This window comes from Epinephelus lanceolatus, chromosome 7 (assembly GCF_041903045.1).
Source record: "Epinephelus lanceolatus isolate andai-2023 chromosome 7, ASM4190304v1, whole genome shotgun sequence".
Lineage (NCBI taxonomy): Eukaryota > Metazoa > Chordata > Actinopteri > Perciformes > Serranidae > Epinephelus > Epinephelus lanceolatus.
Genome location: NC_135740.1, coordinates 41,397,535 through 41,607,333, shown reverse-complemented (window position 1 = coordinate 41,607,333; position 209,799 = coordinate 41,397,535). Strand labels below are relative to the sequence as shown.

General features: G+C 40.7%; 11 protein-coding genes across 17 annotated transcripts in view; 6 read left to right on the top strand and 5 right to left on the bottom strand.

The window, feature by feature from the left end:
• Positions 1-8,525: 8,525 nt before the first annotated feature.
• Positions 8,526-31,076, top strand: slc49a3 (solute carrier family 49 member 3). Its single transcript, XM_033633733.2, has 10 exons — positions 8,526-8,884; positions 18,572-18,730; positions 19,336-19,552; positions 20,054-20,130; positions 21,499-21,636; positions 24,192-24,308; positions 24,548-24,700; positions 27,768-27,925; positions 28,193-28,296; positions 30,752-31,076. Exons 1-10 carry the CDS (start codon positions 8,675-8,677, stop codon positions 30,922-30,924), a joined length of 1,506 nt encoding a protein of 501 aa, XP_033489624.2. The 5' UTR covers positions 8,526-8,674; the 3' UTR covers positions 30,925-31,076.
• A 2,850-nt stretch (positions 31,077-33,926) lies between these two features.
• ncbp1 (nuclear cap binding protein subunit 1) lies at positions 33,927-48,742 on the bottom strand. Of its 2 annotated transcripts, XM_078169566.1 has the most exons (24): positions 48,582-48,742; positions 44,858-44,946; positions 44,651-44,751; positions 44,406-44,562; positions 44,213-44,320; positions 43,742-43,863; positions 43,544-43,613; positions 42,938-43,153; positions 41,325-41,422; positions 41,174-41,237; positions 40,977-41,087; positions 40,828-40,892; positions 40,676-40,738; positions 40,499-40,573; positions 40,273-40,376; positions 39,543-39,665; positions 39,334-39,436; positions 38,038-38,131; positions 37,840-37,943; positions 37,575-37,692; positions 37,322-37,462; positions 34,674-34,787; positions 34,465-34,579; positions 34,326-34,432 (listed from the first exon to the last, which is right to left on the bottom strand). In XM_078169566.1, exons 1-23 carry the CDS (start codon positions 48,616-48,618, stop codon positions 34,466-34,468), a joined length of 2,391 nt encoding a protein of 796 aa, XP_078025692.1. In that variant the 5' UTR covers positions 48,619-48,742; the 3' UTR covers positions 34,326-34,432; position 34,465. The 2 variants fall into 2 exon arrangements, with proteins under 2 accessions (XP_033489430.1, XP_078025692.1); XM_033633539.2 differs by having other exon boundaries at positions 33,927-34,579.
• Positions 48,743-48,766: 24 nt separating this feature from the next.
• On the top strand, positions 48,767-54,096 carry tstd2 (thiosulfate sulfurtransferase like domain containing 2). The gene is made up of 9 exons (XM_033633540.2): positions 48,767-49,151; positions 51,084-51,373; positions 51,483-51,591; positions 51,738-51,857; positions 52,136-52,241; positions 52,460-52,575; positions 52,942-53,100; positions 53,350-53,488; positions 53,609-54,096. The coding sequence occupies exons 1-9, from the start codon at positions 49,020-49,022 to the stop codon at positions 53,839-53,841; spliced, it is 1,404 nt and encodes a 467-aa protein (XP_033489431.2). The 5' UTR covers positions 48,767-49,019; the 3' UTR covers positions 53,842-54,096.
• Positions 54,097-55,973: 1,877 nt separating this feature from the next.
• Positions 55,974-99,012, top strand: sec24b (SEC24 homolog B, COPII coat complex component). 2 transcript variants are annotated; one of them, XM_078169565.1, is made up of 24 exons: positions 55,974-56,284; positions 56,929-57,612; positions 58,315-58,464; positions 62,249-62,386; positions 70,979-71,062; positions 74,019-74,182; positions 75,045-75,229; positions 75,433-75,535; positions 80,275-80,401; positions 80,561-80,670; positions 81,405-81,517; positions 82,127-82,245; positions 83,771-83,826; positions 83,945-84,151; positions 86,033-86,156; positions 87,290-87,448; positions 87,557-87,730; positions 87,957-88,067; positions 88,352-88,527; positions 90,067-90,204; positions 90,669-90,773; positions 93,279-93,371; positions 94,001-94,104; positions 98,375-99,012. In XM_078169565.1, the coding sequence occupies exons 1-24, from the start codon at positions 56,191-56,193 to the stop codon at positions 98,487-98,489; spliced, it is 3,633 nt and encodes a 1,210-aa protein (XP_078025691.1). In that variant the 5' UTR covers positions 55,974-56,190; the 3' UTR covers positions 98,490-99,012. The 2 variants fall into 2 exon arrangements, with proteins under 2 accessions (XP_078025691.1, XP_078025690.1); XM_078169564.1 differs by lacking the exon at positions 62,249-62,386 and having other exon boundaries at positions 56,043-56,284.
• Positions 99,013-124,426: 25,414 nt separating this feature from the next.
• hopx (HOP homeobox) lies at positions 124,427-135,917 on the top strand. The gene is made up of 2 exons (XM_033632714.2): positions 124,427-124,802; positions 135,600-135,917. The coding sequence occupies exons 1-2, from the start codon at positions 124,659-124,661 to the stop codon at positions 135,681-135,683; spliced, it is 228 nt and encodes a 75-aa protein (XP_033488605.1). The 5' UTR covers positions 124,427-124,658; the 3' UTR covers positions 135,684-135,917.
• Positions 135,918-142,145: 6,228 nt separating this feature from the next.
• spmap2l (sperm microtubule associated protein 2 like) lies at positions 142,146-162,919 on the bottom strand. Of its 3 annotated transcripts, XM_033633775.2 has the most exons (9): positions 162,497-162,919; positions 162,374-162,404; positions 160,541-160,597; positions 159,900-160,034; positions 157,552-157,674; positions 149,923-150,073; positions 149,202-149,336; positions 148,464-148,618; positions 142,146-146,753 (listed from the first exon to the last, which is right to left on the bottom strand). In XM_033633775.2, the coding sequence occupies exons 1-8, from the start codon at positions 162,513-162,515 to the stop codon at positions 148,505-148,507; spliced, it is 765 nt and encodes a 254-aa protein (XP_033489666.2). In that variant the 5' UTR covers positions 162,516-162,919; the 3' UTR covers positions 142,146-146,753; positions 148,464-148,504. The 3 variants fall into 3 exon arrangements, with proteins under 3 accessions (XP_033489666.2, XP_078025688.1, XP_078025689.1); XM_078169562.1 differs by lacking the exon at positions 148,464-148,618; XM_078169563.1 differs by lacking the exon at positions 157,552-157,674.
• A 96-nt stretch (positions 162,920-163,015) lies between these two features.
• Positions 163,016-169,759, bottom strand: arl9 (ADP-ribosylation factor-like 9). 2 transcript variants are annotated; one of them, XM_033632455.2, is made up of 4 exons: positions 169,331-169,759; positions 167,409-167,586; positions 167,130-167,305; positions 163,016-165,094 (listed from the first exon to the last, which is right to left on the bottom strand). In XM_033632455.2, the coding sequence occupies exons 1-4, from the start codon at positions 169,586-169,588 to the stop codon at positions 164,918-164,920; spliced, it is 789 nt and encodes a 262-aa protein (XP_033488346.1). In that variant the 5' UTR covers positions 169,589-169,759; the 3' UTR covers positions 163,016-164,917. The 2 variants fall into 2 exon arrangements, with proteins under 2 accessions (XP_033488346.1, XP_033488347.1); XM_033632456.2 differs by having other exon boundaries at positions 169,340-169,757.
• Positions 169,760-173,598: 3,839 nt separating this feature from the next.
• Positions 173,599-175,005, bottom strand: LOC117261317 (snRNA-activating protein complex subunit 1-like). The gene has a single exon (XM_033633690.2). It carries the CDS (start codon positions 174,861-174,863, stop codon positions 173,745-173,747), a length of 1,119 nt encoding a protein of 372 aa, XP_033489581.2. The 5' UTR covers positions 174,864-175,005; the 3' UTR covers positions 173,599-173,744.
• Positions 175,006-176,277: 1,272 nt separating this feature from the next.
• On the bottom strand, positions 176,278-187,707 carry srp72 (signal recognition particle 72). Its single transcript, XM_033633861.2, has 19 exons — positions 187,572-187,707; positions 186,927-187,047; positions 186,049-186,169; positions 185,344-185,487; positions 184,911-185,022; positions 184,780-184,811; positions 184,218-184,342; positions 183,809-183,866; positions 183,575-183,706; positions 183,347-183,475; positions 181,769-181,841; positions 181,419-181,483; positions 181,160-181,255; positions 180,741-180,844; positions 179,570-179,647; positions 178,692-178,829; positions 178,501-178,538; positions 177,955-178,114; positions 176,278-177,355 (listed from the first exon to the last, which is right to left on the bottom strand). The coding sequence occupies exons 1-19, from the start codon at positions 187,669-187,671 to the stop codon at positions 177,175-177,177; spliced, it is 2,007 nt and encodes a 668-aa protein (XP_033489752.1). The 5' UTR covers positions 187,672-187,707; the 3' UTR covers positions 176,278-177,174.
• A 2,912-nt stretch (positions 187,708-190,619) lies between these two features.
• Positions 190,620-197,015, top strand: LOC117261353 (leptin receptor overlapping transcript-like 1). Its single transcript, XM_033633742.2, has 4 exons — positions 190,620-190,725; positions 191,419-191,494; positions 194,346-194,532; positions 196,550-197,015. Exons 1-4 carry the CDS (start codon positions 190,710-190,712, stop codon positions 196,664-196,666), a joined length of 396 nt encoding a protein of 131 aa, XP_033489633.1. The 5' UTR covers positions 190,620-190,709; the 3' UTR covers positions 196,667-197,015.
• A 9,567-nt stretch (positions 197,016-206,582) lies between these two features.
• LOC117261303 (uncharacterized) overlaps positions 206,583-209,799 on the top strand; it is a 21,312-nt gene continuing 18,095 nt past the window's right edge. The window contains exon 1 of one of the 2 annotated variants that reach the window (XM_033633667.2): positions 206,583-206,857. In XM_033633667.2, coding sequence (XP_033489558.1) covers positions 206,761-206,857 — 97 coding nt within the window. In that variant the 5' untranslated portion in view covers positions 206,583-206,760. The remainder of the gene's footprint in view (positions 206,858-209,799) is intronic. The other variant, XM_033633666.2, reaches the window with a different exon arrangement.

The following is a 209,799-nucleotide window of genomic DNA, read 5'->3' as shown; positions in this document are numbered from 1 at the left end:
TTTTCACCAAAGTCTGTACATTTAATGGAAACACACAGGATTTGTATTTCTTTTAATGTGCATTTCCCGATGATTCGAATCACTTTTGGATGGAAACAGCTACTGTCTCTGTGTTGGCTTGGGAGAGAAACGGACGTACTCTGGCGATGTTCTTAAGGTGATAAAAAGCATTTTTTGTTATGTTGCTGATGTGTTTTTCAAAACTTAGATTTGCGTCAAATATTACTCTGAGGTTTTTTGCTTGTTGACAAGGGTTCAATGCCATTGCTTTCAGTTTCGGAATGAGTTTCTCTCTGTGAGCTTCAGGACCAACAACCAAGACTTCAGTTTTGTCCTGGTTGAGCTGTAGAAAATTCTCTGCCATCCACTGCTTGTTATCTAAAATACAATTAAAAAGGGCATCGATTGGCCCTGGGTCATTAGGAGACACGGCTATGTAAAGCTGTGTGTCATCTGCGTAACTATGGAGGTTTATGCCTTGCCTCCTGATGACATTACCAAGTGGCAACATGTCGAGGTTAAATAATGTGGGACCTAAAATTGAACCTTGAGGAATACCACAATTTATTTTGTAGCGTTTTGATGAAAATTCCTCCATGCTTACAAAAAATTCTTTTTCGGTGAGATAAGATTTAAACTAGGGATGATCAGATCAGGTATTGGCACCGATCATGTTATTTTTACAAAATTGGAATCGGTAATAAAACATCGGAGGAATCAAAACAACAAAAATGGCCAGGTTTTTCATCTATGTTGTTCATTGTTGCCTCCACTTTCCAATGTATTGTAACCGAGCGTCCTGGGTTTGCCTAACTGAGTGCAGCTAAAGAGCAATAAACGGACAGGAGTCGAGACAACAGGTTCAGCGGCCACCGCTTCTCTCTTTATTCCGAGCAACACAGCCACACCTAACGGTGGAACCTCGCCTACCACAGCCCTACGGCAACTCTGGAGGGACACTTTGTTTACAATTCAGAATTTGTTTACATTTTGTGCTGCTGAACCACTGATAAGCTATTTGGATATTATTTAAATAAAAAACAAACCTTATGGGACAACTTGGATGCATTCTTTTTTTTCCTTTCTTAATGCTTTGCAAAGTATCGGATCGGACTCGGTTTAAAAATAAAGGACTCGGTATCGGATCAGATGCAAAAAAATGTGATCGGGACATCCCTTTAAACCAATTGAAAACAGTACCAGAGAGGCCAATAAGATTATGAAGTCTATCTAAAAGAACTGAGTGATCCACTGTGTCAAAGGCTGCCCTCAAGTCAAGTAGTACTACTAATAGAAATATACAAATGAGTAAATTAAATTAAAGTTCCCTGGAATAAATAAAAGTAATCCTTTGAAAAAAACTTTTTATCATGGCCTATATTGACTCGTTTCTATATTTAACCTACTACTGACATTTATTTCTGTATGTATTGTCTCATTTATTCTTTTCAGAATTCATTTCATTTCATTTCAATTTATTTATTCATTTAATATTGCCTGAAATGGTGTTCCATTGACAGGATGGACAGACTTAACTTTTTAATTAAAAAAAATCTCAAACAAAATTCAGCACTACAAGTTGGGGAAACTTTTAGATTGTATTGTCAGATACTGCTTTTATATTGTCCACCAACTTCAGATAATATTCTTTAACTCATTATAAAGCGCAACAGATGCATCCTATCTTCAATATAACAGTCATTTGTATTCTTTATTTTCAGCGTATTAAGTTTTACTCTTATTAATTTGCTTTTTAGGCAAATAAAGACATAGACTCACAGAGATAAGACTGAACTCTCTTTATTCTGAGGGACACTGTTGTGTAGCAATTGCATTACAAAGTAGGAAACAGTGCAAGTATAAAAATATGGTTAACTCTAAAAAAAAAATCCACAAAATACAAATATATATGTATGAGGAATGGTTTTGCACCTTCACACAAGTTGACATCATCAAGCTTAAAATCAGATAGAAAATAACACTTTGTCTGTTAAAATTCTTTTAGTAGTTGATTTTAAATCATAAACCTAAATATCACAACTTTAAATTTCCCCTACAAACGTACCTTTCGTGCTGCAGTAACACCAACAGTTCAGTGTCTTTGTGTGGTTGATACAAAAATAAAGGATCCCACCAGGTTTATGATCAGAAATGCTATAATCAGCACAAGAATTAAAGTTTAAGAATTTACGTTTAAGTATAAGCCTTGAGATGGTTAATTCTAGATATGAAGATGAAAATGGTTATGGTGAGGTTAAAGTTAGGGATGGTTGGTTAGGTAAAGACTCAGTGTGGCTACAGTGAGTGCAAGAGTGTGGGTGCAACACATGTGGTTCAGCTTTTGTCATGAGAACCAGCATGCTGCACGCTCCTCACTGGACATAATGAAGTTGAAACAAAACGTAGCCGCATCTGCCAAAAATCTCTTTTTTTAGCAGAACCACAGGCCAACATCTGCTGACCCTCAGAGGTTTTAAATCTCTGACATTCCCATCGATGAGTCAGCCTCACGCTGCAGCCACATTTGTGTTAGAGTTGAAATTAAAAAAACTTCCCTCTGCAGATGTAGATGTAGCTCCTCACCACAACACAGATTCTTTATAATTTATGTGCTGGACGTACAGTAACTTAATTCAAACCTTCTGGAGCTGTTGATAGATTAATTGAATCAAGTCTGAGTAGCTTCTAACAACCGGTAAGCTTCGTATGAAGAGGCTACAGTACAAGAAACTTTCAGTTACAGGAACAGTGTGAAAGATTTAGGATTTAGTGGCATCTAGTGGTGAGGACTGCAGACTGCAACCAGCTGCACCTTCTCCCAGTTAGAATTCCTTCAGTGTTCAGGAGGTTTTTACTGGGAGCTGTGTTCAAATAAACACAAGAAGTTTGTGCTCTAGAGAAAGGATCAGCACTCAGTGAATAACCTCCTAAGCCCTATGATAAGCTAATATGGCAAGGCTTAACTATACAGACCAGTGAGCAGTGATAACTAACATGTCTTTGGGGTCATCAGGTGGGAACCTCCTTTCACCAGTGTTTCGTCTAGTTGGTCCCACGACACCTCCAGGAGGCTAGGCAGTGATCTCTGGCGTCCCAGAGACACTCCCCTAATGCCAGGTCTCACTACTCCCCACACCAACCCAACAACCTCCTTTACCTTACTTACACATGGCTTTCTCAGCCCAAACAGCACTGCCACCTTCAACCAAACCCAGGCTCCTTATGCAAGCTCCAGGTAGAGACAGTGCTGATACTACCTTTCCTAGCACATTCACCATACTCTATTTCACACGCTACATATCATAACTCCAATATAAGCTAAAGTGGAATTAGTGGCATCTAGTGGTAAGGACTGCAGACTGCAACCAGCTGAAACTTCTCCCAGTTAGAATTTCTTCAGTGTTCAGGAGGTTTTTACTGGGAGCCGAATTATCCACAAAGGTCTCTTCCCCTCCAGAACAAACAAATCTGGTGATTTAAGTTGGTAAAAACACTAAATAAAGCAACTTCATGTTAAAAATCAATGTTTCTTTAATGTTGTTCAGCACGGCAGGAACTCCAGCTGAGCTGCCGTTAACGTTTGCTCAGCTTGTTTCTCTATTAACGTAAGATCCAGACGTCCGATGACTAAATCCTTAGTGGCTTTAAATGGCCTTATGCAGAGCTAGTGTTTGGTTTGTTCGCTCTGGGCTACTGTAAAAACACAGTAATCTCCACAGACGAAGACTCGCTCCCTCTGTAGATATAAACGGCTTATTGTAAGGCAGGGGTCGGCAGCCTTCTCTATCAAAAGAGCCATTGTTGACCAAAATTTAAAAAACAGAGATGAGTCTGTTGGGAGCCTCAAAACTGATCTGAACCTTGTGATGAACATAACACATCCTATTATGTCTAAATCAGCCCATCAACATTACTAATAATTCTACACAAGCTGTCATTAATATGTTTTACCACAAGGTGGCGACTCTGCAGTGGGTTATTTATGATTATTTGGTTCTTTAACTTTGCAGCATTGGTGGTGAAAGCAAACAAATCAGTCCATGCACTGTTAAATTGTCTATTTTCCTTTGAGACTTTTTTCATTTTTGGATTTAATATCCAAAGCTAGCCTCGCTAAAGTCAAGACTGGCCACGGCTGTTGAGGTTGGTCAAAATTTAAACGTTGAAACATTTTCTTTATTTGGTGTATAGATTACATATTTTTACAATTACAGGTAGAATGGAGGAATCACTTTAAGCCTGCAACAATGATAAATGAAAATTAAAATATGGTGTGTTGTCAAAGCCACAGGGAGCCAATGGTGTGGAGCTAAAGAGCTGCATGTGGCTCTGGAGCATCAGGTTGCCAACCCCTGTTCTAAGGTAATAAACATACTCATTATATTATATTCAATTTCTGCCAGTATAGCCCCCTAAATCTTAAACACTGGACCTTTAAGATTTTTTTTATAGATGTTGTTTATAAAAATTTACAGAAATTAAAGAAGGATATAGGCTTTTTATTTATTTAACCTTTATTTAACCAGGAAGTCCCACTGAGATTGAAAATCTCTCTTACAAGAGACACCTGACCGAGGTAGCAGCCAATTAAAACACATTTAAAATGCAGCAAATACAACATATAATACAAAAATCCACAATAAAACAACAACTATTCAAACATAGTGGCTTCTCAAGAAGAACAAGCACATGTCTCTGTCACCACATTCTTTATGATGCCTTTAAGTGTGTATAATTTTAGATCATATGTGAGTGTTGCTACTCAGTCAGGGGTTAACTTAAAAAAAATAAGTGCATAATTAAAGAGTTTTTGATCAAGTTACATTCAGAAAGTGTTCAGACGCCTTCACTTCTTTACATTTTGTCTGTAAAAATCATTTAAATTCATCTTCTTCCTCATCAGTCTACACTCAATATCCCTTAATGACAAAGACAAACAGGATTTGTTCATAGTTTAAATGAAATTTATCAAAAAGAAAAGAACAGAAATATCACAGACTCTTTCCTACGGTGCTTGCAGTTCAGCTCAGGTGCCTCTGATTTGTCTTGATTGTCCTTGTTCCTGCATCTTGATTGGAGTCCACCTGTGGTCAGTCCAGCTGATTGGACATGATTTGGACAGGCACACACCTGTCTATATATATATATATGTAAGGTTTCAGCTCACACTTCAGAGCAAAGACAGAGCCATGAAGTCACAGGAGAGATTAGAGCCAGGGAAGTATTGAGGCATGAATCAGGGGAAGGCAAAAAATACATTTCTGCTGCATTGAAGGTTCACAAGAGTCACAAGTTCACAAGTTTCAGGGAAAACTGCTGAGTGAAAGTCACATGAGAGCCTGGGTAGAGTTTGCAAGAAGAACCCAAAGGACTGAGAAAGCAGAAAAGTAAGAATAAAAATGTTTGGATTCACTTCAAGTTTATTTGTAAAGCAACATAAAGCAGCTCAGAGTGTTTGAACAGTGTGAGCAAACTTAAAGTGGAGTCTTGATTCACCTGTGGCTTTTTAGTGTCACTTTCTGTTCAGGTGAACTTTCATAAGAAGCAAAACTAAACACAGAGGTGACCCACAAAGGGTTAAACAGAGGGAGGAGTGTGTTGTGTTCTGCACAGTACACTCAGAGAGGCTGAATGTATGAAGATGCCTCACTCTGCTCTTATTGGCAGTTACAAAAACAAACACTCCACACATTTATTTAATAATGCAAAAATGTTTTCACACAGACTGGAGACAGTGATGCACACAGGCAGTTTTAATAAAGTGCAACAACAAATATTATGCCAGGTCAAGACACATTAGATAAGAAGCTAGAAGTTTCTTTATCCTTCCCTTTCCTCAGCACTGATTAGTTCCTTTCACTCTTCGTTCACTCATTAACCTGATTAAGTTCACCTGTTCACCCCCTAAACTCTGAACACCATTACATGGGGCGGCAGTGCTGATTCAAACCCACTTGTGTTTGCTCCCCTGTTTTTATGTTTCACTACAACTTCTTCAGTTTGAAAAATAAATCTTCATGTGCAAAAGGAAAGTTTCAGTGGCTGATGCATTCTGATGATAGCAGACGTCCTCCTCCTCGTCCTCGTCCTCGTCCTCGTCCTCCTCCTCGTCCTCCTCCTCCTCCTCCTCCTCCTCCTCCTCCTCCTCCTCCTCCGTAACAGTTTCTAATATATAAGAAACTTTTAGACATCACTAACCACTCTGACTCTACTCACATTATCAAAACCACCTGGGAGAGTGAGCAAATATCCTGATTTCAGCAGGTGTCATTTGTCAAATTAAGAGGCATTATTGTAACTGACAGTGATTTATGACCCCTGAGTCATTATTGTAACTGACAGTGATTTATGACCCCTGAGTCATAACTACTTGCGTTGGGATATAATTTATGGTCTTTTTTTAATTGATCTTTTTCTTAAATTGTAGCTCAAAGTTTGATATAAACACGCAAAGCGACCACAAATCGTTGCTACTTTATGCGTCCATACCACATTTCAGAGGGAAAAATAGGCTACTCTTTACTCCAATACTAACTTTTGTTACTAGATTAATTATACCAAATATAATCAACAAATAAATGATGATTAAGATGAAACTTTATGGATACCTGAGGGGAAACCACAAGCTGCCATGCATTATATATAAAATCCACACTCACCTTTTCATCAGCTGCAAAAAGTGATGTACAAAATAATGCATGAATACTTATAATCAATCATTAGGTGTCCTGCGGTCAGGTGTTGCAAATTAGTGTTTCAAACATGTGCATAAATGTACATCTCTAATGCTACTGAGATGTCCATATCAAATCAACTATAAACTACAACTATCCACTATAGTGGATAGTTTGCTCCCCTGTTTAATGTTTCACTGCAACTTCTTCAGTTTGAAAAATAAATCTTCATGTGCAAAAGGAAAGTTTCAGTGGCTGATGCATTCTGATGATAGCAGACGACTTCTTCTTCTTCTTGTTCTTCTTCTTGTTCTTCCTGTTCTTCTTCTTGTTCTTCCTCTTCTTCTTCTTCTTCTTCTTCTTCTTCTTCTTCTTCTTCTTCTTCTTCTTCTTCTTCTTCTTCTTCTTCTTCTTCTTCTTCTCCTCCTCCTCCTCCTCCTCCTCCTCCTCCTCCTCCTCCTCCTCCTCCTCCTCCTCCTCCTCCTCCTCCTCCTCCTCCGTAACAGTTTCTAATATATAAGAAACTTTCAGACATCACTAACCACTCTGACTCTACTCACATTATCAAAACCACCTGGGAGAGTGAGCAAATATCCTGATTTCAGCAGGTGTCATTTGTCAAATTAAGAGGCATTATTGTAACTGACAGTGATTTATGACCCCTGAATCATAACTACTTGCGTTGGGATATAATTTATGGTCTTTTTTTTTAATTGATCTTTTTCTTAAATTGTAGCTCAAAGTTTGATATAAACATGCAAAGCGACCACAAATCGTTGCTACTTTATGCATCCATACCACGTTGCAGAAGGAAACATAGGCTACTCTTTACTCCAATACTAACTTTTGTTACTAGATTAATTATACCAAATATAATCAACAAATAAATGATGATTAAGATGAAACTTTATGGATTCCTTAGGGGAAACCTTTTCATCAGCTGCAAAAAGTGATGTACAAAATAATGCATGAATACTTATAATCAATCATTAGGTGTCCTGCGGTCAGGTGTTGCAAATTAGCGTTTCAAACATGTGCATAAATGTACATCTCTAATGCTACTGAGATGTCCATATCAAATCAACTATAAACTATAACTATCCACTATACTCTAGGAGGTCAGGGCTCAGCAACCTGAACTATCAAAAGCAATTTTTTATTTGGTCTAAAGAAGCATTGAAAAATATGTATTACCATAAAATGGCTCCTCTGCAGTGGGCTATTTATGAATGTTTTGTTTGCTTTCACTGCCAACGCTGCAAATCTGTCTACACACTATTAAATTCGGTGCTTTCCTTTTGAGACTTTTTCTTTTATGGATTTGGAATCCATTGCCTAGGTAGGGAGGCTCAAGACAAAGCTCCGCTGTTGAGGTTTGGCAAAATATAGAGGAAAAGCATAGACTGTGTAAAATAATATTTTTGTAGGCCTAGAATGCAGGACTTTAACAGTATTTTTACACTGTGGTATTTCTACTTTACTTAACACCTGAGCTCCTGTATCTTGACTTTCTTTGCACCAAGCCCCACACACTCTGACTTAATCATTTTTTACATTTTTGCAGCTGTGTGTAATATAATATCCATAATCAATATTCAAGGGCTGGACTGTTACAGCTACAGAGAAACATTTGTGTTCCGGGTCGTTGTTTTGGTGACAGAGTGGTTCCTCCTGTGTGTTAGAGGATCTTTGTTACAGTTACACTCCCGGCGGCGCTGATGAATCGTAAGCGGTGTTTGTCTTCGACTTCTCCAGCCGTCAAACTGCTTTCCCGGCGTCCATTAATGAGATTTAATGACCTAACAATCCATCACAGGACAACAATGGAATAACAGCTTCTGTTCTAAAGGATTTAAAACTTTTTTTTCAATGTTTTTACCGACTTAATAACCGCCAACATAAACTTTACAATGCCTCGTCTATGTGTACAGTGTTAGCTAACGCTGCTAGCCGCTGTCATTAGCTTAGCCGGTAAACTTGTCAACACCGTGAGGACTATAATGGAGTATGATAACGAAGCGTCCACCGAGGTTCAGACTGTTTCCTCTGATGTTCCCTCTGATGTTCCCTCTGATGTTCCGTCTGATGTTCCCTCTGATGTTCCCAGGACACCAAACACTGAGCTGAGGAAACTTCTGTCCTTTAAATTGTACAAGAGGAGGTGGTTTGTCCTGTTGGTGCTGTGTCTGTTGAACTGCTCCAACGCCACGGTGAGTCCTGTGTGTGTGTGTGTGTGTGTGTGTGTGTGTGTGTGTGTGTGTGTGTGTGTGTGTACAGTTACCTGACAGCTCATAACAGTAAACAGTAAAGTTAAAGGCAGACTGTGGGCTCCAGAAAGTTCCTGTAACAGGGTTTTCATGCCCGATACAAAGGTTGATATTTGGGTCAGTGTGCAGTAACGTTTGCTTGTCCTCAAAAATGTTTTATGATTGAAAAAAGACCCTCCCAAAAGAACATAACGTCAAAACTCTAAATCTATGGTACGGAAGCCCATTGCTGCCAAGACAACATCAACGCAAACAGTGATGGTAAAAGTGGGAGTGCAATTAAAGATTACATTCATTATGATTCATCTGCCCATTTTTTCTTGATTAATCGTTTTGTCAATTAAATGGTAGAAAATAAAATAACAGGTGTTTCGGATTTACTCGCGACCATGTGCGTCTGTGGTTGTTGTAGTGACAACAGCTGTTTTCAACCAGGAAGAGAACACTTAGCTGTCCTCGCCTCTTTGTTGAATGTTTCATTACAGTGTCAAAACAGAACATACCTGAGTCACCTGTGGAGTTTTGTTTGAGGAAACGCATGATGTACATTACCCACTCATTTTGTACCTCATCTGTTGTGATGGGATTTGTTGACAACAGGAAGGGTGCAAGTTGCTTTTCCTTTGACTTTTAATCAGTAATAAAACTTTGCAATAACATTTTTCGTCTTTGGAGTCTGTCTGAATCTATGTGTGTTACCCACAATTTCCACATACTCCGTCTGCAGTGCCGCGGATCTGGAGCGACCGACAGCGCCCGCACCAAATAGCAGGGCCACAAGCTCACGTGGGAATTGCAATATCATGCGATAAAAAGCACCACTCACTCCCAGAACTCCTGCAATTTCACACCACATCTCCTTTCGGTTTGTATCCTTGTAGAAAGGATGTGTGGTGTCATACAAAATATTATGGTTTTCCACTTCAACCATGAGTTTCTCCTCGTCCATCTTTCCTCGAACCCTTGCACTGACTGACAACTTGTGTGACAGGATGTGACGTGATTTTTAAAAAACTGAGTTTACAATCCGTAGTCCGTGCAATGTGTTGTATTTTGGAATTTACCGGATGCTGTGTGCGTTCCGTTTCCGGTCTGGTGCGATCTGAGCTACGTGGCTTGACGTGCAGTGGATGCGCAGTCGCTGAAAAATAGACCTCGTGCTGCTTTCGCGAGCGAGCTCGAAAATATAAGGAACGCCAATTTTTTGCGCAAGTGGCAAGCAAATGGTCGTGGTATTCAACAAAAACGAGTTTGCGTGTGTTGTTTTTTCCACCTTAATTTTCCACCATTGGTATTGTGTTGCTCCAGTGTAATGTAACCAAAAGTGTTCCCCCTACAAATACATGGTTTGCAAATTCCTCAAAATTAGTTTAAGTATTGCAGACCAAAACTGCATCAAATTAAGGTCCCTCCACTGCTTACAAGTCAGTCAAGAACATAGCTCAAGTTAATTTTATTCAGTTCAGTCCAAAAATCAAATTTGTGTCTTCTGACATCTTCACTGTAAAACATATGACATCCTCACGGGGAAAAGAGAATACCACTTACACAAAGAAGTGGCAGAGAAAATAATTGCGCACACACAACTCATGTAAAAATAATGGGCAAACAAAATCTTATTCTCTTGGAATAGCAATCCCGACTGGAATATGATGGCAGGGTACAGCCCATCATGCTGTTTTGATGAGGGAGCTGATGTCCAGCTGGAGTTGACCTGGGCAGTGATGGTAGCCCTACTCCAGTGTAAGGTGAGACAGGGACAAGGTGGGTGGTGAACAGGCTGGACATGAAAAGGGAAAAAAAAAAAAAAAATTATATTTGGCTTTGCCACACACACAACGAGAGCACATTGTGCACTCAATCTGAAAGACAGAAGATAAATTAGATCTTCCTTTTAATGAACTCTCAATGTAGATAACTTTAAAGGCTTCCTACCCATTGATCCACAGGTGCCTCTGAGGTGTCCCTGTCTCCAGTCTCTTTTTTCCCCTCACAGATTCTGCACAGGTCTGTGAGGTTGTCTATTAATTACCAGAATCATCCATCAGTCTCCTGGCCATTTCCATCCACGTGACGTTAATGCTCTCCTGGTTTACATTGAATTCAATGCTGCTGCCTTCAAGCAGCAGCTCTGCAACCTTAAAATACAGGGCAGTGTTATTGTTGCTTTTGCAAGAATTATTAAATGCTTACTAGGGTACACAATCTTACTTTGCAGACCAGCACTCCACAGGATGTGGAATCTTGTTGACGGGGATGTGGAATTGTTGCACAGGACCATCTAGATACATTTAGGCCCATGTTTTTTTTCTCACATGAAATCCCTAAAGAAAAGAATTCAGAATATTTAGTTAATGTTGTTACAAGCACATCAGCAACCATTTGTCCTATTTTTAAGAAATGAAACACATGAGAATAAATCCTGAAGTTACCTTGTTGCATCCCTACAATGTTTAGCTGATTCTGTGTGGCTCCGAAAGGATCTACAAATAGGGCCCGTCTGTCCTTTGGCTACATGGCCTGTTACAGACAGCATACTTTAATGTAAATGATTCTTAGAGTTGTAAATATAGTTGCATGAATAGCATTGATTAAAGTGCACTTACTACGAGAGTCTAATGTCTGTCCTTGCAGACGGCCCCTATTAACGTGTCCCATTCTGTCACATCGAGCTGCAAGTAACTTTGAAAGTAACTATTAGCCTAACCGTTCTCATTCCCCTTGATGCACCATTCCATATTCCTGTTATTTCGAATGAATCAATGACACGTATTCTTTGATTTGGGACCTTCTTTGTTCCCCAGAGAAGGGAGGCATTTATGATCTACACAAAAGGGAAAAAAAAATACAGAAATGTAAAATCAAATTAGCTTGCATATCAAACATGAAAAATCTGAAGCAGCTTACAATCCACAATTACCTCGCTCTCCAACTCTCTTTCAGGTGCCAGGCTCTGCAAATCTGCAGTAAATAATTTACACAGCCCCATTTTGGACCAGAGGACCTCCCCTTTTTGTGAAGTCCATATGTCTTAGACAGCTGGAAATTCAGAACATCTCAATCATTTAAAAGAATAGGCCTATATAGCATGATTAAACTTAAGTTTACATTACAAAATATGACATACCATTACTATGGATGGGTTGACTGGTGCCTTGAAATGTGGCTGGCAAGGGACCAGGGGAGCTGATGGCATGCGGAGGCGTGGAGGGGCTGGATGGTGGTTGTGGCAGGGGGTGAGCCAGAGGAGAGTTGCTAACTTTTTGTAGCTTTGCTGGGATCCTCTCCTCTTGCTCTTTGAAGTGGACAAGCTGGTCCACATTGGCCACTGTTTTTGATTTTGCACTTTGTAGGGAGACCATTTTTCCCTTTTTTTTATGGTGGTTATCGTAAAGGGTCCGAGCATATCACTCTCCATCTTTCCTCCTTTGCGTTGTTCTGCCCTTATGTTTTTTTTTTTAGCACAACCTCCCCAACTTGGAAGTTGTCCTCCAATCCCTTTTCAAGCTTTCTCTTCCTGATTTTTTTCCTGACTTTTTTTTTACATTTTGTGTGACTTTTTTGTATATCGCAGTTTGATGCACAAGTCCCTCACAAACCTCCTCGTTTTCTATGAGGTGCTCTTCTGTCTTCTGTCACCTAAGTACAAAAATGCAAAGTGTTATATTTTGAGCTATTTACCAAACGTGACCCCAACCCCTCGACGCCAAGACAAACAGCCACTTACCTCATACTCTGTGGGCACCTCAGATGAGTATCTTGCTTCCCTGCCAAACATTAAATGATAAGGACTATACTGTGTTGTAAGTTGACCAAACATAGTTGCTTGTAGGTATTGATCCCATTTTTGGGGGGTTTTCTCCCCAGTTTGTTGAGAGACCTGAAAATAGTGTTAGGGTATGTCACTACTTAAGTCTATACCATTAATTTGTCAGTGTATGATACCTGCCAACTCATGTGACTTACCTCTGGGTGGTGCCATTCAGTTTCTCCACCAACCCATTAGTCTGCAGGTGATATGGTGCACAAAAGCATCGCTGAATGCCAAGGGCCTGACAGAGTCTGGCATTCACCTTTAAATTCATTTTGCAGAAAAAATAAATAAAATTAAAAAAAATTCAGCATTCACAATATGTCTTGCCAAGACATAATATTTCTGAGTGTTCTACCTGATTTTTGAACTCTGTCCCTTGGTCTGTAAGCAGTCTCTGAGGTGCACCAAATTTGTATACAAAATCAAGAATACAATTGGTGGCCTCCTCTGCAGACTTACTCTTCAGAGGGTAGTCCTCTGCCCACTTTGTGAAATAATCAACTGTTACACAAATGTTTTGATTACGTCAAAAGAATTTTGTATGAGATGGTCAACAGTTATAGTCAAATGGGTGTAAAATCTTTGTATGTCACCTATAGGCAACACGATACCATAGAGTTGATCTGACTACCTGTGTATGAGGCTGAACTGGCTGTGTGTCTAAACAGAGGGAAATACATAAGCGATTGTTACGACCCACCCTTAAGCGGCCCAAAATAATCACATGAACACCTTTTTTTTTTGTTTGTTTGTTTTTTTTTAAAAACCAATCAAATCCATGGGATTTATTAGATTGAAAACAAGACAACAAAACTGCAGCAGGACCAGCAGTCCCCACACCAGAATCTCTCTCCTCTGCTGCTGGCACAGGAGCTCCTAAGCACCTCCTCCATGCCAGGTGCGCTGCACCTCGTTAAGTAATGCAGCACACCTGGGCAGATCTACAAGGGAGGGAAAAGGGACAGCAGCAAAGAACACATACACAGCCGTAACAGCTATCACAAGAGTCGTGAGGTGATCTTAGTGTAGTGGATAACGCGTTGGTTTCTTGCATCTTTTCCCACCATGGAGTGAGTTCGAATCTCCAACAAAACATTCATGTGTTGAGCTAGAAAAGGCTGAATGTTGTATGTAACACATGTAGATTCAAACAGACTTCAAAGACTAAAAATTTATTGCGAAGTTTTATTACTGACAAAATTCAGATGAGGTACAAAACACGCGTGGGTAATCGTACGTCACGCGTTTCCTCAAACAAAACTCAACAGACGACTCAGGTATGTTCTGGTTTGACACTGTAATGAAACACTGAACAAAGAGGCATTGTGGAGGACAGCTACGTGTTCTCTTCTGGTTGAAAACAGCTGTTGTCACTACGACAACCACAGATGCATTCGGCTGAAAATTGCCAGTTAACATGGTCGCGAGTAAATCCGAAACACAGGCCCTGTATAATTTCCCTCAGCCCAGGGTGACATCTTTAAATGGTATAGTTTACCAAAAAATCCAAAGCTTTTTGGTTTATTTTCATGTATGACAAAGAAGCATCGAGTTTTTACATTTGAGAAGCATGAAACTAGCAAATGTTTGTTTTTTTTGTTTGTTTTTTTTTTGGCTTAAAGAAATAAATAAAAGACTATAAAATGAAAAGACTTTAGATTATTTGGAGTTGTCAATTTTCTGACATTCAACCAATCGATTTAATCAACCAACTGTTGTAGCGTACAATTGGCACCACAGTGTAAAAATACGCTGTTACAAACTGCTCCAATGTGACGGTGAGTTCTCTGTTGTTGGTAATCTGATAGCTAATAACAAAGTTTAGTTAAAGGCAGATAATGTTCTCCAGAAAGTTCGAGTAACTGGGATTTTATGGCCGATACAAAAGTTGATGTCTTTGGTCAGTGTGCAGTAATGTTTGCTTGCCCCCAAAATGTTTTATGGTAGAAAATAACCCAAAACATAAGACAACGCTAACTTAATTTTATTGTACTGAAGCCCATTTCTGCCAAGGCAACAACGAAAAAACAAACAAATGGGAAGAAAATAGTGGGGAGAAAATAGGGCTGCGAATTAATTATTTTTAAGTACTTTTAATTTTTTTTTTTTTTTTTTTTTTCAATAAAATAAATAAAGATTAGTGAAATAGTGAAACAGGCCCTGTATAATCTCCCACAGCCCAAGGTGGCATCTTTAAATGGCATGTTTTATCCCAACAACAGTCCAAAAATCCGGAGCTTTGTAGTTTGTCATGTACGACAAAGAGAAGCATCAAATTCTCAAAGTGTAGAGGCATGAAACCAGCAAATGTTTTTTTGGTTTTGTTTTGTTTAAAAAAAAACTTGTACAAATTGTAAAAATTGTACTGAATCACAGTACTTGAGTAAGTGGCTCATTAATAATCACAAAATTGAGTCATACCTGACATTAAGCCCCAGCCCAACATACGATTCATACAGAAACACAACATATCATTCTGAATTTAAATCTATGGGACGTCTTTACTTTAAGATCTCTTTTGTTCTTTCTACACAAACCTGTGTTACCACATTTTACACATAAGAAAACAGTAGCTGTGACTTTAATTACTTCCTTTTAATTGACAGCTTGTTGTCCTTCTTTGAGATATGTGAAATTTTTAAAGCTGTTTCAGGAGTTAAACAGCAGATGTGGCTGTCAGTGCTGGTAGATGACATTTGGTGCCTCCTTCTGTCTGGTGGAACTTGATATAATTCCCCGGGGACGTTGTCATTGAAAAGCAGAGTGTGCCTGGAGGCAAGTGTGCCCGTCTAAGTCATGCAAACTGAGCCCTCCCTCACCTATTTCCAGCTCCCGCGGGACTCGTCCTCTCTATGGAAGCTATTGTTTCCTTGGGGCTGGTGTTCCCACTCACAAAAGATGCTCAGCTGGCTGAGAGTCATTCATGATGTGGCAAATAACAGCTGATGAGCCAGTTAGACATCAATCAGTCTGACATTAGCAGCCCTGCTGAGGGTTCAGAGTGGGATTTACAAAGACCTGTGGTGAGTCATTGATTGTTGGATTACAGATTGATTCAGGATGAATTTCGAGAGCCATATCATACTTACATTATATGCTAATGTTAAACAAAAGAACGACTTAAAAAAAACTGTATGCAGAACATGAAACACCAGATTTTTTTTATTTAAGAGAAATTAAAATAACACTCTTGAGGTGAAGAAATTGCATTTAATCTACTTCCCATCAGAATTTGGTATCGAACACCAATACATTTTAGGCACCAACCAAATTGTGGCCTAGACACACTAAACCGATTTTAGAGAAGTAGCAGTGATGAAGGCCCGTGGCTGTGTCGTCTCTTGTCACCGTGTCTCAGTGAAAAAAATGGGGCACATCAACACACCGCAAAGACTACAGCCAATGGCAACCAGCACATGCATTATGTGTCTGTGTGAGAGAAAATAACGCTCCAAGCCAGGTGACAGTGGTCATCTGTAATTATTATTGAAAAAGGGAAACCAAAAGACCGTCTTGACGCTAGTTAGCCAGTTAGCGCATCAACAACACAATCCAATGTTGAAAGAACAGAGCATGTTTACTGTGCACCAGTGAACAATAACACAAACCATCATGAAAAGTTTCTCCTGAAGAGCTCAGTGGCTAAGGAAAAATAATCTGACCTTATGTAACAAGTTTGTTTTGTCTTTACTTGAGCTGTTTGTTTACTTTCCTCAATTCCGTTTCTCTTCTCATGCACTGAGCTGAACTGACAATCGGAGGGATTTTATTCACTGTCAGGCTCTGCTGTCACAGATGCTGATTAATCCGCGAGGAAAATAAAATCGCCCAGCCCTAAGTGATATGGGCGCTGTATTGGACCGCCGTGGCAGAGAGGGACGTGAGCCAGAAGGCAAAGCTTTCGATTTACTGGTCCATCTATGACCCTCTGTGGGGTGTCTGGGCTCAGCCTGGGCTCAGATACGGTGAGGAGCTCAGACATCTGGAGGGAGCTCGGAGTAAAGCCGCTGCTCCTTCGCGTCGAAGGGGTCAGTTTGGGTATCTGATCAGAATCCTCCTGGGCGCCTCCTGTTAGAGGTGTTCCGGGCGCATCCCACTAGTAGGAGGCCCTGGGGCAGACCCAGAACATGCTGGAGGGATTATACTGTATATCTCATCCGGCCGGGGATCCCCCAGATGTTTGGGTCTCACTCCCTCTTGACTTTAGCTTTTTGTTTACTTTCCTCACTCTTTTTTTTTTTTTTCTCGTACACTGAGCTGAACCGCCAATCAGAGTGAATTTATTCACCATCAGGCTCCGATTTCACAGATGCGAATTCAAAATGCTTAATCAGCCAAAAAAAAAAGTCAACGGGAGCTGACGAGGGGCAACAGCGCCAGACACACCACACCAACTAGGGCAACAGGCGCTTACTGACAGCCCAACATTAATCGACGGCTGACTGTTGGCTTGGTGTGACAGGGCCTTTAAGTACAGAGTAGTAAATAGTTTTAGACAGTATTTTATTCAGCTAAAGTTATTGTATGATTGCTTTCTGTCGAGACACTGATGTGTTTGAGAGGTTTGGCTTCATTTTTATTTTGGACTTTATTTTGAACTTTTTTCTGGACTGTGGACATGCCTGGATGAATAGGGAAAAAACTGTCGTGAAATATTATATCGTCCTTGATGTGAGGTATTGAAAAATCAGAAGACAAAGTGTTTTAGTGTGTTCAGTACTGAAACCTGAGTATTGTGTTTACACATGTATTGACAATATCCAGCCCCACCTTCCATTGTAATTACTTTTCTCCTCTGGAACAGTATCATTAACTCTAAAAAATAACCATATAGCTCATTAAACAAAGTCAGTGATAACCCAAACCCCCTGGAAATGTCATGGCAAAATACATATTAGATATGTTTTGTCTATTTGAATTGAAGCAACTAGAGTGTATCTCCTTGGATGATAAATGGTTTGTATTATTAAACTAGATACATGATGGTTTCCTAATGAAACTCTATGGTGAAGCTGTGAGCCAAGATGCATTCAACTTTTGTTAAAGCAGACCAGAGGTGTGGGAAGCATCACTAAATAATCCGAAAACCTGATCTTCTTGACGGTCAGCCCTTCCCTCTGCAAACAATAAACAGGTCTGAAGAATAAGAAAAGGAGGAATGTGTGAAAATGTAAAATTCCAAGCGTGTCACCCTGCAGGAGACAGGACTGGCATTGTGCGCCCAGATCAGCTGACCAGCTTATGTTAACTGGGCCGCATACATTAGGTTTTCTTCATTGTCCACAGAGCAGAGAACTGGACTGGTGCTGCCTTTGTGGTCTCAGTGTTCAGTTTACAGGTCAGAATAATTCAGTCATCCTGTGTATCAGCCCTGCAGCCTTCATCCTACCTTAAATAATCTTTTGTTGCTGATTTACAAGCAGAATAGTGTATAAGAATGCTTTGACCTTTTTAAATACTGAGTTAATGTATAGGCACTGGTCCCATTTCAGTGTTTTTGACCCCGTTTGTAAGATTTATGTTGGTGGTGTTTACATGCACAAAACAAATGTGTTTGCTTGGGAAAATTTGCTTATGGCAGAAATTAGCAACATTTCTAAAACGGGCTTAAATCATACTGTGCATATGCTGAACTGATCCAGTCATCAAGTTACAGTTACAATCTTGAATATTTTCACACAGGACTGAGGGTTAACACAGCAGTGTTTCATATTTTCACAAATTAGTTTCAGCAATCGTATTGTAACAATAGCCTAACACTTGTTTTTAAGAGACACAGACCTTATTTTCTAATATATCTCCATGTGTCTTCCTAGATATGGCTGACCTTTGCACCAGTAGCAGACCAGTCTGCCCAGTTTCTGAAGGTCAGTCTGGAGAAAATCAACTGGTTGTCACTGGTCTACATGGTGGTGGCCATACCCTTCAGCCTTGGGACCACGTGGATGCTGGACTCCGTCGGGCTACGCTCCACGGTACGCACATCACCTGGGGTTCCTGTGTTATTTGTATTGTAGGATACAACTGTTGTGGTTGATAATGGACCTGCGTGTTACAGGAAACAGTTCCTTACTGTTTTGTTTTTTACTTTGAGATCTCCAATTCAAACATCAGGGTCTGGGCTGGGGTTTGTTTATGACGACAACACAAAGCTGCAACCAAGTGATGAATGATTTCAGAAGTGTGGAGGAAAGAAACACTCCAGGTCCAGGAGCAAAAGATATTTAATGGTTATCAGTGTCTGCTGAAAGGCCTCAGAAGGTTGCAGAGAGAAAACAGACTGAAATAGAAACAAAACTAGAAATGAAAGCTGAACGAGAGGTTTTATGAAGGAAATGCTGTAAATAGAGTCAAACATTACTGATCCTCATCCAAGACAAGAGCACCGTCTCAAGAAACTTAAACCTCATCAAAAGAAAGTCTAAGGAGAAAGAACGCTTTTGATTGACGGTCAGTCTCTGAGAGGCACGGTGCAGAAACATTAGAGTGAGCTCTTAGTACCAAAAATGGAGGGATAGATTGTAGATGACTTCTTGACTCTGTTTCAACATGATGACCTTGTGCCCTCCTCACTCTGCAGCTGATTTTAGGAGCCTGGCTGAACATGTTCGGAGCCCTGCTGCGCTTCTTCGGGACACCAGCGGGGGGGGGCTATGAAATCAAGTACCATTTTGCGATGATGGGTCAGACCCTTGGTGCCTTCGCTCAGCCCTTCATCATCTTCACCCCCACCAAGCTGGCAGCTCTCTGGTTCCCTGACCACCAGCGCGCCACAGCTAACATGATCGCCTCTATGTGTGAGTGACTTACTGTTTGTCAGGAGTTACCAATGCAAACATAGCATGGCAATCTACGTAATATAAAAAGAGAGAAACAGGGTGGGAGGCTTGTGCTAATAACATTAGCTTGTGTTATGTATTGTAATGGAGCCACCATGTTGGCTTTGGTTTGTGCTCTGTGTAACTAAGTAGGAAGTGATTCATTTTCAGCACGTGCTGTAATGTGCGGGGAAGCACCTGCATTTCTGCATGTCAGCAGAAAAATGAAGGATGTGTCCTGGGATAAATAACCACTGTGAAACAGTTTATTTTAACTGTGTTTTTTATATTGATAGATAAAAGTAGTATTAGTTGTTTCTTGAAGATACAGTTTTTTATTCGAAGTCAAAGCCAGTGTGTGAAGATAAAAACTGGGACGACTGGAACAGGGAACAGAAAGTGCAATACGTCTGCATTGATTCTTAACACATGACAAAAACCAGAATAACCCTCAGTCATGCTTCTCTTTTCCCTCCTCAGCCAACCCCCTGGGCATCCTGCTGGCTAACATCATCTCTCCCATGGTGGTTAAAACATCTGCACAAATCCCCAACCTGGTGAGCTGAACTAACAGACTTCAAATCCACTGATGAGGAGTCTGGTCAGGTTTCAGGCTCGGTGTTGTGATGCCATGACATTTACAGCATGGTGTAGTGTCATTCATGGCAGGACTTTGCTTTTTGTTTTCAGCAAACAAGTGCTGGTAAACCACAGACTGAATAAAAGAACTGTACTCAGCTTTCAGGTCTGAATAGTTAAGACGTGTGGAAGTGCCTGCATTCTTTCTAATGGCCAGCAGGGGGCGACTTCACTGGTCAAGTCAACCTTATATAGAGCGCCATGTCACTACAGATGTTATCTCATGACACTTTTAATAGACTATCAATCATCTTTCATGCCGATCGGCTATCGCAGTGTGAATTGGTCGCTAAAGTTCAGACTTTTAAATCTTCGCCAATAATTGTATGACACAAAATTGCACAGCTTGCTTAATTCATGCCACTTAATCATGTGTTTCGCGTCCGTTGTGCCACCCAGCAGGAATTTGCATCTACTTGCGTCTTTACATTGACTTTACATGTAATTCACTCGCGCACATTGTTTTATTTGTGCCCGGTTTGAAAATTACACAAGTAGTCATTAGACTTGGCATTGCTGACAAAATGTAAATGAACGGGTAGTCTTACATTACTGTTGTTTCTTGTGCATGCTTATTAAACAAAGCAAGAATGAGTTTTTTTAAACTGAGGAGATGACGTCATTGTTTCCCAAACACTCTGCTTTACATGTCCACACGTATACAAAGTAGCCACAGTTGTGAAAAAGCTGCACCCGAGAAGCTGTTTTCAAAAATCTCCATTTTAGTACATAAATTGTGTGTGTGCCTGACGTAGAGGAAAATATCAGTTTTCAAAAATCTGTGCACATGTAGACGGAGCTGTATTAAGTCTGAGGTTGGCACCATGTTTTCCTGCCCTGATACTGACAAAGAATCAATGCAAAAAGTTCTGAGTGCAAAACAAAAAGCTGAGCAAATGCAGCACATTTTTAGATACAGATGACCTCATTATTAAACAAGGCGTCCTGGATGGTGAGTGGTTTATGGCACATAACAGTCAAAACTTACTGAAGGCCTTTTGTGGTGTTTAACCCCCCTCTCTCCAATGTTTTCTGTCCCTGGCTGCTGTGAACTATCCAGTAATGGCAACACTGTCAAAATTATCTTAAACAAGACACCAGTTGGCCTAGAATCAGAGGGCTCCCCCAGGGGCATTGTGGGATTGCAGCTGCTAATACAGAAAACTGCAATAGCTGAACTGTGTGGCTCTGTGGCACCTCACCTGCTAATGATGATAAATGGCCTTTGATTTCAGGTGCTAACACCCATTTATCATCGCATTATGTGTGTTTCATCCCTCCTCTAGCTGCTTGCCTATGCGATCCCAGCATGCTTCATCTGTTTCCTAGCAACAGTGGGGATACGGAGCAGCTCACCCCCCACGCCGCCGTCAGCCAGCGCCGAGTCCTCCAGCTCCGAGCCGTTCATACAGGGGATCAAACTGGTGAGGACACAGGAGGCTGAAAAGACAAGCATACAGATGAAACCACCAACTCAGAGTCACACTTTAATCTGCGTCAGGCACATTTTATAACACTGTACTCACCAAGTTAATTGGCGACATCGCCAAATAGAGGGTCTACAGGGCGGGAGTGGTCAGATGATCAGGGTTTAATTAAACAAAGCGAAGGGGAGCGGTGCCCAAACTGTCTGGAAACATACATCAGTTTTTATAGACCAACTTTAGCTTTGATGAATCACAGGAATCTTCATCATTGTCGCAACCGTCATATTTAATATTTTTTGGTCCGGGGAAAACCGACTGAGCATGCACACACTTTTCCAGCAAGTTGCAGCTGAGTTACCTTGAGTTGATGACGGTGGTAAAAGGGCTTCTCGTGTGCTTTGATACTGGTCGTTGCACGCACGCACGCACGACTAATTACACTAACATCGACTTACACATCACATACTCTCATTTTCTGCTCTTAAATTGATGCTATTATTGCTGTTTTTTTGTCGTTGCAATCAAACGTATTTTGCCATCTGTAGTTTGTTATCACTTGTATAGTTTAATGTATTGTTCTTTGTCTTTCTGTACTTTTGAGTTCTTAATAACTTTGTGAAAATGTTTTTAGGTGGAGGCTTTGAATGAGCCCTCTGGGTTGTTTGCTTCTTTCTGCACTGTAGTTCATTATTCATTTTTCTTTGCTTTTTTTGTGTTTTAAATTGTGCAAAACAACAACAAAGAACCTAAAAACATTTATGATATAAATTTAATTATTGTAATATATTTTTTTGGGGAACTGGAAAATGGTTGAAGTTACGCTGCTGAGAGAGAATGTTATAAGTAAAATTGGTAACACTGCGACATCACAGAGAAATACAAAACCAAATTTTGAACGTGCACGCACAAAGCGAGCCACCTGTTTACAACCATGTTAAGAGCAAAAGTGGTGGTTATTCTGAGTGTGTCAGGACTACGGAAGCGTATTGCATTCACTTGACAAATAAAAAAAAAATCAGTTTTTTATTGAGTATTTTTTTTCTGTTTTTCATAGTAAGTTTTTTATTTTTCTGTTTTTCGTGGTAATTTTTTGTCTGTTTTTCGCTTTAATTTTGTTTCTCTTTTTGGTGGTATTTATTTTTGTTTTTCGGGGTATTTTTTTTCTGTTTTTCTGAGTATTTTTTTCTGAGTTAAGAGAGCAATAGAACAACAGACGCTTTCATTCCTTTCTTGAGAGCTCGATATAATGGAAGCAAACATGACCCGCTTGTTTAGTTTAATCCAGTTTTACTTTGTTTTTGGTTTGAGACACTGGGGGATACTCTTGTCTTTAAGTCATATAGATGGTGTTATCATTAGTTTGTCGAATTTATGTAGGCACGAGTCACTTGCAGTTACCAGGTGGGAGCTTCTCGCGAGATTTTGAAGTATCTCGTCTCCTCATTCAGAAAAAAAAAATTACCACAAAAAAAAAACAGAAAATATACCCCGAAAAACAGGGGGGGAAATTACTCCGAAAAACAGAAAAATAAATAAATTACTCAGAAAAACAGAAAAAATTACTCAGAAAAACAGAAAAATAAATAAATTACTCTGAAAAACAGGGCTTTTTTTATTTGTCAAGTGAATTCAATACTCTTCCGTAATACTGAGTGTGTCAGGACAACCTGCAAAGAGACGGATTATTCTATTGATTTCATTGTTTTGTAACACTCAGTGAGGATAGTTGTATATTAGTTGTAAATAAATTTGGGAATTTGTTGAAATAATATATGAGATAAAGCAACAAATGTATGGAAAGTAGTAGAGACCTAATTTTTATTACTGCCTACTCCTTTTCGGACACTGTTATCTTTGTCTTGTTTGGTTTTTAGTATTATTTTTTTATTTTTTTTTAATTTTGGTTCGAAATAAAGTAATTCATTCATTTGTTTCAACACAGAATCTTATGAGCTTGTAACACTAACGTAGTAACGTCTAAAACAGTTGCTAAATACTGTACTGTTGTCATGATCCTCTCTGAACATCTTTCGCTAGAGAGAAACTCTCAGCCAGATCTGACACCGTCATGTACACTTCGTCTCGTTTCTCTTAGTCGAAGAATGACGAGCTCATGACAGACAAACATAGGTCCAGCACAGCAGCTTGGATTTTTAGTTTTTTTGCTGGTCTCATGACTTGCAGTGAGCTCCCATCTCTTGTCAACTTCGTCAGATAGTTTTCTCATAGTCCTACTGTCATCGCGCAGCAACAAGTGGTTTCTCCTCATATTTATTAGCATGACATTTATTAGCATGACATTTATTAGCGTTTGACCAACAAACCCATGAAAACTTGGTTGATTAAGACTCTTCTTCAACTATAAGGGTGCAGCCCTACAGTCTACGTTATTTTCTTCATTCTGTTTTATCACTTCATTCGTTTATTTTCAGCTCTCTTTATGTTCTCTGTACATGCTGTTATTTTGGTTCCATGTTGAATGCTGTTGCTGCAGAGACTTAATTTTCTTGTGAGGTTTCTCTTACAAATCCTTGTGTCTGTCTCGTCTGTAGTTACTAAAGAACAAAGCCTACCTCATCCTGCTGGTGTGCTTCGGTTCGGGCATCGCTGTCTTCACCTGCTTCTCCACGCTGCTGGAGCAAATCCTGTGTGTGCAAGGATACACCAATGTGAGTACACCGGGAGGATAATGCATAGTTTACAGTCTGAGAGCACCACACAGGAATTAATTGTTTGTCAGTAGGCTATATTAGTGGGGAATCTGGGAGGAACGATAATGGATGAAGAAATAATTTGACTATTTGCTTTTATAAAGACACAAATATTGACATTATAAAAATGTTTTAAGTAACTGATGGAACAAAAGGAAAGAGGAGAAACCTAAACCTATAAAATCTCATTGCTGCAGGACTTTGCCGGCATTTGTGGCGCTCTCTTCATCGTGTTTGGCATCGTGGGTGCCGCTGCTCTCGGCCTCTACGTCGACAAGACCAAGAACTTCATCGAAGCCACAAAGATCAACATGAGCTTCACTGCTCTGGCATGCATCGCCTTCTCAGTGGTGAGAACACAAGACAGGAGTCGTTTTAACTCCACACCTGTTTGCAGGGGGTCTGCAGGTCCTTTAAAAAGTCTTTTCAATTATATAAATATCAGGCCTTAAAAGTCATTAAATAGCCTTAAATTTGTATTTGTGATGTTTTTAATTGCCACAAACATTTTGTCTGATTTCAGGGTTCAATAATAAGAATTGTAGTAAAGTAAAATGCCACGTTGGGCCACCTGATTGGGCAGGTGGTACAAACAGAAGCTGATAGCTAAGGAATGAGCCCTCCTGCTTTCTTTTCATCTCAGTTGAGAGTTGCACAAGCCTGGTGCTGATCAGGCACTCGTAAGAAAATAGGTAAAGACAAAGTTTATGAGCTGAGGTGCAAGCGAGCATTTCACTTATCCTGGAAACAGGAGTTAAGTTTAATGGCGTTAGAGGATGTGTGCTAAACTCCTGACTGTGTGTTGTGTAGTTTGCTGCAAGCTTGAGAGCAAGGCTTCGCAACAGAGATTAGATGTGAAAAATGTACGTAAGTCTGTTGTTATTTGATAACCGCTAATAAATAAAACAATTTGTATAGGGGCAAGTGAAACCTGACTTCAGGGCAAGTAGATTTTTGATCGACTTTCCCGACCGGGCAAGTGGGAGAAAAAGTTAATGTTGAACCTCAAATTTAATTTATCCATCTTTTTAATTTATTTTTCCCAAAATATTTTAAGCTCTTGTGCCTTAAAGTCCACATTTCTGATGTTACAAATCTTTAAATACTACTTGTAATTTTTAAATAGGAAAAAGACGATTTGTCCAAAAATCAGTCATAATTTTGGTTGAACATATCTAAAAAAAAATGACTAAAAAGCATTAAATCCAAGTGTCTGATACCTGTAGACACCCTGGTTTGTATTTCTAGTTAATTTAAAGGAGAGTGAAGAGGAGAAAAGACTCTGACAGTCTGTTATCAGTTAATTTACTCATTCATTTAAATAGTAAGTAGGTTTTATTTGCAAAGTTTCTTCGTTGAAAGTAACTTAAACTGTCACATTACCTTCATAATGTGGCTTTAAAACTTTACCTCTGATAACTAAATGTACAGAAATAAGCATTCAGAATACACACACCTCTGAGGCAAAGCAAACTCTCAGGTGGATCAGTGTGTGTAGATGCAGCTCGGAGGCTGTCGTTTACTGGCAGAAGTTTACACTGTATTTACTTTGCACGTCTGTCACGAGTTGATGATGTACAAACAAACAAACAGAATGTGAACAGTCGCAGTGTTTGATGTGCAAACACTTTAAAGTCTAATGGCTTTTGTTCATCAGTGTGTTGTGACAGTTACTATATTTTACTTTGATGCAAATGCAGCAGCTCAGTAAAGTCCACTATAAATAAAAGCACTATAAGAGGTCATCCAGAGGACACCGGAAACATAGAAAACATTCTCTGTTTTTACCTTCCACAAGCTCTGGATTTATTGATCAACTTATATCAAGAATCTATGTGGATATTTAAATGTGCCAACACATCATCTAGGTTCAGTGGTGAGGGGAGATATATGTTGTCATTGTCTTCATACACAGAGCTCAGGATTCAGGGGAATAAAACTGCCTAAGAGGCAGGTTCAACAATGGCAGGTTTTAACGGGCACCACCATGTTGGTTTTTAACTCACTCTGTTAACTCAGGCTTTCCTCTTCAGGTTCAGGTTCAGGTTCACATAAAAGGGGAAGTTTGGTTCGTCTTGACTCTACTGTGGCACAAAATGGACCAATTACACATGCAGACTTCAGGCTTTGAAGAATATAAAAAAAATATTTCTGCAAAAAGCAACAGTGCTGCTGCAAATGAGGCAAGAAAGGAATGCTGGCAGAAAATTACTATTTGTGTGAATTCATAACCCTGTTTATTTAATGGGACGGCTGAACATTTTACAGCTCCTACTTTAAACTTAAAGCAACAGATTTAAATTAGGGCCGAGCGATATAACAACTATGTACGATACATTAATTTATTTTCAAGCAAGGTATAGATTTAGGCAACACGTTTATATCAATTTAGCTTCAAGTTATGTTACATAAGGCATACCAGTGTGCATCTCTCCTCTCACACTCACAAGTTCTCCATCAACACTCAGAGAGCTGCTCCTATGTTTAATCTGTCTGTTCATTAGTCTACAGTGTGACATCGGTCTGTATGTTGCTATGCTAAATCAGTCTGTGAGATGAATAAAGATACTGCAGTAGCACATATGCAGTAAGTTGAAGTCTATCTTGTGACACTGAGACAGTGCCTGGATGCAGGTGACGGATGTGTTTAAAAAAAAAAAAAATGCAGCAACAACACAGACGTTTCTTATACAAGACGTATATAACAAGGACAAAGCGTCTCCTTCCTTCCCCCCCTCCCTCGGCCTCTCTGTTGATGCTCTGTGCAGAAATTAGATTAACAGCCTAAATAAATAAAAAGATTTAAATCATTTTCCAGCACTAGATTAATTTGAAAGACCAACAGATGGAAAACAAATTTTTAACTCCGCCACAAAGATTTTTAATTGTTCCAAACCTTTTATAGTTCAGTGTCCTGTGCTGTAAACCTTTAAACTTCTGTATCTCCAGTGCTGTGTGCAAAAAGTTAACGTACAGCCCTGATATTTATTTTATATAATTTTTCATTAACATGTTGTGCAGCTGTTTATTTTCAAACAGGGGATGCATTTTATTTTGATCACAGTCTGTTTTAATAAAAGTGATTCTGACATTTCAGATGTGGCTTTGACCTGCAGCTGAAAACATGTAGATCATTTCTTCGAAGATACTAAGATATATATTGTGTAGCGACACTCAGCCTGAAAATGCAGACATGAATTTTTGTTAGACTCAAGAGTTGCTTTTTATAAATTCAAAGCGGTGATGTCATGCTGTGGTATCTCTGATGTATATTTATACATTTATGTGAAAGTTAGAAAAGGTTCACAGAGACACCGCTCTTAACAAAACATATCGGGAAAAATGAATGCAACGTTTATGTATGTTCTTTCTGCCCTGTTGACATTGTGCTAACCAGAGCTGCTCTCGTCCTCTCAGGTGTCTCTGATACCGAATCAGAAAGCTGCTGTGGCCGCCGTCTGCTCCTTGTTTGGCTTCTTTGGGTTCTCCATCTACCCGGTGTCCATGGAGCTGTCTGTGGAGTGTTCGTATCCTGTGGGAGAGGCCACATCAGCCGGACTCATCTTCGTATCAGGGTACTACTGACTGAGCACAACACACTGTATACAGGATAATGGATTGTTATTAAGATAAAGTTAATGAAGAGTTTAAACACACCCAGATGTTTCCCACAGATTTCTGCTACTGCTCAAAGAAATCATTAACCGCAGGGTTAAAGGTTTCAGCCTCAGATTTAGTCTCAAATTATATTGCAGAAACTCACTGATCAGTTTCTGGACGTCATCTTTGTGCTTTATGTGAACTCCGTATTAATGACGACTGTTTGTTTGTAATCTTCTCAGACAGGTTCAGTCTGTTCTCTACATCGTCATCCTCCAGCTTTTAACCACCCGGCTCACAGAAGCTCCTCTGTCAACCTGCGGGGACGCCATCCTGAGCTGGAAGGGTAGGTCACATGACGCTACACCACTGTGAGCGTGTCACAAAGGCGTTGTACGGAGCGTACAGTACGTGTACAGTTTAGTATCCAGAGAGTTTTGAGTCAGTAAAATACCAAATATTTTGAGGTGAAACTTTGTAGTTAGTGCCTCTAAATGCAGAAAACAGAAACTCTACTTGTGTACATTTACTTAGTAGTGATTTGATTGTTGAGCAGTTTTTCATATCTGAATGTCGCCTGTCTTTTGACTCTCAGTAACTGTAACTCTGATGTTGCCACTAAGCTTTTGGTTGATTTTTTAACCTCTTTTTCATCCTTACACATTCAATGCAAAGGTATATAAATGTGGTTTAAAAAAATCTACAAGATGTAGTGAAGTAGAAACACTGACAGTATTTAATTAACCCTTTGAAACCTGGATCAACATCACTCCTCTTGTGCTGCGTTCAGATGCCTTTCACAAGTATTTAAACCTTTGAACTCTGAGCAAATTGGTGCGATTTATTTCAGAAACATGGGAAAGAAGGTGATGAGCAGCTTGGTAAGAAGTGTCCCACAAATTGCAAAGAAAAAAAGAAGGTTTAGAAAATGATTAAAAAAAAAAAAAAAAACCTAGGGAAAACTTTGTTTATGATTATTATTATAATTCCATTTTAAATTTATGTAACAGAATTTTATATTTTTTAAGCACTCTTATCAGGTCATTTTCTTTATTTGTTTTATTTTTTTTTACTAATCCTCTTGTTTTTATTTTCTCTTTTTACTAATTTCTTGCAAATGTTTTTGATTAATTTCTTCTTTCGTTGCTCACTGCCTTGTTTCAGTGTTTTTAAAAGAAAGAAAGCCAATTTGCTCAGGTTTCAAAAGGTTAAAGGATAACTTCGGTATTTTTCAACCTGGGCCCTATTTCCCCATGTGTATGTGTGCGTATGATTCATGGGTACTACTCGTTCTAAAGTTGGTTCAGTATTGAGGGAGCCACAAGGTAGATATGGGGGCAAATGCGTCCTGTATAAGTCTGTGCATTAAAAGTGCTTTTTTTCGCCAATGAACGGTTCAAATCGCCAGTGCTATCTTTGTAGATAGCATACTAAACGTTTCCCTTACCCTTCACTTCCTCTGGGCTGTGTGACGTCATCTCGCGAGAGCTTTGCTTGTTGCCGGAAGAAAACAACAATTCTAGGTATCAGTATTACATGCATAAAGACATATTAGTTATACTTACTTGATGGATAGTTGACCATTTGGTCCCATTTGGTCCTCCAATTTATTTTGAGCACATGAAAAAAGGTATCCAGCACTGCCCTGTTGATCAGAGAGGGGAAATCCTCGAACGTAGTTACACAGCGTTTGGTAGTTTCTGTATCATCCCAGGACACATCGAGACCATGAATATTGGGCAACAGGTCCCACTCGTTGCAACACAGACGTTCTTCCTCTGTGGGCATGGAGTCACAGCAACCACAGGAGCACCACCAGTCCTCAGAGATTCGCATTCGTGCAGCCGCTGCTTCACCCTCGTCTGCTCGTTGGCCCTCTCCCTCTAATCTTGTCTGCTCTTCAATTTGTAGGAGCTCCTCGTCTGTATACTCGGGCTCAAATAAGTACGGGCGGCCATCATAATAAAACTCTCAGCTGTACTCCAGGACAACCAGCGCCACTCTGTGCGGTGCTCAGCATGTCTCCTCTGTTTTCTTCCGGCAACAAGCAAAGCTCTCACGAGATGACGTCACAGCCCAGAGGAAGTGAAGGGTAAGGGAAACACTTAGTATGCTATTTACAGAGATAGCACTGGCGTTCTGAATCGGTCAGTGGCGAAAAAAAGCACTTTTAATGCACAAACTTATACGGGACGCATTTGACCCCATATTTACCTCGCGGCTCCCGGCTACATCCGCCTCCCTCAATACTGAACCAACTTTAAAACGAGTTGTACCTATGAATCATACGCACACATACACATGGGGAAATAGGGCCCAGGTTGAAAAATACCAGATTTATCCTTTTTAATAACCATAATAACCCTAACCCAAAACATCCTTTTAAAAAGTCTCACACAACTTGTGCAGAACAATCTAAGTCTCATTTACCTGTCGTCATATGATCAGTGCTGTACAAACACATGCATTTTCACTAAAGCCTCACTATTTAAAAACACTTCTGCATCAACAGTGTCACACACACAGAGGAGTAGTTTGAATTCTGCTCGTGCATTTAATTAAAATCCAGCCTCCAAGCTCATTCACTGGCCAGGAAGTGACTGATGTGGGTGACTGACGGCAGAGCCCCTCGCCAGTTCCTGTCAATACCCACTAAAGGAGTTCCTCTGTTTATATGCTGCTCTGTCGTCCTGCAGGAACCACATGTTCTCCTGGACCCTAACCTCACTCTCAAACACCTTGTTCTGTTTAGTTCCTGTGAGCTGGAGTTGTTCTTTAACCTGAGCGTTTGTCGCCCTCAGTGCCGATGCTGGTGATGGCGGGACTGTGCAGTTTCTTCACCTGCTGCTTCCTCATCTTCTTCCACACACACTACAGACGACTGGAGGCCGAGGAACAGGCCACCTACGGGAACAAACAGCGCGACGTCTGGACGACCAACCATGTGGAGCACGCTCCGAGTGTGGAGACGTGAACCTGCTGAGAGACTCATGACGAGGGAGAGACAGAGGGAATTATGGGAGTGATGCCTCCTGCAGTTTGTTGGGTGCAAAACACAGAAGGAAAGTAGTTTGGTTTTGGTTTTGTCGCCTCAGATTCAGAGGTGAAAGTTTTTTTTGTTTTTAATCAACATGTTCTTGTTGATTCTTTGGTACGACACTGGGGCCAAACTTGTCTTTGTACGCTGAGTTACAAAAACAGATTCTGTTGATACTTACAGGTGGATTAAATCCTCTGAACATTAAAACAGCATATCTGCAGCAGTAAACTCAGCAGATATTCTTCATCATTCCGTCACTTAAATGAAAAAATACATTTTATACTTTTACACAAAAAAGTATTTTGTACTTTGTAGGAAGGAAATTAAGTTTAAATGATTGTTTTATAGCCACTTAGTCAAAGAAATCCACTGATCATGTGTATTTAACTGATTTTTGGATTCTCACTGGGTGTTGAGATGAGCTAAAACATCAACACCTTTACATGGGATCAGTTAACAGCGTAGAACATGGGGTGTTTTTTAAAAGATAATAAGAAGGCAAACAAAAGCAGTGTGTTTCAGGGAAATACACATTCCACGTCTCCCAATTTTCCCCAAGTGTAACATCCTGTAGCCTCGTGGAGGAGGTGATATTTTTCTGATATAAAGATTTCAAAAATGACTGTGCTAACATACAAAAAATATTCTGTTTTTTTGCCCTTATTCTGTAAAAGACAACATTCCTACGTAGCTGTTTACATGGCTAATTTGAGTGAATATCCCACTGATATTCAGCAACACACTGGTTCCCAACTGGTCCAGCCACAGGATCCAGATTTCTCCTCAGTCTTGCGTTAGTTAGTAGCTGTCTGTTAGTCACTCACTAGGTGACAAGGAAACAGCACTCCAGAATAAAAGTACAGTGCCATGAAGTCACTGGACTTCAAAATAAAGTGTGTTTTTCACAAACTTAACCCATTCCCGAGTCACTTGCGGTCCATCCAGAATGGACCACAACCCACCAGTTGGGAGCCACTGATCCAACAAGCCATATATCATGTCAAAGATATGTAATGGAAATGTTTCTGTGGTGGCGGACATGTTGGACCATGTGAACACAGTCTCACTCTGTCATTCCTGCAGCCACCTTCTTGAAAAGGTCGGTGATGCCATATTTCAGCACATCCAAAAATCTGTCAATATCCAAGTCTTCGTGATGTTTAAAAGTCGGTGTGTTTTTCCTTGTGAGCTTAAATGTGGCATTTTCTTTTAGGTATGCATCTCTACCACGGCCCAGCAAAGAGGCGGCGTGTAAAAACTTTAACTGAAACATATGTGCCGCACACATGTCTAATCGTGCTCCTAAAACCTGAATAATACTGACATATCTGGTGTTTCTTAATCGTAACATGTTGAATTCGCAGAAAGGTCTAACTCGGAATATCAAAACAGAATATTCTGTTTACATGAAGTCATTTCTTTCCTTTCTAGCAGCTACACTCAGTTAACTGAATAATTTTGTTTTAATATCTGTAGCTGTTGAATGTAGAAGCCAGAAAAGGAGCATAAATCATACACCAAAATAATTTACTTTAGGACAGGGCTATAACAAGTGGCAGTGATCTACTTCCTGGGAGACATGATTCCTTCATCAGCTGGACGAGATCATTTTTAACTAAGTCTCGCTCTGAATGAGAAAGCAAAGACAAACCCAAAACAAGATGCAGCTCATGACTGAGCCTGCTCTGGAACAAGGCACAGTTTCTGTTACAGGAAAAATTTGTACCTGTATATTCTCACAAACTGTCACTGAGGGTTCATCCCTGATGTTTCCTCATCACACAGACTTCTGTTTTGTTGCAACTCAGTGTTCTCGTCTATTTTCTGCCGCTGTGCAGAGACAAACTGCGGACTCTTCCTAAACATTTTCTGCCGTCAGACTCAGCACAGAGCTGCTCAGAATAACTCAACGAACGAGTTTTCTGCAGGTTATTTATAAAACTAAATGTATGGATTTCAGACCTGAGTAAAGTGAAACCAGACTGTTTCCTGTTGAACAAATGTGTCTGAGCGGATAAACCAAACAGGATATCACTGTGTTAACTGAAGTGTCTGTCACAGTGTTGTGATACCCCCAAAAAACAGCTTTTAACCACTTACTAACCACTTTAAATTGTGTTTAAAATAAAAAAAGCTTCCATCTTCAGGACTGCAGACGTAAAACAGTTTTAGTTTTCTAGACGGTTTTGGGTTTTGTGCAATTAAGGGAGCAAATTGAACCCCGATTCTGACAGATGACATGTTTAACTTTGTACTGAATGTCTTTTTGTAACGTCTTCCACTAGTAAAGACCAATAATACGATGTTTTGTATTTTCCAAAGAGGTAATGTGTTAAAGATTTAGATAACAGGAGGACGTGTGTGACTTCACCTCCTGTGTGTTCAGATGTAATCATGTGAACGAAACGTGAACGCATGCACTTGTTTCCTCTCACTGCACTGTTCGTAAAGGCCAAGACTGCAATAATGAGTTTCTGTTTTCTGTTTTAATGCCTTAAAATGTCAATAAAATGTTACCTCTTGTCATGGGACGTTCTTTAAAACAACATTTACACTGTCAACTTGGCTTAAGAATGAGACGTTTATATCTACATACAGAACACGTCCGCTCTTACAGAGTCCATCATGGTAGCTGAGAATAGACAGCTCAAACACTGATAGGGCCATTTGTGTTTTTGGGTGGACCTCTGTAGTTCTCCTACACGCTTGGCACACAGTTCTGCAACCTCACAGCTAGATGCCGTTACATCCTAAACACTGGACCTTTAATGCTTTAATGACTTCAGTTCATGAGTGATGTGACTTCATGTTTATCCATGAACTACTGCACAGCAAAGTACCACCCTTGTGTCTCTCTAATTGTCTCTGTTCCTCTGAGTACTCATCAGAGAGGAAGATGTCTGAGTTGAAGAAAGTGACACAGACGAGCAGGCGGATAAAGACGGATAAAGAGTTTTAATTATTTCCCAATTCCACATAAAACAAATATAAAAAAGTAGAGCGCTCTCTAGATTCATAATCAATCCGAGCCAACCTGAAGCCTCCTCCTCTTCCTCCTCCTCCTCTCCTGTGATCGTTCCTGCAGCTCTCCCCAGACAGTTAAGACAGATTTAAAAAGACCCTTTCATAAGAATACAAGCAGGATGTAAAAAAGAAAAACTGAAACCCGAGCAAAAAAAACAAAACAAAAAAAGGAAACACTACAGCAAATTAATGACGGAGGATTTATCAGACTTCCTACTTCAAAACACGCCCTCAGTCGTGGTCGCACAAACTAACGAGTCGAATGGCACCAAACAACACAAAACTCAATTTTTAAAAAAACAAAGAAACTGTGATGAGGAGATTCTTGATGCAAGAGCTGGTAGTTTCTAATGTGTAGGTACGGTGTGAACACAAGTCCACAATTCATCCTTAGACGTGTGTGTTGGTGTGTGTGTGTGTGTGTGCGCGTGTGTGTGTTGGTGTGTGTGTCTCAGAGCTGGAGGGCGCAGAACTGCTGGTACACGGCCAGGATGTGGTGGTCGAGCTCTGCGGTGAACAGCAGGTTCTCCAGGGTTCCCATGTACTGCTGGATGGTCACATGGTGCTGCACAAGGAGGAGACACATTACATCATTGAGAGAATACACACACTGTGTTACTGCGGACTGGAGTGTGTGTGAGAGTGTGTTAATGTTGTACCATGAGAAAGATCTGCTGCAGCCGCTCGATACAGTTCTTGTACCAGGGCGTGCTGATGTCCACGCTGCCCGTCTCACAGCGAACCAGATGCTCCGTCAACAACATGATGAAACGCTGCCGGACAGAAAAACACAAATACATGTCAAGAACATAAATACAACGATTTGCACAAGTGAATTTCAAGTTAGGTCAATGTATAGACACGATTAGATGTGAATTCCCTCCAGCATTCAAGGAACACATGAATTAAGCGGCACAAATAAAGAGAAAGCGCAATTTCAAGTAATACGCTTATTTGTGAGTTAAAAAATCTGAACATTAAGCGACCAATTCCCGCTGCGAGAGTCAGCCTTGAGATCCTCCGGTGACGTATGACAGGGAGGACATACCAGTGGGAGTTCATCCATTCAGCGATTTTTTTTTAAATGGGTACGACTTGAGTCAACACAAAATATTCTAACGTTCAAACTTGCGTGAATAACGCAACGCAAATATTCAGATTGTGTTTGATGTGAACGCGACATTAACGTTTCCGTCTTATGAGCCTAAATTATAAAGTTAGACTCAGATAATTTTCCTCTCCTCTGTAGTCAGAATATTAGGGAGTCCACCTGGTGGGATAAAGAAATGCGTGGCCATGAATTAAATAATGCACAGAAACAACATCCTTTTCTGTGGCCACGTGTAAAAAGCACGATGTGTAAAAAAACAGTCTCATGAAGTCTTTCATTGGGGGGAATTAATTAAGCAATATTACACAAGAGGGCCTCGTGCTCGTGCCTATGACCGAATCACAGCTGTGATGATGTAAGAGTATAACATCATGAGCTCGAGTGTGATATTGCTTTTATACAACAGTTCAACAGTTAAATAAGCAAGGCTGATTAAGAAATGTTGAGGACAAAATAGATAATTTAAGCATTTTTATTTGTCTTCCGCCAACAAAAATAGTTCCCTCAGGACTCCGCCGTCACCGTTGCTATGTAACGCAGACATGGTGCGCCAGGCACTTACTCTTTATACACATTTATCTGCACGTTTCCATTAATTGTGCAGCCGGTGAAATAAGTCTCTGGTGACTGCATGGTGGACTGTCGCTTCACAGGCACAGCCGACTCTGCCTTCTGATCTGACAGTATGTTGCTTTTCTCCAAGTCATTGAGCTCCGCTGATGAAACACTAGTCTCGCTCACCAGGCCTTTCTCAAGAAAAGAAAGGTCTGGCTGCGCCGACTCTCACTTTGAGATTGGAGAAAAAAATGCCCCGGCTGCTTGTATTTCTTTCAACCAATCACAATCGATCTGGGCGGTGCCACAGCAACGGTGCGCTTGCAAAAATATTGCCGGGGGGAAACAGGTTTTGGTGTAACACGCCCACAAAAATATCGCCTACAGGACGCGAACCATGGCAGAAAAATGTCTACATCCCCGCAAGATCAAACACAGCAAAAGTTGGTAAAGGACGTGTTGAAAACGGTTGAAAACTGCTACACAACCGGAGGTGGTAGGGCGGGACTTCAGCGGGTGGCTCGTTCCGCCCAATGAGAGGCTGATCTATGCAGCGAACTTCCGCCCACTCAGACTAATGGCAAACCTGGATGTGTGCTCAGATGGATTCAGCTTCTCCTCTCCCTCATCTTCCTCTGATGACCATTCATAGTTCAATTCGAAACTTATTTTAGGAAATAAATCCATATTTTTGGCTGTTTGACAGTGGATGAATTAATTAGCCTACAACGCAACTGCTGACCTAACTGACACTAACCGTCAGTTTTGATTTGATTGTTGATTGCAATCAGCTGTGAGGCGGAGTGATACATACACAGTGAAATAACCATGATGTTGTACTCCAATATCGTCACGGTTTTACTGTCTCTCGACCAATCAGATTGCAGGGCCGGAATTAACTGTTGTATAAGTAATTTTGCATAACCACAAGAAAATTGTTCGTCATCTCCGTTTCCTAAACCATTCTTGTTGGCAGGTGTATTATCAGTAGCTTTAGCCATTTGCAAACATCGACACGTTGGAATTTATTTTAATCTAGGAATGAACTACAGTGACATACTTAAGTCACTCCTTCAGTAAAGACACTTAATTCAGCTGCTACAAACTCACAGGCTCAAACAAATATTATGCTGACCTCGAGGACGTTATGGATTTCATCAGGCAGCAGCTGGAAGGACCTGAAGACTTAAGTCAAAACAAATGCTTGAAAATGCTCATTTGTATAAAAGGAAGATGATTTGATTTTTGCAGCTCTGGACCCAAACTCCTGAGCCATGCGTTCTTCCAGGTGACTGAAGCAAAGGCAGTATTTTACAACCTGACTACCTGGCGCCACAGAATTGTTTGTAAGGCAGGGTTCGTGCATCTCCCTTCAAAGATCTAATTTCTATTGAAATTCTAGAAAATCTGAAAAAATAAAATGCAAAATCATGTGCGCTTCTGTCTGGTCTTTGTTGCTGTTCCAAATATTCACACATGGGATCTAATCAGAAAGACCACAGCATTCACTGGATGAACTGACGTCACCTTGTTCAAAAGCACTTTGGTAACATCAACATTTGCTCGACTGCTTTGAAGCTGAGCTGAAAACTTGTAAAATCCTTGTGTCTAAGTTTGGAGTTCCCCGACAGCCTTCAGTACCTGGAAGATGACGAGGAAGAGGTTCTTCTGTTCGCTCTGAGCCGACTCCACCTTCTCCTGTAGCCTCTCGATCTGCTCCTCTAACTGACCCTCCTCATCCTCGCTGTTCTTGTCCATGTCCTCGTCGTCCCCACTGTCCCTCTGTTGGTGAACACACACAAACATTAACCTCTCCTACTTTGACCAATTCAGGTCATTTAACACTCACATCTATTATTGTTATAAGACGTGACGGATAAAGTTATTAAGTTACCCTCTTATGCTGCTGTTTCTCCAGCTTGTCCTTGGCCTCCTCCAGCTCCTGCTGGATCTTCTGCACGTGTTTGTTCATCTTTCGGATGGTCGAGTGCAGAATCTCCCAAACGAAAAGTCTGCATGATGATAAGATAAATAATGTAGACAACAGAGGCTCAGTTTTTACGTCCTGACTGAGTGGACAGAATGAACATGATAAAACCTTCACACTGGGAGAAACATCATCTCATGTGGAGCGCCTCCCTGTGTTTAATGTGTCCCACCTGGTGAACTCATGAGCCATGTCCTGAGAGAAGAGCCAGTTGGCCACAGCAGCACAGTCCACGATCTGCGTCCGAATCATTTTGTCCACCAACACTACGATCATCTGTAACGCAGCAAAAACACACGCTACAAACTGTCAGCTTTTTTTAGGGTTAAACGTCTTCCTGTTCAATTTGTTTATTCTGTATTGTTTGTACCTGCGGGTGATTCCTCCACACTTCATAAACCACCTTGAGGATGTGAAGTTTCCCCTCGTCGGTGTCTGTCAGGGCCTTCAAGATTTCATGGAACCTGGAGCAATCAGATGCAGGTGAGGCCGCAGGACAGATTCATTTAATACAAAACTTAATGGTGGTTATACCATAGACCAGTGATTCCCAACTGGTGGATCGTGGGTCCATTCTGAATGGACCGCAGATGACAAGCGAATGTGTCATGACCAAACTCAAGTATGACACTGAATGTATCAAACTGTGTGGACCTTGCACTAACGACTAAGGAGAAATCTGGACCCCGTGCCTGGACCAGCTGGGAACCACTGCCACAGACTGTATAAATGAAAAGGAAGCAGCCTCCTGGTCAGAAAAGTAAAGCTGATGTGGAAGTGTCTGAAACCTGCATTCTTTCTAATGGCCAGCAGGGGGTGACTCCACTGGTTGCAAAAAGACGTTTGACTGTATAAGTTTCTGAGAAAATGACCCGACTTCTCACTTAATTTTTTTCCTCAGTAAAGTTCATGGTCTCAATCATTAGTTTCACGTCTTCTTCAGTACAGCATGATGTTCACTTTGTAAATTATAGTCCCATTTAGAGTAAAATAGACAATAAAGGAAAGAGTGCTTTAGGACGTGGCTACGACAAGTAGCTACCACAATAACCTGTCTATCACGCTCGAGGTGTAGCAATGCGTTTCCTCCCCAGCTCCACCCTCTCATCCAAATATGGTCACTTCTGGCGCCGAAAACCAGGATAGCCATGGCCAAAATGTCAAACTCGAACCCTTTAAAATGGGAGTCCACAAACCAATGTGTGACGACACGGTGGCTACGTCCACTTCTTTCATACAGTTGATGTGAACTGCTGAATCCTGTTGGGGAACTTAAAACATCTTTGGGTATGCAGGGTGTTTTTTAAGATATTTTTTGGGGGTCTTTTTGGCCTTTACTTGATAGGACAGATATAGGATGAAACAGGGAGAGAAAGTGCGACTGACATGCAGCAAAGAGCCGTGAGGTGGAACTGAACCTGCGGCCGCTGCGGCAAGGACACAGCCTTTGTACATGGGGCACCCCAGCATCACAGGTTGTGAAAAACACTCGGTAAAATCACTTTTTTTTTATCAGGGTTTATTTAGATATTTTCAGCAGTTTTCATTCTATTTTTTAACTGTATTTTATTTAGTGTCTTTCAGTTTGTTGTGTGGGGGTGACAAATTTGAAAACGGATAAAAAGAGAAAGTAAAACGTGTTTAGTCACATGGCGGATGAACTTACTTGCCAAGAGCACTGAAGGAGTGGCTGAAGGATTTGGCTGCCAGGTGGAGCAGCGTCTGCAGGAACACGTCGATCTTCAGAGGGTTGAAGCTCTCGCCCTCGTCTGGAAGAAGAGAAAGGAATGTAAAGACTTTTTGTCCTCCAAAGAAGAACTGCTGCAGAGTGCAGAAGAAAACATAAAAACGGCCTCAAATAAGAAGGAAACTCACCATCATCATCTTCTTGGTTGGGGTTGGGCACTTCTTTGAGGATGGCCAAGATCTCTTCGTTGGACGCTCGGTTCTTGATGGCGTTTCCGACAATGATGGTTGCTGCATAACCCGGTAACGAAGCTGTGAGACAAGAGAGACATGCTGTTAGGGATTCATGTCTGAATTTGTTTGACAGTTAAAAATAGATCTGTGGAACCGGTCGAGGCTGACAGAGGAACATAAATAAATATTTCAGTCAAACTGTGCTCGCGACATGAAAATTCAGTTCAGTTGAGGGTTCAGCAGATTATTACTGAAGCTCATTCTGCCAGGAAAAGAAAAAATATGATGAGAACTTCCCCTTGTAATGAATAATATATATATAAAGATTCTGTAAGTCAATGTAATGAAAAATAAGTTAGTATCTACCAACTCATTATTTTGACACCGTTTCTCATTATTTTTTAAATATTAAGTCATTATTTTGGGAGTTTCTCAATATGCTGAGTCATTAAAGAAGACAAAGTTTCTGATTACTTTGAGATACCAAGATACCAAGTCATTGTTTTGAGATACTGACTATTGTGAGGAAGTTTCTCATTATAATGTCTCATTGGTTCACACTACACAACATTTTTGCTTGTTCTGACAGTCACTACGTCAAATCAGGTGATTGTGGAGTCATAAAATCGTGCCGTGACTTTGCCGACAGATTTAAAAGTCAACAAAAAAACATAAGTGTTCTTACAGGCGCTCTCATCTTCGTATTTGTACAAAAAGATGGGTTCGGCTGGGATCAGCGCTGAGAAGGTCGCAGGGACGATGTCCACTATCCGCTGATGGTATGAGAGTCTGCCGAGATGAGAACAGACGATAAAGATGAGTAAATTAACTTCAGCTTAGTGAAAAGGAAGAACATTTTACATTTAAGGCATTTAAACTTACTAAAACAAATGTGACTAATGCGTTCATACCTCATGCACTTCTCCAGAACCTCTTTGACAAACTTTGGCTTGGGCTTCTCTAGATCCACGGTCAAGCAGTCAGACCTTCAGAGAGAACAAAACTGTCACCTGTGACGTCCGTTTCTAATTTAAAACAATAAATATCTGCTGTGAAAAGCTCACTGTGTCCGTCACAGAATCACTCACCAGTCATCCCAGCTCCATCTAAACTGGAAGTTGCTCAAATGATGAGAAAACCAGTTGATTAGTCTGGAAATAAAAAAAGAAATGGATGAGTTCTAAATCAGACAGGAAGTATGACAGTTGTGTTTTTCTCTTGTCATGAGCGGTTTGATTACCTGTCTATGCAGGTGGTGTTCATGGTGTCCAGTCTCATGTACAGCATCTCTGTGGCTTGGGCCAACTAACAGGCAGCGTTAAGGAAAAGTCTCTTTAAAGTGAAGGCGACATTAATTTAAACTGCAGAGACAAAAACAATCAAGGATACGACTTGTGGCAACGATCCCGGCTGCAGTTTGCAGAGTTCGATGAGCAGTGTGGTGTACATGACGTCGATGTGAGGCGGACAGGGCAGCTGGAAGAGTTCTCCAAAGATCACCTGGAAAAAACAAAATCAATATTTTAAATCAGCCTTTAATTCTTCTCTCATTTCTCAGTGTGTTTGTCAAAAGACAGTGAGTTTACCTCCACGATGTGATAGTTGAGTGGGATCTTATTTTTCCCTGGATAGCTGAGCAACTGGGCAGCGCTAAAGGGTAAAAAACAGAGGACATTTCAGTCTGTGTTCAACGTGCCGATTCAGACAGACAGAAAAGTGCTGAAGCGTGTTACCCACCATGTTTTCCTCTCTCTCCAGTGAGTCTTGATGATACAGTGCAGGTTTTCTTCTATGACAAATCTCTCCACAGAATGGCTGCCAGGCATAACGGGACCCTGAGGATCAAGAGGACAGAGTTTGTAGACTCAAAGGCGTCCCATTAAGTTCACATCCTTTTTAAAGAATTACGAAATAACAGTGATGTTGACCAGTCTGTCTCCGCTGTCAGCTCAGAGTTAACCCTATGGGCCCGAACGACGCATAGTGCGTCCAAATTCACACCTGTTCTTCTCTGTTGATTTTCTCCGCGACCGTGCGTCATAGCACATAGAAGCCACATATCACGTGAAACACCGGAATTGTAGCTTTCCGACAAGGCCAAGCAATTGTCGGTAATCCAATGTTTTCATAGCGAAAAAAAATGATAAAGTTACACTAAAATTATGTATAACAGAGCTTTCATACAGCTCTGCACACACATTACTCTTGGATGGATTACTCGCGAATGCAGGCTCGCACAGAAATGCCACGCATATCATATGAAAGCACAGGAGCAGAGCTTTCCACTGATGCCACACACATCATGTCATCCCATCATGCTATAAATCCAGATTAATTGTCTACAAAATAAAAACCTGACGACTTTCTTTACAATCCATTATACAGATCTTGTTATCAGTCACTTCATATAGTGAGGAATATCGTATCTTACCACGTCTTAGGCTTGCGTGTGTTTCTCCCTGTCTATCCACATTTGTAGTCCGGCTTTCAAGATGCAAATATCTCCATATTGTCCAGTTGACACTCCATCAAACTTTGTATGACAAGACCAGCCACTTCACCTTTGCACACCCAGACAACTGCAGCCTAATTATGCATGCTGACAGGGCCGTAGTCACCATATACATTGAGGGGGACATGTGTTCCCCCCCCAGTGCCCAAAATGTCTCCCCAATATATAACTGAAACTGAAAAACAACGACAAACTTTGTTTACTGCAAACAAAGTGGCAAATATTATCTTGGAGGACATCATTGCACTTGGTTGACTATTTTTCTATGATCTTAGATGTAAATATTGCATGTTTCTTTCAGATAAAACACATTTTTGACTTGTGAATGAGTCAATGGAATTTCTTGCAATAATGAAAAAATACTGGCAATCATGTCCGCCTGGCACAAACCACATGTTTTGGACAGCTGTGAAGTGACAGAATGTCCCAGCATCATGGTTCTTATATTGCCAGATTCCAGAGAGTCTCCCCTCTTCATATATGGCAGAATATGTCAACTTCCAACTTGCTATGGTGAGATACATGTAAAAATGTAAGAATTTAGTCACACGGATTTGTTTTTTTCATTGATATAAAAATTAATATAAAATACAGGCACATAGAAGGACATGGAATTATGGCAAATCTGGTTAGCCCAGATTGTCCTGGAAAAAAAAAACAAGATATAGCATGTGTATGTAGCCTTTATAATGACTGTGATATGAGCTTAGAAGTAAAGGCAGTAAAAATACCCCAAAAACGCCTAGGGCCCATAGGGTTAACAGGTTACAATGAGTCCATAAAATCCATTAATGTCTACAACACCAGAGGGCAAACAGAAACACATTGTGTAGCGTACCTCTGGGGCATCGGTGTAGTCGAACATGCGGAAGACGACCCGTGGCATGGGGTACTGGGCGTCGGGCATGTGGCCTGGCGGGGTGAAGGGGGGCAGGTTGTGTTGCAGGGCCTCACACAGCACGCTGTCGAAGGCGATGTACGGACGAAGGATGTGACGCTCCTGCCAGCGGTCTTTCTTTAGCTTCTGAATCTGGGCCCAGAGGCAGTCCAGGTACTGAGGGAAGGAGAAGAGGAGGAGAAATCTTAACTGCAACCTATAGCCCGGTATTATAATAATAATAATACATTTTACGATGCATGATGATTTATGATTAATTTAGAAAATACTGGGCAAATGAATCCACAAAGAAAATAATCGTTAGTTGGTACTAACAGGATATAAGGTTGGTTAGAAGAGAGAAACACAGACAGCATCTCACTAAGATGGCTGTATATTCTATGTGGGCAAAAATCTCTTCCACCGATTCTTCGAGCTTGAAGAGACAATCACTGACACTGATATGTTCTGAGAACTGCTCTTCAACAGCATCATGGGAATGTGATCCACAGTAGTTATTTTCTAAACTATAAAAAGGGAAATGTAGTTCTATCATCCGTCTCTCACCTCCTCTTGTGGGTGGGGCTTCTCCGCTGTCCACACCTGCAGCATGGGAACGTGCGTCTTCACTCGCCCCCTGGAAGTGACAGAAGTGTGACTTTAAGGACGAGCTGACTGATGCAAGAATAAGTTGAAATGGGACAACAAAAAATAAAAGTCAAATAACTAAGAAGAATGAGTGAGAAAACACGGCAGACATCGTACTTGAGGTAGCCTTCGATCTGGCTGAGAAGTCGGTCCATCTCAACGTCCTTCTTTTCGTAAAGCTCCTTACCGACCCAGGGCAGACAGGACAGCACCACATACACAAACCAGTCTGACCGAACCTGAGGACGCAAACAAGACCACTTAAATCACATACACCTCATTTCAACCCAACTCTAAACCCCCAACTCTAAATATACGGAGTTTAACTGTTAATTTGTAACTCTGTAGTGAACATTTAGGAGGAGTAAAAATATGTGTGATGAAAATAGCCTCAAAATATTTCAGTATATAAGTTGTAGTTGCACTTTATGTTTATATTCATAATTTTACTCTCTTTAACCTCCAGCTCACCTCAATCCTTCACTGCTGCCATGATCGAATTTACAGTTAATAAGTTAAGTAATAAAGGAATTGATGAACTTAAGTGTGGTCAACAACCTAGCATTGTCACCTCAACCTTCTACCCACCTGTGGTACATCTTCCTCCTGAGTAACACTGACAAAGTTTTCGAACATGGCCACCATAGAAGGAGCAGCGATCACATGGCAGTTGACCAAATCAGACAGAAAACGCACCTGAAAAAGACATGATATCATTAATAATAATTTTAAAAAAAGTCTAAGCATCAATTTAGGTGCTTATGATAAAAACTCAGCTTACCAAATAAACGGCTTCATTGTACAAGTTGTTTTTCAGTGTCTCCTTGAGTTGTCTGATCATGGCCTCCACAAACTCGCCCCCAAAGTTGTAGTTCCTGGCGTTCAAGAGGCCGACTAAAGTCGTGTACACAGTCAGCTTCTCAGGTAGGAGGCGAGCGCTGTCAACAAAAGACAACTCAGTGAAAAACGACCACGCAAACACTGCTCGTTTCAGCAGTCAGAGGGTGAGAACTGGTATGAACTTACACTGCACATAAAATGCGCAGGATTTTGTTTTTGTAGTTTGGAAGGTCGGCCTCCAACACGCCTGCGAGGCCCTCCAGGTTGCTCTCCAGAGATGACGTACTCTGTAAGGAAAGAAAATTAGAGAATTTAGTGTGTTACATTCAATGGCTTCAATGATTTGGCTCAGAGTGAGACAGACCAGAACACAGAGGATGTTAGACTTGTTACCTTCTCCCCCACTCGACATATCAGTGACTCCAGCCGGTCTTCGATTTCAATTGGCTCTGACGTTCTCCTCCTTTTATGTGCCTGACCTCCTGGAAGGGTAATGGGGAAACAAAATAATCACAGACTGAGCAGAGTGGGAAACAAAAGCTGAGAGAATAACTCAAGGGCAGCCATGATGGGAAAATCCACCCTAAGACAGAATTAACACTTTGTCATTTATAAATAGGCTCTCTGTATAGGGGCACTTTAACAAACATATACATGAAGAGCTTAACAAAGACTTAAAAACATTGTCATGGGGATTACCTATTAGCTCAATATTATGTACAAGAAGATGATGTTAAGTTTGGGGAAATGTGTGATTAAGTCTTTTTGGAGCTTGACCAATAAAAGGTACAAAAATCTGAGCGTCTCTGCATTTATTGCATCAGTTAGACTACCGTTTGTTTTTTCATCTGTCTCTTGCGAGTCATCAAATTTCTGAAAGTGTGCTGCGAAATAGCTTAAATGGGTACCAACTCTTTGAACTGAATAGCAGAGAGAATCAGTGTGGTGACAATGCCACTTCAGTGCATCTTCTTGAGAAGCTGCACAGACAGTGAAAAGTGAAACAATTCATGGGACACTTTGGTCAAGATGATTTTACTGTGGTCATTTACAGCTTATGTGTGTGTGTGTGTGTGTGTGTGATGCATTTTAGCAACCCATGGACATTATTTAAGAGTTACTGGACTCTGATCTTTTGAGATACGTTTCTTTCCAACCCAGCTGACTCTCCTGTAGGAAAAATTGTTTCTCATGACATCCCCAAAATAGTAACAAAGCCATACGTGCCCTATTTGATGTTGTCTCTATTCCATATGTCAAAGCATGCTGAAGTGGGTTTGTACATGATATATGTTGGAAGATGGTCTGGATGCTTCCTCACAGAGAAGGTTAAGAAGGTGCTGAAATTTATCTAATAATCCTTTCCCTGACAATCACTACATGTAGAAATTAAAAAAAAAAAGACACAAAGACAAATTGTTCTTTCTGTTATGAATATTCAGAAATAGCTTTACAAATATTTTGGCATCATTCTAATATCAAAACTTCTGGCAGGACCATTGATCGAATCTTCAAAGCCTTTACAGTATTATGGGAAAATGTAGCATTTGATTTCTTCAAAGACCCAAGAAAAGACAAATATTTTTTGTAAGAAAAGTAGGGATGCATGATAGTATCAGCACATCATCGATATTGGCCAGTAGAGGCCTTTTCTTATTTTGTACAATGAATGAATATTACAGACATTGAAAAGTCTTGTATTTCATGTCTCCATCTGCAGGGGCCTGTATCACGAAGCGAGATCAACCTTTCCTGGGTTACCCAGACCTATCCTGGGTTGACTAACCCTAACAGTGGCAATCAGGATAATCGGTATCACGACGCTGGATATCAACTCGGTAATTCAACCCAGGGTTGCTTTATCAAGAGCCGTGAACGCGCACGCAGCGGACCAATCACAATCATGAGAGAAGCGCAGCGTCACTGAGCGTCCTCACAGAGCGCCGTATGTGAGGGGAAAAAGTATTTCTCATGTGAGGATCAGAGATTAATTCTACTAAAATATGAGGAGGAGAAAAGCAACATTAGAGAAAAGGCCAACACCGTGGCAGCTGCAGGAGGAGGAAACATGCGTGGCAACGCATAACGGGATGAATAATGTTTAGTTTTAGTTTAGATTAGTTTATTTACACATAATGTTAAAAACAGACAGTATAAAATTTACAAGATTAAAAAAAGAAAAGTGCCGGAGAGGTTAGAAGCCACTAAAAGCTTATCAAAGAAATTCCCCTGTCAAAACATCAATGAAATCACATAATAGAGAAGAAAAAACGGGTGAGGAAAGAAGAAATAGAGGAGGAGAGAGGGAAAAATCAAGACAAAACAAGGTAGCAAATAAAATGATGTGTAGGTTAAATTACTCATCACTGGTTCAAGTAGCTACAGTACCTGTACTTGTACATCTGACACTGATCACACCCCTGAATCCCATGAAATCAATGCTGCGCAGATGAATTGCGTGTATTACAATTATCGTCTAACATCATTGCGTCTGATAAATCGGTCTTCTTTGTCATAACGTTATATATGCTACAATAAAGCTTAAAGCTGACGTCACAGTTAAATCATACCAACGCCAAACTGATGGTGTTAGAAATAAACAGCTGCGCAAAAATATACCTAGTGTCCCTCTTTAAAAAACAAGAAGGAAAATCCCTCAAACACCATGAGGTGTAGACATGATAGGCTACTTTCCACACTTCCAGAAGCAAAGCTGTCAGTTAGGCCCATTATCTTTAACAGGGATCATTTCCTCCAACAAAACAAAATGTTGGCACTAATTAATGGTGCTATTAAGTGTCCGCAAATTATCAGTTTCTTTCTTATGACATTTCGACTTCTTTCCACTCCTTTTTGAACAATCTTTTCATTGTCTGTTGTTGTTGCTTTCTTTTCTTTTTTAATGTTCAAAATAAACTTTCAAATCAAAATCAATCAAATGAATTAAACTTCCCGTCATGACTGGGCTGCATTTCTGTCAGCGGAGTCATTTTTTTTCCGAACAGCTGATTGGCCAGTGGGTGGTGCTTTTTATAGGATCAGGTGATTCAACCCTGAACTTACCCTGCTCCGGAGCAGGATAGCCGTTCAGAATAAGTTACCATGGCGATCTACCCAGATAAGAACTGAACCGGCTTCGTGAGACCGAAAACCCAGGGTTAACCCTGAAGTTACCTCGCTAAGACATTAATCCTGCTTCGTGATACAGGCCCCTGGTGGACCATCAGGATATGTGCATGCATGATATGATGTTAATTCCACTACAGAAGAGACTTGATGATCACCAAAATTAGGTAGCAAAAAAGTGGATATATTGATATTGGTATGGGTCAAATGACTTGTTACATGCTGGCATATATGACATGAAAATCCAATATCATGCATCCCTACTTAGAGTGATAATGATTTTGCATTACTTTTAATTCATACAAGAAAGTTTTACAATCAAGAGCAATGTGTGAAACTACTTTCTACTTCAACTAACAAAAGGCTGTTGAGCTTTGCAATATTTCTATGTGGTGTGATACACCCTTGGCTCTTCTGTTAATGCTCTATTTGTTTACTGAGTTTGAGTAACGACTGTTTAATTAAATGACAACAAGAACATCTGTTTTGGGATGGACTGTCCTTCTGCTAATCAAGGAGTAATAGTTTTAAGCAGCCCTACATCAGTACGTCACAGATACCCTTATGGAGGACTCAAAAATAGCATCAGTGCATTTTATAAAAACTACTTTCACTGAGGTATTTTTTAAATTATTTACAACACTCAGTTGCCGCCCCCATATTAATCAACCATACTGGGTAACAGCAGTTAGCTCAGATGCTAAAGGTTAGCGCGTACCGGTTAAATCCTCCGGTACCGTTACTAGAACAGTTTGTTCAATCTTCCCGCATTTAAGCAGCGACCGAGAAACCAAATATGACCAAATGCTTTCCATTTCTTTAGTTCACGTCGACACGACCAAAACCTGGCCTCGTAGAAAAAAAAATCATCAATCAGCATGAGGGTGCGCGCACCATGCAAAAGATTAACATTACCAGCTAACTTTGGCTAGCCACCGCTCGTTAGCCTAACGTCTCAATTAGCTGTAATTCACATGTAACGTCCACTAACCGTCACTCTCTCCGTCGCTGTGTCGTCTCCTGGACATCTTGTCACTAATTAGCCGAGAAAGTGAATATGAAACAAAATAAGTCGGCTAAACAAGCTTCTAGATTATTCAGCCTGGCCGCTAGGGCAGAAAAATAATAGCGGTCTGATTCAAGGGAGGCACATCCGGGTTAACCGGAAGGTGCGCCGTCCTTTTTTGTCCGGTATTCGCTGCCTGGGTCCTGCTACACGTTTGTTGGCAGCTGAATATATAAAATGAATATATTATCATGTTTAAGACTTTATATTTAATGTTTGATAATATTATGTCAGCATCGACTGTCCCGGCGATTTATTATTCCTACATGTTCAGACTACAAAGCGGAAGTAGCTTCTACTAACTTAGCTAAAGACTGTTTCCTACCTAACTACTTTAGTATTTTAAAAGATCTTTGTAAAAACATGGCAGCGGATGAAACAGTTTGCTCAGAGTTCATAGACTGGGAAGTTGATGCTTCGACGTGTAATGGACTGAAACAGGAAAAACAACTGTCTGCCTCACAAAGAAGGTGCTACAGCCTCTGCAGGAGGAAGGTGAGAAACCACCAGTGTCTGTCAAAATAACATCTAAGTCTCTAAAACATGCCTTAAATACAGATAAATTGTACAAATAGCAATTTTAAAATCTAGCTAGACCGATATATCAGCTGGGTCGATATATCAACAGTAGGCTTTGGCGGCATGTATTTTTACATGCTTTAATATATGGTATATGGTGGCATTAGTGTGGTTAATACAGGGTTCAGCAACCTTATCTATCAAAAGAGCCATTTTTCTGCCTGGAGCCACAAAACATATTTGAGCCTTAATGTAACACTGTATAAAGTCTAAATCAGCCTATCGACATTAAAAATAGGTCTACATGAGCATTCAAAAATATGTTTAACCGCAAAATGGCTCCTCTGCAGTGGGCAGAGTTTATGATTATTTGGTAGTTTAACATTGCAGAATTGGTTGTGAAAGCAAACAAATCTGTCCATGCACTATTAAATTCTATATTTTCCTCTGAGACTTTTACTTGAATGGATTTAGAATCCATTGCAAGCCTATATCGGGAGGCTCAAGAGTAGCCACCATTGTTGAGGTTTGGCAAAAATTAGAGGAAAAGGTGCTGTAGACGTATGATGCACATTTTAGTTGAAGAAATGTTAACCTTTTTTTTTTAAATTCAGTGCACAGGCTACGAATTGTTACAACTGGAGAATGTAAGAATCTCTTTAGGCCTCCAACAATGATAAATAACAGTGGAAATGTAAAAAAACAAAAAAAACCTTATTTAATTTCATGTCATATTTTTTGTTGAAGCCACAGAGAGCCACTGGAGAGGGCTAAAGAGGCACAGGTTGCCTACCCCAGGGCTGATACAACTTTACACCTTCTGGATTAAAGTTTCTCTTTTTCACCGAACTAAGACTAGCTTCACTGCCCTGTTAACTCATGGCAAAACACATTTTATTTACACTCAAAAGAAGCACAGTAAAACTCAGCAAAATTATCTTGGTTAGTCTTGTTAGTCGTCCAGTTAGTTAGTCCAATGTTCCAACAATTCCCACCTCTGGTTTGGTCAAAATAAACCTTTAATTCACTGAGTTAGTTGTGAAATATGCTGTTTTCCCTGCAGTCTTGCTGCTGTTGCAGGTACCATACACAGTGCCACCTGCTGCTCAGTAAGCAGTCAATTTAGGGTTCAGTATTTTGCTCAAGGACGCTTTGCCATGCGGGCCGGAGGAGCCCGGGATCGAACCACCCATCTTCAGATTAGCTGACTACTCTACCTGTGAGCCACAGCCACCCCATTATACTAATACAACGAAGAAATAATCCTTAAGAAGGGAAACAATGAAGAGAGGGAGAAAAAGAATATAACAAAGAAGTAAACTTTAAGGTATTGGCAATGATTTTTTGGTTTAAATAATAAAATCTGTGGATATATTGTCAGATTAAAAAAAACTCAGATATCACTACTTTGTTGTCAGAAATTCAGCATGGGTCGTGCTGCATTAGAAAACCTAATGACCTATACTGGAGCCTGTTAGTTTATATCTCAGCTCTGTGGTTTCCAACCTGGAAGTCAGGACTCACCAGTGGGGTCACAAGATGAATCTAAGGGATTCTAAGATGATAACTGGATAATAAACAAGAAAAATAAATTATGTCACTGAAAATTCTGTTCATTTTTACTCTGCAAGTTACTATCTAGTCTCATCTCCTAAATTATCTCCTGTTTCTATGAAGAATATTAAAGGTTAACATCACTTTTTGACTGAACTGGTCTGAACTCATAGACGTGTAACCTTTAATAAGTAGACATCGCTCTTTGTTAGGGGCCACAAACAAAACAGGTTGGGAACTATGGTAAAGTCTGCTGTTTCCACTGTTAAACACATTTGACAGTATAGTTAATATTTTAAAAACAGATTTGACATTGCCACATTGAAAGCATATCCTGCTTTTCTTTCTCTTCAGTCATTTGCTGCCTTTGTTGCGTCCAAGAGGGACAGCAGTCAGGAGGAAGGAAGCTCATCTTGGTGCTGCTGCAGCCAGACTTTCAGTGAACACTCTGCCATCCACAAACACGTGGCCAGGACTCATGATACTGAAATACAGCAGCTCACACAGGCCACGTATGAGTGTTTGTTAATCCAGCTGGAAGAGGAACCTGAAACACAGCAGCCGGACGAGCACGAGGCCGAGCCGGTGGACATTTCTGCGTGGATACCTGACACTAGTCACATCTCTGAGGAGCGGCTTCAGAAGTACTGGTCAAATTTTGATTCTCCTGCCTGGGTTTAGTTGTCATGCTGTACTTGTCCTTCTACATTTTAAATCGTTACTGATTTCTCTCACTGTAATTCTTCTCTTCAGGGGTCCAGGCAAGGTTCTGCTCTATTATCACTACTGTCAGGTGAAGGATCCACATGTCATCTGTGCCTGGCAGAAAGCTTTGTGTGAGAAGCTCCACTTAACTGGCAAGGTGAATAAATTCTCTTATCCTGCCTCCAGCTGAGAGACTGAAGAATGTTGAGACCTTGAAACATGTTTCTGTTACTGCAAAAAAAGAACAAACATTTGATTCAATTTACCCATCTTCTGTAAATATATCATGATCATCTTTTTCAGGTGAGGGTGGCGACTGAAGGCATCAATGGGACAGTTGGTGGCACCAACACGGCCACTGACATTTACATCGACGCTATGTGTTCACACCCTCTCTTCAAGATGGAGAAGGAGGATTTTAAGGTCCGACTCCAATGAAAAACTCATGCCGGGTGATAGAATTTAAAGATATGCCTTTTGTTTAAGAGATATATACTACGTAATGTTTATGCATGAATATGAACTCAGTTTTGTGTCACACTGGTTGGCCACAGCTGAGCTTTGAAGGGATAGTTTAGGGGGTTTTTTTTATGTGGTGTTGTATGACCTCCCCCCAGTTGAAAATGGGTGGATAGGTAAATCATATTAATAATAGTTCTTTGTAGTTACTGGTGTGTTTGTCTCTGTCTGTGTGTGTTCAGACAAGTGATGGTGGTGCAGCGTGTTTTAAAGACCTGAGGGTCGGCGTCTATAAAGAAATCGTCCCAATGGGAATGGATCCTGACGTTGTTTCCTACCAGCTGGCAGGTACAGTTTGTGTAAACATTAATACTGTTGCAATAGTGCAAAAAATCATGCCACCATTACCAGTGATACTAATGCCTTTAACTTTATTATTTTCACTTTGTTGTATTCTTTATATACGTGTTGTTCGGGTGTTTTTACGCTGCTACTTTCTGTAAGAAGTTCTGCTTTGTAACATTTTGTGGTTGTCATGTTAGTTCCAAATTTGTCTCACCTCTCAGGAGTTCATTTGGAACCGGAGGAGTTTCATAAAGAAGTTGAGGCTCTGTTGGCTAAAGGGGACTTGTGCACTGACACCATCCTCCTGGACTGCCGCAACTTTTATGAGAGTAAGATTGTAAGTATTATATCTGTTTTCCTTCACATGGTTTGACTTGGACAGATTCTACAAGCTGTATGTATGTTAAATTTCATCTTTTATGGGTCATTCCATACCGACTCACCCAGGACCCCAGTGTACATGGATTGTCTTGAAAAAATGAATGTAGAATAGAATAGATGAACTTTAATTTCTGTGCCAACAGTGACAGAAATTCTCCTTTTGAGATGCTGATTTACAATGATATTCAGTGTTGTTCTGCTGAAATAGATGCTTAAAATCCCTGTAAGAATGGCAGGAAAACATTCTCATAATCAAACAAGACAAAGCTCGGCTGCAGTGTTTGGCTGTCATTCTGAATCATGATTGTTTTATTCCCTCCAGGGGCAGTTTACTCAGTGTCTGGCCCCGAGCATCCGCAAGTTCAGCTACTTCCCGGCCTACGTCGACCAGAACCTCGAACTGTTCAGAGACAAGAAGGTCTTGATGTACTGCACAGGAGGGATCCGCTGCGAGCGCGGCTCTGCGTACCTCCGCTCCAAAGTAAGATAAATCTTTCTAAATGTGAAGCACCTCATGGGACCAGCTGGTTGTGCAGTGACTCACATTTTGTAGGCTGCTGGTTTTCCACCAGGGGGAGCTGTTGGGCCATCGTCTGCTTGTGTCCTCAGACCAGCTGTTGAAGAAAACATAACTTTTGAGCTGTAGTTGAGATACTCAGCCCCACATTGACACGTTGCTTGCAACATTTGCAACCTACAGTGCCTTTTTTGTTTACATGTTTACCTGCAGGAAGTGTGTAAGGAAGTTTACCAGCTGAAAGGTGGAATCCACAAGTATCTGGAGCAGTTCCCAGAGGGTTTCTATCGAGGGAAGCTTTTTGTGTTTGATGAACGCTACGCCATCTCCTCCAACAGTGACATCATCTCAGGTTAGTGTGTGCAGTTGTTAACAGTATCATAAAACATTACTGCACAGTAGCACTTTGTTTGACTTTGTTGTCTGTATTTAAAGTTATGTCACACTTGAGTCGTTCTTTGTCCTCGTTCAGACTGCAGGTACTGCGGCAGTCCCTGGGACCAGTACAAACTCTGTTCCACCAACTTCTGCTGTCAGCTGGTTCTGTCCTGTCCTGACTGCCGGCAGGGCGGACACACCGCCTGCTGCCCCACCTGCCAAACCAAAGGACAGACTCAGAGCAAGGAGTCCCCCGCTGTTCCCCCGCATCACAAAGAGGAGTGTGAGTGCACTGATGGACGTCCCAGAATCCCTCAGGATGTGTAGCGATACAGAGGTTACGACTGCAGGGGACATTAACCAGATTGTGCAACTACAACAAGTGGAAGGTGCCTGGTATATTTTAAAGTTGTGATTTTTTTTTTATATAAATTTTGGGAATTAAGTCAGATTACTTTATGTAAGGAGTTTTATTGATCTGTGAATTTGATATTAGACGATAAAACTGTTCATATTTTATTGAGAAAATGTCAGAATACATATGAGGAATCTGTAAGTTTTAAAACATGACTTTTGTGAAACTGGAATGCGTTGTGTTTTTGTACAAAAGGGATTTATCTTTTTTTCCCCCAATCAGTGGTTTGACAATTATTTATGTTAATTACATGTTTTTAAATGTTAAGGTCTCACACACAGTTTAAAATGTAAGTAATTTTCGTCATGCTGCATAAAAAAAGTGTCGATAAAAATATGCAGAACTTACAGCCATTATTTTGTGCCTTACTCTGTATGAGTATGAGTAATTTCCTGTCAGTATGAAACCATGCAAAAGACTGCTACACCAGTAATCAGGTGGAGAGTGAAATCTTAATTTCATCAGTTCTCAGCATGAAGGATTTTAATCCCTGAGTCTTTATAAAATAAACATACAGTTGAATCAGTTTACTTTTGATTCATATAAATATCACACATGACTTTTCAGTTGTTAATATAAAATAGCTGGTAGCAAAGAGACAGCAGTTGTAGTAGCGCTGATAATTTCTAGCACTTGGGTCGTGGGTCCATTCAGAGTGGACCACACATTACTCACAATCGTGTCAAGTTTCTAAAAAAAAAAAAAACACACACACACACACTTTATTTTTATGTACAGTAGATTTCCAGCACAGAGCTTTTACTTTGAAGTGTGGTTTTCTTCTGTGGAGTGAGTGACTTACAGTCAGCTACAGAACAGAGACAGCAAACTAGCTCAACGACACGACCAAAGGCAAGTATGGCGCTGAATGTATTAAACTGTGTGGACCTCGAACTAATGACTCAGGAGAAATCTGGACCCTGTGACTGGACCAGTTGGGAACCACTGGTTTACATTGAAATAAATGAAACAAATAAGACTTAAACTATAAACAAGGTACACTTTACAGTACCTAAGGCCTTATGCAATCTATGCTTTGTACAAATTACAAAACACATATAAGCAGAAATAAAAGGCATAGGTTGTACTATGACTTGTCTCATCTATAGTATAAATCAGTGCCACTCAATTTACCGCCCATGGGCCAAAGCTGGCCAGTGATAGGGTGCCAGGTGGCTCCCAGCCATTTTCTAATTCTTTTGTAATTTTCTTTTTATTTAAATTCAAAAAAAGAAATCATCAGGTACAAAGCGATGTGGACAAATAAATAGATGGAAGAACAAACAAACATGCAGACGAATAAACAACCACTATCCTTTAAACTAACAAAAACAGAACTAGATGAATAAATAAATAAGTAAATAATCGTAATCAAAAGAAAGGTCCAAGTGTAGCAGGGCACCAGGGGTTAATGTGAACAACTGTATCACGACATATCTTAGGATTTTGGCAGTATCACAGTGCATCACAACACTTCTTGGAGTATCTAGTTTGGGCGTTTTACATTGAATTGCCCATTGAATGCATCACAGTATGGCAGGTTACAGTTAAACTCCGTCCAAGACAATGAGTTGGTCGATTTCCATAGCTTGTCATCTAAGATTTCCCACTCCACCTTTTGATATTGCTGTTTCCCTCAGTTTCCCACTTTTCTTTTACATAAAATGTGTTGTCATTTTTAATTCACAAGGACAATAAATGCACTTTTTGTACTTTTAATATTGAAGAAGGTGCCAGGGTTCATAAAAAGCATCAACATAGAGCTTGTTTATCAAAGATAGTGCCATGGGAGGATCCTCTGGAGCCCCAGCAGAGGTCTGGGCTAAGCACCCCCTGCATACACCTGGACTATGCTGCTGCAGCTGGCCCCTGGCCTCCTGTCATGTTGCAAAAGTGGCCCCCAAGCAAAGCAAGTTAAGTACCCCTTGTGCAAATAAATTGGATTAGACATACAGTAATATACATAAATAACTATAGCAGTGTTTTCAATGAAATAATACAAAAATGAGTACACATATTTGCACAGAACTTCCAGCAGAGGGAGTGATGGACCGCAGGCAGCAGTCAGGCTCAGCTCCTCAGCATCCTCACTGAAAGCTTCAGCTCTCAGCCCGAGCGGACCCACCAGGCTGCCCGGGTCTTCACCGACCAGCAGCGACCTCTCTGCCGCATTCTCCGGGGGTGACACCAGGCTTTGGGACAGCGCCGCTCATGTGTATTTAACCCACCCGTGTATCTGTGGGATCGAGGACGGGAGAGCCATGTCTGCGCCGGGTTTCACAAACCTGAACAGCTCCGTCAGCTACAGCCAGAACTCAACGCCGAACGGAGGAGCAGCGCCCCCCTACCAGAACGGTAACGCAGGCCGGATGATGCGATTAGCCAGCTCGCTAGCGTTAGCATGCTAACCCCCTGGGATATCAGTTTGTTGAGCAATTATATATATATTTTATTTTTGTACAACTGTCCTCTTGTGTTAACTGAACAATAACATTAAATATAAATTAAAGCGACGTGTAATTTCGGCAAAAACTGACGGTTTCAGCTAAGATAGCCACTTGCTAACATTAGCTAGCTTAAGAGTTAACCTAAGCATTGAAACCCTACCGAAATAGCTAGCGGCTAACGTTAGCTTTTAAGCTAGCGTTCAACGATGCTATTATACATGTTAGCAATATAAAAGTTGTGTGACAGATGGCGCATTTCATTTCACGAAGCCAGCTTTATATTGAAGCTTTAATAAATAATAAGTCGAGTAAATTTACAGCACATTAAATTAGTTTTAATTGATGGCTGTTGCTGTGCTGTGAGGGATGTGTAATCAGCACGGGGCTAACCGGGTATTAACCCTCACTGCTCAAGTATCAGCTGCTGATGAAGCCTGTTGTTTGCAACTGCTGATAACCTCTGATTTATTTGTGAGCTGTGGTGGAGGTAGAATGAATGTTTTATACCAAGCTAATTGTACATGCACCTGACCATTCCGTCCTTCTCCTCAGGTCCAGCACAAACATACCAATCCATGCATCCACCTACAGGCTGCTATGGAGCCCCACCTCAACAACAGAGCTACCCCACCATCCCTGCCCACTGCACTCCTGCTCCCAACAAAGCACCCATTACGAACAGTGCCCACAGTGCTAACTACTACCAGGGCAACCATCAGCAGCAGCAGCACCACCACCTCTCTCAGCATCATGTAGCACCCTCCCCATACTGTGCTCCCTTAAGCTCTGCTCCTCCGTCTCAGCCATATGCCACCCTCCCCTCTTCAGCACCACCACCATCAAATGCCCAATACAGCCAACAGCCATTCCAGCAGCAGCAGCAGCATCCACCATATGCCCCTCCAGGATCTTACTATGGACAGCAGTCATACCACGCTCCCCCGGCACAGCACTCTCAACAGCAGCAGCCCAGTTTGGTTCCTGCACCAGCTGGTGCCACTGGAGCTCCTGTCTATCCAATTGTTTCCTACCCTTCTGCACCAGGAAGTAGCCAGTATGGCACCCTGAGTTCCTCCCAGAGCACCTCCACGCATGGAGGCATGCCCACCCAGATGGGTGCACCCCTACATCAGTACAGCACCTCTCGGCCGGCTTCCACAACAGCAGTGCAGCCTGGGTACAGTGTGGCTCCTCCCAGTCAGCTGGCACCAACAGTCAATGGTCAAGGAAGCACAGGTATGTGTGAATGGCTGATTTACGCAGGGGCTGATCAACTTAGTGTTGCAGAGGTGTGCATTCAAGCTGTTTTTGTCAGTATCAGGTTTAAAAAGCAAGATTGGTGTCAGTCAAATACTTTGCTGCCAACATTTGCTTAACTACGGGACAACAGTGTTGTAGTCTTTTATTTTTTCTCCTTGTCTCGTAGCTTGAGTAGGCATTGCTCTAATTTGTGACCTGTTTTGCACCTGCATTTGTGCTAAGACTCCTACAAAAATCCATGTTTGTATCAGCTGATATAAGCATGATAAATCATTCGTACTGGTACACATGTAAAGTCACAAATAACTTCTCGTTGACTGATGAAGATACAGTAGTGCTGAAACATTAGTCTGTTTGCACTAGTAAAGGCTGTAAATTGATCAGTGTGCTCCTGTCCTTTCTTCTCACTTCAAAAACAACCATTCAGCAGTCCTAGAAAGTTCGTTGTGGAGTTGAGAAGACTGCCAGCAGCAAAGTCAAATTTTAATGGATATTTGATTGACAGCTCTTCCAACTTTTAACACTGTGTGTAGTTCTTCTGTTTGTATTTCTTCTAGTGTCTGTTTTTATCCAGGAATTAGATCTGTGGTTACGCAGACCTCCATTCTCCTGATTGAAATGTCCTGCCTTTTTTAATTTGTGTTTTTTTGCCGTTTTTTGTTGCCTCCCAAACTGCAGTCCACCAACACTATGACCAAAGCCATCAGGCTTCTCTGAGCTATGACTCCTACAGCGGGGTTGTACACAGCAGTGGTGGCGCAGACGCAGACCACCCCCCCTCAGGAACCCCCTCCACTTCAGTCCATTCCTCACCGGGCCGCCACCAAGGTAATAACTATATTTAAATAAATTTTAACACTCTGACAAAACATATACACATTGCCAGAATACACCATGAAGAAGGGCATCTTGCCTGAAATGTTTGTGTGGCAATATTAAAAATTCAAAATGGAGTGCTGTCCTTGTTTTAAAGGTTTAATCATAAGTGAGCGTGTTGTATCTTATTTTACAACACATACACAAAAAGATTAATCAGCATAGTTACTGCTTTTCATTGCTGCTGGTACTGATGAACGACCGCTTGTAAAATGAGGTTGTTGGAACGTTCAAACCAAGGAATGTCAGCAATGGGCCTCATCTGTGTATGTTTCTGTATGCGCACAGTTGGAAGTTGACTTCTGGCATAATCTGCATTGTAGGTGCTTTAAAAGAAGACTTTAAATGTAATTTAAATAGCTGGATGTTCACTTTTGTGAATTTGGTTTAAATGTTGAGACCAAAAATTCAGTTTCCTGTTTTTGGTTCACTGCTTGCAGAAGAAAAACCACACCAGTGTATTAGTTTCAGAAGGTGTCCTTTCATTTGTGTTTTGGCTGGAATTTGTGTTGAAGCAAAACCTATTTCCTTACCTGCTTTACTTCAGTGTTTGAACATTTGAAGTTATTATACGAGAAGTGGCAGCTCTTGGGCTTGCCGTGCTCTGGTGCCTGGTTTTTGTCTTTTCTGGTGCAGTTTCTTCACTGAGCTCAAGATTAGATGCACAGTTTGAAATCCCGCTCTATATTTACAATGACAGTGAGTGTGAATATGATTACATGTTCACAGCTGCACTTTGTGTGTGCAGTAGATTACGTGGGTACATTTCCAGGCACACACTCTGAAATGTGCAGGTGTGAGCACTTATACAAATGTAAGGGTTTCAGTCTGGAACTCAGCAGCCAGCTGCTGGTTTATTTTGTTTGCGAGACGTGAATTTTTTCACTGTCAGCTCGGGAGGTTAACACCAAAGGAGTCTCGCACCAGCTGCACCTGTGTTTAATCAGAATTTAGGTTGCAAAAACAATTGACTTTGACATTCTCGACAAAGAAGGAAACGACATCTTAAGAGGTGTAAAAGGACAAATAAGCCAAGGTTATTATTGTCAACTAAAACTAAACTAATAGCTGAAACTAGGTGTGAAAAAAAACATTTTAGTTAACTAAAATACAAATAAAAACTAGACTGCTCTTGCAAAACTAACTAAACTAAAATAAAAATATACAGAACATCTCTCTAGTTTTAGTCTTTGTAGGTTTGGACAAATTTATAGACACTTAAATACACGAGGAGGCATTGGTGCATGTGTTTATCGAGACTGTGATGTCTACATGACTGTGAATCAGTTGCCGTCACAAAGCATTGTGTTTGTATCATCATACCTATTATGAACTTCTGACAAATACCCCTCATACTATAATCAGAAACTAATAAAAACTAAGTATTTTTTAACAAGAAAAATTAAACTGAAACAAGCAAACCCACTCTGGAAAATTAACTGTACTAAGAATAAAAATTAAATATGAAGAAAAACAGTAAAATAACTATATTATCTCTGCAATTACTAAATTTCTCCAGATTTTATTCTCCCAGTTGCCACTTAGCTGTGTGCCTTAATTGGTTTCCTCTGTCCCAGTGATATTAGCCTCAGGCCACTGAAAATGTGTTAGTAAGAGAATGACAGGACAAACAATGGTTGCACCTCTCTACAGGCATGTATTTAAAGCCACACGTTGTTATAACAAGTATTTCAAGAGGATAATTATTGTTGAAATAATTGACCTGCTTGTTTTTAGTTGGATAAAAGCTGTGGTAACACTGAATGCAATGATTTGGATAATTGCGGCCAGTTTTTGTAATGTTATTAAAATCTGAAAGACAGTGGGAAAAAAAATATTTGGCTGAGCTCGTTGGGTGTTCACAGACTGGGAGTATTAAGGGGCATTAACACATCTGCAAGTGCTCCAATCACACAAGATATTTGATGCCTAATTTACACCTAGCTGTCTCTACATGTCAGGGGATGCTGAGTTCACATGGAAACAGGTAGACGGCAGATGGACAACTCTTTCTGGACGGCACAGGCAAAACAAAAAACAGTCAGATGAAATTGCAGTACTGAGAAACGAAACATGCATGATGAGAAGTTGTGATGGTGATAGTGTATTGTTTGCAAAGAATGGAATAAAATATATAAAATAAAATAATGTAATGATTATTATTTTACATTATTTTTCTGGTGATGTGAAGTAATTGATCCAGATCGCCTTTGTGTGTCGCAGAGGACTAGGAGTCATAGAACTGCCACGCCAGGGAAAGAAAAACTGATCAGTATCAGGCAATAACATGAAAAGTTTCATGTTACAACAAGATGTTCTTCATGTTTTTACAAGATATCTTCATGAGAAAAATTTCTTCCATCCAACCTTTTTCATCCACGTATCCATGGCCGGGTCGCGGGGGCAGCAGGCCAAGCAAAGCACCCCAGACATCCCTCTCCCCAGCAACGCTTTCCAGCTCCTGCTGGGGGACCCTAAGGCGTTCCCAGGCCAGATGATATGCATAATCCCTCCAGCATGTCCCAAGGCCTCCCACCAGTGGGATGTGCCTAGAACCACCTCAGCTGACCCCTTTCAACTCGAAGGAGCAGTGGCTTTATTCCGAGATGTCTGAGCTCCTTACCCTATCTCTAAGGCTGAGCCCAGACACCCCATGGAGAAAACTCATTTCGGCCACTTGTATCAAGGACCTCATTCTTTCGGTCACTACCCAGAGCTCATGACCATAGGTGAGGGTTGGGACGTAGATGGACCAGTAAATAGAAAGCTTCACCTTCCGGTTCAGCTCCCTCTTCACTGCAGACGCTACACCAAACCGCCGATCCATCTCACGCTTCATTCTACCCTCACACGTGAAGAACACCCCGAGATACTTGAACTCCCTCGCTTGAGGCAGTAACTCTCTCCCAACCCAGAGGGGGCAATTAACCAGTTTCCAGCAGAGAACTGTAGCCTCAGATTTGGAGGTGCTGACTCTCATCCCTGACTGCTTAACACTCATCTGCAAACCGCCCCAGTGCATGCTGGCGTGATGAAGCCAACAGAACCACATCATCTGCAAAAAGCAGACGCACGGTTCTGAGGTTCCCAAACTGGACCCCTTTCTCCAACCAGCTGCACCTCAAGATCCTGTCCATGAAGGTCACAAACAGGATCAGTGATAAGGGACAACCCTGGCGGAGGCTAAGACCCTTGCGGAGAACGAGAAATTTGATATGAAAATATCTTGTGAAAACATGAAAAGCGTCAACTAATATTAGTTTCTTGCTGTCGTCCACTAAAATGATGCCTGGTTTGGCGTCTACCATCTGCCTGAATCCATGTGAACGTCAGCATTAAGTTGTAAGATGTCTCTGTTGGACCTTTTTTTTTTTAATTTGTCTTTGTTTTGTTTTCTCTTTTTTTAAACCAACGTCTCGGTTTATCTCTGAAATGTTACTGGTGTCATATGTAGACTTGGATATAGAGTAAATGTTAAGCAACACAGCTCGTTACCAAACAAGTTCACCCTCTCTCATTGCCAGAAAATTCAAAATATCTTGGTCTATTTAGATTTCCCAGAGATAAGTGAATGGAAGAAGCTAGTTCATTGCCTCAGCACACACACACACACACACACACACACACACACACACACATACACACATCACGTGGATGAAGTTTACTGCCTGATCTCGGTCGCCCTGTCTGCTGTCGATCACCCAGTTTTGACAGTTTTCTCCCCCCCTTCCAACAGGCATGCAGTATGGATATGTTGCTAATAGTGGAGCTAGCTCTGTTTCTGCCACCACATCAGGCCCAGCCGCAGCTCCCTCGTCATCCAGCTCTGAGGATGATGATGATGAGGAGGAGGAGGAGGAGGATGAGGAAGCAGGTCTGCTTTAGTTTTTACCTCCCAAACAAACTCATTCATTACCACTTTCTCCATCCTCATAAACTCATTCACCTCTGTGCTAAACTTCCCCATGCCCTAAAATCCTTAATAGAGCTACACCCATGATTTTGACCACCGTCACTTTTGATTGTTACCGCTCTCCCCTTCTGTGTCACCTCTGTTCTACGTACCAACATGCTTAATCAGTCCACAGCTCTTCATCGGTACCTTCCCCCTTTCTAAGAGGCTAATCAGATTTTTCCCTCTCCTTCCTGCTGCCTCCTCAAGAGCCTTCCAAAGTTCACCCAGTGCTTGCTGTCTTTCCCCCTCACAATCATCACTACTGACACTGAATCATTTTCTAAATCAGTGTGTGCCTTGCTCTGTTGCTCCATCGCTCACATGAAATTTTGTCTCTCAGAAAGGTGAGAGGTAAGTGGGTTAGCATTTAGCTTTTAAAGCTTCTGCCAGGTTCTGCTGGTCTAGCTCTCGTTCACTCATTTGTCTTTGGGATCTGATTATCTTTCTGTAGTGCACCTCCACTTAACAGCTGTCCACACGCTGTGGTGATTAAAAAAACGTAGTAAACTTTGTTAGTAAGCTCTTAAAACTTAACTTTTTAAGTTGTTTAGCATTGAAATAAATAGTCGATTGACAAGAAATTAATCAGCAACAATTATGATAAAAAATTAGTAGTTTGCGTCCGGTCATAGCTTCTAAAACGTGACGATTTCCTGCTTCTCTTGGCTTTCATTTAATTGTTAATTGAATTCATTTGTTTTTTGAACTGTTAGTTTGACAGAACTAGCATTTTAAAGCTTCTGGAAAATTACAGTGAACATTTTATCTCAGATTTCTGACATTTGACATTAAGGAGATTGACTCCCCAGAGTGAATAATGGGCAGGGTTAGAAATATTTTTTTTGCGTACATGCACCGGTGTTTGTAGCTTCTAAAATTACATGCACCCTTTTTTTTACTGCATCATTTGGCATATATGACCTTCTTTCTCTGCGCCTCCACTACAGTTTGGCTGGATCTGACCAAAAGAAATAAAACATCGACCACTGCAACATTTTCTTTTTAATGACAGTTAAAATATGGGGACATCGTTAGTGTGCTCTGTAGTTTGAGCTGACTTTTTCTTTAATTTTCTGAAAAACTGTTGTTTAAAATAACTTAAGATTTGATATGGTCATAGTCAGGGTCAGTCTGAACAGAACTACATCCAAAATTACAGCAAACCTCTTAAAGCAACCAAGTTAACCAGACAAATGTTGGTATTTTCATATTCTGCAAACCACAGATACGTTTTGTTTGTAAGCAGCAGTTGTAGCAGTTAAAACGTACGTTGAAACTTTACATTTCAACATTATTTATTCTTTATGAATTATTTGTTTATTCAGGATCCCCATCAGTTGTCAACACAGTAACGACAACTCTTCCTGGGGTCCACACAAAACGCGAAAGCAAGATAAGACATTAAATTTTCACATCGTAGACAATTCACAGCATCGACGAATTTAAATAAAACCCAAAAAAGAGACAGTAGTAGTTATCTCACATTTACTATGTCTTCATATTAACATCTCTGTGGTAAACGTGGTTACGTTTAGGCACAAAAAACACTTGGTTATAGTCAGGAAACGATCATGTTTTGGCTTCAAATACCTGCTTTTGGGGGCATAATTCCAGCAGGATAGGCAGTGATGTGTCTAAAATGTAGCACTGAATTCTCCTTGTACAGTAATGTGCAGTGAAACTACTTCAAATCGTAGATTGTCATAGGAACATGTTGATCATTTTGAACAGAAGTCCATTGCACTCTCCAGCAAACCTAACATGGAAACAGTTTTAATCATATTAGGACTTCTTTGTTGATGTCACATATTCAACAATCCTTATTTAATACTTTATGTGTTGTTATTTTTTGCTGTATTGCAACTCTTTCTTCATCCTTTTTTGTCGCTCCAAGTAATTGGTACCACAACAGCATGAATAGAGGCGCATAAAATCCAAGCGGTGCCTGGCTTGACTGGTTTTACGTGGTGCTTCTCTGTCTAGTCTGTCCGCTGTCAGTGTTCTCTTTTCACTTTGCCACGTTATCAGTTTTAAATTTGTTTTTTCCTGCTTGAGAAAATGAACATTTGCATGAGAGTGTGTAAAAAGTATCATGGCGTGAGAGTTGGCAGTCCTGCACAACATATTTTCTGTGCCAAGTAACGTGCACAGGTTCATGTAGAGCTGTGAAATATGAGCACAGCTAAAAATTTAAGGTGCACCACCGTACATATACATGGAGTATTTAAAGCCCTGAAAGATAAAATAACTTATGAAAATAAACATTATTTGCAGCCCTTAAAGTGTCCACCATAAAAATGCTTACTTGATATGAAGTATTCTGTGTTGGAAAAGTTAAAGATCTGGACCACATGATTCTGTACTGAGCTTTAACGGTGTCATCATGCATATGCCTGTTGTGTACGACTCAGGTGCTCTGCTGATGACTGTCCCTCAGGAACTCTGTCATCAGCCAGAGGTTAATAAGTTTTTAAATATAGCCACTCCCCTGCCAGCAGGTGCAGGCTCTCTGTGTACATGTTTGCTGACTCGCCTGCTCCCCGTGAGAGAGCAGCAAGTGACTGCACAGCTCACACTCATTTACACCTCTTAATAAAAAGGTTCCCCCTCGTGATTGCTTCAGTTCTCCCTGGTCTCTTACGGGTAGTCTGCTGCAACAAAATACCAGTTGTTGATTTCTGGATGCCAAAATAATGTCTGAATAAGATACATGTCACTTTATGGCACATTTATACAATATGACAGATGATTATCATGTGTTAAACTGTTATGCATGAGACCAAACTCATATAACTCTTGTTATAGATGAGTATGATTTTGGGCCGCTTTCAGTCAATACAATGTCACAAAGTGGTGAAAAATACCTGTTAAAATCTTCCTGAATTCCAAGCCAACACTTTTAAGTTGCTTATTTTGTGTGACCACCTCTCCAAACCCCCAAAGAGAGTCACTTTACAGTTATATAAAACACAGAAAAGCAAAAAATGAGAAAAGCTGGTGCCATCAAGTCGATCAGTCTGATTCAAGTCTCATGCAGTGTATTGCCTCCTTTGCTTTGTCTTCTCGTGCCCTCGTTCCCAAACCTGCTGAGTCACCCTCACACAAGTGCTAAAATGAGAGTCGTCTCAAGTGAATGACACAAGATGTACTTGTTATCATGGCAGCGCTCGTTCAAGCACATGTTGGATTTCTAACACATGTTGTAGCACATACAGTGTGTGGTCGTGAGGAAACGTCACTTTTTCTTTCTCTGTGCACACTGATTGTAGATTCAAGATTGAGGGTTGTCCTTACTGTTCCACAAGGGGGGAATATATTTGCTGGCGAGTTCGCATAAAAGTACAACACACATCAACACAACAGAAGCCTTTACACACAGTTTTTTTTTTGTGCTATTGATTTGCATGTCAGTAGAGGTTTTTTTCAAACAGTTCACACAGAACTCAAAAATGCCACGGCAAGAAAGCGATGTAATATTTTTCAAAACGCAATAGATTTTTCTGAGCTTCATGTGTAAAGACATCAACCAGTCACATTGTTCCTATTTATAGGGATTAAAAAACAACAACGCAGGCTCTGTAGTCTAAACCAACACGGCAAACTGCCCCTTTCAACCTTTACAAAGCTGTAACAGATCCACTACTTCCATTTGTACCTTTCACAATAAAAACCTTACACATATATACATATACAAGGAACATTTAGCTAAAAGGGAACTCAGTAAAATGGCATACAGTAGCTTTGGCCAGTGGGGTTTGTAAAAAACATACTTTATTTTTGAAGTACAGTGAATTTCAGACACAAGCTTTTATTTTGAAATGCCAATTCTTGTTGTAGAGTGAGTGAATAAGGGGCCGTACACATGCCATGTCTTTAACCACTTGGAAAACGCAAGGTTGACGCTTTCAGGGGCACTGAGGCAGATTGCGTCTGTGGTTACTAAGCGACCATAACCAGAATCCTTAGTGCAGAGCTGATCTTCTTCCAGGTGTTGTTGTATGTTTTAGACCTAAAAATATTGTCCGTGGGACAGATGTAAAGCTCTGGCAGCCCTGCACTAAAACGATCAACTTCTTCTCCATACTCGTCCGACTGATATTTACAGAAGAAGGGAAAGATATCTGCTGGCTGTGATTGGTTGTTCCTCGTCACATGACATGCAGAGCGCGCTGCTGCATTCCAAATGTTGAACTCAGTTTATTAGCTGCAGTGGTGTCGCTCTGGTGTTTGAGCTCGCCTGCCGCTCGTCTACATTGAAAACAATAAATTTGAAGAGGCAAAAACGCGACAGACTACTTAACAGAGACAGCAAGCTAGGTCGACAACATGGCCAAATGCTAGTATGACACTGAATATATTAAATGTCGTGGACCTTGAACTAATGACTAAAGAGCAGTCTGGGTCTCGTGGCTGGACCAGTTGGGAACATCTGTCTTATCTCAGACAGACTTCCAGACGCTACTCTTTGTCAATAGGATCCTGGTAGTTGTCACAAATTTGCATCGTTGATGGCCAGTCTAAACATTAAATTGAACATGTGCTGGAACTGTTACAGATTTGCATCGCTGCTGGTATAAATAGTTTTGATGCAAACTATTTGCAGGCGAGTGTTTCGCATTTTCGTATTGTTTATTCATCACACCCCCCATGTGTAAAGGCCTTAAATCACAGAGCTGAAGCCGGGAAATGGAAATTCATACCAAGAAGCAACCAGAGTGCTGTTGCTTTTAAGCATGTCAGTAGCATTTGGGAAGGAGGCGTGGAATCTCTCAGTGTCCTAACGGGAAACCTGAAACAACGTCCTGCAGGCAAAAGCTTGAAATCCCTCTGTAGTGGACGGATGGTCCTGATAATGAGATCAGTGTCAGTTGTGAGAAGCAGATTAGAAAGGAAACACTGTCGGCCACAGTATAAATGAAGCTGAAATTATCTGTAACCAGAGGTGATAGCAGCCTGGGGGCAAGCAAAATGGGCTTGTGACTAAACCTATAACGACCAACAGTTGAGGGGAAGGAGAAAAAGAAAACTGTCTGTTCTACTGTTCTAACCGAGACTAGCCTCCCCTTTATTAATCTATGATCTGACAGAAGAAAGGAAAAGAGGCAGAGGAGAATGAGGAGCTGTCAGAAGAAACTTGAGGGAGTTGGAAGAAGGCTAAGCTGTCCCGGTGTCCTGCTCCTCCAGAGCAGATAATCCAGTGTCTGCTGGTCCGATTTAGTCGGAGATAATTGGATCCCGTCCCGTCCAATGAGCTCTCTGCCCGAGGCCTGTCATGTCTTGGTTTGCTGCCGTTGATCCCTCCTTTTGGCCCACATGGATTAATGGGTTCATTCAAATATTCTACCCTTGTAATCCCTCTGGAAAAGCCTATTCATTATTGGACATGAGAGGGAAAACAGTGGCTGCAGCGGACCATAATGCAATGCAGCCACAAGACTTATTTTGGTAATATTATGTTTGCCTTATCTTGATCAGGAACAGCAGAGAATCAGACAGGAAGTGAGATCACAGAGAGTGAATAAGAGGATGTTGTGGTTGCATTAGACACCATCATGCTCATCTACAAGATTTATTGACTTTTGGAGTTTTAAATGAGAGCTGTTAATGAACTGATAAAACACAACTCAGCAGTGTCTTGCCCCTTTTCTGTCGATGTTTTTTTTTTGGCACTCTAGGAAATGTATGAAATCAGCAACTAAAGGTAAAAGTGATGGTGCAATTTGAGGGACAGCACAAAATAATTGACAGCACTGTCACAAATTAATGGCACCCTGTGGGGTTTTCTGATAAAAACACGGGTATGTTTGGTGATACTCACTAACATGCCTCCTTGAGACGTGACAAATGTGTGTCCTCATAAAACAAAGTCAGTTTAACAAATATACTTATTTTTAAATATCTTTAGCTCTGCATTGTTTACATCAGCTAAATTTCTTCCCCAACTTTTGCCTCATTTTGGAGGACTGTTATGCCTCTGTGCCACCTACAGCTGTGGCACAAATGTCCACTTGGACTCAAGGTTGAACTGATTGTAGTGGTCAAAGGTCAATGTTACTGTGAGGTCACAAAAAGTGTCTTTGGCCACAACTGAAATTTTTTTATACAAATAATGGCAAAATTTTACACAAATGTCTCATACATGGAGGTATAAATAGGATATAATGAGTTGGTTTTTGGTGTACTTATGCTGTGGTTCTTAATTTTTTTTTAGGATCTGTAACTGTTATAAATTGTAGGTTTGAAATAGGGCTGGGTATTGTTTATTTTTTTCTGATATCGGTGCTGTAATGGTACATTTTAAACAGTACCTGTGCCTAAACAGTGCCTGAACAATACTTAAACAAAACATAAGGGTGTGTAGTGTAAAAGTTTGTGCCAACAAATCAAGCAGTAAGGTTAAGATGTATAAATTGATTAAGAAACTTATATGATCATGGTTTTATGTACAAGGCATTATAAAGCTCTTTAATCTGCATTTAAATATGGCAAAACATTGCTGTATGTGTCAAAGTACTCATAGCACCATAGCACCAGACTATGTAATCATGTTGTATGCACCTACTGAAAGAACACACTGTGTCTTGTTTAACGATGAAACACATACTCAAATGCTGTAATACATACACACATTCACAGATTGCACTCTAAAGGTTCACCTTGCATAAGACTGAGAGCACTGAGGACTGTATAGAAAGTCCCCAAAATACACATGTTTTTTAAAAATAGAGTGAAAGCGAGACCAGACCTAAGGGAAGAAAACTTGGGAAATTCCAGGCTGCATTACACCATTAGAAATGGGCCCAATCAGAATTGGACACAAAGAAAGGTTTTCCACCAATAGAATTGGACTTAAGAGGGAAAGGTTAGCAAAAAGAGGTGGAGACTCATTTGAATCTCCACCAGCATATAAGCCAGGGTTCTGAGAGCAGGTTTTCAGTCACACTCCGGAGTCTGACTCGCTAAGTTCTATGTGTTAAAGCCTGCTGACACATTAAACTTGATTGCATCGGACTTTGCCTGTTTCCAGTGTTTCTTTAAGTATTTGCCAGCTGAGCCTAAGATACCAAATCAACATCTGAGGACAACTGACAAGAGACAAGAGGTTCAAGGTCGGGAGCCTACAGGCCCACTTCCAGGCACCGATTTTTGACACTTCAGGTGACATGACACTGTCATGAACTTGTCATAAACATTATGTACATGTCATAAACATTTATGACTGCTGCTCATTAAGTGTCATTCGTTTTTTGTAATGACAAGTTGACATTGTTTGAGTTGTCTCGATTAAAGTGACATTACCAGAAGTTGTCCTTGTCATGACAAGTTGACATTAGATTTGTTTGGGATGTCCTTATTATGACAACTTGACATTAACATAAAGACATCCTCTGGTAGTGTCATCCTGGTTAATGTCAAGTTGTCATAATAGGGACATCCCAAACAAATTTAATGTCAACTTGTCATGACAAAGACAACTTTTGGTAATGTCACTTTGATTAATGTCAACTTGTCATTACAAAAACCAAATGATACTTAATGACAGCAGTCATAAATGTTTATGACATGTACATAATGTTTATGACAGGTTCATGACCGTGTCATGTCATAGTTATGACAGTGTCATGTCATTCTTATGTAGATACCTTCAAGTAAAGTGTTACCGAAATTTGTTATTACCATTAGGTTCAGTAGGTTGCCTGCTGCTGAAAATCTCTGACACATCGACATCTCCTGGTTTTAAAATCTGTCCCAGTTGAATTTGTAACTGAATATCCCTGTTATAGAGTGTGTATTATAGTAGGGAGAAAGGCAGAGAGGAGAGAGAGTCATTGTGAGTGAAGATGATGGACTGTGGGAGAGCTGTACAGAGAGATGATGGTAATGAGTCCCATTCTGTAGCCATCACATAAGCTTTGTAATCTTCAGCTATTCTCATGTTTCTCTCCTCCATATTTTTCCCTTCATTCCCTCCATGTTTTCTGTCCTCGGAGGCCTGTACGCCAGCTTGTCCAAGACTTAAGTACATCTTTTCATCATGTTTTCTTTCCAGTATTCACTCCGCCTCATCTCTCTTTCTCTGTGAGGCCTGAGGGAGTCCAAACACAGCAGCACTCTTCATGGCCAAACAAAAAAACGCCGCTTTTCATTCCCTTTAATGTCTCTGCTTTTGTTCTTCCCCTCTTTCCCTCCTCGTCTTCCATTTTTTTAGTCTTGACCCTCCTTTCCTTATTCTTATTGACTTCATTTACAGTTGTTGTCCTTCGTTCTCCCAGACCTCCTCTCTTTTTTTTATTTTTCCTTTTATCTTTCAAACTATTTTCTGTCTTACTTTTTTGCTTTTTTCTTCAGTTGTACTCTGTTCTGTTGTGCTTTTTTTGGCCGTCCCCATGGGTCTTTGTTTAACTATATTAATTTAATTCTTTGCTCCTCCAGTCCTCTCAACCAGTCTTTGCTTTTTATTTCAGTTTTTAACCCTTTCTGTGTTTCACTCTTTCTGTCTGCCTCTCTCAGGCGGTGACACTTCCTCTTCCTCGACTGGCAGTGCCTCTCCGGTGCCCAACAGCTATGATTCCCTTGAAGGGGGCAGCTATCCAGGTATGTTTTGATCACAAACATGCTGTTCATCTAAATAATAGGCATACACAGCAAAATATCCCATTACAGAACTGCTTACCAGGGCTGCCCCCAACTAAGAATTTTCCTAGTCGACCAATAGTCATCATTTAGGGCCACTAGTCGACTAGTCGCCCGCACGTTTACGATATTAATTTAATATTAAATGATATATTTTGGTGGTTTGAGTTGAAGGTGTGAGAAAAAATAGTATCAGTAACATTGTTAACACTGTGCTACATTACAGAGAAATACAAACCGTACTAATGAATCTTCATTAATATAGGCCTATATTTTATCTACAAGTGCACGTCACACACTGAGCGAGCCGCCTGTTAATGACGCTGTGGGCTAATGGGCATGTAGCTACTTCCATGTTTCAGATGATACGTCATGTTTGTAGTCGACCAATGAAGATGAGTTTACATATCACCTTGGGTTTGTCCTTCACCTTCTCAAAATGATCCCACACTTTAGATTTCCTGCCCGACATGTTATTAACTAGCCTGTGGAATAACCGCAGGTACCAGCCCTGGAAATTAACCTGACTCCTGTCTGACTGCTGAGCGTGGCCACTTCCTGTGTCTGTCCTTTCAAATTAAATCCCCACATGGTCCGGCCATATAGGTTTTGATTTATTTTGACAAGGCGCAGCTCCTGATAGAGTTTCATGGGGGTTTTTTTTGTTTGTGTGTGTGTTTTTTCTGCGACTAAGCGACCAATAATATCTGGTCGACTAATGTTTGGTCAGCTATCAGGGGGCAGTCCTACTGCTTACTAGTTGTTGTTTTTTTGTGATTTCAGAAAGTTGCTGCAGTAAATGACACTGCCATTATGTTTAATAAAATTCCATACAGGCATATATCGATAGTGTAAATATAAGCAACATCTCCCAAAGAAATACTCTAGTGCCGTATTATAAGAATTTAAACAAGATGAGAAAATATATCATGTTGCATCTAGCACACTGTGTTAGTTACAAATATATATATATATACAGTACAGGCCAAAAGTTTGGACACACCTTCTCATTCAATGCGTTTTCTTTATTTTCATGATTATTTACATTGTAGATTCTCACTGAAGGCATCAAAACTATGAATGAACACATGTGGAGTTATGTACTTAACAAAAAAAGGTGAAATAACTGAAAACATGTTTTATATTCTAGTTTCTTCAAAATAGCCACCCTTTGCTCTGATTACTGCTTTGCACACTCTTGGCATTCTCTCCATGAGCTTCAAGAGGTAGTCACCTGAAATGGTTTCCACTTCACAGGTGTGCCTTATCAGGGTTAATTAGGGGAATTTCTTGCTTTATCAGTGGGGTTGGGACCATCAGTTGTGTTGTGCAGAAGTCAGGTTAATACACAGCTGACAGCCCTATTGGACAACTGTTAAAATTCATATTATGGCAAGAACCAATCAGCTAACTAAAGAAAAACGAGTGGCCATCATTACTTTAAGAAATGAAGGTCAGTCAGTCCGGAAAATTGCAAAAACTTTAAATGTGTCCCCAAGTGGAGTCGCAAAAACCATCAAGCGCTACAACGAAACTGGCACACATGAGGACCGACCCAGGAAAGGAAGACCAAGAGTCACCTCTGCTTCTGAGGATAAGTTCATCCGAGTCACCAGCCTCAGAAATCGCAAGTTAACAGCAGCTCAGATCAGAGACCAGATGAATGCCACACAGAGTTCTAGCAGCAGACCCATCTCTAGAACAACTGTTAAGAGGAGACTGCGCCAATCAGGCCTTCATGGTCAAATAGCTGCTAGGAAACCACTGCTAAGGAGAGGCAACAAGTAGAAGAGATTCGTTTGGGCCAAGAAACACAAGGAATGGACATTAGACCAGTGGAAATCTGTGCTTTGGTCTGATGAGTCCAAATTTGAGATCTTTGGTTCCAACCGCCGTGTCTTTGTGAGACGCAGAAAAGGTGAACGGATGGATTCCACATGCCTGGTTCCCACTGTGAAGCATGGAGGAGGAGGTGTGATGGTGTGGGGGTGTTTTGCTGGTGACACTGTTGGGGATTTATTCAAAATTGAAGGCACACTGAACCAGCATGGCTACCACAGCATCCTGCAGCGGCATGCCATCCCATCCGGTTTGCGTTTAGTTGGACGATCATTTATTTTTCAACAGGACAATGACCCCAAACACACCTCCAGGCTGTGTAAGGGCTATTTGACCAAGAAGGAGAGTGATGGAGTGCTGCGGCAGATGACCTGGCCTCCACAGTCACAGGACCTGAACCCAATCGAGATTGTTTGGGGTGAGCTGGACCGCAGAGTGAAGGCAAAGGGGCCAACAAGTGCTAAACACCTCTGGGAACTCCTTCAAGACTGTTGGAAAACCATTTCAGGTGACTACCTCTTGAAGCTCATGGAGAGAATGCCAAGAGTGTGCAAAGCAGTAATCAGAGCAAAGGGTGGCTATTTTGAAGAAACTAGAATATAAAACATGTTTTCAGTTATTTCACCTTTTTTTGTTAAGTACATAACTCCACATGTGTTCATTCATAGTTTTGATGCCTTCAGTGAGAATCTACAATGTAAATAGTCATGAAAATAAAGAAAACGCATTGAATGAGAAGGTGTGTCCAAACTTTTGGCCTGTACTGTATATACACATATATATATTTTCCACATTTTTCAAAACACGTTGGAGTAAGTTAAAAAAGTAGTAGAGATGAGAGAGGTGATATTTTTTTGCAGTAAAGGATGATGAGATGCACTTCTCAATTTATGTAAAAGCCTGTGATGAAAATGGGTCACACACACACACAAACAGACACACACATTTACCACTTAAATATCATATCTCCAAAATGCACTGTACAGCCACGCTGCCCTTTAATCAGGTTAAAACACTGACAATCACCTGTCCTCCAAAAATACGTCACATTTCTTTAACCGTGAACTCTCTTGTCCAGATTCCATGCCGCCCTCCAACAATATGACCAACCAGGCTGCACCCTATGGGAGCTATGGTTACCCCAGCATGCAGCCAGGGTATCGGCAGGGACTGGCCTCCCACACTGACTCTTCGCCCTCTCATGACCCGTACGGCCAGTCAGGCTACCAGCAGTACTCCCAGGTGAGGCCACAGCTTTAATAAAGAGAAGTGTTTTTTGTTACCTCCACCAAGGAGGTCATGTTTTCGCCGGCGTTTGTCTATTTGTCTGCAAAATAACTCTAAAAGTTGTGAACGGATTTTGATGAAATGTTCAGGAAAGGTTGATAATGGGACAAGGAACAGATGATATAATTTTGGTGGTGATCGGTTGAAGCGAAGTGGATAAAATAATAAAATGACTCGAAATCCGAGCTGCTTGGCGGAGGTCTGCGCTCTCCGAGTGCTCTAGTTGTTTTTGTTATTGTTGATGCCTTTATTTATAACTTGCAAATGAAAAGTGTTTTTACCAGCCTGGTTTAAGATATCTGAATTTTGAATCACTCCTAAATTTTCAAATCTGCGATCTCCAGAGCTATGACTCTCCAGGTATTATGTTTTTGGCTATGGTCTTTATAAAGACTGGATTGTGGGTCATCTAGCTCGTAATATTTCTGGACCTCGAAACTTGTCTCACACATGAGACAGCAACAGAGTTCTCTTTATACTTCCACAGTAAGGAGAGGAGTCGAGCTGCCATAGGAGCAGAGAAAAGGAGCTAAGTGAGTGGGCGAAAAATGCAGTTAATTCCGGGGGGGCGGCGAAGCTGGAAATAGGACAGTGGTTGTTTGTTTTCAGCTGTTTTCAATAAGAAAGCGTTGATGAATCCACTGTAGACTACCTGCTCAGCGCCTCACAGCAAACAGACACAGTTAGAGACTAGCTGGAGAACATCGTGGAGCATTTAGCAACAAGAGCCATATATGTTTGTCGGTGGTCATACTGATGACAGCTCTGATTTATCACAGGATTAAAAAGTAGTTATGTCTCTCTCCCTCCTCTGCAGCCATTCCCAAGTCTGTCCCAGCTGTCTGCAGCCCTGGGTGGGCTGAGCGGGGTGCCGGAGCTGGAGGTGGAGGCCTTGAGGCCGGTCAACCTGCTGCAGGAGAGGAGCCTGCTGCCCCCCAGGCCGCTTGAAGCCCCCGAACCCAACCTCAGCCCCGACCTGAAGAAAGTCAACTGTAGTCCACAGTAAGTAACGTGAAGGAGGGTTTAACTACAGACACACACTATTTTAGCTCATATTTCAATCCTCTGTTATTTGAAAGAAGTCTTTTGACTTACGTCTTTTTCACATCCTCTACTTCTTTGAATCTCTTCACTGTGTCATTGTCTAAACTGTTGATGTGTTACTCAATGCACCTCCTCTCTCCTTGTGTTTCTCTGCTGATCAGGACATTCAGGTGTACCCTGTCCAGCATCCCACAGACCCAGGCTCTTCTCAACAAGGCCAGGCTCCCTCTGGGCCTCCTCCTCCACCCCTTCAGAGACTTACAGGTACGATCTGATGTCTAAACCCTCACAAAACTCAACACACACAGGAAGATACAAGGGATGGGCGATGATTTTCGAATACTCGATTAGTTATTAACTTGAAAAAAATCAAATAGTTCATGTGACTGTGGTTTTGTCCATTGTTTTTTCTGGTTTTACCAGCACTTTGAAATCACGCGATAACACCAAATATCACGTTATTACATGCCTCTTGTATTTAGGCTACAGTAAACGCCTGTAGCACGGTGTTTTCCACACAAGGTCAGTATAGCATTTCCTACAGCATATTTAGGGACGGGGGGCATCTTTGAGTAATTGTTGAATAGTTCACAGTGAATTTCGAATAGCACTTTTGTTGGAAAAGTCCCATCCAAGGTTTTTCTGTACATTCTGCTCTTGTTGATTTGTTGAATAGTTTAATCAGCTCCTGTCTTATGGATAAAAGCTTCAGATGTTTAAGGTGGTTTGGTTGGATGTTATGTTTTTCTCCTGAGGTAGATTCAGTAGGTATTCTGTTGGCTGGTATGTTACCCAGCTAGAGGTAGTGCTATGCTAACCAAGCTGCATAGGATGCCACAAAGAGAGGCAGATCAAAGTGGCTTTTTGGTACACATTTCCTGATAGATGGAGCAGGAGAAAAAGATAGAGGATGGTCTTTTATCATATTTTCAGGGTCTCTGGACACATGGGACACATATTTGCGTTGAAAAGGCATGAAAGAGTGAATAATATGTGACCTTTAAGGTGTGGCTAATGGGGTTTTTGATGGCCAGTGGCAAAGATTTTGAGCTGAAGTTGCCAAATATTGTCTGATTGAGGGGAAAAAATCTTTAAAACAACATTTATTCTATCAAGTGAAACCTCAGGGCTTTTTTATTGCTGTTGTCATCCATTCTTCATCACACATGAGACAGCAACAGCTACAGAGTTCTCCTTATACATCAATGGTGAGAAGAGGAGTCGAGCTGCCGTAGGAGCAGAGAAAAAGAGCTGCTGTGGGAGCTGGTATGAACAAGCAGAGAGCGAGTGGGGGAAAAATGCATCTAATTCCAGGGGCTACAAGGCTGGAAATAGGACAGTGGTGTGAAGTGCCACAGGGCGGCGAGTTCCAGAGGGCCGACATGTTTCTAGCCACCGCTGGTGTGGAGTTGTTCTTTGAAAGTAATAGGGCCGTATTTTTTGACGTGCGCCATTTGCCACTGGTGTGTTTTGGCCATTAGTTTGGAGTAGTAAAGATTTTGAGGCAAATATTGTCTGATTGAGGGGAAAAATCTTTAACAACAACATTTATTTTATCATGTGAAAGCTTGGGGTTTTATTACTGCTGTTGCTGCTTTAAAGTGAAGAATTTGTCAAGTTTTGTCCCGTTGTTTTGGGCGATAGTAGTGTGATAGCACTGCCCCAACACACTTTAACAAAAGACACTCACTGCAGGCTGCTGTCCTCTTTACTTGTCCTCCTTGTTCTACTTTTACTAAACAAACCATTGTGATTTATTTAGTGAAAGAACAAACACATCCCAACTTGTGCAGCGAAGGATTCTTCCCAGAGAGAGGGATCCCTGCACAGCAGTAAATAAAGATTCTGATACGATTTATGTCGGTTTATCGAGTACTATTTCACTAACTGAAGACTGAAGGAAGAGTACATCACTTATATCATGTAAGACTGGTCCACTCGTAACAAACTAAACAAGTTATGAGTCTGCTCTTTGTGAGGAGCAGCTGCAGTGACAGCAGGACGGGCAGCAGGAGGAGAATGATGATGAGGTGCAGGACGATAGATGAGTTTATTTATAGAGGTGTTAGGCAGCTGATGTGGTGTCATAAGTTATGAAGTGACGGAAAACAGAGATGCCCTGATACCACGTGACAAACGAGTAGGAAGTTGTGGCTGAAAAACTTTGTTTACTCAAGCAGTAGCAATGATGGGAAAAGTTTTGAGAGGCTCGAGAAGTTCATTTACAGGGGACTCTCTGAATAAAATATGATTTTACCTCGATGTATATTCATGTAGTTAAACAGATTCAAAACAATGAAACTACCAAACTGTGCATCCACAGTCTCCTATGGACTAATGGATGTTTTGGTGGCTCAGGCTCAGCTGCTCAGTAGCTACGTCTTCCTTAGTGGACGACTGTAACGCCGCAGGTTTCACACTCACTTCGCACTACACCACTCGCCAATTTCACACCACACAACTCTGTGCTTTGTGATAATTTGTGTTTGAATTATAAAACAGACATTCGTTCTCTACAGTCCCACCGTTCACCTCTAAATCCTGCCCTCACCGATTATTTATTAAAAACAAAAACAGCTATGAATATGCTTTGCTTTAGCTCCACAACAAATGTGCTTTGTTTACAACCAATTCATAATCTGTGCCGGACAACCTCACTGTCAGGTTTGTTTTTTCTCAGAGAATAAATAGTTTATGTAACAGTACACAGTGCAGCTGTCTGGCGTACTAAAAAATTGTACATTTTCAAAGCCAAGTCAAGGAAAAAATAAATACGGATGCTCCTTCACCGTTTTATCTTAAGAAACTCAGGTCTCAGACGTTTGACTAGTTGCAACCAGAGGTTACACTAACCGAATTTTTCCCGTTTTCACATCCCTGTCCAGTTGGTGGTGTGTGCATATTTATTAGCTATTGTCCAGTCTTGTCTTTTGATTTTGAGTGCACAACCTTGTTATCTAGCTGGCTGCGGCCATCTCACTGGTTGCTTTATCACTACATACTGTTGTAAAATGTCTCGAGTGTTGAAGTTTGTTTGCATGATCAGTGTCTTTGCTCATCTTTTCTCTCCATGTCCTCAATAGTCCTTAATAAGCTTGTTCTGTATATTAATTATTAAAAGAATAACAATTAAATACTATTAAATATGTAATATCATTAAAAAAAGTCAAATTAAAATGGCGGGTAATAGGAGGTTATGATGGAATTTTTATGAGCTTGTCCATCAAGATGACCAACAATCACAAGCTCTGATTGCACCCATTTTCAAAGTAACCTTTTTTAAATCATGTAACTCTCTACTGTCACATCTATCCAGTTATTTAGGGCATCATCTTCTAGTCAGAGCTTTTTCCCTGCTGCCAGCAATGTACCCATTAAATATCTGTCAATACCTTTTGCTTCTGGGGAGATAAGCCTAAATGTTGAGGCCCAGACAAACCAAACCGACATAAAAATACCTAGTGGCGACGGATGCCGACTGTTGCATCACCTTACATTGCCCGTGTCTCAGCCAAAGAGTTGCACTTGAACTAGTCTCTATAAACAGACTCTACATTCAGTGAATTTAGAGTCTGTAGGCAAACCCCGGAGATCTTGCCTCTGGAAGAAAAGCGGAAGAGCCCTGGTTTCCAGTTGTAGGCTGTTTGTAGTCCGTGTGATATTGACCAATCACGTTTGAGCCGGCTGCAGTTGTTGCCAGGTTAAACGGTCCGTGCGGTGAAGTAACGAGGCGGAACATAATTGGCGTCACTGCAAACTCTGAGTATATATATATATATATATATATATATATATATATATATATATATATATATATATATATATATATATATGCACACACTCAGAGTTTGCAGTGACGCCAATTTTATATATATATATATATATATATATAAACGGAAGTCGGAAACAGAAATCCGCCTCCTCTGTCTGATCAAACCGGAATGCCAAAAAATCGGGGGTCTGCCACCAGAGGCTATATCGTCGTCTGCCGGAAGTCAGACGCCGAATACCGAATACATGGGTTCAGAGAATGCACTTGAACACACTACAAAGAACACAGCCAGCGGCCAACTAGCGCATACGCTCTGGGCCTGCTTGAGAGGAAATAACTCCACACCAGCAGACAGTGGTATTCTGTATTTATCATTCAAAAAGGAAAACAGAAAGACCGACAGGACGGATTCAAGATGCTAGTTAGCATGTTAGCTCATTAACAACACAACCTGATGTTGAAAGAACAAATTATATTTACTTTACGCCAGCAAACGGTGACATAGATTGTAAAGAACAGTTTCTGCCGAAGAGCTCAGTTTGTAAATAAAAAATCTTCCCTAATATAACAAGTTTGTTTTGATCTCATGCTGTCTTGGCTTCAGTCGTGTGTTTGCTGTCCTCACTTATGTTTCTCTTCACCGATGGACTCTGCTGGCACTGATGCCAATTTAACATGTTGATTTGGTGGAAAGGCTGTCAACAATGGCCAACTTGTGCCAGTGCTGTGGGGCACACTGTGAAGTGTAGGGCAACAGACACTCACTGGTGGCCTGGCCTGGTGTGTCATGGCCCTTATGGCTTTGAGATGGAAATATCACAATTTATCCAACACTGGGAATCACCATTATCATAGTGTGCCTTCATCAGAGGAGTGACAACAATGACTTCTATTATAAGGGAAAAAAGTATAAAAGTCTCAGGTGACCCTGGAACATCCGCAGACGTCCTTGAGAACACAGTCACAGAACAAAAGAGACAGAGAGAGAAAACAAAGTCCACAGTTCCACAGATTGATTCAACCACATTCCCCAAGAAGCAGAAACAAAGCTTCACTTCAGTCGTCTCTCGAGGCCCGAGCAGAGGAATGTTTTCAAAAAGGTCACGATTGAGACTAAACTTGAAAAGAAGCACAAAATGTAAAATGTTCAGCTCATAAGACACATTTGTACGTCCCCTCAGTATTTACTCTGTTTCCCCCCGCCCTGTCTTTTTTCCGTCTCCCTCTGCAGCAGTTACCGGTGATCACGTCGAACACGATAGTGCGCTGTCGCTCCTGTCGCACCTACATCAATCCCTTTGTCACCTTCCTGGACCAGCGCAGGTGGAAGTGCAACCTCTGTTATCGGGTCAATGATGGTATGAGTCCAGTCATGAGTCAGAAAATAATGTTATTGATTTCCTTTGCTGACATCTGTCCTATTTTCTGTATCCAGCCCTATAATTATTCCATTGTTCATTTGTGTCCCACATAGTTTTGCACATGTCACACTCACTCTCTGTCATCTTCTTGTTTAGTTCCAGATGAGTTTATGTACAACCCAGTCACCAGGTCGTATGGCGAGCCCCATAAGAGACCAGAGGTCCAAAACGCCACGGTGGAGTTCATCGCCTCCTCAGACTACATGGTGAGTTGTCTCTTCTTGTGTTGTACTCTATACTGTTACTAGAAAGAAGGGAATGATGTATGTAATTTACAATAATCCAGTTATCGCTATAAATGTACTGATTCTTTGTTAAAAACACACACCTACATGTAATAAAAAAACAGCACATAAACTACAATTTTATTGAGTATGAAAGCACATTAACTGTAAGTCTGACACTTCATGGTGATGAATCTCAAACCCAGGATCATTAGTCTGCACACTACATTAGTGCACCAAAGTAACCTGAACACAAATGACTCAGTACACCTCGTTGGCAGATGTCTGTGCTCTGCTGAGTGTTTTCTAGTTTTCTGTTTAGTCAAATTATTTCCTGATGATTTTGTTTTTTGCTGTGGCATTGTTTCAGTATCGACATATTTCAGCAGGTGTCACTTTGAAAGCACAATTTTGGTATCATGTCAACACTAGTGTCCACTGTCCCGAAACTTTCGGTTGTTCTTGTGGACTTTTGAATGTTCATGTAGTGTGAGTGTGTGTCCACTAGAGGGCAGTCTTGTCTTGGTGCAACACATCTGGAGGCAGGGCTGTTCCTACTGTGTGAACTTTAACATAAAAGAGAGGGATACTTAACTAGACTCAAAATTTTAGACCTGTAACATAATTTTCTGACTCTATCAGCTGTTTTAAGACTCTATCAAAGTCACTCCATCCCCACTAATCATGTGTGTTTGTTTCACCTCTTGTGTGCTCAGTTGCGGCCCCCTCAGCCAGCTGCCTACCTGTTTGTCCTCGATGTGTCTCACAATGCTGTGGAAGCAGGCTACCTGAAGTACTTCTGTGAATCACTTCTCGAGAACCTTGATAAGTGAGTGTTGTTGATAATGCAGTGCAATAAACGTATAAATCTGGCTGCCTTATGAGTTTATCAATGCTCTAAATCTAATCTAAATTATTAACCATAACAAACTTATTATCAGTATTTATTGATATAGTTTTTTGAAAATAAGCAGATGGTTACAAGCGGCTGTCACATCCAGTTCTCTGGAAACGTTTTTTGGGGGGGTTCCACCCAGAGTTGCAACGGTGTATGATTTTCACGCAACGATAACCATCTCAGAAAATTTCACAGCATCACAGGCTTAAACAATTATTATTATTATTATGAGGCCCAATGACCCTTAAAGGAATGAAACTGAAGGTTATTTTTGGTTGTAAAAATGATTTGTAAGTATAATAGAAACTTGAAAGTATTTCTTTAATGGACGCATGTGCAGAAAGTCTCCCTTTGGGAAATAACTAAAATAAATGTGAGATTCTCCATCCAGCTGCATTTTTTTTTTTTTTGCATTATCTTAGATAAGCAAATACACAGTATGATAACTGTCAACTTTCATATCATTGTATATCTTAAAATGCTGCTGCAACCCTATATCCACCTTAACCTGTTCTGACAAAGGGTTGTTTTGTGTTCCAGGTTGCCCGGGGATACACGCACCAGGGTGGGCTTCCTCACCTTTGACAACACCATCCACTTCTATAACCTCCAGGAGGGACTGTCCCAGCCACAGATGCTGGTGGTGTCGGACATAGACGGTACATCTTCCCACAGAAATCAGACTTAAGATTGTATGTGCTTGTTTTTTAGCCATTAATAGTTGGTGGCAGCTGTTTACGATATACACTGAGGATCACGCAATCAGTGTGCTTTGTTAAATTATCAGTGTCATTTTACCATACTGTTCATTTTACACCGACATCAATGTGTTCTACTTGGAAAGAGAATATTTTAACTTTTAGTGTGTATTTCCATCAGAAGTTTTGTCTTAAATTTCATTGATAGTGGTATAAAAAGGTCTTTATAAAGTGTGTCTTGAGAGCTAATTAAATGAGAATCATAACAAACGGTGCTGAGAAAAGATATAAAAGCTTATCGAGTAAATGATAAATGATAATAGTAAAGTAGTCAAAAGGATGGAGTGCTTCTTGGATGCACAAAGGTTTTACATAAGCAGAAAAAATAGAAGTTATAAAAGTTATAGTGAGTACCATTTCAGTACAGCAGAATTCTAACTCAGAATGAAAGTCTTCATATCTACGTTTTTACACCCTGTTGAAACTAGAGAAATTATTATTTTTCTCCCAAATGAATCTCATTTTTTTAGGGAAGATGCTTAATAACTCATGGCACTTTGCACAAACATCAGAACTGGTGATAAATTAGATTTCTTTTTGGTTCTTGTGCTCAGTTTCAAAGAAAAATTCAGTAGTGCCCCTTACTGAATTTCAATGAAGTAGCCCCTGAAGCTGGCTTAACTTAGGTGTACAAAACTTGACGTACAAAAAAGTCTCTTGGCACTATACCCTAAACCCTACAGGAAGTCAGCCATTTTGAATTTATTGTGCAGTTTTTGTGCATTTTTGGCTGTTTCCAGGGGTTGTACTTTAACAAACTCCTCCTAGAAATTTGATCGGATCGTGTTCAGATTTTATCTGTACCATCTAAAAACTTGACATGAAAAGTTGCCAAAAGCTTGAGTTTTCATCGAACCATGTGACCGTGGCGACACATTAAATTTCCATGATTCATCATGAAACAGGAAGTGGTTTGTAACTCCAAGGGACATGGTCCGATCTGCTTCACATGTTTGATGACACTCCCGCCCTGAACACATCTGTATGCTAATGATTAGTTGCAGCATCTGACTTTCACAGAAATGAACAGCCGCGTCCCACCAGGACCTCCGACGTGCACAAATGTGCAAGGGCACAGAGACATGTATCCCTGTCCATTTCCTGTTATTTACTAACATATTGGAATGTAGCCTGGTAATTAACATATAGCTGAGCAAGTTATTCATGTGGGTCATGAAGAGACAGGATGATTTACACTAATTTTTTTAAATTTAGACAAAGGATGAATTACAAATTTTCATGATTTATCCCTCACCTAATGATGTCTGTAATTATTTTAAAGATGTCGTTAATTTAAAGTAAAACCCTATCCACATCTTTACAATAATGTAAAAAAAAATCAGATTCTATAATGCTGCTTGTCTTGTGATAAATTGCCATAAATATTTTTGCTGTGATCCGGACATCTGTTTTTTGTTACTTCCAGACATCTTCATCCCGTCTCATGACAGTCTAATGGTGAACCTGAAGGAAAGCAAAGAGGTACAACCTTTTTTTTATGGAAACATCAACAGCTACAGTAACACCTTTCCTCATTATTATCTCATTATTTCCTCAGTCCCCTCTCTCAGTTTCATTTCTCCCTCCTTCCCTCCTCCAGCTGGTGAAGGACCTGCTGACGTCGCTGCCTGGCATGTTCAGCCAGAGCAGGGAGACCCACAGCGCCCTCGGCCCGGCGTTACAAGCCGCCTTCAAGCTGATGTCGCCCACTGGGGGGCGTGTCTCGGTGTTTCAGACCCAGCTGCCGACGCTGGGTGCCGGTTCACTGCAGTCGAGGGAAGACCCCAACCAGCGCTCCAGCACTAAGGTATGAATGAGAGGGTGTTTATGGTTTTGTAAGCACTTAATCACAGTTTTAATGAATTTCTTTTTTGATGTGGTAAAGTTTGAGTTTCTGTTGCTGCTGCTATTTAGCATGTTTTTAGATTTTTACCTCCATTTTTTTCACCATTTTACCAGCCAACTACATTTTTGGAATATTTCAAGCCAAAAAAGGTCACAGGGTCACTTTCTTAGATCAGTTAAAAGGTTATTCTCTTAAAAATATCAATGATACTGTGAAAAGTAAACAATTCTTTAGTTTTATTTTTTAAATTTGGTAACAGTGTTGACGTGGTGTGCTTGTCCCCACGGTCAGTTTTATAAAACATCAAAAATGACACATTAGAAATGCGAGGAATTTACTTCTCTTTGAGTTGTCATCTTCATGACAGTGATATAACACAGCCTCCTATAACTTCCTGTCACTTGTGGAATTCACCATTATTTTGCAAGGGTTTTAGGTAAGGGTAACGGGGATGAAGTGAATTAAGAGGACATCAATAAATGTGTACGTTGCAAATGATTTCCAGGAAGTTACAGTATGTAATATTTCATAGTAAATTACATTATTACATTATCACCTCACAGGCTTTTACTGAGAGATTTAACCAAATTCAGAATTTATTTGTGAAATTCATGCAGGTAAATATAAGTAATAGTAATTTACATAAGTATACTTCAGGCAGGAATAACTACTGTGAGATCACAGTATGTCAGTTTTCAACGATTTACTGTAAAAATGACAGTAATTTACTGTGAGAGTAAAGCAACAAGTAGCCACTAACTTCCTGTAAATGTACAGTCAAACGTTTTACTGTGAACATTTATTTATTAATCCTAGAGGGAAAATTAATCTTTTTCCACTCTGTTGTCAGTGCTCGGGGGTAGAGCAGGTCATCCACTAATCAGAAGATCAGTGGTTCAATCCCCCAAGATAGATACTGAAAGATACTGAACCCCAAATTGCTCCCGATGATGCTTCCATTGGTGTGTGAGTGTGTTAAAAACTGAGCAGCAGGTGGCACCTTGTATGGTAGCTTTGGCCACCAGTGTGTGAATGTGTGTGTGAATGTGTGTGAATGTTGCTCATAGTGTGAAAAAGCGCTTTGAGTGGTCGGATGACTAGAAAGTGATATTTTATTATATTTATTTTTAAATTCAGCATTTAATTGTTTTCATAGAAATCTCAACGCTGATTGTTTGAAGAAGAACAAAAGGCACTGGTTTGATACAATGACCCAGAACACGACCTCTAAATATTGGTGTTTCCTAGTTCCCTGTGATGGAATACAGCAGGAGAGCGGCTCTTCTCAGCCCCCCGCTGTGTGGATTTATACTTATTGTCTTGGCAGTGCTGTGTTGTTTTTATACTCCTGCCACAACTCACTTTGTAGAGCAGGAGCACTCATGATGGATGCTGAGCTAGCCTCTGTGTTTTCGTTCTCCCAAAACTGTGATTTATTGATCTGCATCATCTGTGTTCTATTTTTGATCTAAATAAACTGCCAAGAAGTTTCAGAAGTGGCGTCCAAACATCATGAATTATGCAAACTAAGAACAGATGTGGGACGCTCTCAGGGAAAGTGATTTTTTTTGCTTTGACCTCTCTGTTTTCTGTGCCGTCATGAGGATTCGGGGCTGACAGATAACATGGAAATGAAAGAAAACATAATCTTGACTCAGTCTGCATCCGTTTCATATCAAACATCATTTAGCAGACATGTTAATCAATACAAATATGACACACGTGTATCTAATGTCACAGGAGGCTTTAGGGGAAAACTTCCCAAAGCTGTTGGTGATGATTTCTTCCTCGACAGAGTGGAACAGGAGGATTTCTCTCTGTAATCAGTCTTTATGTTTCCAGGGAGTTCAGCACCTCGGCCCAGCCACAGACTTCTATAAGAAACTTGCACTGGACTGCTCAGGGCAACAAATCGGGGTGGATCTGTTCCTGCTCAGCTCCCAGTACGCTGACCTCGCCTCGCTGGGTAAGAACACACCAACATTTCAGGCTCAACCTCAATCAATTGATCAAACTTATTGATATAGCACCTTTTATACAGGTAAATGCAGTTTTAGTGCTTCAAAGATGATTGACAAGCCGATAACAAGACAGAACAGTTGTAAAGCGTAAAAATAACAAAAAAGTCAAAAACAGTTGAACAATTTAAGGCCAATGCATGAATTATTGTAATAGTAATGGTAGTAAAACAGTGTGAAATAAAAACTAGATTGTAGAATCAGTAAAAATACATTAAAACGACAAAATAAGAATAAAAATTATGACAATGAAATAAATAAATGAATTAAAATTATTATGAATTATAAGAAATATTAAAAACAATAAAATAGACTTAAAATCTGTAACAATAATTAAAATAAAAAGCCAGACAAAACTAGATAGAATAGGTTTAAAAGACAAATCTAAACAAATTAATAAGAGGGATGAAAAAAAATAGATTAAAAAAATGTGAATAAATATAAATAAGAAATAAATATAAAAGATAAATGATATAAATAACGATAATATAAATAAATTACAATAAGAATAGAACTGTGAATAGAGCCATAAACCTTACCATCCAGCAGCATGAACATGGGCCTTGATCACTCCAACAGTTTCCTGTCAGGTCACCTAATCGTTCATCACTAGGCATGAAAAGAATAGAATAAAATAAAAATCAAATAGAATAAAAAAAGAGTAGAAATTTAGAACATAGATACAAAAAGTGAGTGAATAAAATAACGTGTCTATAAACCATTCTTAGTAAAAGGCCTGGCTGAATAGGTAGGATTTAAGTTTACATTTAAAGATTTCAACACTTGTGCTCTCACATCCTCAGGCAGACTGCAGAATGCATCGTCCAAGTTTATTGCAGCTTCACTTCTCAGAGAACACAGGATAGAAACTTTTCAGAGCCACATTTCAAGTCCACAGAAAGTGAGAATGTCATACTCAGAAATAAATTTACCAGAGAGTATTCCATTTAATCGTAATGCTAACATTAACATGCTAAAATTAACTGAGGATTTTATTTTGGGACTTTTCTTGGAGCATGACAGAACAGCTTGTAGTCCTTGAATATTGAAATATACTTTTCTTCCTCCTCTTCTTCCTCAGCATGTATCTCCAAATATTCAGCGGGCAGCATCTTTTATTACCCCTCCTTCCATTACATCCACAACCCGGCTCAACTGGAGAAGTTCCAGAAAGATCTGGAGCGCTACCTCACCAGGAAGATCGGCTTCGAGGCGGTCATGAGAATACGATGCACTAAAGGTAACTGAGTGCCTGGACTCACGCGCACACACACACACACACACACACAGAAAGAAGCTCCATTTTCAAGTGTTGTCTCTACATTTTCCGTCCTCTTCCTGCCTTTAGGTTTATCCATCCACACATTCCACGGTAACTTCTTTGTGCGCTCCACCGACCTGCTGTCCCTGGCCAATGTGAACCCAGACTCTGCCTTTGCTGTCCAGATGTCCATTGAAGACTCTCTGGCGGACTCGTCTCTGGCCTGCTTCCAGGCTGCTCTGCTCTACACCTCCAGTAAAGGTACGCACACACATTAAGGCTACCTTTACACTGCATGCAACAGTGCTCAATTCAGATGTTTGGTGAGGTTTTATTTTCTAAATGTGGCCAGTATCAGATCCCATTAGACCAGGAGTTGTGGGATTGTGACGTGACGTATAATTTCATTGGATTAATAAATGTTTTTTACAAATATTTGTATGTTCACACGTGACCCTTGCGATTTCTCATCCCTTTATTCTGACAGGAAAAAGGCGAATCCGGGTGCACACTCTGTGTCTACCGGTGGTCAACCAGCTGAGTGATGTGTACGCTGGAGCTGATGTTCAGGCCATCACGTGTCTGCTAGCTGACATGGGTGAGTGTCGCATAAACCCTTAGCTGTCATATTCTTCTTAAATTCATTACTCTAACTTTTTGTCCATGTGTAAATAAATACTACAGGGATTAATGGAGCATAATGAGAATCGGTAGAGCAGAAAAGTTCTCCTGGCAGATAGAAATGTAACTAAATTTGTAGAAACATAAAATAATTTGTCCTCATGACACAAGTGTTTCACCGCCTTTTCAGAAACACACTAACATGTTGTGCTGTTTGCTGTAAAACTCTATAATCTAATCTTATATTTTTCCATATTTCAGCTATCGACCGGTCGATAACGTCCAACCTGTCAGACGCTCGTGACGCCCTGACGAATGCGGTGGTGGACCTGGTGAGCGCCTACAAGAGCAACGTGTCCAACCTGCAGCAGTCGGGCCTCGTCCTCCCTGCTTCCATGTGCCTCTTCCCCGTTTACATCCTTGCTCTGCTCAAACAGGTGTGGCTGTCAGTACACACACACATTAATTTTTTAGCTTTAGACACACATACGATGAAAAACACCTATAGAGACCCAGATATACAAAACTGTCAGAGGTCGTACAGGAAACACACACACACACACATTCCATAGTAACACCCAGTAATCCGCCCCTCCATCAGTATTACACAACCTTACTCATGATTTTACATCATCACCACCCCTCCCTCTACACACACACACTAATAAATGCAGAGTTTTCAGTCACACAGACTCTCTATATGTTCAGTGACTGTATTCATCCACCCAGGACTTGTTCCTTCATACATCCAGGGTGTGTCCACAGACACTCACACACTCTGCGTCATCTGAGACAAATACCCCCACAGGTCTGACCACACCAGTTTACACCCTAAACATTTAAAACACTGTGTCATGATTAATAACTCAGAGTCATCAGGACTGTTTACTGTCACAGTTTAATCCACCTTCATCAAACTGTAATGATACTCAGTCGGTATTTTGAAGTGCTTGAACAGTCAAATAAAAACTCTCCGAGTAATTCACTTCAGCTGCTGATAGCACCACGAATTGTACATCACTTGCATCTGCTGTTTGCTCTGTTTCAAGATCCAATTCACATAAGGTATTATATACTACTGCTCATGATATTACAGCTCAAACACGCCTATAAGTTTTCCAGTTGTGTGCAATTTTCCCTTTTTTGTCTGATTGCAATTATCCATGTGGCAAAGTATAAATTGCCACCTGAGAATTATAAGGTCCTCTCTGTGTTCTGAGCAGATAAATAGAGCTTTAAAGTTTTTGCGTTTCAAGTAAAACAAACGTTGAAGAAGAGTACACTTGCAAGATAAATGTGACACTTTCTAATGTCACAATGGAGGGACAACTACGCAGGTTGATTTTAGCGCTGCTCATCGTGGACTATATTGCTGTCATTGTTCATTTTAGTCAAACCATACAGTTTGAAAACGAGGCGCGGCTCCAACTAGAAAACAATGTTTTGATGCATTGGATGTGCTGAATGTGCATATTAAGGCAGTACAGGAGGAGGTGCACATTAATAATCCTCCAGGACTGTAACATGCTCATGTTTAACCCAAACAATGTGTCATGTGACTGCAGTTACTTCACATCCAGGTCAGAACACCTTCTCACCACAAATGAACCGCACCAGAGTTCATTTGTAACCGGACCGAGACCTTCTTGAAGAGATGGTCTCGGTCCGGTTACAAACGAATTCTGGTGCAGTTGTGAGTGTGATTGCTGTGTTCACACCTGCTCAAATGAACTGCACTGAAGGGGCAAAGAAATTGAGTTCGAGTGAACCGAACCAGATGTTTAAATCCTTAAGTGACTGATCACAAAATCCATTCAGAGGCAGTAAATGAGAGCTGAGCTTTTATTATGTCCGACAGTCAGAACCTGCAGTATCAGTAACTTATAGTAAACTGTGTCGTTATGCAGCTCCTGAGCATGAAGTGACTGAGAAGCAGCATCAAAAAGCACTTTAAAAAGATTTTCATTTCTTTGCAGAAAGCCTTGCGGACAGGCACCAGCACGCGGCTGGACGAGCGGGTCTTCGCCATGTGTGAGTTCAAGACGCAGCCGCTGCAGCAGCTGATGCGAATGGTTCATCCTGACCTTTACCGGCTGGACAACATGTCTGACCAGGTAGGACGCAGACGTGACTGAGCCAGGTTATTTTTGGGTGACGAGCTAATTTATTATTTAAAAGTGTGGGACAAAAAAAAACTTCTTAACAGTTTTTATCGCCTTTAATAATTAATGAAGATTTATTATTTATATAAATTGAAAACCTGTTTTCTAGTAACAAATTTACCTGTAGACCTTTGGAGCTGTGAGTGTGGAGTATAATAAATCTACTCTATATATAGACAGACTTTATTGTCTTTGTACAGTGAACAATAAAATTAGGAGCACTGCTTCTGATCCACAACAAGAAGCCAACTTGAGCAAACAAACATCCGCAGATGAGAACACTAGAATTTATTTATTGCACTAGAGTTAATGTAATTATTGCACTTGAACTTCCTGCTCTGTACACTCACTGCACTTGGGAACAAACTGGAGTGTCCTCCAACTAATTCATTGCATTATTTGTGGCTCTCCTGCAGGGGGCGCTCCATCTGAACGACACAGTGGTTCCCCAGCCTCATCTGCTCCACCTGTCTGCTGAGAGGGTGAGCAGAGATGGAGCTTTCCTCATGGACTGTGGCAACGTAAGCTCTCACTGTTATTTATTGCTAACACTCGACAGAGCCATAGTTCTTTAAGGGTTTTCCACTGAATGTCAGAGATGATGGTTTTTCTTTGTGTACCATAAATCTGTCTGATTGTTTTGTTTCCTTTAACAAGTGTTGAGAATTGTGCACTCCTGAAAACATTTCAGGAAGGATGTAGAAAGGAAAAGTGATGGCTTGGGGGAGGAGTGGTTTAGCCTTTGTGTGGATATTTATTGTGTCATTACCAACAGCAGCCTTGCATTGAATTTTAATGTCACATGATTTACTTTAAGGGGACTTTCAACCCCGACAGAAGTAATGTACAGAGAAGACACTAAATAATTAATTTTCTGACAAGAAATAATTTAATCTAAAGATACTCAATCTCAGTTATGAACAGTTATATCCCTGGTTGGCAGCTGTAGGTATTAGAAATATTTCAGAAAAAAGAAATGAGGTGTTACTCTGTTTCTTAATGGTCTTGAAAACCCAATATTTAACTTACAAAGAGGGCTACACCCTAACTATATTCATATGAGTGTTCAACTTGTAATAAACAATCCCCAGTGGTTCAGACTACATGATATTTTGATTATAGAGTCATGAAATCTTGCCGTGACTTGGCTGAGACAAATGACAGACTATATGTTGGTCCACGACCACTTGTCAGAGCTTGATGTCTTTCACAATGTCTGATGTCACTGGCAAGGAGGTGCCAGGGACTGACTATCAGGAACAAGAATGCAAACAAACAATAGGGTTGTCTGTGTTTCTGGCTGTGTTGGAGCACCAGCAACATCGTTGTCTGTCTCATCCTTTCTTTCTCACTTTGCCATGTTTACTGTTAAAGAGCGCTTTTCCTTCTTACATCCACGCCTGCCTTTTCTCTCATTGGATCTGTTGCTCATTGTGCGTACCGCTGAGCGTGTAATCTCCAGGATAGAACCAGAGTCTCTGGGTTTTTAAGTTCTAATTCTGCTAAAGCAGGGAGAGCTCCGGGTCGCTGCGACTATGGGCACCGCCATCATTTCTTATTCAGTCTGTGTCAGATTTTTGCCTAGTCGCGAACTTGTCATGAGGGAACATATCGGTGGACCAAAAAAAATTCTTATATGTTAGACTTTCTGTCAGTAGGGGTGGGAATCAGAGAGTAACTCACGATATGATACTATCAGGATCTGTTGCTTACCGTGATGGTATTAAGATTCTGCGAAACTTCATACATCACAAGAAAACTATCTATGATGCATCACCATGTCTGTGTAACTGAAGGAGAAAAGAATTATGTGTTAATTTCCTACATTGTGGCGTCAGTTTCACAGAATTTGACAAGTGAGATAAAACAATGTACAAAAAAGTGTGGAATCTTAGCTTAGTGCTTCTGTGACAAACACACACACTGTCTTCATTGTAGGCTGACTTACTGTTGTCATAGTGTTCGTCGTTTTCCCCAAGACGTGATCAGGATGATAAGAATCAGGTGGCTAACCGTGTTCGTTGTATTGCCCGTCTACTTTACTTTGATACTACAGGACTTGCATAGTTTTTATTGATTTTGTCTGTGTTGGTAAAGCCGATGTGGGCGCAGACTTTCAATTTGCTAATTTTTCAACACTGTCCGCCATTTTCCCCGTGTTTACTCTTCACTGCAAGTTAGTTAATTTGCATTCACTTTACTCTCATTTATTAGATAAGCACCATCACGAGAGGTCATGAAGTGAGTTAAATTGTCAGGGGAACCCATTAAGAGCCCATTTTAATAACAATATTGATATCTGGTGCCAGTGTAACAATAACGTGTCACAAAAGAAAGTAATACGATCCATCAATCCAATCAATATTTTGTCCCACTCCTAGTTTTGAGTGAGTTGTTGACTACTATGACACACTACATGGTTTAAAAAACATCTGTTGACACAGCCGGAGCCCACTGTCATTTCCGATCTAAATTGGCACCTTATGATGGCAGGGTGGGGCTATGATCGGGCTGATATTGTGTAGTCTGAACAAGGCATCAAGATGTTTTTCTCAGCCTTTAACTTTTATTTATGCTTACGGGGCCGTACACATGCCCCGTCTTCAACCACCTGGAAAGCGCAAGGTCAGGTGCTGGATGCTACTCTTGTGCCTACTCTGTGCCAACTCCTCAGGGCGCAGAGGTGAGATGCATCTAAGGTTGCAAAGTAACCTTAACAAGCACCGAATCATAGCTTATTTACCTAAAGTCCTGAGTGCAGAGCTGATCTTCTTCAGGCGGCATTTGTTTGTTAGCTTATCGTCCGAGAGACAGATGTAAAGCCCTGCACTAACATGATCAACTTTTATATCTTCTCCATATTTACCACAGACTGATATTTACTGAAGAACGGACAGATGTCTGCCAGCTATGATTACTGCGTTCCAAAAGTTGAACTCTCAGGGTGCAGCTTTCAGGGTCTGTAATCTGTGTATCAGGAGGATCAGATACTCTGTGCTGATGCTGCTCTGTTTCTGTCTGTGCAGGTGTTTTATCTGTGGATCGGCAAATGCTGCAACGAGATGTTCATCCGAGATGTTCTGGGCTGCCCCAACTTCGCTTCAATACCCCCCAACATGGTCAGTAACACTGTAACTGGATACAAGCATTTCAAAATGAGATGTCCATCCTTTTAAAAAGTGGGTGAAAGTTGATGCATTTATACTGAGGAGGAGATTTCACCCACGTCCAACATGTCAGGAAATAACAGAGAATAACTGCGATTGGGGAAATGGTGATATTGTTTTACACACCACCGCCCAGTTACTGCATGAATGATGCAATGCAGCATTGTACATATTTCCCTAATTTGTGAGTCAGAGATTTGTTTCACAGTGAAAGAACGCTGCATTTCTCTCTGTGTTGTAAAAAAAGAAAACAACTCGTGCAGCAAAACAAAATTTGCTGGTGCAGCTACCTAGAAAGCTCTGTCATTACCACAGCATGGGCGCGATGGGGACATCCAGAACAAACAGTATCCGTCAGCACTTGTTTATGCTGCTTATTGTATTTTTCTAGATGGGGGTTGATGCATCCCAGAGCCACCTACCAACCCCACACTGTAAACCACAGGCATATTTCTGTTGACCTTATTGTGTAGCCGAGACGTGAACCTACATTATCTGTTTTTAATCTGAGACACACAGCAGTGAAAACAATGTTGCTGATGTTCTGGTTCTGCTCTCTTTCTCATCTCTATGAATCCCAGAGTCACATTCCTGAGCTGGAGACTCCTCTGTCTGAGAGAGTGCGAGCGTTCCTCGACTGGCTGCAGGACAACAGAGCGTTCAGCTCCATGATACACGTTGTCAAGTAAGCACCACCACACATCTGGATTACCATCTGACTTTAACTAACAGTCACACAGCGTCTACCATCCACATGCTTCATTTAAGAAAGTCTGAGAGGCTGTTTCTCCATTTTTGTTGGTTCTTTAAAGCTCATTTTCAGGTTCATACTTGCATTTTGGGTTTCCACTGGAACATTTAGGAACATTAGGTGGTCATGGGTGTTACAAGGTCAAATCACAGCACATTTTTCAATTACATCCTGGCATACAGTGTCATTTTTCTCAACAGTGGTTATACACAATCCATTTCTCCCAGTATTTTATACATATTTACATCTCAAGCCTCAAAATAAACGTCTTTCCATACATCATGTTTCGTTAATAATCCCCAACTATTGGGTCAATGTTGGAGGATCAACTTGCAACCATTTGCGGGTTATGGCTTTCCTGCTACTTGCCAAAAGTATCTTTAATACATTTTTATCTTTGCGCAGGACAGTTTCAGGTCCACTAGAACATTTTATATGCTTTAATTGTTAAAAAAAACAACAAAAAACAACCTTTATTTTCCTCATACTATCTGTGCTAGAACAATTCACCTTCTGTCTGAAATGTTCGTTTTAGCGCCTATCTCTTTAAGCCACTCTTAAGAGAAAGCCCAGTCTGCTCTGACTGGTCAGTATTTCAGAGTCTTCCACATCCTGGTGTCTCTGCAGCTGGGGAATGAGAATAGCATCACTTTCACACGACTGGACATGTTCCAGCTGGAGTAGGATGCGAAATCGGGGAGAAATTAACAACATCAGCAACCAGGATTTCCCTGATGTTAACATGTGGCTACATGTAGCAGTGGATGTAATGTCACAATCTGACATCATCTCGTGGCCAAAGTAGGAGAACACGTTGGGAACAGAGTGTTAAGAACGGTCTGAAGCCTCAGGTTTTTGCTCACAGTGATCACTTTTACATACATTTACCTCATTATTTGAAACTGTCCACATTTAACACGAATATCTGACATTTTACCATTAAACATATGACAGAAAATAAGGAAAAGCATAACAGGTCCCCTGTAATGTTCAAAATTTGGACATATGTTTTGTAAGTTGACCTCAAATTACTGTAACAGCACACTGAGTTTCACTTCCTCTATCGCGAATGTTACCAACTGCCAAAAACCAGGAGGGTCCAGCATCAGACGACATTGTAGTGTCACAGTTTCGAAGATTGAGCTTCAGTAGAAAGGAGTACAATTAGGATAAAAGCAACTTTGTATTTATTACCTTTAGTTCTTCTGCTGCTGTATTCCCTGTGTGGGATCACTAAAGTTTATCTTCTGGGTAAACACGTGAACAAGGAAATATGAAATACCTTCAGGTTGTTATTTGTTGTTTCTTTTTGGAGCTCCAAAATCACCACACAATGCTCACTTTGTTCTTCACTGCACCCAAAATGAGTCTCAAACCAACTTGTTTTTCAGTGAATCGCTGTCAAGTTACGATGCCAAAATACCTAAATATGAAAAACTGAAAATATATTTTGCAGTGAAAAAATTCAAAACCGGAGATAAGAGCCATCTGCAGTGGTGTGTCTGGGGCAGGAAGGCCTTAGGGCTCATTTATACTTCTTTTACGTAAGAAAATAGATGCGTCAGTTTCAAATGTTGTAAACATCACTGCCCTCATACTCCCATAATCCTTTATGATGGCGTGGATGCAGCCAATAGGTGGAACTAGACTTATAAAGAAAAAAAAAATCACCATTCTCTGTTTCTAGTTTACAAAATGTGACGATTTGCTGCTGTTCTCTGCCTTACCTCATTGCAAATTTAATATATTTGCATTTTGGACTATTTGTAGAATTGTAACAAGCTAATTTTTACTATTATCTACTCAAGCTAACGTAATAAGCTAATTTCTACTACTACCTACTCAAGCTAATGTAACAAGCTAATTTCTGCTACTACCTACTCAAGCTAATGTAACAAGCGAATTTCTACTATTACCTACTCAAGCTAATGTAACAAGCTAATTTCTGCTACTACCTACTCAAGCTAACGTAATAAGCTAATTTCTGCTACTACCTACTCAAGCTAACGTAATAAGCTAATTTCTGCTACTACCTACTCAAGCTAATGTAACAAGCGAATTTCTACTATTACCTACTCAAGCTAACGTAACAAGCTAATTTCTGCTACTACCTACTCAAGCTAATGTAACGAGCTAATTTCTGCTACTACCTACTCAAGCTAATGTAACGAGCTAATTTCTGCTACTACCTACTCAAGCTAACGTAACGAGCTAATTTCTACTACTACCTATTCGAGCTAACGTAACAAGTTAATTTCTACTACTGCCTATTCAAGCTAACTTAACAAGCAGGATGTCAACTTGACTCAGCAGCAACATCCTTGGCTCTGGGGTAGAGCTGCAACAGGGACATTATATATATTCTTTATGTAACCAGGTAAAAGCCTCATTCCGATTAGAAATCTCTTTTTCAAGAGTGACCTGGCCAAGAGGGCAGCATATACAACTGTCACACACAACAAATGAATAAAAAAACCACAGTATCCGATTAACATGGAATACAAAGTCCGGGACAAGAACAAATATGATGTGGGTACAATTTCTAAAATGCTTTAGGAACAATCACATTAACTAAAAAAGCTAATTTCTCTGTCCTTTAAGATCAACTTTAATTCCCTCACAGTGATCATTGCGTGCAGGGGATGCATTGTTTAATCGGTTAGAGTAAATTTTAAAAGAAAAAATAAGTCAAAATTCTCTGACTCCAGCTTCTTAAATGTGAATATTTTCTGGTTTCTTTACTCCTCTGTGACAGTAAACTGAATATCTTTGGGTCATGGACAAAACAAGACAATTGAGGATGTCATCTTGAGCTTTGGGACATTTTTCATACTTTTCCGACATTTTATTGACCAAACAACTCATCGAGAAAATAATAAATAGATTAATCGACGACTGAAATACTCGTTAGCTGCAGCCCTGCTCTGAGGAAGTGTGACATGTTTCCCTTTTTAAAAAAAAAAATAAAGCGTGAACTATTAATCAGAAACTTGTCAACAGGTTGAGTTTATTTTGAGGAGGGTGGTGACAGGAAATGAGGAAGAGAAAGAGGTATGACATGCAACACAGATTCCTGGAATCAAACTAAAGAAGCTGCAGTTTTACTCGACTTTATGTGGTTTGTATCTACCACCAGGCCACCAAAATTTCCCACAAGATTAACCTGTGTGAAACTAATAATTAGCTGCCTACACTTAGATGTCCAGTTCACATCAGTAGGAAGTGGCTGTCACATAAACGTCACCGACCGTCTGAGTTTGTGATCATCTGTTCAAGACAAAAGCTGACGGCATCATAGTTATTGTTGCTTTCTGAAAAACTTACTCACATTTCCAGTGATCTGCTCTCGACTGGCACGACACAGAAACAGGGTGTGGCTGGTTTTGTGTTTCACTGGAGTCATTTTCAGTCTGATGTTGACAGAAAAATATTTCCAGTGTAAACACATAGTAAGCAGTGAGGTCACTGATTGACAGTGGTGGCGAGGGCTTCCACAGGGAATGCATTGTTTCTGTTTCCTCTCTCGCCTCTTCTGCGGCGCTGCATTGTTGCTCCACCGCATATTTACACCACAATGTCGCGGGGAGGGCGGCTGATGTCAGGACAAATGGGCTGAGGATGTTTGCATCATTCTGACAGATGACAAATGTTGTGTTGAGTTGAATGAGATTTCTTTAGACAGTCGTACGGAGACAAGATGCAGTTACATTATAACTGAAACATGAAGTTTGCCCCCAAAGACAAAGGTTGTTTGAATAGTTAAAAATTAAATAACACGTAAAAGCTGTGACTGAAGCAGTATACTGGTTTTAAGGTATACCGGATATGAGGAGACACGAGGGCGAACATAAGTCTAGCTCAGTAAAGAAGAGCACTGTTGAGGCATGGAAAACAAGTACTGTATTCACATTCTGATGGCAACACTCATTCACAGACATATTAATGCTACACCATCACAGCTCACCTCTGCAAGTTGTTGTCTGTTAACATTGGTCTGTCGCTCAGCGCTACATCACGTTTAGTTTTGATTGGTTGTAGCTCTGTCCAATTGTGTCCAAAGACATTTTGTTCCACGACTGTTGATAACGTCCTTTGGAAACAGAAAATGAACTAAGGTTCAAGACTAAGTCACGTTGTAATTTGGTCTGGTGATGCCAGGCTAGCTCCCTCTGACTCTCTCCTCTTTGTCTTTTTTCTCCTGCAGGGACGATGCTTCGGTTAAAGCTTCTTTCTTCCAGCAGCTGGTGGAGGATCGGTCTGAGTCGGCTTCTTCGTACCACGAGTTCCTGCAGCACATTCAGCAGCAAATGTCCAAGTAGGCTCCCATCAAACCAGAGAGAAACGTTGGCTGCTAGAATCCTGGAACCAGAGCGAGAAAGGATTTCGGTCTCGTAGAGTGAAAACTAGCGTTAGAAACGACGGACACCCATCGCTCCTTCAGACCAGTTTTAGCGAGGTGGGTTTCCTCCCGTTCCTCCAAACAGTCTTATTAAACAAATCCAACCTCCAGGCTCGTCACTCAGCCGGGATTTGATCATCAGAAGGACAGGACGGTTTTAGAAAAGGAATAAAGATTTACAGAGATAAATAAATGAAGAACAGGGATTTGTTCCACTTCAAAATGAATCATTGAACGTGCTCCTCGCTGCCTCTTAACCACTGTCAAACCCCCGTTTAGCCTCTCGTCACACCCTTCGCTCCTGAGAACAGAAGGGGAAAGTCGAGCCAAGAAGATGCCACTTCAACACGTTTTTAGTTCGATTTTGTTTTTGTGAGCCTCACATGTAGCTAGTGCTGTCTTTTTTTTTAATTATTGTTTTATAATTCATTCCCCCCCACACACTCCCTCGGTTTTATTTCAAGACTATTTTGAATACACTGGAGAACAGAAACAAGCATTCCTTCTGTTGTTTTTCGGCATGAAGTACGAAAGGCATGTCACCGTTTTGTTTGCTGCTAGCCTCTGACCGCAGGCGACGACCGTCTGCATAACGGGAATATACTTCGACAGTGGTTGGATGTTGAAAACCCCCCTGTTGGCTCCCTCTTCTCTCCTCCACTGTGTGAACTCCTGATTAGTTGAGATCAAACTTCAAAAACTCCCCCTCCCCCACACTGTCAACAATCTTATTCTAATTTGTTTTATTTTTTCCAGGCGCTAACTGAAGTTGCTATCCACTTTGTAACTATTGAAAAAGAATCTTTTATGTGCGATAATTTATGAACCAGCTTATTAAATAAAGAAGAAAAACAGAACTCTGCTTGTTTCATGTCATGGTGCCATCAGTGACATTAAAAATGACAGGATTTATTATGCTGATTTTTCAACGGTTTCCCAGTGTTCCCACAGTGTGCCGGCACAAACAGCCTTTTATCTTTGAAACAGGATGACATCATGTGACTTTTCAGGACTTTGACTAATTGCTCTCATGTTTCGACATGTTTACATCATCCGTCACTCCCTCTCTTCACATCTCAATAGATCTTATGACATTTTACAGTAGCATAAAACCTCAACTAGGGAGAATATTTGAATTCATAAAAAATTGGTTTATCCACGGATATTTGAATAAAGAAGTGGGTCTGTATTTCTCATTGAAATAACTGAAAACATAGGCCTGCTTGAAGGAAAATGTCACTCCACAAACTGACCTTTCGCTCGGCCCCGCCCCTTTGTGATGGTCCGACAAGCTGTCAGAGTTATATTTTTGGAAAAATGAAAGAGTGATTCCAGAGAGAAGCAGACAGAGGGGTCTACAGTCTGTGTTTGAAGGATATATCCAGGATGTCAAACTGACTCAGCAGCAACAACAGGTTAAAAAGACAAAGATAGTTAGAAGCTAAAGCCGAACTATAGGCTACAGATCACAGTGTAAAAGTGAACCACCACATCACTGCTGATCGCCACACAAGACAATGAATATAAAGGGAAACTTTGCTTGTTCCTGTACAGCAGGGTCAGCCTTTGTTTCACTGTTATAATCATTACAAAGCAAAAGCAGCATGTGTATACATTCAGTAGGCTATATCTTCAGTAGCTAGCTAGCTAGCTAACCCTACACTTTTCAGGGTTTGATTGTGGTTTTGGAACACGGAAGAAACGTATATCTTTTTCCAACCTCTCCAGGTAACACGTATCATTAATACACGACGTGCCCCAGGCACAACATTTAGCTCCAAATCCACAAAACCAGCCTGAAAATGAAGGAAATCTGAAACGACTGCATTAGAGTCAATAGAGCACAACTGTGTTGATGTTGGACCCTGGTCTGAGCCAGCCCGATGCTATGTTATGATTGGCCAGTCAGCATCTGGGGGCGGGGCTTAGTGAAGGGTCATTTACTCACTTTGTTATACGCTAAATTCCTGAAGAAAACATTTTCTCACATGCCTCCATAGTAAGCGAAGAATCCAAAAACAAAAAGCATTTAAAAAAACAACATTTTAACGATTTTTTTTTTTTTTTTTTTTACCTTTATTTGACTGCACAGTACTTAAGCATGAAAGGGGGAAAGAGAGGGATGACGTGTAGCAAAGGGCTGCAGGCAAGAATCAAACCTGTGGCCACCACAACACCACCAACAAACTCTCACACAACTCATGCAGTATAATCCAAGTCTCATTTATCCAGTTGTAGTCTCAGTACTTACCGAACAGTCAGGCCTGTGTGACGGGGATCTGAACTGAAGGTGAAACTCATGTTTGGTCTCTTTAACACCAGACTCCATTGACAAAAACAGGCATTTTACCTTGCTGAACAGGACAGGTACGACAGGCCACATTCATTCAGTATCTGCTCAACCTGCAAGAGCCACAGTGACACATATACACCCGGATTATGCACGCTGAGCAAATAGTTGCTCTTTCAGTTTCGCTAGATGCCATTAAATCCTTCACTCCAGACCTTTATGTATTTAAGGTTTTCACCTTATCTTGGTCTTATACTTAAAGTAAGTTAAACCGTCACACAAAAGATTTTATCAAGCAAAGTCAGGACAAAAATTTAAGTTGCCTCTGACTCCGTCTGAACATAAATGCATCCTGAGAAGAGTGTGAGAACCCAATGGATACACTGATCAATGAGCAATTGATTTTACACTACAGTTGATCTGCAGTTTGATCAAGATTTGTCTGACTGTCTAGAGTTGGATCTCTCTACTTTCCACAGCTGTGCTCTTCCAGTCTCTTTGCAAGTAGTGATTGCTGTACGGTTTTATGCTGCGGGATCTTCATTTATTAACTTTCTTTGTAGTTTCCTCCCACATGTTGTTTTCTGCCATGTGCGATATGCTTTCCTTTATTATATTCCTCCCAAAATATCTCCTTTACCTCCTCCGACCAATTTAATTTTCTTGTCTTTTTCCTCTGCCATTTATTGCACTTTATTGCACTGCATCTAAAAGGCAACTTTGTGGGATGCTAACAGGCAACAGAAGCACGAGCACAAGCAAACATCTCCACAAATCTGCGTCAGTGCAATAACCTTAACATTTTTCCTTAACCTTTGGGGCCACCTCTAGCTCTGCAGGTAGAGTGTAGGCTGAGTCCTTTGCGGCGGCCAGGGTTTGACTTCAACTTGCACCCCTTTGCTGTGTGTCATCCCCATTCTTCCTCCTCCTTTCCTGTCTCTCTTCTGCTTTCCTCTAAAAGAGGCAAAAAAAAAAGTTACGGGACTTCTGTGCGACACCGTTAAGTCCCTCAGGCCCTTTGCAACGAGGTAAAACCTTACCAAACCGATACAACTTGATTAAAATCTTCTCGTGACTTAGACAGTAGAGTCACTGCAGCTGAACTCCAAACCGTGGAAGCTACAATCTGTTCAGTACATTCATATCAACAGCCTCCTGCTTTATGTATTTCAGCAGTCAAATGGGAATCACATGTTGAAGCTACAGCCTGTGGAGTGAGATCATATCTTCAGTTAGCAAATCTTTTAGACTCCAGCTACAGTTTGACACTGATATGTTTGATTAATGCTGCAGACAGCTGATATTCAGTGTCAGTGTTCATGCCAACAACTTAATTCCTTTGGATCTCCTCCAATGTTTCATTCTTTAAAGAACGGGAACGTATCCGAAACATCAGTTATACCCCTGAGATCTTGAAAGTACGCATATAAAAACACTTTAGTACACTTAATGGATATAATTAGAAAATCTTTCCCATGCTTCTCCACACTTGCTGTGCGTTTTCTTAAACTTCTCCACAGCAGGAAATGTTAATGCTCCAGTAGTTGTCAGGCTTCACAGGCCTGCAGAGGACCCCAGTCTGAGAGTTAAGTTTGTTGTCTAGTGTTAACTGAGCGGAGCTGCTTAAGAAGGAGCTGTAAAATACTTTGGAGCTAATCGCCTGTAGTAAACACACAAACAGCCAGTGCACTGCTCTCTGCTCCATTTGCAAACATATCTGGCTCCCACATGCTCTGACTGCTGGAAAACCTCAAATATTTGATCCGGTCATGCTCTCGGTGCCAGCTAGGCAGACGGCAGAGAGTTGCACATTCTCAGTTTCAGTTTTTAGAAACATAAAAACACGGTGTCAGTGAGTAAAGACGACAAGAGGATCACAGCAGCTGGGGAAAGATGTTGGAAAAGTCATTTAAAGCAGCTCTATTTTACATACTTGTCATGTTTTGCAAATCTAGTTTGACTTGTGATGCCAGATGTTCTGGTACATGTGGACAGACCATAACAAATGAGAGGTTTTCTTTGCATTTCAAATCAACACGTTGAATCAGCGCTCCTTTATGAGCCTCCTTTTTTCACCCAACAAACAACAAGTGAGTGCTGTTCTGCCAGATATATTTAAACTCCAGTTATGACTGGTCCAACCCTTCACACACCCACTCTCAATGTGTCCAACCCTCCCCCTTCACTCCCTCTCCATCCCCCTCCGTCCCCTCCGTCCCCCTGCCACAGCTCCGCTCCAACTTTCCTTCTCACTACAGACCTTCTTTGATAAATTCACGATCATGAAGTCACAGTTTCCCCATCTGGCTGTACATTTATTTTACCTCAAGCATTTTACTCTGCTGTAACTCCCGTAGTAATGATCCTAATGACGAGAAACTAAAATGAGTAGAAGCCACAATGTGAGCAGTAGATTCATACAAACTTTTTTCTTTTTCTTTACCTGATGTGGGGGTTATTTTGGTGATACTTTTAGAGCTTCACATCATGTGCAAAGGGTTGAAATACACCGTGCACTGAAAATATGTACATTAAATTAGCCTTTGGTTGTCTTTTGTCTTGAGCTGACTTGAGGCAAATATATGCTACAGGTGTAGCTGAGATCAAAGTCAGAATAATCTGAGTTTCCCAGTCGATTGTATTAAATCACGGCAACTACCAAACATCATGAACACAGCCATGGCGTGCACTGCCACTGTGATTCTCGTCTATAGGTTTTGAGTTTTTGTGTCTCTTCAGTCTGTTCAGCCACAGTGACTATCAAGCTAATTTTTCCTAACCACTCTTGACAGCCGAGAACACAGAATTCCCCAAAGAGTATTTGTGTCCTATTAAAATATTTTTATTCAGTGGTTCATGTTAATTTTGGCCTCTGCTTTTGTTTTGCTGCAAGTTTAGGGATTTTTGTTATCTCCTGCAAAAGAGACTGTAAGAGACTTTATAAATGACTAAATAAATAATGAATATGAGTATAAACAAAAACAAAAGTAAGATTAACTAGACACAGTGGAATTTATTTATTTAAGCCTATTTTTCATAATTTGTTAAATGAAATATTTTGTAAGACATTGTGAATAATAACAAAACATTAAAATTATTTTTCTACTCTGGCATCAAATATACAATCTGACGCACCAAATGGTTTGTTACACAAAACCAGCTGAAGAGCCGTCATTAGAAACTGTTTGGAAAAGGGCCAGGGGCCGGTGACAAAAAGCATCTTAAGTGAAGATTTTCCTTTAAATCCCAGTTAAGGTTTCCTTTGAATAAAATCAGTTGCACAAAACACCCTTAAATCTTCTCCTTTTAGGCGCTGACACACCAAGCCGATGGTCGGCCGTCAGTTAAAGCCGGGCCGTCAGTGAGCGTCTGTCGCCCGAGTTTTTGCGGTGTGTCCCGCACCGTCGGCGTGTCGGCGTCGGTGGCTTTTCAGCCGATTGAGCATGTTGAATCGGCGGCGGAGCTTGTCGATGAGAGATCACTCTGATTGGCTGTTCAGGTTTTATTTCCTCGCCCCTGTAGCGAGTGAATCTGCCTGTAGTGAAACCGGGGCTAACTAGTGCTTCCTCCTCAGGCTCCACTTCACTCAGCTGCCCGACAGACCCGCTGCTTTTTCCCACTTTAACCTGCATGACCGGATGGAAGCACAGCCAGTTAGCCTCCGCTAGCTTCCCAGCTAGCCCCGGCTCTCCGTTTGGATCCAACCAGAGCACCGAGCCCTGGTTTGTCATTCAGGTTAAAGTGGGAAGAAGCATCGGGTTTATCAGGCAGCTGAGTAAAGTGGAGCCTGTGGAGGAAACACCGAGACCATCTGGATGTAATAGTCCGTGGAGGTCCTGCGGTGCTCTGCTGCACAGATAGGAAACCCCCAGGCTGACAGGCTGTACCACTCTCTCACTCCACTACTTTGTTTATCTCATGCATTCCTCGGACTTCCGGTTTCCCTTTTTGCATTATTTCCTCTCACGCAGGCGCAGAACGTACGTGCTACTTGGCCGTCGGATGTAGTCTTTGTACTGTGTTCAAATGCAACTGACACAGGGCGACGTTAGGCGAAGTAGATGACGCAACAGTTGGCTTTCGTCGCTGCTAGTTCTTTGATGTCGGTTTGGGGTGTCAGCACCTTTAGGTTTCCTAAAGTTTTTCTCCTTGCTTTGGTCTTAAGGAATTGCTTAAAGTTCATGAAACTGTTACACAGAAGACCTTAGCAATCAAAGTGAGGAAGAAAAACGTAGGGTACCTTTGACTGCTTCTTATCAGCAACATGGCTGAAGAAGGTCTTGTTCAGGTTGTTTTGGTGGAACCCCGAGTACAATTGCTGTGTTCACACCTGCCCAAATGAACTGCACATATGGGGCAAACAAACTTGAGTTCGATTGAACTGAACCAAACAGGGCAGGTGTGAAAGCACCCTTACATTGTGAAAGACACGTCTGTGGATAAGTGGATACATATTTTTTGAGCGTCACAACACCCACGAATTGACTCGTTTCACCATGAGGATTTGATCCATTTGGTCTACTAACTTTTGGAAAGTCTAGAAGAGCCACACAATTAAATAATTTTATCCCCATTTACGTTAGCGGAGGGCTAAACCAGAAGTCAGCCATTTCGCAAACGTAAGTCTCTAGTGCGCTTGCTCTGTGGGCCCCTCAATGCAAGATGTGGGTAATGTCATACTGAGAAATCAAGCTCTGTTGGCTTCTTGCGCCACGGAGAAACTCAAAGCTTTTATCAGCTGTCTGTGCCATGAAACCGTTGTATCAACCCGAACGTAAGAGCAGCAAAACTGACTTTTATTTGTATGTTAATGTCACATATTTTTCATCATGAGCAACACTTGTCATCAGAGTCAACAGATCATCTGTGGTTATTTATCTGGACTGAAAGAATAACGACCAACAGCTTAATTTTCCAGCTGTTAGAACATTTGATCATGTTGGAAGCAGCAGTGGGGTGGAGGTGCGTTCATCTCCGACTCCTGTATGTTCAGTTTTGATATGAGCCAGCCGTTAGAAGATAAGCCCCCTCTGCCTCCCCTCCTTCTCTTCCTCTCTCCGTCACTGAAATCCAAACGAGATTGTTAGACACATACGCAGCTTCGGTCTTGTGCTCTCTGAGGTTATCTGCCAGTGATACGCTGCTCCGCAGTCTGTGGGAGTTTCTATGGGAGTCGACTCTTGGCTTCACTCTAAAGCAGTTTCTGTGTTCGTCATGTAAGCAAACAATGGGGTATTGTTGCACCGGATACATTCAGATAGACGTGGGCTGCAGTCAAAATAGAGAGAGAATTTCTTTTTGTAGTTGATGAGGGAACATATTTGAGTCTGGGGCCAGATAAAGTCCTCATGTGCCTTGTTTTGATCCCTGTGGTTTAGCTAACGTTGATTCCCCCGCAGGGTTTGTACAGTAGAAGACAGAAATGTAGTTTGCGTAAATGTTCTGTCCTTATCATTTCTCAAAAGAGTCATCCTCTAGAGTTCATTACTCCAGAAGCCGACGTTTGCATGAGCACAAACAAAAGCCTGGCCTCATAACATCTGCCTGTCAAAGCATCATTAATGTGCTCAGCTCTCATCACGTGTCTTTGTCACCACGCTGCTTTGTGACTAACAAACACGGCTGTTTGTTCAGCTTTCCTGCAGCTTGACACAGCGACACGCCGGCCCTCTGCAGGCTGAATCCTTCACCTCCTGATGGAGCTTTTCAGCTGTCAGGAGGAAGAAGAGGAGGAGACCAGCTGAGTTTATTTTGATGAGCATTTCTCCTCGAGACGGGCTCGTATCCTCAACATGAACCACATGCTGAACAACTTCAGAGAGACTCAGTTTGCTGCAACACAGCCCGACACTCAACGGCTCCCTGTACACACTAAAACACACAGCTGGGGTTTTAAGATTTTTCTCCCCCAGGGATCGTCCTGACTCAATTTCTTGGTGAGAAAGTACCGGTTTGGAGCAGAAGGCTGAAATCTGGATGGTCTTTAAAGCAGACTCATATTTAAGGTTTCTACTCAAACATATTTACACCCTTTAATTGTCATAAAACGGTTTTGTGCTTGAACACCTGTGTTCACCCTCTGTCTGAGAAGGCTCTGTTGAGGTGCATCTCTCTCTGAGGGCCCTGACACGCCAAGCTGATGGTCGGCCATCGGTAAATGTTGGGTGAGCATTGGGTGAATGTCGGTGAGTGTCTGTCGTCCTAGTTTTTGTGGTGTGTCCCACACCGCTGGCACTAGTCAGCCCTTGACAGCAGCTTTTTTTCAGCATTGGAGCCTGTCTTGAGAGAAATCCCTCGGATTGGCACTTCAGCTCAAAACAACAAAATTGTTCTATTAGGTGAGATTATTTTTTTAGCCACTGAGCTCTTTAGCAGAAACAGTTTGTAATTGTTTGTGTTATTGTTGGCTAGTGTTGCTAATGTGCTGGTTGGCCAGCTAGCGTCTTGAATCCGTTCTGTCTGTCTTTCAGTTCCCCTTTTTTTATGTTCAAAACAGTCACTGTCTCCTCCTGGTATGAAGAGTTATTTCCTCTCTTGCAGGCACAGAACGTACGTGCTAGTGGGCCACCAGTGTGTTCAAGTTCACCTTTTTGGCTGAGACACAGCAGACATGAGGCAACGTGACAGTTGGCCTTCATCACCACTAGTTCTTTGATGTGGGTTTGGTTTGTGTGGCCTTAAGCCACCGTCCTGAAAAAAACCAGACTGGCCTGATTGGTTGGCATTTCCAGGTCTTCTGCATCTGCACTCTGCGTCTCTGCACTGTCATTGCAGTGGTGGAAATGATGAAGTATAGTAACATTAGCCATGTTTCCATCAGCCTGTTTAGATGCGCATCTAGAAGTATCGCATTGGAAAATTATGATGGAAACGCCAAAATTCGAATTAAAATCCCCTGATTCGCACAAACTAAAATACACTCACTTTAGCTGGGTTTTGGTTGATTCGAAAAAATGTTGATTCGCAAAACAGGATGGAAACAGTTATGTTCGAATTAAGTCTGACATAGCGCACCTCTCTCCATGGTGATATCCACACTCTGGGTCGGGAAGGCGGTAATGCATTTACAAGCTGGTTGCCAACTGCCAGAAAACGTAGAGGAAGAAGAATGCAAGACTTTTTTTGTTTCCAGTTCTGCGGAAAACTCGCTCGAGCTTGTAGTTTTCACCAAAGTCCGTACATTTAATGGAAACACACAGGATTCGTATTTCTTTTAATGCACATTTCCCAATGATTCGAATCACTTTTGGATGGAAACATAGCTACTGTCTACTGTGAAAAGAAGCTTCGAAACACAACTGAACTTGTTCCAGCAGGAATATGATCCAAAATAGGGGAAAAATGTTGCCTTCAAATAAAAGTCATGAGCTTATGGTTAGGATATGGGAGATCGTGTACACGAGATGTTTGCTGTTCAAGAGGTTTAAGCTGTGAGAACTCCACTGCTAGGCAATGGCAACATGTACGCTACTATCGGCATCTAAGGGCCACACAGGCTAAAAATTTAGTCAGCTAGGGAGCGGGGCACTGCAGGAGATGCAAAGACATAGTGACAGAGGAAAAAGATGAGACCGCTGCAAATATCAACATTTTCCTCAGACACATAAAATGACAAAGAAATACTGTGTAGCCTATGACTAAATTAACAGTATATCAACGTGTCATACACCAAAAAATGAACTTCCACGATCTCCGCTATGTCTCAAAAACATCAGTAAACATGTTACATGTTACATGTGAACTTGGAGCTTTTAGAAAATTTCCACTTGCGAGGCTGTGAACACAAGAAGTGGATATTCGCTCTTGTAGTGAACACAATAAACACGACCTCATCTGAATAACATCCGCAAGCAAGATAACATGTTTCCCTGGCGTTAGCATGTAGCTACATGTAGCTGTGTACTTGCAGCCAGGGAATGAGTGTAACAGGGAATAGCAGCACTTTCTGAGGCGGCAGTAGCTCAGTCCATAGAGACCTGGGTCGGGAACCAGAGGATCACTAGCTCAAGTCCTCGTCTGGACCAAACATGGAGTGCCAGCTCGCCTCCTGGGAAACTGCCGAGGTGTCCCTGAGCAAGGCACCAAGCCCCCAGCTGCTCAGGGTGCGTGTCAGTGGGCAGCCCCCTCACTCTGACATCTCCCTTTAATGCCTTTATAGGTCCTGTTTATGCATGTGTGTATATTTCAGGCCTGTGTGTGTATGACAACAGAGTGAAAAAACTGAATTTCCCCTCAGGGATTAATAAAGTACATCCTTTTCTTCTTCTACTGCAAAAAATCACCAATAAAAATAACCAGGACCCTCACAAGTGGGCATGTTCTAGCAGGAATATGATCCAGAATCAGGGAGAAATTTACATCAGCAACCAAAGTTACATGTTTCCCTGATGTTAGCATGTAGCTACATGTAGCAGTGTAAGCTACATGATGTAAACACTTGCAGTAGCGTGACTGGAGCAGATGAGCATATTAAGAATTCCTCTTGCGATCTGATGCTTTCTTTTTATGAAAATAGAAACAAATAGTCAAATACCGAGTATTAAGAACAGTCTGAAGCTTTAGGGGTTACTTTTGCATACATTTACCTCATTATTTGAAACTTTGGCCACCTTTAATATGAACATCCAACACTGTAACATCATTTTTTTATGTATATATGTGACAGAAAATAAGGAAATGCTTAGGAGGAGGTCCCCTTTGAAATGTTAAATGTGTAATTAAACTTTGCTCCATCAAAACGTTGTTGCTTTGAGTTCTACCACCCGAGGTCTCCTGAGGCCTTTTGGAAAATTCCCCAAAACAAACTGTGAACTGTCTATTTTTAATTGTTCTAAATATTGTGTACAATCTCCAAAGCAGAACTTGAGTAAAACAAATGTGTGTCACTGTGTACTGAGGATTTACTGCGTCTCTGAGCTGCCTAAACAGACAAAACGCTGGTTTAACTGCTTTGTTTTTGGAGTTCAGTTTAACACTCCTCCATAAAAAGGTGGCAGTTCTTCAATCTGTTGTACTTGGCCGGCAGCAGCACCAGCAGGGCTTCAGACTCCAGCCCCTCCCCACAGGAGTCAGATACCTACTGAGGGCCCCCTGTGTTTGACGTGGAAGGTATAAATCCGCCCTGTTACGTAAGAGATCCTGCCTTTATGCTGCTCCTTTAAAGCGCTCTGCTTCCTCTGTGTTGGTTGGATCCCCGAACCGACTCAGGAAGTCGTTTCCTGCTGTCAAGTCTGGGCTTCCCTTTCTGGCTCTTTGAGACGTCTTTAGCACTTCCTCCATGAAGGTTTGCCTCAGAAGAACAGAACAGAAAATATCCTGATAGAAATCTCTCTGTCGCCCTCCATGTTCCTATATGTGTTCAACATGGCTCTTCATCTACCATGGTGAAGAGGTCCCATCCCAGCGGGGGAAACCATGCAAAAAATATGTCCAGACATGGTGCTGTGAGCCACTTTGGATCTGAAAACAGACTGTTTGTTGTACTAATGTTTGAAGCAGAATTTGGGCCAACAAGCAACAGTTTTTCTGGCTTCTCTAAAGTTTTAAAGTCACAGTCCATGCTTTAAAACTCAAAACACAGGAGTAGATCCTTCTGTCGCCCCAGATTGGTTGATAGGTTGTTTAATATACCGACTAACACCAGGACATCTGAGGCAGAGAGCTGCTCCCCCTTTATTTTGAAAGGAGCCAGTAGTCTTCTGGACACTTCCATGTGGAGGCATCCTAGAAACATTCAACTGGAGACAAGAGACCCCACAGCAGATGCAGTACATGCTGCAGCCAGGGAAGAAATGTAACGGAGAATAGCGGCACTTTCTACCGCAAAAAAATAACCAATAAAAGCTTCTAAACCAAAACCTTCACATCTAGGCATGTTCTATCAAGAATATTATTCGAAATCGGGGAGACATTAACATCAGCAACCAAGATTACATGTTTCCCCGATGTTAGCATGTAGCTACATGTAGCATGTAGACTATGTAATGCATTAACGTGCCTGGAGCAAAAGACCATATAAAGAATTCCTCCTATGATCTGACGTCACCTTGTTATGAAAGTAGAAAAAGATAGTCAGATACCTGTCTGAGGTTTTAACTCACAGGGGTTACTTTTACATATGTCTACCTCATTATTTAAACTTTGACCACATTTAATATGAACATCCAACATGTACTCCACCTGGCCTTTAAATAGTCGGCCCCTGGGCACAGATAGGCAAAGGGCCCCACCACCTCTACTACAGAGGAGCAAGACACAGACAATTTTAGGTAATTTTATTCTCTTTTTGATCATTTTATGTCTCTTTTAGGTCATTTTTGTCTTTTGTGGTAATTTTACGTCTCTTTTAGGTAATTTTGTGTCTTATTGCGGTAATTTTACTTTTCTTTTAGGTCAGTTTGTGTCTCTTTTAGGTTATTTTATGTCTCCTTTAGGTCATTTGATGTATTTTGCAATAATTTTACTTTTCTTTTAGGTCAGTTTGTGTCTCTTTTAGGTTATTTTATGTCTCCTTTAGGTCATTTTATGTCTTGTTTAGGTCATTTTATGTCTTTTGCTGTAATTTTACGTTTCTTTTAGGTCATTTTATGTCTCTTTAAGGTCATTTTGTGTTTTATTGCGGTAATTTTACATCTCTTTTAGGTAATTTTATGTCTCTTTTTGATCATTTTATGTCTCTTTTAGGTCATTTTTGTCTTGTGATAATTTTACGTCTCTTTTAGGTAATTTTGTGTCTTACTGCGGTAATTTTACTTTTCTTTTAGGTCATTTTGTGTCTCTTTTAGGTCATTTTGTGTCTCTTTTAGGTCATTTTATGTCTCTTTTAGGTCATTTTATGTCTTTTGCCGAAATTTCACGTTTCTTTTAGATCATTTTGTGTCTATTTTAGGTCATTTTGTGTCCTTTGTGGTCATTTGGTTCTCTTTTAGGCACATTTATGCATTTTTGGTCACTTTGTAGTTATTTTGTGTCTCTTCACAGTTCTTTTGCATCTCTCTGTGGTCTTTTTTAGCCTCATCCTGGTCAGTATGAGCCAAACAACAGCTGATTAACTGTTCATAATAACTGGCAGTAATGTGTGGATGCATACACATAAGTAGGTGCAGCTATTGCGAATTTGCACTTGTTTTAAAACCCAGTGCTGCTTTGATATCGATCACAGCAAGGGCAGTTCTTGGTCTAGGGTTGCATTTCTTCACAGCCAAACACACACACACACGTTCAAAGTGATTTAGGCCAGTTTACGTCTGCAGAGATCCTAAATGTCCTGGCCATGTATGCAAGCTTATAAATTTGAATCTGACAGCCTGGTTTGGTCCGTCCTGCTCAGACTTAACATGCTTAACACCCCATAAACTGCTTGTCTATGTCTCTCTCTGCAGTCCATTGTCAGCCTTCAGTAAGACAGCAGTCTTGTTTCAGCCTCTCCCAGGTCAATGCGAATTAAATTCTTCATTCCCAGATGTTTTTGTTTGACGAGGGAGTGGGTGAGTGACACTTATGTAAGCGCCATGTGCCGGCCGCGATCCTTGGCCAATAATGAACTCTCTCTTCCAGGCGTTGGTCCTGACTCGCAGCCTCTGTTCACTGACAACAAGTCTCTGTGAAATACGGTGAGGAGGACGGAGGACACGGCTGGTGAGACAACCGGAGATCTGTTTTCCCTGTTTCCCACAGGACACACAGAGATGTATTAATAGTAACCTACTGAACATATCAGATCCTTTGTGGATTTACTGTGTCATGAGGAGAATGAGGCTCCTTTTCTGAACACAGTCCCAGTGTTTGTGTTGGATTTCCCTCCTCCTTTCCTTCAGCGTGGTTAAACATCCTCCTGGCTTTTGTAGCTTTTTGTGGATTGTTTTGTTATTTCTTGACAAAGAGAACAATCTATTTATGTCATGTTATTCCTATTTCAGTCGTCTCTGGATGATTAACTGTATAGATCTTCTTACCAAAACTCCTTTAAGCATGTAATTCCACCTAGATGGAAAAATGTAAAAGTCTTTAGCTGTTATTGTGCTTATATTTGACTTTGTTGAACAGTTGATACCAGTATTAGCAGTATCTGTTTGGACCATGCATTTGAAAATGCTCTAAAAATCCTATTGAAATAATAATTTAAACAAATATACAATGAAATAATGTTAGATTTATCATATTGATAGCAGTTTATGATCAGAAAACATTGCATTCCTTGGTAATATTCAGTGTTACCACCACTTTAAAACACTTTATAAAGTCTTTATTCCTGCAGGAACATCCACAGGTATTATCTTGTATGTGCTAGTGTACTTAAATCAGTCCATTGATATCATGACATCACGCCTCTGACTCACACATCACCAGCTGTGTGTGTGACTGAGCATCTGCATTCGAGTCGCGCTGACTGTGAGAAGTCCCAGGAGCTCCTGTGATGAGTGTTCGTGACGCGACTTTGACACTTGTACCTGTAATTACATGTAAAAACAACACTTTGCTGCGTGCCTGTATGGTGCAATAATCCGTCTCACCCACAGACTGTGAGGGGATGATCCCATGTCTCGCTGCAGGAGCGCCACACGGGATCATCATGATTCAGACTTTTTGTCACGAGTATGATTACCTCAGGGTTGTTTTATTTTCCCAACGGAAATCACATCCTGAGGGAGCAGACTGCTTTATCCCAGATAATCCTCACAGTAATAGTTTTAGATGAAGTCAAGAGCCAGATTTCAACATAGCGTGAAAAAAACTCACTTAAATGATTAGTTAATTGTTTTATATGTGGCTAAAAAGGTCTCTTTATAGAACAAAGCGAAATACACTGGCAGTTTTCATGACCGACAACAACAAGAACAACATTTAAACTCTTTCACGGTCTCACAGGAGCCAACATCCCAGACAATATCCATTCTCTGGTCACAGCATGTATTAATGACATGTAATCACATGTCTCCCATCTATAAAAGACTGTACAGTGCACAGTAAAGTTAGTGTAGAGAGTTAATGTGAGCTCTTTGAATCATTAATCAGGTAAATTAAGCGATACCCTCCTAGCACCCTCTGTGCTCAGATGAGAACATCACATTTTGGTTTTGCTGCAGCATGTAATTCATTCTGCTTCACTTTGACCTGTTGTCCTTGTTTGTGGACACTTCTGGTGTTAGTGGTAGTGAGAGCACAAAACACTAATCCATGTGCAAACAAGATGGCAGCCATCTCTGCCAAGTCAGTCTGCAGCCGATCCCGACACGAAAGTGGACAATTGAAATTTATGATTAATAATGTTTATAGTTTAATATTGCATTACAAATTTGACCAATTCAGTATTTGTTCATGGATGTTAGGACTTTATTATTGCAGCATGTCACACAGGCCAATTCAGTGTGACAGACTGTTCCTACAGAGAAAAAGGACATTCCAGCTCAAAGTATAGAGCAAGGAAAATTCATACAGAGTTACAAAATGAATAAATTACAGTTTAGGTTTTGCACAACAATGTTCAGGCATTGAAATAATCAGTTTTGTGCTTTATGACACACTTGGAGCTGTTACAAAATAAACCTAAAACCTGGGACATGCCCAGAAAATCCCACACACTGCTCTTGCTCAGCTTCACAATTTATAAGTGACCCTAACATTTCGGTCCCACTGGACCTTCGTCAAGACTGTTCAACACCATTTTTTACAGCACTGAGCTTAAATAGAAACTGCTCCCCCCATTCCAAGTGCACAGGTGTGGAGGGATTATTAATCAGCTGTGGGTGTGTTTCACATTAACTGACAACAACCTGTGCACCATCTGTCACAAACCTCACAAACAAAAGACAACAAGGCAACAAGAAAATCACACCCACGCTAAAACATTATTAGAACAGAATTGTACATAGAGCAGTGTGTCTGGGCACACATTGATCATGACCAATTGAACTCTGCTAAAGTGTGGCGTATACGCACATACCCAGGAATACACGGGGTGCACTTGTGGCAAAAAAAAAGTTTTACAGAAAATGTATGTGTTTGGGAGGTACTGAGCGTACAACTGGATGAACGAGACTTGGATTGTACTGCACAAGTTGTGTGGGAGTTTTTTAAACGGATGTTTCGATATAATTAAATTTTTGTTGGACGTTGTCCCCTATGACTTCAATTCATGGGGGACCACGGCGGCCATGGTTCAGAGGTAGAACGGGTCGTCCACTGGTCATAAGGTAGGTGTTTCGATCCCCGTCTCCTCCAGTCTGCATGTCGAAGTATCCTTGGGGAAGATACTGAACCCCAAATTGCTCCCGATGGCTGTTCCATTGGTGTGTGAGTGTGTTACTGAATAGCAGTTGGCACCTTGTATGGTAGCCTCTGCCACCAGTGTGTGAATGTGATACGTAGTGTAACTGATATACAAATGGTCATTTTGCAGCTGAAGTATTCCTTTAATGCATTGCATTGTGGGAGAACAGCATCCGTCCTCAGCACATTCAAAATTTGACCATATTTAGTTTACATTTGTCTGATTTGAGCATATTAAGTTTGAATACACACACTCTCTAGTCACTACATCTGCTTAAAATTAATATGTACAGTATGATGAACAGAGACACAGTTTATGTCTCATAAACTGAAGGAAACCTGAGGACAGTACATTCAGCTGGAGAGGTGTCGACAAAGTAGAGAAAGATACAGATAAAAACAACCAAACAGACTCAACCTATAGAATGTTCTTATCTACAACATGTTAGTGAGTGGAGACTGAACTGTTCTAAATACAGTACAAAGTGTTTCAGGCTTAACTGGACAGTTTGTGAATGAGACTACTCTCTGGGAATGCCGTCACTAAGAAGTAGATAGTGTCAGAGAGATATAAGAGCTGTCCCACAGATAAAGTATCATCAAAACTTTTAGAAGTCATTTAGAATACATTAGTAGTTTCTTCTACACCAGTGTGCCAGGGTTTTCTAGTGTTAGAGCGAAAAAAGCTTTAAAATAAACTTCCTCTGTTTGACTTGCATTTTGTTTTTCAACTTAATGAATGATGAAATTCATTTTAAGTAGCATTTTCCCACCAGTTTAATACTGCTGCTGAAGTCAGTTGACATTTTGTGGTATTTTTATCTCATCATTGTTTGTAATTTTTGTGGTTTTATAATTGTTTTCCTGGGAATTAAAATTGGAAAGCAGTGAGTCACATCAACATTTGCTCTCTGTAGTCCAGTACGTATCTGATCGGGCCCAGCTCTGTCTTTCATACTGCAGGGCTATTATGACGCAGTGTCATGTTAATCATGCCACCATTAACAGAAAATGCAGAGGAAATAAGGCACAATGTGATTTGACCAAGTAAGACATGCTCCTGGATCAACACCCAGCATTGTATTCCTGGACAATCAACCAATCACAGCCCTCTGACATCATCAGTGTGCTGTTCCTGTGCTTCTTTCAAAATGCCTTTGTGCTTCCTCTGAGCTAAGCTAGTTTCCAAATCGAAGTTAGCACAATTAAACATAATCTTCCTTATGAGCTACTGCAGGGTTAGCGAGTTAGTTTGCTAAGTAGGTAGGCTGTACTAACAAGTAAGCTTGCGAACAGGCTAGGATATATGGGAGTTAGTTTGCTAAGTAGGTGGGCTAACGTTATGCTAACAAGTAAGCTTGGCAACAGGCTAGAATATTAGCCAGTTAGTTTGCGAGGTAGGTGGGCTACACCAACAAGTAAGCTTGCCAACAGGCTAGGATAATAGTGAGTTAGCTTGCTAAGTAGGTAGGCTATGCTAACAAGTAAGCTTGACAACAGGCTCAAATAATATGTCTTTTTTAAAATAAAAAGTATAATAGCATCTGTGACCTTATGCGCTCCTCCTCCTCCGTTTAGCTCAAATGAGGAAGGAACCGGCACCTTTGGCGACAGAAGTGATCATAAACAAACATAAACCCTGCACGGTCCGCCATGTTGCTTTGACAGTTTGGCATGACTTGCCTGGAATGCTATGAAGTCGTGAGTCGTGACTTGAAGTGGTGACTTACGAGCTCAGAAACTTGCCTGGAATGCAGCATTTCTTTGCTAATTAGGTGGACTATGCTAGCAAGTAAGCTTGCCAACAGGCTAGAATATTAGCGAGTTAGCCTGCTAGAATATGCTAACAAGTATGCTTGCCAACAGGCTAGGATATTATGGAGTTAGCTTGCTAAGTAGGTAGGCCATGCTAACAAGTAAGATTGCCAACAGGCTAGGATATTCGGGAGTTAGCTTGCCAACTAAGTAGAATATGCTAACGAGTAAGCTTGCCAGCAGGCTAGGATATGAGCGAGATAGCTTGCTAAGTAGGTAGTCAATGCTAACAAGTAAACTCACTTGCTAATATTCTAGTCTTGGCAAGTTTACTTGTTAGCTTAGCCCACCTAGTTAGCAAGCTAACTCAAAAAAAAAAAAACCCTGCAGTAGCTTATAAGAATTTTGTTCGGTGTTTCTGCGGGTTTTGTTGAATTGCACTTACTTCAATTTGGAAAAATAGCTTAGCTCTGTGTCAAATTGTCTCAGTCTCTTTTAAAGTTAAAAAGGAATCGTATTTCTAAAAACATTTCTAAGATGTTGAAAACATGATTGTACAATCTTTGTGACATGATGCTCAAAACTTAAATAACTGTTAAACCAGACTTTTACTTCTAACAACAAGCCTGATATGATTCAACAGGGACTGAAAATGAGGCTGCTGACCATCAGGACAGAGAAACGTTGGCTCACAGATGATTTGCACTATTTCCTGCTCTGGCTGGAAATAAAGGGTCGTGACCTGTGATATTTTTACTCTGGTGGTGGACTCACAGCCTCTCACTGTTATCATGGTGTTTCTCTATTTTGGGCTCTTTATAAACCCTGTTATCCTACGCACACAGTGGAGGGAAAAGCACCGAGCTGTTCAGCGTGTCAGCAGTCTGTCAGATTATCTCTGTTTGTTTCTGTGAAGATTCGGGGTTTTCAGACACAGCGTGAACCTCAGTAGCTGCACGACACTGATTATTGCCGAAATAAACTCCTACTGTTTGATACAAGCACTGAAGTGCGTTTCTAGTCAGGAAAAAGTGACATGTCATGTTGAGGAAGATACAAAGATCATCTGGGTTTTTACTCCCAACATTGATCTTGTTTTGTTTTTCAGGGAAATATAGTAAAATATTTAGTTTTTATTTTGTTGTTTACACTTACAGTGACTTGGTTCAAATGTTTTACCTCACAGTTATTTAATAGCTTTCAACTGCTCATTTAACTTTGTCCAACTAATTACAGATTAATATCAAATAATTAAATTTTACAGTTTGATTTGACATTTATTTTGGTCTGTAATTAAAAGTAGGTAAAACAAAATTACACCCTAAAAACAGTACACGAGAAAACAATGCAACATAGTAAGACAAAACAAGAGAGAAACATCACACTACTTTATTTATTTGTTTATTTATTTATACAATATCTGTATTATATATATATCTGTATCAAATGCTAGTCTGATCATATATTTTTATATATATTAATTATATATTAATTGAAAAAGTTAAATTAAAAAATAATAATAATAATTATAAAATAAATGAATACAATAATTTATGAAAATAAATAAATTAAAAATAATGAATAAATAAAAATACTTTCCTCTCCATAAATGAAACCCTTAAACTGAAATATAATATTTTTATATTAGATTTGATCCTTTACATCTTTACAACACATTCCCCTCAAATTAAATTGTCTTTCCTTTATTTTAAACAGGATCATTTCAGGTAGTCATGCAGCAGGTGCATTTGAGGACACAGCGATCTACTGGAGCTAAAATCAATAGCAGAGAACAGACGTTTGTGTAAACAGTGAAACAGTGAAAGGAAGTCGACTTTACATCATCAACAAAAACATGACGGTGTTGAACACAGGTTGCAGTCCAACCCTCAGAGTGAACTTTGGATTATTCAGACTTTCTTATCAATGAATACGACCTGAACATTCAGCGGCGGCCAATCAGCTGTGACGGCAGAAGCTTTCCTCTGTATTCCACAGAACTGTTTGTTTGTCATAAACGGACAGGTTGTTATCAGCTGAATCACCATATGCTACGCAGGGACGATAATCATCCTCTGTGTGTCAAGGACAATATCCACGTGTCTGACTAGTGTGAAAGAACACATTTATTAAGCCTTCAGTTAAACGGTCTAAGTTTCACCTCCTTGAAATACCTTAAATTTGGACATATGATGGTTGGACAAAGCATCATCTGATTTGACTTTGGTGGTGATATCATCCACCTAAAGTATTTAGTCATTTCTGTGTTCAGTTGTTTATGTAACGTCCAACATCTGGCACCTTCTTGCTGCTAAACTGTTTTGTATTTTGTGTTTCTTGATTCAAAATCAAACATGGAAAACCAGGAATAAATATACATAACTGTTGCATGTTTTGCTCTGGTTGGTATTGTTAGAATCAGACACATGGTCTGCTGTTGTTTAAAAGGTTATTTCATTTTGATATTTTATAAACACCTTGAATATTTTTGATTGTTAGAATTTGGACATTAAGTTTTTCTTGGATTCCGTGCACTGTTGCACCATCTGTTAGAGGGTAGCTTCGATATTTTCCAGCCTCAGCTCTATTTCCCCATGTTTTTGTATTTATGTGGCTGATGGGAACCACAGTTAGCAAAATTGGTCCAGTACTGAGCGAGACTGCTGCAGCCAGCAGTGGCAAAACAGGCTACAATTCAATCATGTGGGGCAATTGAGCACCGTCAGTTTACATCCACTTAAAGTGACAACATTATGGAAAGGATCCCTACAGAGATAGACCTCTTTGTTAATGAGTAAGATCCTTTGTGTTTAACCAAAAACATACCCAAAATCGCCATCAATAAACTCACCAGACTGCCTTTAGATAAACCTCCGCGACACGGTCCCAAGCCTCATCCTTTTTATTTTGGTCTCTGTAACTGAACAGCAACACATTATGAAGGACTGAGTGGGCGCGGATGCAAGTAATCAGCTTCTCGATATCCATTGTCGGAACAAGTGTGCTGTAGGAACCAAAGTTACATGGCTTGTTCTCTGGGACCTGCTTCACTGAAGCACGTCAGCATTCTGACTGGTTGTCGCTGAACTGCGTCAGAGCTCATTGCCATAAAATAAAATGAGTTTTAACTCCCCTCCGGACCCACTCTGGTCGCTTTCGTCACCCAAGACCCGCGGCTGACGACCAGGTCGCCCAAGTCGCTTTGCTCACATTGAAAATTAATGACTTCCACCATGTTGGAGGCTCTGGTCGCTGTTAGTTTGAACGTACATTAAGAGAGACACAGAGATGCTCCTCTGTTTAATCTGTTTGATTAGTCTATAATCATCGGTCTATATTTTTTGCACGTGCTACGCTAAAACAGTCTGTGAGATGAGTAAAATTACAGCAGCACACGCACAATACTGTGGACCTTTTCCACTCTCACTTTTGGTCACGCTGAGTCAAGCCATGCCGTACCAATTTGTGTTTCCATTGTCAGTTTAGACGCACCATGCCATGCCGTGCTGCGCTAGAGATGGACCTTCTCCGGAGCAGGTCCAAAAGCCAGGCCACCCACCCTCAAGCGGGTAGTGGTGATGTCTTGCCGACCTCAGCCAGCCAAACCCCGACAACCCTACTTCTCTCTTTCAAACAAGCTGTGTTTGTGTGTTTGTGTGTGTTGCAAGACTCATTCACTTTCAGTGAACGTACACTGATGGTGCACAATTCCCCCAAGTGGTGACATTACAGCCTGGTTTGCTTCTACTGGCTGCAGCCCTCTCCTAAATACTACAGTTTCAAAAACTGCTGTTCCCATCAGTCACTTGGACAATAAACATGGGAAAATAAGCTCCAGTTTGGAAAATACCAAAGTTATCCTTTAAGGTAGGGAGATGCCAGATTTGTAATGTTTTAATTTGATGTCCTGCCAACTTTTACAGCAGGTTGTTTGTTTTGAATATGCACCAAAAGAGTTAAACTTAAAGGTCAGTTAGATTTGATTACGTGTATTGAAGCCTACTGCTTTTCTTAGCACTAACAGTCCTTCATGGCTCCTCATACTGCTGGTGTCCTGTGAGCAGAACAGTGGGTGGTAAACGGTTCATTTAGACTTTCAGGCTTTATATCCTTTCTTCTTCTTTGGTGTCTATTACAGCTGGTTGGAAGTACACAGAGAAAAGTCTTCACGCTTTATTTTCTTTCACTGTATTATTCTTTCATGCCTGAGGACCTGCTGGCTCTCAGATATCAACATCTGTCTCCTTACACCCATAAATCTTTGCATTGTGGTATCACTTCCTCAGACTGGCTCAGATTACTCTTTGCACTACAAATAAACACAACTATAATCCTGTTTAAAGAACATAAGATCACTTTTCCCAATTAAACTAAAGAAAACTCCTCTGCAGTGTAAATAAACAGTCCCAGACTTGTTAAACGTGCCTGAAAACCCCCAAAACACCGAGCTTACATGTTAAATACAGTAGATCCTAAACATTAGTGCAAATACGACTCAGTAAAGGATATATAAACACGCTGAATGTGTTTTGACTCGTATTAACTGGTGTATCATCAGTGAGATTAATGTAGGCCAGATATTATTTGCAACCAAAATCCAAGAGGCAAGAGGAAATCACCCAGCGAGCTTTGCAATCACTTAAGTCGAGCTCTCAGTGAGAGCACCACATAATTATGGGTCTAATCAAAATCCAAAGATAGCATCAAAAGGAACTGTGTGTTGGGAGCGGAGGAACATTATCAGGCCCGTATTTACTGTTTCTACCACCAGAAAATTCTACATGCAGCGTCAGGATGTTTCATTTGCACAAGACTCACTGCAACAATCTGCATCTGAGTCCTGGAAATATTCCACTCATTACAGCACAGTGAACACTGCATAATAACGTTTAGCAGGGAGGGGAGCATGTGAAGGGTGTGTATGTGAGACAGTGAGGAGGATTATTGCTTAAAAGGAGTATCTTATCTTTGCAGTCATGCTTTGAACAGGTGCCTCCCATAGTGTCAGTGAACACGTTCAGTAATTAAAGGATGAGAATAATGAACATAAACAGAGAGATTAAACTGAAAGAAATCTCCTTAATGTTCCTGTTGGGTTATAAACAATGTCTTTTATACTTAATAACTGTGAGATATGAAGTCGTAAGATTCTAGTAAACATACAGATATATATCCCAGCTGTGATGCTACAGTTCAGGAAGTTACTCATAAATGATTTTTATAGTCTCCTGTTGCATATTATTCCTGTGACTTTTTTTAGTTGTGGGTTTCAAGTGACCTTTGTCCTTCTTTAAAACATAAATTCTATCTAGAAAATACACCTTCCATGCAGCCATTTTATGAAGACAAAAAAGCCCTTTTTAGACAGGAATTGTGCAAATTTGCAGGAAAGCCCAGTCAGTCTTCTTTCAGCATTGGCAGTATAAAAACAAAATCAGGGAGTGCTGCCTGCCTACTTTTGTTTATGCAGAATGTGCCTTTTTCAGGGCAATGGGGGGCGTGAGCAAGTAACAAAACATGTAGCTCAGCGTGTGATATAAACAGTGACGTGGGAGGGAAGCCGTGGCTGGTCAGTCCTTCAGCGATTCTCTCAAAAGTTGGCCCGTTCTTCACCGTCCCCGTCATCTGACGGTTAATGGCCTCTTCGTTTGTGAGGACAAGGAGGGCGCGCAATTCCTTGTCTCCCCAGTTTCTCATCTTTACAGTGTCTGTCAGGTTTGTGTTTCCCTCTTGATACTAGCTGCTCATTCCTGCTATCAGCTATTTCCTGTTTATCCACTGCCAGTGGCTCGCACGTGCGGCGTCATCAACAGCTCCTCCCACAAGTCATCAACAGCCCCTCCCGTGGCGGAAGGGCGCCTCGTTCTTTTTAAACTAAAAGGGTTCCGCCAATATGTCTACCCTACGAGGCGGAAAATTGGGCACCTTGGATCAACTCGCCAATCCGGCTCTGTGTGTCTAAACGCTTGCAGCTTGCCGGCAAAACGGGCCAACATTCGCCAAAAATCTGGCAGTGTAAAAGGGGCTAATGTTAGCTTAATTAGCTAGCTTGCTGCAGTTAATTATATATGCAAGGAAAAGACCTACTTGAGGTGCTTTCCCATCCACCTCTTTATAATTAATATTTTTTAGGGACCTTTATTACTGGACAGCTGGAGGAACACAGGAAAGGTGGCGAGAGAATGGGGATGACACGCAGCAAAAGGGCACAGGTTGGAATAAAGTCTCGGCTGCTGCAAGGGGTTCAGCCTACACGGGGTTAACACTCTACCTGTTGAGCTAGAGGTTGCCCCACCATTCCCCTTTTTCATGTGCATTCTCAACACATTGTCACTCCGACCTCGTCACATATCGGCATTTGCTCATGGACTTTCCACGTCCAAATATGATGTGCAAGGTACCCTAGGTGTGTTGGTTGTTGACGTTCTTGGACACCGTGTCAAGTTCCGCCTTTTACATACAGTCTCTTTCAAAATAAACGCACTACGACGGTACAACACCGTAAATTGATGTGTTTTTCCTTCAACAACAAACACATGTTGTTGGGTTTTGGAAAAAAGAACAGGGTTTGGCTTTATAATCTTAAGGGATGTGAACGCTGCTCTCCCATGTGAAAGCTGGTGTTCGTTGGACCCATGGTGGATGTGAAAAAAGTTTTTAAATCTGTTTTTGTGTTTGTATTAGACAAACAAAATAGGACATGTTGATCAGTGAGCTTTAGAGGTGTTGGCAGATTTCTGATCTTGTAGACAGACTCAGTCCATTGGGACTTGGGTTGGAAACTGGAGGGACAGTCCAAGTCCTTATTGGGACCAAATATGGAGTGTTGACTGGTAGCTGGGTAGGTGCCAGTTCACTTCCTGAGCACTGCTGAGATGCCCTTAAGCAAAGTACCAAACATATTTTAAGCATGTTTAGTTCCTGTTTGTGTTCTTCTTCTTTGCTTCCAGTCTTTATGCTAACTCTTGGCAAGACAGCAAATAGCCATATTTGCCAAAAATAAAATTAAATAGCTTATTACTTCTATAACCTAGTAGCCACCACACAGAAGCTCCTTTAATTCAATTTAATCTAAATAGCATCATAAAAACAGACTCTGCAACACTGTGAAATTGGGGAATTTTCAACTATGGCGCCCCCCAGTGGCAGTACCATCATAACTGGAGATATACCATAAAAACTTGTACTCATACAGCAGAGGCTTTAATTTTTCTGTTTTGTTTCTCTTCCCTTTATATGACTGAAAATAAGTTATATTATATATTTTGTTTTAAAGTCTCCTTTAACAGTGTTTCAGTAGCTGGTGTCCTGAAGGCTACTCAACTTTATTGTACTTCCGCGTGCCAGCACTGCAGGTCAATAAAGTTAATTTCTTCCTGATAACTTCCCCAGTAGTTATTACTGTGATCATCCCATAATATTCCTATAATGTCCCTTTAAGAGATGTTGTTTGGGGAGTTGTGTTTTTTAGGGGAGGGCTCAGCTGGTGGGAACGGCCTCATGACGTCCCTCTGTTGACAGTAGTAAAACACACCCTTCACACACTGCCTCCACTTCACTCACACACTCCCGCCGAGCTGCCAGAGACTCACCACCGCTGCTGCTGCTGCTGTTCCTCCACCTCTCCATCTCCATCTCCATCTGCGCGCCACGGTGCCTTTCACTCTGCGCGTCCAGCTGTGCGCACATCTCTCTGCGGAGCTCCCGACCAGGGCTGAGGAAACTGAACTGTTTATAAAACTCCCGGACGGACCGGAGAGAAACTCAAACAGGAATATGTCTTCTAAAACGGAGTGTGTGAATCTGTCGCCGTATCAGATCGGAGTGCTGGAGGATAATTTCAAAAAGGACAAGCATCCGGCCGGGACGTCGCTCATGTTGATCGCTGCAGAGGCCGGGCTGACAGAGGAGGAAACTAAAGTGAGTGCATGTCAATACTTCTTCTTATTTTTCTTCTTCTTCCTACAGTCTGTGTGTGAATCTGTAGAAAATGTGTGGAGTTAAGTTTCCCCAGTACTGAACAAACAGTGTGGAGCATTTCTATAAAGATTATTGAATACATAGTCTGCTACAGATCATTGTAATACTTCTGTGTAGCCTGATACTAAGTTAAAATGAGACTGGTTTGTAATCAATGGTGATTTCCCACGAAATCGCTTAATTTGAAATAATTTTACAGTTTATAGTTTGGGTTTTTTTCATCCTCAGATTTATGTATTTATTTATTTATAATTAGATTTTTTGTTTAAAATTTCTTTCTTTATTCTATTTTATTTTATTTTATTTATTAATTTATTCGATTTTTTGTTTAATATGTATTCATTCTATTTTATTTCTTATTTTATTTATTTATGTATTTTTCTAATTAATTAATTAATTATTTTTTATTAATTTTCCATTTTATTTTATTATTTTTATGTATTTACTTTTATTTATGTATTTATTATTTTAATTAATTAAGCAATTTTTTTTATTTATTATTTTATGTTATTATTTTTATTTATTTTATTTTTTTATTGAACAGGCACAGTGCACACTGCACCAGAGTTAGCTATAAGCTTTTTTTTTTTCATCTGTAGTCCCTGGGCAGAATAGAACATATTGATGACACAGCAGTATCAATAGCAAGACAGCACAACATCAAGTCATCGCAACAATAACAACAGCAGCAACAGGACACCTACAACATTAAGATATGACAAGATTTCATAGTGTTAGATCAAGTGTTTGAGTTCATGTGTGATGGGCACGTGATTGGGTTGATTTCAGCCATGATTTCACCTTAAATTTGAAATCAACAAAGCTGCTCTGCTGTCTCATCTCACTTGGTACTGAGTTCCAATAGTTTGTAGCTCTAACAGAGAAGACTGATCTACCAGACTCAGTAGAGATGCCCTCACATTGTTTGAGCAGGAACAGCCAGATCAGATTCTCTGTGGTTTCCCTTAGTCCTTCCTGTACTTACAGTTTTCCTTTAATTGTACAATGTCATTTATTTCCATATAAAGTCTCACGTCTGGCTGCTGTCTGTGCACTTTATTGAGCAAGAGCTTAAAATACCAAATGACAAATTCCTTGAGGAGTGAAAGTGTCCTGTTTCTTAAGAATACTCAGTTTGTCAGATTTTTTGAGGTGCAGATTTGGATGACACTGAGTTTAACTATATAAACCGCCACTGAGTAGTTTAATGCAGCAGTTCCCAGCTGGTCCAGATTTCTCCTCAATCATCAGTTCAAGGTCCACACAGTTTAATACATTCAGCGTCATACTTGTGTTTGGCCGTGTCATCGAACTAGTTTGCTGTCTCTGTCACGTAACTGAACAAGTTTTTCTGGAAGGAAAGATTAAACCTGGAGTCGCTCCACTGACGGTAAATGGAGCAGGTCTGTGGACAGTGTCCGTGTGATCCCGTGGCTAATATATCTGTCAGAGTGTCACAGTGTGATGAAATAATCCTCTTTGGAGTGTAAACTCTGACCACAAAGAGCAGCAGCACTCCGTTGATCATCACTGGAGCAGCTCCAGGTCGTTATTCCTGATGAAGTCATGTCAGAGTTGAGTTTCCTGCTGCTGTTGTTCACCTGCACAGGATGACCTGAAGTTTAAAGACGCGACTTTATGGAAAGATCATCTGTGGGTCAAACAGTGAGGCTGGTTGGGCTGTGATGTCACTTCTGTTGGCAAAGTTTGAGCTTCTTCTGTGGTCGCTATCGCTGCTTGTGTTTATGCTACTTTCATATTTGGTTGGATGTGGGAACGTTTTGCTGAGCTGCTTCTGATGTACCAGGAGATAAAAAACTGACAGCATGTGTCAGTAAGGCTCCTAATATGCAGCAGGAACTTTCATGTACAGCTGAAACAATCTGTCAGTTAATTGTCATCAGTAAAACACCTGAAAATTAAGTAATTATTGTTAAGACATTAATAGTTTATATACATTTTCAAGTAAAAATGCCCCAAACATTCCCTGGTTTCATCTTCTCAGATGTATTTGTTGCGTTTCTTTATAAAGTGAATATCTTGAGTTTTGGACAGTCAGATGGACAAAACAATTTAAAGATATCAGATTGGGCTTTAAGACATTGTCAAGGGCACTTTACATTATGTTCTGACATTTTATTGACCAAATACATCAGTTAAATGTTAAATAAATTTGCAGTTTAGCAGTTGAGGCCGATACTTTTTAGTTGTTGTTGTGAAAGTACATTCTTGACCTTGGGAAGAGCACACTGACAAAATAATCCAATCTCAGTGTTCACTCGCCAGCTGTTTCTAGAGCTTTCATTCACATCTTTAGTGGAAGGAGTTTGTTTTCATAAAGGATGCAAGCATGAAAAACATCAGGCTTTAAAATAAAATATAACCTAAGTCTTGATTGCTTTTATTTTGTTTTTCCTTGTAGGATGTGGGGAATCTCAAGTTAGAGTTTATTCAGCCCCATTGCCAGAAAAAAATAGTGGCATTGTACGTTTCTGCAAACCACAAATAACACAGTTACATTTGCTCATTTCATACGTGTCATGTCAACGTTTCTAAAATGACATAGTAAATAAACTGACTTTGTCATGTAAAGGTGGAGGAGATGGTGGATGGCGTGATGTCTGCCAAGCTGCAGGCCATCAAACAACAAAACCAGTTGTGTTTTTGTAGTGATCTGTCACTGTGTTTCCAGCAGGTTTTTAGGCACCAAATGTGAGTGTTGTATAGCGACCCATCATTGTATTTCCAGCGGGTTTTTAGGCACCAAGTGTGAGTGTTTTGTAGCAATCGGTCGCTGTGTTTCCAGTGGCTTTTTAGGCACTAATCATGAGTGTTTTGTAGTGATCTGTCACTGTGTTTCCAGCTGGTTTTTATCACCAAATGTGAGTGTTGTATAGCGACCCATCATTGTATTTCCAGAGGGTTTTTAGGCACCAGTCATGAGTGTTTAGTAGCAATCGGTCGCTGTGTTTCCCGCGGTTTTAGGCACCAAATATGAGTGTTTTGTAGCGACCCATCGCTGTCTTTACAGTGGGTTTTTGGGCACCAAATGTGAGTGTTTTGTAGCAGTTCCTTGCTGTGTTTACAGCAGGTTTTACAGCCCAAAAAGCGGTTGTTCTTCGGCGAGACATTGCTGCTTTTCCACCAGGGAGAGTTCCCATCAAACCGAGTATTTAAGCCAAAACACAATCTTTTCCTAACCATAACCAAGTGTTTTTGAGCGTTAACCTAACCACACATTAAGCACAGCATTGCTGAAACTTAAAGTTTTAACATATTTGTTACATAATAACGTGCACATGCAATTTATTTGTAGTTTGCAGAGGCATACAATGCTGACATTTCTTCTGGTGATTAAGTTGAGTTTATTAGGGCTGCACCCAACAGTTATTTTCCTAAGCAATTAAACTGCTGATTACTTCCCCAGTTAATCTATATAACTTTTAAAAACAATTAGAGTCCAGGGTGATGTCATCACATATTTCGGTCAGTTGACAAAAGTCCAAAACCTCCGAAAAATACTCAGTGGCTATAGTGTGGCAAGGAAAGACAGCTAATCTTCCCAACTGAGAAGCAAGTTTTCCCCAATAAATAATTTAAACAATTATCAAAATGTTTTGGTCATTAATAGACCAATCATTGCGGCTCCAGAGCTTATAAATTAACACATCACTACTAAGATGGAACCAGAAACACAACCACCATTCCCAAGAACCACCAGCTGACGACTATTAAGTACAAAAAGCCCATTTAAGACTACTGTCATTTCTATGAATTGACAATGATATAAAATATCACATTATCACTAAGGTATTTAATCTCTACCACCACCACCATCCCTCTTCCACATGTAAACACTCCCACCACCCTCTATCTGAGGAATGCCTCACTGTAAAGTCTGTGCAACTGTCACATCAGGAGCCAGATGTGAAGCCTCAGAGTGCCGATAACAACATGTTGAAAGTGCTCTGAAGCTCTGCAGGCACCTTCAGTAGCATTCCTCTGATAGATAGATCATTGTAAAGGCACTCTGAGAATTTCCGTTTTTTAGAAGTAAATGGTAAAAGTCTCGTTTTGGAATGAAAATTGTCAGGTGGTATTCCCCTTCAGGATTAGGCAGGGAAACACATGACTATTTGCTTAGCTGTACTCACCAGGAGGTGAAACCCTACATGTAAATGTTGTCATTTGAGTTCACGTAACGTAAGGTTCATGTCATAGGCAAATTTCTGCTGGTGTTTGTGCTCGAGAGGCTGACAGACGGGTTAAGATCTCACATGTCATGGAACAGTTTGTCTTTTCATAATTAGCTCTTACAGTACAAATACTTCACCGTTTAATAATGTCACAAACATGCCAGTCGCTGTTCTTTCCACTTCATCTCCACAAACCAGTTCCTCCAGTTTTCTCAAGGCTGAAGTTAACACAGGCACAAAAGAAACTGCAGCAGATCTAATCCTTGTGTGTAAACTGGCACATCAGATGTGTTTTGTACTTTTAGTGCAGGTGTAGCTTCTTTTACACCTTGTCTATTTCTGTATAGTCAGCTGCACTGATTTAAAGGAATATCAGATGTGTGTAAGATGAAAGACTGTAAAACCTGGACGGAACCAGCACTTCTCAGCCACTGTTCGCTGCTCACCCATAACCTTACGCTGAGCTCGTAACATGAAACACCAAACCATGTTTCTTTTCTTAAGCCTGAGCTACATAACTTTACTTAAACCATGTTTCTTTTCCTAAATGTAAACTACGTAACTTTACATTAAATAATTGTTAAACGTCCAACCATTATTCTTTCCTTTAACCTAACCTACATCATTTTTTTTCTCTCAAACCTAACCGTTTAATACCTAACTTTATGTTAAGTACGTAACGTGACAACGCCCAACCATTATCCATATGAAATGTGTTACATTTCATTACATGCTAGCAACATAAAACCAATGCAGATCCAAAACCTATTACAAACAGACACAGTTTGAAATACGTCCTTCACATGGTTAGCATCATGAAATGGTTGCGGTTTGGTTAGGTTTACAGAAAGAAAGACGTGGTTAGGTTTAGAGAACCAAATACTTGTTTAGGTTGAGGGAAAACATTGTGGTTTTGGTTAAAATAACTATGTACAAGACATTAAGTAACATAATCAACTTTACGTAAAGTACCTGGCTAAGTACTTTGTGTAGTTGGGAAAAGTCTGTTAAGTCACGTAATCAGCTGACTTTTGGTTTCAAGCTGGACACAAACAGCAGTCTCCTGGTCGAATGTCCATGTTTGTGTGACCACCACGAAAAAACATCATCATTGACTTTGCATTGGCATTCTTTTCATGTTGCCAGCACGGCATTTTAACTCATTTCATGGCCACCACCACAAAATGGGTGCTAAAAGTTCGTGTCCGTTTCACGTATTTCTGTGAGACTGCCCTCTATCATGACTAGGCTGTGTAAGACAGATGACCGAATCCATTCCTCAGTACGTGCAAAAAATATTCTCTAAAGTTAGCCAAAGCTAACTCGCTAATGAGGCTTCAGCAGTCGGAGTTAGCCAAACCAAAGTGGTTTGGTTGGATTCATGGCCTGTGTTTCTTCCTGGTGGCAACAACCCTACATGCAACTATCAGGACATTAGACCCCTTTGTTTCGACTCGACACCAGTCAGCACAGTTGAGGGAATTTCACACTAGAAAAGATTGTACCTTTGACAGATATACATTTGATTTGGCTAACTATTACGGCCAAGCCCCATCTTACTAGAACAGCAAAAGGTCTTTCATTATTTGGCTCCATCTACTGAGGTTTATAATTCAGCTTTTCCTGCCTGCAGAGCAGCCATGAAAAATGTTTGCCAAACTGAAACTGCATTATGCTTGGTCCTAATTCCTCTTCCAGTGTTAGTGACTGTTTCCATTCATCGTATACAAAGGTGGGAGGTGCCGGGCCAACCTGACAGGGGAAGCCTGGTCCAGGGTGAGGTAAAGGTCTGGCCCCTCATCAAAAGACCTGACTTCATTTCCAGCTGATGTGGTGTTTTTTTTTCTGGCTCTCTTTTTCTTCCATCTGCACCCCCCCTGTCGAGTGTTAACAAAGCTCTCATTGGAGAAGGTTTAGCTGAAGAAAACACACCCCGGCTACCACTCCCCGTTTCACATTAACAACATTTACAATGTGCTTCAGCCTCTGTGCGGCATGTTTGAACTCCTTTCATAGACCGTTTTATTTGTTTTCAGCGCTGCAGTCAGTAAAGGTAGAGTCAAGTTTGAAGTTAGACCTCATTATGTAATCCAGTGCTAGTCAATTGGAAAAACTGACATAAGTACCATTGTATGGGTCAGCAGGATTATAAATCTCACTATTGTTCTGAAATGGTATGTGTGTAATGCTTTTACAAGACGTTCAAAGATCTTTTGGACTTAGAAAAAGGACCACAAACACAACAAAGTACAAAACTGACTTACATTCAAAACCTTGTAGAGAAAATGAGGTTTTGAAAAACTAAACCTTTGTAGACTGGATCTTCTTTAGTTGAGAAATATCTATTGATAAACTGTAGTAACTTTTCCCCCCAGATTTATGTCTTGCATCATAGAAATGAGCTACACGAATATGAAATCCCAAAACACAGATGAACTGTTCAGAGAGCAGTGCTCAAATTGATTTTGTCTTAAGCACAAACCCAGATGACTCCGAATGAGAAACTCATGTGCTTTCAGTACGAAATGTGGAAACCGTCCCTCCTGCCAGGCGTATGTCTCACAAAGCCCGCCAGGGTCTCGTGTCTTAAGACTGTTGTCCCAAATCCCTCCCTTTCCCCTCTGCCTTATCGAGATGATGTCAGCGTTGTTGTGAATCCCTTGACAACATGAACCACAAGGCAGCTATGTGCCGGGTCACGGGTGTGTGTCGAGGCACTCGGCACAGTCATCATCTGGTCGGAGTTTCAGTGGAGCAATTACTGGTGGAGCAGTCTGTAAAAACTGGATGGAAACATTGGCCTTTTGTGGTTTCTCTAATACAACTTAGCCTCAGGGTCACTGCTGTGTGTATGAGTCAGTGACCACACTTACAGGCACCAAGAAATGTGACTGTAATGTCATTATGAAGTTAATTGAAGTCAGAAAGGAAACATAGCTATAGCAAATTAAAATCACTTTTAATTAAAAATTTTATATTTGGAGTTTCTGTATTGATGATGCACTCTGGCCACAGAAAAACAAAAACAGCTGGTATGAAGATCCATGATCCAAAATTATTTTCACCATCCTGAGACCTTTTTATGATTTAATCCTGACTAAAACTTTAATTCTGTGTTAATTTGCTGTTTCAGATGCCAAAAACATGACTTTTTGCAATCCTGTTATCCTTTTGACATATTCACATGTGCACTCTGTATGATAACATAAAACTATGATACAGTTAGGTCCATAATTATTTGGACAATGATACAGTTGTTGTCATTTTGGCTCTGCACACCACCACAATGGGTTTTAAATGAAACAATGAATACCTGCTTAAAGTGCAGACTCTCAGCTTTCATTTAAGGGTTTTCTCAAAAATGTAGTATGAACCGTGTAGGAATGACAACCATTTCTTTACACAGTCCCCCAACTTTAAGGGCTCATAAGTATTTGGACAAACTAACATAATCATCAATTAAACAGTCAGTTTTAATACTTGGTTGCAAATCCTTTACAGTCAATGACTGCCTGAAGTGTTGGACACATAGGCATCATCAGATGCTGGGTTTCTTTCCTGGTGATGCTCTGCCAGCCCTTTACTGCAGCCGTCTGCACTTCCTGCTTGTGTTTTGGATGTTTTGCCCTCAGTTTTGGCTTCAGCAAGAGAAACGCATGCTCAATTGGATTCAGGTCAGATGATATGACTTGGCCGTTGCAGAACATTCCACTTCTTTGCCTTAAAAATGTCTTTGGTTGCTTTTGCAGTATGCTTCAGGTCATTGTCCATCTGCACTGTGAAGCATCGTCCAATGAGTTTTGAAGCATTTAGTTGAATCTGAGCAGATAATGTAGCCCCAAACACTTCAGCTTTCATCCTGCTGCTCTTGTCAGCAGTCACATCATCAATAAATACAAGAGAACCAGTTCCACTGGCAGCCATACATGGCCATGACATAACAGTACCTCTACCATGCTTCACTGATGAGGTGGTGTGCTTTGGATCATGAGCAGTTCCTTCCCTTCTTCCTTCTCTTGTCTTCCCATCATTCTGGTAGTTGATCTTTGTTTTATCTGTCCATAGTATGCTGTTCCACAACTGTACAGGCTTTTTAGATGGTTTCTGACAAACTCTAATCTGGCCTTCCATTTTTAAGGCTAACCAATGGTTTGCATCTTGTGATAAACCCTCTGTATTTATTCTAGTGAAGTCTTGTCTTGCTTACAAGAGCAGCAGGATGAAAGCTGAAGTGTTTGGGGCACCATTATCTGCTCAGATTCAACCAAATGCTTCAAAACTCATTGGACGATGCTTCACAGTGCAGTTGGACAATGACCTGAAGCATATTGCAAAAGCAACCAAAGACATTTTTAAGGCAAAGAAGTGGAATGTTCTGCAATGGCCAAGTCATATCATCTGACCTGAATCCAACTGAACATGCGTTTCTCTTGCTGAAGCCAAAACTGAGGGCAAAACACCCAAAACACAAGCAGGAAGTGCAGACGGCTGCAGTAAAGGGCTGGCAGAGCATCACCAGGGAAGAAACCCAGCATCTGATGATGCCTATGTGTCCAACACTTCAGGCAGTCATTGACTGTAAAGGATTTGCAACCAAGTATTAAAACTGACTGTTTAATTAATGATTATGTTAGTTTGTCCAAATACTTATGAGCCCTTAAAGTCAGGGGACTGTGTGAAGAAATGGTTGTAATTCCTACACGGTTCATACTACATTTTTGAAAAAAGTCTTAAATGAAAGCTGAGAGTCTGCACTTTAAGCAGGTATTCATTGTTTCATTTAAAACCCATTGTGGTGGTGTACAGAGCCAAAATGACGACAACTGTATCATTGTCCAAATAATTATGGACCTGACTGTATACCCTACAAGTAGCATAATGTTACATGCTAATCATTTGCATGTTAACACATCAACTGTAGACACATTAATTTGCTAAACATTAGCATGTTAACGTTCTAAATGTAGACCTATTTTTATGCTAAACATTAGCAACTGTAGGCACACTTATAAGCTAATGCTAGAATGATAAGAAGCTAACGAGCAATTTATTACAGTTAGCTACTGTTAATATGCTAACAAACAAACAGATTCCAGTATGTTAAACTCAGTGGATGCATGGATTACACACCATGCTAATGCTTGGAAGCTAAAATTTAAAATGTTGCATCTTAGTGTACAGTTAGTGTTCCAACTGTAGGGACATGAATAAGCTACTGCTAGTATGATGAGAAGCTAACGAGCAACATATTACATTTACTTCTAATATGCTAACACACAAACGACAGTGTGCTAAATGATACATGCTAAATGTCCGCATTACAGTATATTAAATTCAAAGGCTTTTTTACATGGACGTTACCATGCTGACGTTTGGATGCTAAAATTTAAAATGTTGCATCCTAAATGTTAGCGCATGTTAGTGTATGCTCCAGGTGTTAATAGCACATTAATGTTCCAACTATAGAAAAATTAACATGCTAAACATTAGCATGTTGTCATTCCATCAACATGATAAGAAGCTAATGTGCATCATATTACATTTACTGTTTTGAAAAGATGTTAACACACAGACAATAGCATGTTAAATGTTACATGCTAGATGTCCAAATTCCAGTATGTTAAATTCAGCGACTATGTTTACATGGATGTAAACATGCTAATATTTGGATACTATAAGTAAAATGTCACAAGCTAAATGTTAGCGTATGTTAAACAGCTGTTTAGGGTAACTTTAGCCATGTTAACACGATCTTAATAGTATGTTAATTTGTGGGTTCCACGTTTAGCAGCTTTGTGTATGTATTAAACATACAGCATTTTAAGTAGTACATTTTGTGTCAGACAGTCCGATTTGATATAGCTGTTTCCCCATCGTGGCCTAATAATGTTTATGCGAAGCTAGGTTAACATGTTCTGACTGCAGCTTCATAGTGCAGAGAAATGAGATTGACATCTCTTTTCCTCCCACTCTCAAATATTAAAGTATGCCTTTATCCAAGCAGTGTAATGGCAGCTTATTCACCACATGAAAACACCCAGTTGTAGTACTACTATTATGAACAAGACAATAGGCTGGTGATTAATGGGGCTGTAATGTTCAAGTTACCTCAAAGCAAACTGTAACAGGCACCAATTGAAACATTTCACAGGTCTTTAGGCTGCACATAAACAGGTCTACTATAGTTGTTTCAGTGTCTCGTGTGTCTAACATGGTAACACATCTGAGATCTCAGTGACTGTTAAAAGGTTGTTGTGTAGGATGTAGGCCACCAGTGGCCTGAGGATGAAAACATTGTGTTAGTAGTGAATCTGGAGAACTCCATGTTTTGTTAAAATCATTCTTGACACTACAGTAACTCCACCTTCTCAGGAATATTCATGTCATGACTTTATGCTGTCAGCCGGACCGATTACCTCATCGTGCTCGTATTTCAGGCTCTGCATCAGTTTGTTTCTATACAAAACCTCCTGTCACCTGTTGCTAACACCTCCCATGGGTGTGTTTGTAATTTCCTTTTTGTTTACTCTTTGTCCTCCAGAAATGGTTCCACCAACGTTACTCACAGTGGAGGCAGGCGGAGGGACTTCCGGCTGAACTGGGATCAGTGTTGGACCTGGCCTGAATAAGAATCTGCTGGATGCCTGAAGCTCTGCGCTGACCTTGTTTCTCCTGAACAAACTGACCCTACCACCTCCTCCCCATACACTTCCCCTCTCCACGTATCATTCTTACTTTATTTTTTTAAATCTATGAAGCTATTTTAACTTGCTGTACGGAATGTGAAGGTGTTTGTGTGTTGCTGCCAATATAACCGCCGTGTTTACAGAAATAAACATATTGTTATCATAAGTTAAAATGACTTGAGTGTGCTTTGCGGCTTCTCTACGTCTGGGGTCCGAACTCACTGAGGAAGTTGAGGTATACAATGGTATAGAAAGAGTAGGGGGCCATCGGGGACAGTGTGCCTTTGTTTCCAGCCTTTGTTTCCATGTATGTCTGTCAGCGGGGAGCGGAGCTGGACGCTAAGCTGCTCGCAGGACTATAAAAGATTTAAGGAAACGCTGGCATCACAATAGATGCTGCTGGAATCAGCTGCCGCTATCCAGGAACTTCCAGGGACAAAACTGGAACATGTCCAGTAGTAGAGGGAGGAGGAGGGCGGTGGACATGTGAGCTGAATGGCATCATGGGCTAAACAAATGACAGGTGATGTCATTTCATTGTCCCGTTTTTCCCTGTGATCACTCTTTGTGAGAAGGATGTGATCTCAGGGGCCAGTTTGAGCTAAAAAAAAATCTATATTTTTCTTTCTGTCGAGAACGAGATTGGACGTGTTTCAGCAGAGTTCAGTCACAAAGTGTTTTCAGCCAATTTAAGTAAATTTCTTTGTCATACTTGTTTTTCAATTACTGAGCTGTCTATGTAAGTCAGAATAAAGTAAATATAATTATAACCTTAGCATAGTCCACTGCTATACACTATTCAAAATATACAGACACTGTTGTACAAACTTAAATAATGTCACAACCTTTATGATATGTCATATCAACGCAGACATTATTACTAAATATTATTATGTGCTTAAGTGACTCTTACACTCAAAAACCTGTTGATATCTAAGTCTTTCATAATGTTTAAAACTAGGTGTGCTCCTCCCTCTGACTAGAAATGTAGGTTTTTCTCTCAGGCATGCATCTTTACTAAGCCTTGCAAACTGTTGACGAGCTAGTTTGTGTATAACGTATCCATGACAGTGCACAGAGCTGAATGTAAACAGACGAGGCCGTGTGTTGCAAACTGAAGTAAAAAGACCAGTTTAGGTGCATATTCTGAATGTGTGGTGTACATGCCCCAAAGAATGCCCCTAAAACCTGAACAAACCTGAATAAAAACCTGTATAATACCAGCACAGTGGTGCAGTGGCTAGCAAAAGGTTTACTGGTTTGAACCCATGGTGGTGTAGTCCTTCTGTGTGGAGTTTGCATGTTCTCCTCGTGTCGGTGTGGGTTTCCTCCAGGTGCTCCAGCTTCCTCCCACAGTCCAAAGACATGCAGGTTAACTGGTGACTCTAAATTGCCGTAAGTGCGTACTAGTGCATCGTCAGTCGCACACGGTCGCAGGGCTATTTTCCCCCTCTAAAGTAATCTAACTACCCAGAGTACATTCAGATAAAAAGTAACATTTACCAACATTTACTATTCTAACCAATAATATAGGATCCTCATCCTGAAACATCAAGGCTCCAAATAGAAATGAACAAATATGAAAAAGAAATTTAGTAGCCTGTAATAACTGCTGTGTGCATGTCAGATCTGTATCCCTGTGATAATCCACTGAAACAGTACAGAGCTGAAACGATTGGTCGATTCAATAATTCATGAACAGAAAATCACTTTGCTGCTGTTCTGTTAATCAATCCAATATTTCACTTACCTTTGGTATTTTGATGCTGATCAGGTCCAAAGGGGCATAAAAGAAAAACCAAACAAAGCCTTTTACATAACTAGACCGAAACATAGAGGATTTCTCAGCTTTTGCAGAGGCATGCAAGAGACATGATGTGATTTAGAGATGTTTCAGGCAGCTACAGTGGAGTTTGATATTTCATCTAAAAGGTCAGGTTTTGCTCTCAGTCCTTTAGAAGCAAAGAAGCCCTCACTTCTTTTTTGGGCTGCCAAAAAAACATCAAAGAAGAGAAAATACAAAGGGCAGTTTCTTTTTTACTTGAGAGGTAAAATAAATTCTTATCAGCAGGAATAAATGAACCTAGGCTAAGAGAAGTCTGAGGTAGTTTGACAAAATCATTCCACTCTGAGAATGAATTTATTCAGGCCGATACAACCAGATAATGATGTTTGATTAAAGCAGTGTTAGATATTTTTTGTAGGGGAATGAAAATGTCCTGAAATCAGACAACCAGGCTGATAAAGTGGACCGGGAAGGGCTACAGTTTCTCATTTTACAGGGCAGAAAACAAATCCTGAACTGTGTGCGTGAAGAGACTGACGGGGCGAGGGGGAGAGAGGGGATGAGGTTTCCTGCCAAAGAGCCTGGAGTGAAAACGCTCTGATTGTGGGAACTGTCTGCACAATGAGCTTGACAGAAACCAACACCAACAGGTAGTGCAACTGCTCATAAAACACACGGCTGCTTTTTAACAGCCTGTTTTGACAGAGTGTTTACACTGGCATGTGCCTCACACACACATACACACACATTCATACAGTAGAGACACATTACCTCTGATATTCACATTTTCTTTGTACTTCTTTGTACTAAATTATAACTTAATTTTAACAGTAAACACGCTCACCTCTTCTCACTCTGAGTGTTTTTTATGTGCTTATGAGGACATTTGAGTCCTCGTATGTATAGAAATACAGAACACACACACACACACAGTGTCTGTTTCCTGTGCCTGGGGGTGTTTTCCCCTATTCAGTTGGAAAACAAGCATATTTGTTTATGGTATGTTCACACCAGGGGCGCTGCCAGCATTTGACGACAGTGGGGGAGTAGCGTGGACCTCTGTAAGGCCTCGATCACACAGAAAGTGTTTAAGCAGCTGGAGACAGCTTTTTGTAACTGTTTTAATGAGAATAAAGCTTTTTGCTCGCGATTTTTGTGTTGTGATGCGCCTCGCGTTTCTGTGCTCTAGACACCTGGCGTTTTTGCCAAAGCGCTGGTGATAGTGGTTGCTGGATAGCAATGAAAAAGCACGCACATCCACAAACAAAATCATGCAGGTGCTGAGCCAAAAATGTCTGAAACTGAAAAAATGAAAAAAGCTCGTGGTTGCTGGATACCCAGAGCTATAGAGTGCCGAAGTCACGCCCCTTCCGGTAGAGCTCATGGGGCCTTAGATCGGAAAAAATATGAATGGCAGTGAATGGGGAGAGCAATATTATCTTTTGTTCCCGTTTGAGTTGTGACATGAAATCTAAATATGTTGTTAATGAATTTAAAACATAAATTTTAAGGTCAAGAAAGTCATACTTTGTGGTAAAACTGTTGAGATATAAGCTTTTTAATTAGAAAGACTCAAGAGTACACAGGAGGAGGTCGCGTATGTGACGTCATAGCTTTCGCTCACTTCCTGCAGCTTGGCCTCCCCGCTGAAATTCCACTGTTTTATGATTAATCGATTTATGATTAAAGATGTCTGTGTGTTTTGTGCCAGGTTGCAGTCACTCCAAGCTGCAGGAAGCGAGCGAAAGCTATGACGTCACATACGCGACTGCCTCCTGTGTAGTTTTTCTAATTACGTTTTTTTCAAAAGCTTATATCTCAACAGTTTTACCACAAAGTATGACTTTCTTGACCTTAAAATTTATGTTTTAAATTCATTAACGACATGTTTGGATTTCATGTCACAACTCAAACGGGACCAAAAGATAATATTTCTCTCCTCATTCACTGCCATTCATATTTTTTCTGATCTAAGGTCCCATGAGCTTCACCGGAAGGGGCGTGACTTCGGCACTCTATACGGCCCGATGATAGACAGCAGGTTGTCATACTACCCCTGAATCATCCTAAAATATGCCTGGAAACGTCCATCATAAATGATGATGATGTATACTTATGGATTAAACGACCCAGCAGTATATAAAACATTTAAAATGAGCTCCACCTTTACCAGCGGCAATATTAAGGTGATTACTGATGCTCTTGTACATGATTACACAAAATGCACTGCTTGAATAAGACAGAGGATTGCATGAACGAGATAAAACATTATTTTTGATTATTTTGCCTTTTTTTTAATATACAGCCTATGCATCAAAGCAACTAACTAAACTAAAAGTGTAATGAACCCAATCAGGTTGATTACTGATCTTACTGTCAGAGGTCATGAAGCCCTGATGCTGCAACAAAATGTTCTTGCTCTTCTGCACTGATCATGTACGACAGAGAACATGTGCTTCAGCTCTGTCTCTGTCCTCCAGTCATTCCGGTGAAAGGATGATCCGAGTGTGTGATGGCGTGCCATAAGAGCCGATGAGAGTGTGTGCAGCATTTGAATGGAGTCTGGTTTTGTCTGTTGCTAAGAGGACTCAGCAGAGCTGTGAGGAATCTGCCATTTAGAAGCTGCCAGGCTCAGTTTGCGTCACTTTGTGCAACCTGACTTTTTGTTCCACTTAATGCTGGATGTCTCAGATTTTTGATGACTGAATGCCAGTGTAGGGAGCCAGGATATGATTGAGCCACACACAGGACAAGTCAACAGATAACACAAAGTATCTTTTCCTTCTCACTTCCACAAGGAACTGCAGAGTTGTCCACCCAAATTACTAACTGTAGCTAACAGCACTAGCATTTATCACAGAATGTATTTTCTGTGAAAGGGTGTTACTACATTCAACCAAAACCAAATAGCCAAATAGTGTATTGAGTGTAAGGTATTGAGGTTAAAGTATTGAAATGGATCGTGGATGATGTTCAGAAAATATGTACGAAACGGTTATTTGACATTTTTGATGACACTATACTATACTATACTATGACATTTTTTATCACATTTTGGCAACATACTATACTATGACATTTTTTTATCACATTTGAGCGACATACTATACTATGGCATTTTTTTTTATCACATTTGAGTGACATACCATACTATGACATTTTTTTTATCACTTTTGAGCGACATATTATACTATGACATTTTTATCAGATTCTGGCGACATACTATACTATGACATTTTTTATCACATTCGAGCGACATGCTATACTATGACATTTTTATCACTTTTGAGCGACATACTATACTACGACATTTTTATCACTTTTGAGCGACATACTATACTATGACATTTTTATCACATTTGAGCGACATGCTATACTATGACATTTTTATCACTTTTGAGCGACATACTATACTACGACATTTTTATCACTTTTGAGCGACATACTATACTATGACATTTTTTATCACATTTGAGCGACATGCTATACTATGGCATTTTTTATCACTTTTGAGCGACATACTATACTATGACATTTTTATCACATTTGAGTGACATACTATACTATGACATTTTTATCACTTTTGAGCAACATACTATACTATGACATTTTTTGTCACATTTGAGCGACATGCTATACTATGGCATTTTTTTTATCACTTTTGAGCGACATACTATACTATGACATTTTTTGTCACATTCGAGCGACATGCTATACTATGACATTTTTTTTATCACATTTGAGCGACATACTATACTATGACTTTTTTTTTATCACATTTGAGTGACATACCATACTATGACATTTTTTTATCACTTTTGAGCGACATATTATACTATGACATTTTTATCAGATTCTGGCAACATACTATACTATGACATTTTTATCACTTTTGAGCGACATACTATACTATGACATTTTTTATCACTTTTGAGCGACATGTTATAATGACGATTTTTTTCAGATCCTGGCGACATACTATACTATGACAGTTTTTATCACATTTTGGCGACATGACATTTTTTATCACATTTGAGCGACATGCTATACTATGGCATTTTTTATCAGTTTTGAGCGACATACTATGACTTTTTTTTTTTTTATCACATTTGAGCGACATGCTATACTATGACATTTTTTTATCACATTTGAGTGACATACCATACTATGACAATTTTTTTCAGATCCTGGCAACATAGTATACTATGACATTTTTTATTAGTTTTGAGCGACATACTATACTATGACATTTTTTGATCACTTTTGAGCGACATGATATGATATATCATGATATACTTTTTAAAAATCCTTTACTAGACAGTAATAGGACTTTTTCTTTTTTCTTTTACTTTTTTTGACATACTACATTATAACATATTTAATGAACCTTGTTGTGGCATACTGTACGGACATTTCTTTTTAATGGCATATTAAACCAATGCTTTTTTTTTCATTACATTTTTGTGATATGCTATGTTAAGACATTACCTTATGTATTATCTTTCCATTTTCTAAGTTCTTCATGCAATGAAGTGTTTGTATGTGTACACATATTGAGAATAAGAAGTGATCTAACATTTCCACAGTTATTGTTCTTTTACTTTTGTACTATCACTGGCCCATTAAGGAAAAATCTTTTCATGGTTCTTTATAGATTCCTGAGCACAAATAAAATACCAACTACTAGTTTCTTGGGCACAACACCAGGGGGCTTTAATTGAATTCAACAGGATGTCAAGCTCGATACATTTGCATGTTGAACCCATCAAGCATGCAATGTTTACACGTGCTATTAATAACTACACTTTTAAAACACTAACATGTGGCAGGAAATTTAGAATGTGAAGAACAATGAGGGAGTGTCTTTACAATATGTTTTTTTATTTTAACACAACCAGAGAAGATCCATCTCACGCCAAAATTAGCCAGTCAGCATTAAGCAACATTCAACGTAAAATTCACACTGTTGTCGAATAATATATGTTGTATTGAGCAACAACGTCAAGAACCCTCAGCCAAATTATGACATGCAGGTGGTCCTCTGAAATACTTCCAAAATAGAATTTGACCATTCTGGGACTTATGAAACTCTTTCAAACACCTTTATACAAACTCTAACATGCTGCTTTCCTTCCCTCCTGAAAAGTCTACATCTTAACGATACTCATTTTCCACACATCACTTCATCCTGAATAAACCAAAGTAACACCATATGGATGTACCTCATCTCATGCAGCATAAGTGGTGATTAATTAAGTAAACACTGAGTTTGCAGAGTGGAGTCCAGTCCAGCACACGTATTGGTCCAACTGGTTCTGATTCAAAACCACAGCAGCACAGACAGAGTGCTGCCGCTGCCAGTTTCTCACAGCTCAGGGAATATTTACCAAAGAGGTTTTTGTTTGGAGAGAGTTCCTGTAACTCCACCCTGACACGGTTGTTTGCAGAGTAACAGCATGCCATCAAAAAAATAGAGACAGATAGACTCTCAAAAACTATTTATAAGGAAGCTTAATGAGATGGATCATAACTGGGCTCACGTTATGATCTGCAGTAATTTTAGGAGAGCAGGTTTGAGTTTATTTTCTTCACATAGCGGACTGTTCCTAAAGATTTAACTGATAAATATTATTTCTTTTATTCAGGTGGGAAGCAGGAATGTATCAACACAGGAATAATCTTACACTCCTAGGCTAAGTGCCTGTATTATTATCTGACAGAGCAGGGCAATGGCATGATGTCTTGTTTTAACCACTTCCTGTGTTTAGCAGAAGGTGTGGGCTAACTGTACACACACATCCTGTGTGAGGCTGGTGGCACAGAACATTTGACAGCAGTGAACCTAACCACTGACTGCAAAGACGTAGATAAGCTTAACATAATTATGAATCAATATTTACTGTTTGCAACAGAGCCTTCTCAGAGATTATCTATACTGAAATTCGGTGGTTCCCAACTGGTTCAGCCACAGGGTCCAGATTTCTTAGTAGACTTATGATTGGCCAATCTGCATCAGGGGCCGGGACTTAGCGAAGAGTCAATTATCAAAGAATTGCTGAATAAGTAATGCGTAAATTCATAAATAATTCTTTAAGCATTACAAAATAATAGAAAAGTCTGTCCAAATGCAAAACGACAGCCCCGCAATATAATACAATGTTTATGAAACCCCTGCTGTCAGAAAGGTGTTCAGTTTTCTGGTGAATTTTGAGACTGTATTTCATGATACTGTCAGGAATGACAACATTCATTCTTGTGTGACTTTTTCTCTGACACAGGAGTGAAACATTCGGTTGGGAAAAAACAAAAGCAGCATCAACAAAAAAATGCTGATCAGACTTGCCCTTAAAGATACACTGTGGAGTTTTGGACCACTAGTGATACCACAGAGCAATGTTTTGATAAGTGGGTCCCCTTTTTGCGTCAGTGGGTTTGCTCAGCATACACAAACACCCGTGTGTTTTGGTGACAAACACTGACTGTAAACAAAACTGTTGACCTATTAAATAAGGCTTTAGCTCCACCTGGTTACTGAAGGTTAGACTCAACCAAATTTTAACCTCTGAGAAATGTTTGTTTGGCTAAAACTAGGGCTGCTTCCTGATAATTGAGCAAACATTAGTCGACCAGATTTCATTGGTTGCTTAGTCGCAGAAAAACAAACTATTAGGAGGTGTGCCTTGTCGGAATAAATCAAAACCAATATGACTGGATCATGTGGGACTTTAATTTGAAAGGACAGACACAGGAAGTGTCCATGCTCAGCAGTCAGACAGGAGTCAGGTTAATTTCCAGGGCTGGTACCTGCGGTTATTCCACAGGCTAGTTAATAACATGTCGGGCAGGAAATCCAAAGTGTGGGATCATTTTGAGAAGGTGAAGGACGAACCCAAGGTGATATGTAAACTCATCTTCATTGGTCGACTACAAACATGACGTATCATCTGAAACATGGAAGTAGCTACATGACCATTAGCCCACAGCGTCAGTAACAGGCGGCTCGCTCAGTGTGTGACGTGCACTTGTAGATAAAATATAGGCCTATATTAATGAAGGTTCATTAGTACGGTTTTGTATTTCTCTGTAATGTAGCACAGTGTTAACAATGTTACTGATACTATTCTTTCTCACACCTTCAACTCAAACCACCAAAATATATCATTTAATACATCAAATTAATATCGTAAACATGCGGGCGACTAGTTGACTAGTGGCCCTAAATGATGACTATTGGTCGACTATGAAAATTCTTAGTTGGGGGGCAGCCCCAGCTAAACTCAGTCTCTTTTTTTAAAGCACTTGTCCCCATCTCCTCCTCATTACCTTGTGCTCCTAGGTCCCGATCACAGCAGGCTAATCCCAGATTAGCTTCCCAGCGGGACACAGGTTCAATCTCCTTTGATGTCTCGCCGTGCCGAGTCGGGCCAAGCCACAAACCTGCACTGATCTAAAGTCCACGCTGGCTGCCACCGCCTGCAGTGCTCCAAATCAAATTACAGCACAAGGTCTCCACCTCTGAATACATCAACTGTGACTACTTTTTACATAATGCTCACTGACACAAGTGTAAGTGGGATTACAGTGAATTTTCCAAACCGAAACCCCAGCACCCTTTGTGACCTAAACTGTAGCCAGATTGTGGTATTTTCAACAAGTCGTGACCTCTAAAGGGGAAAGGGGAGCTTCTGAAGGCTTTGGTGAAGTTTTCTCACACTCAGACTGCACACAGTGGTCTGGAGTGACTCTGTATAAAATATCAAATACACATGGCAGACACACATCTGTCCCAAATCAAACACTTCAGAGAGAGGGAGAGGAAGTGGTGGAACTGACAAAGAAAGCACAATGTCGCTGCAGTTCAGAAAATTACTCCTTAAAGGCAAAAACATCTACAAAATAAAAGTCAGTGAATTGCCACTGTGTGTGCAAAGATTCTTAGACACATGTTTGTGATATAAACGCAGAGTCCAGCTCAGCTGCTGAGGAAAAAACCCGTGGATCTCAGTATCAAACTGAGGCTCAGACAAAAGCTGCAGATCTTAGACAGACATGTTTTAATTCCTAACATTATTCATCTCCTATGCTCTGATTTTTTCAAAAGCTCTGACATATAAACCGTCAATCTTTCATTGCCTAACATCCACTCCAAAACTTTTTGTTCAAGCTTTTATACACATGGTAACGATATCAACAGACGACCCAACAGAACTGAAAAGAAACAGATGCTGCTGGGTTGTTCTCACTCACGTTTCCTCTCCAGACGTCTCAAGTTTGGGATTTTAACATATTAAACTAATGGCAGATTTACTAATATTCATTTGCTTAAGTTTATTTTCATGCCACCATTTAAATCCTGTTAGTAGATTCTGCTGTGTTTGTGTGTTTGTTTCTCATTTTTATCGACTTTTGACTTTTCCTTTTTGGCATTTTTTGGTGTTTTAGTGCATCACTGCTCGCCGACAGATAATCTGAATACAGTTACTGTCTTTGAAAATAGATTACTGGAAGAGATTACTTTCTTTGTTTTTGTTTTATTTACATTAACAAAGTGTCCTAACTGAATGCAACAGCTACAGCAGAGCTATTGCCGCCCTTAACGTTAATGTTTGGAAACAGTTTAGAGAACAAAAAATACTTTGTCAGGGTTTCGGTTGAAAAAACTACGTATGGGCACAAGTGACAAAAATTTGCGTACTTTGCGTGGTTGACCTTTGGTTTCACATGGGACACAAACACATGGGACTACTGGTTTAAAGTCCATGTTTGTTTGACCTGCTCACCCTACACAAACTTTCTTGCTCTTTATACTTAAATCGTGCATCCACCATAACAAAAAATCCACATCGCTTTGCACTGGTGTTGTTTTCATTTTGCCTGCACATAATTTTTACACATTTCATTCCCACCCAAGCACCAGTGTCTAGGGGTGAAAGACAAAGCCAATGTGGAAGTGCCAAAAACTGCAGTTTCTCGAATGTCCACTTGTCCAAGAACGAGTCAATTTATTATTATTGTTGTGACAAAGGTGAGTCAGTGATGTAGATGTGAGTGAACAGGGTGAAGTGTAAGATTTTGTAAAGTGAAAGCAAATGAAAACCAAACAAAGGCCAAAGTGTGCCGATGCCGGAGGAGGTGAGTGGAAAGAGGTGAGTCCAACTGGAGAACTTTTATTCCCCAGGAACACTCAGCCCAACTGCTCCGAGCCACTGCGCTCCTGTGATGCCTTCAAGAACAGAGAAAAAAAAAACAGTCAAAGCTCCGCAGTAGACGAGGAATGGCTGATTTACGAATTTGAAGTGGAGTATTATCTACACAACCCTTCCTCATTTTAAAACAAAAACCTAAATAAGGTGGCAGCTGGCTGGAGGTAGATCACCAGGGAGCTGAAAGTTTCTGGTAAATGACCATCACTAATAATAACCTGCCTACCACTGGCTATATCGTCTGTTATTTACAGTAAATATCACAATATAAAACATGTGTTTTTTGTTTGTTGCCCATCTTTTAAGTGGTTACATCTCCAGTTAAGCGCACAGCTGCTGGGTAGCCTACGTGATTTGTTTACATGACGTAACAGAAGTGCATATTTAATGCATTCAGTGTTAATAGATGGTGCCGCTCGCTGCCTATTAGGACATGGTGTAAATTTCACATGAGGCACACATTTCCATTTTTGGTACTGGACCAGGTTGGATCCATTTTGCCTTCAGAACTGCCTTAATTCTTGGTGTCATAGATTCAATAAGGTGCTGGAAACATTCCTCAGAGATGCTGGTCAATATTGACATGATGACATCACACAGTTGCTGCAGATTTGTCGGCTGCACATCCATGACGAGAATCTCCCGTTCCAGCACATCCCAAAGGTGCTCTACTGGACTGAGATCTGGTGACTGTGGAGGCCATTGGAGTACAGTGAACTCATTGTCATGTTTGAGATGATGTGAGCTTTGTGACATGGTGCGTTATCCTGCTGGAAGTAGCCATCAGAAGATGGGTACACTGTGGTCATAAAGGGATGGACACGCACAGCAACAATACTCAGGTAGGCTGTGGTGTTTAAACCATGCTCAGTTGGTACTAAGAAAATCTCCCCCACACCATTACACCACCAGCAGCAGCCTGAAGCGTTGATACAAGGCAGGATGGATCCATGCTTCCATCTGAATGTGGTTTTTCCAATCTTCTATTGTCCAGTGTTGGTGAGAAAACCCGTGTGAATTGTAGCCTCAGTTTCCTGTTGTTAGCTGACAGGAGTGGCACCTGGTGTGGTCTTCTGCTGCTGTAGCCCATCTGCTTCAAGGTTGGACAAGGTGTTGTTGCTTCAGAGATGCTCTTCTGCACACCTTGGTTGGAACCAGTGCTTATTTGACTTCCTGTTGCCTTTCTATCATCTTGAACCAGTCTGGCCATTCTCCTCTGACCTCTGGCATCAACAAGACATTTTGGCTCACTGGATATTTTCTCTTTTTGGGACCATCCTCTGTAAACCCTAGAGATGGTTGTGATGGTTTCTGAAATACTCCACCAACTATTGGCACCAACAACCATGCTACATTCAAAGTCACTTAAATCACCTTTCTTCATCATTCTGATGCTCAGTTTGAACTTCAAATAGCTATTTGCGTCAACAAGCAGTTGAACAGGTGTACCTAATAAAGTGGCCAGTAAGTGTACACGCACCAGACAAATGAGCTCATCAAGACAATTTTAGCACATTACCTTGTTTATATTTTAGGGCATGTATTCAGTAATCTATAGAGGAACATGTTTTGACAGTAACCCTCCAAACACTGATGGCTGGTGGAGCAAAAGAAGAAGCTTAATGTCTACAACCATCATTACTGTCTTAATCATTTATAAAAATCAAGATCTAAGTTTTGCTGGTTTAGTCTGACACTGAATTATCTTCACAAACTACAAAAGGACTGACTTAGTTGTGATGTTGATGGAAGTTCAGAAGAACAGAACGTCTCACTGGCTCCACTCTGGTTCTCGTGGAGGGATGTAGTCCTTGGAAAGCTGTTTTGGTGTTGCGAGCATTTCAACACGAGCACTCGCTGTGGCTCTCCTCGCCGCCTTTGAAACCTGATTTTAGAGGAACAGACCTTTTGTCAAAGTTTTAGCACTGACAGCTGTTCCATCGAGAATTTAGGAAACTACCACCCCAGAAAGCATGTCTTAAAAGATGTTAATCATGTTCAAGTTCAACCAAAGGATCTTTGGTCATTACACATTTTTCTGTTCATCGTTAAATGTTTCATCTGTCAAAATATGAGCCAGAGTGCAAAACCACAGATCATAAGGACATATAGCCAATAAAAGTCTGGCATGGCGTGTAAGCGGACGATGTGTCAAACTCACATTTGGCTGATGACAGTGATTGGAAAATTCCACAACTAATTGAAAGAACTCCTCATCATGTGAGAACAGCTCTACAGTTTATGACAGAGAGCTGGTTTAAACAGCTGGAAAATATTTTAATTGACTGTTTGATGTCAAACTTACAGACACGCAGAGAGAACTGTTCTCACTGTGTCGAAGTGTTTCAGCCAAGACTATTCTGAAAGAGTTCAAGAACGACTTGATCTTGAGTTCTACACTGTTCAGGAGCTTTTAAAACAAACTGTACCAATAAACACTGAGATGATTTATCAGTAGGTGTTCTTACAGTCCAGATTGATTCCACTGGGTGTCCGAGCTCCAGGCAGATGTTGCTCTGCTTCAGTCTGGGCAGTGACAGCTGGACCAGTCGCTGAGAGATTCGAGCCGTCTTGGAAGCAAAGGAGACCACGGATTCAATGCTCTGTGGTGCACAGACAGACGGAGGGAATTCAGACTTCATACGACTTTGTGGTTAAGATCTATTGAGATGACTTGGTCCTAAACCATCAGTTGAAGAAAAACTGGCTGAGGGAGGTTTAGATTTGTTAAAAATCCTATTTCAAATCCTCATCATTCCTGACATACGCTACGTGATTCATTCTCTACTACAGTGTATATATATATTTTTTTTATCATAATATCAATATGTACTGCAATATAAAGTGCTTTTTCTGTAATTCTAATTTGAGGAGAACTGAGAGGAGAATGTGTTTTCAGATAATCCTATGAATTTAATAACTGAAAATAAAGATACTTCATTACATTCATGCAAATATACTGTGAATCCAGTGACTGCAACTGAACAGCCCTCACTGATTGTTGAAAACTGGAGGAGAGAAGCTTTTAACAGTAAGGCAAACTGACAGGGTCAAAAATCTTCTCTGTTGGAGTCCATTTAAAATCTATTTAATCAGTACAACAACGCTGATGCAACCTGTCAGATGACTTTCTCTATTAACACACTGCCTGTAGGGTTTACTCAGTCTGTAAGTGCTGTAGGATCTCACCTCTCTGTTGCTCTGGAAATCTGGATGGTTCAGTTTGGGGTTGGAGAGCTGCAGCAGTCGCGGTGTGATCACAGCAGCTTTCACGCTGGGATCAACGTGCCAAACGGGACAGTTATTCTCACACTGAGGTGTGTGAGGAGGCATGTGGGACCTGCAGAGAGACATCGGAAAAGTCAAGTTTCCTAACTGAGCTGTATTTAAGAATCAGAGTCACTTTTATTGATAATATGCGTACACATGCAAGGAATTTAACCGTTGTTTCTGTATTTCCCTCAACATACTTACACATACTGTAAATAAACAGCTGGGAACAAGTCCAACAAAGCATGGTGGATAAAAGTACAAGACAGACAGGACCATTATGTTCACAAGTATGTGAAAGAATATGGGTTTATATAAATGGGTGGGCAAATAAGGTGGACACCCAAGATTAGTGTCACCAATTCAGTATCTGACCAAATGTCTCCCCTTCTGTTCCCGAGATATGACGTTGTATAATTATCAGAAAAGAGATCATGCAGAACATTATGATGTCAAAGTGAAGCTGACCTTTGACCTTTTAGATATGAAATGTCATCACTTCATCATTTTATCCTGTTAGACATTTCTGTGAACTTTTGTCATAATTAGCCATGAATTCTTGAGTTGTGGCTCAAAACATGTTTTGTGAGGCCACAGTGACCTTTGACCTTTGATCTACAATTCAGTCAAAGTGGATGTTTGTGCCATATTTTAAGAAATTCTCTCAAGGTGTTCTTGAGATATCGTTTTCACAAGCATAAGATGGATGCAAGGTCATAGTGACCCTGACCTTTAACCTACGACCACCAAAGTCTAATCAGCTCATTATTGAGTCCAAGTAGATGTTTGTTCCCATTGGAGAAATTCTCGCAATGTGCTCCTGAGGTATTGCGTTCACGAGAATGAGTCGGACAACGTCACAGTAACCTTCATCTTTGACCACCAGATTCTAATCAGTTCATTGTTGAGTCCAGTTGGACGCTTGAGCCGAATTTGAAGAAATTCCCTCAAGGCCTTTTTACGATATTGTGTTCACAAGAATGAGACGGATGCAAGGTCACAATGACATTGAACTCGGACCACAAAAGTCGAATCAGTTCATAGTTGAGTCCAAGTGGATGTTGGTGCCAAATTTGGAGAAATTCTCTCAAAGTGTTCCTGAGATATCGTTTTCACGAGAATAAGATGGATGCAAGGTCACAGTGACCCTGACCTTTAACCTACAACCACCAAAATCTAATCTGTTCAGTGTTGAGTCCAAGTAGATGTTTGTTCCCATTGGAGAAATTCCTGCAATCTGCTCAAGGTATTGCATTCACAAGAATGAGTCAGACGAAGTTGGGGTAACTGTGACCTTTGACCACCAAGTTCTAATCAGTTCATAGTTGAGTCTTTGGGGATGTTTGTGCCAAATCTGAAGAAATTCCCCTTAAGGTGCTCTTGAAATATCATGTTCACGAGAATGAAACTGATGCAAGCTCACAGTGAACCTATGGTCCCAAAATTCTGATCAGGTCATCTTTTACTCAAAGTGGATGTTTCTGCCAAATTTGAAGAAATTCTCTGAAAGGCATTCTTGAGAATTGAAATTCACGAGAATAGGACAGAGGGACGGGCAGATAACTTGAAAACATAATGTCTCCAGCCACAGCTATCAATGGAACAGAGGCATAAAAATAAAAGGTTTACGTACAATTAAAGTGTCTGTAGGTTGTACACTACACAGTTAGTGTACAAACATAAATACTGAATGTACATGGACTGGATGAGTTTGTATGTGCATGTGTACATGTTTATATACTGTATACAGCCTGCAGGATTCATACGGACAGTCTTCAAACAAACAGTTTTCTGACATGAATGAATGTTTTCTTCTTAAAGTAGTAGTTTTCTCATCATATTATGTTTTTTGTTTCTTTTCTCTTTCCTGAAAACCAACTACCATCCCTCTGCCGTACAGCTGCAGGCACTGTCTCTAGAAAATGTGTTATTGTACAGCGCATTTTAAACATATTTGTGGTAAATATTCTAAACATAAAGGCCCATTTACATATGCTGGAGCTTTCAACTGTATCCCACAGAGGACCAGAATAAGACAGTCGCTGAATACAACAGCTGAGAGAATAGCTACAGTAAGTGCACCTTACATTTAGAGTACCACAGATGGGGCGTCCTCGTGGCACAGTGGCTACATAAGATGCATACCATGAAACTGCAAGAATCTTGTTTTTGACCGCTCTCACTCTCCCACTATCTGATCAAAGCAAAATGAAAAAAAAAAAAAAAACTATATATATATATAAACATACATATATATATATATATATATATATATATATATATATATATATATATCACAGAGTCGTGTCACAAAGGTGAGCGGCAGTTCTCTGGGTGAAAATGCCTTGTTGATGCCAGAGGTCAGAGGAGAATGGCCAGACTGGTTCAAGATAATAGAAAGGCAACAGGAAGTCAAATAAGCACTGGTTACAACCAAGGTGTGCAGAAGACCATCTCTGAAGCAACAACACCTTGTCCAACCTTGAAGCAGATGGGCTACAGCAGCAGAAGACCACACCAGGTGCCACTCCTGTCAGCTAACAACAGGAAACTGAGGCTACAGTTCACACAGGCTCACCAAAACTGGACAATAGAAGATTGGAAAAACCACATTCAGATGGAAGCATGGATCCATCCTGCTTTGTATCAACGCTTCAGGCTGCTGCTGGTGGTGTAATGGTGTGGGGGAGATTTTCTTAGTACCAACTGAGCATGGTTTAAACACCACAGCCTACCTGAGTATTGTTGCTGAGCGTGTCCATCCCTTTATGACCACAGTGTACCCATCTTCTGATGGCTACTTCCAGCAGGATAACGCACCATGTCACAAAGCTCACATCATCTCAAACATGACAATGAGTTCACTGTACTCCAATGGCCTCCACAGTCACCAGATCTCAGTCCAATAGAGCACCTTTGGGATGTGCTGGAACGGGAGATTCTCGTCATGGATGTGCAGCCGACAAATCTGCAGCAACTGTGTGATGTCATCATGTCAATATTGACCAAAATCTCTGAGGAATGTTTTCAGCACCTTGCTGAATCTATGACACCAAGAATTAAGACAGTTCTGAAGGCAAAACGGGTCCAACCCTGTACTAGTAAGGTGTACCTAATAAAGTGGCCGGTGGCAAAGATTTAACTAACTCAGTTTCTCAAATATTGGTTGAAACTAAGTTGGCACTTTTATTCCCTGACAGCACATAACGTGTCATTTTATAAAGTGTTTAATTTGTATCTGCCATGTGCTGCCTTGTATTCTGTCTGGTTTATTTATTAATTCATTTATTTTTGTGTTGTTTTTTTTTGGAGCAACAGGATGAGAGGATTAAGTTCCGACAGCTGGTGATGATTATTTACTGTGCAGTGCATTAAAAAAAATCAATCAATGCAATGTCTGTTATTTAAATTACAAAAACAAATATTCATTTTGTGTTTGTAAACCCTGTGTAAATGGTGTATTTTTGCCCAACAACATGTTCTGCTGCTGCGTTCAGGTTTTATAAAAAGACTTCCGCGGCTGTCTGCAAGCGTCCCACGGGTCCTGAACTTTGGACAATAAGCTCTATTGTCTGTGCTCCTCGCTCTCCCACAGTCTGACACTGAAATAACAGATGTCCAAACGCTGGCTTCCTCACACAGCGTGGAGACGTTAGTGTTGGAGCGGAGCCTCTGCTTGGACTTCTCATATTTAACTTTATGATAGGTTTTATTCTGCTGCGATCAAACTCTAGACTTTGGTTTGTACGAGGGCCCCCCTGAGAGAAAAGGAAAGCTTTGGAGTTTAAAGACACAAATCTGCCAAAAAAAAAAAAAAAAACAGTGACATGGAGGTCTACTGGAGCTGGATGTGGAAATAATCTGTAAAACAGAAACGTCAAAGACTCTGTCATAGTGCTGGTGTACGTACTGAACATATTTCCTAACATTAACATTAAACGAATTAATGTGATGAATTTGTTTCCAAATTGTTGCTGTCAGTGGAGACAAGATAATCAATACAATAAAAACTCATTGAAGTACTGACCAACACTGTCCTCTGCTTAGTTCAGTTACATTTAAAGGTTCTATAAGCGACAATCAGAGTCTGGGACGGGATTACCTGCACACAGCTCTCACCTCTGACAGCAGAAGGAAACATCGAGGTGGCGGAGCCAAAATGGCGGTAGCAAGCAGGCTAGCCATGCTAGCAATGCAGGGCTAACAGTGCTAACACTAGCAACTGTGCTGAAGGAGATAACAGTGTTAATGCTGCATTCCAGGCAAGTTTCTGAGCTCGTAAGTCACCACTTCAAGTCACGTCACGTCTCATGAATTCATAGTGTTCCAGGCAGGTCACGCCAAACTGTCAAAGCAACATGGCAGACTATGCAGGGTTTATGTTTGTTCACGATCACTTCTTTTTTTTTTTTTTTTTTTTTTCTTGTCTGCATTGGTCTTCATAGCTTAGCGCCACTAAAGGGTGTAAGCTTCTTGTGAAGACTGATGCACTGTTAATCTTGCAGTCAAGTATTTTATACCCATAATGCGTGGTTGTGACCGTCACCCACCCTCCCTGGAGACTAGCCTAACAGCCTTTATTGGAAAAACTTCCTAATATGAGTCAGAGAGGGCCGTGATACACCAAAGTGTGTCAGGGGGAAAGTAAGGAAACAAGCAAGGGGGAGGGGGCAGGTGCTTAAGTCCTGAGTTATATAGTGACAGTGCATGCGGAGAAGAAGGAGGAAAAACAAACAAATAAACAAACAAACGAAAAAAAAAAAACAGGGGAGAAACAGGCAGTGTAGCTAATGTATTGTGGCCTTGAGGTGGTTGTGCTCCATGCAGATTATCAAAAATAAACGTATACATGTCTACTATACTGTACTGAAAAACAAAAACAAAAGAGAAGTCTATACTGAACACCAAAAATGTGAGAGTCTTGGTGGAGGGGGAAAGCCCAATTACAGAGAAGAGTTGCCAGCGCGGTGTGGTAGGTTTGAGAAGCAAGTGGGCCCCTTTGGAGTGATCCCATCGGTTCTTTGCGATGCGTCATGGAGCTGAAGTATCGAACATGCATACGTGTATTTGAACCCTCCCAATGTGTTTATGAAAACCATCACCAGGGTCCAGGGCCAGCCCTGCGGGGGAAGGGGGGCGGTATGGCACCCCAAGACCGCAGGAGCGCCCAGACCCCAAGACCAGGGAGCCGCAGAGGCTGCAGGACACCACGCAGGCCCAAGGACCCAGGGCGGCGAAGGCCGGCACCCCCAGAGAGCCAGAGACACACCCCAGACAGGCGGGGCAGGAGGGCCCGCCCACCCACCGCCCGACGCGGCCCGTGCAGCCATAAGGCACCTCACGATCACTTCTATCGCCAAAGGTGCTGGTTCCTTGTTCATTTGAGTGAAACGGAGGAGGAGAAACGGCGCATAAGGTCACAGATGCTATGATACTTTTTATTTTACGTTATCTGTGTGTTTGGAAACGTATTTTGTATTGATTTATTCTTGCACTGGAAGCTAGCTGTTAGAGCAGCTGCCAATAATGCGCTGACATTAGGGTTATTTTTTGTCTGTTTCTCACCCTGTATCACCTGCAACAACACTGCATCCATGGGGCTGCCATTGTTGTTTAGAGGAGTAAGGTAATTGGTTTAGAGGGCTGTGTGATGTCAGAGAGCGTAACTGGAAGTACATCAATCTGGTACGAGTTCATGGGTGGTAACGGGTTTGACTGCCGTTCCAGTGCACTTTCATGGGTAGAAGGTTGTAAAAACACGAGTTACGGGTTGCCTGGAATGCACCATAACTTGGTGGGGAACCGCGGGGTGGGTATTACACTTACAGCCACCGTGGGTCAGGACAGGTTATCAGCGTTAGCATGCACTAACATGCATGTGTGGCCAGCCTGCCTTCCAAAACAAGAAACAGAAAAGCTCGGATTACAGCACACACAGAGGTAATGCAACTTCTTTCTCTCCTCAGGACGACATTATTCCACTTACAAAAGCAAAAATTTAGAGAAAAGTGCAAAAAATACGGGCTTTGTTTTGTGTAACAGAATGTACAGTTTATTTTTAGACTAATCAACTAATCATTTCAACACCAGTTACAACATCTTGTGAGAAAAGTGAGTAAAACAACAAAGACCAACAAGCTAATGTTCCTACGTCAAAAAAATCAAAACTATCAAAAGAAAAGAAACCTAATCATTACTAATGCTTAATGGACTGTAAGAAAAATACAAAATTTGTTTAAAATTTCTTTTCATACATCTAGCTTACAACAGCATTCAGTCTATTTGAGTATGAGGCACATCCTGTTTATACTTTGCAATACTGTACAGCAGCGATACTAAATTTACAGCCCGCTGGCAAGATTCTGCTGACGGGTGTGCCAGGAGGCCCACTAACCATTTCTAGTTCACACTGAAAATAAAGTGATTCACACTGATAATTGTTTTGTTTCTGATAATTGTCAGGGTGAAGCATGCTGAGTATCTGCTGTACAGTATACCCACTACAGTGAAGTTAAAGGAACAGTGTGCCATCTAATGGTGAGCATTGCAGAATGCAACCCACTAAAACTTCTCCCGGTTAGAATTCATTTTTTAATTTCATGTCATTTATTTGACGCACTTACTAAAGTGTGCTCACCTTTTTTTTTTTCTCTGATTACTTAAGATCCAGACGTTCAGGTTTTTACCGGGGACCGAATTATCTGCAAAGGTCTCTTCCTCTCCAAACAAACAGAGCTAGTGATTTAAAGCACGAAAAAAAACCTAAATAAAACAGTTTCACACAAAAACAAATCTGTGTTTTCTGAAGCTCTCATCCCGGATAGGCCAATCCAAAAACGGGAATGGCCCTATCTAGAGCCAGTGTCTGGTTTGTCCTTTCTGGGCTTCTGTAGAAACATGCTGATTTATGGACGAGGTCCAGCTCCTCGGCTCCTTCTAAGGTAACTAAAATATCATAAGTCTTATTTTTAGGTGATTATACACAAAAGAAAATAAACTTAATATCATAAATATTAAATAAATATCAATTAAAGTATCAATATTAATTTAATATTAATTAAAAATATTAAATATAAATATCCAATTTAATTTAATTTTAATTTCTGGCAATACATCCCCCTAAATCCAGCACACTGGACCTTAAAAAATATATAATAATAACGGTTGTACATACAGTAACTTCGATGGCTTTAAAAACTTTCACTTTCACCAAATATAAGTTACCTAAACATTTCAAAGTTTTGACCTGCAAGTCACCAAAACAAAAACACCAACATAACTTCACAGTAGCACAGCAGATATGGTTGTACTGTGTCTGAGAACTGAGTGTTCTAATTTTAGGTCAGACGTTAGCTTGTGAGTTAAACAAACAGCTGTTTCAGTGATGATTTCCAAGAAAAAAATCAACACTTACTGAGCTCAGAGCTCAAACACTGGGCTCCTAAATAACCTCAAACATCACAGCACTAGTTTAACCTGGGTTTGTTTGGTTCAGCTGCACTTGTCTTCACTTTACCGCCTGTGTCTGATGTCTAATGAGGCTTTTACCCTGCTTCCTGGGAGCTCCTGGTTCTGGGTGTTGACAAACGGACAATCTGCTCATACTGGGAAGCCTTAGAGGAAGGATGTTGGGTCTTCCTGGAGAAGCTCGCCTCCTCCTCCTCCTCTTTCCTGCAGGAAAACGGAGGCTATTACCACATCCATTATATGTTATGTTGTGGGTCTGAGACAAAAGAGCGTCTTGAGCCAGAGGGAGGGGGGAGGAGGAGGGGAGATACAGAACAATGGATGAGTGTCAGCGCACCGCTGATGACGGAGGTACGACTGGAAAATGATCTGCACCCACAAAAACATTTAAATTTGTTAAACACTGAGTCGAGACAGTGGGATGACACATGACCAAGGTCGAATGCTCACGGCTGACAGTTTCATTCTCAGCTCATTGTTCTTCTCTTAAAGCAAATATGTGGACGAAAACAGATCATGTTTAAGGATTTAAGGAATGGGTCATCTTGGCAAAGTCATTCCTAAGTGAACTGTTAAGGATAAGGCTGGTGATTTTTGTCATTATCAAACATATCCCATGAAAACTATGAATTTATCCGTCTAAAAAGTATTGTCTGGTTTATTTTGACTCAATCGGACTGAAAATAGTCCCTAACAAATGCAAAAGTTACTCATTTGAGTTATGTTTGCTTAAAACTACAGCGTGCAGCAGATGGGGAAATCACTAAGCCTTTAAGTAAGTATTTGAGACGCTGCTTTGAAGACACTGCTGTCAAAGAGATTCCTTTCTGTTTTCCTCATTTTCTGCTTTCTCTATTTTGTAATCATTGCGAACTGAGTACCTTAAGGTTTTGAAAAACGAGGTTACAGCGGCACGGTGGTGCAGTGGTTAGCACTGTCGCCTCACGGCAAGAGGGTTCCTGGTTTGAACCCAGGGTGGGGGAGCCCTTCTGTGTGGAGTTTGCATGTTCTCCCTGTGTCAGCGTGGGTTTCCTCCAGGTGCTCCAGCTTCCTCCCACAGTCCAAAGACATGCAGGTTAATTGGTGACTCTAAATTGTCCGTAGGTGTGAATGTGAGTGTGAATGGTTGTCTGTCTCTATGTGTCAGCCCTGTGATAGTCTGGCGACCTGTCCAGGGTGAACCCTGCCTCTCGCCCAATGTCAGCTGGGATAGGCTCCAGCACCCCTGCGACCCCTAACAGGATAAGTTGCGGAAAATGAATGAATGAATGAAACTACAAGTCGATTGACAGAATTCATTTGTAAATACCTTAGTAACTGATTTTTCCAAGCAAAAATGCCAAACATTCACTGATTCCAGCTAATCAATTGTGAGGATTTTATGCTTTTCTTTATTTTGTAATCATTGCAAACTGAGTACCTTAACGTTTTACACCGTTGGTCAAACAGAACAAACCATATGAAGACATCAGCCAGGGCGTTGAGAAACTGCCAAGGGCATTTTTCACTATTATAACAAAAACAATTATTAATCGAGGAAATAATCTGCGGATTAATCCATAATGAAAAATATCAGTAGTTACAGTCTTGTATTTAATGAAAGTCACAGTTGCCGTGCCCTACATATGGCCACACTATGACACTGAGGTATTACAGCAGTAATATTGTATAATAATTTGTGGAGCTGGACCAGACAGTCTGCCAGATAATCAGATTAGAAATAACAAAATGGACTAGACTACATGGCTGCAGTAATGTGATTAGATGCGGAACAGCAGTGTAATTATCAGAAGTAACATAATTATTACAATCTATATCTTATATTCAACTAATCAATACAAAACAAGCCAATACAAACAAACTGTCTGTATTCAGCAGCCTGAATCAACAGCTGTTGAATCTCTACTGTAAATCTCTGATGAACTCAACCAGCAGGTGATTGCAGTCATCTTCAATTACAGTAAATTACTGTCATTTGTTCTCGGAGCTGCACTTCCTGTGTGGGCCTCTTATTGAATTACACTGCATGTTACTGTGCTTTTAATGTGACAGCTGACGGGGGGAAACAACAAACAATGTCAAAATAAAAGCCTCAGGAGCTGCCATCACAGCTCCTCGTGCGCTAATTGATCCTGACAGCTCTCAGGGGTGTTCACCTCAGATCGTGATGCAACTGGCATCAGTCCTGAACATCACTTTGCAGTTTGCATTTCCTGAATCAACTCCGTGCCAAAGAGCATCGGAGAGACTTCAAAGTCGATACTCCCTGTCAGCTTTGCAAAAATTTTCTGAAATATGTCGATGCAGCTCTACATAAAAGGTCTGTGTACGGTCCTCTGGAGCATGAACACAAACAGCCCCCCCTGCCTCTCATGCCTTTTTGATAAGAGTCATCAATAATGTTCAGGGTGCAGACAGGCTACTGTTACCTCCGGTGGTCCTCCCTTGCTGAGAAGTCTCTTTTGTGCCTGGCTAGGTATTGGATTCTTGCACTTGGAACGGCCCCGAGCGCTGAGGCGGAGATGGGCCATATTGGCTCCTGGTTGCCCCAGCTCAGCTTCCCACTGATCAATAAAAAGATGAAAAGTTTCCAATAAGGAGTTGAGATGATGACAATGTTGGCGCAGAAGAAGAATACATATTTTCCAAGCAGGCGACTACAATATGAAAGAATGATACTTTCAATCACATGTGACCGTTCTGTTCATTTCCCCATTGTTTCGGCTTTTTAACCGCACATTTAAAGCGTGCCAAACATCTGTCTTTAATTAAGTAGCTTAAAGAAACTGCACTCAAGGAAGGAAACACTGACCACATAGGCTCCTGGATTCTGGGAGTCAATTTCACACTAGATCAATGAACAAACATACAATTTCATATGATGTAACAGCTGGAACAAAACCCCTGCAATGATGAAGAGCTTTACAGACTGTAAAAACCGAGACTATAATGAACAGAGGTCACTGTGAAGCTTCTTGTGGTATCACAAAAGTTGTGTTTGTTTTCACATATGTAAGAAAGAATCCCATTTTAATCAAGAGGAAAAATATCATATGACTCAGCTACTCACCAAGGAGTTGTGGCCCAAACTGCTTTTGAGGTTTTGTGCTGCGCCAGCTCCAAGATCCTGCCAAGAAAACATAACATTCCCAAAAAACACAAATCAGCTTTAAATACGAGTGTAATTCAGAGACTTTGGGCCCAGGGCGAACGTGCAATCACTCAGTGGGTTTCCCATCTGTGTTGAGGGTTTTCGTCTCTGGCAGAACTTTGACATCCAAAGACTGGTCTTACTCTTCAGTTAAAAAACGTTGGCTTTAAACTCCAAACCTCAATGTGGCCACTAATCAACTCAGAGACACAACAGTCAAAGTTTATCTGTGAGTCGTACAGTTTCATGAGAGGATTTTCATTTTGCAGGACTGACTGAGAGAGAAAAGTTTACAGTCGTGGTTTAAGCTTGTAGTCTTTTTTTATTCCACTGTGACCCTTCGATGAGGGACAGTAAATGAACAGTCACACATAAAAAAAATGTAGTACACTTCACTTTAACTGCACTTTATTAGCAGACATAAAAATACTTAAGTGCCTATTGATGTACTGTATTTTCAACAATTATAACCTCTCCTGTAGAAACATAACTACGTTAAAGTATTGTGTCATTAATCAGGTACATACCAACATCAAGTAATGGACACTTCACAGGAGGAGTTAAACTTACTTGTAGACAACTACATCAAATACTTAGGCTAATGTTTCGCTAACTATTTCAACTGTTTGTTACTTTTAACCAACCATTTAAAGTTTTTTCATTACTTTTCGCTATTTCAACTGTTTTTCATTATGTTTAGCTAACTATTTCAACTGCTTCTTCAATCCTCTTAGCTAACGACAGGGTTCCCACAAATGTACACAGACAAAATTTAAAAACTTGACTTTGACTTTTCAAGGACCCGTAATAATTTTTTTTTCTTGCCCCACTTGGCGGGGGTTTATTCGTTACTCTTAGCTAACTATTTTAACTGTTAATTTGTTTCTCTTAGCTAACCATATTAAATGTTTCCTTGTTTCATTAGCTATTTCAACTGTTCGTTACTTTTATCTAACTCTTCCAAAGGTTTCTTATAACTATTTTGTTTGTTTCTTCATTACTTTTAGCTAAGTTTCAACTGTATGCTCTAAATGTTTAGCTAACTGTTTAAACTGTTTCTTCGTTACTTTTAGCTATTTCAACTATATATCATTACTTCTAGCTAACTAACTATTTCTAACTACTTCAACCGTTCATTCATTACTTTTAGCTACCTATTTTGACTCGTTACTTTGTTTCTTTGTTACTTTTAACTAACCATTTTAGTTGTTTCTTTGTCACTTTTTAGATAACTGTTTTAACTGTTTATTTGTTACTTTTAGCTATTTCAATACATGCTACTTTTAGCTAACTATATGTTATTCATTACCCTTAGCTAAATATTTTAACTGGTTCTTCGATACTTTAAGCAATTTTAACTTTTCTTTGTCACTTTTAGCTAACTATATCAACTGTTTATTCATTACCCATAGCTAACTATTTCAACTGTGTCTTTATTACATTTAGCTAACTAGTTCAACTATATATCTTTTACTTTAAGCTAACTATTTATTTTAACTTTATATTCCTTACAGTTAGCTATAAGTAGTGAATTAACAGTTGAAATGGTGAGTTAAAAGTGTATATTATATACAATACAGTAAATACACAAAATATATTTAAATAAGTGAATAAATAAATGTGAAACACACTAATAAATATTCAACAGTTAACATTTCTTAAAAGTAGCTATTATCTACAACTTTGCAAGATTGGTAATTTGTTGTACGTTAAACATTAGTCAGAGACATTCATAAAAATATTTTACTTCACCTGTTTGAGGGACCAAATCTGGACTGAATCCCTGCAAGAATCAGAGAGAAAATAAATCAGACTAAAAATATGAGACTAAAATATTTATAGACTGTGTTGCACATAAACAATCAATAAATTTACCTTGTTTTCCAGACACCATGTCTCACAGCAGCAGCAGCAGCAGGTTGGATGTGTGGGCTTGCTGCCTGCTGATGGTGTCACACTAATCTCCTGCTGTTGCTAAGGAGCCAGGAGTCCTTAGCAACCAGCTTCACACCTGAGGACTCCTTGAAACTGGAGTCTGCACACTCAACCTATCCATCTTACTGTCTCAAGACTTCCACAGCAGGATGTTAAACAGAAAGTGATACATCGAGGTCAGCGGCAACGGGCGGCTGCTGCAGTATTTCTGAAGAGCCGCTGTGTTTAGATCAGATTCCAAATTTAAAAGTACTTTGATAGCTCGACAACAGAGTAAATGTCAGCAGCTATGTTAGGACACAGCTTTTTCCTCACGTGAGGCCAGTCTGCATCCCCAGATAAGCTGGTGTTATTTGTTTTACACCTAGCCTATAAATGTGGCGCCGCAGGGTGTTCAATGAGCAGAGAGACTGTGATGTATGTTCAATTCTCACAGCTACAATAAAAACACACCAATCATTTTAGTGGAAACAATTTATTTGAGAGTTACAAAAACTGTATACAAGACAAACTGTTCACACAATGCTGTATGTTAAACATGTTTGGTATTGCGGGAAAAGCTCTGACAATCTGAATGACATGTTTTGAAAATGTGCTCTTTGAAACCTTTACATTCGTCAAACACAGTACACATTAAGGCTTTGCACATAACAATGTAGCTCCCCTTCATCCTAACATTAACAGCTAAGTCAAATCTTAACAAATTAAACTGTATTAAGACAAAGTAACAAGGAGCAAACAGCTCCTCTCTGAACAGCAAAAACACAAAGGTAATCCAAAAGACATCTGGTTTATATTCTTTTTTAAGATAAATTCCCTTTTCAAGTTAAAGACTTAACATATGTAACAATGAACTTGTCAAAAAAAGTAATAATGTTTTTAAAGCTGTAATTCTGTGATACTCAACTTGTGGTGCGGGTGCCAGATGGCTCGCCAACTATTTTTGTAATTCACAGTGATAATAACTTGACTCACACTGGGATTTTTTTGCACTTAAAATGTAAATAAAGTGCCAGAGTATATAAAAAGCATCAAAATAGAGCTCTTTTTTAATTCAAAAATAAAACAAAAATCCAGAGGAGGGTCCCTCTGAGCCCCCGACAGAGGTCTGGGAGAGACACCCCCGCATACAGCTGACCTCTTGGCAAAGATGAGTGAGGACAGCAAAAGTTCAAAGGCTGAAAACAGGCAATTCTTACACTTACGTTATTGTTTATTATCCTGTCATTTTGAAAAAGTGGCCCCGGGGAAAAGCAAGTTGAGTATCCCCGCTGTAACCCAACAAAGACACTCATAGTCAGAAAGTTATTCAATAGTGTTATTGTTTGGTAACTCTCTGTCTGATCATTCAGTAATAAAATGACGACTAAACAGCTGATTATTGGAGCAAACAACCTCCATTATCTGCTCTACCTGCTCCATTTAACAACTGTTTAATTTAGACATGAAATAGTCTTGGTGTACTGATGAAATTGTGTTTTTAAATATTAACGGCACATCAGAAGGCTTGTCAGTGCATCCCACAAGTATAATGTCTTTTTTCCTTAAAGCTGTAAGAGTCAAATTTGCATGTTGGCGGCCCCAGATGGCCGAAAGACGTCACTGTTCACATCACATACCATCACAAACCTGAACATAGGAAACTTAAGTTTTGTGTTTCGCTTTGAATTTTCAGCACAAATGGGACAAAAAGTGAGTGAAAGTAGGGATGGGAGCCTCTCTATGGACTCTTGTGCTTGATATGTAAATCTTGCCCAGCACAGCTTTAAGTCTTTATGTCGAGGTATTAAATATTCTCTGATAATAATGATAACAGCACTTTTACATTTCTGTTGTAACAGACTGTGAGCTCATCGGTGGTGATAAAGCTGCTGCCAGCAGCCACACAGATGGTCCAAGCGAATCTACAGCCTGAAATAAATCCACTGTGATTCTGTACCGTGTGACGATCTGCGCTAAAACCTGAAGGCAGCTTTAGAGTTGCTCGTGTTTCCGTATCTACAGTGCTAAATGACACCAGGAGAAAGAAGAACACAGTGACAGTCTTGCAAAGTGAAACATTCACGGATGAAAATAAATCTTTGGTGATGATAAAATGTGAACGCATGTTGTCTGGATTGTCCTGTAGCGTCCTGGCTTATATGTAATTTGGTAACAGAGCAAGTGAAATTTTACACTTTAACACCCAGAATCTAGTTTTTAATCCCAACTCTACCAAAACAACAAAAAAAGTTTTGATTTCCTCATAAATAAATAAGAGTGTCAGCCGACCTGGTGTAATGAGAACATTTAAGTGAAAAGGTGCAGAGAACTTATTAGACTTTCTCTGAAGGATTAAGTGTCAACCACCCACAGAGTGTTTTATCTGTCGTCACAAACCATCTGGATGATCAAGTCCCAAGCGTCCTGAACACCTGAGCTGAGCTCCGTTTCGCCCTTCTTCACGTGGGTGCCGATGAGGTACAACCTGCGGTCGCCGACCTCGGACAGAGACAGGGCGTCATGGAGGTCGGTGATGCTGCAGGCTCCTGGAAGGTCCTGGAATCATGAGACAAGCATGGTGAATACCTCAAGGTGGAGATTGTAATCACCCCCTTACTACATTATAAAGATACAGCAGAGAGCACTTGCTCCATCATGAGTTTCACTTTTCAGATTCTAGGGCAGGATGGTCTTCAGTTAAAGTTTCTCTGCAACTTCAAGGAAACTACCTTCTGAATATTTTTGGATTATTTATGTAAAACATCCTCTTTTCTCACTTTCGTCCTCCTCTTTTCTTTCAAACTTGGACTCCACAGAACCTGCTCATTTTTGTCTGAATTTTAGTTTGTAGGCAACTGTTAAAGCCTTGATTTTAGGATTTCGGTCATCACCATCTTGGTTCAGAAGTGACCACATCTGTGCAAGAGAGTGGAGCTGTGGAGAAGCGGGAGGTGGCACTAAAGGTGTGTTTATAGTTGTACGTCAGCTCTATGCATAGCCTATGCCTTGGCCGATGCACGTGGCCTACGCTCCTGTGAGCACTTATACTTGTGTTCTGGTGTGTCTGTGTCACTCTGCAGTTACACCTCCAAAATGCTATTTGGTGGTTCTGTGAAGTGCTGTTAAGTTTAGTTGATTCAAAACACACCTACAACACACATTAAACATGACTTAATGGCAACAACATCTAACACAAGTGGACAAATTGTCTTCATTATAACTCCCAAGGCTCACAGCCAAAAGACTTGTCTCTTTCTAAACACGTTTTCCAAACAAATGCAACATGCTAACTTATTAGCATAAGTCTATGGCATTTTACATTGTATAAATTAGCCTAGCAGACTTTCCTCTACTCATATGAAGCTGGGATAAATCATACACAAGACTTCCAACTTTATTTTGTGGGGGCTTTATTGTTGTCACACGTCATTGTTTCTTATCTGACGTCTACTGACCTGTCAATCACAAGGTAGCCACGCCCTGAAGCTTACCCTGGTTTATTGTCTAATTTACCCTAAATGGGACCATAATTTGCTAAATGAACATCATGCTGCTTTGAAGAAGACTTGAAACTGGCAATTGAGACCATAAACTTGTTTGGAAAATGTTTACTGAGGTAATTAATCAAGTGAGAAGTAGGGTCCCCTTCTTGTCGACTTCTATACAATCTGAACCAGTGGAGTCTCCCTCTGCTGGCCATTAGCAAGAATGCAAGTTTAAGGCACTGTTGCATTGGCTTCACTTTTCTGTGGAGTAGAACTTGGGCACACACAAAAAAAGCACCTTTCTGGACTTAGAGGGCTTTGGACTTTTCAGACCACGAGGCTATATACACTTCTTTTATACAGTCTATGGTTTTACTCCTGTGTTGAAATCAGAGTACATTAAAGAACATCTTAAAAATATGCTTTGGGTTGCGTTTACTCGGGTACAGTGCACATGAAACATGACCTATTACTTGGCCTGTGTAGACAGCTTGATTAGGACTGAATCTGTTCCAGATGCACAAACAACTGGAGAATGCAGCTGAAACAACTCCTGTGCTGACACACTGTTACTCCTTATGTTAAATACATCATCTATTTGGGAGTGATGGCAGGTCATGATTGTGTTTTAAATTTTAGTTGTGATGCTATGACTTACAATTGGATCACACTTTTACGAAGCTCTAAGCTGAAACAATAAAATCTCATTTGAACACTAGAGATGAATTTTTTGATTAACAGAAAAGGAATCAGCAAATATGATGATGATCAAAAATTCACCGACAACAGCTTCTGTTCTGGTTCTTTATGTGAGGTAATAAAAAACTGAATAAATCTGGGTTATGGAGTTCTAATTGGACAAATCAAGACATTTAAAGACATCACCGTGGACTCTGTCAAACCACAACAGATATTTATCACAATTTTAAGACCAAACAACAAACCAAGAAAATAATTGGTTCATTAATTGCTAATAAAAAATAACTGTTTGTTGCAGCCCAGTGAAAACAGAGTCTCTAATTATAAACTGCTGCGAGTTCTTCGAGGACAACAGGCCTGCAGGCTTTTGTTGAAAACAATCTGGAGTGTTTTCCTGTCACACTCACCTGTTTGTTGGCCAGGACCATTAAAGGCAGGTGGGGGTCAAAGGCCAGCAGCTCGTGTAAGTGCTTCTTAGCAACGGGGAAAAGCTGCAGGTTGGAGGAATCGACCACGAACACCAGCAGCAGAGCCTTGGACATGTACCTTTGCCAGTACGGCCGCAGCTCCTCTTTACCTCCAACTGACAGACAGACAGACAGACGGTGACATCAACATCAGACTCATGGCGTGAAGAAGAAGTGACAGGTCACACTGTCAATCATCTCTTCTGGGTTCAAACTTACTCTCTAGGAACTCGATGTGCAGGTCCTCTCTGTTGATGGAGACGGCGTTGAAGCCCTGCGTCGGCTCCATGTCCTGCTCCTGGCACCCGGTGGCCAAACAGTGCAGCAGGCTGGTCTTACCGGCTCCATCCAGACCCAGAACCAGAACCTGAGTCCCTGCTGACTCCACAGGCTTAGACTGCAGCACACACAGATCACACACATCAGATTAATGCTAAAATAAATTTCAAAATGCTGATGTGACACAGACTCTGGACAGTGTTTAAAGAAACAAAAAAAATTAATGGATTGACTATAAGTTTAAATATTTATGTCTATTTTAGGGCTGCAGTTTACTATTACTGATTAAAGGTCCAGTGTGTAGGATTTAGGGGGATCTATTGGCAGAAATGGAATATAATATAATATGTATGTTTTCTTTAGTGTATAATCACCTGGAAATAATAATCGTTGTGTTTTCGTTATCTTAGAATGAGACGTTTATATCTACATAAGGAGCGGGTCCTCGTCTATGGAGATCCCCACAGCCATGTCTGTACAGTAGCCGAGAACAGACAAACCAAACACTGGCTCTAGATGGGGCCATTCACATTTTTTGAGAGAGCGTAGGAAACACTTATTTTTCTAACACGAAACCCCTGCTGTAATTCAGCTCAAAGTAAAAATTTCCTGAACATCTGGACCAGAAAAAGAGTGGGCACACATCAGCAGGGCGCTGGGCGACATGCCGAATGAGCCTTGGAGTAGGAAATACACTAATGTGTACATGAAACTGTTTTCTTCTGTGTTTCTACTTGTTTTAATCATTAGGTTCATTTGTTTTAAAGAGGAAGAGACCTCTGCTCTCGGTAAAAACTCCCTGAACAATGAACACTGACGGAGTTTTAACTCGGAGAAGTTAAATTAATCATGTTAATCTAATCTGTACACATGACATGTATTGCACATCCTTCCTCAGTTGCTCTTCTACCAATTTTTTTCCTACTGAAGGGTTTATTCCAGGGAGCTTTTCCTTATCCGCTGTGAGGGTCCAAGGACAGAGGGATGCCAAGTGCTGTAAAGCCCTCTGAGGCAAATTGTGACTTGTGGTATTGGGCTTTATAAATAAAATTGAACTGAACTGAGTTAAATTGAAGAAGTTTCAGCTGGTTGCAATCTGCAATCCTCTCCTCTGGACGCCACTTAATCTCCCCGTTCCTTTAATCTGCAGATTATTTGTGTGATTATTTGATAATCCTTTGGCCTTTAAAATGTCTGGAATTGGTTAAAAAACAAAAACAAAAACAAACAAATATCACAAAGATTTTTAATTTACTGTTTTTTAATTTTTTTAATTTAAAAGATCTGCAAATGTTCACAAGTGCATGCAACTAGTGAAAATTAGCTAGTTTCACTTAAAATAGACTCAAATGGCTGACTAATTTAAAAGTTTGTTTAGGTTTCTTTCACTGGACCAACCAATTAATTGTTTTAATCTCTTAGTCTGTGAGGTCCTACATTTCCCAGAGTTCCCCACAGCAGCCTCCAGAGAATTTATCTGAAATTATTGCTGTTGTCACAATATAAATAAAAGTATTAAGCTGGTTGTAGTTTTATTTGATTAACTCTGGATAATGTTTATAATGAAGGCTAAAGTTAAAACACTAAATGTTTTCTCCAGCTGCTGAACTCTGGTCTATTTTAGGCTGTAACATTAGAAATGTCTCCTTCTTCTTCTACTGCTACTAAACAAGTAGAAACCTCAAGTTTTAATCCTTAAACAGTTTAAGAAACAGAGCAGCTAAATGTGCTCAGTTTTTCTTTGCTTTTGTCCTCGTGAGAACATTTTAGAAGTTAGCTTTCTTTAAAATAAGTTTATGTTTGTAGTATAACGTTAATGGTACACTGTCCACCGGCCGTTTCCATGAAGGTGTGTCCGTTACCGTTTTTACCTCCGATGCTTTCGGAGCTTCAGCAGCAACAACCGGCGCCTCCTCAACGGCCACAACAGTCTGTTCTTCCTCTTTTCTCTCCTCTTCATCTCCCTCTCCTTCCTTTCTGGCAGTTTTCCCGTCTTTCTCCGGCCGTGTTTCAGGCTTCCCCTCCCCGGAGGAGGACGCGTAGTTCCAGATAAGATAGGCGAGTCCTCCCGCGAGAGCCACGGAGGCGCCGAGGACGCCGGCTGCTCTCAGACCGGACATGGTGCTCAACAGCCGGGTTTGTTTCTCCTAACTGCCGCTCTTTACCCGACCGTTTCCGCCATCGTTTGACTTTTAGTGAAGATTTCACTTTGTGTGTTCACCTCCTCGTCTTCTTCTTCTGCTCAACAAGTGGATTAACAGACAGGAAGCTCAGGAGGAACTTCTTCAAACGGTATTTCCGGCATGAAGCGCTGTTTGTTGATGCAGTGTTGCAACCTCACCGCCTGAGGCCGCCATTTTGAATACAGCGTTTTCATGATATTCACAAGTCTGCCTCAGAAAACACATCTTAAGTTAAGATTTTCCTTCAAGTCATGGTTAAGGTTCCCTCAAAATAAAATCAATTGCTCGAAACACACTTAAGTCTTCTCCTTAAAGTGTCCTTAAAATGTTCACCTAAGTATTAAGGAATCCCTTTAGACTGTTGCACAAAAGACCTTAGCAACCAGAGCAAGGTAAAAAAAGAACTTAAGGTACCTCTGACTCTATCTTAACTGCAACATGTTTATATGATGATAAATTAAAAAGCTAACACACCCTGAGAAGAGTCTTTCTGCATCCAGGAGAACCGAGCACATACTCTTTTGATTTTATACTTAAGGTTTTACTGAATTCGTTTCTGTTGCAGTTTCTTTCTACGATCATTTTCTGGTATTTCGGGGTCAAATTTACTTTGTAGTTTGTGCTTTCTGTGAATGTATTCCTCCAGAAGTTTAATCTTTTCCTCCTCTGACCAATTTGCTTTTCTTGTCGTCTTTTCTTCTGCCATATTTTCAATTTAATTCACTGGTATCAATCCAATATCATAAATCACAATTTGCCTCAAAGAGCTTTACAGCATACGACATCCCTCTGTCCTTGGACCCTCGCAGCGTATAAGGAAAAACTCCCCAAAAAACCCTTTAACGGGGAAAAAATTTCACTTCATTTCACTATCTAACTATAAGACAACTTTGTGAGACGATAACAGACAAACAAACAATCTCCATGAAAACTTTTACCGCTGTAAGATCTCTTTCAACACAGTGAGTTAAAGTTTTTCCTTACACTAAGGAAACCTTTTAAGGGATTCTGTGCAACTGTGTAAGGCCCTCAGCTAAGGACAAATTAAGCCTTACGTGTAATACTTAGGGAGAAAACTTAAGGTGTTTTGTTCAACCAGTCCCAGAATCAGAATCAAATATACTTTATTGATCCCCGAGGACAAATTATGATTCGTTACAGGCGCTCTGATGTAAAGAACAGAGAATTCTAAGTAAGAATAAGAGTATGAAATAAAATGATGCAAATATAAAGTAATAAAATGAAATAAAATTAAATTAAATTGAAGAGAAATAAATATGTGCATTATGCTTTTTCTTTTTACCAAACATGGAGAAATAAATGATTTATAGACTGTATCATAAAGATATAATCTTTATATATAGTCATTCATTATAAACAGTGGTAGAAACTAACTAAGTATGTTTACTCAAGTTGGCCACTGTACTTAAGTACAATATTAAGGTGTTGTAGTTGTTATACTTGAGTATTTTTTTTCTGCTGCTTGCTTCTACTTGACTTCTGAAGTTACTTGTTATTTTGTACACTAAAATTTAACTTTTGACACATAAATAAAAATCATTTTATTAAGTAATTTCAGTCTTTAATTGAGTCCTTGAAAGCCTTATTTTGTGTGTTTTGAAAAAGTGACAAAATCTGATAGTGCTTTAAGAATATTCCATCCTTTTTTTTTATGCCGATTAAATTTATCAAGTACTTTCTAAAATAAATATTTTTAAATTTCAGTTTACTTGCCTCATTTCCTTTCACTGTATTTTCTCTGCTTTGAAAACATACTATATCTACAGTACAGGCCAAAAGTTTGGACACACCTTCTCATTCAATGCGTTTTCTTTATTTTCATGACTATTTACATTGTAGATTCTCACTGAAGGCATCAAAACTATGAATGAACACATGTGGAGTTATGTACTTAACAAAAAAAGGTGAAATAACTGAAAACATGTTTTATATTCTAGTTTCTTCAAAATAGCCACCCTTTGCTCTGATTACTGCTTTGCATACTCTTGGCATTCTCTCGATGAGCTTCAAGAGGTAGTCACCTGAAATGGTTTTCCAACAGTCTTGAAGGAGTTCCCAGAGGTGTTTAGCACTTGTTGGCCCCTTTGCCTTCACTCTGCGGTCCAGCTCACCCCAAACCATCTCAATTGGGTTCAGGTCCGGTGACTGTGGAGGCCAGGTCATCTGCCGCAGCACTCCATCACTCTCCTTCTTGGTCAAATAGCCCTTACACAGCCTGGAGGTGTGTTTGGGGTCATTGTCCTGTTGAAAAATAAATGATCGTCCAACTAAACGCAAACCGGATGGGATGGCATGTCGCTGCAGGATGCTGTGGTAGCCATGCTGGTTCAGTGTGCCTTCAATTTTGAATAAATCCCCAACAGTGTCACCAGCAAAACACCCCCACACCATCACACCTCCTCCTCCATGCTTCACAGTGGGAACCAGGCATGTGGAATCCATCCGTTCACCTTTTCTGCGTCTCCCAAAGACACGGTGGTTGGAACCAAAGATCTCAAATTTGGACTCATCAGACCAAAGCACAGATTTCCACTGGTCTAATGTCCATTCCTTGTGTTTCTTGGCCCAAACAAATCTCTTCTGCTTGTTGCCTCTCCTTAGCAGTGGTTTCCTAGCAGCTATTTGACCATGAAGGCCTGATTGGCGCAGTCTCCTCTTAACAGTTGTTCTAGAGATGGGTCTGCTGCTAGAACTCTGTGTGGCATTCATCTGGTCTCTGATCTGAGCTGCTGTTAACTTGCGATTTCTGAGGCTGGTGACTCGGATGAACTTATCCTCAGAAGCAGAGGTGACTCTTGGTCTTCCTTTCCTGGGTCGGTCCTCATGTGTGCCAGTTTCGTTGTAGCGCTTGATGGTTTTTGCGACTCCACTTGGGGACACATTTAAAGTTTTTGCAATTTTCCGGACTGACTGACCTTCATTTCTTAAAGTAATGATGGCCACTCGTTTTTCTTTAGCTAGCTGATTGGTTCTTGCCATAATATGAATTTTAACAGTTGTCCAATAGGGCTGTCGGCTGTGTATTAACCTGACTTCTGCACAACACAACTGATGGTCCCAACCCCATTGATAAAGCAAGAAATTCCACTAATTAACCCTGATAAGGCACATCTGTGAAGTGGAAACCATTTCAGGTGACTACCTCTTGAAGCTCATGGAGAGAATGCCAAGAGTGTGCAAAGCAGTAATCAGAGCAAAGGGTGGCTATTTTGAAGAAACTAGAATATAAAACATGTTTTCAGTTATTTCACCTTTTTTTGTTAAGTACATAACTCCACATGTGTTCATTCATAGTTTTGATGCCTTCAGTGAGAATCTACAATGTAAATAGTCATGAAAATAAAGAAAACACATTGAATGAGAAGGTGTGTCCAAACTTTTGGCCTGTACTGTATATATGTATATTTGCTTAAAAAAAGGGATTTCATTGAATTTTGAGTAGATTATTTCTTGTAAATATTACTTCTGAGATGAGTGTTCCTCATATATTTAAACTTTTTGTACGATTCTATATCATATATTGTTCATTTTTAACAATCATACATAATTAAGCTTCTTTTTTTGACAAATTCAGTGTTATCTTGATGCTTTTGATTGTCTGAGCTGTGGACTTTTCTGATGCAGTTTGAGGCTGTTTGGCAGAGAGTTAAGGCTCTGTAAATACACCTTGTGTTCAAGTCTATATCCTGCCCTAATCCTGTCAGAATTAAGTTTATATCTAAATTGTAAAAATTAACAATTTCATTTATTTTTCTTCACAGACACGCATGAAATGATGATAAAGTCCCACTGTGTATTTTTTAACAAGTTTTCTTACACCCTTTAAAACCAAGATGTCCTAGGTTGGGAACCAGTGGTATGGATTTAGAGGCCAGAAGTCAGTGAAAACAAGAGGATGAGGCAATTATTCACTATATTTATTAACAGATTACATGATTCCAGTTAAACAACAAGTGCATAATGAATGAAAATCAACTAAAATCCAAATGTTTTTCTAAATGAATAAACTTTAACCTGAAGAACAAAAACAACAGGACAGAACTTCTTTAGCTAAAAGTCCTCCGTCCTCCCATCATGGTTTGAAAGGTGCAGTCTGGTTGGTCCTCTTCACTGGGACCCTCTCCTGCTGCTCAGGAGCACTCAGGAGCCAGGCCTGGAGCTGGCTCTCCTCCTGCGGCACCCCAAGACTCATCCAGGTCCGAGCCCGCAGAGAGGGAACCTTCTTTCGCCGCCGACCTGCAGTCTCCTGGACTAGCTCGGCCCCTGAGCTGCAGGACTCCACTGTCTCGGCCTGTCGGTGCCTCCTGGACTTGGACGGCTCCTGGAAGTTGCTGTAGCTCTTCTGCTTGATGGAGGACAGGAGTCTGGCTCTGCTGCGGCTGGACTCAGTTGGCTTCTCCTCCTCTTCCTCCTCCTCCTCTTCATCTTCTTCCTCCTCCTCACCATCATCATCACAAGACTTCTTGTGTTTTTTAGCTTTTTTGAAAGTCTTATGCTGCCACATGATGAACTCAGTCATGGAGTCTTTCAGGCTGGCGGCAAACCCTCGATGGGTCATGGTGGCCTTGCAGCTGACCTCTGCTGTGGCCTCCTTCATCTTCTCATACTGGCTCTGGATGTTGGTCAGCTCCTCCAGGATGTCTGCTGAGAGGAGCTCCTGGATGGCTGTGCACCTCCCGAGAAACTCTGCACACACAGGCTGCTTCTTCGGCTTCCTGTGCTTGTGGAAGCTGAGGAAATGTGGCATGGCGGTGTAGTGTATGGCTTTGGTTGCAACAAGCTTTTCATAGATGTAAACGATGTCCTGATGCCCAGAGTCCACAGAGTCCTTCACAAACTTTTGAATCACAGCCCAGTCCTTCAGAGCGAGTCTAATCTTCACAGGCGGAGCAGCAAGTTGTGTGTGGTACAAACCAAACATCAGATACAGGCCTCCAACTCGGATCTGGTAGCTGTACGGAGGCAGGAAGTACTTCACGGCTGTGGCCAGTGCCAATCTGCAGAATCTCTTCATCTCAGCTATACTGATGATCCCTGTGAAGACATCAGAGAAGCCCATCTCCCTCCAGATGGCTGAAAACACATCGTACCTGATGGAGTCGGTCTGCTGGAAACGAGCCAGGAGTTCCTCCACATCTTCTGTCAGAGGCTGGTAGAAGAAATCAGCGTAAGTAGGCGGCGTACGAGACATCCTGTCCACAAGACGATAACCACAACAGGTAACACTGAAACTCTCAGACTGTCTGTCAGATGTCTGAAGGAGCTCTGAGCAGAGTCAAAGCAGGTGAAGCTCATCTTTGGCAAATTACCTGCCCACGAGTGGAGGGAGTCAATTAACCATCAGGTGTGGTATTAAAGGGACAGTTCACCCCAAAATAAAAAAATACGTATTTTTACTCTTACCTGTGGTGCCTCTTATCAATCAAGATTTACTTTGTTTGAGTTGAACTACACCTCGCCTAGAAAGTGAATGAGATCACGGGCAGTGACAAAAACCAGCAGTCAGGTCAGAGGGCCTTTCCCAAACCATCCCATACACTCTCTCCCTACACGCGTCCACTCCATATCGCTCATGCCAAGTGTCCACCACATTGAGTGCCGTCCCAAACCAACTAGTGAGGAGTGGAAGTGAGATATAAAGCCCTCCGACAGGAGCCTGCACTGATGCTGACTTACTGACCACGTGCAACTCAGAACTGTGTGCGTCATGGAGCAACTTTACAAGAAATGATCCAAAAAAGCAAGAAAGTAGTAAAAGTTGCAGGAAAATTTCTTGACAATTTTTTTCTGTAATGTAATTTAAAAAAAAAAAATACAATTATTATAATTATAAATACATTTTTCTGGGCATTTTTTCCTAGTTTTAAGATAATTTTCTGATAATTTCCCCCATTTTTCTTTTTCAGGATACTTTTCTGGTCACATTTTTACTAGTTTCTTGCAATTTGCAGGACATTTCTTGCCAAGTTGCTTGTCGCCTTTTTAGAACATTTTCAAAAGATACCAAAGCAACTCAGGTTTCAAAGTGAAAGGCGTCTGAATGCAGCACAAGAAAACTGATCTCTTCAGGATTCAAAAGAATTCATTCATCACTAAATTAAACTTACATAATTAACTGTTTGAGATTGAAAACGTGGAGATGTATTGTGACATAAATTGTGATTTGAAAATCAGAAAGTGAAACACAAAGGTTAACACTGCTGTGACGTGCCTATTGTCAGTATACAGTACAGGATATGGTATTAGTTTAAAAAAAACCCGTTATATTTTAACTGGAAATCATGTGAGTGAAATATATCAAATAATAGCAGTCTACTGTGAGACCACCAGGGGGCTCCAAATGTTTCACAGAAATACTGCCTGATCCAGAAAACCTCTTGATTAAAACATAACCTGGCAAGTATTTATGTAAAAACCTATCTTGCAAAATTAAAAAACAAACAAAAAAACCCATAAATCATTTTTAAAAATCTAAATAAGTGGATGAAATTCAGTTCAGCTGTAAAACAAAACAATGAAACAAAAAAAACCCTACTAAACTTATGACAATAAAAACCAGTAGCAGCCATCTAGTTAAATATTCAATGAAACACAATAGTCATGTGTTACTGTTAAGGGTTTTATTAAGACTTAACAAAAGGGGACACCTGTTCGACCTGTCTGGTCCTAAAACATGCGTCTGACAAAATTCAACAATTTAAATTCTTTAGTTTGAATTTAGACCAACACAGGGATCCAAAAATAAATATCCTTTAACATCGCGTCTTTGTAGCTGATTGAAAGTAAAGGGACAATTTAAGGAAACATGAAGCAAACAGCCAGAGTGTGATGTCATAATACTCAGACCAGAGAAACATTAAGGACAACTCCCCCACAATTGAACTTTAAGTTACCAAACAAAGTTTGTTTTCATAACTGTGTGATTAACAATATTAATTAAAAATGAAAAGGCCCACTAAAATGTTTTTGATATCACATGATTTTAATGATTTAATTGAAACTTCATTAATTTGCTGTTAGCATGATAACCCCCCCCCCCAAAAAAAAAGTATTACCACATTTTATATTTGTTATAGACATTTACAGATGAATGAATTCAGTCTCATGGATGTCATTTTGATTTTAAAAACAAAGCACCAGGTAAGAGTAAAGAGAACGCTTTTTTCAATTCATCTGACCTTTAATGAAAAAAACATAACTGTAGTATTTTGCTCATTTTACTGCGACCTCAGAAGGTCACGAGTAAAAACAAAGTAAAAAAAACTTTAAGGATCTATCTGCTTCTGCAGAGCAACCAAAAGTTAATTTCAGTGGAACTGTCCTTTAAATTCTCTCTTCAGCTCTTTAAACATGACAAATTAAAGACAGACGAGCAGAGGGAGCTTTTGGTTTCACAGATTTTGGTGGTTGGCGGGGACAAAACTAAAACTTAACTTGAAACATAAAAAAGAGACACGAGTGTATCTCATGGCCCCTCTGCCTCACGTGTTGACTCCCTCCGACTACCAGCCTCCTTTGCCTCCCTTCTTCTTCTTCTGTGGTGCCTTCTTGCGTGTGGCCCCTGACGCTGCAGGTTTCTGCTGTCGTGGTGGGACCACGTTGCTGGCGGCGGCTGTAGATGAACCGGACGCAGACCCTGGTCTGGGGGAGGTAGGGGGGCTGCTGGCTGTCTTACTGGCGTCCCTGGAAACAGAGGAAGAGAAAAAGTCATATCAGGGAGTGTTCTAACATGTTGCACCTAAAATTTACTGCTAAACAATTTAAACAAGTTGAAATGTAATGTGTCGTGTGTGTATCTGTGCCCTGCAAGTACGTTAAACCAAAAGTTTATGACAAAATCACTTGACGACACCGACTCCCGTGTGCGCAGGGCAAGAGAGGAGAGGGAGAGACGCTGTGCTGCTGCCAGAGGAGCCGCTGAATGAGTTCCTTCTGAGCAGTAGGTCGCTAAAAGAATCTGGAGACAGGAGCCGTTGCTACCCTATTAAGCAGTGAGTTGACACTGCCTTACTCTCCTTGATGTAGAAGCCTTTCCGATGGTCGTACATATAAATTTCAACTTTGGCTCAGTCTGAGAATAATTTCTATTTTGGCTAAAACAACACACAAGTCCTTTCTTCTGCACAGCAGCTGGACACCTCCACTGAGGATCCACTGGCAGAGAAACAACACATGCTTCTCCTCCATTAGTGGAGTTGATTACTGGGTTTCAATTACAGGAAACTGCACCCAGACGACTCCACTCACAGGTGACGTGCACATGTATGAGATTCTGTACTCACAGCTCGGCTGAAGCTCCTGCCGTCGCTCCCTGTGTGCCTTTTCCTATCTGCTCCTTCTTCTTTCCCTTCTTCTTGCCTCTGTAGTAGGAGCGCTCCCTCATGGGCAGCCACCTCTCGGGGTCAGGGGTCGCTTTGGGGTCGTAGTTCTTGGGCAGTTTGCCTAAAAAATAAAGCCAGAGGGAGTCACTGAAGGGTGGCACTCAGCGCAGATGAGACAGAGCTGTGGTCAAGAACTATCTGTGTCTTACAAAAGAGGAAAATAAGCTTAATGACATTATTATAATTCATACTTGTGGCCCATAGAGGTCAGCAGTGTTCAGTTTACAATATACCCATTTCAAATATGAACAAAACAGTTTATTATCTTAAGAATGTCAGTGAGAAAGACTCCACTGCTGCAAGACAAACAACTCAAGAGGATATTGTTTAAGATACAATTAGAGACTGACCAGTAATTGTTTTACTTTAATCATAACAGCAAGCAGGAGCCATTTCTTTATTATTTTAAAAATAACCTGTCCCACAAATATTTGATTCATGTCATACCTCTCTTTTTCTTCTTCTTCTTTTTGATCTCGCCTTGGCTGTAAAGAAAATGCAGATATATTAGTTTAAAAGATGAAGTGTAACCACCTAAACTCATCCCTCCCACTCTGCTCATTAACATACTTTAAACAGAAAAACAACACATTTGTAAATGTAGAAAATGTTCTGAACATCAAGTAATGAGGGTTTACCTTTGTTCTTTGGGAAGGTTTTCTCCTGTGACCTTTGCAGCCTTTTTCCTGACGTACGTGGCTCCGTGCGAGTTCTCCAGCTCGTCCACGTCCACATTGAAGGCCATTGTGTCTGCGGACGGTAGGTGTTTGCTGAGGCTGCAGAGGAATGCTGAGGACGTAACGATTTTGAACTGGCTCTTTGAAAGTTCGCTTCACAGAAGCACCCTCATAAGGTCGTCTAAGAGTCCTAACCTTTGGGTTTTTGCATTAATTCTGTCAGGAGTGCAAAGCTGTACAAGAGTTTAAAGCATACAAGATAAAATTCAAACAAAATGACATCTGTTCTCCTGATCTCAGGTAGGTTTTTATGTTTCTATGGTGTATGCTTAATTTCTTCTGGACTATTATTGTAAGGCAGCAATACTCGTGCAGCTCCTGAGTCCAAGACAACTTCCTTTCAGTGACAATTATGTTAATCATATCGTACCACATCGTATCTTAGCCTAGCAATGTGTCAAAAACGTCCGTGGTGTGGTCCTCCAGGGCTGCAACTAACAGTTGTTGTTTTTTTTTTATTATGGATTACTCTGTCTACTATTTTCACAATTAAAATAAAATTGTTTTGACTATCAAATGTAAAAAAAAAAAAAGCCTCTTATAACTTCCCTACACCCAACATGGTGTCTTCATATTCCTTATTTTATAAGCTCATCAATCCAACACAACAAAGATTCTCATATATCACAAAAAAGGACAAACATTCCTCACATTTCAGAAGCTAAGATTAAAAAATATTTTCTCTTTTTGCTTGAAAAGGGCCTGAAACAATCAACTGAGCACAAACAGGTGCCAGTTACTAAAAACCAAATCATTTCAGCACTGGTCTGAAAGGATACGATTTGGCTTTATCCGTGTCCACCAGAGAGTACGCTGAGATGAGTTGTGCCAGTGTGTGGATGTCGTTGGTGTTTTGCCTGTATCAGGAAAAATAAAATAAAGTCAGCTTCATTGTTGTAAAAGAAGAAATTCCAACATCTGTCACGGTAAAAATGACCTCCTGACATCACACGACAAACACAGACTAACAGAATAAATGAAAATGTAATAGGACAGTTCAGATTTGTTTGAGGTACTTTTCCATGGCGGCTAGCCTGGAGAAACAAACAGGAGAACCACCATGGAAGCTAAGCAATGTCTGCTGTGGACGGGGGCAGCAACTCAATGTATTTTGGCCACCTTAAAAAATCATTATCAGTCTAAGTGTACCCTAAATTTGGAATATTTTCACAGCTTGCAATCACAGAGCTCTTTCCAACAGCAAACTAAAGCTCTTATATGCTCACTTCAAGGCCACCAGGCTCCTTTGACAAAAACAGTAATTTTACTTGCTGAACACAGGAGGTGCTGGTTTTTCGCTGCCTAAATCTGTTAGTTAGTTTGTGTATTGTGTGACCTCAGTGAATCTCGCACAGTAACACAAACTAACTAAGTGAATGAGGCAGCAGCAGACCAGCACCTCCTGTGTTAAGTGATGTTAAATTACTGTTTTTGTCAATGGAGTCTGGCTTTGAAGAGAACCAAACTGGGTAAGGACCGTTTGACAGCAAGGTGAATCTGTAAACATATTCTAAATATAGTTTACACCTAAAAGGCATATGGAATTTTTTAGGTGGATAAAATTCTTTTGTTGCTGCCCCGTCCACAGCGATACAACGCTTGGCTTCCGTGTCTGTTCTTCTGCCTGCTTCTCCAAACTAGAGTTGTGCTGACAGACATCTACAGTAGCTAATACACTGACTTCGAAAGATCTGAACTATCCCATAGTATCCCATAGTAAATAAATAAATGTTTTATCTCTACAATGAAGTTTTTTTCTTATTTTATAATTTGTCTGTTTTCTCTGCTCTGTAAGTGCATTGTAATGATGTTGGTTAAGAATGTATGAGCAACATGACATCATGCCGACAAGACTGATCAAACAAGCAGAATGAACAGCTGGGAGACAACCTCACTGTTCCCACCCCCACACATGTTAAACTTGAGAGTGTTATCAGGGCTGTAACTCACTTCCACAGCTGCTCCAGATCACTAATGGCTTCTTTTTTCCGTCCGTACTTCAGTTTGAAATTGGCAGCTTCTCGTACAAGGGCCAAGTGTGCAGCAGATCCGGGCTGTGGAGGAGGAAGGACGGGCCAATTACACAGCGGAAACAAATTCACCTATCAAAAACACTAGCTTGAGTTGGCTTGTCAGATCAAAGTATGACCCACAGCCTTGACTACAGCAGCATGTGTTTTACTAAATTTGTTACCAATCAAATACAGTGTGTTGCAGTGACACAGTGTTATGTTCCCTGAATGTTCTGTTGAGACATCTGGAGTTACTGTAGAGTGTTAGGGGTCACAGAGGACTCACTGGAGTCACAGAAGCATCACTTACTGTGCTAAACTAAAACAGATTTTAGTGAGATGAGAACAGACACAAACCTGTTCAGACTGGTAATGTCCAATAGCTTGTTTGAAAATGTCAATAGCGCTGTCAATGTCTTCTTCGTGGGAGTACATCGTTACCAGAGCTGAAATCTGAGGAGGAAATGACACAGTTTAGATAAATGGCAGTCGACTGAAGCTACATTAAAGAGTTCACACAGAAAGCAGGGTGCAATAACCACCAACCATCACTGTAAAGAGATGAGTATCAGCTGTGGGAAACTCCAGTTTAATACGGTTTTCATTTCAGACTTACCATCCCTGATTTGTGCTTAAACTCTTCGATGGACCTTAAAACATCACAAGCTTTTGTTACGTGACCTGAGGACAAAAAAAGAAGCTCTTTATTATTTCAGCTAAAGAGTACAAAAACACAAATGCAGCCAGTGACCTTGAAAAAGCCAATAAATCACCACAAGCTCATTAATAGAAAGAAACTTTAATTTTAGTTTGAACCACTCAGTTAAATAACAAAATATTTTTTTATGTGACAAAGATAGTTTATTATCTGTAGCTGGAACATCTTCAATTGGCATCCTGTCCTGTAAGACAGTCTGGTCTGTCTGAACACATTAAACTTTATTTAATGTACAAACATGCCGGTACCTTGTATTAAATAGAGTTGTGCCATTGTCAGTTTGATGCCAGACGCACTCTCTGGATGTTGGTCTGAGAATTGCTGGAAAACAACAGAATAGTCAGTTAGCATGATGCAAGAAAATCTAACTTACTGAATGCACACAAACTGTCAGAATAACTAAAATAAAATATTCTACAGAATCCTGCTCAGTAGATTACAGGTTTTCTACAGATTAAAGCAGGCTAGATCTAAGAGTTTTTTAATGCCACTCAGAATCAAATGTAAGACCAATTTACATGAACCAAAATTGGAAAAAACAAAAACACAAATCGACATCAATCACATGAGCTGAGGGACACTTTTGTCCCTAACACTTTTATTGTAACATGATGTTTGTATATATACCAGACGTCTGTTGGCAGGTTTTCTTGGTGATTTTGTGTTGCTCTCTCCGCATGTGTGATTCTGCTGCCTTGATTCCTATCATGCCAAGTTTCAAAAACTACAGCATAAAATACAACGAGAGGGACGCCGTCAAGGTGCGCACACGTTCCAGAGCGTCTATTTTTCAGGGTGTGACAGTTGCACCCTGAGATAACCAGAGTTCAACTTTTGGAACACAGTAGCATGCACCGCATGTCATGTGACGAGTAGTCTCGCTCACCAGACCTTTCTCAAGAAAAGAAAGGTCTGGCTGGGCCGACTCTCAATTTAAGATTGGAGAAAAAACGCCCCGGCTGCTTGTATTTCTTTCAACCGATCACAATCATTCTGGGCGGTGCCACAGCAACGGTGCTCTTGCAAAAATACTGCCGGGGGGAAACAGGTTTTGGTGTAACATGCCCACAAAAATATCACCTACAGGACGCGAACCATGGCAGAAAAATGGCTACATCCCCGCAAAAGTTAGTAAAGGACGTGTTGAAAACGGTTGAAAACTGCTACACAACCGGAGGTGGTAGGGCGGGACTTCAGCGGGTGGCTCGTTCCACCCAATGAGAGGCTGATCTATGCAGCAAACTTCTGCCCACTCAGACTATGTGACGAGGAACAACCAATCCTAGCCAGCAGATGCATTTCCTTTCTTTCGTAAATATCAGTCTGGTAAATATGACAAAGAAGTTGATCATTTTAGCGCAGGGCTGCCAGAGCTCTACATCTGTCCCACGGACGATATTTCTGGACTAACACACACTTACAAAACATCATCTGAAAGAAGATGAACTCTGCACTCGGGATTTCTGCTAAGTAGGCTATGATACGGTGTTGGTTATGGTCGCTTAGCAACCTCAGATGCAACTTGCCGCGCCCTTGAAAGTTGGTACAGAGTAAGCACAAGTTTAGCACCATGCGCCAGACCTCGCCTTTTCCAGGCGGTTGAAGATGCGGCATGTGTACCGCCCCGAAGCGTTGGACTGTCTGCTATGGTGATAGGACACTGAGGGTTGTTTGCAGCCTGTAATTGTGCTGCCCAGTTTAACTACATCTAAAGGCTTTGTCTATGTGCCTGTAACTGTAAAACCATTTGTTGGGAGAAAGGAAAGTTGGAGTACTCTGTATGTATGTTTTTATGACAAGTCAACAGCAGTGTTGTTCATTCCTACCTGGAGCAGCTCTATGGCCCTGCTGTGCTGCTTCTCTCTGCACAGCTGAGCAACCTGGATGAGGACCGGCCGCGGGTGACCCGGATTCTGAGACTGAAGACTGGATGACAGTTTCCTGCACTGGTCAGCCTGTTGACAGCAAACAGCAATGAGAATCATGATCAGTAATGAAATCTAAAACTCTCTCAAAAATCCTCTGCATGGTAATGATGACAGCTCTTTGTCTACCTGGTTAGTGTACATGGCCAGGAGGGCTTTGTTGAAGTCGATCGCCTGCAGCTGCTTCTTTGCCAGCTTGTATTCAACACCTTCAGCGTTCGTCAGTTTCACCTTCTTCTTTGAGTCAAACACGTTTTGGTCCTACGAAAACACACAGAGCTTTAATGAAAACACTTGATCCAGGTGAATTTTTTCTGTTGCCTTCATGATAAAATATTACAGTTGGTAAGATCATTCACTCACCTTGTTTATTGTAATGATATTGTTAGCAGTCACAGCAAGAAGCCCCACATCTGATGGCCTGCAAATCAAGAGTATGTTTGACATCTGCACTGTTTTCACACACCATGTTTCTGGTAAATGTGTATACTGTCAGTACTGTCACAACACAAATTCAAACTAGAAAACAACATTATTATTTCAACCTGTGCTACATCATTCTCATCTGCTTTTACAATAAGGGTGCTGTCAGACCTAGAGTTGTCTGTAAACAGACCGAGACCACCTTGGTCTCAGTCCGGTTGTTTTAGTGCACACCTGAGTGTGATTGCTGTGTCCACACCTGCCCAAACGAACTGCATTTAGGGGGCAAACGAACGAACAAACAGGGCAGGTGTGGAAGCACCCTAAATCTTATGAGCCGTGCACTCACTTGAGCTTGATGACCTGGTTGTACAGCTGCAGAGCCTCGTCTGTCCGACCTTGTAACTGCATGACGTACGCCATCTGAGAATGGATGACAGCCAGCTCTGACTCGATGTCCTCCTCAGTCACATCCTGTAAGACACAAACCAGCAATGACAGTGATTATCCTGGGAATAAAATGGAAACCAACAGCTGGGGAACATGGAGGAAATAAGACAAGGATGGATACTCTTGTATTTTTAGTTTAAGTGCTGTCCAGTGAGATGTAACTACACAACTAGTGTTCAGACACAAAAAACGTATTACTGACAGCAAGATTAATGCCTTCGATTATTGTTTGTGCCCTCTCCTTCTCCAGGCTTATCAAGTCCTAAAATGAGCAAAATATTTTGTCTGTACATTGTCAGAGTTTATATTTCATTATTTTCATCTCTGAAGCATCTTCCACTGACTTTCGGATGAAAATGTTACAGATTAAAACAGTCTGTTTCTTTGAAAACTGACGAGACTTAATGAAATAAATAAATGTTTGCGTAAATGTTTTAAGAAAAAAGAAAAGCAGCACTCACAGAATCGTCAGCCAACGAGACTCTGCAAAGCTCTGTGAAAGAAAACAATCAGTTAATGTCAAATCCAGAATATTGTACATTAAACAGCAACATGAAACAGGACAGAGAAGACAGAGCAAAGTGGAACTGACCTTCTGCTTGTCGTAGTTTATTGAGGGCCTCTGTAAGCTGTCCTTGGCCAATCAGAGCGCAGGCAGCATTGTAGCACAGCTCATACGTGGACTCAGGAAGACCCAGATCTTCCTGCAGAAGAAAACAGAACACATTATGTTAAAAAACATATAACACAATAAACGTACAGTAATCTGACTCCAGCTCTAGTAACCCTGAGCTGAGTGGCAGCTGAACTCCAGATTCATTTTACCCTATTTTGTTATGCTCAGCACAAAAGTGAGCGGAACTGCTGCAGACTTTAAACTTGCTTTGTGTACGGGAACACTTCTGAAATCTGTTTAAATTGCCCTTAAGGGGGGGAAACTGATTGAAGACTGAAACATAAAACATAATCCCGTTTATCAACACAGCGACACACAGCAGCATCAGAAAGCCAATAATTGTCCTTACCAATGGAGCTTCCTCCCACTGACTCATTGAAGCCACCACAGCAGCGAGGTTGGTCTTCCTCTCCTCCTCGTACTCATCCTGGGAGTTCCTGATCAGATCCGTGTAGACGGACTTACAGTCATCGTAGCGCTCCAGTCTGTACAACTGGACAATGAGAGGAGAGACGGCTCCAATCAGACGGAGTGTTTCACTGTCAAATCACTGTCCAAATGCTGTTTTGTACATTCTTGTGTTTCAAGGTCGCATGAACCCACACAGATCTCCGTTTCCCTGTGACCAACAAACTATTTACTGACAGCCTCTCACCCTCAACCAGAGCTACAGACATTACCCTCTGCCTCAACATTTTTGGGACTAGATACTATTCAATGTAAAATAAATAAATGAACGGCAGATTGATTACATGGAAAGGTTAGGGTAAGAATATAATGAGGTGGTTGCTTGGCAACAATAAAAAAGTGTAGCAGGCGTTTTTACTACTAGTGGCATTCAACTTTCAAAAAGTGTGCCTTGCAACTTGCAAAACCCTTCCTGTGTGATCGGGGCCTCACAGCTTACATCAGTCGTAACTCAAAGATCTTATAGATAAGCTGCGTGTTTCTGCACAATTCTTCTTCTTTACAATACTTTTTCTGTTCCTCTAAAGTCTCAAACAGAAACAAATCGAAAAGCATCCAGCAATAATATGTCTCTCTTCAGTCTTACCACTTGGCCGTAGAGCTCCTTCAGCTTGTCTGTTTGTTCAGGAGCACTCTCAATGGTCTTCAGGGCACTTTCCACTCTGTTCAGACGGTACTCACAGTACGCCTTCTCAAACACAACCTCACTGACACAGAAGAGAAATAAATATCATATTAACTGAGAGACAGGGCCAACAACAAGATATGTATAAAGTAATTTGTTAGCTTTATGAGTAAAGCATGATACAAGCATTACAAAAGTTTCATTCTTTATAACTGTTTAATAACAAAAGGCTTGGTTTTATATGTTCCCTTATACTGGCTTAGACCGGTATGTAAGTCATAGATAATTGGTAATTAATAATATATTCTAAGACAGATAGATATTTGTTGATTAACATTATATATTCACATGGGTTATTTTTGTGTGACAATGTGAAATGCTAATAAAAACTGTATATTTAGACACATCTATGTATAGATTTGTCATTATAAAGAAGCTGTCTGTTTCTTAACATTAAATGACTCATGGAGAAGGGCTGGGATTTAATAAGTTTATAATTCCACTCCTTTTTTAAATGCATTAATCAAAGTACCGACACACTGACAATTGCTTTTGTACTGTGTTTTTCATTATTTGTAAATATCACTTTCTGTTTGTTTTGTTTTTTTACATGTTCTAAATACATTTTTAATATTAATATCAACATATCAATATCAAGAAGATATTAGAGATTTTTAAGCATTTTTGCTTGATTAGACAAATAAAATAATTGTCTATCAAATCACTTTCCAACTGGTTAATCAGACAGTTGTTCCAGTGTTTATATTAATAATGCACGTTTACTATCAACACATGTGAGAGTTATAAACCAGTAAATAACCACATAGTTTGCTGATTACCTGCCGAGCAGCTTTGAGTGAGTGTTCATGACATTCAGCGCCTCTTTGAAGCTCCCATTCTGCACAAGACAAACTATCTTACAGTGGAGAGCCGTCACATCGTCTCTGTTCTCATGTAAAACTGCGACAGAAGAAAAACAAACACACGTTACATTAAAGTCACAGATGACAGCTACACACCGAGATACTACTGACTGCAAACAAGATCATTAAAAAGAAAAACAGTCGCTAAACGTTTCTAACGGTTTGCTGACAGCTGACTGAAACCTGTTTAGCTGCCGACCATGTTAAGTTAGCAGCAAGGCTAGGGACACGTCACTGATCAGGAGAGTACGGCGCATTTCTGGAGCAAAATACTGTTTAAATAATTCGCATAATACTAACACAATCCAGCTGGATTAGTAGCTTCAACACTAAAGTATGCACTCATGAGCATATGTTGAATATGTAAAGCTAACTCGGTGTTTGAGAGACCCGACAAGTAGCTGTCTAACTGCCGTTAGCTTAGCCACATGCTAACAGCTGGTCATGCAGCTGGCCCTAGCTTAGCCAGTGAGCTCCGCTGAACACATGCACCGTTTGTCGGCTGTCTCACCGGAGCTCCGGTCCCGATTCAGAGGAATGACGACAGACGTGAATACTTACTTTTAGTCAGAGCTTTCAGGGCTCTGGTAAAGTCTCCATTCTGCCCGCAACGGTTCACTTCGGTCCACAGAGAAGCCACCGAGACCCCTCCGCTCGCCATCTTCGCTGAATGGGCTCACGGAGTCACCGGAAGCAGAAGGTGTACACATCCGGGTTAGCCACAAGGAAATTTTATTTTTAATTTTAGTATTTATATTTATGTTTTATATTTTCCATGGTATATTTATTAAGTGTAAAATCTAGTCAGCGTGTGGTCAGTTATAAATATTAATTATAGCTGCTGCGCAGCGATGGGTCAGGTCCGGGCATTTTTAGGCAATTCTGAGCAACAAGCAGAAGAATTGGAAGACATTTAGGAATTTAGCAACACAATCTGCCTTTTGCATCAGCTGAGGCTTGAACTCACAACCTCTGTGACTAAGAATCAATTTCTGTCTCACTGAGCTAATTAGTCAGTGACAATTCATGTGTAGCTTCACAAACTGACTAAACCAGACGTGCAGGTTTAGCAGCCGTCCATGCATGGAAAAGCACATTTCAAACCACTGTAAAAAAAATTCAGTTATCGAATCAAAAATCTGAAAATACACATATTGCATCTAGACAGCATGGAGACTTTGGTAATTTGTTTGTAACAATGATTGATTTGCTCCATAAGTGTTTAAAATTACCATTTTTACATTGACTCCAATTGTTCACATTAGAGCAAAATTCAAAATGCTGTCAAAAATTCAGCTTTTGAGATAAAATTCTGAAATTTGCCACACATTATCTACCATGACTCTAGAATTTTGTCTTTTTTTCATGAACATTGAAGATTTATTTAGCAAGAATTTGCATGTATATGTTTACAGTACCATTTACAGTCAAACATTTTGATGCACTGTAGGCTCAATTTTTGATAAATCAAAAATCTGAGAAACGTAGTTTTTGTAGGACAGTCTGAAGATGCTCTGTAGCAAGTTTGGTGTCAATTGAGCAAAAATTGTAAGAGGAGATAGGTTTAAAAGGTTTTACAGTTTTTGAAAAAAACAGAGTGATGAACTTCATAATTTTTAATAGGTTTAAATGTACAAAAGTTTCTTCAGTATTGGGGCTACAGTTTGATGGAAGTTGTGAAGTTGTAGCACGTATGGTTGATTTGTTATGAATTTTCAAAGTTTTGAACTTTAGACGCTTGCTGTAGCGCCACCATCAGGACTATTGGCTTAAGTTTACAGCTGAGGATATCTGGCATGAGACTGGACCTTTGTGCAAAGTTTGGTGAGTTTTCACCCATGGGAAGTATGATTTCCTCGGAAGAAGAAAGAAGAAAGAAGAATACCTAGGATTACAATAGTGTCCTGGCAGTTTAGCTGCCCGGACCCTAATAAAGCTGCAGCAGCAGTAAACGGGCCCTTACACCTTTCACACTATTTGTACCATCTCCTGTGTCCACTATGTGGCACTGGTAAACACACTAATTATAGGTTGTGTATCTATTTATTTTTCTATATATTCCCTTATGACACACACACACACACACAACTGGCAACTGTTTATGAAAAAGCCAAATGAATCTAATTTAGGGAGCACAAACTTCTCACAAAACTTCTCATGCTGTGACACATTTCCATGCTCATCCATAAAAAGAGCAACAGCCCAAACCTGTTGGAACTCCATTCCTCTATAGACACAGATGTTCTCCTGAACAAGATGCATCTGTTGTTCAGAACTGGTGTGAAATTATGTTTATATGTTAATATCCAATAGAGAAGGACCTGCTGAAGGAAACCAGAAAGTTTAAGTGGATAACACTGATCATCTTGCTACAGTGCAATGTTCTGCCGGTTAACCTTTGATCCTGGCATTTATGTGGATGCTACTTAACGCGCTCCGCCCACCTGAAAACCTCATGGCAACAGCACTTGTCAATGGCAGTGCCCCCCAGTAGGACAATGTACCATGTTACATCACAAAAACTGCTCAGGAATGACCCAGGAACAGGACAAAGAGCTCAAAGGTCCACCTGGCCTCCAAATACCCCAGATCCCAATCTGATCGAACATTTGAGAGACGTGCTGGTGCCCCAGAGGTATCCCCTATTCACAGTGGGTCCTCCTTGGACCAGATTTGGCTCTGACCTGTCAAGGCATGGACACAGGACCTCTGGAGGGTGTCCTACAGTGTCTGGCATCGGGGCGTTGGCTTCAGATCTTTTGAGTCCTGTGGGTTGTGAGGTGGGGTCCCAGCACATCTTACAGAGTTTTGATCAGATCAGGATCCAAGGAATTTGGAGGCCAGGTCAATGCCTCGAGCTCTTTGTCATGTTCCTCAGGCCATACCTGAGCAGTTTTTGTGGTGTGGCATGGTGCACTGTTCTGCTGGGGGGCTACTGCTACTAGGGAGTGCTGCTGCCATGAGGGGGGGTACCTGGTCTGCACTGGTGTTCAGGTGGGTGGAGTGTGTGAGGTGGCAAGCAGATGAATGTCAGAACCCAAGAATTCCCAACAGAACATTGCACTGTAACAAGATGATCAATGTTATTATTAAGTGTCCACCTCTGTGAATGAACATGTGATGTTTTGTGATGTCTGTGATATTTGTGATCGATCTCTGTAAATGTACAATTAGTGGAAACGAATTTCCCTCTGGGACGAATAAAGTAAGTCTTATTCACTTCACCTGTCAGTTGTTTTAGTGTTTGGGCTGATTGGTGTATTTAAGGAATAGTATCCTTATATGTAATTTAAATATTTCTTTCTTCATATGTGTGTGTGTGTTTGTTTTTTTTTTGGTTCTCTGTCTCTAATGTTTTTGGATCAGTGTCCTCGTCGTTTCACTTTTAATTTTTCTTTTTAAAATATTTTCAAATGCATGAATGGAAAACTGACGTATTTTTGGAACTGCTCTTGCACTGTAATTGTTAATAAAAAACAAAAAAACAAAAGGAGTGACTATTGTTAATCAAAGATTTTAACCATTTCGACGTCAGGACACCGTTGCATTCACATACTATAGTGGGGCTGTAATAATTCCGATTTTTCTCGGAGTACTTGAAGGCAGCACGACGGGCAGGTTCGGGTGGACTCGGGAGCCGAGCAGGGGGACACTGTTGTCATTCGTCAGGGCTGCGTGTCGAGCTTTTGTCCAGGAGAAATGGCTGGGATTAAAGGTAAGACATGTCCACGTTTCATTTCGTCCAGAAAGCCTCTGAATTCCTGCGTGATTTATTTAACTGTGTCAAATTATCCCGAAGACGGCCGGATGCGTTTGTGACGTGCAGCTAGCTAACGGTAACGTGAAGAAGTAGTTAGCCGCAGGGCCAATATAGTCGTTAGCATTAGCTCAATAGCTTTCATTCTTCAGGTTAGAGGCAGCAGCTACTCAGCGGACACAATTAAAGGCATGTTAATGTTAGCTGAAACACTGCAGTCATGTAACGTCACGTTATGATGCCGTAATTAACGTCACCTCCGTGTGATAACATAATAACGTAGTAGTTACCGTTATATTGCTAAAGCTAGCCGCACCTGAACTTCAGTTATTACACAGCCGCTGATTGAGATGCTGGGCTCTGTGCAATGTGCAGTCGGGATTTATTTCTGCTCACAAGCAACCACACAAGACTGTGTTGCTTGCAGAGTTTAACACGAGCCCCTAATAATAAGGCTTAGATTCCAAATGTAGCTGTTACACGTGAAATCAGCTGATTCATCACATGATGGCTTCAGTAGCCAGGGGCCCTGCTGCTGCGATGTGACTGTGGAGGGTCTCGGGATGCACTGGTACAGATTCACAGAGAGCAGCTACTATATGTGACACTGCTCCTGACTGTTGATCTCCTCCCCTCTGTCTCCCCCTGCAGCTCTCATCAGCCTGTCCTTTGGAGGGGCCGTTGGCCTCATGTTCCTCATGCTAGGATGTGCCCTCCCAGTGTATGAGTAAGTACCACCATCACACACCATGTGAGCCTGTCAGTGTGTGTGTGTGGGAGGGACACTGTTCACACTTGGCACTCAGATGCAGCCTGGGTGATCCCATCATGGGTTTACAGCTTTAAATGCAGGTGTGGATGCAGAGCTGGATTAACCTGCTTGGGGGCTCCCAAACACAGACCTGAGACAGAAGCACTTTCATACAGATATCGTGTTTACGAAGTCCCTTCTTCATGCTGCCTTTGCATTTTTACACATGTAACAGGATCAATTGTACAGCAGTAACAATGTCAAATGGACATTTTTAACATTAAGTATTATAATTACACAAAAAAAGGTTTCAGTTGTTATTACCTGACACACTTAGGCCTCCGTACTCAATATGTGGAACGTCTGATACTCAGTTTCTGTACCTCTGCGTTCACCTTTGGGTGCACCCCACCTATAAAAGGCTGTCTTCCACCTTACCTCTCCAATTTTGATGTTGTACTCCGTGAGAGAGGTAAGCCACATTACTCTGGTAGTAATTTCCGTTGTTCTAGTGCTGTTAAATTATATTTCTAAGTTTGTTTTGGGCACTTAATTTGTGTAGGGGATTGAGTTTATATGGTTGTAATTGATGGAGGATTTTGTTTTGCCTCTTGCTGTCAGAGCTGTCAGGAATAAACGGCGATCGCCTCCAAAGATATCCACGGTGTGAGCCTCTACATATCAACACAACGCAGACAACACTAGAGTCTGCCAGTTACACACAGAGCCAAACAACGGTGGCATCATGCTGCTCCAGTGTGTGATTTTAAATAGCATGCCAGCATCACGACAGAGTCAACCTCTTGTGTATCGTATAACATACTGTTGGCAGCGCTTTATGAACAATGACAATGACAATGGCAGTAGCATGGTAATAACAATCATTTACAGTAGGGATACCACAATATTGGATTTTTTGCTGATATTTGATATGTAACAACGTATTTGGCAAATAACTGATATTGATATATCCATTTTTTCACCACCTAATTTTGGTGATCATCAAGCCTTCAAAATGGGACAGCCTTGGTCGCGCCGATGTGACGCAATCGGTCTTCAAATGCAGCCTTCGAAGGCTGCAGCCCCTGAATTGAGACGCAGCTTATGAAAGTCTTGGAACTAGATTTTACACCACACAGGACCACAAGTTTAGGTACTAACGCTCCTTAGAAACACGCACAATGTAAGTGGATATTTTACCTTAATGGTGCATTTTCACAAACAAAGTCTCAGTTTTTAAAATGACCACAAACCAATCAACACAAGGTAAAGCCAGGGCGTTTGGGGGCCACTGTTCAGCTTCCTGCTTTGCGTGTACAAAACATCCAGGATACAATTCAGAGGTCTCCAAATGGGACTGTGTCCAAAGACAGCTTGGTCAGGTTTGCAGTGTACCTGGAGCACACCTCACTTCCTGTGCGGTTGGATACAGTTGATTTGTCTGTTCAGTCTCTACATGTGACGCCTCGAGCTACACCCTCATATCTGGCTCTAGTAATCTAATCTCATTTTCACTGGAGTCATTATCATTATACTAAATGACAGCCTGAGCTCTGCAGAATGTAGGGGAGGAAAATCAATTAGTGATATTTATTAGCAGAGCCTGACTGATCGCATCAGCCAGTTTTAGCTTTTCATAGATAAATCAGTATCTGTGAAACTGTCAGCCAATAAAAAGCAGGAAATTGCAGTTTGAAAAATACAGCAGATACGTTTCTAAAGACATGCATTTACTGTTCATAGTACAGGCTGTGAAATACTAATGTATTTGCTGTTTATTATAGATGGTATAGCTTAGTCTGATTCAGATTTTAAAATCCATATATTTTGGTTTACTTGGTTACATCACACACTGAGGGAGCCGCCTGTTAATGACGCTGTGGGCTAATGGGCATGTAGCTACTTCCATGTTTCAGATGATACGTCATGTTTGTAGTCGACCAATGAAGATGAGTTTACATATCACCTTGGGTTCGTCCTTCACCTTCTCAAAATGATCCCACACTTTAGATTTCCTGCCCGACATGTTATTAACTAGCCTGTGGAATAACCGCAGGTACCAGCCCTGGAAATTAGGGGCCGTACACATGCTGTGTCTTTAACCGCCTGGAAAACGCGAGGTTGAGCGCTGGGTGCTACTCTTGTGTCTTTTTCTGTGCAAGCTTTCAAGATTGCGGTGGCAGGTTGCGTCTGAGGTTGCTAATCAACCTTAACACTTATCGTACAGCCTGTTTACCTGAAATCCTGAGTGCAGAGCTGATCTTCTTCCAGGAGCTGTTTATAAGTGTGTAGGCCTATCGTCCGTGGGACAGATGTAAAGCTCTGGGTAGCCCTGCACTAACATGATCAACTTTTCCACATTTATCAGACTGAACATTTACAGATCGGCTGTGATTGGTTTGTAACCTGACTCCTGTCTGACTGCTGAGCGTGGCCACTTCCTGTGTCTGTCCTTTCAAATTAAATTCCCACATGGTCCAGTCATATAGGGTTGGATTTTGACAAAGCGCAGCTCCTGATAGAGTTTCACAGTTTAAAATTCACTGAAATATCCTCTGTTAAGTTCGTTATTTACATGTAAAATGTTTCGCCAGGCACAACTCTAATAATAACCAGACGTAAGTGTTTGTGTTTGTTAAAAAACAAACCAGTCATTAGGTAGTAGTTAAGATGTAAAAACGCAGCTCCTCCCACCTGTGCGGTTCAATAACGTGCTGAGTGCTGAACAGTGTTTAGTTCTTTATCCTTCAGTTCAGCTGATTGCATCTTTTATCATCACACCATGTGGATATTTATCTCTCTGTCTCTCTTTCTTCTCTCTCTGCAGCAAATACTGGCCTTTGTTCCTCCTCTTCTTCTACATCCTCTCCCCCATCCCTTACTGCATCTCGCGGAGGGTGGTCGACGACACAGACTCGGCCAGTAACGCCTGCAAAGAGCTGGCCATCTTCCTCACGACGGGCATCGTCATCTCAGCGTTTGGCCTGCCCATTGTCTTCGCAAGAGCTGAAGTAGTAAGTTACAGAAGCTTCTTGTTGCAGCTTTGTAAGGTTACTCCACTGGAGCAGGAAACCTGAAGTCAAAAGAAACATTTTTAAAGTCTGTGAAGTTCAAAATAAGGGCTCAACTTTCTGTGTTAGTTCTGGTTAAACACATCCACTTTTTAACTCTCTTTGACATCTGATGCCAAGACTGCAAAGTATGAGTTTACAATTATATACTCTAAGGTCAGAGCATGAAGTATGTTGAGAAAAGAAACAAAGAATAACTTTGGAAATATTCTATATTATTGTGAGGTTCAACAGTTAACATAAAAAGATGAGAACACCTGGTTACTTCGATTTTGGCTACCCTCAATTAAATAAACACGATCGACTGAGATATTTGTGTTAAAACTGCGCGCTGTGCTCAAATCAAACCTCTTGAGGAGCTGTCATGCCGCCACACATGCACCTGCAGCTGCAACCTGTGAAAGAATTTCCTGAATGTTACAACGGGCTAAACAAAAATCATCCTTCCATCAATCATCATCATTCGTTTTCTGGAAGTATTTCACATTTAGGAGAGAACAAATCATCTGCAAAGAGTGCAAGAGACTTGTGTCTGCGCCGCAGCACAACTAATGTCCAGTTGAGACCAAACTACACTTTACCAGCTACTTGTATCATTCAGACTACATCTGTGTGTCTTCATTTATTTTGGGACCAGTTAAAAAAAGAGTGTTTTGACAGTTGCATACGTGTGATGCCTGTGAATTAACAGCTTAATCAGCACGCTGCATGATCTTCAGGTGTCATATGAGCATATCTAGAGATTTACAGTGAAGTATTCAGACTTCTTTCAGTCCCTACGTCCTTTTCTAACCATTCATTATTTACCTCAAATGTTATTTGTGGTCATACGTTTCATTTTGTGGTGCAAAGTTTGTTACGACCACCCTTAATGTCGACTTATTAACGATTAACATAATTAACACCTCAGAACACCTGTAAAGCAGAGTGATACATGTATAGCTGTACTGAATATCAGCACTCATGGAACACTTCCTGTCCAGTCAAAATGCTTGGTTGAAACGAAATGCTGTATATTTAAATATTTATCATTCTGTTGATCGGCACATCTGGGCGATGCTCTCAAATGTGTGTTAGCATGTCGGATGTGTTTCCATTGAAGACCCCACAACGGTGGAGCGACACCAACACACCATCCCTGTCTTACACACAACTCTTTCTCTCGGTTGCACTGTAGCTGACACCAAACCTGCAGGCCGATCTTTCAGCTCTGGAGTTTAATTTGCGCTTGCCATAGTGTGACTGACTCACATGCCTTTCTGCTTGTTGTGCTAACCACAGCATATGTTGCTAAAGGCGTTCGGGTAAAAGTTTCCAGGCAGAACTTGCACTTGTGAACTTTGGTTCCACATTACATGCATCAATTAAGACACTGTATATTCTGCATGCACCTCACCATGAACCTGGTTTAGTACTAATATAAAAACTGTCACAGCCCTACTTGGGAAGTCAGCAAATTGTAGTCTTTCATGTGATTTGATGACAATAATATAAAATTAGAAAACTGCCAGCTGTATCTTTTGATGCGGTGACAATCAGGCTCATCGTTCCTCTCTAACAGGTTTGGTTTCAGCTCCAGCAGCACTCAGTCAGATGTGGCTGTTGGGGTCCATATGGCGCTCACACAAAGACTAATGTGACAAACAAATTTCAAACAGAACCAGATAGGCACTTAATTAAAAAGACTTAAAAATAATGATGTCTGGCCACATAGCAGAGGAGCTGACAGAGCAGACAGATGCACCAGCAGGACATGATTAGCATTTAGCTGCTGGCTGCCGTTAATGTCCCGTCCTGCTGTGTGTCCTGAATATACAACTGTAGAGCAGCGTGTGGAGTTGAGTCTGTAAACTGTTGCTGTCGACAGACACCCACTAGATTTGGCCTAAATATGTGCTGCAGCCTGGCAGCATGTGCGACAACATTTGTTAACCTGAATTATTAATGTGTTGGTTTACAGATCGCCTGGGGGGCGTGTGCGCTTGTGCTAACGGGTAACGTAGTCATCTTCGGGACCATCCTGGGCTTCTTCATGGTCTTTGGATCCAACGACGACTTCAGTTGGCAGCAGTGGTAAAGCAGCAGCGGGAGGGGGACCTTAGTCTGAACTGTTTTTATTAGCGTTACAATTATTATTATGGTATTACTGTTTGGTTCTTGTTGTTGTTATTTATATGATGACCGCCCATCCATAGACTCACACCAAACCAGTGCAATACTTCTTTTCTTTTTTTTGTTTTGTACCGCCTGCATCATATTGAACTGACACAAGTGGGAAGGAAAATGCTGACCTTCAGTTGGACTTTTACTCATTTTAGTTCTTCTGTGTTTGTGAGTTTTTCTCCATTTGTGTCTTTCATTTTGAGTGTTATAAGCTAACGAGCGCTGGTGAACAACTGCTTGTTTTATCTGTGAAAAAAAAAGAATCCAATTTAATGTCGAATACGACTGAATCTGACCAAAAGGACGGGGTCGTACCTGTCTGGGCTCCTTTCTCTATTTAATAGACACACTGGAAGAAGCTGTCGCTACACTGACAGTACAGACGGGTGTGCGTTTCCAGTCAAAGTGCTGAGTTCAGTGTAAATCAGCAGAAAGCAGATAGAAAATCTGCACAACACAAGCTCAGATTTCACCAGTCAGGATGAGGAAAATCTCCATTTCCTTTTGGCACGAGTCTCAGTAGACTGAAACTGTGACTATCTTTTCAGCCTGTTCTCATCCCCAGGTAGTCAAATACCAACAATTTGAAACCAAAGGCACCTTTTTTAGGCTTTTAACCAACTCCAGTTTAAACTCTTCTGATGCTGAGAGTCACTGACGTCGTATAACGAGAAAAACTTCTGTGTGGGGTGAGAGGGAGGTGAAATAGATGGGTCAAACAAAACAAGTATTTTACCCAGGAGACCACAGGTCCTGTCTCATGTGAAACCAAATGACAGTGTTGTTATAATGTAATGTTACGTAACGTGCGCACCTACGTCTCGTGTAAAACCAAAAGTCAATGCCATTTTAATTTTTTACACTGGTCACCCCCAACGACGTCACTCATGTGTTGAATTTACATCATGTAACGTTATTTTTACATAACCAGTGTGCTTATTTTAAACCAAAACATGGTCATTTTTCTAAACCTAACCAAGTAGTTTTGTTGCCTTGGACCCAATCCCAGTACGCCCCTTGCCTTCACCACTTAAAGCTCACTACTCCGATTTACTCCTTCGCACGTCTAGGGGTAAGATGTCCTGATTGTTGTTGGAATCGAGGGATAGGGTAAAGTATTCGGGCTACATAGCTCTCCAAATTTAGTTTTTTTTTTTAGTAGGCAAGATGGCTGCACGGGCAACTAAAGAAACCCACTAATTAATTTTCTCCATTAACATTACAATAACCATTGTATTATCGTTTTACTGATTGTGGTTGCTTTATTACAAGCATAACAAAAGAAACTGCCAGTGTGCTGATGTCTCGCTAACTAGCTAGGTAGCTAGCTAACATTACAGTATTATTGCTGATTTGTGCATGACAGTCCCACATTTTGACACACTTCATGATGCATTCCCCTCTTTTGATGGCACATGACGCCTGAAATATAACTGAAGTCCAGCAGTGAGGTTACTGCACTTGTTATTGCTCCTGTAATACCAGTACAGACTGACAGGGTAGGAGCACAGGCTGCTAACGTTAGCTTACAGAGCAACGCTAGTGGCCTGGTAATGAAGCAGTGTTTTTTTTTTTATTTGATGTTTGATCGATTAACTGCTGGAAAACGTACAGTGTGAAAGAATTGCGAGCATCCTGACGACCACAGAAGGCTGCCTGTAGCCCATGTAAGAGAAGTCACCACAGCAGAAGATGGCATATTTGCATTCACATAAATGCCAGCTTCGACAGCTACCGATGACGTGTCAGGGTCTAGAAGGTTGTCCCTTTTCACAGGGAAATAATTTAACCACTACCCCTTGTGATTTTGTTCTGAGGGGCAGGGTGGCACTTAAAAAACAGAGGGTTGGCGTAAAAGTATGATAAGGGATTGGGCCTAACTCTAACCGTTTCACAACATTAACCACAATGCAGTGTGTTCCAGATGTGTGTCATATAGAGACGCTAAAGGCTGCCCTGTGCGTTGCTATGAGACGCCTTTTTTAACAACCTGGGAATAAGAATGAGTTGATTTTTTCTCACAGTTAAAGGTGAAAACTGAGCTGCTAGCGTGCAGAGTTTTCATTAGCTTTCTGCTAATGTGATGCTACTGTCGCTAAGATGTGACAGTCACAAAGATCAGTGAGTGTTTGTGAAAGAGCTGGGCTGTTACTGTCACCACTCATCTTCTAAACCCTGTTACATGTGTTAGTGTAAACCAGTCCAGCAGTCTTTCTCTCTTTCTGTGTGAGAACATGTTGGATAGAAGTGTTTTCACTTTAACATGTTTTCCCTTTGATTTTGTTTTATGTCTGCAATCCAAAAGTATCATAAAGAGACGATGTTCAGGAGCAGCAGAGTGTTTGTTTCCTCTGAACTTAGAGGACAGGATTCATTTAAACGCCCTCACCATCACCACAGAGATCAAATTAAACCGACTTGGTGATTTCCCAGGTGCCAACAGGATGCAGGCTGCTTATTCACCGTGTCATTTTGCATACGATAGCTGTTACCTCACTCTGTGTATGGGTAAGCCTCACCCGTGTCAGGTCAAGAAAGCATGAAAAGCCTTTAGTAGCCGCCAGCTAGCGTAGGATTAGCTCGAGGACAGCAGCCTTGTTGGAAACTGAGCCAAGCTAAGAACCGGCCGACTTATACCCGAGGCCCGGGCAGTCACTGACAGCTCTTAAGCTTTTAAATGTGACTCCTTCAAAGTAAAAGCATCCAGCGTCAGTCTGTGCTCAGTGTTACTGTCGTATTTCTCTCTAGAAGCACATTAGGTCCAGATTTGGCGCAACGTGCCGTCACATTTCCTCACACCAGCATTTTCATGATAAAAGTTATGTTGTCTGATTTGAAGTGTTTCTGTGTGAAGGAAATCTGTACCTTAGGTTGTGTAATCTGTTGGCAGCTTGTAGGCTGCAGTCAGTCAGGTGCAGCTCTCCTGTTCGCTGTGTAACTGCATTAGTGGGAGCTAAACGAGGAGTTCAGCATCTGCTGCCTCGCTGAAGCGCCGATGTGTTGAGTGGAGGGTCAAACATTTCCTTTAGATGTCTGTCTTTTTTTTTGTTGGGGGGTTTGTTTCTGTGGATGGTTCAGTTTGAATATGTGCTCTCTGGAAGATACAACAATGTGATTTTTAATGAGGACTAATGTTGATTTGTTTTCATTGTGTCCCATAATTTCAAAACCTAAATGAATTCTTTAGCTTTGTGTCGTAGGTCGGCCCAGAACGTACTTTTACCACGGGTTTCCAGACGCAGCAGATTTCCAATGAAAGTGTAAGACACACTCTTTGTCCCACAGGATTATTTCCACTTTCAGAATCCTTCTTTAAAACCACACAATAAATAAAACTTGCATTACAGGAATAGTTCAAAATTTAAGCCCCAGCTGGTCCAGGAGCTTCTCCTCCCTGATGGACGTTTCCAGGCATATTTTAGGATGACTCAGGGGCAGTTTGACAACCTGCCGTCTATCGTCGGGCCGTATAGCTCTGTGTATCCAGCAACAGCTACCACCAGTTTCTTCTCCATTGTTTACCGACTGTAAACTTGTTGTTTTGTCCACCACAGAAGACCCGCCTCTCAAATCAACCGACTGGACAGTTAGAAAAAGGATGACTTAAAAATGATGATGCGTTTTTCCGCAGAGCACTCTCGCAAAACTCCTAGAGCGCAGAAACACGAGGCGCATCACAACACAAACACAGCGAGCAAAAAACTTCATTCTTATTAAAAACAATTACAAAAAGCTGCCTCTGGCTGCTGAAACGCTTTCTGTGTAATCAGGGCCTTATTCGCTCTTCTGTCAAGAGTCAGGAGAAGAGAAGATTAACTGTCTTCATATCACAACCAAAAACAAAAAATGAGTTTGGTTTAGTTGTGCGGGGGATTGTTACGACTGGCAAACTCAAAGGGAACTACGATGACTAGTCAAAGTTGCGGAAAAGTTGCGATGATAAAACAAAAGTGAAAGGTCACGCAGAACTCCTAGAGATTGGTTGAATTTGCATTAATTGTTGTGATTGTAATTTTTCGCCATAAATTGTTCTAAACTGTGCTTAAACCACAATTTGTCATTTTTATATCTCTGTGCAACACATTCTCACTCTGACCTCGTCACATATCGACGTTTGGTCATGGACCTTCCACGACCAGATACCACGTGCAAGGTACTCTGGGTGTGTTGGTTGTTGACATTCTGGGACGCCGTGTCAACTTCAGCCTGTTACATGCATTGTCTTCTTTGAAAATACACTTCTGTTTTCACAGGAAATTTATTGTTTACACACAGTCTCTTTCAAAATAAAAGCACTACATCAGTACAACAATGCAAATTGACTTTTTTTTTTTTTCGTCCAATAACAAACGCACGTGGTTGGGTTTATAATCTTACGAGACACAAACACTGCTCTCACAGGTGAAAGTCTATGTTAGTTGGACCCATCCACCACCCCTCCCGTCCGCCCCACTTGGGCTTTCGCCGCCTTAACTTTCGTTATTGTCCCACAGCGTTTCCCCTGACACTGCTGAGCGTAGTTAAACTATAACGGCTACTGGCTGCGTATCATGCCGACGTTAAAGGATGGATTCCTTCGTCAGTGTCGCCACAAGTCACTGCCAAAGCACCGGATTTCGACGACTTTGGAGTGTTGATGGGTGTTTCATAATCTGGGATAGCTGTTTTGCTTCCAGTCTCGATGCTAAGCTAATCACCTCATGAGCTACAGTTATTTCCTCTGTAAATTAAAAAAAACAATGGGAAGTGGAAAGTGTTGGAAGTCTGCTGAGGAAACCCGTACCTAAAAATACTGACGTCTGGGTTTTATCACTACAAATAGGCATTAACACTTCTTCACACTCAGCTGTGATATTTATTTATCGTCTGTTACGTGGCTCTTCCAGAGATCACATCCTCAGTGAAGGCACTGATTGTATTAAAAGCACCATAATGATGGCAGCTTTTTAGTTCCATTTGAAAAATGTATTTAACTAAGTTACTGAATATTGAAAACTACTGACATGATTTGTGCATATTGTTCTGTAACACTACTTTGAATCTAACCGAACATGCTCTGAGCAGAACATTTACACACTGGTGGTCGTCTGTATGAGCCAGTCTGTGGTTGGACGAGCAGGGTAACTCCACATTGTGTTCCTGAGGAGTGAACGTCTGTGTGACACGACATGAATTTTAAGCTCAATTTGTCAAATGTTCTCTGTTTTGTAGTCTGACGTTCAAACTCCCTGATGTGACAGGAGCTGGTGTGTAGCTGTGGGATGGGTTTCTCTGTGTTTCTGTTCCAAGAGAAATGTCAATGCTTTGTTTCGCACAGATTTGGGAGGATATTGTATTTATTTAATTTATCGGACGCTTGGTGTCGATGTCCAACGCCATTTTCTATCTACAACTTTTCTGTTAAAGAGGCAGAAGTCAGCATGGTGGTTTTCTTTTCTTTTTTTTAAATAAACGCCATTTTTGAACATCCTCTCCTTTGAATGACTACAGATGCATTTGCTTTGTGATAAGATGGATCAGAGTGGCAAACAGGCTCACTCACTTGCTCACGAGATGCACAGGAAATAAGCTGAACTGATGTCATCAGCATGGACGAGTTAATATGTCCTGTTGGTCAGCAGCACTGCGGACCATCAGACCACTGTAAGAGTCAAAACAGGAGGAGGGAATTTAAAATATATTCAGTGGTAATTTTTGATAATCTTAAACCTTAAACATATTGAAGTGAAGTCAACTTGATTTTCCAGCACCAACATCACCAGTTTAGTGGATCATTTTATTGACAATTAAACTACTTACAACACTTCACTGTAATCCACTGATTTAGCATGTATAAACATTATATTATCATTTATTAAATGGTTCATAACACACTATAATGTAGTTTTTAAGTTAGGTTTGGCTACAGATTTAAACAGTTGTGGTAATATAAATAATAATAATAGACTTTATTTATGTAGCGCTTTTCAAAAACAAGTTTACAAAGTGCAATTACAAGATTGTAGCAGGTTCAATGCAGCTAAAAATTGAAACAAAAGTGATAATGAATAAAAATTTGAGGAAATATAAATTAACAAATGTATAAAACTAACAAAGACACAAACACCCACAAAAAAACCCTCCAATCAAAAACCAGTTTATAAAAATGAGTTTTTAAAATAGCTTTGAAAGAGGACAAGGACATCCTGATAGAAGAAGTGACCATATATCTGTGTACAGCTACATTATAAAGTTTGTATATTGCGTTCTAATACTAAAAAGGGGGACTCAAAGTGAAGTGTTACCAACAGAGCTGCAACAACTAATTGATTAATTGATCAGCTGTCAAAATATTAATTAATTGCCAACTAATTTGATAAGTGATTAATTGGTATGAGTATTTTTTTGAAGAAAAATAAAGTTGCATTCTCTGATTCCAGCTTTTTAAATGTAAATATTTTCTGGTTTCTTTCCTCCTCTGTGACAGTAAACTGAATATCTTTGGGTTGTTGGTTAAATGAGACATCTGAGGACGTCATCTTGAGCTCTGGGAAACACTGATCATTTCCTGACATTTTAAAGACCAAACAAGTAATAGATTACTCAAAAAAAAAAAAAAAAATTGACGTATTAATCGACAATGAAATAATCATTATTTACAGCCCTAGTTAATCATCCACCTGTTACTGTGCAAACTGGCTTTGGGAAATTTTCAAACTTTTTTTGTTATAGATTTTTTAAATTATGAAGCTCATAACGACAAAGAGAAAACATGTTTTTAGAACTGTTCACACATTTATATGAAATTAAATATCAAATCCCTCACTGACAAAAGTATTCAGACCATTTTCTCGAGAGATGACATGACTTCACTTCTTGTCCCTCCATATAAATATGTTTTGGATGTAGGTTAATGGCCAAAAAAAGTAATTTTTAAATTATAAGTAACACAAGTGTGCAAAAAGTGAATATTTTCTAAAGCCACTGTAAGTGACTTTAACTTGTAACTTGAAACTCATAACGTCATGTTCAGTTTGATATAATCTATATAACAAAGGACTTGTGTTTAAAAAATATAAGAGAAACATAACCTGAGTCATTTCAAACCAGATAACCCTACACCCCTGTGTGCATGAGGTTTTTAACAACTCCTATTGATAGTCACACCTTATTTAGAGCTTATTTAGAGTTGACTGTTTTTATTTTCCCACAAATAAATCCCATGAATTAAATTTTTCCCTCAGAGATGTGTCCATGTCAGGGTGGCAAAGAATTTAAAACAGTGTTGAGACCATCATGGGAAACTGTTCACCTAAACTGAAACACAGAGACTGGTTTAAAAAAAAGAAAAAGGAAATAGTTTTCTGGTGGTGGCTCCAGAGGGAAGACTGATCCCTAATGTGTCTTCATTGATAGACTTAACTGTGGGAGACATCGCTCCCCCTACACAGCACAATCACACAGACAGAAATATCTGGAACCACTAAACTCATTCGGTAAATAAATACATAAATACGTTTCTGTCAGTTGGAGAAGCTGTCCTTTGTCTCCCTCTGCTGGTGTCTTACAGTAGGTGCATCAGCAGCAACAGTCTCCCATAGTTAGACACTGTCAGCAGGAGTCAGGTGAGATCACAGTGTTTCATTTATAGACATTTTCTGGCACCAACGAGACAAAACTTTACACTGAATATATTAAGAATAACTTCTATCCTCTGTGTGACCTCGTCATCTTCTTCTCACCAAAACCTTTAGCTGTTATATATTATCACTTCACTTTTATCTGCTGTACTCTAAAGGCTTAATAATACAGCTACACAATATTCTGTGCATTTCTCATTAGTAATTTCAATAAGTAGCAGTGAAAAAGTCTCTGGAAACTCAGACCGATAAACTTCCTGTCCTATCATACACAGTGGTGGGGGCGGCGTAGCTCACAAAATTAAGACAGTCGTTCATTTTGTGATTAAAGCACCAGATTTAGTACATATGTAGCTTACAATATGTAGAAGACATTTGGATATCGGGACATCACATATTGACATTCTGATGACCATGGCGGTAAAATCCAATATGGCCACCACCTGCAAATTGTTTCGGCTCTAACTTTTGAACCAGATTGGCTACAAATGCAAGCTGGGTGTCTGTTTCAGTGGTTTCCAGTTAGACTGGTTAAAAGATGGCATAAAACAGTTCTGGGGTTTCTTTACGCTGTTCAGCTCGTTGCTGTGGGGCCACAAGCCCAGAACCTGCTCATGTGTGCTCACCTTTTTTCTCTGATTACTTAATATCCCAACGTTCAGGAAGTTTTTACAGGGAGCTGAATTATTGTCAGAGGTCTCCTCTTCTCCAAAACAAATGGACCCTATGATTAAAACCAGCAAATACACTAAATAAAACAGTTATACATTAAAAATCAGTGTTTCTTCAACGGTGTTTGGTTCATTGCGTTGGGGCTGCAAGCCCAGGACCTGCTCATGTGTGCTCACCTTTTTTCTCTGATTACTTAATATCCCAACGTTCAGGAAGTTTTTACAGGGAGCTGAATTGTTGTCAGAGGTCTCTTCCTCTCCAAATCAATTCGACCCTGTGATTTAAACTGGTAAAAACTCTGAATAAAACACTTACACATTAAAAATCAGTGTTTCTCCAATGCTGTTTGGCTCACCACTAGCTCAGGACCTGCTCATGTGTGCTCACCTTTTTCTCTCTGATAACTTAAAATCCAGATGTTCAGTAGGTTTCTAAAGGAAGCCGAATTATCCACAGAGGTCTCCTCTTCTCCAAACCAAATGGGCACAGTGAGTTAAACCAGTAAATCACTGAATAAAGCAGTTTAATGTTAAAAATCAGTATTTTTCTAATGCAGTTTGGCACAGCAGAGTCTGGAGCCGTGGTGCCGCTGACATTTGCTCAGCTTTTTACTCTGATAACTTGAGATCCAGACATTGAGGAGATTTTTACAGAAAGCCGAATTATGTGTAGAGGTCTTTTCCTCTACAAAACAAATGGACCCTATAATTTAAACCACTAAAAACACTGAATGCAGCAGTTTCACATTTAAAATCGGTATTTTTCTAATGCTGAGCTGCTGCTGACATTTGCGTCCAATGACAAAAATCTTTCATCTGGTTAAAACATATAGTTAAAAATGACCTTGATCTAAAAAGTGTATTGTAAAAATGTGTCTTAAAACTAGATAAAAAGTCAATTTATGACTGTTTCTGGCAGACAGCCTCAACACTGATGCATGTGCAAAGGGGATATGATGCCACTGACAGGAGACGGTGCCCTTGATTAAACTTAGAGGTTTCTCTGGGTTTGAACATTGTTGGAAATGTTTGGGATGAAAACAACTCAACAACATTAATTAAGCTGTTTTTAGACATTTTAATGTGGAAATGTATCTTTAAATAAATCAGGTGCGGAGCAAACAGGAGGCATATCATCACACATTAACATGTTTCGTGTATAAAGAACAAGATGTTATTAAATGTCAGAGGTATTTTCCTCTATAAAATCTCTCACACAGTCCTATAATATAAAAGAACTAACCTGAGGCTGCTCTTATAAAGACGCCCGCCTGCCTGCCAGACGCAACATGCCCAACCTGCCTCAGCTCTCGATGCCTCGGGGGGGAAACTCTAAAACAAAATTTGCATTTAACGCCAGATTAAACCTTCAGTTTGTGCACAAAATGAGTCATAGTTTTCCTATTGATTCAAGCAGGGAGCCAGGTGTCAACCAAACACATCAGGTCTGAACACACACACAACTCACACACACACACCTTGCCTCCATGTTATGAAAACAGCAGCTGGGATTAATGCTTAAACTTGCCCTCTGTAGGTGCCCTGCAGTCTTCTCCCAGACAGACTCTGTGCACAGGGAGAGTGAAATATTGTAGGAAATGTGCACGCTGTGTCCCATCTGACCAGGTGAGACACACCTGCCCTGCCCAGAGGATCATGGGAAGGTGGAGGTGGAAGAAGCTTTAGTTCGGGGTTTGGAGAGAGAAGTCAAGACGCTGATGAGCATGAGGAGGTTTTTTCGAGCCCACAGGGATGAAGACTACAGTCAGATCCAGTATCTGACGGCCAAGTGCACCCGCCTGGCTCATGACAAAGGTAAGCTGCTTGACCTTTGAGAGTGAAGTTACACATTTACATTTCGGAGATGTTACTGGAGTGTGCTGGATCAGTCTCGTCTTAACTGCCGTTAGCCCTTGTTCATCTGTTGTTGTCTCCTCTAATTCACAGTTTTATTATTTACACCTGAGGCAACAATAAGTGCAAAGTCCCAGATTCTATAACCAACAGAGGACTTGATTAATGAAATGTCTCATTTTATTTAGATATCTAAGAGTTCACACTTCCTGCTATTTACTGGATTTGTGAATGTATGAAGTTGATGTTTAAATCTGGTGTCACGCCATATAACGACAAACAACATAACTGCCAAAAGAAGATTCATGCTACATGCTGAATAGTAAGATTAACCCCTAAACAGCACCTCTACACATCGTCCACAGCAGATAACACACCTTTTTTCAAAGGTCATAATGACGTCAAAGTGAAACTGTGCCTCACTGACTGTAAAAGTGTCTCTGGTTTTATTTACTGCTTTGATACCGTCAGGGTGAATGAGGAGGAAATAATATTTAACAGGATTATCATCTGAAAACAACCACTACAGTTACATGACAGCAGTTTTGAAAATATTTTTGGGGGTGTGATACTGGACCACAACATCTGCTTGACAAACAAATGTAAAATATGTGCAAGCAAAGCTGTGAAGAAGAGTTGTACTTCTGGTAAAAACAAAACACATTCTGGATGATAAAGCTTTGTACAATCTGTATTTATCACCTGTGTATCTGAATGACTGTGTGGAGGTATGGGGCAACACCAAAGCACCCTACAATCATTATGCACACTACAAAAAAAGATGAGGATAGAAAACAATGTTGGATATCAGGGGCGTCAATTAGGTCACCTGGCAGAGCAGGTACCCCATGTGCAAGAGGCCATGTCTTTGCCACATCATTCCCTGGCTCTCTATCCCTCTTAGACCATATCTGTCCTATCAAATAAAGGCAAAAAGGTGGGGTCGGAGGGACACATATGAAATGGGGCATTGGGGGTCCTCTGCCAGGAAATCTGGAGCATGAAACACTTCAATTTTTGCTCTCTGGTGAATTTTATACACCAATTTGTGCATTTTCTGCATGAATTTATGGTGAATATGACTTTCAACTTTGTCAAACTAAAAGTCCTCTACTCATTTTATGTTTTAAATATTGAGGGTAATGAAGAACGAATATGTTTTAGAGGCCTCAAGAGGTTAGACTAAACCATATTTGACAAAAGTCAAAAAGATAAACATAATTTTGTGCAGCAGAAATAATTTTTGTCTCATTTCCAAGTCTTCTATTAGTTTCAAACATGTTTCAGGAGAGGTGAGCCTCATGACTTAAAAAAACAAAAACTTAATTTCTCGAGATAAAACTACTTCCTGTCTTTTCTTGAGATCATGGGATAATTATGGTGAACTCAAAATGAGCATCTGGTTCATTTGATCACACCTGATTTCAGCCTTCTCCTTAAATGACGAGGCGTGGGCTAATAGTTACCTCTAGACCTTGACTGAAGCACTGGTGCCGGAATATTTGGGACAATGAGACTTTTTGTTCCCACCTTCAGGTGTTGTGGTAATGAAGTGGAAACACGGTGCCCTTTTGTGCACACAGAGCCTCTGCCCCCCCTCTTGATTTCTGATGAATATCACAAAGCCCTTTCACCACTGCACATAAACGTCCTCACTGACACAAACTAACATTTGGCTTTTGTACTGAATTGGAAAGGTTACAATCGGCATTCACACCCGGGTCAAATAATTCTCAGTAGTCATGGGTATTTGTCGGCTCCAACTCTGATCAGCAGTGATGGAAATATGATACCCAGGTGGACGCACTAATTTTAGCTCCTTTGCCTGCGAGATGCAATGACAGGCCGCCATAAAATACCATCTGTCTCTGCCCAAGCAGCACTCGAACATCGATGCAGATTTAGTCAGCAAAGAGTCACTGAATAAGTAAGAGATATAAAAAAAGAAGCAACCATAACATTGTCACAGGCCTCCATGCTGCTTTCTACTGTTTACTAACCTGTTTTCTGGTGTCCAGCCTGTCTGTGCCATTGAACTTGTCATACCAGAAAAAACTATTCATCTGCTGAGCTGTACACACAGGCTGCGTTCAGATGGGGTCGTGTTTACCGCGTTTACAAGAAGAGTTCATATTCACAACCTTGTAAGTGGAAATTCTCTGGGGTCCATGTCATTGGTCCGACATCCCATTAGTCCGACAGTCAGTGGTGCTGAACGGCTCCCGGCGGGCGTATTTCTGCCTTGATGGTGCGCCGCGACCGGCTCTGGGTCAGCTGGGAAAGGCTTGAGGCGGAGCAGGCTCACGGCTTATGTGTTTGTCACTTTCTTTTTCATTTTAACCCACACCATGATCTTTTCCTAAACCTAACCAGACCTTAACCACAGGGCATCATGATGATTTCGAAACAACGGGACTTCGGAACAATGGGTTTAATATGGTCGGAACAATGGGCTGTCAGACCAATGGGCAGTTCCAAATTCTCTGTGATCTCCAACTTTATGACATCATAAACACAACTTCCCCCGTCGTAACCACAAACTTTGGAGTTCCATTTGAACGCAGCAACATCTCTGGTCTACTGGCAATGGAAAAGCAGTGTATCAGCTATTTTGAACACGTTTACCAGTGATTTAAAAACCCGGAAACGTGCCAAATTTGGTGGAAATCAGGTATTATTAGCCTAATGCTAGGCTAATAAAAAATTAGAGGGTGTATGTGGGTTTTTAAAACACTGGGAAATGCATTAAAATAGGCCATAGACTTCTTTTGCATTGGTGGTAGACCAGACTATGCCTTTCTGTTTTTGTTTTTTTTTTTTGTTATTTTTTTAAACTTTTTCCAGGTGTGTCACATTTAACATGGACATGCCAGAAAACAGGTTAGTAAAGAGCACAAAGCAAC

Bases quoted from the DNA above. Each gene is read 5' to 3' on its own strand.
- slc49a3 (XM_033633733.2), top strand. From the start codon at position 8,675: ATGGAGTATGATAACGAAGCGTCCACCGAGGTTCAGACTGTTTCCTCT. The intron at 18,731-19,335 runs GTACGCACATCA...CTCACTCTGCAG, and splicing joins CCGTCGGGCTACGCTCCACG to CTGATTTTAGGAGCCTGGCT. The intron at 21,637-24,191 runs GTGAGGACACAG...TCTCGTCTGTAG, and splicing joins TCATACAGGGGATCAAACTG to TTACTAAAGAACAAAGCCTA.
- ncbp1 (XM_033633539.2), bottom strand. From the start codon at position 48,618: ATGTCCAGGAGACGACACAGCGACGGAGAGAGTGACG. The intron at 41,238-41,324 runs GTGGGTAACACG...TTTACCCTTTAG, and splicing joins TGGAGAGAGAGGAAAACATG to CGCTGCCCAGTTGCTCAGCT. The intron at 39,666-40,272 runs GTAAGAACACTT...CTTGTCTCACAG, and splicing joins ATACGAAGATGAGAGCGCCT to CTTCGTTACCGGGTTATGCA.
- tstd2 (XM_033633540.2), top strand. From the start codon at position 49,020: ATGGCAGCGGATGAAACAGTTTGCTCAGAGTTCATAGACTGGGAAGTT. The intron at 52,242-52,459 runs GTACAGTTTGTG...CTCACCTCTCAG, and splicing joins TGTTTCCTACCAGCTGGCAG to GAGTTCATTTGGAACCGGAG. The intron at 53,101-53,349 runs GTAAGATAAATC...GTTTACCTGCAG, and splicing joins CTGCGTACCTCCGCTCCAAA to GAAGTGTGTAAGGAAGTTTA.
- sec24b (XM_078169565.1), top strand. From the start codon at position 56,191: ATGTCTGCGCCGGGTTTCACAAACCTGAACAGCTCCGTCAGCTACAGC. The intron at 87,731-87,956 runs GTACGCACACAC...TTATTCTGACAG, and splicing joins GCTCTACACCTCCAGTAAAG to GAAAAAGGCGAATCCGGGTG. The intron at 93,372-94,000 runs GTCAGTAACACT...TATGAATCCCAG, and splicing joins CTTCAATACCCCCCAACATG to AGTCACATTCCTGAGCTGGA.
- hopx (XM_033632714.2), top strand. From the start codon at position 124,659: ATGTCTTCTAAAACGGAGTGTGTGAATCTGTCGCCGTATCAGATCGGA. The intron at 124,803-135,599 runs GTGAGTGCATGT...TTTGTCCTCCAG, and splicing joins TGACAGAGGAGGAAACTAAA to AAATGGTTCCACCAACGTTA.
- spmap2l (XM_033633775.2), bottom strand. The intron at 160,598-162,373 runs GTGAAGTAAAAT...TTTTCTTGGCAG, and splicing joins AGATTTGGTCCCTCAAACAG to GATCTTGGAGCTGGCGCAGC. The intron at 160,035-160,540 runs GTGAGTAGCTGA...TTTATTGATCAG, and splicing joins GTTTGGGCCACAACTCCTTG to TGGGAAGCTGAGCTGGGGCA.
- arl9 (XM_033632455.2), bottom strand. From the start codon at position 169,588: ATGTCCGGTCTGAGAGCAGCCGGCGTCCTCGGCGCCTCCGTGGCTCTC. The intron at 167,587-169,330 runs GTAACGGACACA...TGTGTGCTGCAG, and splicing joins AAGCATCGGAGGTAAAAACG to TCTAAGCCTGTGGAGTCAGC. The intron at 167,306-167,408 runs GTAAGTTTGAAC...TCTGTCTGTCAG, and splicing joins GCACATCGAGTTCCTAGAGA to TTGGAGGTAAAGAGGAGCTG.
- LOC117261317 (XM_033633690.2), bottom strand. From the start codon at position 174,863: ATGTCTCGTACGCCGCCTACTTACGCTGATTTCTTCTACCAGCCTCTG.
- srp72 (XM_033633861.2), bottom strand. From the start codon at position 187,671: ATGGCGAGCGGAGGGGTCTCGGTGGCTTCTCTGTGGACCGAAGTGAAC. The intron at 181,842-183,346 runs GTAGGAATGAAC...GTTGTTTTCCAG, and splicing joins GGGCCATAGAGCTGCTCCAG to CAATTCTCAGACCAACATCC. The intron at 180,845-181,159 runs GTTTGTGTCTGT...CCTCCTCCACAG, and splicing joins GACATTACCAGTCTGAACAG to CCCGGATCTGCTGCACACTT.
- LOC117261353 (XM_033633742.2), top strand. The intron at 191,495-194,345 runs GTAAGTACCACC...CTCTCTCTGCAG, and splicing joins TGTGCCCTCCCAGTGTATGA to CAAATACTGGCCTTTGTTCC. The intron at 194,533-196,549 runs GTAAGTTACAGA...GTTGGTTTACAG, and splicing joins TCTTCGCAAGAGCTGAAGTA to ATCGCCTGGGGGGCGTGTGC.